The sequence below is a fragment of the Grus americana genome, chromosome 2, assembly GCF_028858705.1.
Source record: "Grus americana isolate bGruAme1 chromosome 2, bGruAme1.mat, whole genome shotgun sequence".
NCBI classification, from domain to species: domain Eukaryota; kingdom Metazoa; phylum Chordata; class Aves; order Gruiformes; family Gruidae; genus Grus; species Grus americana.
Genome location: NC_072853.1, coordinates 41,764,501 through 42,052,858, shown reverse-complemented (window position 1 = coordinate 42,052,858; position 288,358 = coordinate 41,764,501). Strand labels below are relative to the sequence as shown.

Sequence of the window (288,358 nt, the reverse complement as noted above, 5' to 3'; positions counted from 1 at the left end):
GGCAAAAGCAAGTGGCCACAGACAAGGGCAATAGCGAGAACTTGTAAGTTTAAGTTGTCTTTGTTACCACCACCCTCGTGCTGCTACACTCTGAGCTAGTTAGTGCGATGGAGGACACACTGTCAACACATTGAGTATTGACTTTCTCCTTCACGCTCCTACCGTGCTTGTACACAGGTCTCCGATCACCCTCCGTGATGACCCCAGGATGTTAAAAAAGATCAATTATTTCATATAAAGTCTATACAGTGAATCTTCTTGGTGTAGGCCCTTCATTTCTGAAGGCGTGAGGTCAGATAGCTGACACAAAGCAATGTCTTGAGATGGGTCAGCTATGGACAGGAATTCCTTAGGGTAATAAGGCACTTGGCATGAGAAATCAAAGGCTGCAAACACTAAAATCAAGTCCATAGGGAAACAAGGCAAGTGTTTTGATTACATTCACCCCTGCCACGTGCAGTAGGTTCCTCAGGGCCTTACTCCAGTGTTTAAACTATCCACCTAAACAGTATTTCTTCCCTAAACCTGGAACCACCAGGTCTGTTGACCAGTAAAGCTGGCCTCCTGCAGCACAGCAGCACGAGGGCAGGATGGGAGCAGGGCGCTCCGTCACCCTCCAAGGCAGCACGTTTTCCTCGGGTGGCTTCTGTCCAGGGATGGAAACATGCTGCACTGCGCTGTGACAAGTCTGGTCACCCTGCCAGTTCGAGGTTATTGAAGAAACCCTCATGAGGGCATGAACTACTTGCAGTGTTTTCCTCCCTTCCTTCCACAAAGTAATCATGCGGTGGTTTAGCTTGTTTCTTCTTTTTCTTTAATGTCACTTTTTTTTTTTTGATCTCACATGCTACTGCTTTACGTCGATAAACACAGAAAGCATCACTGAGTGTGTATTAAGTAGGATGGGCAAATGACATCCACAACTCCTGGATACCTTTTAGTGATGTGTTCAAAGTGTTTTTAACCTCCCAGACTCACTGAAGGGCTTATAAAATGAATATGGCTGGGCATGTATACATACAGGTATGCACACGTGCACCAGACACAAACCCATACAGACATATTGTTATGACACTGTCACTCTCCAACTAAAGTGTAACTTTTTTTTTTATTCTGGATCATTTTGTACATTCTCTACATCTAAATCCTATTTAACTCAGTTTAAAACTTCTATAAGCTGTTTATAGTCTCAGGGGAAAAAGATAAACTAAAGAAAATATACTGTGAACCTGAAAGACACTTAACAGTTGCCTAAATTCTGGCTTTAAAAAAGAGGAAATACAAGCATGTAAAGCACGTGTGCCATGTTCACCCCGCCCCATCCCACAAATATCCCCCAAACCAGCATCGTGCAGGAGTATTTCAGCAGCTGCTCCCTCGCCCGTCTTCCCACCCCACCAGCTACTTCCCCTCCTGAAAACCTTTTCCTCCCTTCTGTCCTCCAACTCTCAGACCCTCTTGATCTTTTCAGCTTCCTTAAGCGAAGTGCTGGCCATTAAAGCGCTACCCCTGTCAGGATGGTCACCGGGGGGGCCTTCAGGTGTTTGTCATAGGAAAGAGCGAACAGCAGCCCTGGGGCAGGTGGTGATCTGTGCCCTCTTTCTTTTGCTCAGCTCCTGCTGGGGAACGCAATGGGATGAAGTGGCTTTATAGAGAAAACTCTCAGGGCTCTACTTACAGCTCAGGCTTTGGTGAGTCACTCTCTATGGTGTGTAACCTTTGCCCGAAATCAGTATTAAAGGATATATTCAAGTGCAATTCTCAGACTCAAGTTTTATGATTCCAAGCGGAGCTCTAATTTTCTGTATATGTGAAGATGGGATAGTGATACAACCTGTACGCAGTCCCTTAGCCTGGGATGGGCTGTAGTCTGTCTGGAAATGAGTTTTCATGCCTCATGAGTTTGCATGACTTATCTTCACTGTTGATTTCTTCCAGTCTATGAGCTATTATTAATATCTTAAATGCAAATAATGCAAATCTGATTGAAATATTTTTGGGGAAAAAAAAAGGAATTAAATGGGAGCAAAAATAAAATAATTGTAGAACACCAGTTAGTTTACTTCAGTTAGCAAGGAACAAGAAAATGCTGTTAATGGTCTGCTATGCCTCTTGCAACAAAAGGTATGCTTTCTCTGATGATCTTGAGGGAAGTCTAGTTATTAAGCAAAGTAGTGCTACCCATTAATATCAAAGAAATACTTTTTGAAGGGACATATTGTGAAAAGTAACACTCCTAAATCATCTGGTCTGCTGCATAGAATTACATAGATGAAATGTATATAACTTAGCATTAGTGTTTAATTTTGAGAGGATTTCCATAGTTAACTGACAGATGCTTGAAACATCATTTTTGTTCCTGAAATAAAACTGTAAAGGCCACATATTAAGAGCTAACACTGTAATCATACAAATAGACCATATATATGAGCTAATGTATTTGCTTTTTCTTTTTTTCCTTTTTCCCCAGAATTAGTAACCTGAAGAGATAAGGTTCTACTTGTGCTTCTGAAACAACATAATGAAGGCCTTTGTTTTCCAGATTCATATAAGGGACTTAACATTCAAAATATGTTGATTTTTTTTTTTTTTGCTTTAAATGTCTGCACTGATGTATTCAGTGTTTTTTGTGACTCATTTATTTGGGTATTAATTTGGTGCTGAATTCATTGTTCATTCTGAACAGAGAACACAATGCAAAGTAAAATAGATTTTTGAAGGCACTTTGTGCACAGAATATGATTAAGAAGCAGTCAAGTACTGGAAACCCATTCACTCCCCCTATTCAGGCCCCTGTTACTAGGTAGTTGGGTCATGCTATAGGGGATGGATTTAAAGTAATTCATTAAAATACAGGAAGATAAGCTTGAAGCTGTGTGTGCATGTGGATATTTCCCCCTCCCCACCAGCTTCCTGGAGTTTATTAAAGCCCTACGGTACAGAAGGGAGGAAAGAACTGATACATTTTTCTTCATTAGGTGGAGGAGAGTTTCGTATTTTGGGACTTCTGCATGTAATAGATTTTCTTATATTTTCTCATGGCATCTTTTGGCAACTCACTGAATATTTTGAGATTTCATTTACTTTTCCAGCTGTGCAATTTATATTCTGGTAACACATGATGGACAGCAATTCTTGACTCCAGACAGTGACAGTAGAGGATTAAATAGCCCAGCCAGTTCCTCCTCAGTCTCTGGAATTTTTTCAATTAACTTTAAACAGGCTAGATCAGGACTTTCAAATTCTAGTGTTGAAACACTCTTTTAGTATCCTGCACTCTTCATTAAAAAACTAATAGGCCTGGAGGAGGTCTGAAGCCGGTGTATCACTGTTTCCATGGGTGTCAATAACTTACACTGTTAAGAAGAAATTGTGCTACAAAAGGGAAGCTCATGGTAGGCATCAAGGAAACGAGTTGCCTCGATGTTCTTGCTGGGGTAAATTTCTAGAGGAGAAACAGAAGCTGAAGAGTGCTTTCCCTTCCAGCAACGCCTCTTTATAAGGGCAAGTTGAAATAAGCTATTAACTTTCTAATAAAGTCCCTTCCCAGACTGGGAATTATTCCGCCATGTCACAAGGTGCCATGCATCAGAAATCAGAGGTTTGTTGCTTCCCTAGACTGCCAGTCTAGGCGGCTTTCATGCCCTCTCAGAGCCTGTGTTTCGTATAGGTTGATGCTAGGAACTGTTCTGGCTGGCTGATTTCAGTTAGGTGAAAAAGCACTAACTTGGCATTTACCTGGATAACTTGACCAACCGTAAGATTCCTTCCCCTTTGCAAAGCCTGAGGAACAGACAAGGGTAGCAGGTGCAAAACCCAGAAGAGCATAACGATACGACATGGACTAGAGCAGGCCACTGCTTTTATGGGAATGTCATGGTCAAACAATGGACCTAGATGAGGATGGGTGTTCTGGTTTATCCTTTGGCCAGTCTTCATCACTGGTGTCTGATTGATCAATGCTGTAGAAAAAGAAGGTGCTACAGAAAGATCCAGGGGGTCCTTTCCTCTGATGTCTAATAATGGAAATGGCAAAATCATGGTCCGACTAATTTTGACTTGCTAATAAGCACTGAATACTGTGCTGGTGAAAAGTAGAAGGAGGTTCCTGTCTGCTTTTTCTGAGTTTGGAGAGAAAATGACACTAACCTGAAATGGTCTTTCTTTGAAAAAAAAAAAAAAAAAAAAAAAAATTATTGCTGCAGGTTTCATTTCTCAAAATAGCTGCAACAGAGATGTTTTCATACAAAACAGAAATGTTATTTGGAGGTGTTTGTTTTCATTGCCTTTCAATGATTTGTTATGTGCAATGTGTGAAAAACAGGCTCCTGTGTTTACAGTCATACAAATCACATCAGCCTCTGTGTGCTGTCTGTTCTCACAGGCGTTGTTTTACTTTGTAGCCTCCTTTTCAGCGGGCCTGAGATGCAGACTCAAAGAGGTGCACAGAGGGGGGAGCGTTGCAGAGACGAGCAGCTCTCGCTGTACGGTCCCCGTGATGCTGCAGAGCACTGGCACTGCGGATCCTCGTTTTACGTAAAACAAAGGACGGCCGTGCTGGAGGAAAGGACACGATGTGCTGACCAGCGTGGCAAGAGGTCGGGCTCGCTGGGTAGGATAACAAGAGGCTTTTGGAGACTGAAGTGAGGTTTCTAAATATGAACTGAAGAGCTCGCATGTGTCCTCCCTTTCTCAAGTGCTGAGCACACATTGTTTTAATGGCTGTTGCTAGGGCTTTAGCTCTCTGAAAGGGAGTTAGAAGAAATAGCTCAGCCAAAACTTGGTTGGCAGCCAGAACTGGGGAAAGCAAAGTGTCCCCATGAAGGGGATATGGTCCAGCACTTTCCACTTGTGATAAATTCAGGAATCACTGGCAAAATTACCCTGCTGGCAAGTGAATTGGTAGAGGGTAAGCACCAGTAGGCTCTGCTGGCTTTTTTCCCCTTAGCCTTAACCCAACACTGAAAAGATCTGGATTGGTTTAGTTTGGGGTTATTTTGTTTGTCGTCATTCTTTTTTCAAGTCTTAGCAGAACAGACTGTCTTCAGATTCTTCTCTGCTTAGACTCCACTTTTTGTCCTGTCTGGGGGTAACTTTAGGCAATGGGTGCTCTGCCGCAGAGCTGCCCCGCTGCTGACACCCAGGCAGGTCCAGGGTGAGGGCAGAGCAGGGGTGCAGCTCAGATTCGTGCTGCTGATAGTTTTCTCCTCACTAACAGTAGTTTCCTTTAGGTAACTTGCTCTTTTCCAGACAGCACACCATTTTTTGATTGTGTAACTTGCTTTCCTAGCAGAAAACTTAAATGCATGAACTTTTGATTAAAGGGAAATCCTACTGGCCATTGCTTTGGAGAGGTTTATGGGAGCTGTGGCTCTCGCTGCATGTTAGGCGGGACTGGGAGCCGTCACGCTCAGATCACAGTGAAGCTTGCCTGAACACTCAGCATCCTCCTCCTTTTCCTCTGCTGTCATCAGAATAATTGTGATCAAAACTAACTCAGAAATCCATTCTGCTGTTGTTTGCCTCAATACGTTAAATGTTAATTACTTAAACATTGAAGAGACTCTTTTTGTTCTCTTCTGTAACATAGGGGTTTTTTTAGAAATCCAGGAATTAATTGTCCTAAGAACTGAATTTCTCCTCTGCAAGGGAAAACAGAAGATCAGTTTGTCTCCCTGACTGTAAGATTTCCTTGCTTTCTAGTGCTGCAGCTGTCACGATATGCATGTCTGTTTTCTCAGAATGACATGAACTTGGAACTCAGTACAATTAGGGTTGTCATTTTTCTACCCACCCAGAATCACCTGGGCTACAAGTTTCTCTTCAAGCATTCAATCCGCAGAATAACATACAAACACCATGCAAAATGCCTTGTTTTCTCTAGCTAACACTCCTTCCCCAGCTACATAAGAACTGGTTCACCCTTTCTCAGCATTATGGATGAGGCAGATAGGGAGAGGCAGTAGCTGGAAACATGAACGGAGGGTAAAATCCCATGCCGTTGTTGTTATCCTGACTTCACAGTGTAGCTGCAACAGCTTCCCAGCTGAAATAAATGCAAAGACAATTCCATGCTGTAAACAGTCCTTTTTAAATGCAGTGAATTCAGTTTTCATGATCTTTTCTGGTCCCCAGACAAAGAACACATTCTTGATTAATTCCTTTTATGTTGCAAGGCTGAGAGAGCTGTGTCTGTGTAGCCTGGAGAAGAAAAGACTGAGAGGGGATCTGATCCACGCTTATAAATATCTAAAGGGCACATATCGAGAGGAAGGGGCCAGATTCTTCTCAATGGTGCCCAGTGACAGAACAAGGGGCAATGGGCACAAAATGGAACACAGGAAGTTCCATCTGACCATGAGGAAAAACTTTATCATTTTTGAGGGTGACCGAGCACTGGCACAGGCTGCCCAGAGAGGTTGTGGAGTCTCCTTCTCTGGAGATATTCAAAACCCACCTGGACGCGATCCTGTGCAACCTGCTCTGGGTGATCCTGCTCTGGCAGGGGGGTTGGACTAGATGATCTCCAGAGGTCCCTTCCAACCCATACCAATCTGCGATTCTGTGATAAACTGGGGTGGCAGCTTTAAGAGACCAAATTGGATTTTCAGGTGGTTTGAACTGGCATAACTTTGACCTCAGTGGGGACTGCAGTTTTACACTTACTGAAGGTGAGCTCTGCCCCTACCAAGCAACAGCACACCAGCTGGGAAATACCTCCTGGATGATGCTAACAAAACTTTCTGTTCTGATTTCACCAGCGAGATTATGTTAGGTCTGTTCCTTGCACGGGTGGCTGGGATTGCCTCACCTGCAAGTTACCTTGGTTTAACACTTGAAATAACCCTTCAAGCATGTGTTTTGCATTATTCTCTTTTCCTTTTCCTGAGTAGTTTTGTCTGTAAAACATTGACTTAGCAAATCAGGAAGTTACATCTAGATTTCTTCATAAAAATAAAGCTTTCATTTTAAACTTGGGCTTGGGGACTCAAAACGTTAATGCTGCATTTTATTGTCTTTATTGATGATCAAAAGTTATCACAGATCATGCTTTTAAAGGAGAGTTTGTGGAGCTAGCTCCCTCTGGGATACCCATTTTAATTCACGATTATTTATTCTTTCCTTTCTTTCTATGCAGACTGCTTTTTTTTCCTAAAGCAATGCATATCATTACTCTGAGGCAGCCATACCTACCATACAGCTATTTGCTCATAAATCTACAATCCACTACTGACTTGTTATTTCAGAGACCGAGAAGAACAAAGTTGGTTCAATGAATTTTGTCAATACACGCTATTTCAGAGACTGACTAAAATCGGTTCCTAAAACAAGCTGAAAAGCAGCACAGCCTTGATCATTGATTTGCATTACAGAATTTCGGTCAAACTCTTGCAATGAGCCTGGAGTTCCCACTTGCACAGTTAGTTGAGACTCAAAAAATTTCATCCTAAACCTGCTGTAGTGGGGTAGGGAGATTGTGGTTACATCATGAGGTGGTTTCACTAGTGACTACTCTTTGGATTGCCCAAATCATTCTCAATGTATTAATGACTACTTGGCAATTTTTTAAAAAATGGTGATGTCTGCTGTGCAGGGCTTTTTTCTTTAGCTATGGAAGGATAAAAAGTGGAATTTCATATTTTAGTATACTTAAATACATAAAGGTGTTTCCCTGTATCAAGAAACTGCCCTTTCTCTTGCTCACAGTAACACCAAAATAGTATTTTGGGGAACAAAATCCATCAAGGCCTCACTTAAGTGCTAATGAGCATTTTATTTAATAACTGTTTATGACACATGGTACTAGGAGTTTGGCTTATCCAATCAAGCTACAGAAAGTTATTAAGGTACAGAAGCTCATATTTCCAATCAAAGCAACTGGGATTTTGATTTTGAAGTAACAAATACCTATAATGAAGTGTTGATGAATGATTTATGTGCCAAAATCATTCACTGAATTCTTAAAATCAATATTTTTGCAGAATTTGTTACTGAAAAAAAAAGACATGAAATATATCCAGTAATTAAATGAGTGATTAACAAATTCCAATTAGGAACAAAACTACTATCACTGAAGGGGAACTCTTATTAAACTAAAGGGGAACTCTCATTCAGTTGGACTTGATGATCTTAAGGGTCTTTTACAACCTAAATGATTCTATGATTCTATGCAAGTTCATCTTAGGAGTTTATTTTTTATAATGGAATTATGTCTTATATTAAGAGGACATTCAACCTCACAGAGAACAAAATTTTAAGTTGGCTTCTAAGAGATGAGCGATTCAGCTGAAGTTTCAATGCTGTATAAAACAGCGTATGCTATTAAAATAATGATATCCAATCTCACATACATGTACTGTGAAGACTTTTAGCACTGTGATATTAATTATGTATTTGCTGTTCATCACCAGTGAGTATACGATGGCCCATTTGTACCTGTTTATTAAAAAAAATCACATCTGACTAAACAATTTCTTCTGCAGCTGTAGAATTGTGAAGATGTAGAGCCAGTGTACGCTTTGAACAAGGAGAAATACAACTGAAGACAGCTCAGAAGAGTACAGTTGACTTACAACGAGTATACTAGCATTATCACAGATGTCATTCTCTATAATTTATAGAGCAGTTTGCATTTCTGTTAGGTTGAATCATACTTATAAATGGAGAACAGACTGTAAAGTTACATGAGTGTACAACTCTTAAGCTGTAGGATAGCAACAGAAAATGACTTATTTGTGTTAATAGGGCTAAATGGCCTTCAGATACTTATAGAAAGAGACGGAACGGATGATTTTGGGCTGTCAGGGTTGGCAGAATAAAAGTCAAGATTCATATTCAGGGTGATGGTTTTGCAATTCCTACTTTATTTAGCAAAGCAAGTAGGTTAGTTTTCAGTGGGAAGCAGTTATAGCCTTCTCCCAAGTATCGAAACGTTTGCTACTTGCATCGGTGTTATTATGGAAAGAACACAGAGAGTATTGCTGATGACTGAGACGCAGATAGCCTACAGCAGGAAAACCTGGCCACCCAGAAGAGTACTGATAAAGAGTTATGATGTCATTACCTGTCATGAACTCCATTCAGAGGGGCATCTACAATTTATGCAAAGCCAAAGTCAAGGGATAGGCCTGAAGGAGACCAAGAGACCTTGAAAACTACCGTGGAATAAAAACTTGTGGATTTTACACGGGAATTTTCTTTGTAATTTGAACCTTAATGCTATTGGTGAGCTGTCAGATGGACTCTGAGCAAAGACAGTTTTATTGCAAATATTCTTGCCAAGGGAAAAAAGAAACAATATCACCCCTGCATGTGTGATTTATAATTAACAGGAATAAAACTCTAATCACAACTGTAGCTGCCACATCTAGGCATGGTATAAATATTTTATGCAGTCCTTCACAGTTGCATATAATGTGCACTGTAAAATTTGAGTATTATAGTAAATGAAGTTATTAAACCTTTAAACAAGAAATTCTGGACTCTCACATTTATGGAAACACTGGCGTGTTTGAACAATGATCCCGTAAACTACAGCATGTAATAAAAAATACTTATCTCTCCGCAGAATGTGCAGGAATATAAATGTCTCATAAAATTAGTAAAAATGAAAAGCTGAAGGTTGAAAGGACTTTAGATAATTTTAGTCTTTTAATTCCATTCTCAAATATATTAATTTTTTTTTTTTTTTTTTTTTATGGTGTAAGCTATTCTTTAAGAGGGACATCATCCAGGTTATTCTTACATCAGATTGTAGGTTCAGGAGCTTCATCTGTATCCTTTGCAGGCGGCTCTTCTGTACCTTGCCTGTGGAAACAGAGAACTGTCACAGAAATGTCATTATACCTGTTTGTGTTTCTGTTGGTGGCTTATCTGAGCAGGACACAGATTTGAAGGACCAGATATTACAGGACACCTCAGCTGTAAATGCGTGGAAAGCTTCTGGGAAGCTGGGTCACTCCTTTGACGCTGGCAGGGAGCCTGAAACACCAGACGCTGGCTAGTGAGCGAATTCCCAAGCCGCAGGATCTCACTGTGCTCAGAGGAAGCTTTGGGTGTTGAGCAGCCTGATTTCCAGAGGCAGAGGTTCTATGTGCAACTTCAGCCAGCCCTGCTGAAAGTGCCGGTCCTGCTGTGTAATCTGTATGTCTGGCAGATGGCATATGTGATTAGTATTGATTAGTCAAGGGTCTGAAAGATATCTGCCTGGGAGCAGAGCAGAAGAGAGCAGTCAGACATCTGCGCAGCTGCCTGCAAATACTGCAGAGAGGATCTTCCCATGTCCTTACTGTGGCCATCTCAAAAGTTATGATGTCTTACATTATTGGTTATAAGAGGGTTTCCTTAAAAAGCCATAAAGTGCCCATTTCTTCTCCCTTCCTTCTTCCTTACTAGGACTGAATAGATGCTGCAAAACAGAGTGCAAAACATTTTATACAAAAATTCTGCAGCCAATAACAACGTGGTATTTTTAGAAACACTAGAGGCCACTTAATTATTATTGTATATAGTTTATATATAAAGTATAAGTGTGTATAGTGTATATATAATATGTTAATGTACATAGTATATCAAGTGGGGGTTCCTGATGAAGTTCTTGTTAATGACATTACAGGACAGGAAGAAAAAAACCATGAAACCTGACATCTAAACAGGCCTGCCAGAAAAGGTAGGTAAATGGGGGAAGAGGTAGCAGAGGAGACAGTAAAGTACAAGATTAGTAACTATTTTTCTTAGCTTGGAGATTAATAATAATTTCCGCTTGCTCCCCCTCTCCCACCCAGGGTTAAATAACAAATGATTTTATTTCACTGTGAGGACAGATGGTTTCTAATCTGAAAAAACTCCTCTTTCACAATAGAATTTCATGTAAATATAGATCAGCTCTTACAGGAGTCCCTTTGCCCTTCATAATAATTTCATGACTATTCTGGTGAAACTGGAAATGTCAGGATGGGAAAGGGGAACTGGAAGTCAGTGTCTACCTTGCAGGATTTCTCCCAGCCCCAGTAAAGGCACTGCAGGAGATTTGTGTTGCTGAGCTGCACAGCAGTTTGCATCTTCTCCCTCTTTTGTGCAACAGACTTAGAAGAATATGCAATATTGAGCAGTACCCTGTCCTGTCTACACAGAAATATTGTAATGTGATATGACCCTCCCAGCAGGAGATTTGGGGTAAATGCATGCCAAATCAGTGCAGGAGAGTGTGCAGTGCTCCTCCCCAAGAAGTGCCATGGTTAGGGGGTCACACCAGGGCCGGGGCGCCCAGCCCTGCTGAGCAGGGAGGCAGGCTGGAGGCAGCACCGCAGGCAGCTGCTCTGAAGGCCAGGAGAGTATTTTGAAACTTCTGGTTGTTATTGTCACTCCTTTTGGATCTGAACATTCCTACCCGACCCAGATTGACTGGGAAGTATCCACGGTAAAGCTGGTTCTGTGGCTCTGCGAGGGGACCCGGGTCCCTTCTCATCATCCTGGTGCTGGTGCCAGGAGCGCTGCAGGGCTGGCGCTAGCACAGAGGGTGCTCACCTCTGCGGGTCAGGGAACGACAGAAAGGGACAGTCAGCTACGCTGTTTTCAATGATTGCGCCCAGCACTTCTGAGATTAGTTCTGTGTATAACTAACTGTGAAAAAACTGTACGTCTAAGGGGAGTTTCTATCCTACCTCATCTGCCACCCTAACAGCAATTGTGCCCTTTAGCGATGATTTTGCTGCCTATCTCCTTTTCTTTATTTTCAGGCAGTTTGCTAAGCTTCAAAAGCAAACACTTCTAACATAAAAGTTGTACGTGAATTTCCCCTAGCCAGCAAAAACCACCACCAAAGTCCTCTTTTAGAAAATGGGCACATGGTGGATGGAGCTACTACTGTGCCACAAGGCTGGGCTTCTAATTCTATGTACAAGGATGAATAGTAGGAAGTGGGGAAGATTATGAAATGTAGAATTACACAAAGAAATTTGTGGGGCAAGAGAAAATGGTGTAATTCATCTAACAGAGAAACCAAGTCAAATTTGTAATGAATCATTTATCCAGATAAAGATCCTTTTCAGGATTTTAACTCGAGGGTTTGTATTCTTTCTGATGGGGATTTGAACACCAGAGTATTATCCCTAAACACCACAGCATTGTAAAGAGCTCAGTATTAATGAGGTTTAGCTGGTCATGCTTGGATCTACTAGTAGAGGTGGAGCAAAGAGGGAAAAAGTGATGCCTGGCCTCGTGTGCCGTATCTTTGCACCCAAAAATATGCATGTCATATTGGCTGACCACGCAATCAGACACAGAGCCATAGCTATTACTCTCCTGTGAACACTAAATTACATAGCTTTTAGCCTTACAGATGTAAAATCATCAAGCAATCACGATAATACAGCTTCTGCACTTGAGCAAGCTTGGAGTCCATTAGCCTGTGTGCATTCATGGAAAGCCTGTGATATTTTATGAGGAAAACATTTGCAGTAAAGAGCTAAGTACCAAAGTAATCCATATTTTCAAACATTTCCAAACGAAGTTGTTTCTGGTCTTTCAGCTGGAAATTGAGAAATTTCTAGGAACTTGGCTGTGACAACATGCAAGAAAGGTGCAACCTATCCTTTAAAAACTCTGTGAACTGTTCACATCCCACCCACTCTCACTCCCACAGAGTGTAATATGAGAAGCGTCATACAAAATATGATGTTGAAAACAGATGTCTGGATCTAGACTGACCTTGAACAAGTAAAGGAAAGGAAAAAGTGTGTTTAACACAGTAGATTGGAAAAGAAATGTGAAGGATCCTTCTGTTCCCTCAGGGGAATGCAGTCTGATAGAAGGTACCAACACAGAAAGAAACTCGTTTACAAGAAAACAAATGGCATTCTTATAAAAAAAAGGAATCAACAAAACCACACCCATTCTCAGTAGGAGAAGAAGGGGCTGGTGGAACAGTCTTGGTAGGGTCTTACTATGTTTCAGTAACAGAGATGACCAGCAAAAGACAGTCTACCTTCAATAAACTCAGTCCAGTCATTTCCATTTCATTGGAAGGTGAAAAGCCTGTGACCAAAAAGAAATACTTAAAACACACATCTCTACATCTAAGCTAATAATCTTGGCTCCTTTAGCAGTCATTGGAAAGAAATGGGCAATGAGTGATATAGGATGAAACTTCTACATTACAGATTTCTAGTTCTATTTGTAATTCAATTTACAATACAGTTCTAAAAATAAAATTTTTTAATAGAAATTTGTAATAGAAACAGAAGTTTTGTATTATTCCTAAACATATAGGAGATAACTCCTGCCTTTGCAATGTCCTTTCGGAAGGGAGGAAGAATAAACAGGATTGGTTTTTTCCCTCCCTCTACTTATGTTACTCCAATTTTTGTTTCTGAAATACATTACTGCAGAAGTGCTGGCAGATGATAGATACTAAATCATTACAGTTTTTCCTCATGTATGAAGGGTGTGTTTCATAACAGAGGCTGTGACAAAGTTAACAGGCAGCATATTCCACTAATTGCAGTTCATAATTGTCATCTCAGGCTTGAACAGTCCCACTAGGCACAGAGTGGAAAGAATGAGAAATGAAATAACCTGAAACAGGAAGCTTATGGGCTGTTGATTTGCCTTCTTGTTTCATTTAAATCTGTATGTAATCCCAGAATAACTTTGCACATTGTCTCTCAGACCTACACCCATTCCCAGGGCTCTGGTTCCTCCAAAATCAGGTGGTGAAACTCAGCAAATTGACCACGCACACAAAAAATGGTCCTGTAAAAGATAATTCTGTCCTCCGGTCTCTGGAGAATGCCGGGAAAACTGTCAGTGACTGCCTACAGACAAGCCCAGAGCTTCTTGTGCTGCATGATGCCATGAATGGGTGAATGTCTCTAAATAAAGAATCAAAGAACCAAGATGTCCTTAGACTATCAGAGGAGTTAGCAAGTGGCAAATACTGAGATATTAAGGAAGAGAACTTAAAAATACCAGTCTGGTTTTACCTAGGACAACATTAATGTAAACAGCTCCACTGAAAGAAATTTAGTGTAATGAGCATTTGTAAATTGGTAGATTTTTGAGCAATGTCAGCCAGTTCGTGGCTGCTTATAGAAAGCACACGGGCACTGCAGGAAGGCCAGAAGGAGACCACTGCGCATGTCCTGGTGTCTGCTCAGCGTCCCCCTGAGGTGACACATGTACACAACAGAGTGGATGAGGCTTCAGGTGGTCATCTCATAAGCAGAGTTTTTCTAAATGAAAGCACCAACCCCAATAACTAATGCCAGAAGTATGGAGAAACAGCTCGAGTTTTTATTACTGCAGTTTCCCAGTTTTGCTGAGTACTGAAAATACTAAAAGAATATAGGGGACAAGATAGCTGCTTGTGCCTGATTCATCATCTCAGCTTTGGTTAGGCCGTGGTACATCTTCTTCTGAGGAACATAGCAGTGCTGAAACAGGAAGCTATTGGCATGAATGAGTTAGTGTCAGATACCAGTAATGGAAAAACAAGAAGATAAAATATGGAAGGAACAATTGATCTAACCACGGCAACACAGGAACTGTCGAAAATGAAAGACCATTCAGGGAAATGAAGTATGGAAGGACTACAAGATGCAACCAGAGAAGTCAGGCTACAGCTAGAAAACACGTCAGGCAAAAGATGGAACCTTGCATGGCCTTGCACCATAAGCTGATGGACTTAGATTCCTATAGGATCACATCTATGACGGTGTCTTATCTTGTTCTTCCCCTTTGCAGGGTATTTTTTCATTCTTACTCATCCCTGCTCCTTCCTGTGTAAAGACATATCACCTTCTAATACTTTTGTGACAGCTCAAAGACTCCTCATACTGGAATTGCTTCTAAATATTGGATTCTGGACTAATGGCAGCCTGGAAAGAGGCTTCCCGACACTGTTGCTGTGTTGAGGGGGAATTCTTGCAGGAACTTGCAGTGACTTGAGTTCACTCCACACAGGCAAGTTTAATGGGAAAGCCAAGTCAAAGCTTATTAAGCACTGTTTACATGGAGTTCAGGACAAATAGCACAAGTACTGCATATCAGTACAAAAATATGTATCACTTACGTAGAGTCACCCCAGTTTGACTTTATAAATTGTTAATAAATAGTGCCAAGGCCTACCAAAATACTAAGTCAGCTTAATGATAAACTAAAAGCTTTCCATTTCCTTGCCTTGAAATAACAACTCCCATGTGTTTTATACAGTTATTACCTTCAGGGAATTTAGACTTTCATAAGTGCTTTGGCTATTTACTTTATTTGCTAATGGAGCTAGCTGGGCTGTAATGTGAGGAAAGTTGAAAAGGCAAAACCAGTTTGTGTTTAGAAATGCCTAGCAATTTGCAAAGGAAATAGTAAAAGTAAATTAAAAAAAGCGAGTCTGTTACTTCTAATAATGCAGGGAGATGCGTTCCCTCTAATTTAGCTGCCAGCCTAAGCATGCTCCCAGGGAATTTTTAGCTGAGCAGCCTAGTTTGTAATTGTTTAAATTCCCCCCAGGGGAAGGCAGGTAGCCTGCAAACCTGCAAAGAGTCACCTTGGACAGTTTGCCATTTCCATTGTTTATTCAGGCAATTTTCAGGCCTCGGGAAGACAACCCAGTGGAGCCCGGCTGGGTGGCTTGCAGAGCACGTGTCTGCCAGGTGACAGACCCCATCGCAGGCTCATCCCTGGCTGAGGGGGCCTGAACCTGCGCCCCAGGAGCTGCTGGGTCCCCCAGGCATGGGTGCTCTGCACTGCCGGGGTTCAGAGAGTGGGGAAGTTAAGACCCAGGAGTGACTGGGGAGAGGAAGACACTGGTTTTGGGTGCCTGGAACAAACAGACCACTCTTATGAAATCTTCCTGGGACAGAACCTACCAACAGCCCTGTGAGCAGGGAACGAACACCTACACAACTATGATCACGTGGAGTGTTTCTCACAGCTGGTCTGACACCCCAGGGAGATGCTTGCGTGGACTGGACTTTGATGCATCTATTAACATTTCCTTCCTTTCTTCTTGGCGAGATGACAGAAACTCTGTAGATTTTGGACAGAGGCAGGCTCACTCCATCTGTGCTCAAAGCAAACTCGAGGCCTCTCTCAGGCCTCTCCGTGAGCTGTCCCGCCACGCTGGGAGTTTGTAACGCAGTGCAGAGCCCCTGCTCATAAACCCTGTCCCCAGGATTTACAGCTCTGGCCCAGCGCTGTGCTGACATCTTCATGCAACTTCCTTTTCTCCTCCTCTGCTCCGTCTCAAACAAACGCCTGCCCTTGATATACAACCTAAGTGTACTCCTGCACACTGTACAGACAGTATTTTACTTGGGTGTGAGAAAAATGGCAATCATCTGCCTTATTTTTTTTTAGTGGCATTATGAGCACCCTTGATGCCGTCCAAGGGCAGAGGCTGAGTCTTAGTGCAGAATCACAGATATTCATTATTCTAAAAGCCCTGTTACAATCCCATCTGCTGTTTGATTGCTGCAGCATTGTCAGATTTCAAACTGTAGGAGAGGAAAATAGAAACTACTGCACCAAACGAGGCTCTTTCATGGGCCGAATTTCATTAACGTAGTCTTTTAAAATGGGCTTAACTAAGGCTTTTTAGATGTTTCTGTCAAATCAATTATTTAAACAGGCACAAGATGCTAGATACCAAATGAGGCAAGCATCTAAATCCTCAGAAAATTAACTGTTAAAACAGCTCCCTTCCTTTTGCTCTTTTGCTTCTGCTGCCTGTGCTTAAAGGGCTCTATGCAGCAAGTGGTGTAATTAAAATGACTTCATGAATTAGAAACTCATCTGAGAGAGCTCATAAAGTACGAACCCTGTTTCTGTCTTCTGATAGACCTGAGCTTGCAGAGCGGCTCTGGGGCATGTCCATCCCTGAAGTCATTCAAACATTGTCAGGAAGACGTTGGCAGCAGGAAACAATCCAGTCCAGCAAACATCACCGTTTTCCAGTGTCATTGAAATGCAAGAACTTGAATTAAGGGAAAGTGCTTTCTCTTTCCAGGAAAACAATGTACATCTTTAAACAAACTAAGTAAAAAATGCACTGTCATCCAATACCTTTATTTACTTTAAATCCTCCTGAGGCTAAGGCAGTGACCTGAGTGGACAGGAGTTTATTTAATATTGGAGTGAATCATTCTTTTCAATTGCCTTCAGTGTAAGGGAATGGGGCCGCAGGAAAAGCCGTTGGTCTGGCCAGCCTGTAAGATCCCAGAGCTGAATGGGAACACATACTGTAAACCAAAATGTGTTAATCTTGAGAATCTTTAAAAACCCCAAACAGAATAAACCGGAAGAGCTGGCTGAATGCGAGCCGGAGCCAGGCTGAGGTGTAGCTGAAAGAGCAAAGCTCTGCTCCCCGTCTCTCCCATCTGCAGCCGACCTTTCCAGTTTGGAGGACTGTGAACCCGCCTAATGAGGAGGTTCAGTGCATGCTGCGAGCTCTAAAAGAACATGATTGAATTTCCCTTTTACTGTTTCGCTGCTATTGCTGTGCAGTGACCTGTGGAGTTTGTTAATAAACTGCTATGCCCGTTATTGTTCCTCATTACAATAGATGTTACCAGCGTCCTCCCCCTCCTCTTCTCTTCAGCAGATTCAATCACTTTATCTTGGCAATATATTAGTAAATTAGTACTATAACTGAGATACTTTATATATTCAACTGTCTGAAAGACAGACTGCTTGCTTGCTTCTACAGGCTTGAATATAACACTGTTAAACACACTTGCTGTGCAGGACTCACAAGTTGTGTAATTATTTCCACAAGCTGTTTTCTCTATTAAGTAAAATTTTTAATTCTTTTTTTCCTCACCGCACTCCGCAGAGGGTAAGAATTCTCATAAATGCAACCTTCAAATAATCATGTTTTTACTACCAGTATATAATTTAATTTAAAAGGAAAGGAGGGGGAAGCTTACAGGGTTCTTATTATCCAACTGTTACATTTCATGATTAAATGCATTATAGTAATAATTCAGAGCAAAGGGGTAGTGCTGAGGGCAGGAAAGTTTACAGTGTAAACACTTAGTGAGCCATGCTGGATAGCCAGGCCTCTTATCTTGTGAAAATGATTTATAGAAAACAACTTGATTACATTTTCAGCCCTACTACCACTGGGTGATTAGATGAGAGCTCTTTGTTGTTACGACTGTCTACTTTAACTAAAGTTAACCCCATCTGCTTTTCATTTAGCAACCACCACCTCTCTCAGGCAGGCAGCTGCCAGGTAAAGAACAATTTGGGGGCTGATGCTGCCGGGCGTTTGCAGCCCTTGTTCGGCTCCCCGGCCTCCCACAGGCTTCCTGCCAGAAAGTCTGACATCACTTAATCCCTCAGCAAGGTCTCCTGAAACAGCTCCTCCATCTTTGCTTATTTAGACTACAAATTTCTCAGGCAGGGTCTCTTTTGCTAGACTGAAACTGCTGCGCGTTCAGGCATTAATGGAGTGCAAATACTATAGACAGGAACATTTGGTATCATTATGCTTATGTCATCTGATAACGCAATTGAAAATGGTATTAGCAGGTGTGCCTGCAGGACCCGAGCATCACTTAGGTCTTATCACTTTCATAGGTGGAGAAGAAAAAGAAATAATCTAACGTCTTCTGATTTACCCGACTTTAGCTTGTGGCAGGCTCTTTAGAGCAAGGACTTCAGTACTAGCAACTGTGTTTGGAAATGGCATGTGTGGAAAAAATAGCAGGAGAAAAATTAAAAAATAAGGACACCCTCTTTCGACCACTTTTGAATGCATGAACAATTGCTATCTCTGCTTTCTCATGTACACATATGTAGTTGCATTTCATTTTTATGCTTTCCCAGCTGTGAGCAAAATGATGTAAAGCCCTTTGGACCTAATTCTGCTGTTAGAAACACTGACGTAAATCCTGCGAGATATTGACAGTGTGCTTGCTGGTGTTTATGAGGACAGAATCTTTCATATGGGACCTGTAAATGAACGTATATGTTCAGTGTGGATGAGAGAGAGTTCTGGAAGGGGAGAGGAACACCTTAATTGGTCAGCTTGAGGGTTTGAATATTTGCATTTTACGTGAAGGAGATCCATGAGAGGGCCTTGGACACTGCAATGGGGCTCAAAGTCAAATGTGAAGGCTTCCTGTGAGGTACACGGCAAGCAACAGAGCGCCAGAAATAGGAACTGAAACTGCAGAAAACAAGAATTTTCTTCTATAAATCCATGCACTTTATTCTGTGATAGAGATGTACTTCCCCCTGCTCAGGGTTCACAGCTCAGACCTTTTACTTGAACTAAGGGCTTAGTTATCTTTCTTTTCAAAGAGAGAAAAGACATCCCATCCTCATCCACCCTTAGCATAGGGACCCCTCTTACACTGCACCCCAGCTGTCCAGGCTCAGACCCTCCATCCCTCGGCGAGGGTTTTAAGCCCCAGAACTCCCAGGACGGGTCCGCATCGTCAGGTGCACTCTCAGCACCCTGCCTCCCAAGGAACGAGAAAAAATATTCACCATAGAGGAAAGAATGATCGTTTAGCTTAGGAATTACAGCCACCACCTGAGGCTAAGGAAAACTGGATTCTAGTCCTTTCACTGAATGATTAATATAACATAATATAACCACGCAGTGGGGACTGGGTAGGACATAATTTATGCTTCAGAGCACTGTTTCTCAGCAGGCAGGTGGGTGGGGGGTTAATCTTTAGGCTTTATCCCAAGAGCCTGGCTCAGGAAACCTACTGTAACAGGGTTTTTATACTTTGCTCGTTTCCATCTCTTTCTTTCCCTGGAGGCACCATGTTGCTCATCCAATTCCTTCCTTCAGTTCCTGGAAACTCCTCCCTCCCCTGCCTAGGAAATGTTGTCCTATAGCTTGTCCTATAGCAAGCCACAGGGAGTGAAGACTAAAAATGTTGGTTAAACCAAATCAAACCAGGGGCTTGTACATCCAGCTGAAAGGTGGGGGGTGGGGAGTGGGGGGTGTACATGTGCATTCAGGGAAGCTGCTAAAAGTGAATATTTTTTAGCTAAAGAGCTACATAAAAGGAAATGTGTGCTGGGGAAACCCATTTCCCTGTTTAGTCTGTTTTCAGCTAGCTCCCTAAGGTTTCTGATTTCATCCAGGGCTACACCCTCAGGCCAGGATATTCAAGTTTCTGAAGACAGTGGAAAAGAAGGATTGAAATAGAGACAGACGGGAACTGCAAATGCCTTTAAAGTCAACTAAGAAATGGCATATAGTTCAGGACAGACAAGAAACCCTCTCTACCCAGAATGTTTCAAGCCTCAGTTACCTTCTTTGCCACCACCATGTACTGTCCTTTTTCTAAAGATTGTTACAGCTATTTAATTGAAAAACTTAATGTACTTGATTGCATCATGCACATTTGGGGGAGGGAGCTCAGACAATATATTGAATTTTACAGTAGCAGCGATGAAATATCACTACGCCCATTTTAAACAGAGGCAAAAAAAGCTGTGGTGACTTGTCAACTATAGTTCTGGGACAGGAGATATAAGGCCCATAAGTAGGTCTTAGATCCTGTTCTGTACCTGGATTATCCTTCTACTCATGAATGCAGAACTTGCAATGGGACCTAAGCAACTGTTCACATCTCGCAAAACATTGCCTCCATTTCTTGAAAGCCCGCTGGCAGGTGTGAGAGAATAAGGAAAGGAGGGTAACTGGCTGAGGTATATATGCTGAGATACATCACATTTACCTTGTTCCAGTTTTACACAAAAAGGAAGCCTTTCCTGAACAAGGAGAAGCTGTTTCACCATTTGGCTATTTAGCAGCTAATTGCATTTCTGTGCAGAACTGGCTGTAGAGGACACAGTTGCTGGTGTTTTGTTCTCCGGATCCTAAAGGTTCAGGCTTGAAGGAAGATCTCCAGAATGAAAAGGCTTTTGCTGGAAGAAGTTTCATTGCCTCACACACTGCTCCCTTCCCTACTTTAGCTGAAGTGACAATGTGGACTTCATTAAGCTGTGGCACATTGCAATGATGCTGAGAAGACCTCCTCAGCTGCCCATTGAAACAATTTTAGATGGCAGGGTAATGAGCGGGATGCTATGGGCTGGTTTGTCTTTGTGTGTTTGTTGTGGAAACTAAGGCTAAGGCTAGTCTCACCTTACCAGCAGTCATTCTGAAGGTGAGCTAACTTGATCACAGCTAGAAAGAACTTAAAGCTGATGCTCAAACCAAAATCAATGTGATTTATTTTATTGACACCATGTAATGATAAATAATCAAGATCACTCCATCACAGCCCATTTGTACCTGAACTCTAGTGCATGGATTTTCTGCATTACAAAATAACAAATTGTAATTCTGTCGTTATTTACTGCCCACTCACAGTTAGAAGAATCATTCATTTCTGATATTCACAGCAAGCTATGCAGCTAGGAAAAACGGGCAAAGAAAGGGAAGTCTGTTTTCCTATTCCTTAAGATGTGGTGCAGAACATGGAAGTTTGCTAAAAAAGAACCTCAAAATCTCCACATGATGCTAGTAAAATCAATGTATGATATGTAGAGAAAAGATACATCAATACAAGATCCCTAGTTTTCCAGCAGAAAATAAATGGGAAAACAAGGCACATCAGAAAGGTGGCAAAATCTTATTCTGCCCTAAAAAGCTTTTTTGCTGATATTTTTCTGAAAAAAAGTTAAAACATCTGAGCATTGGCAGTTTTCCAGGCACCAGTCCAGAAAGATCAATACAAAAAAGTGACTGGAGCAACTGACACTAGAGGAAAAAAGAGGTAAAGTCTCTGACTGGAATAAGAAACAAACACATTGATTCTTTTCAAAGTGCTCTATCTCATCCATCAAATACATCTGCCAAACTTTATCCTTGGGCAGCTAAAAAATCAGGTAAGGAATTCTAGAACTGCTAACAGGTTTGGGGGTTTTTTTTTAAGGAGGAATAGTGAGGTATAGGAAGGATGGGAAAGGGTGAACATAATGCATCTAAAAAGAGAGGGGAGACAAAGAAAGAGGAAAGAGAAGGAAAGGGATCAGGGAATTACAGAGCAGGCAGACAACTTCAATTTCCAGAAAACTTCTGTAACAAATACTTAGACAATTTAGATTTATTTGGAAGCCATCAAAGTAAGCACCAGCAGATACAAATTTCTTTAGAGAAAATACACTGTGTTTCATTCTGTGACAGGATGTCAGGCATTAGGACTAAGGTGCAAGTGCTATAGATATGTTATAATTTTAATTTCATAAGACATTAGTGCTGCTTAATGCAACATTTTCAAAAGCAAGGAAATACGATCCAGAAGCAACTTCTACAGAGTAGTGCAAAACTGAATTAATAACCATTTTTATCATTGCCTAATTGCTAAAAGGGCTACTCTGTCAAGAGGTTTCCACAGATTTCATATGGTGTCTCACTCTAGTCAATATGATCATTATTGACTTGTATATAAATTAAGCATAAAGTAAGGTAGAGAAAAAAAATTGAGCTGTTGTGAGAAAAGATAATCATACTCAAGAAAGATCTTCATGATGTGTAGCAGTCCTATTCTACTCAGCATCGGTAATGACTCAGCTGGAGTGATGTGTTCATTTAGCACTTTGCTTTTCAAAAAAAGATCTGGAATAAATGGAGAACTGGAAGGAGAATAACTGCAAGAATATTCAGAGAAAAGTAGAAAAGTCTTGTTTAACACTTTTTTAAAAAGTGTGGAATGAGAACAAAGGAACATATGTCTTCCGGGATGGTAGTGTGGAGAAACAGCTCTGCTTCGGACTCTGATGCTCACTATTTTATATCCCTAGCAAGAAAAAGGGGCCTTCTAGTGAGAGCAGGTTAATGATTTTACCCACTTTTAGACCACTCCAGTAGGTTGACTCGAGCGCAAATGAGACTCAGCCTTTGATATAACTTAGCCTGTTTTTCAGCCATCACATTGGAGCTTTCACTGTTTCAGGCTTTCAAATAAGTTGTTTTGCAATTTGTTGTCATAGAATTTATCATCCAGCATCACACACACCATTAAAAATATTTTCATGTCTATGGTTTTAGTCTAGTGAAAATATCATAAATCATAGAATGGTTTGGGTTGTAAGGGACCTTAAAGATCATCTAGTTCCAACCCCCTTGCCATGGATAGGGACACCTTCCACTAGATCAGGTTGCTCAAAGCCTCATCCAACCTGGCCTTGAACAAGGTTGGATGGTTCCAGGGAGGAGACATCCACAACTTCTCTGGACAACATGTTCCAGTGTCTCACCACCTTCACAGCAAAGAATTTCTTCCTGATATCTAACCTAAATCTACCTTTTTCCAGTTTAAAACTGTTACCCCTTGTTCTGTCACTAGGATCCTTGATAAAGAGTCATTCCCCATCTTTCCTGTAGGCTCCCCTTAAGCACTGGAAGGCTGCTATAAGGTCTGCCTGGAGCCTTCTCTTCTCCAACCTAAACAACCCCAACACTTTCTTCATCTTTGTTGTCCATGTACCTGAGGAAGCCCTTCCTGTTTTGGTTTTTTTTTTTTTTAATATCCCTAGCTAAGTTCAGCTCCAGCTGCACCTTGGCTTTCCTGATCCCCTCTCTGCACTCTTGGGCCACATCCCTATAATCTCCTCAGAACATGTATCCCTGCCTCCACTGCCTATGCATTTTGGGTTTGTGTTTTAGTTTGGCTAAGAGGTCTTGACTTAGCCAAGCTAGCCTCCTGCCTCCCCTGCCCGACTTCTTGCACATTGGGATTGAGACTTCTTGCGCCCTAAGAAAAAAGTCTTTATATATCTCCCAGCTCTCATTCACTCCTTTATCTCTGAGAGCAGTTTCCCAAGGGAAACCACTCACTAGGGCCATAAACAGCCAAAAGTTTGCCTTTGTGAGGTTTAGGGTCCTGACTCTACTTTTTACCCATCCTGTACCCCTCAAGATTGAGAATTCCACCAGGGCATGATCACTGCAGCCCAGGCTACATCCAGTCTTGACCACTCTGATAGGTTCTTCTGCATTGATGAGCAACAGGTCCAGCAGTGCCTCTCCTCTTGTCGTGTTGTCCATCACCTGTACTAAGAAGTTGTCCTCAACACACTCCATTGGTTTCCTGGACTGCTTGCAGTTCATTGTGCTGCTTTTCCAGCAGATGTCCAGGTGGTTGGCATCCCCTATTAGGATCAGGGCCTGCAAGCACGATGCTTTCTGCAGTTGAAGAAAGAACTCATCATCAATCTCCTCTGCTTGATTGGGTGGCCTGTAGTAGGCACCAACCTCAAAGTTTCCTTTGTTGGCTTGGGGTCAATTTTTACACATAAGCTCTTGACCTGCACATTGCCATTCTTCAAAGACAGCTCTGTGCAACCAATAACATTTTTGGAATAGAGGACAACTCCTCCACCTCTCCTTCCTTGCCTGTCCCTTCTGAATAGTTTGTAGCCATCAATCACAGCACTCTGATCGTGTGATTCATCCCACCAAGTTTCTGTGATAGCAATCAGGTCATAGTTTTCCATCTGGGCACCAGCTGCCAGCTCCTCCTGTTTGTTTCCCATGCTGTGTGTGTCAGTATAGAGGCACTTCAGCTGGGCTGTTGGCCACATCACCTTTTTAGAGGAGTTCTCCCTAATTCATTGAGGCAATTCATGGATGTTTCCCTTTTGCTTCCTAATGCCTCAGCAGCCCCTGGCTCTTCTGGAGTGCTTAGAACTCCATTCCCTTCCTCCGCTAAATCTAGTTTAAAAATCCATTTATAAGTCCAGCCAGCTTGTTGCCCAGGGCACTCACAGGAAAATATGCTGGATCCAGATCTCACAATTACCAGGAATCCTTGGCTTTGCTCGAGCCTCCTAACCCAGCACCACTTGTGGATCAGATAAGGGGCTGTTATTGGATGCTGGAGAAAACATGCATAGAAAAAAACCTCATGGTGAATGATTATGAAACAGTTTGCCTAAAAGGAAACTTTCTTCCCTGCTCCTCACTTTCAAGTTGTGTTTGGCAGGAGTTAGTGCAGGCTGCATGACCCAACCTTTTCCACAGTGACTCAGCGTTACATTGCCTACAGTTCTTTGTAAAACAGCCATAAGGTGAAGTCTGTTTTCTTTTCTGTAGAAACAGGGACAGCAGATGGCTTGTGGAAGAAACTAAACTACATTTCAGGTCCTCCTGGGGCTTGTTTAACTCAACCTTCCACATAAATAGTCAGATTGTGTTTACTTGCCAATGAAGAAAAGTCTGTTTTCAAGTTCTTTTATTTTCAGAAGACATAAATGTCAGCAAAGGTTGAGATAATGTTCAAGCAGTTTTAGTAAATGAGTAAAAATAAAATCTAAATTGCAGAGGGAAGATAATAATATCAGCATTTTTATTGTGAAAGCCTAAAATAAGGTCAGAGGATCCATTTTGTAAACTTTCTGAGATTTTACAATAACAAATCTTAGTTTGCCATATGCAGATCTGAGCTGGTAATGAGCAATCAGACCTTTAGTTTCAGGCTCTCTGATCAATTTAGTCTTTATGTGACTGGCACATTTTTAAATTAATTTGCTTTGGCATTTATAACAGTCATTGCCAAAAAATCATCTTTACAGGCTTAGCATATCTTCCTAATGGTAAACTGAGCTTGCTAAAAGTGTCTGAAATTTGTCACTTCAGTGTCTACTTATAGTCTACAATTAGGGCACAGGAAATAGCCTGTGATTTGCAATGCAGGCTGATACAAATTATGTATTTTCTCAAACAATAAACTAGGTTTATACATATTTTTGTCTAATGCTCATGTTACAAATTTATCTGACACAGGACTGTCAGGTTAAATTATCTTCCAAAGGGTCATTCAAAGGGATGTATAAACAAACATCCCAAAGGAGATGGGGATCTTTCAAAAAGTTTTATATCCTATTATTTAAGGATTGTGTACATCTTGTCATTGAAAGGTTCAGATTTAACTCAAAGATCTCCTTGGGATTAAAGAGGGTGTTATTGTTTCCTATTTCTACTATATCTTTTCATTTTTTTAATGAACTTTGAAAAAAGTTTCCTAATAAATATAAAGTCCATAACATGGAATGAGAACCTAATCAAATGTCATGTAATGACATTATTGAGCTCCATGGGCCAAAACCAAACAAAAAACCCAACCCCCCCAAAAAACCCCCCAAAAGAACCAAAAAAACCCCGACAACAGGGAATTACGTGAATGATGGACCCTGCTGCTCTGCTGCAAAAAAACCATCACTGTGATATATTACCTGAGTTAAATGTCTATCCATTCTATCCTAAGGCAGTAGAGAAGTGTCCTGAGAGTGTGCTCCAGAGCTGCTCTCCTCCCTGCTGGTATGGTACGGTGTGTGGGGGGGTTTATGGCCATGTGTCAGGGAGCACTTGCTGACTGACTCAACAGGAATCTGAAGAACACTTGTGTAACATCTATCTTTACTGGAATAGCTGCAGAGTGCCAAGTAATTCTCATCCTTGCTAGGAAAAATGTCCACTGACACCATCTCTCTGCCCTGGCTTCCTGGGTCTTGAGTGACAAACTAACAAAACGTAAGTAGGTGCCAGATTTTAGTTCATAATACAACCCTGGTATGGTGGTATCATTAGTCAGGACACAAGCTTTAAGAAATGCTTTAACTAGTTCTATTAGGTTATTAGCCCACTGTTAATGCTATTTACATAGTGCTTCTTTCTATTGCTAAATTAAATATACCCATAGTGGATGGGATGACATCCCAGAAAGAAAATGTTTCTTATAGTTGTTGAGAGAGACTTCACACCTCAGTTTATTTCTGGGGAAAAAATACTAGATAAATAGGTGGTACTTTATTTGGCCTCTGGGGATATAACGTCCTCCAAGAAGTAATATGGGACCTAGATAACAGCAAACACCTTTTCTGAAGAGAAAATACAGAAATATTATGTTATAAATCAAAGACAAGAGTGTAAAAGAGAAAGGTGCTTTCAGTTTGAGAAGACTGAAAGGAGGGCAAGATACCAATGAAAACACTATCTAGGAATAGATGGCAAAGCTTAATGAAAAAAATACTGTGTTCAAACAATCCTGTCTGGGAATCTAAGAAAAGTGTAAATATGAAGAAGCAGAGGAAACCTTTAGAGTGATCATTGGAGATTTTATCAGAGAAAAGCTTTAGAAGCTGAAAAAGAAATATTTTAGAAAGTGAATATATCAAAGTACATGGTAACCTATAAAACTCCGTTAGAGATGTTTTTATCTTGAGATTTCTGCTTGAATTCTTTCCCAGATAAATCTCACCTTTCAGAAGAGGTGACAGCAAGAAAATACTTCTGCAGAGGAAGAGAGAGGAGCACAGCACGGTGGCACTGGGGCATGAGCCATCCTCCATGCCAGGGAGACCGCCCGGGGCTGGGAAAGATGAGATTTTCAAAGCATCTAAATCCCTGTTACCACCTCCAGTGGTTATGTCTAGGTTGAACCACCGACATATTTCAACCCTCATCAGAGTTCCCGTGCTAGAGCTCTTGGATGTGTTTTCAAATGTGCCTTTTTTTTTTTGCCCTCTCCTCTTTTACAGGGAGTTTCAGTATAACTTTCGAAAATTGTTGGTGCAGCAGTGTGGTGGGTTGACCCTGGCTGGAGGCCAGGTGCCCACCAGAGCCATTCTCTCACTCCCCTCACTCACTAAACAGGGGAGAAAAGGCATAACAAAACACTTGTGGGTCTAGATAAGGACAGGGAGAGATCACTCACTAATTGTTGTCACGAGCAAAACAGACTGAACTTAGAGAGGGAATTAATCTGATTTATTACTAGGCAAAACAGAGTAGAGGAATGAGAAATAAAATCAACTCTTAAAACACCTCCCCCCACACCTCCCATCTTCCCAGGTTCAACTTCACTCCCGGCTTCAACCTCCCCCCCCTCAGCGGCACAGGGGGACGGGGAATGGGGGTTACGGTCAGTTCATCTCACGGTGTTTCTGCCACTTCTTCATCCTCAGGGGGAGGACTCCTCTCATCGTTCCCCTGCTCCAGCATGGAGTCCCTCTCACGGGGTGCAGACCTTCAGGAGCAAACTGCTCCAGCGTGGGGTCCCCCACAGGGTCACAAGTCCTGCCAGCAAACCTGCTCTGGCGTGGGCTCCCCCCTCCACGGGTCCACCAGTCCGGCCAGGAACTTGCTCCAGCGTGGGCTTCCCATGGGCCACAGCCTCCTTCAGGTGCCTCCACCTGCTCCGGCGTGGGGTCCTCCACGGGCTGCAGGTGGAATCTCTACACCCCCTCATCCTTCCTCCATGGGCTGCAGGGGGACAGCCTGCTTCACCATGGCCTTCACCACGGGCTGCAGGGGGATCTCTGCTCCGGCACCTGGAGCTCCTCCTCCCCCTCCATCTGCACTGACCTTGGTGTCTGCAGAGTTTCTTACATCTTCTCACTCCTCTCTCCGGCTGCAAAAGCTCGCTCTCTCTAAGTGTTTTTTTTCCCCTTCTTAAATATGTTATCACAGAGGCGCTGATTGGCTTGGCCTTGGCCAGCGGCGGGCCCATCTTAGAGCCGGCTGGCATTGGCTCTATCAGACACAGGGGCAGCTTCTGGCAGCTTCTCACAGAAGCCACCCCTGTAGCTGCCCCACTACCAAAACCCTGCCACGCAAACCCAACAGAAGCAGTAAGCTCTTTGACTGCTGGGAGCGGGTGGTTTCTTCAGAGCTATCAACAAGCTTTTAGGAGATTTTGCACACCTGTTATTTATCATTTCTGAAGCCACATGCTTATCATCCCCTGAGGTGAGGCGGTATACACATATGTTTTAAGTTATGTTTAAAAATTAATATACAACTTGATACGTACAGGAATCTTAACCTTGGAACTTTTCTTGCTTCTGTGTAACTTTTCCTTTCATAGATATGATCACCTTTCCTCAGGAAAAATCATCCCAGTTACCTGAGGGATAATTCCCATATGCCAGATTCATAAAGGAAGGAAAGTTAGCGAAATCCTATTTCAAGTGGGAAACAGTGAGTCACGGTGATGACAAAGAGAAATATGATTCATGTTGTCACATTTTCAGGTATTTCAGTTCCTCAAATATCATAGGCAATGATTCATCGATTCTTTACAGATTTCCAAATGCCTGTAATGTTTTGTTCTAACAGCTGCTTTGTGATGGCTGTCAGCTGTAGGAGTCTTAGTCTAAAAACTGGTGAAGCCTTAAAAGCATGACCTGAAGGGCTTTACAGAAAGTACAGGCCCCTTGCCTTTGCAAACACCCCCAAAACTCCTCAGACAAAATTACTGGGATTTTGGCCTAGACGTTTGGTGTTCATTGCAGTTTGGATCAGAAAGTAAAGTGATCTGAGGAAATGAGGAGGAAAGACGGAGCGAGAGGTAGAAATTGAACACAGAGCCTGTGTGTGAGTTAGGATGGGCAGTCATCCTACCTTTTACAAGCAGGGCAAAATTTTGGTGGATGTGGGTACTATTTACTTTTATACTGTCCCCTGAGAATTATTTCAAATTGCTCATTGATCTTTTAGGAGGCAGGAGGGGTCTACACAACACCTGGCTTTCTGTTCTCATTTCCTCTTTGCTTCAGGCTTTTTATAGAACGATCCTTTTGCCCTATAAACTTCCAGTGAATCTAAATGTAAAAAGAACCAGGCAGAATACAACATTCAGCTCCCCTCGACACCCCACTGCCAGGAATTTCCCTCTGTGCGCAGAGATTTAATAGCAGAGCTATTGCTCATGTAGCAACTACAGTAATAGCAGTCATGGCAATAGCAATCTCATTGCTAACTTCATTTTTGTGACTGTATGCATAAGACCCTATCTTGCATCATTCACTATTTCAGTAGTAATCACGCTGTTCCTGCTGAATGTACAGAATATATTTTATGAAGCCTTTGCCTTTCTTTTTTATCCTCGTGTGGAATTGCTCTCTCATTCACAGTATTTAGCAATTTACAATTCTAGTATTTCTATGCAAAATGATAATGTTTTCATGTATTTAAATCACAATTTTTTAGTTCACTGAGGTTGTCTTTTAATGTCTGTTCCTGTGGACTCTTTTAGTACAGATCATCAATTTTTCTGCCACCTTCACAGTCCTGAATTTTAGTAGGCATTGTGGTTTGCATTAGGATGCTCAACTTGGAATTGGCCCCTTTTCCATAGGCAGCATTCCTACCTCCTGACCTTTCCAGCCACGTATCTTCTGATTATCTTCTCTCCTTTCACATAGTGCATTTGTTCCTGTTCACTTTAGTGGGTTTTTTTCAGTCTTTATTCCTCTGACATTTTCAGCCCCTTTTCCCATGTTTGCCTGTCCACCCACCCTGCTCTCTCACCACACACGTGTAAGACCCTACAATCCGGAGGGGCTGATTCCTCCCGTTCTTCCCTGCACAAACATTTGCATGGCAAATCATTGCAATGGAGGAAAGTGTATAATCACATTGTTTTACACCGTGGCACCCCATCTTATTTTCCTCCAAGGAAAGGAAGGACTTTGAAGAATTGTCCAAGGACTGCACTTCTGCAGTCCTGAGGAAAGGATGACTCAGGTGCTGGGTGAGGGCTGCCACCAAAGGGTTGTGTGTGGATGGAGCATACTCACTATCAGAGGGGTGCTCCTGCCAGTTAATTGTTAAAGTTCTTTCAATACCTAATGAGCTGATATAAACTCAGAGTTTTACAAAGTGACGATTTGCTGAATTAAAAAGATTTCCAACAAGCAATAGCATAAGCTCTAGTTGCTCCTCAGTCAGCTAGTCTGATCACCTGTATTACATGCCCTTGATGTTTACCACATACTATTCTACTGTGTCCAATGACCTTTGTGTTTTGAATAGCACATCTTCAAAGCAAATTGTACTGCTCTGATTCAAGGATGATGAGAGTTTAGGAGATGGTGGATTTTCTAAGTAGTTTACTGTAGGAAATAATCTGTCGGAGTGTTACTGGGTTTTGTATCTTATTTCTGGTTAGAATTTATCTGATTAATTTTCTTGGATTTTCTTATGCCTTTCTCACTAAATAAAATGTACTCCCCTCTGTTTTCTCCTTCTGAAGGCATTATACTCTGTAATCAAATCACTCCTCAATCTTCTCTTTTAATAAGCTAAGCAGATCTGAGTATTAAGCTTTTAAAAGCAAGATGTTTTCTCCAGAAAACTAATAACTATTGTGGTTATCTTTGGAGCTCTCTCGAGGCTTCTGACCCCCACTATAAATGCAGCCACCAAAACTGTGTGCTGTATTTAAGTACTAACCTCACCTATGTTTCACACAGGGATAAAATTACTTCTACTTTGTGGATTACAGAGTTCAAACAGTCCTTTTTCACTAAAGCATGTCACTCAGAGGTATTAATGAGGTTTTCTCCCCCACTGTGAATTTTAATTCTTTTCAGAATCTCTGCTTTCCAGGGTACAGTCCTGTGTTCTGTTGGTATATCCCATCTGTTAAGAGACATTTTGTTGTGTGTCTTCATTATTATTTACCTGTTTCTCAAAGCCCCTAAATTTTAGCAGAAGCACTTTTTCTCCTTACCTTGTAACTTCCGTTGTTAAACAGTCACAGGAGAGTAGTGGGGCCCCACTTAAATCCCTCGTGAAAGGTTTCCTGGACTGATGACATTCATAACATGATTTTTTTTCACATACTACCGAGAAGTGCTTATCGAGTAACTTGATCTGGTTTGTAATTTACAAAATGTTACACTGGCTTTGTTAGTGTACCATAAGTGATCCACGAATGCTCAAAGTCCTATATTCCCTTTATTACTAATAGCTCCAAGGCAACCGAGGGTGTGTTGAGGGCTCCACGTAGCATTGTTCTGCCTTTTTACCCTCTCTGTCTTTCCTAAACAAGTTACATCTGACTTTTATTTCGAGCATACAGAGTATTCCACAAGCTTTTAGTACTGTGGCTTAATAGTGGGGTGTTTCTTCCTGAGAAGTTAAATTTTCTGTTAATCTTACACATTTTATCTCTTCATATCCCTGCAAGTCATTGTATACCTGATTAGATGGGTGATTTTTTTCTGTTTATTGTTAGCAGTCCCTTCCTTCAATCTCTTACCTAAGAGGCTTCTCTCCTGAGTAAAATGGCCCCTTGTTCCAACAAGCCAAGTCACATCTGTGCTAGTAAGAACTTGTCATTTGTCTTCTTCCCTTGACCATGAGCTGAGCATGAGCAGAGGGGCAGCCCCCTGGCCTTTCTTCCAAAGCTCACACCCAAAGCCTGTTATACCCCACAGAGTCCCTCATGACACCCTGTCTTTGGTTCAGACAACGACATGTGGAGGTTCATTATCTGCCTTTATTTTCCCACCCAGTCCTGCAGTCACATTTCATATTTTTGTGCCAGAGAGTCAACCTCACCACCATGCTGGGATTATGTCCCTTGTCTGCATGGTATTCACAAGTTGATGATGATGATTTTTTATTATCTCACAATGTCTGGAAGGATAATTAGTAGTGGCTTGTTGTAAACTAAAAGGATCCCTATAATTCTATTTTGTTTCAATTTAAAAAAAAAAAAAGAACACAAAGCATAGCACAAACTGTGACATAGAGAGACTTGTGTATAATTGAAACTGGTCTTAGAAGGAAAGTGCCAGACAGCTGTGTCTAGTTTGGTACTGTCAACCTCACATAAAATATATACTCTATAAACTGTGACTTAGTATGATGATATTAAACCTACATTTATTTATCATGCACAGCCTTCTTCCAAACAATTCATTTCCTCTTGTTAATACGGAGTTTTGAAGAATCTTGAAATAATTGGCATCTAAAATGAGATGGAAAAACCTGGGTGCTAACTGGTGTTGTGTTTCCAAAGCAGGAATGTATCCCAAATCATTTTTGCTTAATATTTGGGATAGATTACATTTAAGGAAAAGGAGTACAAAAGCATTATGAATTGTTCTATCTTTAAGGGCTAGGTGTTTGCATTTTAGTCTTGTAACCAAGAGGAAGATTTTTTAAAAGGAACACAGCTTCTGCTTCCATTTTTCTGCAGGAGAGTAATTTCTGAAATGTTAATATAATTTTATTATTTTCTTGGTTTTCAGTGTTTCTAGAATACACAAGAACATATGTTCTCACTTAGGTACTTCTTGGATTTAAGAAGTTTTCATGGAAATTAATGTATCATGCCTTGCTGAGACATGATATGCAAATTCCACCTTTTTGTTAATTGTCTAAATCATTTCAGCCAGCTTAAATCGCCAGAAGGCCTTGAAATAAGTTCTTTCTTACTGAAATCAGAAGAAATTTTGCTATTCATTTCAACTGGGCTACAACATTTGCTGGTCTTCTACCAAGTGGTTGCACTTTTAAAGACACACAAGGAATATCTAGGAAAACAAAATGTCTAATGGATAGGCCACTCTTTACATTTTAAAAGATTTTCTTATCTCTTCAGTCAAAGACAGGCTGATACTTTCTTCAGTTCATTGTAGGTGGATTTGTTTGGGCATCTCTTCATTATAAGCTACTTTCTTGAGATGTCAGAATAAATATTATGCATGAAATTATTTAAGCTCTAGGGACCTCATTATGTTTGGAAAAAATGTGATGTAAATCGACCTTTTTTAAAAACACTTGCTGTCTCAGAAGAACTCCTTGTATAAATATTTAAACTGAGAACATCCTTTATTTCTGCCTTTTGACATGACCTGCCAGGTGGTGGATCTATTTATATTTTAGTTTGCTTTAATTTATTTTATTTATTGGTTTGGTGATTAAATTTCATATGAAAAATTCAAGAAAGTGCAGACAATAATAGTAAATATCAATTATGTAACTTCTCAGATCAGCCAATTCAACAGAATTGCTAAGAACCCATGCGTTTTCTCCATGCCAAGCAAAAATTTCTTTTAATATTATGCTACACATGAATAAATTACATTATTTTTCTCTAAAAAGATCTGTATCTTCAAAGACTAAAAAAAGGAGAAGATTAGGGGAGAAAAAGGACTGGCAGTTCTAGATCAATTGTGAAAGGCATAAATGGAAATATAGTTTAACTTTACATCACAAATGCATCTGCTACTAAAGCTCAGCAACAAAATAGCTAACTCATGTAAATTGGATCTCTGAATTTTAATTCAGTTCTGACCCTGAGATACTTTCCTGTCAACGGTGTTAATTTCCAAGGGACGTTTTTTCCTGGATAATTTCAGAACAAAGCTTTAAAAAACTACCCAGACCATCAGACACTAAAACAAGAAAACCTAAAATGAACTTGTCAAAGTCTTTCCTTGAGGGTTGAATGTGCAGAGATTCAGGACTAACATACAATCTTTTAAATAAAATAAATAAAATAATCTCTGAAAATAGTGTAAACAATGAAAAATATGATATCATACAAGGAAGATAATCATGCAACCCAGCCATCCTGGTTTCCATACATTTTTCTCATTGTCAATCTTTTGGTAAGTCTGCAGCAGTATGGTATTAGTGAGAAGCAACTTTAATAAAATTATTTCACTTTCCAAACATGGTAGAGGGTTTTCAAAGACACTACATGTAGAATCCAGAACATACGTGTGAACTAATACATATAGGAGGTAAAAGGATGCTTAAGCTCTTGATAAACGTGTTCCAGGGAAAATAAGCAGAAAAGGCTGTGCATGCAGGTGCAACCATTTGGACCTGAAGTGACCTTGTGTCCAGAGCCTGCCCCATTGCTCTGTCTCGAAAGGAGTCTCAGAACTTCTCTAAGGTTTGAAGCAAGAGCTAGTTTACGCTGTCATCAGCACTTGGCCATCTGTGGCCTTGCGCCCCATCCTAAAGGTACAGTAGCCAAAGGTACAAAACCAAGCTCAATATGTTAGGTAGATTTTTTTCCCCCTTAACTTTCATTAAAGTGTCAAACAGCTAAGAATCTTTTAATATGGAAGAAGTGCCCTCACAGGTTGTTGTGCGCATCTCAGAGGGTAGGAGATTTGAAAGGTGCTGGCAATTGCCTGTCTTAGTCTTAACGTTATGATAAAAAGCAGTGTCCAACAAGACCAGTAGGTTGAAATTATCCCTAATTTTATTGTAGGTCTAGATGAAAAAAAAAAAAAAGTAGTTGTCTTCTATTTTTTGTTTTATCTTGTTTTCTTTTTAAAAAGCTAATTGATGGTCTTGCAAGCCTTAATCCAATGTTCACAGAGTCAAAAGTGGATTAATTTGAGATCACCACCTAAGTTACTATCTTGGAGGCAAATTCATCCTTATTATACATGTCACCATTAGTTTAAGTAGTATTATTCTTAAGAGTAAAACAAGGAAGAGTTTCATACCCTTTCAGTGCCTGGAGAAAATAAAATGGACCTTACTGTATGACAGTCATAACTTAGTTATGAAATTAGTTCCTTTATAAACAGTGTCTTCTTAAGACTACCATGTTCATTAACTACTTTATATATATTTAATATATATAAATGGCATTGGTTTTATATGGTTTGTCAACAGTAATAAAAATCTGCAGCTTTCACAATTGGTTGTAGTACCTCGTTTTTCTCATATTAATGTGTAAAATATGTGCAATCTCTGGACTGAATTACATTATTAGAACTACTGGGTCATGAAACACAATTATTTTTCATAGAATACATATTATGTGAGTAATACAAAATCATTCTCCTGACCAGTCTTTTTCTTTAAAGGTCTTGAACTGTTCTTTAAAATTGAGTTTTTTGCTGAAAAAGAATTTTAGTCATGTGAGCTTGAGATATTTCTGTCTTTTCTTCTTTGGTGTTTTGTATTACTAAATACAATGGGTTTTAGCTTTTAAAAGCAATGTTTTTCTTTTCATTGCCTTTGTGTGAAGGGCAGCATGACGAGGAGCTTCCTGTATTATAAGAAAAAAGCCTATGTCCAAGACTGAAATATGGTTACATTCAGCCAAGGCTTTTTGTATGCTTTTGTAGAAGTTTTTTCTCAGTCATTACTCTACTATCTTGTCATTGACTATTTGCACTTGAACTTTTTTAAGCTGGATGGGGAATTTTATCTCATCCTGTTCTCTCTACATTTATCTTCTAAATATTTATAGTAAAAATGAGCTAAATAAACAGAATTGCTCCTGATCTCCAGGATATTTAAACCCTTTTAGTGATTTTTCATGTCTCCTTTCTTCCTGCTGGACTGAAACGCAGAAAGATGATGGTGGGATTTTCAGGCTGCACTGAAGTGGTTGCAGCAGTTGTGTAGGCTTTTGAGATTGTCCTCTAAAAAAAAGAAAAAAAGAGCCATTGATAAATTGTGCTCATCTCATTTAACTAGCCATTATCATTATGCATATAGTCCTCCTTTGAAAAAATAATTTGATAATCCATCAAAGAACTGGATGTGAAAATTGCTCTTCAGCAAGATGACAGATAGGTTGAAGCTGCTAATTGACCTATGTTCTAGGTAGTCCTGTATTTTCTTAATGAAGCTTCTAGTTGTCCATAAGATATTTGGGTTTAAAAGCCAGACAGTATTTTAGAAAACATTTTTTGGTTTAAAGCTTTTTCTTTGCATTCTTGCCTACTTGAAAAAGGATTTATTCTATTTTCCTTTCCCTGGACACTTCAAACACTGAAAATATGAAAAGCAAAGCACAGACAAGATGTCGGACGTCTAAATTCTAGAAAAAGTTGCAATTCTGCGTTGTGCACAAGTGGAGTCTGTGCCTCCAGCTTGCACTGTATAGAAATTATGAGCAGCTGTTAGGAGATCCTGTGAGATGATGTGGATTCAGCTCTTAACCAAAATTAGTCAGTAGGCAGACAGTGGTTTGCCATCTATATCACATATGGGCTACCACTACTGCCAGTGTGACCCATCGCTTGGATAAGTTCAGTCTGTGGATGAACAGAAACCAAGTATTTAAAACGAAGCTGAAGCGTATGAGGGAAGTAAAGGAGAGCGTTCTGAGGAGGATGTGGCCACAACACCATCCCTCTGCGTGCAGATGTAAATCCCTACATCAGTCAAGTCAGCATATAGTTTCAGGAGTTTTCACAGCCTCTAGTTTGTCACACTGAAGAGGCACCTGTGAATAAGTGTCTTGCCAGTTTTGGTTGTCCAAAACGCTGTCTATCAGGAATGTCATAGATACTTCCCATTCAGACTCCAATGTCGCAACATAACTCTGCTGGACGTCCCCAGAAGTCCCCAGCCCACATGGATTGCTGCAGAACATCCCACATCCCTCTTATCATATGAGAGGAAATATTCCTTAAAAAAACATGTTTATATCTAACAGGAAACTAATTTGTGTGTTGCACACATAATTTATTCTGAAGAGGAGATGAGAAAATGATTCACACATGTCAGAGATTAGTTAAAACGCCCTAGAAAGTATTTGAACACAGGGTAAAGAAGGCAGTAAAACAACTTTTATAGAATAAAGGACAACTTGTATTGCAGATAATGTAACCCAAAATGCTTTTTTGTCCTCAGGATGTAAGTCATGGACTGTAGCAATGATGCTGACACACAAATTTTGAGCACCTCCCACAGCAGCTTGACAGTCCCAGAGCACGAGTCCTCATATGAAATACTGTTGCTCCATCTGCTACTCCCCTGGCATAGGACACTCTCCTTGCTTTCACATCAGTGTGGTGGGAGAAACACTCCTACTTACACTGGCTATAAAATACACATACCAGAATTGTTTTCCTGTCACTGCTGCTCCTGTTCTTTGTTGCTTTACTCAGTGTAATTGTAATTCCCCCTCCATTTCCTTTTATCTCATCTATCTGCTACTACCATCGCTCTGGAAGAAGTCTGAATAGAAGCACTCTTTGCTGAAGTCCACCTGTGCTTTTCTTGCCTCTGTCAGTCCTTGCTCTCAGTATGGAATAGGTCATTCCTGCAACTTTGTGTGCTGATGGGCAGCTATATATCACAAACTGTCTAGAGCCTATAGACTCCTACAGTTGCACTTGTCCCAAATACTGCCGTTCTAATAATCATGCGGTGGGAGTTGTGATACTTACCAAAGCTGTCTCACCCTCATGAAACACGATATTCAGGCTTGCCTTTTCTGTAAATTGCACAATCCGATTGATGTATTCAGAGTCTGTGGAAATTCAAGCCTTTCAAATATAGCTCTGCCCATAATTGTAGCAGAACTCTTCCTGTTGAGAAGGATCAAGTATTACAAGTTGATGCACATTTTAGTTGCATAGCCATCTTTGCTGAGTCCTCATCCTGTTATTCAACCAAAGCCATTCTGATTTCACTGGCTCATTTTTTGCTATTCAGTTATGAATCTGTCTCAGATTAGACCTCTGTGAATCAAGCAATTCAGAACATCATACAATGCTTATTTTTTCTCTTCTTAACAAATAAAGCCTCTGAAATGTGATGTGTTTGACTGATAGGCAGGCTGGTTGGTAAGTAGGTAGGTAGGTAAATACACAGATAGGCAGATAGATAGATTGATTGATAGATGGATTTTAAAAAATTAAAATTAAAAAGCATCTTATTTTAATGGCAAAAGATATCTCTAAGAGCAAGCCCCATGTTCTAATTGTAAGCAACCTCTGAATTACCTGCAGCCTGCCATATCCCAAGTCTGTTGAGATGTTTATCTTGTAACTTTTTCATATGTGCTTCTTCAAAGAACTGCAGTTATCTTCTTGCCTCTTGATAGAATTAGAGTTGTTAAAGAAAACTGGATTTTGGTTGCAAGGACTTTTATGACCAAGCTCTTGAGATATTCAGGAAACATGGCCCTAAGTATATATAACAAAGCCATTAGCCTACACCTGACCTGTCTCTGCAACTGGAAGTAGATTTACACTGCACCCAAGCCAATAAGTGATGATGATGTGGTTTTACAATGCATAGTACCTATTTAGAGCTAGGCCAAAGCATGTAGCTTCATCTTCTGCTGCATGTGTGGGAATGCAATGCTCCACTGAGAACAAGGACTGTCATGTTCAGATGACAGATGTAAGTCTGGATACAAAAACCTGCCTTCCTCTCATCTCTAAGTGATAAATATGCTGATGACTGGTCAGATCTTCCCTGGGGAAATGAAGAAGGCTGTGTTCTCCATCTCTGTCATTTTCTGGTGATACAGATTTAGACAGAAACCATAACTAGGCTATGACTTTGTTCTCTTCTCCCTAAAGCAAAGGTAGTCGGCACTTTATAATGAAAGGAAGAGAACAGTCTCCTTATCCTTACATGTACCTCCTTGACCAGCTTCACTCTTGCCCTGATTAGCTCAAGACAATTTTTCACTTGATTCCAGATTGCCTATTTTTCACATCTTTTTCATTTCCTGTGGAAGCAAGGGTGTCCAGTGTAGACTCTATACCTGCACAGTGTCTCTGTGCACCACCTTCTCCTTTGCCACTCCACTGCTAACATTTGTGCCCAGATTTCAAAGCATGCATTTGAAGTCCCTACTCAGAAGCGAGCACATCGTATTCTTCTGCAGCCCAGTATCCTGTGGAAGGAAAACCGGGGCAGAAGGCAGCCATAGGGAATCGTGACCACATCCCAGTTTTCATGACTGGGGACTAGGACCAACGAGCTATCTGCTTAACATAAATACCTTCATCTACACTTTGTGAAAAAAGGCAGCACAAAGGGAAAACCAGAACCCTTCAATTTCTATCTGTAATTCCTAAAGTGAGAACCCTCCCAAGAGTTACCCTATAAAGAAAGGCTGTAAAATGAGCTTTCTTAGACACCTGAGAATCCAACTAAGATGAAGCTTTAATCAGTATTCAAGTATGGAGAAACTTCAATTGGACTCTCACAACTTTTTAGACACTGAGAGCAATCAATGAAGTTGCACAAATATGTAATATACTGGAATGAATCTGTTCCTGTGCACATAGATCATCCTACCATTATTTATGAATTTATTTATTTTTGCAGAGGTAGCTCATTTATGAGTTTCTCCATGCAAAAAGATCCATTATTTTCAAGGAGTGTTCCCCCGTTACACATATTTCACTTAACTACAGAGGTGACAAGGCTAGCAGTTAAATGGGAGTGTGATTATCAAGAAGAAGTGTTGATGCAGGTGAAAGGTGGGAGACAACAGAAATGGGGAAAGCAGACGGACAAACAAAGCAAAACAAAACAAAACAAAAGCTTCTACAAAATCTAAGATAATTTCCACGTCCTACAACTGGCTTTAAAAAGCCTAAGATAAAACGTACCTCCACTCAAGGGGAGCTGAAGAATTTTGAAAGGTTTTTCCATTTCTCCTTCCCAAAGGAAAAATATTAAATAATGATATTTAGATCTAAAGCTTGTCCACAAAGTAGTATTTCAGCTCCATGATCAGCCAGACAGATCAGTCATCAAAATGTAACATGTTTCAAATAAGGAGTTTGTGTCTCTGAGGATGTTCTTTCATGAATGGAAGAATATTTGTTTTAAGACACACATTGCATAGTATTTAGGAAGAAAACAAAAAGCAAAACCTAAATCAACAAACTAAAACTGATAACACCAACTCAATATAGCTTATTGATTAAGAATCACTCCAGTCAAGACAGTAAAATATAAAAAAAAAAAGAAAAAGAAAAAGAAGAAAGAAAGAAAGAAAGAAAGAAAGAAAGAAAGAAAGAAAGAAAGAATCGAATCACATAATATGTATTTACCCTGGAGCAGAAAGATGCTTCCTTTATGCTGTTTCTCATCCTGCTTGGATTTAGATTATTCTTAAGCCTGCTTTGATAATTGTTTTTATGTATGGGGGAAATGCATTTGCAGGAAATAAATGGGTGATATGAAATTGCTACTACTACACTTCAGGATAATTCTCTCGAGTTCTTAGTGTTCACAGGATGTAAGGCCAGAATTTACTAATATGGCTTTATGACCTGGTGTCTTCTTTCTGAAGGGAAGTGTAACTATAGAATGAAATCTGCTGTGGTACCCATTAGTTTTCCAGATGGTAATTTGGACATGCTTTGATAGCTGATGTGGACAAACAAGCACTGGTAGGGCAAAATCTCTCTCTTCTGAAAGCATATACTTCAAATGGATCAGATACATCACACTTTTAAAGTGCCTAGTTCTGTCATTGAATCTGTCCTAGCTCTGTCCTAACTCTTAGTGACTGGTCCACTGATTAACCCCATTCCCACCTTTTTAAATAAAATAAAATTGTGTCTTGTTTTCTCTCTTTTTCTGAGACACCTCTTTACTGGAAAATTTCTGTCCCATGTGAGCATGGCAGTGTGACTAATCACAGCTTTTCATCCTCTCTTTGCTAAGCTTTGTACCCCTCAAAACTTTCGCTGTTGGTTATCCTATCCAATCCTTTAGTCATTCTTTCAGGGAGTCTTCTTCAAACAGTCTCCATTTTTTCAGTACTTATCTCTCATGTGAGTACATGTCCCCAGCCAGGTTGCCTTAGTTTCTCCATCTTACTAAATGTAGAGGTAATATTTTTTTTTTATGCTACATGAGCACTCTTGGCCCAGCACACCATGCAGATGCTAGTGTTGAGCTGACTGGTTAAACTTCTTGGTATCAGTGATTAGTGTTTCAGCTAAGTCTTTTACAATAAATGCGCTCAATTATGAGTTCTTCTGGATAGAGTGAACAGTATAGTGAACAGTATGTGGCACGCTCTTCATTCTTTTGTTTCTGCTTAATATAATATATTCCTACTATGGACCGCTGTTTCTCTTGTACAGCATGGCTATTATGGTGCAGAATTAACATATTTGAGTGAGTGAGAACAGTGGCAGGGTCTAATTCTTCATTCAAGGCCCCTTTTTTAAGGTAGCTTAAGCGTTGTATCTGCCCAGTCTACAGAAATACTTTTTTGGGCGCCAGATGTCCATATGTTTCACTACCTGCATTGCATTGTCCTGCACAGCTGCTTTCTGATAGAAATATCTTCCAGCTTTTCAAGTGTTTACAGCTTAGGTTGTGATTTTATGATGGCCCTAAGTCAACTGAAGTGGAGCCTGTCTCACCTAACCTTGGCCATGCATTCCCAGTTCTCCTTTTTTGCCATCTCTACTATGCATCCTGATGCTCAATGAACCGGTTCACTGAAAACCAGCCCAAAAATAAGAAAAAGCGATGTGTTTCTGACTGGACTAGTGTCATTATTCATTCGTATCATACAGGCATTGGCACAGGACTGGTGATGGGAACGTGTAGCTGGAGATAATCAGGAGAAGAGAGACATGAATCTCTCTGACAGTGCCAGCTTGCCTTTTGGGTGACTTCAGTAGGAGCTGGGACCTAGTATTTGCCTCATCACTATTTGGTGCACTGCTCTTATCTTGCTTGCACTCTCTGGCCATCTTTCTTAAATAAATATATTTGCCATTTCCCTGGATTTCCGCTACTTCAGCTCTTATTGTTTTATTGTCCTTCATGAAGAGGCCAAGGAGGCAGATCTGAGTTGTGGGTCTGGCCTGAGCATTGCAGCTTTTTACTGACCTTTTCGTAAGGGATTACAAGCAAGCCGGTAAAAACTCTAGTCCAAAGAAAAGTCTGCCACCTTTATTGGTACCTAGCATAAATCCCTCTTGACGGCTGCAGTTTAGGAATTAGAGTTCTCTTGAATCATTTTGCTGTTTCACTAGGGAAGAAAGCCAGAGGCTGAGGAGCAGTTTCAGCAAAGGCTAAGGGCAAACCCAGCATTGCAAGGAGCCCCTTTGTTGCTGGCTTCTTATACAGACAAAATGTACTTGCTCGTGGTCTGTGTGTATGTGCTTGGCCTTCCAGGGACTTGATGACATTTGAATCCATTGTCCAACATCAGCAAAGTTCAGAAAGGTCTGAAGTTCTCAAAGAGAGCATCAAAATCCCCGTGTTGCTCATAGAAGGAAAAGAATGACTCTGTAATGAAGAAAAGTCAGTGCTGGTTAGGGAAAGGTTTTCTCCCATGGAGCACACATGCCACGAAATACCGGAGGAACTTTAGAGGACAAAACCGTAGTAAACAGCACAAAACCCCAAGAATCTTTAATAAGAATCCATACTCTTTTAGAAATCAACATCAGTTGGTTAACAAAGATATACTGAAAATCAGAAGCCATTGCCTCTCATCTTATGTATCAAGATAGCTTAAACTGCACTTTTTATTTCTTGTCTTTTCTTTAGGTAAGTAGATTATCCACATGTTCTTCTTCCTTTCAAAAAGTTCTCAGTGACAGTGTAGACCTAATGTTATCACAGAAGTTTATTCATTCCTTTTGCATCAGTATTCATCAACGATATATAGTCAGTTTGAGGCTGGCAGTGACTCAAGGGCAAGCAGTCATTTTTCTAATCAATGCACCTTCAAAAAAGTCATTTACTATCCAAGTCTAGACATATAGCAGAAACCTACTTTGCTTTGCTCTACTTAACATCCAATCTATTCTCTAGAAAGCTGAGAGCAACTTGAATTTCCGTTGCCTCACGCAGATTTGGCAGGGTGCCATATGGATTGTTAAGCTTATCAAATGCTGTCTCTGGAGCTCTATATAAATAGACTCCAAAGCCTTTGAATGGCACAATAGATTGGCTTGCACCCGACCAAATCATGTCATTCCTCTTTAGGCTTCATTCTGAGTACTGAGAATGCTTTCTTTTAACTTCCATAAGCACCTTTCACCTATTGTTCTAAGTATTATCCACCATTCATTTGAGTCAGGTTGTTCTTTTATCACAACACTCTCTGAACATGTCTCAGGTCTTGTATCAGCCTCTGTTTATACGATCAGACTATTGTCAGTGAGCTCTGTGAAGACTGACATGAACTTGTTTTGTAAGGATGACATCTCAGTTCAAAAATCACTTCAATAATGCTTGCAAAGCTCTACACAATTTAATGGTCAAACTCACAACACAAATGAGGTTTTTCCGCGGATATCAGAAGTACTGGTTGCTATGCGTAAAGACTTCTTTTTTCTTCTTCTTGCCGCTAACACTCCTTCACCTCTTCCTGGCAATGGGGTCACTTATCAACCTGAAAACATGCTTTCACTGTATAGGATATTGCCACTTTGAGAGCACTAGCTGGGTGAGTCATCACTTCCTATTGATAGCACTACAGACTCGTGTAATTCTGCTGTGTCTCCTACTCCTGATAAAATTGCTCTGTGATGCAGCCATAACGCATGCTACAGCACAGTACATTTTGGACCTCAGGGACTTAAATCTTATCAGTCAGGGAGTGCAAGAGCTCTAAAGGGCCACTGGGCCACTGTATAATTTAAACCCTAAAAGATTTATATGGCAAAAAAGGCCTATCCTTAAAACCATTACTGCATCATTATTTCAGATTAGTTCTAAGGACAGATATGCAAACTGACACACTCAGTCTAAATAAACTGAGCCAGTATAAAAAAAGTATATGATGGTAAAAGGGTCTCAAAACCCTCAGGTGTTCCAGAGGACCCTATTGATTCAAGTTGCCCAACAGATTTATGGAAAATAGACTAAGAGACTGCTCTTGGGAGGGGCTGTTGCTCCTTTCTCCATCAGCACTGAGTGCAAGATGCACTCAGAGAGCATGTTTTACTTTTTCCTTGCCACTTTTTTTCTTTCCTCCAGTAGAAATATTGATCTGCAATATTTTCAATAAGCATTCTTTTAATCCTAGATCCAAGGGATTTTCTTAACAGCTGTGGCCTGCTTCAGTTTTCTGATACTTGTTTATGCATCTGTAAATGTGGGACAACACAGAAACCGCCCATGGTCAGCGTGCAGAGATCACCTCAGACTATGCATTTTAAGGCACAACGGTGAAATTGTTCTCTACCTCTCCTTTGGGTCATCACTTCTGCAGCTGCAAAAAAAGCATGGCCTGCCTTGCTACCTTGCGCAGGACAGCCATCCAGTAGTAAAATGACCTGCAGCTCCCTGTGAGGCTTTCTCCAGCTAGCTATATAAAGTATTTGCGTTAGTTGGAGGCAGCAGTTTCATGCTGTAGCCATCTAACCAGCTGACTTGCTTGTGTCCAAGCACTTTGTGAAATGAAATGCTATTTTTGAAAACAGAGCTCTTTAAGATTGAAATTGAAGCCTGGACTGAAGATATGCTTGTCACAAAGCATTCTAGTCATGTCTCAGAAGTAGAAATTATCTGCTGTGACAGAAAGTGGTTGGTAATGATCAAAACTACATGGTGGCTCATTCTAAGAGACCACATAATCAGACTTTTTATCTGACCATTTGAACTGTTCTGTAATAGCATATCTGATTTCTTTCATTGTTAATAGTACCTATTCCTCATTTTCCTCTTTTCCTGAGACCCTGTGGCTGCCACACCACTCTTCAAATGATTTTTTCTATATTTACATTCTTCCTTCAGGCTGAAGTTCCTAAAATAGTCACATCAATGCATTCATCAGACTTCCAGGCAGGTGATCCAATTAGTGACTTGTTGCTTGCCTTTGTGGGAAGACATGGCACCAAGGGTGCTCTTCAGAGGGTTTGGGCTATTTTCTTGCTGAAAAGCAATAAAGGGTGTGTGCTGGATGTTACCACTTCTTGATTGCTGGCCCTTAGGTAATTCTGAGCAGATGTTAGGCAGTCTGATCCTGCATTTTCTTGGTCAGGGCTGCCAAGTTTCCTGCTTGAATTAGGCATATTCCATGGTAAGGAACACTTTTCCCTGGTTCTCCCTTTCCACATCATTCTTCTCCTTGACTTAGTCTGGTCTTTCCTAGTGTTGAACAGTTCAGAGACGTCCATGTTTTTCTTGGCAGGAGAGCTCCACAGTGAAAATGTGTGCAGAGCTCAGCTATAAAGCAGAGCTGCAGGAGAGAAAACCCACCACAACTAGACAATCAAAATAAGACTTGGCACAGGGGAGTCTCTGTCAGGAAAGCCAAAAAATGGAAAAAAGTGGTGAGGGAATAGAGAAAAGGGAATGGGAAACGGAGATGGAGAGGAATAAGATAAAGGAGGTAGACATGTGAATTAGGAAAAATACGACATGAAGGGGAAAGACTAAAGGATGGAGATTCTGTGGCCTGAGAAAGAGGCAAACAAATCACGTGTATCACTGATGACTGCCTTGCCACCAAACTGCAGTCTCTTCTTCTCCCTCTCCCTCAGTCAATCCAAAAGCTCAGGAATGCAGACATGCTGCAGCCTCCTCCTCCCCCTCTGCACCCTAACCCGACTGAAACATGGGCTGAGCGGATGCACAAATATTTGGGGCCCTTCAGTCAACGTCATATGTTGGCATTGATCTGAGCCACAGCAAGGGCTTACAGAGGTGGGAGAAGGAAGCTGATTAACAAGGGGAAGGCCCTCTGCATCGTTTGGTCTCCAGCTAGCTGTCGTGAGATGCTGCCCTACTGCTTTGCTGACCTTACTTTAATATCGTCTTCAGTCACCTTTGCTGCAAAATTAAGTCCTTTCCTTTACTGCCTACCTCCAGAAGATACAACTGATCTCCATTGTCTTTTTTAAAGCATTTTACACGTTGAAATAAAATGCCGTAACTGCCTTTCCAAACACCTCTATCCTATGCTCCCTTTTCCTCAATATGTCATCCCTCCAATATTCTTTTCATTCTTGTTCATCTCCTTTTTATTCTCTGACTTCCAGAGTGGTGGTGCCTAAATCTGCAGAGGACCCTACAGATCATCTCAGATTTCCAAGGCAGAGAGCAGAGCGGAGCAGATACTCCTGGGGTCCTGCAAATGACACTGCTGCTAATACCTCACACCAAGGTTTCTAGGTTTTTCTTTTCCTGCACGTGCCCTTATATTGAATCTCAGGGAATGTGTACTCAGGTAACTGAGCTCTTCATCCTAAGGTAAGCCTCAGCTTGGGGACTAACACAACACGTTTCCAGCATCTCCTGTTCAGACCTCTTATTGCACACTAAGTCTTTCTATATGGATTCAGTCATATCACTCCAGGCTGTGAGACAGTACCCAGGCTGCACGATCTAACCTAATTCTGACCTGAAACCAATGGTTTATGTTTTTTAGCAGTTTCAGAAAATGTTTCCAATGCAGAAAATGTTTCCAGTGCAGTGCCTTAAATTCATCTTGTTGACCTGTCATGGAAGAGACTACCTGCACTTACTGAGTTGATTGAATAGTGGCTGAAGAAACTGCTACACTCAGCTGAGATGTGCTTCTAGAGACCCTTGAGAGATCTCTTCAGTAAAGCTCTGCACCATTTCTCCATGTCCATGTGGCATGCGGACTTCTATTTCTTCACAGTACTACTGTCTTGGCCCACACTTTCAATCTCCTTCTTACATATATGCTAGATGATTAAAATATTAGCAAGGTGTTAGCAAGATCTTGGATTGGTACAAATTCCTCTCCATTCTGGGATATAGTCTGAGATCCCGTAGGACCCACAGATATTTTTTTTTTCCTGCTAGGTTGTTCCCAGCCTGTTATTCCTCATTTTGTATTTGTGCATTTGATTTCTCCTCAAGAAGCATAGCATGTTGCATCTTCATCCAATTTCATCTGAAAGATTTCAGACCACTCCTCCTGGATTCATCAAGAATGAGCTGCATTTGGATCCTGGCAATGCTCCTGTGCTTGCTTTTGCTCAGGAAGTTCAGACGCATATTCTCTGTCAGAGCAGCAAGTTCTTAAAAAGAAAATGGAAAGTAACTGTTACCAACAGAGACCCCCTGCAGCTCTCAGTGTGAGATGCCCTTCAGCTTGAAGTGAACTGTTGATAACTTCATCTTGAGGTTTGTGCCTTATATATAAGTCATTGGCTGTTAGTAAAATTTCTCGTGGGTATCAAAATTAGGCTGTCCAGCCTGTAGTTCCTGTCCTCTTTCTCTCCTTTTTTTGAAGACTAAATCCTCCCGTACCTCCCTTGCTCTGCCTGGTCCGTGTGAGATCTCAGATCATTGCCAGCTGCTTTGTTCCTTAAGTACCCTGGCATGGATTTTGTCAGGCACTGCTGACTCGAATACATCTGTACGGTCTAAATAGTCTTTAATTTACTCTTTATCCTGTCCTGGTCTGTGTTGCCCCGTTTCCCTATTTACTTTGTTTCAGTGTCTGGTGAAGACTAATCTGCTTTCTGCAGCCTGAAAGAAAGCAGGCACCCAATACTTCAGCTTTCACTGTATCACCTGACTTCTGTGCTTTTTCGTTAAGTAATAGATTTTCTTTGAGGCCTCTCCTTGTCTCCCTTTTCTACTTGCTGCAGTTCCCAAACCCTTTCTTACTGCCTTGTTCCTTCTATTGGATTTCATTAAAAAAAAAAGAAAAAAAAAGAAAAAAAAGCAGCTTGAGCTTTTCTGTTTGGGGTTTCTTTTTCTATTTATTGCTATTTTCTTTAGTCATCCTTTATTGTACACCTTTCTTTTCACCCTGCTTTTGGCATTTACCATGCCGCTTTTTTTTTTCCTCAGGGGAAGAATTATCCTCATAATTTAGTGTAGCAGTTTATCCTCATTGCTTTTTATTTATTATTTGATTGTTTTGCTCCTTTTTATCACATAGAACAAGGATGGCCAAACAGTGGTATTTCAGAAGCTGTGACTACTTTGTTGGATTCCCAGCTCCTTATTCTGCAGTTGTGTTCATGCCTTTCTTTCTCACACTAATTAACTCCTGTTGTGGCCACTTCTACCTACATTTTGCCATCAGGTTTCCAGCCAGCTCCTCTTCACTAGTCAGAACCAAATTTAAAAGTTGCCTGAGCTGCTAGCAACTTCCAAACCCTCTCTAAAAGCAACTGGGGCAACTACATTGCCAGGTGGGTCAGTGTTGCTTTTTGGGCAGATGGATGACTGGGTAATGAAGTCTCCCATTGCCCAGTTCTGCAGCGCTGCCTCTCCCAGCCGCTACAGTTGCCTGGTGTTCCCACCTGCATCCTCTGATATCAGCCTACGCGGTGGGAATTATCCTCTTCTTCTTCTCTTTATTTCATTCAACAAATCTACCTCTTACTTTTATCTGACTGCCAGAAGTAGCATATACATTCTTGGCAAGCTGTCGAAGATGTCCTGTGCCTGCCTTGAAAAAGAACCTGGAGCCTCTTTTGCTGTCACTTGTCCCTTCAAATTTCAGGTGCCAGTTACTGCTTCCGTTTAACTCCAGTTTGTGTCCCGTGCCCCTGTGTATATACGCCTCAGATGCTCAGCGGATTGCTGCATTATCTTCTCTTTTGCAATTTACCATCCAATACCTTTCATTTGATTCCCCACATTGTTTACCATCACCTGTAAGCTTCTGTCACTAGCTCCTTTTAATCTGGCATTAAATTATTTAACCACTAGAGGATAATGTGCACAAGCACGCTTGCAATCATACCCATTAAATTAAAATGTCAGTATTGTTTCTGGTTAGTGGTATGTAGCCACATCTAAATGAGATAATTCATCTGTGAGCACATCACAGCTGTATGCTGTAGTACAAGCTCTGCAGATGTGAGATGTTGTCCTCCAAAATATTTCAGAAGCAGGGATCCATTGTGATAGGTTTCAATTATATTCAGGTGGGAAACATGGAATGTGTTGATTTAAAAGCAGTTACCCTACTACAAAATATCACCTTTAAATTGTAGAGTCTGGTGATCTCCATCATAGATAAAAAGATCATAAGCATATTATTGTTTATTACCTAAAAATGTTTTTTTTTACTGAGTCCTAGCACAGGCCATAGGGTATTTCAGCCAAAAAAATCCCCCTCAGTACCTCATAAAAAAAATCTGTTAATTTTTTCCTTTTTTTTCATATAAAGCAACATTGGCAGAAGCCTTGTTTTTGTAACTCATGAGATTTTTACCAGCGGATATACCCAATTTTTGATTATAATGTGGTGTAACAAACATTCTGCAAATCAAAGCAAACAACCGCTGGGAGTTCTCAGGCCTGTTATTATCTTAGCTCTAGCAAATACAAACTCCAGGCTGCACATTTGGTCAGCTATAAAATGACTACAGATGTGGACCATATTTCATCAGAGCTCTGTTTATTAGGTTGTCATATTTCTACGGGGAAACCCCCAGAGAGGGGGTTTCAGAGTTTTTCTCTTTTGAAATGGAAGTTTGTGGATTCCTTCACTGTGGGAAGTGAAGTTTCTTGCAGCAGTAACGCAGCACCCAGCATCTACAGCACGGACTCCACTCAGGTCGGGGCCAGCTACCCGGTGTTTGCACTTCCCAGTTTCATCTCCGCTGGCTTGTGAGCCCATCCTCTGCTCAGGGGACCCCACCTGGGGCTACACGCACTTCAGAGTAGACAACCCCAGCGTATTCGAAGCCCTTCAACGCTGGTTGCAGTCAGCATAAGTCAATTTGGCCCCGAGGCCACCACTCTGTGTTCTCTTGCCACCACTGCTGGTGAATCTGTGTCAGGAACTTGAAGCAATTTTAAACAGGCTTACTTAAATTTTTTTTGTTTTTTTTAATTCCCATTTATTTTTACTTTAAAACTAGGACATGCATGCTTCCTTTAAAGAGCTCAAATTCATTTTGTTTCTTGCATCATGCTATCCATGATAACTAATGATATCAATCCATTTCAATTCTCACTCCTTTGCTTCAATTACTTTGTATCTCTGGTAATATGAATACTCATCTGCTAATCAATACACTGGAGATATTCATATTGATTTTTTTTCTGTCTTTTTCAAAGAATCTGTTCTAGTAAATTATCAATTGCTGCTATCTAAATAGTTTCACTGGATGCATTTATCTGCAGTAAAACAATTTCTTACTGGTGAGCAAAGAGGAAAAAAAAAAGCCAAGTTATATTTTATCGAATCTGAAAGGTACACAGGCTTGCAACCTGTTCCTGGGGAGAATTGCCCCCGTCCCACTGGAACTAGTGTGACATGGCATACACGATCACTGGAGGCTTCCTTGCAATGCCCTACTGCTCTGCTTCCACTGCCGTGTGGATAATGACTTTGCTAGTTTTGCCATCGTACTGAACAGGCCATAATGGACCACGTGTGATAGTCTAAAATAGTTATAGTAGAGGGGAAATTAGCTCTTAATTGGACAAATTACTTTTGGACTATGAAAGCAATTTGTCCAGAAGGATTAGCACCTTGCAAGGAGGGGAGATTAGACTTAAACGACTTACTCTTGGGTCACCCCCCGACTTGGGCACTAATTCCAAAGCCTTCCTGCACTACGGTGCTGCGCAGCGTGTCTGACTGCAGAGCAAAGCTGGAGTGTCAGTGACAGCCTGGTATTGGGGGAACAGATCAGGAAAACTCAGAAGAGGAAGAGAAGCTATTTAGGAACAACTAAACTGTTCTTGTGTCTCCCTTGTGTCTCCTCCTGTCTATTTATAAGGTAAAAACACTTAATAGGAAATCTTACATAAAAAGTGAAAGCTTTGCACTGACAGAACTAGTCTGAGAGTAGATTTCCTCTATTTTTTCATAGTGGATCTGTTTCAAGGGGACTTTGGTTTGCCATGCCAGCTTCCTGTTTCAGTCAAAGTGAGAGATGGAAGAAATGTTAGCTCGCCTGCTCACCTGCTTACCTTACGCAGATACAATGGCAGAGAGGTATTTCCTAGGACCACATTGTATTGCTGCCATCCAGAATTCCATCCAGAAAAGCCTAACTAAACTACTACTATTTGAGGTGGGAGGGAAGTAAATTTGTTCTTATTTCCCCTCCTGTTGCTGAAATCTTTTCATTCAGCTGTTTGATCTATTCAAGCTCTCCTTGGCAGCTGTGAGGTTTTGGAATTTTCCAGGTTTGGAGATTCCTGCATCCAGTTCATGAGACTGTAAGAAAAACTTTTAATAATTCAAGTGCTCATAGAAGTTAGAGTGCATTCAGGTGCTTCATCCTGTTGAAAAAAGCAAACAGCTGATGTTACATATAACCCACTAAACAAAGCCATAATGTACATCTGAGCTTGGGGAATTCTGTTTCACTGATATCTTTTTGTATTATTAATCAGATTAAGCTCATAAACTGTGTAGATGCATCACACAGCATTAGCAAGAGGATTGCAATAATCCTTTTCCTACTTTTTAAATTCATCTGTTTGTTTCCCTAGACACACCTATTCCACTTCTTACTGCAGTATTTTCTGTTGGTCAGCAGTTTTATTTCCATACAGAAACCAGATGATATGCAAAAGACGATAATTAAGGAATGCAATGTAGCACCATTGTTAAACTTTTTCTTCACCACTGAAAATACTCTCAGATCTGGTGAAACATTAGGCTTGCTTAATGCCACCTTCGCGGGGGGAAGCCAGTCTTCCCTGAGAAACACAGGCAGGTAAGTCTGTGGTGGGTCCATCTCTGATGAAGCACATGGGAGCTTGGCCACTTGTACGTGGGAGGATGGCAAAGCTGAGGTGGGTACAGCAAAGGTTTTTACCTGGCCCAGGAAGGGTACCTGGAAAGATTTCTGTGCAACTCTTCTTTCCTCAGTAGGAAATTTCTCTCTCTCCAAGTTATCCCAATGCTCCATAAAGCCTGCAGGTCCCTTTAAACTTTTCAAAACTGCCTTTTTTCTTGAAAAATGAGAAGTCTGGGAAGTTTCATAAGCCTTCAAAGACTTGCCAGCCAGAAAACTCTTGGCAGCTTTCCTACTTTGTCACTGATCCTAAAGCAAATACTTATAGAGTGTGTGAGGATCCCTACTGAATAATGATCATGCTACTTTTGTTCACTGCCAGTGAAGTTCAGTAGTAAAATTATTTGGATTGCAGAGGAATAAGACCGTATTGATTGCAATGTGCTGATGCTGGCTAAAATAAAAGCTTCACTAGGCATATATCGCCATCATCCTCATAAATAAAGGAATGCTAATGCTGGATGTAACGCCAATAGCAAGGCATTCGAGCAGATCGGTGGAGCTGAAAATATCATGATTTGCGTAATAATTGCAGAAAAGATGGCAATTGCTCTTTATATTTCTATTAAAATGCCATAGATACCATGATAGCATTTTAGTGGCTATTTTGCCCTTTAATGTACCCACGATGAAAGTCAGATTTATCCTAAATGAAAGCAAAAAAGGGAAGCTTAAGATGAACATTCATAGTGGTTTGTGCAACATATATGAAGATCATATCAGAAGGAGGGGAAATTGAAATCTTCTGGAACATAAACATTTACATAATGGTCATCTTGCCTGCAAATCATAGGGATCTATTTTTTAGACTTAAATAATAGTCAAATGTCATGTCATCTTTTTTTCCCTGGTTATTGTTGTACAGATACTATACAGTGTGAGAGAACTATACAGAGAAGACCGACGCTCTTACACATTCAAATACACATGCATATTTCACTTGTAAAATCCACCGCTCGGTCAACTTTTCTGGATTGAAGACATGTTAGCTAACTTTTTAAAATCCTCATTCAAGAAACGCAGGATAACAACCTCATGAAAGCCTTCCTGATCCACAAAAGACTTCTAGTTCTGGTGAAGCAGTAAGATCAGCTGATGTTTCCCTTAGTAATGATAATTTTATGTTTTACATGAAATACATTAAGAACTATGGTACATGCTTTGTGACAGATACACTTTTGAGAGGTTACCATAATACTAAAAATTGAAGCACTCATCATATATAAGTGCTGATTAAAATAAGTTTACTTAATCTGGAACATTTCTAGTGAAAAAATGTAGATTGGATAATGCAAAAAAGGGACATGAATTTCACTGAACTTCATTCTGGGGGTGATTTTTTCAGATGCACACATTTTGCAAAAGTTGAAAGTTGCTGAAAGTTGTTTCAGATTGAAGCAACAAAACTGAACAGCAAAGTGTTCCCATTTAAGCTGAAACAACCGTTTTTCCTGAAAAAAAAAAAAAATCCAAAAAAACAATGCAAATACAGTCTAGTTGGATTCCAGACAAAACTCCTTCTCTGATTTCCTTCTCCTGCCTTTATTCAGAACTACCAATGAACCAAAACCACACGGTATTCAGATGGTTCAGGATTCTTGGATTGTAAAGAAATAACAGTTATTAAAGGGCTTTTTAAGGGATCAGAGAAAGACACAATGGGATCCTAAGCATGGAAATCAAAGCCAAAGAAAATCAAATAGAAGCACAACACAAATGTTTAATAGTGAGGTTGATTTCTGTCGGAACCAGCTACAGAGAAAAGCAGTAGATTCATGACTGTAAACAGTCCAGGCACACACTTCAGCCAAATGTCAGCCATTGGGCTCCATACAGAAGTAGCTGAAAGAAATTTTATGGCCAATGATATACAAGAGATCTGACTGTGTGACCTAGTGTTCCTCTTCTGTCCTTAAGATCTATTCAAAAGAAGCCATAGTGCCCCCCATCAGAGAAAATTAACCTGAAACATTAGGAAAAATCCCCATATTTTTGGCATAATTTTTGAGAGATGGTTTTTGTGAAGTTATAGAGAAGGTCTAGAGAAAGCAGTGCTCATTCAGAGTGTATAAATAACTCCCTTGCTGAGACTGAAACAATGACTCTGTGTATACTATTGGCAGTGCAAACCCAATGCAATCTTTTTGAAAGAATGAACTATTCCTACGATGTTTGCCAGCTGGAGAAGATTTATTCTCGTATGTTAAGTGTTTGCCTTGTGCTTAATTCAAAATATATCTTTGGTTCATCTTCTTTACTAAGAGCCCTTTTGTTTACAGTAACTGTTAACTTACTATAATAGCAGGGACTGTAGACAATACTACATTGTTTTACATAACTTGATGTTATCAGGCAGAACCAGACATTACTGGCAAAACAACAACCACTAGCACGGCAGTTCACTTATTAAAAAAAAAAAAAAAAAAGAGGGAGATAAATGTGTGGTTAAGAAACACAAAAAATAATTGGTATTTTTCACTGAAACAAAAGCATCTGCTTTGTCCTTTGTTCATTTGGCAGATTTTATACCCAGGATATTATTGTTCCTGTTACAGTAAGGACTGAGTGCCTCATATGACCTGGGGGGTCTTGTTTTGCTTAACACTAGACAAACAGAAGAGCTGTGTCGTAGAAAAGATAGGAGAGGGAAAGAGAAGTGCAAATTTTTTGCCAGTTGTGGTGGGATCAGCTGCTTGACTTGACACACAGTAAAGGCTAGGTCCCATGTTTCATGGTCCTACACCATATCCCATAAGCCGCGTCTTCTTCACAAAGCAGTCTACAGTGCATGCTATTTTGATTTTTTGCCATTTTTGTGAGCCCCCAGGGGGCAGGGCTGGCAGTTTGGCAAGATGTTGCTTCTGTGAGAGCACCGAGCAGCTTTAGCCAGGGATGCAGCATGTTTACTCCTTCTGTGGATCAAGTATAATGGAGGCATGTAGTGTATGCAGTTAGCATCATCCTAGCTCACAAAAATTGCCGACCTGGGATGCAGCAGGTTTTTGTGTATTTCCTTTCTGCTTTCCCCTTTATACAAATTAAAACTGTATTCCACCAGATTTGCTCAGATCTGCAGTTTTGAATCAGCCAGTCCCCACTCAAAAATTGCTTTCTGACCAGGGAGGTCTCTTTTTATTACCATGAAATGTTCTTTCCCATGCATGGTCTGGCTTTCTCATGAGCTCAGTTATGCCAAAACGGACAATTTTATGTCAATTGTAAAATGGAGCCAAGCAAGTGCTTTCACATAGTTCTGCTTCCCATGGAATCTCTTACAGAATCTGGCCCCATCCTTTCATTAGGATTTTTGCTTGTGTGGCAATTAATTTTCAAGGTGTGCCAGTGCTGGAAGACAGTGAGAAAACATCTCACTTTATGTGGGGATGTGATTTTCTTCTGGGAGGATAAGAAGATCAAGAGGCAAATGCAATGAGGGAAATTTTGCAAGTTATTTCAGTAAGCTCCAGAGCAAGACGTGCTTTTAAACCATACCCAGAATAATTTCTGAAGGAGTGCAAATGTCTCCTATGTAATGGTAAGAAACTGGTAAACAGCAAAAGGCAGTGCCTTTATATTGGACAATTCTTCTGCCGGTATCCTTCAGACCTACGTTCTTCTCAATTTCCTCCCAGTCAAATGGATTTGAAACCAGCCTCAATGGAGTGCCTTTTATGCTGGTTGCTGGCACTTCACAGAGAAGGAGGTCAGACACTGGAAGAGGTACCCATAGAGGCTGTGGGATCTCAGTCCATGGAAATATTCAAAACTTGACTGGACACAACCCTAAGGAACCTTTTCTACCATCAAAGTTGGCCCTGCTTTAATGAGGGGTGGGATGACCCCTGCAGCCTCAGTTCAGCATCTACATCCAAGAGAGTTAATTCTTCTGCGCCTTGGCTTGATCTTGAGTGATATGTTGCATTGCCTGTTAGGCATTTTTTGTTAAGGCAGCTGGTCATGTTTTTCTGAAATGGATGTCCTTCTTGAGGCCATCTCAAATATTGCTTACCAATATTAGGTATTCTGTATAACATCTAAAGATATACATTCTTTATTGCTATTTACCACAGTGACCTGGGCTCACAGTCCAGTGGTTATTTGCTGGAACCCACAGCAACATGAACTGTTTGTCCTCTAACACCGCTATCTTTGTCCTTACTGAATATCAAAAAGATTTGCCAAAAACTTGCTATTAGTTTCACTGCCTCCTCTTGAACTACAGGATATAAATCATCTTGTCCTTTTGCTAGCTTTAACTGTTTCTGCTCAATCTACTGTGTGATGCAATTGTAAAAGTTCTTTTAAACATTTCATTTCCTATTCCTATGGGTCCTGATCCAGGTCTCAGAGATGTTATTGTTCTAATACCTTCTTCACCTCAGCATTCATAAATGAAAAAAAATGTTATGTTCCAGAGGTTTGGATCCATTTCCTTCTGAGATAAGGAAATTAAATTCTTCACAAGGTGGTATGATTGTACAGTGCTGACTGGCTGTGCAAGAATGGCCTCAGTTGTTAGCAGCTACTTACCACTCCTGTCCCTATGCAGCACCAGCACTTTGGTGTTTATTTTTCCCCATTTGTTCAGATTTTTTCTAACAGCAGATCAAAAAATTCCTTCCTTATTTTCCCCTCCCCCCCCTCCCTCCCATCATGACATGCATGCAACTCATCTGTTCTCCAGCATGTCTTTAATTTTTCTCCCCCCCCTCCCCCCGCCCTGCCCCAATATTTACCCATTTAATCATGGCCTTATACCTTGGCATTTTAAGTTCTTGATGCACATCAGGAATTGCCTACCTATAATAAATAAGCACTGCCATTCCAACTCGATTTACCAATACATATGCAGTTTTGATTCCCTCCTGTGAACTCCTAGGTGTTGGGATTGCCGTCCTGGGAAGAGGGTGTCCATTTTACTTACTAAATGGGGAGAACATGAGCGACAGAAGAGGCTGAAATGTCAGTAGCACTGTGTCCCCTCCCCATGAGAGCATGCATCAAGCCAAGCTGGTGGTTTATACGGCTGGTAATGGACTAACAGACCGTAAACTTCCTTTTGTGTAGAGTGAGGAGCTGATGGCTATCTGTCTCTGTGTCTTCCCACTGCTGTTCAGTTTAGACCAAAAAAAAAAAAGTCCTTCCACACATTGGTATGAATGATCTTATGTTTTTTTCATAAGCATAAAAGTTGCTTGCTGAATTCCACTGAATGGCCTTTTGCACAGGGTCTGCAAAATGCCTGCAACTAAAAGATCTTTAGCAAGATACTCATCCTTATTTTTCAGCCCTAAGATGAGAGAATAAACGATAATTTGTGATAGTTAACCAAGGTTATTTGGCTGAACTATTCAATCCTTTATAGATCGCTTAATGGCGATGAGGGTGCAATATTTTAGATACAGTATCAAATTAATGTCTCTGAGTTCTCACCTTGAACACCATTCATTTCTCAGTGCACACTGCAAGATGATTTACAATGAGTTCTGGACAGTAAAAAATGCATATACCAGTATCAAATTATTCTATATCTTAGGCAGTCTTTCAGTTTGGGGGTTTATGAGGCGAGATTATTTCTCTAGATGTATGCATAACCATATATTAAAGCCACCTGGAACACATGTGTTTGTGATGAATGGCAGATGCACAGGTTTTCACTTGGCCCCTTTCTCTGTTCTCTATAATCTGTCTGCGACCTTTTTCATATAAAGATCAGAGGATCTCTCAGGTGTTCCTTCTGCTTTTTAGATGGTGGGAAAGTGAAAAAGAAAGTTTTGGACAGAAATGATCATGGCTCTCACTTGACAGTTTTGTTGGTTGCTATATTCAGATTGGTTCATATTTTAATTCAGCGAAGCAAACACAATACACACACACACACAAAGAGAGAGAGAAAGTGAGGAGAACTAGAACAGTCTAGTTTTTGCTGACTGTCCTTGAGTTTATTTTTAAAGGTGTGTTTTGAAATATCCTTACAATAATGAGATTTTGTTCAACTTCTGTTAACAACTAAATATACCGTATTGCTTTCTTTTATTTGGCCATTCACTGGTGTATTTTGTGCTTTGGTGGACAAGATTCATTTTATCTAGTCTTCCAGTCCTGCAATCACAGAATACCACTCCTGATAAAAGCATATCTGAATTAATTTTTGCAGCTCGAATCATTTAATTCTAGGTGGCACAGGTAGTGTGAGAGTGTAATGGCTCAGTACAAAAATTAGAGGGCACTCCATGACACAATCAACTTTGGGTTGAAACAAAGAAGTGCACTATGTCATAAAATGCATAATTTAAATCATGGGAAACTTTGCTACAATATAAGATAGCAAAACATTGGAAGATAAGTCTGTCAATTACTATAAAAAATACGGATGCATCTAAATAGCCGAAAGTCATCTGAATGCCTCTTCCATTTGTACCTCTTTTTAACAGAGTGGCTGTTGCCCTGATTTAGGGTTTCTTGCACAGTTAGGATTTCCTGTGCTGAACTGCGGATAACGTTCTTGGCCATAAGAGGAACTTCTGAGAGATTTCTAACGGTATCTTAAGAAACTCTTGTCTTATATTTACATTAACTTTAGTGAACAGAATACCATCTCACCTTATTCTGTCCTATTTTGTATTGTGGGATAGCTATAGGCAATGACCTTTTAGGGGCTGGATGGAAGGCATCCGTTGGCTGGGGCTACACTTTTATAGGTGTTACGTATCAGAATTTGATCTTGAAGGCTTATTTTTCTAAAGAGGCACAAAAAGAAGTAAGTGCAGTGCTAAATGCTCCCCTTTGCATTCGTTTACACAGGACTGAGTGTGCTGCTTTTTACTCCAGATAATTTCCTTTGTAAAAACTTGCCTAAAAAAGAAATTACTAGCTCATCTGAGAAATGGAGGCCTGTCCTGTCTGAATAAACAAACATTTAAGTGGTACACACAGGGAAGGAAGAATCCCAGCAATAAGCTCTGACTTGGCTGTTTTCCTGCATAAACAAGATTTTGTGTTACAAATAGATAATTCTGTTAAAAACACCAGCAACTGAAAGCAATCCAAACCAAAGAGAATGGTGGGAGTAGGAGGAATAGGGTGCAATGAGAAAGCATCAGCCTGTTACTGTATAACTCCATAGCACACTCATGCTTTGGACATTGTGTGGTCCCCTCCGCTCACCGCTTCTTTCAGGAAAGAAAATAACAGGATTAGAGAAGAAGCATAGAGGTGGTAACGCATGTCCAGAAGTTTCTGGATGTGGTGTGATTCCTTTCTTCAGCCTGGGGAAACGGTGACCAAAACCTATGAAAACTGAAAAAGTTGAAACGAAAAATGCTGAAAAAGCCAAGGATAATGGCTCACAGTCTCTGTGTTAGTACTGATGGTCATCTTACAAAGCTGCTGGGAGTCAAGCTCAAAACAGTTAAGATGAATATTTTTCACACAATGAGGGGTTAAACTATGAAATTCCTTAGTGTGATGTGGTCTCTAAAAGTTTGCATGAGTTCAAAAGGAGATTAGGCAAATTCATGTAAGAAAGAGAAGTCCTCTGAGGATTATTAAACACAGAGACCTCCATCTCCAGAAGTGCCTGAGCTATAGATCACCAAATGCTGAGGTAGTTTTCTGGGCATATACACTACATGAGCTCTGTGCACTCACACAGCTCCCTGTGTGCCTAGTTTGGTCTCACTCAGAACAACCATTTTTATATGCGGAAAATTCCCCTGAAAAGCATATCAGATCTGTTACAGAAGGCCAAATGGCCCAAACACTAACAATTGTGTTGCAACAGCAGCTCAAACACAAAGCTTTAGCAGAAGATACACAGTGCTATGATGGACTTCATCTGGCTATGGATGAGAAAAACTCTCCTCCTTCACAGAAGAGTTTTTATGATGTTTGATAAACCCACAGAAAACCAACATTTGATCACTGTTATCCTTGCACACATAAGGGCTATTTGCAGACTGAGGTTCAGCTGTGTCCTGCGGCTTGGATGTCTCTGAAGCAGAGCATTACAGCAGATGTGAGAGGATCCTGGGACTGCTACTCTTTCGACCCGCTTTCTCTCACAGTCTGCTCCCAGCTGCTGCTGAGCCCCATCAGCTAGCTCTGGCAGACTTTTGCTTTGTCCCAGCAGTGCTTGGGTAGGGGAAATTACTTCCAAAAGCATGGCTATTTTAATGAAAGGATGAGTATTATACCTGATGTCATAGATGTGTGAAACAGCAGCCGGACTTCAACCCAAAGTGCCTGCCTTCTGCAGGGCATGAAGCATCTCAGAGCTTACGCCAATCCTCCTTGCTTCCTCCTTTGTCAGCTGCAAAGGGGCACAAGCCATCAGGGGCCCCAGTACAGGAGAGACATGGAGCTGTTGGAGCGAGTCCAGAGGAGGCCATAAAGCTGATCAGAGGGCTGGAGCACCTCTCCTATGAGGACAGGCTGAGAGAGTTGGGGTTGTTCAGCCTGGAGAAGAGAAGGCTCCAGGGAGATCTAATTGCGGCTTACCAGCACCTGAAGGGGGCCTACAATAAAGATGGTGAGGGACTGTTTATCAGGGAGTGTAGTGACAGGACAAGGGGTAATGGGTTTACGCTGAAGGAGGGTCGATTTAGATTAGATGTTAGAAAGAAATTCTTTACTGTGAGGGTGGTGAGGCACTGGAACAGGTTGCCCAGAGAGGTTGTGGAGGCCCCATCCCTGGAAGTGTTCAAGGCCAGGTTGGATGAGGCTTTGGGCAACCTGGTCTAGTGGAGGGTGTCCCTGCCCATGGCAGGGGGGTTGGAACTAGATGATCTTTGAGGTCGCTTCCAACCCAAACCATTCTATGATTCTATGATTCTGTGATCATGGCAGGAGACTCTCAGCTGCAGGGTATTGATCATCCTCTTCCCTTCCACTCTGCAAGCTTTTGAGGATCATTGCATTCAATCAGGGTTGCTATTATGATAAAATAAGACATCTCATTCATTTATCAAATGAAACATAAATTGCTCATAATAGAACATATGAAAAATCTCCCACCAAAACTGTTTATAGCCCCCCATTCATGCTGCAGCCACAGAGCAATTCCTATCTTCTTTAAATTTAAGTCTCATCTGAGCAGTTTTAAAAGTATTTCTGTTTAAGGATTTTCAATTTTTTGGCTGTATTTGTTCCTTAAAGATTTGTTCTTCTTTGTTGTACCATCGTCTTGGTTGATAATTACCTTCTAAGCATATTTCAAGCCAGTTGTTTCCTGACTGGTAAAACAAACCCCTTGGGGGAGCCCAAAATGTATCCTCAGCTGAGAGACAAGATAAGAAAAGTCCATCCATGTTTTATCTTTCGCCTCCCTTGATTCTGTCTGCTCACCTTTTCTCCTCTCCTCCCATGCAGTAGTTCCCTCCTATCTGGGAGCTTTATAGGGGGCATGATATTTATTCTAGCAAGCATGATGGTGGTAAGAATTTAGGAGGATTGAGGCTGTGCCTTGGGCTGGACCATGCTGGGTGTGCAAGACAGTGGCTGGCTGCCTGCAAGCTCAAACCTTTTTCACTCCCAGTAAAATGTTAAGCTGCATCGAGCTTGGGCAGGAGGAAAATGTTACTGCATTTTTGTTCTAGAGGCAGCCAAAGCAAGCCAGGAACCAAGGTATGAGAAGCTGGAGTAGGGTGAAGGAGGAAGAGACTTTTCTCCTGAATATTTTGAGGAAGGCTGACAGTGGCTGCAGAAGGAGTTCAGGGCTGGTGTAACAGCCAGCAAGAGGCTAAGCTGGGATGTAGGGATTGGCAGAGTCAGGCTGGATGGGCTCAAGGTTGGCTTTGTTGGAGATGGAGTTGCAAAAGATTTCTGTAAGGGGGCTGGAACAGGCATGGTAAGCAGGGTCTGGAGCTGAGCAGAGTGTATATGATGAGAGGGGAGCACTCAAGCAGATCAAACTCTCCAGAAAGAAGGGGGCTCAGAGGACAAAGTTTTGAGAACTGCTGCATTAAGTGTGTTTTGTCTGCTTATGCTCTCCCGAAAGGGAGTAGGGTGTGCTGTGAATTCCTACATTTTATTGTACCTTTTGGATTAATGTGCAAATATGAATGATACATTACTGCTGTATGTATGTTAAAAGGCAAAATGAAGAAAAAACAGATGGAGAGGCAAGATGGTTTTTGTTGGTCCTTCAGTCCTCAGAGGAATTTATTTGACAAGCTTGAGATATGGGCCCAGAAAACTGCCTTGGTGTTTATATTGGAGGGAGAAAAGACTGAGATTTGTGGGGCCAAGCATTATGTTGAGCAGTACACAAATGCATTAAAAAGGACTGACCCCAACCATGGGACCCTTTATTTCCAGTGCATAATTCACTCTCTTTCTTTCACTGTTAAGTGACTAGAAACAACTCAGGGCCATTTATTTTTGGATGCCTACTTGACAGTTTTTAGGTGGGTCTTACGTTTGTTTTTCTCAGAAGAGAGGCAAGTCACTCTGAAACAAAACCTAATTTTTTCATTCCTGTGAGAGAGTAAGACAGACGCCCAGTCTTCAGCAGGTTCAGCAAAGGACAGGGTAACAAACAAATAGTGAGTGACTAGACAAGGGTACATTATCTGACATCCGTACTACTATGACTGTGGGTGCTGGGTGAGTACCAGGGCAACGAGCCATGGAAAGCAGCCAGGCTTGGTGCCCTCCATGAATTTCCTTTCCACTGCAGTTGGCAGGGACCGGCTACAGACAAGACTGGACTGGCCCTGTAAGGATTTCTTATGATTTTAGAGTGTTACGCTGTACCAAGTCAGAGACTTAAAAACTGAAGAGCACGGATTACCCCTGAAAACCTTGGTTAATGCAAAGCTGAGGTTGAAGGCTGGGGGTGCACAAGTGAGTTGTCCATCTACCTCTGTGAGTTAACTAGGACAAAACTACCATGTGTCCCCTTTTGCCCCCTTGCGTCCCCTCATCCCGGTTTAGGAAGAGGAGAGTGCAGACTCTGGAATCAGAGGCTGGAGTTGTGGGTGGTCAATATGCATTTGATTTTTGTTTCTCTCTGATAAGGCTCCGTGAGAGTAGACCACCATCTGAATCCAACTCATCTTTTTTATGTCTTGTAAATTTTATTAGGTAGTCTTATGGAATATTTTTAAATTCAGGCAAGCCTGTTTCTCTAGTGAAAATAGAGAGTACAGAAGCAGCAACATTTTCATTCCTTTTTTTGTTGTTGTTGTTGTTGTTGTTTACAAAACTCTTCATCAAAGCTGTTACACATGAGAAAAGTGACAAGGTTAAGATCTATATGTGTGATGGGTTGACCTTGGTGGGATGCCAGGTGCCCACCAATCTGCTCTATCACTCCCCTCCTCAGCAGGACAGGGAGAAGAGAAAAAAAACGATGGAAAAAAACCACTTGTGGGTCAAGATAAATGCAATTTAATAAAGCAAAAGCATGAGGCCACACATGGAAGCAAAGGAAAACCAAAAGATTTATACTCTACTTCCCATCAGCAGGTGATGTCCCACCATGTAGTGGTTGCTCTGGAAGACAAACATCATAAATAACGAATGCCTCCCCTCCCCTTCCTCTTCCTTTCTCTTAGTTTTTATTGCTGAGCAGACATCATATGGTATGGAACATCCCTTTGCTCAGTCGGGGTCAGCTGTCCTGGCTGTGTCCCCTCCCAAGATCTCACCCACCCCCAGCTTACTGGTATGTGTGGGGAAATGTTGGAGAGAGACAGCCTAGGTGCTGTGCCAGGACTATACGGTAGCAACCTGTCCTGTTTTGGGCAGGGATAGTTAATTTTCTTCCCAGGAGCAGGTACAGTGCTGTGTTTTGGATTTAGAATGAGAATAATACTGATGGTTTTAGTTGTTGCCAAGCAGTCAAGGACTTTTCAGCTTCTCATACTGCCCTGCTAACGAGAAGGTGGGGGCACCCAAGCAGGTGGGAGGGGACACAGCCAGGACATCTGACCCAAACTGGCCAAAGGGATGTTCCTTATCATATGATGTCATGCCCTGTATATTAGTGGAAGAGGGCTGGGAGGTGGGGCAGCCCTGGAACTAGCTGATCAGCTTTGGATGGTGAGAAATTGTCCTGTTCATCACTTGTTTTTTATATTTTGTTGTTGTTGTTGTTGTTATCATTATTATTACCATCATCATCATCATCATCATCATCAATCATCATCATCAATCATCATCATCATCATCATCTTCCTTTTCTTACCTATTAAACTGTCTTTATCTCAACCTATGAGTTTTACTAGGTTTTTTCCTTGTCGATTCTTTCCCCCATCCCACTGGGAGGAGGTGGGGGAGTAAGCAACTGTGTAGTTGTTTTAGTTGCTGACTGGGTTAAACCAGAACACAGCCAAAATACTGCTGTGTTATCAACACTTTTCTAGCTACCAATACAAAGCACAGCACTGTGAGGGCTGCTATGGGGAAAATTAACTCCATCCCAGCCAGACCCAGTACAATGTCCAAACAAAAGAATCATAGAATCTTTTAGGTTGGAAAAGACCTTTAAGATCATCAAGTTCAACTGTTAACCTAGCACTGCCAAGCCCACCACTAAACCATGTCCCTAAGCACCACATCTACATGTCTTTTCAATACCTCCAGGGATGGTGACTCAGCCTTCCCTGGGCAGCCTGTTCCAATGCTTGACAGCCCTTTCAGTGAAGAAATTTTTCCTAATATCCAATCTCAACCTCCCCTGGCACAACTTCGGGCCATTTCCTTTTGTCCTATCACTTGTTACTTGGGAGAAGAGACCAACACCCACCTGGCCACAACCTCCTTTCAGGGAGTTGCAGAGAGCAATCAGGTCTCCCCTCAGCCTCCTTTTCTAAACCACCCCAGTTCCCTCAGCTGCTCCTCATAACACTTGTGCTCTGGACCCTTCCCCAGCTTCGTTGCCCTTCTCTGGACACGCTCCAGCCCCTCAATGTCTTTCTTGTAGTGAGGGGCCCAAAACTGAACACAGCACTTAAGGTGCAGCCTCACCAGAGCCGAGTCCAGGGGGACGATCGCTTCCCTGGTCCTGCTGGCCATACTATTCCTGATACAGAGTTGGCGAATAACATGTTAGTATGCTTTGCAATGGGGGAAAAAAATCAGCTGATGATTCTAGTTCCTTACATTTTGCACATCCTTTTATAAATAAATTAGTTGACCTCTCCTACAGACACAAGGCCTCCTCCACTCAGATATCTACACCCTTTGCCTCTTATTCATCTGGATGAAGTTTTGGCTAAAGCTTTTCCCATTTTGTCTGTTTTCTTGCCCCTTTGTTTATCTTCTCTTCTTCTTGGCCACCTTTCATAAACACCCACCCAGCAATGTGCAATCACAGCCAAACTACCGATGCCAGTCAGTGTTCAAACATGTGAGTGTGAAGGAGGAGAAATGGTCCTAATCCAGGTCCTAATCCTGGCAGCCAGAAGCACATTTCTGATGATGTTGTGTTGTGATGCATAATTGTGCATGAAGTTGTAAGTGGAAAAGAAAGAGGCTTTGCAGTAAGATCAAATGGTGGAAGATGATTATGCCAGCACTTCCTGGAACAGTCATCCTTGGAAACCTTTTTAAATACATCTCCTTCTTTTGGTCCATTAGATCACATTTTGCCAATATTACATATTTATTTTTCTAATTCAAGATTCAGACACCACAGCATAGGTAAAAGTCATCCACTAATGACTTTTGTCAGGCCTATATCAATACTTAAGATATTCCTACAATTACTAGTCCCTCAGGGGTTCATTTTGTTACTCGCCAAAGTCAGTATTGACAAATGCACTTCCTAAATTGACAAAAATACTGATCCAATCAACAGATCTACAATCTTTAGACTATACTGAGTTATAATAATGACAATGATGTGAAATGAGTTATGACAAGAGGTAATTAATGTTTGTAACCCTGCTGGAAAGAGATTGCATTGCAATGTAAATGGATACCCCCTTGAACTGGGGACAGACTGGGAGCATGAGTTGCCCCTGAAGAATAATTTCTGTAGAAAATCCAAGGTGTGCTAACCCTGTCAGTGCACCACACTAATGTAAATGCAAGTATTTTAGGATCTACTCTGGCATTATATTGAGTCATTTGAACATAGCAAGATGCCTCATAGCTGTTCCAGGTGAGAATATGCTATGAAGCCATAGCCACGGACATGAGAACAATACCTCCCAAAAGTCTGTCAGCTGTGTTTTGCTGCTAGAAAACTTTACTGTTACTTTTTAAATATATGAAAAGAGAAGAGCAAAGCAGAGCCATTTGACTCTTAAGATTATACAAGAACAATGTGAGAATATATCCGCAATAACATTGCATATTAAAAACAAATCAGCATTTTAAGCAGATGTTGCTACTGTAAATATGAAGCCACTAAGTAAAATTTCAATGAATTCTAACATAATAAAGGCTCTTAAGCAAGACAAGCATGACACAGCCTTTTCACAGGAATGAGAATGCCTATCAAATGAGCCTTGAGGTACTAAATAGATATAGAGATACAGACTTACTTTACGTAACTCAGGCATATTATCCCAAATGGAATTTTTTTCCTAGTTGAATCTATGCTCATGGGACAGTTTCTCTGTGACTGCTGTATTTCTAAATTCCCTTAGACAATCACTATACACAACTAATGTCTCGGTTTTCCATTTGCACAGGATAATTCCTTTGGCTATCACCAGTCTCACTGACACCAACATTTGCTATTTGTTAGTTTGTCAGTCAGTTTCTAAAGGATGGACTTGATTACAGCTCCAGCTGGGAGCTTTATTGAAGCAAATTCTTCCAGAAACAGTTGTGGTGAAACAAGATATTAGGAACTGCTCTGTGAATGCTGAGATATTTTTCTTTTCTTTATTTTTACAGAGTTTGGGCACAGTATTAATAGTTGTCATAGAGGAAGAGAAGAAGTTTTGTCTCTGAAACTTGAGGGACCTAATAGTCTTTTCAAAAGGTATTTACGTCAAGCACAAAGAGAGTGACACGTGTGTCATGTTGGTGTGTCACAGGTCCAGAGATTAACAAGACAATCCTAAAATGTGATGTGATTCAAGACACAAGGGGAAAAAAAAAACAAACCCAAAAAAAACCCAACCAACCAAAACCCTAAACCTGTAATATGGTGGCAGTTGATGTTGTTGGCATGAAGTGTTGTCACCAGGTGTTCACAGAAAGCCAAACTGCAAATAGAAGTGTATTAAACTCAGTTGTATGGAGTTTCAATGCCCTATGTTTTTTAAAATATCACTGGGGGCAATTTTTGTTTTCAGTTTTGGGTTAACACACAACTGAAACTCAGTGATGCTCAGCCAAAAGCCACAAGTCTTGCCTAGTTTTGAATCAAAATTTTACAAAACCACAGTGTTTATCATGGTTTCTACATGAAGTCATAATTAACCCCAGGTTTGCTCAAAACTTCGTCCAAGTTAACTAAAAATTCTCTAAACTATGGGGAACCTGACTGAAGTATCGGGTAAGTATGAAAACATGAGATGATATTTGAGTTTGGTCTGATTCTAGGTTTTGCTAAAAGAGTTTGAAATTACTGTAGCTGCAATCTGATTACTTTGTCCCAGAGACTAGATATTAATAGAGATGAATTTAACTTCTGAACTACAGAAATCCTTTAAAAGTTCAGTGTTATACAGGATTCCACTTTTACAGCAAATATACTAAAACTTCTCTCTCAAAAGAATTTCTTTTTAGAAAATACTCTTTTTACTCTACTTACTGACTTCACTAATTAGAAAATCAAAAGTTTGGGGGCATGTGGTGGGGTGTTGGTTTTTTTGGGAGGTGGGGTGGTATTGCAAGTAATGCATGTTTTTAAGTAATTTCAAGTAGATACAGTTATTTCTGTTCTCTGATTTGTTATGCAAAGCATTCTTCCAGGGTATTAATAGGAAATGTTCACTCATGTATATTTGGAACCATTCAAAAGGAAAGAGAGAGAGAGCGAGAATGAGGCAGAAAGACAGAGAGATGGAGCGACAGAGAGAAAGAAAAAGTCTGTTAGGCCTCAGGAGGGCTCTTTGTTTGAAAATCACGAATAAATTTCTGTGGCTGAAAATGCTGTTGGAAAATGTGTCGCTTTGACAAAGGATCATTCTAGAGTGAAATCCTGATGTCACTAGGATCTCTGGAAGTTTAATTTATCTATACTGTACATAAGTTCCATTGGAAGCAGGGTTTAGTCATGGATCTCAATATGGAGGATGTTTATTATCAGATGATTTTTATTTTCTACAACAGATTTGATCTAACTACAGTTCCTGGACTTTGCTGGGAAGTCCCATGTTGGTAAATGCTCGGCACTGAAGAAGACCACATGAAAGGTCAGGACATTTCAAACGTATTATCACATCCTGAACTCCCACATATGATTGTGTAGCTTAATAAATGTAGAGACAAGAGTTAAAACTAGATAGTAATTTTGAGTAATTAAATTCTATTTTTACAGAAAATTCTGTTTGGGTGGACCCCCACCCCCCCCAAAAAAAACCAACCCAAAAAACCCCCAACATTTTTCCAGTTGTAATGGATTATTCCTGGTACAAAAAACTATTAAACTGATGCAAGGGCTAAGAACAGCATCAAGTCTAAACCAACAGTATTGTTTAGCATTACATTTTTCTAGATATTTATTTTATTCTAGGTATTTATTGTCACTTAAGTACTGCAAATACTAGAGATAAAGCACTTGATTTCAGTTTGAATTTGAAACTGATAATTTTAGCACCAAGTGTACTATATAGTCACAACCCTATCACTTTAAAACAATTTTAGTGTTAGTACAGATGGAGCATATATATACACATGGCTTTATTAATAATCACATAAATCTATGCCTTAATTAATTAAAAGTCAACTGGTATGTAAAGATTTAGCACTAGCTTAACCCTGGTTTTGTAAAACAGATTCTCTGAATAGGAACTAAGCAACTGCCAGGAGTTTTGCTATTTGCATCATTAATTCTGACCCTTTATTTGCAAGACTCTCTCTCCCAAAAGTAATTCATCTCAGTTATCATCACACCAGAACTTCACACCCAATGCCACATTTCCAATGATTTCTCCCCATATGGCAACTTTCTCAGCCACATTATGTACAGTTACTGTGCAACAGTCTCAGGGAAGTGCATCTTTTGCATAACCAGCTTCACTAATAAGCTGATCACCAATATACTTCTGGAAGCAGAGCAACGATTCTTTGTTAGTGATGTGAATATGTTTAAGCTTAAAATAGAAAAATTGCTTTGCAATTAGGAGTTCCTGGATTCTCAGGATTTGATTCTAACAGCCAGCACTTTTCAGGTTTCCATTTCAATTAGTGGAGAAAAAGGCACTGCATGTATAAATTCAGAGACTTCAAACAATTTGTACATTCACAGATTTCTTTCTGTAGATACTCATTTCTTGAAATGTGCCCATTCTTTCTAATGTGCCTTAGATATTGAACTCTAGATCCATAAGCAGTCCTGCTATCTGCAACTCCCATCTTTATTTGTTTGCAGAATTAGGTGTGGTAGCTTGAAACCAGGAGGAACACTTGAGAAAGCCTTCCTTTTTTTTTTTTTTTTCTACTGACAGTCTCTCTGTGCTCACAGCCGATGGACTGGAAATCTCCACTTTAGGTATTAGACACAGAACACATTTGGCACCACTCAGCAGCGCTGTCCCTGAGGGACTATCTAAAAAACTGGTCTAGGGAAATTAAATTCCTCTTTTCTCTGTGAATACAGAGAAATATATAACTTACACTTCAGATGATGATGGATTTACACTAGAGGAGCAGAAAAGCAATAATCTTCAGCATTGAGACATGTGCAAAATCCTCCACAAGAAGTAACCTAAAGCACTCATGCAAAATATGTTTGCAGTTCACAGGCTCAGAGGGAAGAAGATGATCAGATTGCACAAGAGGTAGTACCAACTGCACCCCAACATGGCTTAGCCTGTAGGGTTATCACACTGAGGAAGCCAACTCTTAATCATTTGTGTTACTGGATATTCAAACTGTGTTGATGGGTGCATTATAGAAGCTTTTTAAACTAGACTCTATCGCACATCTCCACATTTTCATAAAGAATACAAATGTCCCTTTCTTCATGGTGCATGCACTTTCATAGGATCAGACTTACAGAATCATAGAATGATTTGGGTTGGAAGGGGCTTTAAAGATCATCTAGTTCCAACCCCCCTGCCATGGGCAGGGACACCCTCCACTAGACCAGGTTGCCCAAAGCCCCATCCAACCTGGCCTTGAACACTTCCAGGGAGGGGGCATCCACAACATCTCTGGGCAACCTGTTCCAGTGCCTCACCACCCTCACAGTGAAGAATTTCTTTCTAACATCTGATCTAAATCGACCCTCCTTCAGCTTAAACCCATTACCCCTTGTCCTGTCACTACACTCCCTGATAAACAGTCCCTCTCCGTCTTTCCTGTAGGCCCCCTTTAGGTACTGGAAGGCTGCTACAAGGTCTCCCTGGAGCCTTCTGTTCTCCAGGCTGAGCAATCCCAGCTCTCTCAGCTTGTCCTCATAGGCAAGGTGCTCCAGCAGGTCCATGTTTGTCTTATGCTGAGGACCCCGGAGCTGGACACATTTCTGCAGGTGGGGTTTTACAAGAGCAGAGCAGAGGGGGAGAATCACCTCCCTTGACCTGCTGGTCACTCTTCTTTTGAAGCAGCCCAGGATGTGGTTGGTTTCTGGGGCTGCAAGTGTGCATTGCTGGCTCATGTTGAGCTGTTGACCAGAACTCTTTGAGTGTGACCATCCAGCCAATTCCTTATCCACCAAGTGGTCCAAAATGGAGGATGCAGGCATCAATTCCAGTATCCCTCACATGCTAAGCGAGCACTCTACCATTTGAGCTAATTCCCCCTACTTTCAGTGAACACCAGTTATATAGGCTGTAGTGCAGTGTTTTTTCAAATCAAATAAGTCAAGCATGATGGTGAAACAAGTAATAATAAAAATATTAATAAAAATTCAAATAGAGGGAAGGAAAGAATGATTATAAACCAAGCAGGTAAAATAACGGCAGTTCCTTGGATCAGTGTCCTGGCTGGGGATGGGTCTTAGCTTTGGACATCTTGCAGAACAGATCTGGGCCCTGGACAAACTGATTGAAAAGCCAAATAAGAATTTCTAGTTCATCAGATGACAGAAGGTGAAGCTAAGTAAAATTCATGGACATCCTTTTGCATGTATGAATAGAATTTGGCACCATACTTTCAATTGTGTTCACTCTCCTCACATGGATCATAGCTGTTCTAAATGATTAATACAACACGCTTTAAAAATGCCAATAAAGGAAAGATGTTGTATTCACAGTTTTCTTCCTTGCTCAAATGTTTTTGCTGTGTTTGAATGCTTATATGAAGAGAAAGTACCTTTTACTTGAGCAGCATCTTTAAATTACTGGTTATGGACCTTCTCTATGTTGTCTACAGGGAAATGCCCTTTGTAATTTGAATGGTGAACAACAGTAACCATGAAAAGGGGAAAAAAGGTGCCTGCCTCACACAAACAGAGGGTTTTTTTAACTGTAACTGCTCCTTGGTTCCAGATAAATGCTTTTTGTCTGTGCTTTTCCTCCAAGTCCTTACAGGTGCCTTATGTAAAACCTTCTGAAAGACTTGCTTCTAAAGCTTTACCTCAAAGGAAAAATTAATAAACTCAAAGAATCACATGATAATTCAGGTTGGGAGAGACTCAGAGAGTCTCTAGTCTATCCTGCTGTTCCATGCAGGTTCAACTGTAAGGGCAGGCCAGGTCTCTCAGTGCTTTGTTCTGCTGGGTCTCCAACCATGGGGATTGCACAACCTTGTGGGGAGCCTGTCCCAGTGAAGGTTTCTCCTTGTAGGGAAACAGATTTTCTCTACATCCATTGTAAACTGCTCTTGTTTCCATTCACGTCCACCAAACTCAGCAAAAGCACCTAGCAACACAAAACTGAAAAGAACTGAGATCTTCAACCTTGGCAACCTTGTAATACCCATCTATCCCACAAGGATCCTTGTCCACACGTAACACGTCTCCTCTCCCATGTTCCCCGAAATATCTCCCAAGATTGTCCATCAAACTGGAGTGAAAGATGAAAAGTCATGGAAGTACCCTATATCACATAAACAAGAGATATCAGTTATATTAGCATCTTAGTTTCATGATCATGCAAGGGTTTAAAATGTATTCTGCAGCTCGTATTTTTTCTGTGTAGCAGTGTCATATTCATCATGTAAATCATATACTTCTTCAATATATTGTTATCTTAAATCTCTCATTAGTCTACACATTTATGTGGTTGGATTTTCCTTTTGATGTGCCTATTAACTAGATACAAACTAACAAGTAAATTTACCAAGTAGCCAATACTAGGGAAATTTTGCTACAGGGTGACCTGACCATCTAAAATCGATTCCCTGTAAACAGCTTAAAACAATATTGCAGGTTAGACATGCTCTAATGTATTCCCTTGGTTCAAAACATAACAGCACAAATAAGTGTGAGCAGCCACATGCAACTATATGGTCACATATATGAGTAACAAAACCTGAAGTGACAGGAAGAGAGGTCTGACATTCACTGAAGACAGATCATCTGGCACTTGGAAGCAGTAAACAAGATTCCTTAACAAACCCACCAAAGTAGTAGCAACCAAACTGAGGAATGAGGGAGGCAGGCTGCTAAAGCTGTACTGCCAAAGCCATACAAATAAAAGCAGTCATGTGCAGCTGGAGCGCTCCCCGAGTATCCCATCCCGGCTCTCGAATGGAAATGGCTGCCAAGTGTTTGCTGAATGATGCTGTAGACTTGCTTACAGCCTCCATTTATTTTGTGCTGTTAAGGCTGCAAGCTTATAGACCCCCAGATGTACAATTTAATGCTTTGTGCCCATGCACTTTATTTTATGTTAAGGTGCTCCCAAGTACCTAGTTTCCAGGTTTTCGGCTGCTTTAGACTAATATTCTCCCTCCCTATTCCAGTCACTAGGCAGTCTTAAAGTTGCTGTGCCTGGCCTCAGGGAGATCCCGAGGGTAATTCATGGAAAAAGAGAGCTGGAGTAATAACACCTGTACCACTTCCCTCCCTATCTATGTTTGGTTCCCCCCATCGTCATAAGTACAGTCTGAGAGAAATTAGAATATTCCCCTCCATACAGAAATGTAACAGTATCCCCTCATTACAGATAGAGATGATTTAAAGCCAGTACAAAGTTCAGTTAACCCTTCAGAAGGAAATGTATAACTCAGCAGGGAGCGGTAAGAGAAGTAATGATGTACAGTGAAGGGAAAGAGAACTCTTTTCCTGACCTGCAAGATTCATTTCATAGCAGGAATTACTGAAATTCTGCAGAACATTTCACACGTAGCTCAGTTTTTCAGAGTTTCAACTCTGTTTCCAGGCTGAAGTTGGAATGAGTTTTGGGTGAACTTGTGCAAGACTGCACAAAACAGACAGCTGAGCATGTGAAGTTGTGCAGAACAATTTCTCTAGTTTTCAAGCTGCAGCTTCCAGGAGGATGGCTAAGGTCTACCTATTTTATATATTTTTACACATTCAAAATGCATGTTTGAATACACGGTGGAAAATGTGGCTGGGATTCATGTATCTGAAGTGACGTTTACTGCCAGCTGATATACTCCAAGGTGTGCACTCTCCTCTCTGACTGCCATGCCAGAAAGACACAGGTGTCCCACAGGTGATATCTGCCACTCCCACATAGATATCTTTATCTCCAGTGAGCTAAACCCCCATACTTTCCACAAAAAATGCCCCACAGCCAATGGAGGTTCATGTGGGTATATGCATGCAGGGGGATGATCTAGGCCTTGGGGAAAATTCCAGTTAAATGAATGAGAATTTTGTTTGATGTCAGGGTCAGACCATCAGTACATGAGAACATGCACCCACCTCTGCCACTTCAACCTTCAGCATTTGGTTGTTGTTTAGAAATGGCTTCCGTGAACTGCTGCACATTTGCAAATCCCAGGCTTCTAATGGAAGATGTGAGTCCTCAGCACCTTTCCATGTCAGGAACTAACTCCATTCATTCTTCACTCTACCAAGAAAATATTTTTTTCCATCATTAATCACTAAGTGATGACTAAATTACACACACAAGTGAAGGGGACCCCTGGTTAGCCCTTAATAGTGGATAAGTGCCAACTGTCAGAGGTGTTTTAATATCCATAGGTGATTACTACTTTTAAAATTTAAATATTTTAAAAATACCCAGTAGGACATACAAAGCCTGGTCTGCAGATGGTGAAACTCAGACTAGTTTCATTGTTGACTCAAACCCCTAATTCTAATTTAATAGGGCAGCCACATAATTAAATTGTGATTAATATAATTTATTTGGGATTAAGAGGCACGTGTGTACTGAATATGAAATATATAAGCTTCTAATGACCAGCTGCTGCTTAACTTTATTGTCTTTCTTAGCATGAACTCAAATGAATGATATCCCAAGCTGAAAGTATTTCATATTGACATTGTCACAGAGAAACACCAAAATGCGCACTAGTTCTTTAACTCAATTAAAAAGCATCCTAGTTGCTATCAATCAAATGCATTCTACAAACTAGAATTATTTATAAATATGTTATGATGGAAGGTAATGTAAAAGATGGACTGAGAAGCATGATTTGAATAACTAATATGATGAAATATCGAATTATCATTGTAGTCCTTCTCTCTGTAGACCAATTATCTGAGTGTTGTGTGTGTGTGCACTGAGCTGGAACTCCACTCTGCTAGAGCTGCCAATAACGGCCTGAATGCGAAATGACTTACCCTATAGAACTAACGTCATAAACGGGTACACATACAGCCTTTCTCTCACACTTTGTTTTGTTTTTTAAATTTGAGAATTACAAACACTGCTTACCAGTAAAGGAGGTGCTCAGAAGTGTGTGTCAGAGGTGGCATCACAGCTCTGCCCTCTTCTTGACCAGTGTTGAATCATCACCAGTTCAGAGAAGTACATGCTGTGGCTCTTTGCTTGAAGTAGTACATTTTTGGTACTAGTACTTCTTTGGTACTCGTTTGGGGGTTTATACAGGAGAGGGAGGAAGTGTGTATCCCCTAAACTTCTACCCCATGGGAAGAAAAGGGTTTGGAACCCAAGTTAATAGTCTATTTTCTTTTCAATGAGTTTAAATGGAAAAAAGTTATTTTATATGCTTTGAAATGAATCACAGGAATCATGGCTCTTGTTACCTGAAAATGTAATACAGATCCAGGTCCGTCTTTCCTGTTCTGCAGCTTATATTTGGTGGAATCTGCTGTGCATACTGCCAGATAGTAGTGGTGCACACACTTGAAAAAATGCCATTTGTCCTCCAAGTTATTCGAACAGAGCCCAATAAATGAATGTCAGGAGACCACCAACTGAGTGTGACGAAAAGCAGTGAGGCTCAAGATTTCTGGGTGACTCTATTACACTCGGCTGCCCTTGTGGAAAAACACCCACATTGCTGCTAATATCCACCTATTAATTTCTACAAACAGCATTTCTCTCTCTAAATATCTATTTGTTATTTTACAAGTGAAAGTCGCTGGATTTGGGGATTAAATTATCACCTCTGCTTGCACAGTAAATAAGCAGAGACCTGCCTTCCTCACCCCTGAGCACGTCATGAGGCAGAGGCTGGAATGCACCCCCAGCCTCTAATCAACAGTGTTTGCACATCAAGGATTGCTGTCTTGGGGAACCTGCTGAGACCAAGAGGAAAATCGCTTACACATTTTTTCCTTTACCAAAGACTGCAAATAAACTTGCTATAAAACCTGCTCTTCTCTTTCCCTACATAAGAATAATAATATTAGCAGAAGCTGACAGTTTATTTCAGGAAAGCATGCTAAAATTACTGTTCCTGCACATGATAAGTGGTAGCTGTCTATGCTGTTTTGTAACACCTAGTAGTCACCATATGTGCTAGTTTTGCCAGGGATAGAGTTAATTTTCTTCCTAGCAGCAGATATAGTGTTGTGTTTTGGATTCAGGATGAGAATAATGTTGATAACACACTGATGTTTTTAGTTGTTGCCAAGCAGTCAAGGACTTTTCAGCTTCTCATACTGCCCTGCTAATGAGAAGGCAGGGGGGGCCCAAGAAGCTGGGGGAGGACACAGGCAGGGCGGCTGATCCAAACTGCCCAAAGGGATATTCCATACCATATGATTTTATGCTCTGTATATAACTGGGAGGTGGGCCAGGAGGCGGGGCAGCCCTGGAACTAGCTGAGCATCAGCTTCGGGTGGTGAGAAATTGTCCTGTTCATCACTTGTTTTGTATATTCTTTTATCATCTTCATCATCATCATCTTCTTCCTTTTCTGTCCTATTAAACTGTCTTTATCTCAACCCACAAGTTTGGGTTTTTGTTTCCATTTTCAATTCTCTCCCCCATCCCGCTGGGAGGAGTGGGTGAGCGAGCAAATGGCTGTTTAATGGTTGTTTTAGCTGCCTGCCAGCACACCACCATATGAGGACAGAACAGATGATCCCTGACCCAAAAACCTTTCAATCAAATATAGGTCATGACACAATAAATAGATTGGAAACAATGAAGCAATATAGGTCCATGCCAGTAGCCCTACCACACCAGAAGCACTGTTTTACCTTTTTTTTTTTTTTCCGAGACTACCTGGCAAAGGAATGTTTTAAGGTGGCTTTTAGAGGAAAATGAATTTCCTTTGCAACATACTTATAGATTGCCTCTGTTGAGTGTAAGGGGCTGCCTAGTAAACAGAGTAGAAATGTTGTTTCAAAATTGAACAAGCAGATGATGAAAGGACCAATGCTCAGGGCTGATCAGAAGCAAAACAAAACAGGATGACAGTAGGCTGGAAGAATACTTAAGACATCTGCAGAAGAGGGAGACAGAGATGGCAGCAAGGTAAGAGTTGGCACAGGAAGAGCTCTGCACCAGGAAAATGCTCCAGCTGGATGATGATAGACATTTGCTTAAGAAAGTGTCATTGAACTGACTGAGATATGATGATAAGTATTTGTATTTGATAGTTAGATAAGAGATAATATCTCAAATGATAGAGCATGTACATTTTTAATATATATCTTATAATAAATAGATCATATTTATTCTGAAATGCCATAGAGCTTGCAGCTTAGCTGGGAAGTAAACATATAAGTATGTACAAGTTTAAATAGGGTTCTAAAAATACTTAGATTTTTAACTCCCAGCAAAATTAAATTGCAATATGTGTAACCAATAATAAATGCTGCAAAGTGATACCAGGAACCAGCTGGAAGTGGGAACAGACATTGCACTGACTGAGAGAAAAATGGGGAAGATATACCCCATGATGAGCCTCCAGGGAACAGACAGAGTTAATGCTTGATGCAGAGCAGAACTCACAAACAAGGTTAGCAGAATTGCAGCTGATGAGAATTTTGCAATATGATGATATTCAGCTAAGATTTTAAAGGAAAGGTCTTGGGCAGGGAAAGAGATTTGTAGGTCATCTGTATTGAAAGAATAATTGGATTTGTGCTCTGTTGATGAGATTAACCATAGGTAAGACATAAAGATGAGTGAGAATGGAATCAAGGACAGACACACTTGGGACCTCCACTGAGAGCTAAGGGAAGACAAGGACGTGCTTCTGATGGATATGCTGAAGAGAGCAAGAAGACCAGGGACAACAGAGTCACAGGTGGTGAGAGGAAGTGCAATTTCAAGAATAAGACTGGGGTTGCCTCTGACAAAAATGACTGGCATATCTAAGGATGGAATATTTTTCTCCAAAATTTTGATTAGAAGACATCGGTAAAGACCTCATTAAGTGTGGCTGCAGATGAATGCAAGAGAAAGAAGCCAGCTTGGAGAGTCAAGGATGGAACTGAAATGTGTGACCTGAGATTATTCAGTGAGCTTAGAGATGAAAGGAAGAAAGAAGATACAACAGTAGCTGGAGGAACAAGGAGAAGTCAAAAGTGCTTTTAATACAGGAAAGACAATAAACCTTGCAGTAGAAGGAGAAAAAGCAATAGGAAAGTAAAAACACCATGATAAAAAAGAAAAAAACAGTAGGAAAACTGGGACATGGCATGGAATAGACTTCCTATGGCAGTGCAGGTATGAGGAGAAAAGAGCAGGAGAGTAAACTTGGGATCGGAGGTAGGAAAGAGTTGTGAGAGGGAATGGAAGTAAGATGAAGATCATGTTGTTATTTCTTTTTCTCTTGAAGGTGTTGGGATTCTTCATGAAAAAAGAACAGTAGTTTTGAGAAACAAATCAAAGATGGCAAAAAAGGAAGTGGACTAAGGTAAGTGCCACACTAAATATGAAAGGAAGCAGGAAGATGGTGTTGATCTTGAAAATAGATTTATCCAAATGAAAGGAAAGGAAGATGAGCATGGAAAGAACTGAAGAGCTAGTGAAGCTGGAGGTGACTGCACAGGAGGAGAAGAGCTCAGAGGGGAAAGAATAAAAAAGGGGGAAGTCAAATACTTAAGTCAAAGGGAATGAAAGCCATTGGCTGTGGACAAGAAGGGGAAAAAAACACAGTCTGTGCTATGAACATATTGTATTGTGCCCATCATGACCCAGAAAACAAATCCACCTCTGTTTTCTGTCAGACAATTATAATGAAATTTTCGTGTTTCCATATTAAGGTTAATGTGGTGCTGTGATGTTGTCATCCGGATTCTTAAGAAATGTGCTGACAGCTTTTGTTCTTTTGTTACAGGCTCAACTGAGCCCTTCTGGTACCACTGGCTAGGACCACTTTCCATCAATGGGAATGAGGTATCAGTTTGTTTATATAGGATGGTTGTCCAGGTGATAAAGCAAAAAGGCAGGATCTTTTCTCCTGTGCTAGGATTAGCTCCACAGCAACAGAGTGGCAGAGACTGCAGCTAGAACTGCTTAATTCCTACCACATAAGGGTCTTTGTTATTGCTACACTAGGTGTTTATGTGGATGAAAAAATACTCTGTTAAATGTAATGCTTCCCATAGAGGGAGAAGTCATGGCCCCAAATTTTGCCAGTTACATTTATTTCCCACAGTTTGAATTGACAATGTGATTTGGAGAATAAACCTGCCGTAGGTTGCAGAAAGTAGACTTTGGTGTTTATCTAGAGATCCCTGTTTCAGCAGGGCTTCCATCTACCAGAGATGCACTGCTGTGCCTGGTCATGTGGCCCTTCTACTCTTTTGTGTACTTTCAGTCACCTTTATTGCATGTCCCTTTATTGCTGATGTTCCTCAACTGGGACACCAATGACTGAAAAGCATGAAGGGATTGTTCAGGCAGTCCTGAGGTGAACTGAGTACCGCAAACATTCAACACTTTCCTAAAGCAGGTCATTTACGTAGATATTTTTATTCAAGGGAGTTAACTGTAGGGACCCCCCAAAAAATCTGGGTTAAGGCAGTCATGGAAGATCATTTAGATGAGTGATACAGACAAGAGAGCAAATCAGACCCTCCTCTTTATAGCAGCATATTGACAGGGTGATTTGGGTAACAGCAGAGATCTTCCATACTTAATGATCAACAGCCAAGGTGTTCTGAGTAGCAAGAAGTTCTCAGGAACATGTTTCTGGAAAAGTATTGTAGGATTTGTAGTGAAGCTCTGGAGAATATAACAGTTTAATCCTTTCTAATGCAAGTTCTTGAGCTGAGTTAACATAGATTGAGAACATAGGTCTTGCTCTCTTTGCTTGTCCTCACTTGGAAAAGAGCATAACAATGCCCAATTCCTTTGTACAGGTGAGCCAAGTGCTAATTCACTCTCAGGTCTGTACATCTTTCTGACACTGCTGTAGACTGCTGTTAAGAGGAAGAATTAGTCTAGACAATTATTTATTTTGAAATTTATGCCTTTGTCTCTGTGTCAATGTATAATGCAGTGTCACCACTAATGTTTGCTCCAGGCAAATTCAGTAAAGTAATAGTGGTTGCTTAACAGCATCTACAGCTCTGGAATTTTTCTCAGAAATGACATAATGCAAGTAGTTTTTTGTGTCAGGCTACTTTCACTGGTGGTCTGAACAGTGGTATAACCTGCATGCTATGTACTGCTAGGTGCAGTGTGAGCTCTATCACGTTCATCTAACCCCTCAGATTTTGCTGTCATTGCTTCAGAAAACACAAAGCCCATCCAGGCCAGTACGTCCACACAGAGCAGCACAGTGTAATGTGGAAATACCATTTAATGCGAAACTTCAAGCCTGCTTGAAGTGTGAGAAACTTTTGGAGCAGAGCCATTCTGTGGTATACTGAAGTACATTCTGGCTGAGTCCTGAGTCAGCCTAAAGTAGGGCTTGCCACTCAAACTGTTGTCCCAAAACTGGGGGTTTGTTCACCTGGTGTGCAATACGCCAATATACACACAGAGCAGAGGTATTTTATTGCATATTTGCGCAGATATTGGTGTCTGCCGCAAGACAGCACACCAAAGCTCCAAATCAGTGGTTATGTATACATAAAACATTAACATATTCATCTTTCTAATACATATGCATTGTTATTCTATTAAATGATTGGGTTAGATTTCTTCATCTAGCATGCAAAATAGAACGCATGCTCAGTTCTTTTCTCTGCCTTTATTTTTTGAGTAGGTGGTATAATTGGGGTAGGTGGCCCATGTGTTGGTGGTCACAGCTCCCCTTGCCAGAATTACCTTTCCCATAGTTTCATGGTACTTTTGGCAAGTCCAAGTGGTTCTTCAAGGCTTGTTGGTCAACTAACAATTTATCAGTTGCACTTCTATTTCTTGACAATCATATCTTAATTAGTACATTGTTTGGATAAACATTAACACGGGTAGGACTATACAATGGTCGTCCTTAGCAGCAATAGTCTCGGTTACATTTGATTTTGCTCTCAGGAAAATGGTTCTCTGCGGGTGAAGAGGAGCCATCCTGCATGCCACCACATTGCCAGATGGGTAGCAGGATTCAGGAAGGGAAACCATGGCTATTTAAGACATGGCATGGACATGCAGCCTCACACCAAGGCTGTATGATGAACCGAAACCAGACATACTATTTAAGCCATTTGTGAAACCAGCAGATGGAAACTTTTAACAAAAGCACGTAAGGTAAAAAGGTGTCACGAGAACTTTCCAAAACATCCAGCAAAATGAAAGTGAGCCTTTCATGTTACATCCATGAATTACTGAGTTGATCAAACAAGTGTTTCCAATAGTCAGCCACAGAAGTACAGCACAAACCTGCAGTCCTTACATAGACAAGTAGTCCTACTACCTTCTCTGGGTCCAATTTATATGACCAGAGGCCACTCTTATACACAGAAGAAAACTCAACAGTGTACTGGTAGACCACTATACCATCAGAATGATCCCTTCATCTATTTTGACTTTTGTATTTTCTGTGCATGTATTGATTACTTTTTGTATAAATTTCATCTTCTGTTTAAGGTTATTTTCCAAAAATTATGGATGGTAATATTTTAATGTGTTCTGCCTTCCTGCAGATCTTCATCTCTTTAGTACTGAATGCATTAAAATACACACTCCCAGGAGAAAAAAAAAAACCAAAACAGAAGTGGTGTGGATCATTCACAACTTGTGACTTTCTTTGCTCTTCCACCTTTTCTGCTCTTACCTCTGTCCCCGGAGTCTATCATCTACGGTGTCAATGAGCTATTTTCAGGTTGCTATCTGGAAGGCAGGTAGCACAACAGCCAGGCCTCAGTCTTGCCTTGAACTTAGTATCACAGAATATCACCCCATCTTTACATCCTGGTGAATGAATGACTCAGGGACAGGTGTGTTTGCCTTCAGGACACAGTGAGTGCCATGCAGCTGCTCAGGGTTGATAAACATCCCCTTTTCCTTGCCTTTGACTGGAGCACAGACACTTGTTTGATTCTGTGTTGTCCCACACCATCTCCCCACTGGGCAGCTTTCCTCGGATCAAAGCCTCATTAATGCTTTCTTGTCCATTGCTTCTACACACTGTCAGATCTCAAAGTGCTGGACCTGTCTGCAGTCCATGGGTGAGGGTGGGTCACTTAAAGCCTCATTTTAAATAATAGCAGGTCCTGCCTTGCTGAACTCCTCTTCTCATCAGCAGCATGAACAGCTGTGGCAAGGAAATTGGAAGGACTTCTCATAGCCAAGGAGCACACAGGGACAGGGCGTGCGTAGCTCACACCAGGCCATTTGTTCATAGTCACTTGGGAAGAGGGGATATTTTTGAGACATTTGCACAGAATCACCAAGGTGATAGGTTGCCTGTAAGCAAATATGAGGACAAATGACCTCATGTTTGTACCACGTTCAGTGTCCTGTGGCTGCTAGATGAAAAGTTGTGGATGAACATTTGGCGTGAGCCTGTACTGTAGCCACCTTCAGCATTTCCAAATAGCTCCATGGGCTAGTGGCAGCTTGAGTGTAAATCAGAACAGCCTGAAGGCAGCTCTCATTTACAGTGATCCAGTCAAGCGATGGAAGGATGGAAAGAGAAATCCAAGGAAAATGCTGGTGATAATCCCTGAGACTGAAAGATTTGGGTCAAACTCCAAACTGCCAAACTGGGCAGAATGAAGTTAATTTTCATTGGTATGACAGGCTTCTACCTCCTTCTGGGTATCTTAGTGCTTTTTGGTAAACTAGGATAAAAGAGATAAGACGCAAGATTAAAACAGACACCTGTAAAGGGTCCTTGAAAGAGACAAGGGATGAATAATGCTGGAGAGGATTCTGAGAGCTAAGATGGATAAGATAAATTAAGATGGAAGAGATAAATTAAGATGGAAGGTGGAGAAGGATGCTTGCTTTGTGACTTGAATCCCTTGTGAATGTCAAAAGCAAAAAATAAAAATGGAGAAGAGGAAGCAAGGTAGAATGGAGCCTTGAAATAACATCTTTCAGAGTGTGTGGATCACTATGAATAATGCATCACTAATTACAAAGACGTAAGTTCAGCCATGCATCTCATCTTAGGCATGTCAATCAGAATTTAAAAGGAAATTATCATACTGTGAGAAATGTGATAATATGTTTATTTCTATCAGAAACCATGTGTATTTCTGCTGTTTCCAGTAAGAGTTTCTTCCCCAGAGATCAGTTCCTTCTCTTTATGTAGCAGTGAAGCCATAAGCCCATGCCTGTGAACTGGCAATCTGTTTCCATGGAAATGAATGGGATGTCACAAATGTAGCACTATGACTTCATTTCAGAATTGAGTACAAGGAGAAGATGGGCAGCAAAAGAGGGATCTCGGGTCATTTCAGGGTCTTACGATTGCCCACTGTAGATCTCATCTATTTGGGCAGATAACGGGGAGGAGGGAGAGGGTTGAACTGGACTGAGTCATCCTTGGGGTTGCTGGAGTGGGAGATTAAGGTTGTGATGATGATTGTTGTTTCTGGGATGGCTCCTCTTGTGAAAAAAAGGCAATTGGCTTGTTATTATTTGTGTCTTAATTGGGCAGTGTTTTCAATCTATTGCAAGAGCTATGTATCTTTATATTACAGTGTACTGGAACCAAAACATGAATAAATTAATTGTGGCATGAGAATGAAGAAGTGAAGTGGAAAAAATATATCTTTTTATGACACTAGAATATTTTTATTACTTTATCTCTATATATATTGGTCTTTCCGACTGTAAATTATGAAGTAAAAGATCATCTTATTTCACATTATCAACTAGTGCAGAGGGATGAGCCTTCGTTTGAAAAGCAGTGAGTAACTGGTTTATCAACAAATCCAGGTTTTTTACAAGGCATTTTTGTTCAGTTGTACCTTCTCTGGTTTCTTATTTGACTCTGTCTCTAACCTAGTGCTTACATTTGAAGCCAAAATGAAATTCCACAGTTCCTCTACTACTCCTGCTTCAGTGTCCTGTTTATCAGTTGTGTTTACGCAGCACATTGGACCATGTTTGCCCTGGCAGTTCTTCTTTTAGAAGTCAGAGGTAAGGGGTATTCACTAACTAAAAAGCTTTCTCAAAACCAAAGAATATTTATTTTGAGAAAGTCTCCCTTTTGAAGTCTGCCAGATTTGCACTTTTTTTTTTTTTTTTTTTTTTTAAATCTTTGAATCCCTAGGCATTTTCCTGTCCTGGCATTGTCTTTTAACAACTGTTAAGTGTTTGCTGAGAGGTGGCTTATCTCAGCCCATTCTTCCCTTTCTGCTTGGGTTTTTTTTTCCTCTCTTCACATTTCCAGGTAAACTAAGCCAATGCAGTCATACAGTGAGCATGGCGAGAACTAGGTCAACACAGGGTATTTGTAAACCATTGCAGAGCACTTCTAATTTTGTCTCAGATGTGAGAAAGGTTTGGTGTTCACTTTTTTCTCTGTAACTTGTTAAAAAGCCAGTTGGAATATTAGACTGTGAGACTATAAAATAAGTCTTTAGAATGTTGTCCTGTACTAGGTAGGCAAGGCAACAGAGCAAGGCAGAGTGCATAATTACCCACCCACGCCCCAGCCTCAACAGATAAAGAGAAAACTGTGACCTCTTTCTTGATGACTTTTTCCTCAAGCCCTGGAGCACTCGCTAAAAGCCAAACATTTAAAAACTTATTAACCATTTTTTCCCTTGCTGCTGATTGAAAACTGTCACAAACATTTCAGTTACAGCCTGTATTCTCCCATTGGGAAACAAGCATCTTTTTGAATGATACAATACACTTTGCTGTTGACTGATGAGGCCCCACAGCTAATGCCAATGAGCAAAAAATGAGGAAGGAATGGAGAGGAAGTGATATTTTCTCTCTGAATGGAGACTGAATGGCCGAATGGCTGCAGTGACCATGAAATGGTGGAGTTCAAGACCCTTAGGGCAGCAAGGAGGGCGCACAGCAAGCTCATTACCCTGGACTTCAGGAGAGCAGACTTTGGCCTCTTCAGGGATCTTCTTGGGAGAGTACCATGGGACAAAGCCCTGGAGGGAAGAAGGGCCCAAGAAAGCTGGTTAGTATTCAAGGATCACCTCCTCCAAGCTGAGGAGCGGTGCATCCCAACAGAGGAAGTTAGGCCAAAACGTCAGGAGGCCCGCAGGGATGAACAAGGAGCTCCTGGAGAAATTCAAGCGCAAAAAAGAAGCCTAAAGAGGGTGGAAACAAGGCCAGGTAGTCTGTGAGGAATCCACAGAAATTATCCGAGCAGCTAGGGATTAGGTTAGGAAAGCTAAAGCCCTGATAGAATTAAATCTGGCAAGAGACATCAAGAGCAACAAGAAAAGCTTCTGTAGGTACATCAATGATAAAAGGAAGACTAGGGAAAATGTGGGCCCTCTCTGGAAGGAAGTGGGATACCTGGTTACCTGGGATATGGGGAAGACTGAGGTACTCAACGACTTTCTGTTTCAGTCTTCACTGGCAGGTACTCTAGCCAGTACTCTGGATTGGACAGATGGACCACTCGGTGGATAAGGAACTGGCTGGATAGTAGCACTCAAAGAGTTGCAGTCAATGGCTCGATGTCCAAGTGAAGACCAGTGATAAGTGGCTTTCCTCAGGGGTCAGTATTGGGACTGGAGCTGTTTAATATCTTTGTCAGTCACATGGACAGTAGGATCGAGTGCACCCTCAGCAAGTTTGCCGACAACACCAACCTGTGTGGTGTGGTTGACACACTGGAGGGAAGGGATGTCATCCAGAGGAACCTTGACAGGCTTGGGAGGTGGGCCCATGTGAAAATCATGAAGTTCAACAAGGCCAAGTGCAAGGTCCTGCACGTGGGTCAGAGCAATCCCAAACATGGATATAGGCAGAGTTGATGAATGGATTGAGAGCAGCCCAGCAGAGAAGAACTTGGGGATATTGGTTGATGAAAAGCTCAACATGAGCCAGCAATGTGCACCTGCAGCCCCAAAACCCAACTGTATCCTGGGCTGCTTCAAAAGAAGCATGGCCAGCAGGTCAAGGGAGGTGATTCTCCCCCTCTACTCTACTCTTGTAAGACCCCACCTGCAGTACTGCGTCCAGCTCTGGGGTCCCCAGCATAAGAAAGACATGGTCCTCTCCTGTGAAGACAGGGTGAGAGAGTTGGGGTTGTTCAGCCTGGAGAAGATAAGGCTCCAGGGAGACCTTATAGCAGCCTTCCAGTACCTAAAGGGGGCCTACAGGAAAACTGGAGAGGGACTGTTTATCAGGGAGTGTAGTGACAGGACAAGGCGTAATGGGTTTACGCTGAAGGAGGGTCGATTTAGATTAGATATTAGGAAGAAATTCTTCACTGTGAGGGTGGTGAGGCACTGGAACAGGTTGCCCAGAGAGGTTGTGGATGCCCCCTCCCTGGAAGTGTTCAAGGCCAGGTTGGATGGGGCTTTGGGCAACGTGGTCTAGTGGAGGGTGTCCCTGCCCATGGCAGGGGGGTTGGAACTAGATGATCTTTAAGGTCCCTTTCAACCCAAACCATGCTATGATTCTATGAAAAGCAAAAAAGTAATCTCTGCTTTGCACTAGAGCATGAGTAGCCAATGAGGCTACACTATTGTGTCCAGGAGGGAGCAGGTGCTTTCTTTACCCTCAGATCTTTGAGAATAAGCAGATCTTTCAAAATATTTGGTAAATGAGTATTTTGTCAACTGGCAAGGAGAAGCCGCTCTTTGATACACCTTTCTTATTTCTGTGAATAAAAGAAACTATGAAGCTGATCAGATGCTTGGCTTTGCCAGTGTGGTTCTGCACTGTGCAAATGCTTTGAAGTACAAATCAATCAGGCAGCAGGTATCAAATTCTAGAATCACCAGTGTTTACCTGGACAGAAATCTAGTTACTCTCTGATGAAGATTCATCCAACCTTTCTGACCTTCTTGATGAGAATTATATTTCAGTGGGGGCATTTTGGTTGTACATTGTAGGAGGAGATCTTAGAACATTAAATATCTACAGTGAAGAGGTATTATGCTATCACTTGCTAAAAAATAACTAATAATAGGGAAGAGATTTCCTTTTTTCTGTGGCTATCTGGAAGATGAGTTTGCTTGACACAGTGACAATTAATTGCATCCTAATTGACTCAAGAGTTGGGTTTTTCTGCCTGTGTATAACCATTTCAGATATGTACAGGATGTTAACAAAAAGAAACAGTGGAACTAACAGGTCTTCTGAATAGAAATAGATATTTCAGAGTCCCAGGTAATTACTTATACCCATGGTGAGCCATGTATTATTCACAAATAGGAAAGTAACTTGAAGAGATCAGAAACATTACTGAGGACATACCAGAACTTCATGAGAACATTTGAAGAAGCCCTTGAGGAGTAGTTTGAGACAGATTGAATTCCAGAGTATTATTCCCAGACAGTCCTCCTGCCAGGCAAGCGCTATACACTTAATCCCAACATGTCAGTATAGATCAAAAGGTGCCTTTTCCTGCTGACACCCTGACAGTTTGGAGCTCTTGTGTCTCTAAAACCCTATATCACCTTTAACAGCAATTAGAGCTGGCACTGCCAAGTATGCAGGCACATCTATACCCTAGCCCTTTAAAAGGAACAGGAACTGAATGGATACAGACCATTAGAGAGGAGTGCAGCTGCACTCCCTGAACATCCATCTGGCCAAGAAATTAAAACCAAAAACATGGCAGTGACCAAGCACTCCTGTTTGGATGAGTGCATCACACACAGCAATGTCTCAGGCTTCCCAATCACTTTGACTCCTACTTCTGTCTTTTTTTTCCTGAATCGCCAATTTGCTTGCAGGCCCCATTTTCTTTCCTTTAAGTTAGTTTGTTACTTTTTGACAGAGGAAAATGTCTGCTGTCACACTGCATTTGTGATTGAAAACCCTGGCTTGAAAACTGATGAGCTGCTTTCCTTGCATAATTTCCCTCCTATGGTCTGCGCTGTGAATAGAAAGAAAAAATAGCAATCTATGTCCCATGGTCAGGGGAGCCATTATTTTTCTTTATTTTTGCAGAATATCTGCAGATAAACAGCAGGAAATCTTTTACCATGTAATCATTTAAAATGACATCAATTTAAATATGACAGCATTGCAATGTTTTGTTTAACTGCCAGCTGCAATTAAACATTGTGCATCTTTTATTGCTCGGATTTCTGAGGTTGCAACAATGTATGGAATCTGTCCAAATTTAGAGTGCACTCCATCTTACAAGACAGTTACGAAGCATCTTATCCTGCCTGGGATCAATTTTAAATTTGAGTCCACCCCATAGTGAATTTTAATGCTGACATAAGTCTTAGAACATTCTGACTGCAATTTGCTTTCTAACTACTTCTTTCTCTTTGGTTTTTAATTCTCTTCAATCTATGGAAGCATCTATCATTCCTTAATTTAGTGCTTAACTTCCAGGTTGATGTAATGCTTTTTGTAGCCTAAGAGTATCCTACCAAATTCTCCAGCCTTCATTTCCATAAACCTAACCTCTGATATGTGATAGGTGGCAATTGAAGCTTGCTTTGCATGTAAAAAAGGGCTTAATCCCTCGCTAAAGAACAACCAAAACAGATTAAGATGTGAAAGAATACACTAATAAGATCATTGCTGTGTAAATACACCAAAACAACTACCTCTTAAGAGCTAAGTTAAGATTAAAAAAAAAGCTTCTAGATCAGTTTTTGCTCTTTTACATTACTTAGAAGAAAGACAATATCCTTAGCAATAACCTATTAGGTAGATTATTCTACAGCCTTCCACAGATGTGTCTACTTGATGCAGTGACGGCCCAGATCCTCCAATGTGCAAACTGTCATTTTTCCTCTGAAACTAAAGGTAGATCTCTGGGCAACAGAATGAGTTTCAATAGGCCACCCATCACCTGATTGAAAAGTTACTGTAAGATTCCCCAGCCATTACACAAGATTAAAAAAAGAATTAATGGAAACTGATTAAGAGAAGAAGAAGGACATCACCAGACTGCCATCAGGTTGGGCACATGACTTCAACACAAAAGCTAGGAGGCTACTCCTTATTGATGACCTTCCAATGTCATGGAAAGAGAGGGGTTAGAGTGAGTCAGAGTAGCCTCATGACTTTGCAGCTCTGCATGCCCTTTAGGAGGAACCGGAAATAGATGTTCTGACCAAATTAGGTGCCAAATATTCATACTCCCCAGAGACATTTAAATTCTGCTCGTGGAGCCTAGGCTATTCATTTGGCATCAAGCAACTTCACCAGTGAAAGATATAAATCTCTTCACAATCTTAAAAAGAAAATTCTCAGCTTCTTTATTTAAATAATCCTACAGAACTGTCAGACTAACTCTCCTGGAAGTTTTGAATTAATAAGAGTTGAGATACTGTTGTGGTTTAGCCCCAGCCATAAACTATGCACCACGCAGCTGCTCGCTCACTCCTACACCTCTGTCCTCCCTCCCCGCCTACCCCCGGTGGAACAAGAATAAGGATGGGAAGAAAAGTGTAAAAGTTGTGGGTTGGCATAAGGATGGTTTAATAGGACAGCAAAAGAAGAAGAAAAAAACAATAAAAATAGTAATAAAAGAATATACAAAGCAGGTGATACACAATGCAATTTGCTCACGGCTGGCAACTCGATGCCCAGCCTATCCCCAATGATGTCATATGGTGTTGAATATCCTTTTAGCTAGTTTGGGTCAGCTATCCCAGCTGTGTCCCCTCCCAGCTTCTTGTGAAAATTAACTCTATCTCGGCTGCAAACCAGGGCAGATACCAAAGAAAATTTCTCTGAGTTATTTATTCAAACCTTAAACAAAGAAAATTCAACAGCCAAGAGATTCCCAAACTATTGTTATTGTCACATGTGCAACCACAGCAAATCCTGACTGCCTGCAGATTCAAATGATTAAATGTTTGTTTCCTTTCTCTCTCTCTCTCTCTTTTTTCTTTCTTTCATTTTTTTCCCGGAGTTTTGCTGCACAGGAAATTCTTGGAGGCAGGAAGCAAGCAGCGTCGATGGGAATCACCAGCTGTGTGAACAGTTTTAGGCTGAAACTCAGGACACCAAGGGTTTCTTTTAATTTCATATTTTACAGCATTTAACTCTGTGCTCAGGGCATTGTACAATAGCCTTTCCCTACCTTGGACAATGGAGAACAGCCTGCAAAGCAGAAATCTTCTACATTACAAAGGAAAAATTTCAAATAACTCTTTGTTTTTCTAGATCCAACTCCATGTTGATAAATTACTTTACATTTGTATTCTGGGTGAAGAACTCAGCAGCTCTATCTGCTCTGTGATTTAGAAATCTGATCCAAAACTAGCCAGGATGACTCTGTTGTTGTTCCCATGATTAAATGTCTGCTGTTAGAAAGTAATCTCACCGTGGCTTGAATGTGTTAAGGTCAGCCTGCAATGACAGCAGAATACCTTCCAGGGAAACTGCAGAGCCTTTACTTATTGATCTAGAAGCAGAAACAATCTAGCAGGTCGTTTTCTGCTAGCTCTGCTTTCTTCCTCACAGCTAGTGGTAACAGACAGGAGAGAATCTCTTTGTAAGATCATTTCCCCTGATTACTGCTGGCTCCTCTGCTGGCATTACTTGCATTCCCCTCCTCATCCTTCTGGTTCCTTTTAAGAAGGATGCCACTGGGTGCCCCTTTAAAAAACAAAAGTGTGAAAAAGAAAGGCAAGAATCACTTCAAGCCTTCTGGGGTTAGTAGACTATATAGGAGGAATAGGCTAGAAAGCAGATTTTATGATCCAATAGCCACACAAGTAAAACTCTTCAGTCTATGCTCAGCCAATAATTTCTAGATACTGATAGGAAAGCAAAAGAACGCTACGGATTTTGTGGAGCAGTTCCTGTTTCTATACCCCCTCTCCTGTACCCCCAGTAGTGTGATGTTACTGGCATTTCTATGAGGTCTCATGACTGCGTTAGAGACTGGTAGGGCTGAGGGGAACCATGGCAGGAGACCCAGGGGCAATTAGAAAGGTAAATGAAGCTCCAGCTTGAAGCTGAAGGCATTGAAATCCACACAACCCAGGGGACTGAGGGAGGCCTAACCGCCATACACAGTCTTCAGAATCTTTCTGGTTTCAGATCTTCATGTGTTCAATTATTTCTTTAAACCTCGTTATTCTCAAAAGAGGAGTAAAGTGCTGCAAATACTGCCAGTTCCAAACATGTATAACCGTGAGGCAAACACTTTACTTGTCTTTTTTACTTGCTTTCCAGTTTAGTTTTATAACTTTAATAATTCAAGCAGTGTTGAACTTTGAATTTCTCTTTAGAAGGGAGGACTAGAAGCACTTGGTTTTAAAATAAAGTCGAGGGCCTCTTGATTATATGACTGAGTAAGCTGGGATTTGATTGACAGGACTTACTATGGAAAGCCTTGCTGTGAATCCATGGTGGCTGGTCACCAGAGGGCACAGGAAGAGGCCAGCTCAGCTGTGCAAGTCATGTTCCCCTTTTCCTTCTGCAAAAGGGAACATCATTAACAAGGGCTAAAATTTAAAACGGCAATGTACCGTTTTTCCCAAAAAGAAATTTCTGAGGACCGAGTTTGCATTGCAACAGGAGGTGTAAAGCCTGCTCTGAACAGCTCCAGTCATCATTCCAGCAGTCGACCTGAACAGCAAGAATTTGCTACAATGGCAGCAAATGAAAGGCAGCCGGGGATGGCCTGCTTGCCTTGCTGAGAGACGCTCAGGGAGCGAGTGTCTGCGGAGAGGCGTAATTCTGAACTTCCCAAATCCACTCCATGAACACGTCATCTGCTCTGCCTCTGCCTGTGGCTCCCGGGGGGGCTTCTCGCAGTGCGTGCTGGCTCTGCGACCTGCTCAAAACGGGTTAGGTCATGGCCATCTAAACTTCAGGGGGCCGATGCGCTAAAAAAAAAGCAGTTGGTCTTATTGGCAGTCTCAGCAGAGGTCCTGAAGATGACCAGGGACAAAAAATGATTATTGTAGGATGCCACTCGTCGCGTGCCAGAGCAGCCTCAGTGGTGCCGAACGTTTCCTGCAGCACTGTTCAGGGGAGGAGGTTTGCAAAACAATCTGCAGAGCTGCTGAATCCCCCCGAGTTCCCAAGGACCAGGAGGGCTGCAGGTCCCATCCAGCTTCAGAGAGGGCTTGAACCTCTGTTCTGTATTTGCTCTTACTTCTCATGGATGTCAACGATGAATTCACAGGAGTCCTTTGTGGGGAGGGAAACAAGAAACTAGTCTTCATGGGAAAACAGATGTCTTTATAGAAATGAAAGAGTTCTCTCAAATCTGCAAAAACATCGTGGAGAAAGAACATTAGCATCACAAATACTGAAGAATCCAGACACTGATTTTATCTGTGATACCTATGAAATCTTACTGCTTTTAATACAATCATTCAACTACAATTTATTGGGAATATCCATCCTGTTGACAGGGAACAGAAGGACAAAATTTGCGTTACTCAAATCTACTCTGCCAGAGCTGTTGGAAGTTAAAGAAAGCGACACCTTTCTTTTCATCAATACTATGTACAAATGTTGCAGGAGTACTTAAGGACGACAATAAAACAACTCTCACTGTGCTTGCTCGCACCCAGACAACTCTGAAGTTGCACCCCCTGCTGTAACAGCATATATGGTAAATGCTCACATATAAGGTTTATGTAAAGTTTCTTGCTTTTCACGGTGGTTGCATTTTGTGCTGTTTCTTGTGATATAGAAATAGTACTTATCCTGGATGCACACACCTTGAAAGTAACTGCTAAATTTGGAGAATAAATTCTTAATAACTCTTTCCAAGCTTATTTGCCAAGTACATTTGTGTATATTTTTAAGCAGGGATTTGCAAAGGTGAAGCCAAAAGCAGATATATTGTTTGTTGCTTTCTGCGACAAGACTAATCCAAACAAATGTTCATCCAAAATGTGTTTTCATCAAAGTATTAATAAATAGAAAGACCTTTTAATCTGTATCATTATTGGAAAGCCTATAGAATCATGGACATTCAATGTACAGTGGAAAAGAAAATGTTCTTTAATGGACTTAGCATGGTGTAAACCATTGGAGCTAAACAGGAATGGACAACAGAAGTTTTGATCACCTTTGCTGACCAAGCACATTCTAGTTTAGTGTGTCTGTATCTCCTCTGGTGTGCTAGAGTAAAATAAAAATGACACATTCTGCGGCACAAATAACTTCTTGTTTGTAATATGTCTTCTTTATGTTCTCAGTATTTGCTTTGCATAAACATCTGCCACAGCTCAGCAACCATGAAACACAGAAGATCTGGATTTGCTGAAGACATTTATTGCTGTGTACTGAAGAGCTTTTAAATAACATAACAAGTGTTATAAAACAAGCAAGAAATTGGTACAAAAAAGAAAACCCTCAAACAAAGATTAATTTTAATTTCACCAGATTTTTAATTTCACCATATCTGTTAAATAATTTAAATCTACCAGGTCAAAACTTTCAGGAAATAGAGGTGCCCAGAGCTAACGTACAAGCCGCAGTGACTACAAACAAGCAACGAGCCTGTCTCACTGGAGCTATATTTTGTGAGTTGATGTCAACTTAGCAAATAGTGATATCTAAACCATTTTAAAACTCAAAACATTAAGGTTCTTATTTCTGAAGGGTTTGCTTGGAATATTGCTCAAATGTAATTTTTAAACCCAAAGTGAAACAAAATGCTTCAATTCCAAACATTTCAGTACATGAGTTATCAAAAAAGATACTCAGGATTTATACAGCTCTATAAGTGAGATTAATGATTGAAACATATATATGAGATTTTGAATTGCCTTTGAAAAAAAGCAAAATGCATAGTCTCCAGATCCTGTAGTGCAGCTTGGCCACGATGAGGGATGTGACATGAACATCTAGACCCGGATTTGATAGGAAAGAAGGAAATTGCTCTCATCATTCTGTACCTAATAGCTGTGACTTCATTGCCAAACTCACTCCTTTTACCCTCGGTTCCCTCCTGAGGACAGGGAAAAAACTAGCTAGATGGAGCAAAGAGGCAAGTAGCAGTGATTATGAGGCACTTGGGCTGTAAGAACAATTTAGTGCACTGCTCCAGGAGTTAAAGCTATTTGTTAGGCATCTCATTGACCAGCCTTGCAGTTCTGTCCATAACAACTGCCTTGGGCTTGGAGAGGACTCCTTAGCGCATCCCTGAATGTCTAGGGGTATCCCGGGGCTAGAGAAATCCCATCAGACTGTGCTAAAATTTGGTAGGAAAAATTTGATCAAACAAGGTTATTATAGGCCTGCCTCTGCTGTCTATGAAGTTAAAGCCCTATTGACATCAATGGAAAGAGGATCAAATATTCTGTATTCTCTACAGAGTGAAGAGCTCCCAACAAAGAGTTTCATGGTGCTGTAGCTAAGCAGCGGGAAATTTGCATTTTGTCATTGATGCCTGAGGGTTCAAGATTCTGCCTTTATCATGTTTAATTTAGCACTTGCAACAGAAAAACAGATAAAGCTACACACTGTCTCTGCAAAAATAAATAACTTCTTCAGTGCCAAGCCTTGAGTTCATTTTACAGTATTTCCTCAGAAACTGAGATGGTTATCAACAGCAGCAGTGATTATCAACTCAAGGAATTATAACAATCATGTGGTGGTGTGAACTCTATTGCGCTGTGCAGTTTCCCTTAGGCCTGTAGGACTAACTTTTTCTCAGCTTTGGACCCTGGAGTGAGGAAAATTACTGTCTGATGGATAGCCTATTATTCTCACAAATGCCATTACAGGGCCTGCGCTGTCTCTGATGCCCATAGTCTATGCCTGCAGGGCAAATGTCACGCTGAGGGTTTAGAGGATTTGCAGCAAATGCTCCTTCCAGACTGAATGGACTCTATATTGTGATCCACTGAAAGATAGCTTTGGTGAATCAAAGATGCAATTTGGGGGTGGGTGGGGTGGGTGCCCTGCTTTTTTATAATGATCATAATTTATCTTCAGTTACAATGGCACCTTAAAAATTTTCCTCATTAACTATAGGGGCATGATAAAATTGTTGGCTGTTACTTATATTAGCAAGACTGGAGCATGTGAGACACTGCACAGTGAAAAATACTGTGCTGTAAAGACAGGTACTATCACTTCTATGTATCTGTTGGAAAACTCAAGCATGTGCTGATTATGGAAATCCAGGACAGAGCCAGGAAATGATTCGAAGTCTCCCATATTCCAAGTCAATACGTCAGACAAGACCAACTTCTGCTATCAATGCTTCTGTGACAAATGTGGTGGTAGTTCAGGTGGAAACCAGACAGAGAAAATGCAGGCAAGCAACATTTTATTTAATCAAATTGACAATACAATCTGTTATCTGTCCATTATTAAATTAGGGCTTTTTTAGGGTTTTTAGCATCTGTTTTGGATTATTTATGTCATTTTAATTCATGCATTTCAAAAGAGCTTCTGTTCAAAACATAAGGGGCTAAATTGAACCTTTAGGCTGTAGACCACCAGGAAGGTATTATATGTCCCCCTCAATTTTCTTGTGTATGTACTCTCCCTCGCCTACGTTCAGTTTCCAGGTGCTGATCAAAAGATGTCATTTTCTCTTGTGTGGCATTATGCTTCTTAAACCTCCCTTTGTGATCAAGTGGAAAAGATGCTTATGTGAAATGAAAATCCATAATGTGCACTTTCTAATGTGCCAGTTGGTGCTCTTGGAGATACAGGAGGAATATGCTGGGACAGTAACTTAAGGGCAAAACATTGCCCAAAATGTCAAGAGTTCCCTTCGCCATTTATCTTAGTACAAGACTAATGATTTGGTTTTCACCATATAAATCTTCAGTTCACTCCAGCTGAAAGCCTGTAGGTTTCTGTTCAAAGCATATTTTGAAAATGCTACCCAAGCCATGCACCACCTGACTGGAACTCAATCACAATTTTTTCATTTGTGAGAACCGCTAACGTCCTCAGTCCTTCACACAGCACAGTCTGTTCTTGGCCATAGGGTTTCATTCCACAGCATCCTGCAATTGCAGCCCCACAGTGTAGGGAATCACACTTCTGCTGCTTCCAATTCAAATAAAGACAAAATACAGCAGACAGCTGGATGAAAAGAAAAATCTGACTTTTAAAGAATGTGGAAATCTCCTGTTTAAAATCTTAACTCACTCTTCCTTCTTGCTGTGATTATACAGTACTCAACAAATGTAATTTTCCTGAATATTCTTGCATGCCTTGATGCAGTACCAACGATGCAGGTACTGGCAGACACAGAGACCCTGGCACCCACATAGTGGGGTTAGCGGATCAGAGTGAGCAAAATTTTGACTCTTTCCTTTTCCTATAGAGAGTGCATCTCCAACCTTTATCGAGACCACTTTACCCAGGCCCCTGCCCCATCCTGGGTTTGGAATAATTGTCTTCTTACTGCTGCAGGAATACAGCACGTGGAGACTGAATAGACCTTTGAAGTGCTTTTCTGCCCAATAAAACAAGTCTCCAAAAACAAGAGGAGGAAAATTCAGGACTATTTATGGATTGTTTGGATGGTGCTTTCCCAGGGAGGTGCAGAAAAGGCTGGACTATGACTTCCCTCAAGCAGCTCACAGAGTGTGTGTATGGCCTCTGTGTCTCTTTTACAGCCTGCCTCTTGTAAAGGAATCAATTCTTGTAAAGGAAATCCCACCGTTTTCCCTTATCTCTGGGGTTTCCATCTGCCCTTACAGACTTTTATCATCTGCAGATTGCAATACTAAGTAAATGCAGTGAAACCAATGCCTGTACAAATGATACCTTTGAGAGCAGGAAGAGTGGTGGAAGAGCTGTGCGTGTGGTGTAATGTGTGTGAGGCAGAGCTGGGAACCATTGCCTAACAGCTGGGACTCTATTTTCAGGATATATTGCAAAATGTTAAGTGTCCAGCTTCAGCATTTCCATTCTAAATCTTTCACTATGAAAGCAACAATAATAGCAATTACTAACAAGATAAAATCTGATGTTCCAGGGTGGAAAATTGGCCATCTGTATGAAATACTATCTTCTTTCTACAAGTAATGTCATCCTCACCTGCCACATTATTCTCCAGCTTTTGGGAAAAAAATGCTCTACAGTTCAGTCTTCTTTACTAAACAATCCTGGTTCCACTGAAGAAGAGGGTGGGAAAGATGTGGTTGACTTCACTGGAAAATGAGCCTTATATTTTTCATAGCATTCCACTCATTCACTGAACCACCACTTTGTTCACAGTTCAGCTCCAATGAGCTGTAGGGTTATAATTCACTTCACAGAATCACAGCATGGTTGAGGTTGGATGGGAACTCTAGAGGGCATCTGGTCCAATCCCTCTGATCAGGGCCACCTAGAGATGGTTGGCCAGGACCATGTCCAGATGACTTTTGAATATCTCCATGACGGAGACTCCACCACCTCTCTGGGCAACCTGTGCCAGTGCTCAGTCACCTTCACAGTGAAAAAGTGTTTCCTGATGTTCAGAAGGAACCTCTTGTGTTTCAGCTTGGGCCCATTGCCTCTGGTCCTGGCACTAAGCACCACAGAAAAGAGCCTGTCTCTGTCCTCTTTGTATCCTCCCTTCAGGTATTTATATACATTGATAAGATCCCTCTTGAGCTGTCTCTTCTCCAGGCTGAACAGTCCCAGCTCTCTCAGCCTTTCCTCACAGGAGAGATGCTCCAGTCCTTTAGTCATCCTTGTTGTCCTTTGTTGGACTCTCTCCATTAGCCCTGTATCTCTCTTGTACTGGGGTGCCCAGAACTGGATATGCTTCTATCTGTACATCTAATAAAACATTAATATCAAATAATTAGAAATTTGAATTTGTCTTGTTTTCCTTGCTGTTTTGTCACAATTTCTGTACATACTTCATGTTTTATAATCTCTGATCTATTATCATATTTCATGACATTTTTTCAAGGAAGAGTTAGGAGTATAGCCATTAATTTTTTTTTTAGTTATTAGTATCTGAACAAATGTAGATATCTTCACTTCTGAGAGGCCGAATTTGTATGCAGGCCAGATTGAATCTGGGTTACTTGTATCCCTGTCAACTTATATGAATCTCAACTTCTATTAAAACCTACAGCCTCTTTCATTGCCACAGTTCTTCGTTGCGTTTGCATCTAGAACACCACAGGGAACACCCACTGAATTATGTATCTCTTAGGCTTTCTGGGTCAAATAGGAGCAAAGAAGTTGCAAAAGAACAGCATGCACTGAAGGAATATTGTAATTGCATAAAGGTTCCTTAATTTTTAGAGTTCATTCTATCTTTGAAAGTGCTTTCTTTTCTAGTAATTTTAAAAAGAAGAAATATTTCATCTCATTTTCCCTGCAGAAGCAATCATTATCAATGCTGTTTATTCCACACATGGTATAATCCACTCCAGGTTATAGCCAAGCTTCATGCTGGAAGATGGTCAGATAAGGAGTATTTTAAAACACAGCTCTCCTTTATTTTTGCTGACTGTGATCCCACCTTCCATTCCCTCTCCTGGAGTGACCTTCTGTGCACAAATCCTTCCCACAGCCCCTAATAAGGAGAGGCTGGGACATGGCACTTTATTTCCTTCTGCTCCTGCTGAGGTCTTGGCACACACAGAGAGATATATCTAGGAGAACTGGAACGCGGTGAGCCAACTAGAGGGGTTGAGGAGAAAGCAGGAACTCCCTCTGGCTCTTGTGGGCCTTTTGACATTATGCACATGCAAGACGTGATGCAGTTCCAGCTTTTTTTCCCCCCGCAGACCACCCACAACTACTGTAACATCAGAAGAGCGAAAGACAGGGAGTTGTAGAGTCCCTGTTATCTGTCTCATTTTGAAGCTTTTCATATGGATGGGCCTATATTTCTGCAGATCTTCCATAATCTTCATGGCAAAACTTAAAGACCCACCCAGAAAAGGGTCTCATTATGCCTGGTGCAGAGTCCTCAAGACATTCTTCTGTTACACAACATATTCTTCTCTCTGAGGGTGGTGAGGCACTGGAACAGGTTGCCCAGAGAAGCTGTGGACGCCCCATTCCTGGCAGTGTTCAAGGCCAGGTTGGATGGGGCTTTGGGCAACCTGGTCTAGTGGAGGCAGGGCGGTTGGAACTAGATGATCTTTACGGTCCCTTCTAACCCAGGCGATTCTATGATTCTATGAAAGTAGTCCCCGCTTTTCCACAGGAAGGACAGAAAATTAAATCAGTAACTTTTCTGCAGAGACATGCACCCATTAAAGCCTACCCCATAGGACTGGATCATTTGGAGTTATATCATTTAACTAAACACAATGAAGTAAAACCAACAGATGTGTTTATTATCATATTTTCCACTGACTGTAGAACATGAGAAAAGCTTCTAAAGCAGCAATTGGAAAAGAATCTATAAGGGGATGAACCAGAAAGAAAACAAAATGATGGAAATTGTGTAAATCCAAAACTTTTTATCATTAGAATGATTGCGTACTTACTCAGGTGCAAGCTCAGCCCTGGGTGGTCCCTGGGAAAAAACTGGCCCTCTTTTCATTTCTGCTCCCATGCTGCACACAGTGAAGCTGGCCAAAGATTGTTGCAGGCAGCATCCTTGCAGTCCTAATGTCTTTGTTCTGCTCTCCTGAGGCTCTGCTGAGCTGCTACGACCTCTTTGCTGTTGGCAGCCCAAGAAGCACGAAGACTCTTACTGAGCAGCGAAAATAAGGGGTAAATAATCCTCAAATAACAGAGCTGAAGTGAGGAACCAGAACTAAATGTCAGAGGAAAAAAGGGCAAGTAAGGACAAGATTGAAAGAAAAAAGGAAAAATAGGTTGGTCTCCACTGCCAGCAGAAGGGACATAAAGAGTTACTAGAGAGGAGATTTTGGCTATGTATCCTGCTGATTTTAGAACCTTTTGTTCAGTTAATTGGCAAAGTAAATCCAGGCATAACGGGATTGAAAGTCTTTTTCTTAGAAGGGACATTTCTTATAGTGAAAAAAATAAATTGTGGAGCCAAAAGTTGTGAAACCACCAGCATTTCTTCAGGTTAAAACAGCCAGCCTTTAACTCTTACTGAAGCTTGACGATATAAACAGGGAACGTTACAACATCCATCTTGATTGCTTAGAGTATGAAATTAAAGGCTGGCTTTTTTTTAATCTGAAAAAATTTTCTAGTTTACTGAAGACTGCTACTTCCTTTTGGAAAAGATTTGTTAAAAAAAAAACAAAAAAACCAAAAAAAACCCCACCCATCAAAACAAACCCAACACTGCTCCAGTAATGAGCCATCATCTAATTCTATACTGCAACCTTACCTCTTGTTCTGCTTTTGGTTTTGCAGGGACAATTCTCAGGTTTGCTGAGCAGCCTCGGGAACAGAATGGGTGACAGTCCAAGAACTGGTCAGCAAAGCACCAATAATGCCAAGATTAGGTCACTTTTATAAGAGATGTGAGCTCACTTCCCTTAAAGCTGAGAAAGGATTTGAATTGGATCTTGCACACCGTGGGTCAACAGACAGTAAAATCAACACAGTCTTAGTAACTATAAAGCTAGTTTCTCCCTCACACAGTCTTTTCCTAGCTAAAACTACATGGGGAAACAGAGGGTGAATTCACAAATACTGAAGTTTTCACTGGGGAAACTTCATCTGGTATTAATTACATCATTTACCCACACACCCACAACCCTCTTCCTAATCACCATTTTGTAAACATCATCTTTTAGTTCATGTTCATGAGATTAATTAAATAAGCACATCCAGAGTTCATTTAGTAATCTCACGTCCTTTGCAAATTCTAGTAAACTTTGCATTTTCTGGCATAAACCGTGCACGCTTTCCCCTAGTGATCAAGTAGTGCAGACATACCGATAGATAATGTTTGACTTTAGATTGCAATTCATCAACATCAAGATCAGAGCAGAGAGGTTGGTTTGAGCTTCCCCCGCCACCTCATCTGCTTTCTTCGTACCTCACTTTCCTCATCCTGGATCTGCACAGCAGCTGTTGAGGCTGTTATCTGCTATCCCTACTCCAGGCAGCTGCTCCCCCAGCAACAGCTATCAGCCGGTACCAGGCGAGAGCTGCCCGCAGGTTCCTCTGGACCTGCTAACATCTGGAGAGCTCAAATTATTGCCATATGATGGAGGAGCCCTCCTTGGAAGGCCAGAGAGAGGCCTGAGCTGTGTTTGCAGCACTTGAAGCATCTCAAATGGTATCTGAGACCAGTTCCATGGGGAGGGATAGCATAAAAATACCTTAGATATGGAGGAAGAACGTGTTCTTCCAAGTGCTGTGCTATACCCAGGTCTAGAGCAGCTGCCCCTGAGGGCTATGGCAGTACATCAGTAAGATATATTGCCCAAAGCCATTCATTAGCTCTGTAAAACTTTTTTTTTTTTTCCTCCTGCAGTAGGTTTTCTCATTGTCTGCCGGTTTCCTGCTGAATTATTGGATTACAAGCAAATAAGCAACATGTCTTTTAAAGGCTTTTTGTAGAAATGGCTTGCAATTTATACATTCACATTGATTAAACATCACAAACTTAGAGGCAATTTTCATAAGAAGCTGTTTCATAGAAAAATTCTCCCAACCCCCATTCATTATGGTGAATCCAGATTAATTCTGTCAAAGCCAATAACATTGATCTGGATTTGTACCACTGTATCTGAGAGGAGAATTTAGCTCATAGTATATATTAAATGATGATGAGTATACTATATATGCTTTGTATGCAAATGTATTTGCTCTCTTCCACATTCTCCCTCTCATATTATGTTTATTTGCATATTATTTTTTAAACCAAATAGACTGTTAGCATCAAAGTTACAAAGCTGAGGTCCCCTAAAACAGAAAATGCCAGAAATAAGCTACCACTTTAATTTGCTTCTTTTTACTTTTCATGATGACGCAGTTGGTGCAGGAACCCTATCCATCCAGTTATCTGCTGGATACTTTAACAGATTCAGTATTTGGCCTTTATGTGCTGTTTATTTTGTTGTCACTAGTTCACTTAGTGGCTGAGGGGGGAGTAGAGCAAAAAAAATAGAAAAACAATCCTTGAGAGGAAAACATCTTTGAAAAATACAAAGTCCTGGGGGAATTACTGGATCAGATATGGTATTTCTTTCTCTCTTTTCTTTACTGATAGGCAGATGTACAGTCAGCTACTTAATCCTTGTAAGTGCAGCATCTCATGACAAAGCTCTACCTCTTTTTTCTCTTTCTAATTCCTAATTATTTTAACAAGTTCAGAATCTGTCCACAAATGCCTTTTACTCTCTGGGCTTTCTCAGTTTTCTCTGTGCTTGTTTGTCATTGTGTTTTTTTTAAGGAGCAAAGTTTCCTTAAAAGTTAGCCAAATAGAGACAATCATAAGATATGCACACAAAAAGCACCATAGGAGGCTGTTAGGATGGGGGTGGGGGTGGGATGGGGGCGTGTTTCAAGGGCTTTTGGTATATGCCCAAGAGGCTTTAAACAGAGCCTTGCAGAATCCTTGCTAAACTGCACATGACTGTCATTTGACTATACTTTTTTTTTTTCCCCCCGAAATGCATTGGTCACCATCATAAGGAACAGAAACTTTTAAAAATACCTTCTTATGATCCAAAAGGTCATTCAGACATATCAGGCCACATTCTTGTATACGAAGGTGTGCTTTAGATTTCAGTGTCTTTTCAAGAGTAAGAACTACTAAATGGGACTAAAAGTCTTTATGCATTTCTATTGAAAGATCAATTCAGCCAGGGAAATCTGGTACGAAAGTGGAAGTCAAGTTGATGCAGCCCTTTGCAGCACAATGCATGCAAGCTCTTTGGTTGTTCTGATTATTTTTCCTTTTGGGAAGTACCACATGATATCAAAAAAGCTCCAGCTAGCATTTTGCCCTCCAGCACATTGGCTGAATGCTGACATACTTACTGGCAGGAATATATAAAAAATAGGACAAATATTTCAAGGAAGGAATGCAGCATGAGGTCTTGTTACCCAGCAACCATGTGTTTAAAAGGACATCTAACAGTTGTTGCCACTGAGAACTTGATGGCCTTCTAATTATCCATTGATGGAGAGGTCAGCAAGGTATCATAAGACCTATAAAGGACTGTGAAAACAGCAATAAAAACATGGTAAAAAAGAATACTTAAAAGGATTTTTCTAAACTGTCAAAGTCATTTTGATTTCTGTCCTGTTCCATTTAAGACCTTCATGGAAATGACCAGCCTTTTTAATGGACATTGCTAAAATTAAATTGAAAGGAAAAATATCAACATATGTTCTTATTTAAGCTTATGTTCAGCCATAGGAGAGAGGGATCCACAGTAAGCAGGCACATTAATATTTTCAAATGTTTTTATTCGTTCAACTTCCTGATGTTAAGGAATAACTTTATGACAGCTATGCTGTGAAATATTCCAGCTGTAACTACTAGTGGCTGCCCAGGGTCAAATTCTGAGGTGAAGTTAGAAGTGTGGTACCAGTAAGTCAGCTTTTTGCATTCAAGCTCCCTAAAATATTCTACTGCTGAATATGAGGAACAAGACTGTCATGTCACACAGTTCGAAAGGAAAAGTACAAGTAGGGGCCAATTAAACTTAACTTTTTTCACCTTCTTCAAATATTTATTGTTTTATTTACGTATATAGCAAGATCCCAAAACTGTTGATTTTTGTGGTCTCTTCTGAGACTTAGTTTTGCATTACAGTGACACTTAGATGTCTTCCCAAAGAGAAAAAAAGATCCGGTGGTAGAGTCCATCTGAGCAAGCACACTGTAAGAGACTATTAAGTTTACAGTGTCATCACAAGAGGTGAAAAAATGAGGCCAGAGAGTAGCTCCAGGTCATCGAAGTGAGCTTCAAATTTAAACCTTGAGTTGCAGTCACTGTCAATACTTCTGTTCTCTGGGCTGCACCACTTACTCTCTTATTATAAAATAACCATGCTTGCCCCAGGACTTTTAGGACTTGAAAGTCTTCTCCAGGATAGCTGACAGTGCTAACAGCAATAGGTGCCGTAATTAGCACCATTGCAGAAAGGCAGGAGTGGGAAATGGCTGGGGAGAAGGTCACCTCAGCCCCAGCACAACCTGAAATAATAAAAAAAAAAGGATAATATGAAACTGCCACCCTTGGTCACAAGATGTATGAGGTTACAGAAGACAGAAGAGAATGGCCTGGGACACTGGAAATCACCATCGTTCTCCCTGTCCCTTCTGTTGGCCCAGACTGGTGGCTTCTTGGTGTCAGTAGGTTCCTCAGCTGCTATGAGAAGAGCTAGAGACGCATCCCACAGAGAGCAGTACACGATATATTGTGAATGCTGTGCATAATCCTATCTAGGCGAGGAAGATCAAGGGGCTAGGAAGCCTGGAGCCCAACGTAGGTGGCTACAGAGTCCAGGAGTCAGCCTGCAGCCACCCAGCTTCACTGTAAATCAGCACCCTGTTAGCACACGCTGTTGGTGAGCACCAGGCAAGCACATGCTCCGATACCCACAGAGCCTGCTGAAAAGTCAAGGAGTAAGCAGTGTGAAAAGAGACTGTGGGAGCAGCTGAATTTTCCAGTGAGTGCTCTGCCACCAACACAGAGCTCCAGCCCAAGAGGTGTGAACAGGCTGTTGTCCTGCAACATCTCTAGGTGCTCTCAGCTACTTGGGGAGGTGATAGCTTTTGCCACTGGTGTGAAACAGATTTCTTCCCTCCTTAGATAGAAGTGTTGCTTCCATCTCCTTCAGCATAAACAAACAAGAGCCCTGTGATCTCACGGGCACCTTTTTTTGTAAGGCATGCTTCTGAACCCACTCCAAATGCCTTCTCCTTATATATTCACAGACTACTATGGACAGGAAAGTGTGGGACACGTAGTAGTGTCTCACTGTCAGAGAAAATAGCTGCTGACAGTTTATGCTTGTTCTTCAGCAGGTTTTTTTCTGTGATTTATTTAAGACACAATTTCAATGAAATAGGTACCAGGCACTTTTAGCTGAATCAGAAATATGTCTCCATACGGAGAATGGCAGAAATGCAACATCTGTCCTGTGTGTGGAAAGAAACTTTCATCCCTACAGATCTTCCTTTTGAATAAAAAGGGGTCTGCTATTCCTGCAATATTGTTTCCATACTACAACTGGAGTCTGTCATTCCTGCTCCTGACTAGTGTAGAGGAAAGTGTGGACCCAGAGGGAGAGTGACTTGGTGAGATGCTGCTCCCATTTGGCCCGTTGGAGCATTCCAGGAGAAGGGAATCTCTGAGGGTGCTGGCTCCCGTACAACTCCCCCACACGTGTCTCTTCTCTGGTCCTCAAGGCTGTGACGACCACAGTTAGACTCTGTGATGGGGCAGGAGAAGGTTTCTGCTACAGTACCAGAGACCTGAGGAGATTGCAGAGCCAGGAACTACAGTACTGCTAAGCCTTTTCCATGGGATGCAAACAACATAAGGTTTCCCATTTAATTTTATACTCTTAGCCATAGTTCACATGAGATGGAAGATTTAAACCAGCCAGTGCTATAATATACAGAGGTCTTTAAAGTGTCCAAATTCTGAACCCAGCAGCACCCTCAGCACACTGCTGGGGTCTCGGCACTGGCCACAGTTGTGATTTAACCCACCCCGCTGGGTTTTTTCCAACTGTAAAAAATCCACAACTTGGGCCGCAGCATTCAACTTCCTGGCTGAAAAATTACTGAACTAGGTAAATATTTATTGCATAGGATTTGCCACAAATGTAGCTCAGTTTCTGTTTTCTCAGGTAACTGCTTTTCTACCAACTTATCCATTTTGGGGGGAACTTTTGTGATTCTTGTGACCACAGAAGGATAGTTCTTAAGCTGTCTTGTGGCTTTTCACTGATACCTGAATTTTGCAAGGGTAAAGGCTGGTGTTTGCATGCATCAGCTGGCACAATAAACCCAAAGACAGGGCTGGTGCATTGCCCTCTCAACTTTCTGTGCAAAAGCATGTTCCACCTTTTGACTTCTGCGATTAGGAAACAAAGCAATGCTTGTTTTAGCTTGATCCACAGTGTTAAGTAGCCAACCCAAAACTAATTTCGCTCTGTCGGGTTAGGTGATACTGCATATCAATTAGTAATCTTGGCTTTGGCCAAAAATATTCACAGGAGCACAGCTTGGTTCAAACAAATGGAAAGAGCTAAGAAAACAGTGTCTGAATATGCTTAGTCCAGCTGCAACTCAAAATTCACTACCTGTAGTTTTTTAATGATATTTTCCTTTCTCTGACATTCTCTCAGGTCAGAATTAGGGCATGCAATTAGAAGCAGCAGGGACTACTTCTTACTTACATATTAACCTTTCCAGCACCCCGTGCCTTCTCTTTTTACATTGCACAGTAACTGGTTTCTGCTGATACAAACTGTCTGTTTTGGTAACTGGGCAAGATTTGAGTTCTAGAAGGAAGGTGAGCATCTAATAAGTGACATCATCTGAAATGACTGTTGAAAGAGTCCTCCTCAGGAAAGGGAGAGATTTGAAAGGAGAGATAATCAAAGAACTAATAAAGTCCACCTGGAAATCGTATTATCCGCAACAGGCCAATTGTCGTTTTGTTAAGCCTCCGCAAGACTGGTCTGTAAATCCCCCTGGCTGTGCAGAACAGTGCTGTCTAAAACTCTCCAAATTTTGAGGACCATCTCGCAGTACCATGTGATGACGACAAGCCTATGTCCTCAATGGTACTTATGTGTCTGCCAGGACTGTGTGTGCACCAACAGGCCTCAACAGCCTCACCGGAGACCTACATCCCCACCCCTTTCTGTGGGTCCAGGAGCCCCATTTTGACTCAGGCTTGGTCTTGCCTCTGGCCCAGTCTCTCGATAGACCTTGGATCTGTGTTGTAGCCTTATTTCCAGTCCTGTCTTTGGTCTCTTCTACTGCTGCTCCCAACTGGCCTCCCTGGATGGATCATGGACGTGGTTTATCACTTGTTTTGCGGGGGAGCTGTTGATGGACCCCACTACCAGCACCCATCTCTGCCTGCTAGAGGACAGTGCCCTGGTCAGTGACGGCACTGGGCACACTGGGGTTGCCCTCAGCTCCTGGCTGATCCCCCTGATGATGTCTAACCATCCCCTGTAGGTGGCTGACAGCCGTAGCATCTAGGACCTGGGTCACACAATCAATGTAGCAGACAACCCATGTATACTGCTGTATGTGTGGAGAGCACATCTAATGTCCACTGGCTTCCACCTGTCAAGCTGCTAGCAGTCTTGCTCTTGAAAACTTGCTCTCTCCCTTCTTCTCTTTCTGTCTAAGATGGTCACATTCTTCGTTACTTGATTTTATTTCTAATGATTTTTTTTTTTCTGCAAAATCTCTGACTGGAAAGTTACCAGGATAGCAGCCCAACCTCGTGAGAAATCTGTGGGCATACTGGGGGAAAACAGTTGATAGGACTTGTCATTTGTGTGTATAAGCCGCCTCCCCAACTCTACATTATCTGAGTTGTTCAAAACATGACAGACAGTGATGTTGAAAGGGTAAAATGCTATGATAAAATAATGCACTGCTATTCAAAGAAGCATATTCTACCCTATGGTTCCTCCCCCTGCTCCAAAAGTATGAACATAAATCATGTTGCTGGTTACATTATCACCACGCACTGCAATCAGGCATTCATAAGATTCAAATCCACTGAAGTCATCAGCAGTCTTTGAGTTAACACATTCAAGAAGGTCCAAGAAGTATTTTGCAGTACTTGGTTTTCTGGTTTTGCAACATAGTTTGGTCATTTGGAAATGGGGGTCGGCAGAGAGCAAGCTGAGTTGACTATAAAAAATTAGCATATTTTAGTATGCTTGAAGCGATTCTACATCCATTTGAACATAATTTTCTACATGCCCCTTTGCCATGATTCAAACTTCACCTCCTGTCACTGATAAAGTCCCTAGTATTCATTCTTAATATGACAGAATGTTGCTGTTATGTAATATTTATAGCAAGCCTTCCTAAATCCTCTAAATTACCTAAAGTATGCAAAAATTCAAGCTATGCATCAAGGACCAAGCACAACAGCTTTCAGTTGTGGGAAAGAGTGAGAAGTTTAACTCTCAGTTTCCTGGATTTGACAAGCTTAATCCTAACCCTGAACATTTGTTTTAATGCATTTCTCTGTGTTTTGGGAAATAAAGGAGCATTTGTCTCCATTGCATGTGCACACAAAACCAACTTCAGTGACTAAAAAGATTTGCTCCTGAACTGTGTTCTTCTTGTCTGGACTCATCAGACTTGTGCAGCAGATGCATGAGCTTTAGATGTCTTAGTCTTTCCCTAGTGTATCCTAGGAGTCCCTGATATACACTGATTCAGTTTTCTAGTCAAGAAGCATTGGACCAGATAAAATAGCTTGAAAATTACCATAAAGTCAGAAAATAAGCCTGGCAGGAGCCTTAAGAGTTCCAGCCCTCTGCACAAAAGGAAAATCCAGGCCCCTCCTGATAGTTTGTCTTCTGCTTTATTCTTGAAGAGCTCAGTGCTGGCAATTGCATCTCCTCCCTGCCTATGTCAGAACATAGGTACTTGCTCCCAGCAGAAACTTCGTAGTCTCTGACCTAAATCTTCCTTGATACAATCTTGTTTTATTCCTTCTTGTCTGATTCACCATGGTTATAGTGACAATTTATTCCTTTTCTCTTTTCATCTTTACTTGAAGGCTATTATTTTGTCTTCTCCTTAATCTTCTCTTTTCTAGGACAAACAAGTCCAAGTTTTTTAATCTTTGCTCATAGGTCACGTTTTCTAGATCTCTCTCTGTTGGTCTTCTCTGCCCTATCTCCAGCTGTTCCACATATCAAATACTGAACATCTTTACTTGCCTTAGATACGACAGTCCTGCTAAAACATCCTTGTGTTACCCATCCTACGTGCATAAGTCACACTAACGGGGCAGGTAGCATTGAGCAGAATGTATTTGCTTTTTGCAGACAGAGGCTGACAAAGTGATGTTTTTCCTACCACCAGGATAGCTGACCTAAAAAGAACTTACAGTAGCAGAAATGTACACGCTTATTTACTGCCTTTCAGTTTTGATCAACTCTAAGCCATAGTTTTGTATGTCTAGCTTAACATTTATAGGCATTTTTATGCATATATATACTTATAAGCTTGTATATATACATTATATATATGATCACAGACATACACATATCCCAGTATATGTATGTGCATGTATACATAGTGTTGGATATAAGCACACGCAAATATATCTGGCAAGCAATTCTTCCTTCACTTCCCTTTGTTAAATGTGGAAGGAAGCACAGTCTCATTCATAGTAAAAGAGCCCGTGCAGCACAGGGCAAACGTCACTAGTCAGCAGATTGTTTTTGCCTGGAGGAAATTGGTGAAATTTTACACTAAAGGGCAGGGAACTTTACTGGACCTTTTGATGATCTCCTTCTGTAAAGTCACAGAATCTTGTTAGCACAAAGACAATAAAACAGGCTTGTTTAAATAACCCATTACTGTTCGTCTCTTATTCCAACCACATCACCAAATAAATGACTGCTGTGTCTGTTTTTTGATCAATCCTTCTTTGTTTCAGGCTGCCACAGAGGTTTTCCGGATTAACTCCCAAGTAAATTATCTAGTTCCTGCTGAAGGCACCACACTGAATAGGGCACCCACCCAGAAAAATTACATATCTGACAGGGACTGAGAATCTGTTTCTTGCTGAGCAGTACTAAACCCAAGATGCAGACATGTAAATATTAGCATTGAAAGACATATGAAGTGATTGGAAATTGTGCATGCATAAACTGTTCTTCACTGATATAGGAAGGTGGTGAATGAGTAGGTCTTGAGTGTCATACAGTGAGGGTTTGGGGTTTTTTTTTCAAATTTATCTCAATATTTCATGTGAATCAAGTGAAAAACGTGATTAGCTGAGCTGGGCTGAGCCCAGCTGGAGAGACTGGTGTTGCTGAAGGGGACAGCTCTGCTCCCTCTTCCTCCTCTTCCTTCTCCTCTCCAGTCTCACCTTGCTCTGACCTCCCAGAAAGCTGATTCAACTCACTAAATCAGCAGAAAACTAAGGGAAAAAGCAGAGTAGGGTTTTGCTGGTTTAGTGAGCTGCACTGGATCACCCTGGGGCCATCCAGCTAGACTTGCTCCTCTCAATCATGCGCTCCTGGGGCAGGGCCTTCTACAGCTTTTGTGCACCACCTTATTACATGCCAGAAGTTGACCAAGGCCTGTGGACACCACCATAAAATGTGTGAGGATTCATCAACTGCTCTCTTTGCTTATCCATTTGGTAATCTTCCCCTGGAAAGTGCAGCTGAACTTACCTTGGTATCAACAGAGGATGGGCTTTTGGAAGAGGGATTCAGAGCAGAAGTCCAACTTTGCCTTCCTCAATCAGCTTTTACAGAAACATGTCCCAGGGAGGCACAGGGAGTACTGGGCTAAAATACTCCCTCACAGCACTGGATGAAGTCTAGTTGTGACCACTCCTCCTGCCACCCCAGTGATATTATCAAAGACTGGGGGAAGATGATTGGACCCAAAATCCTGAAATATAGATATTTGATCTGAAATAGCTTGCCAAAAAAAAAAAAAAAAATTCCCCAAGAGAAGATCCATTTTTTAATTGAATTTACATTAGAAGTGCTTATTCATTGAAGTGATAATATGAAAGAGCATTTCTTCAATTGTGATAAATAAATAACAGCTCTAGAAATTATACTTTGTTATCAATTTTCAGGCCTACTTCACTAATGCGAAATGGAAAAATTGCCTTAAAACTATGATATGGATTAAACCCTTTTTTGTAAACTTTAATAAATAGTGTCAGTAATATTTATTGTATGTTGCTATTTATTGAAAAAATAGAAAAATAAAGATAAAAGAAAAATATCTATATTTGCAGAAAAAGCAATTGAAACCCACAGATAATAAACTGGAATATTATTCATTTGTGAAGGCAAGCAAATCTTTACTGCTGTGTTTAGACAGCCAAGACTAAACCCCTAATTTTTCACTGAAGACAGAAAAGCACCTGGAAATTAATTTGCCTGTTTAAGTTACGTGGACTTCTCAGGCCTAAATGTGGTATCCTCCTTGGATAAGTCAGGACCATATCTCTTGAAGTCAATGGAATTATTCTATTAAAAAAGAGATAAAAATTAGACCAAAAATTCTGAAAAACTGACCTAACTATCTCCTGCTACCGAGGTTTGGCACTGTAACAGAAAGCTTGGAAGTATTTTTGTGTGTGAGTGTGAGTGTGAGTGTGTGTGTGTGTTTGTTATCATTTTTGTGTTATTCTGGAGCTTCCATTTCTATCTTTGGTTGGAATATTTGTCTAAAAACAATTGAAACTCACATTTCAGAGCAGAAGAATCTGTTTATGTTCAATGCTTATGGAAGACTCCTCCAAAGGCCGAACCGTGGCATACCTGTATTCAGATCCAATCTGTGACCCCACCACGCCCAGTGGTAATGCTGCCACCGATTTTAATAGAGCCACATGTCACCTGAAAATTTGGGTGGAAGCCAAGGCCTACAAAAATCCACCTTTCTGGGCTTTCCTGTATGAATAAGTCTCACTCCAGTGTATGGGACTATACCTCTTCCAATCCATGGTTAAAATCATCACCGTTCCCTGTAATACGAACATTACATTAGCGTGTTACTTTACTGTGTTGTTTAGTGGATATTCAGTCCCTGGTACAAAAATGGGTAGTCCTTTAAAGTTCAGCTGTATTTTACTCCATCTTGATTTACTGTGGGTTGGTTTGATTGTTTTTTTCCTTTAAGAGGACCAAGGCAACAGCAAAAGAGAAAGATGATTCAGCAGGCTACTGCTGATATCAGCAGAATCGTGGTTCAAAAATGTGAGGCTGGGCAGCAAAACTATTCCTCTTCTTGCATTCCAGAGAGCAAGTTGATTTTCCTCTTCTCGTCAGTGTATAATCTGACAGCAATGAGCAGAACTGATATTCTGAACAGCCAGACCGGTACAGATGATACAGAGACATCCTGACCCTTCTCTCCCCTTGCTGAGCCACAGCTGCACTGAATCTTGGCTGAGGTTCTGGCACAGTCAGATCAGTTCTTTCATTGCACATTTCTTTTCCATGCTCCTTGAATTTCTGGATTCAAAAAACTATAATATCGAGTAAAAGACATCCTTTTTCCCCACTCTTTTGATTTTCCAGGACAGAAATAGAAGCAGGAAAGTTAAAAACTTTTCAGACTTGCAAAAAGTGTTTCAGGAGATGCCAGATTTCCTCCATTTCTAATGATGCAATTCGAAGAGGGCAGTTTTCAAGTCTTGAGTTTATATAGGAGGTGATATTGTCCTGTTAAGGTAACATCCTCTTCATGAGATGCCACCCTGGGCGAAGACAGACCCTCAAGCACTGGCATCACAGAACGGTTGTCGTTTCACCTGTGTGAAGCTCTGGGACCTCTGGTCAACCCAGAATGAGCAGAATGTACCCTTAGTACTTTCCATACTGTTAAAAACAAACTCTGGTTTATATGCCAATGAAGTTCATAATGTCAGTTTTGCCACTGGCAGAATATGTTCTGTGTCCACATAATCCCTCTTGCAGCCTTGCTTTCTGCAAAATAGCTCTGCACAACAAGTAAAAAGAGAATGCTTCCTACAGGTTTTAAACCAGAGGTATTGTGAAAAAGCATTTTATATTGTGTTGAGAGCTCAGGCCAGGAACAAGTAATGGCTTTTTTTAGTGGTGTGCCATGGGAACGCTCAGCTAGCAGGTGTCCTCGGGACCTGCTGACATGTCTGGAAAGAAGGGGCAGTGTGGGTCTTCTTCTACAGAGTCAGTGATATATCACAGCCCCACACAAAGTTAACATCACCATACCTGGTAGTCTCAATTTTTGTGCTGATGTGAAACTTCTTTTCTAGGGATTGGCACTTGGTGCCACTACATTCATGCATAAGGCAAATGCCAAAATCTTTTCTCCTACAGCAAGCAAGTGCTTACCTATGTTTTGGATTCTTCCTTTCTTTCATGTAAACCAGCCTGAAAATATCAAATTTAAAGAAGAAGAAGAAACAAAACACTTCTTGAAAACATATTTTCACAAATTGCACTGCAAAGCATAAAAATGCCTTTATAAAAATGTACACAAAGTTCATCACTCAGGAAAACTATTATTCCTAACTGTTACTGCTCACCCTGGGGCATCTGTCCTTTAGTTTATACCTGCATCTGTCTTAGAGATATGATCCTAACAAATGTTATTCACTCCTACATGCTCAGGATGAAATCCTATTCTCTCCGAAATCAATGGCAAAACATCCTTCAGTGCAGCCAAATTTTTTTTCCTGTAATTATAACTACAGTTTATTCTCTGTCTCTAGCGTAAGTTTCTCTCTGCATGACGCTGGCATACTCCTTCCATCTGGCTCCTAAAAGATTAAATTTCCTACTTGTTTTTACAAATGTATAGCCAATGGTTTCCAGAACTTCTTTCCTAGAACACTGACTTGCACACAATTTGTCAAAACTTAGTTAAAACATTCAATGTCCCCACTGGCCTAAGGATGATAAATGGGATGTCTGTTCCTCATATTTCTTTCCTTAGGAACCTCTAGAAAATCCATTTATGTGAACTGAAATCCACTATCAGAGACTAACCAAGAGAAACTTGTCTGGTAAGTGATACTTCTGTGCATTTGCTGATGTAGTCAATTAAAGTAATAACCTAATATCCGTGAGCTGGCACTGTTTCAAAATACTTCCCTAGTCTGTTCCCATGTATGACTGACTAAGGAATCTGGATGCAAGACTGACATGAACATTACAGATGTTTTTTCTACAGAACTGGCAGAGACACATTTAATCATTGCAGATTAAAACTATAAGCCAACTCTAACTGCGCCCCAAACATAACAGGATCTGGTTTTGACATATCCCTGCTACATGTCATGCAGGCACTGAGTGGCCTTAGGTTTTTGCTCAGAGGCAACAATTATAAATGCAGACAGCACAGAGATTCCTTCAGCCGCTGCCCTGTGCCCGCTTACGAACGGTATAGCGTGCTGCTGAAAGAATGACACTTGAATGATACTATAGCAGTGAATAACATTTGCTTTATCTCCATTACAGCCCTGCTGTAAGGATGTTTTAAAGGAAAAAAAAATCATTCTTACGATGTGATTTGTTGGATTCAGACTGGAATTTGTGCCACCAGCTCTCTAGCTTCATTCCTTCATGCTTCATCTGCCCAATTATCAAATCCCCTGTTGTACAAAGACACAATTCAGCTGTTCTGAGGGCTTAACTGTGCCCTCAGATACAGGGATGTGCAGTGCTCTGCATCTTGTAACATCAAAATGCACAGCATGCAGTTTTCACTGGGTATGCAGAGATGCATCCACATCTGAACACTGAAGTAAACAAGTAAACACGATCCTGAAAATCAGTTAAGGAGACAAACATGCATTCAGATGCAATGAACTGCTGACCTTGTCAAACCAGGACCATTCACCAAAACAATACTGAAACATGAACACTGGGAAAACAGATGCTCTGATTTACTTGCACTGTCCTCCAAGAGTAGATATTCTGGATGTGCAAGAGCACTGTAAACTAGACTTTTATCCAGCTTGCTGAATACCTGACATTCTCTTTCGTTTTGGGTAACCCTTTACTCTGAAAGATTTATGTCATGGTCTTACTTCCACATCGACTATCTCCCTGTCAGTTCATCTCCCTGATTATCAGTCACTTCTGAGAAAATCTCCATGATGTGAGATGTTTTATGTGTGCTTGCAGCTTTTATATCATATGTTACAAATGAGGACTTTTTTCTGTGCTGGAATGACCAACATGCTGACACCAAAGAAATGTTTAAAGAGAAATACTACACAAAAAGAGGATGCAGGCAGAACTTCATTTCAGAATGACACACCAAAACCTGCTTTTGACCACTACTGAGCCGTGGTTTTGTTCACTATTTCGAGAGGTTTATGGTGGATTGCACCTTTTTCTATGCAAAATAATAGAGGTATCATTATAATTCACATCACTCACAGAAATGCGATTGAGGCCAGTCAAAGGATATTTTCTGGTCTTCGGAAAGGAAAGAAGAGTATCAGTCCTACTTTCTGGCATAAGAGAGCCCCAAATAGCATAACCAGTGCTAGCTGGCACCCATGGCAGTGACATGGATCACTTGACAGTCAAGGGCTGAGTGACAGCTGAGAAAGAGTGGTCATCTGTCCCCATTGGTACCTTCTGCAAGAGATCCATGCTGATGAGGAAGGGAATACTTCACTGCCCTGGCGTAGCCTCTGTAGGCAGGCATGCGGTTTGCAAAGAACAGCCTGTTTCACGGTGCCGAGGATGGTTTCCACCCCGTCTCCTTTAGGCACCTGCAATTCCAAGAAAACGGAGACGTGTCCTCTCCCCCAGCTTGTCAGTGACAAGAGACAAGAGCCTCCAGGGAGCCGTTCAGAGCACTTACGTTACTATTCTGCAATAGCCTGTAATAGGCAATGTCTGTCCCTCCGCCACGTGTACATATTTCCCCTGAAGGAACTAACTGTGGAGAAAAAGCTCATGAATGTTAAAGATGGGAATATTTGGCTATCAACAAGTAAAGAGAGGACTTCATTCCTTGCAGCTTCTTCAGTGCTTTGAAGCACTTCACCCTACAAAATGTTATAATAAAGCAAAGTTAAGAAATGGGGACAAACAGATTCAAAGGCTTCCTCTCCCTGATGAAACTGTTCGCTCTTGTAGCATGTTTAGCTGGGGAGTACACAAGTGGACCAATTGTTTAAAAGCAACCTTCATTTTTACTGACAGCCTGAGCTATCAGAATTCATTGCGCGTACAGGTAAAATCAAAATGCAGATCTCTGCAGGAGTAAATACCTACGCAGCCAAGGTGCTGCTTTGCTATGATTACTACTCAAAAATATGCCAGATATGAGTTCATGGAAAAGCTTGCATTAAAACAATAAATGAAAAATAATGGGCATGTGGCACTGAAACCTTCTTAAAAGGTTGCATGAAAGACACTACAATTTCAGAAGCACTGAGTTTTCCCTTGGAGCATAGCAAGAGGTTGCTAGGCTCCTGAGAGAATAAATAAAATGGAGATGTTCATTCTTCATTCTCAGTAAAATATTGATGAAGAACCTTTGTCAAAATCTATTTGGCAAACTGCATGGTGTATCTTGAATTACTGCATTTTATGTTTCTGGACACGAAGAACATCATCTTTCAAGATGCTCCAAAATAATAGTTGTAGTGAAACAAGAATATTGAATTTTGGTTTATTACAATCCACTAGGTAATAAAACTGTCAGTGTTACGTTTTGACAATTTTACTGAGTGGAATAATACTCATAAAGGTCAGTGGTTTTCACACTGTTTTTTAGATGCTCACTGACCATTTTCTGTTTTTACCACAGTTTTTAGCTTCATTGCCATAAAAATCATTGCCTTGAGAGCTGCAGACTTATAAACATGTATCTTCTGTTTGGATTAATAGGACTGACAGGTGGGTGAATGTCCCAGACAAAGACTAATGAATCTTTCTTTTTTTAAAAAAAAAAAGACTTGCATCACTTCAGAGCGGTGCAAGTACACTAATGATTGAATTGTACCTGTATTTGATGAACACAAGTAGACCAGAAAGGCGATTCCCCTCTACAAAGGGAAGAAAGCAGAACCAGGGGAAAAAAAATCATTTAAGACTTGTAAGTTGCACAGATACAGAGGGATTCCATCCATATCCCCATGCAGCACTGCCACCACATATGTACATATAAGTACACATATATGTATACGTCCATTAGAAAAGATTGTTGCCCTCATTGCATTTCACTGGTAAAAAGAAGACAAAGAGCTTCCCACCTTCAGACCAGCCTTTACAAGCCCCCGGGCTGCAACCTGCCTTAGAGCTTGGGCAACTCTACAGCGGGCCGAAAGGTTTAGTGAGGTGCGTGCCTGCCGGTCCCAGTCACTTCTGCATTTGCTCTCCCTTTCCCTCAAGGCTCAGACACAGGGAGTCCCGGGGACTCGTGCACCAAAGCCCTTTGTGCAAGTCTCACCCCAGCACCGCTCACAGGTCGCTGTTAGCAGCAGGCTGCGGGTCGGTGGAGTCAGACGGTCTGATCTGGGGCCCTGGCTGGGAGGCAAAAGCACTGTGAATAGAAGAATAGGAACGTGCTCCTTCGCAATTAGGTGTTTGTATGAAGAATAACCTCGTTTGTGAGAATGATCATGAATAGTGAATAAAAGGAGGTATGAACACGATCACGCTGAACAGCTGCTCGGAACTGGAACAAATGTTGGCGAATACTCATTTGCAGTATTCTTCTAGCTCTGGATTTTCTTTTCTCCCCTCAAACATGGTCTCTACTTGAGTGGCTTAGCAAAATAAAGACAGATGGCAATGGATTATCTCTAACACTTCATTAATTGCAGTGCAGCCATTACAGCGTTTCTAAAGCACTCACTAGAGCTTTGCCTGATGATTTCCTTTTAACCAAGTCGCATGCCACTTACTGAGCAGGGACCTTATAAGAAATTGTGACTTATTAATTAAGTATGCCTATGTTAGTCATAACAGCATATAAATACATTAGTAAATTTCATGTCTGAATATATTGCGTATTGAAGAGAACTTTTTCAGTGTAAAATATGAAGCAACAAATTCTTGCAGAGGCACGGCTGCCTTATACTGCCTTGCAGTCATGGCATAGATAGTGAACAGAATTAAGCCAGATTTTAGAGCCTAATTCACTCTGATGTCATTCAGCTTTCAAAATTAGCAGCCTAATTTCCTTTTTCAAAATTGGCTTAGGCACATACAGCCAAACTGAGAGATGATTCAAAGCCTAAAGATGCAGATAACACAGAGTGAAATTACTAATGCTACCAGGTACTTAGTTCTAATGACCTCAGAGGCTATCTGGAAATCTCTTGGATATATTTCCTTCTGTTTTATAAAAATGTGATTCATCCAACCCTGGAACAGAAGTAATAACAGGTGACTTAAGTAACCCACTACCCTCACACATGAGGATAAGCAACAGCACATGGCTCATATGTCTTTAATTCTCTTTTAGATAAGCAGTAGGTTGAAATATGTGAAGAAAACATCTGTTGAACAATTTTGAATAATCTTGTTTAAAAAAACCAGAGATAATGTGCAGACAGGGAAAGGACTATGATCATAAAGGATCTCCCAATTCTGATAGAGAGCAGCTTTAGGTAGCAAATGATAGGCAGTTACTTAAAACATTGTCACATTTCCTTTTTTTTCTTAACAGTCATGAAGAGTTCATGTACCTTGTCACTACACATCAGACAGGAATTCTGCAACACCAACATTCACAATTCAATAGTGTTATCAAAGTTCACAGACATTCATCCAGTGAAAAGCTGGCTGTCTGCAGCAGCTGCACAGCCAGTACAGTTTGCATGGCCAAAGAGGGGATATTTGCAATGGTCAGAAGGATGAGAACTGTGTGTCGCATGGATGCATTTAGACAGGAAGGAACTAGGGAAATGAGAGATGGAGAAAGGGTTTAAGCAAGCGAGAGGTGAAATGGGATCACTAACATGAAGTGTTTCTGAGGAGGATGCTCCCTTTGCACTCCGGTTGCACCCTGATCCCTGAGGAGATGCTGGTGGACCAGCCCAGCTAGAGACACTCTGAAGGTCCAGCACCACATGCGACACATCCTCATGGTTCACTCAGCCAAAACCTGCCTTGCTGTCCTGGTCTCCTTCTCCAGGCTTTTGCAGGCAGCAGATCCCATGGCACAGTAATAGTCAGTGCCCAGACCCCACCGGCAATAAATCACCTTGCCCATACATATAGGACACTGTCCCCATCCCTCTTCCAGAGGGAACAGCAGCTCTTTTCCCTGTACTACCCTAAACAAATTTCTGTCCCTTCCCTCCCTTTCCAAGGTGGCACCACTCCACCAAACTCAACATAGGCTAAAGAGAAACTGTTCATCCTGCTGAGTGGGATCTTTGGGTCTATAAGCCGCCACAGCAGACAGAGGTATTACCTCTGCTTACGAGACAATAAAGTCCACCACTGGAACAGTTCGACCCTGGTGTCACAAAGAAAATGGCAAATAAAAGGGCGGGTAGAAAAAGCAACAAAAATAATTTGTGTTCTGGAAAGTCTGACTTAGATACTGAAATCTGAGGTGCTTAGCCTTAATTTGGCAAAGCACTGATAGCCTTAGTTTGGCTAAGCAATAATTCAGTCACAGTGCCAACATAAGGAAAAAGATTACTGACTGTGGCTGGCTTTATAATTTTGGAAAGAGAGAAGAAAACAGAAGAAAGGGGAAAATAAATACATTTTAAAAAAAGCAGATGACATAGAAGCAGAAGCTAAACAAAATCAAACCAGAAATAGCACATTGCCAGCAGCAAGGGTGGATAATTAGCCACTGGAACAGTTTGCCATTGTATGTGGTGAAGACATTAAGTCTTTACATCAAGGTTGGATCTGTTCTCCTCTATCCAAACAGAAGTTTTGGTCTTTATGCAGAAATCACTGAGGTATTTTCTGACATGCGTTTTCCTGAATGTTGGACCACATGATTTTTACATTTCTTTCTGGTCTATCAGACTATTTATGGACTACATGATCTTCATATACCACGTTGGTATTAAAATGCAAGCAATGCCATGTTGACTCATAGTTCTACTTTTGTTGTTATTTATTAAGAGGGTTCCCAAGAGCCCGAGTAAGTGCCAGTCTCCCCTCGGGTTCTCCCCAGCTGAGTTAGAGGATGAAATGCAGCTGTGCCTCCGACGGGGTGTTGCAATGCCCACCGTCCCCTGCCTGCCCAAGAGGAATCAGCTGCCCTGGGTTGGACATCGCAGCTCACCCTGCAGTGCGTGAGAAGTGCCGGCTGCCTCGGGTGGGATTCAGGACAGGCAGCACACTGAGTGGAGAGATGCCTAAACCAGCTCTCAGAAAATGCTGAGACACAGATGTTTATTCCTCCCTCTGTTTGGCCTAATTCTGAGTTGCAAGGGAGTAACCAAGGCTACCGCTGGACTCGCAGATCAAAACCTGCTCTTAAATTAGACAGCACAGTGTTGCTTTCAAAACTGAGCTAGGCTCACCCTTGCCTCTTAAAATGAAGGAGCTGACAGTTCTGCTCATCAGCAGCAATTACTCGTCAGAGAGCACTTGGCCAAACATCGGTCTTCTTCAGAACCTGGAACACGGGTTCAAACTCAGTCTGTTTTAGACAATAGGTAACACTGTGAATGTGAGCACTTTCCAAACCTTGCACTGAAAACATGGTGTCAAAAGTCTCACTGGACCATGAAAAGGAAAATTAGTTGGAAACAGATAAAGTTTGGCTTTTGATTCCAATGGGAGTATAGAATTAGATAGATAATTTAGCTTTTAAAGTACATGTGTAGAACAAATACATCAGCATTCCCTTCCTAATGGGCTATTATTATTTTTATCATGTTTTTTCTTTAATCTAGGACTTTTCACACATCAGGTACTCTCTATAATTTTGTTCAAATCTTAAAAGTCCTATTTCAAATGGATCTTTATGGCTTATTAACTACAATGTATTTGTACCTCTTTAGTTTTAACTGTGCATATGCAATTTTTGCAAAATGTTCTCAAGGTAGGACACCAACTAACCATGTGTTTTGAAAAGATTGAGTAACAATGGTAAATAGCCATAATTATTTCTGCCAGTGCTGGGAAAAGTGTGAGGGTTAACAACTTATTCAGAGCAGAGACACACAAGTGTCTAATTTTGTAGCAGCACAAGACTAGTTTTCTGAGGTTAGCGATCAGAGGATGGTCTCATGCTGATCTTTTGACGGAAAGATTCTTTTTGATTTATGGCTGAACAGGCACAAAGCAAGCATGTGCATAGTAACTTTCCACAGAAATTCAAGGGAGGTCTTAAAAATAATTTTTAGGAGTTTTAGGGGGTAAAGTTAGGACCAACTACATTAGCGACTCTGTCCCACTCTTTCCTCTTTAATTTTCAAGCAATATAGGAGTGTAGGAATTGTTATACCAGAAAAGAGGTCCAGTACTCTCAATGACTACCCAGCAGATGTTTCAATGTAAGCCGTAAGAAGTGCAGATGGGGTAGTTGTCCCTCATCATTACGTCTCCTCCTGATTCAATAAAGATTAGCCTATGCATGAGATTTTCTAGCTGTTTCACAAAACTGTTGTCATTCTTTATAATCACTTTAAAATCTTTTTTTCAAGTCCTGATTTCATTGTCTTTCTGCTGTAGTGAGTTCCACTTTGCAGGTCGGTTGTTCCACCACTCTTTTCTGAACTTGCTCTTTTCCTCTTCCCAGTAATGTTCATTGTATTTTAGATGGGGCTGCACACTTGGTTACAGCATTATAACTCCTGCAGGTTTTATCACCCCATTCTTATCTCTGCGGCATATCCTGTCTTTTATTGACTGCATTCAGCAGAGCCTTAATGGTGCTATGATGAGAACCTGGCCTCTTTGCTGAGCTGATAAGGTTAATTGAGAATTCTCTAATGTCTGGGTAGTTCATACTTTTCTCTTCAACAGGCATGACTTTACATTGCTTAACACTGAAATTCACCTGCCATCATTCATCTGGATAACTGAGGTCTGAAGTCCTCCTCAGCCCTCTGGTTCTTTGACTCATCTTTTCTCCAGTGATCACTCCTCCTTCAAAGTCATATATACGTATATATAATAAACACTACATACCTAAACAAGCTGAGGTATCATATCCTAATCTTAACCACTCTCTTTATCACTGCTTCTCCACCTGCTCTTCTTCTTGAAAACAGGTCACAGGAGGCAATAGAAGACTACAGTCAGCTTTGCTGGGGACCATGCTGAGACGCCAGCACTTCACAGCCACCTCAAAGCAAGGCACTCTGAAGGCAGCCAACGATGAGCAACACAGGCTGCAAGCGAGGTAAGGTGCTACCTATTATCACAATATGCTATTTGACAGCATCGTTGTGTCTCCAGTGTACACCATAAGTATTGACAAATTAGCAAAACAAATCCATGCACTCCTACAGATCCATTCAGATGCTTTGGAGGGTTTGAAGTGTGGGATTGAGGTTGACAATATTATATGGTGTCCACATCCATCTGATTTGATAAAATGCCAGGAAGCAGTGTAATAGAAACTTTATTTAAATCACTGCTATGGTGGTATTTCAGTCTTTATCAGGCATTTCATAACAATAAAAAATGCATCATCATATTTCTCACAGCACTGAAACTTTACCAGTATTTTGTAAGGCCTACAGTTTCTGTTAAAGTATAAACCAGCTCATACTTCCCTCTTACCTAATGCTGACCTTAAACTGTGTTTTCCACTATTGAACAGGAGTGTTTCCTGTAAGACTTGGGAAACCTACATGAACTTGGGAAATCTACCTTTAATCTTTCACATGGAATAAAGATCCTAGGAATCATAGCAGATAGTCTTACTTTGAAATTCAACTGCCTGAGGAACAGCCCTCATTTTCCAGAACAAATAGGCAGTCAGAAATATACAAGCTATGATTTTGATCAAGTTTGTTAAAGCTAAAAATATGTCTTTATAGAAAAGTCACTAATACAGCTATTGCTGTGCTACTGTTATAAAGGATGGGGGAAAACGTTTAACAAAAAATGCCCTGACAGATTTCATGCAACAGACAAACACTCATTAAACTTTTTTGGGGGTACATCAAAGTTGAGTTAACCCCCTGTTACTTTTAAGCTTTTTACATACAAGGACAGCTTCTGCTTTCATCCTACCCTTTTTCAAGGTGGAGGAGAGCAACACATAAGAGCTACAGATTCACTGGAGGAAGAGAAGCTGGTCCTCCCAGGAGTTTCAATCCAATTTTCCACATTACAGTTGTGATAAACTCCAGACGCATTTAAAAAATATTGGCACTGTGTTAATTCCAACGACTGGACTGTTTGGGTTTGTAATGGACCATCAGTGCTGGAGATGCAGAAGCTGTGGCTGGTCTGGGTAGTGTTTTGTACTGAGCTTTAGATCAGAGCGAGTGACTGACTCACACTGAGCTTACTCCTGCTTTCTTAGGCAGAGCAGCCTTAATTTTCATCTGAATAACCTTAAAACAGTGAGCTGAGGAGGCTGGCCTGGCCCTTGATGTAAGGAGTGAATTCGGGGCAGCCAACACTGATTCTCACTCCTGCCTTCTGCCTTTGCAGTCTGACACCTGGGTCCTTTCAGCACGCACGGACAGCCACGCAGTGACTGAGCTGTGAAGTACTTAATTGGTGTAATACTGTCTGGCAATGCTGGAAAAGGGTATGAATCTATCGGGGACATCTGAACACAGAATCTTTTCAAAATACCAAATGACCCATACTAACAGTATTGAGTTTATTACAATATTTTATTAAGACAAAAGAATGGAGAATGGTCTTCCTGTTCTGGGAAACTGCTGACCCAAACCAGGTCAAACAGTCAATACAGAAAATTTCCTCAACTTGGTGACCATTAATAATAAGAAAGAATAGAAATTATTGAAATGTTTCAGCACAAAAGTGTTTCATTTTTGTTTGAACATTGTATAATTCTGTTTTCTTTCCTACAAGTTAAATCAATTTGCTTAAATAACAGCCATTGCAACATGAACAGTTTTAATTTTTTTGGTTTGAAAATAGAATTCATCTTGATGAATTCTGAACATTTTTACAAAATCAAATCCCAAATAAGAAATTCATTAAAATCAGTCCTTTTTTACAAATACACTTGAGTCTTCAGAGTAAAAGCTTTTGATAAAAAATAAATCCAATTTCTCTTTGTTCTTTGAGTAAGAGTGAAACTCACTGTTTCTCACATCTTTCTTTTGCAAATATCAGAGAGCTCCAACTTTTATAACAGCATGATTAAGTCTGTTAGTGTTCATTTGCATAAATATTTTAGCAACTGCAGTAGACTTCAGCATCAATGTTTTCATCTCAGCATAGGAACAACTCGTCCTTGGGAATCTCTTTTCCTCATTTTTGTAAGCTTGTACAGATATGCTTAAACCAGAAACAGTAAGGAAACGTGCCGCCAGTGCGTTTCATGACCATAGCAGTTTTACTACTATTACATTTGATTAGGCTGCTTTATTCATTCCAGTTATCTTCTTCAAGGTCAAAACATCCGTCCTGCAACAGCTGTTTTCAGTGTACTTTTCCTGTATACTAACCCATACCCTCCCAATAACACCAGGTCAAATAAAGTGATTAACCGTTCATAAACAAAATGGTGATGTATTATAGCCACGGAAAGAAAAAGAAGTGGCTACTTCCTGTAAATGTAAAGAAATGTGAGTTTCAATAAAGTGAAGGGAAAAATGGCACTGTTCCCAGTTTTTCAAGGCTGTATGTATAAGGATCCATTTATCACCTCAGTGACAGAAGTTCTGGAACTCCTGTCATTAATGCTGAAGCAAAACACATTTGAATGTCATGTCAATAAATCATGTGCCAACTAGAGGGTTGAAGGATTTTACAGTTGTTAATCTGGCTGGTCTGGGAATAGAATCTACACACCATTTTCATTCATTAGTAGGAACAAAATAAATCCAGATTATTGTAATCATAGAATAAAAGAGGGAGCCTCAGTTTCAAAGATTATTAAAAATGCAGAATATGTACAAAATAACATTTTTTAATGAGAAACATAATATATTTTGTTAAGAAGTGATGTGCTTGCTTTTCTTATTCTGATACACTACACTAAAAAGTGTGAAAAACCCAATTGTTTGCCAATTACTTAACAGAAAACTGAATACTTCCCCCCCCCCCCCCGAAATTGATTGTACTGTGTTTTGTCACAAATCAGGCAAACAAATGGGCACTGAAGCACAATCTGAAAATGAGCTAATCAAAGCTATTCCGGGCAAAGGACAGGGAAGCATTGCAGACTTGCAAGCCTGTAAGGTCAACATCTGCCAGCAGTTCACCCTCTCCTATGAAATGGAGGTCAAACATCAGCATCTCTCCTGCCTGTAACTGTGTCAGTCAATCAGGAAGGGCATATGTGATGGGATCTCTCAGGCAACCACAACCTGGCTGTTTAGTCATTGCTATATTAGTTTATGCTCCATTTACGTCTTTCAGTGGATGTAATACAACTTTATACAGTGGAAGGCATCATCAGAGCAATAAGGTGGAAGCCAAAATAGCTTCTTCAACAAACATTTGTACAACACTTGCATTCTAATTAAAATAACAGTCATCCCAGTCTTCAAAATGGAGAGATGCAAAATCCTTCCCCACCACCTTAACCAAGTTCACCTCCCGTATTTTTGGAGTCAGGGAAAGTTTGAACAAAACAAGAGTTGTTCACACAGATGTTTTCAATTTTGAAATGCATCATGTTTTTCATGGATTAAATGAAACAGTAAACAAGTAACCACCAGAATGGAGGCACAGTGGACAGAGAAAAGGAGGAAAAATATATGAATACCTGTAAAGCAATGACGTGGCTGTACGGCAGTGGTGGTGAGCAGCGTGGCGTGCCATCTACAAAACTCTTGAACAATTCCACTTTTTCCCAACCTCACACCAAGGATTAGCACGTTAGTCAAAGCATAAATGTGCGTATACCTCCCAGTGGAGAAAGATAGAGGAGGCCACTATACCATAGGCGCCCCATGAATTGTGATATTTGCAATGTAGGTATTGGAGAGGCTCAGTGCTTGTATGTCAGCACTCTTCTAAGGAAAAACACCAAGACAGGATGTTGGTCTTGAATTAACATATGATACCGTAAATGTACAAAATACCATAGAGCTGTAGGGTAATATAGATGAGTGATATATGCCAGATTTATAAAGAAAATTTTGGGGAAAAAAGTGGGTTCCCCAAAGTTAGCATATTAAACTCAATGATATAGCTCAATTGATTTCAGAAGACTAAAACTTTGGACCAGATAAATAGTTTCTGAATATTTATGAGTAGTCTTAATGTACAGAGGAATAGATCAGGACTAGAAAAATATCAGAGTACGAACCAAGCCTTTATGAGCCATGCTACTTCCACGCAAGGCTTTCACAGAAGGAAAGTGTCCACCCTAGACAAAGCGACATGACTTTCAGCGGCTGAATAGGATTTCATGAATGTGCAAGGACTGCTGATCCCCAGGGCAGAGATGAGCTGCTGGAAGACATGCAATGCCTCCTAGAGCATCTGGAGCTACTGAAGAGTGTGCAGAGCTTCCACCTCTCTTGGATTGTGCTCTTTGCTCTTCATGCACACATGTAAAGCATGGTTAGCCATGGCAGGTAACAAACTTGACACCTCACTTGTCAGTGATGCCAGAAGTAGTGAAAGGAGAGATTTCTCCTCTTGGAGTTGACAGCTTCTTGGGCTTAGTTTCTCCTGCCTGTTAAGTACGGCAGAGTTTCATCACAGTTAAGTTCATGGGATGTGGGGAAATTATCAATACAGAAGGTATTTTAAAAATAAGGCCTCATTAATTACTAATTCATGAGATCTTCAGATAGGGGAGTATGTCAGAATGGCTTACTGAACAGAGAACATCTCATAAATAAACATTATCTTGTACATATTAATTACTTTATTGGTATATTATTTTTATTAAGAGACCATATGAGAGAACAATAATTCTTGAGGGGACAATTAAATGGGAGGTAAGTTGTTACCAGATTTAATAGACTACGTTTAACATACCTTTGATAGCAAAACATGCTTGAAAAATGTAGTGAGTAGTTCTTCTGTGGATTTCTTAGTACGTCTTCTGCCACGGAGATCATTGAAAATTTCCTGTTGTGTTGTGCAGAGATTAGACTGTACATAACAGTCCTAACTGAAACTTCAGTTACACACTCGCAACATGAAAGGCTATAGTAGAGTTTCACAAATATAGCAAAGAGCACATCTGTTCTTCAGCAGCAACAAGATTTAACTTGCAGTATCCAGAAGATTTGGAGATGCCTAATTCTGGACAATTAAAGATGTTTTTTGGGGGGCTGTACTCAATGAGGTTACCTTCTTGAATAGATTGGCATAAAGTGGAGTTCATTAATCTGCCTGAAATGATAGACAGTTTCCCTTTGAGTTACATGTTATAGTAAAGAAAATTCTGAGAAAAGCTGTCATATTTAAAATGTACATTTGCTCTCCTTTAGCTCTGCCCAGCAACACAAGTGCCCAGTCAGTCATTTCATGCTGCCGGTAGCAGGGGTTGGAAGGGAAATGTTAATTAAGCAATTAGGTCTGGGGAGTGAAGACTTGTTGAGGAGACCTTGAGGAGGTATACGAGGTCTGGGTGTATATCCACGGAAGTCCCAGAGACAGGTGCTCAATGTGTAGAAAAGCTATGGAAGTGGAGCTAGGTCCTGCTGTTGGCTCCTGGCTCGCCTGATGGCCCTCCTGCAAGCGGCAAGCAGATTGAAGGCATGACGGATGCAATAGCAGGCAGCCCTGGGAAGACACGAAGCATTTTAGAAGAACCTAAATTTAGCTAAAACCTTTTTTTAAAGATACTTAGTACGATGCTTCTCACCCAGCTATAATGGCCTTTATCAGGCAGGTGTTCACAGCTGAGGTTTTCATTTTAGGCTCTTTGTTAAAAAAGAGAGGGAAATAGGCAATCTTAGGCAGCAGTTCATCTGACCTGTTTTAATGTCTTGCTGAGGAGGGGGTGGATTGTCCAGAAGTGGATATTTCTGGTCAGATGAATTTGTCAAATGAAACCCACCTTTACCCTCAGCTTTGGGAAGAAGAGATTTCTGAAGAGGAGCCCAGCGTGGATGAGCGTGGATGGCTGTGGGTTGTGGTATTTGTTTTAGTTGCTCTGACCATTATTTAAGCCTGTGCAGAGTAGTGCACTAATATTATGTTTAACGATGACAGAGAGTGTCAGATTCCCCGTGTGTTCTGCGCAGATGGTCCACAGTAACCCCGATTGTATTTACCGTGCATGGAGAGACCACTTGTACCGCACATATGCAGGAGATTTGAAGCCTTCCAGAAACATCAGACTCATTGCACACATGGTGAAAAGTTGATCCTCACATAGCAGGAAACCTGTGATGAAGAAACTATTCCAGCTGGGTTCTTTGTTATCTGTAAATCCCAGGCAAATGTACACATTCCTCAAATGCCACCATACAGCTCTTCCAGAGGGCCAAGGGAAGGTATGTGGGGAAATCCAGACGCTAGATAGCACTACCATTACCGTCATTAGGAGAGCAATCCCTCAAAGGGATCAGTGAGCTAAACTACCATGACGGCAGACACTTGGTGTAGCAGAGCTGTGGACGGCTGTGTCGTTGCAGGAAAAATACTTGGAGGGTTGATTTAATCCAGGCTCCTAACAAAGAACAAGCTGGAAAGTCATACAGGAATCCTGTACAAGGCTGAAATTTCACCTCATGTTTGCCTCTAAAGAATCTTGTCTTTAGAAAGATCTGCCATTATCATTAAATTTAAATATCTTTTCTGTTCACTAATCAATTTTTAGTGCCTAAATCTGGCTGCTTTTCCTCAGTTCAGCTAATATTTTGCATCACTTCCGAGAAAAAAAAAGCCAGGCACTATATTTTATATACAGTGCTACTATTTTAACTTCATAGTTCAAAAGAAGAACTATTTTTTTGCAAAATGATAGTGTCTCCTCATCTTTTGACTGGCTACCACTGATATTACACGACCAGAAAATTTTCTGTTTTCTACAATTTTGTGCAGTTTGGGCAATGTATATAGTGGTTAAAGCAGCGCCGAGGCTCCCTGACACTATAGACTTATTCCTGTTTAAATTATATCCAAATCAGGTATTTTGGGCTATGAGGTGTGGTATGACATGCTAATGTATCACTGTAAGATATTAGTCAGATCTTCTCTGAAATTCTACATGCTGTTTTGGTGAACTACTAGAAGACTAGAGCTTTAAGACTAGTTTATTGAATTAAAGCAATGCAAGCTTGTTCATCCTAAAGCCAGTCATACACTTAAGTGAATTTTGCCCGTGTGTATGACTAGATTTAGAAATGAGAGGTAAAGGAATCCTCACTCACCAGCTAACGGGTTGGGACGCTCTTTCTGGACCTGAAAAGCCTGAGTTTGATGTTTTCTCCTAGTATAAGAGCACTTCAGGAGACTGCTTTAACTAACACACTAGAGAATACGATGTGGTGAGTGAAGAAAATTGTTAAGGCTAAGTTAGGTTTTGTGTGAAGTCCTTAAAGACTTACTGAAATCAGGCAAAACTCTTATTCAGTCAAGAAAGTGGGCTTTGGCTTGCCTGAAGAAGAGGGAACAGAAATTAAATTTCCCACTTTATTCTGTGAACGGTTCTCAGAGCTACCTCTGTATTTTCTATTACTTGCATTTGTTACAGTTGCCATGACTGAAAAGGAAATGTTATAATTTTGGGGTGTTTGTTCTTCATTGTTAAAATAAGGGAGAAAAAAAGTTCTCATTTTGGTTCAAAATGTTCTTTTTACTTATTTGATTTAAGAGTGCCAAAAATTTAGCCAAACTTAGTCAAGGAAACCAGAAAAATTAATTACCCATTCAATCCTCTAAATGGAAAAAATGAAAGAAAAAACCTTAAGAGTTATTTTATGATGGAGCTTGACAGATTTACGCATGAGACTGTATGATGTGCTTGCGACAGCAGTGGCCTTGCATGAAATGGTCAAAGTGGGTCTTCACACTCCCATGTTTCTTTAAGATTTCTCTTTAGGGTTTCTCACTACCAGTGTGAATAACAGAAGGAAGCTGAAATTCAACTTGCAGAGTCCAAAGATAAGGGAAAGAATTTTTTTTTTTTTTTTTTGAATGACAGCAGCTGAAAACTCTCTACTGAGGAGAGATTGAGGACTTGGTAGCCATGGGAACCAGGCTGATGCTTGTGTCTTTGCCTAAAGGAATCAAACCTCTCAAAAGTCCCAGGAACATCTTTATAAGAGAACAGACAACAGGGAGAACAGCTATTGATGCCCTACCAGTTGAAACTGGGAATTTTGGAGGACTGTGACCGCGATTTAACAAGAAACCCATAGTGTATGCAAAAAAATTCCAGAAAAAAACCAAAAAGCTACAGAAGACACTGTGTAGCAGCTGTTGGGAACATGGGTTTGAATGTAGGAGGGAATGACTCAGGCCTCAATTAAATGAGATGTGCGGGCACGAGTGTCACTTGCATGCATATACACTGGAACTGGGGCCTCAGCTCAGAAAATGGGGTTGGCAGATTTAACCCTTTCGCTGGAAAGCGAACCATCTGCCAGATTTTTCCCACTGTGGTAGGAACAAAGATCTTTGGAATCCTACATGGCTCCTCTTCAGAAGTGTCAGCCTGCCCAAAGCCTGAAAAAAGTGGCACCACAGAAATGGCCGCTCACAACTAAAATTGAGAAATTCCAGGCAGCACATTGTCCATCACCACGGCAAGATGGAAAATGGTTTTATAACTGATTTGGGAGAAGAGCATCTCTAGGCAGATGGGATTCAGCCAGGGAGCCCGCTCACAGGAGGCTGATCTCAGAGCACCGTTCTGCAACATCTCACCCTGCGCAGGGCAGAAGACACAAGCCAGCACCTCTCCCCACACATGCGAGAAGACACCTTTCCTTAACACTAGATCCCACCATTGCCCCAAGCTACTCCTGACCTGGCAGCAAGCATCGATCAGGATGTTTAAAATTGAGACCTGAAATCCAAATTTCCCTGCGAAAAGCCTAACAGCAGTCTGATCGGTGAAGAGGCTGAACGTCCGATCCTGCAGTCACAAGGACTATCTCGGCTGCGTAGAGCTGTGCTGACTCCCCGCCAGCACGCTCAGAGCGTTGCAGAGCTCAGCTTTTTGTGCTCCTATTTGACAGTGCACCGCGTGAGAAAATCCCCTGGTTTGCTCCCAGCCCGTACGTTATGTAATATTTAAATGCAGCAATGAGATACTTGGAGGAAAAAGATCTACATTTATACATATGCTGCTCCATAAAACAGATTAAACCCTCAGGAGCTGCTAGCAATAGTCTAAGAGATATTCACCCAGCCAGACATCTTCTGGGAACCTATTTTTAATGCTGATCAATAGAAAAGATTCTGGGAAGTGACCTTGAGAGCCATTGTCTGGGCGGCATATAAATTTTGAAACAGTTGGAGCTTCTGAGGTGTTAATACAGTAGTTTCTGGAAAAGGGTATCTGGGAGGAGTAGTGGAGATATGTGAAGGTGGCATTTGTTGTAAACAGATATCCAAAAAGGGGGAATTTCTGGGAGGCAAAAAATGGTTAAAATCCAAGAGTCTGAGCCAAGCTGTTTAAGCTGGATTCACGGCTCCTCTGTGAATTTGTTGAACAGTTACTGCAAGATCAAGTCATGAAACTTCCCTTCCCTGAGGAAGTGGTAAGTATTTCTCATCACAGCCAAACTGCAAAGCTTTATTCATTAATATTGGAAATCCTGACTTGTAAATGTTTAAAAGAGTGAAAAAGCTTTGCTTTTATCTATAAAGAAAAGTTTCTCTCCTTTGTAAGCTTAAATTTTATTATGTGTATATAAATTCTACTCGATATTCGAAGTATTCCGCCTATGCTGCCTGATATTTTAAGAATATATCCATTTTTTAGTACTAGGTATGTATTATGTCTTTTTACTCTCCTTTTCTGTATGCATTTGGCCCTCTTCATTTGGCTCCAGACACAAAGCAATTAGACTTTGCAGTATCATCTGCACCATTACTAATGCTGTAATAACTTGGAGTAGTACCTGGGAAAGAATACCAATACTTCTTCTTTTTTTTTTTTTTGAAATAAATACTTTATGGCATGTATTTTTACATTTCCATATTCATTTATCCATATTTTTATTCCTGAGGAAGTCAGTATTCATTAACAGGAATACATTTTAAAACATGTCATTTTGGTAAAGCATTCTTTATGTGAGGTAGAGAAGAAATTGCCATCATTTTCATCCTCAGGCGTTAGTGTAAGGAGATTTCACTTTTTTTTTAACATACAATGTATTTTACCTGAGAGCTCCCATAAAAGTCAGCAGACTAATGTCTCAGTCTGGAAAACAAAGCTAATATCTCAGCTAAAAATATTTTAAAACTAAAAAATCTGCTTAAATTCAGAATCTTGCAAAAGACATGTTTCTTTAAATGATTTCTTTTATGTCCTGAATGCAAAATGAATGTAATAAACCACTAAGCTAGCTTAAAGCACAAATTCAGTAGAATAATTATTCGTGTGCTTAATTGCAAGTACATGAGGTGAGCAATTCCAGTATCTACAGTGAGGTCACTCACAAGTCTGAGCAAAAGCGTGTGTTTAAGTACTTTGCTGGATCAAGACTTGAAGAAAATTATTGTTGCAACAGAGAAATTAAAGTCTCACTGATGGAGCTCGACTGGAGTGAATTTAGCATAGGTAACTCCACTTACAGAAATGCTTTGTGGTACCTCATACAACAACAGACAAACAGCAATGTATTTTCTTCTTGTTTTGAAAAGTAATGAGTAACTTTCATCCCCTCCTTTTGAGCTGTAAATATCAGACAGAAATCAAAGGCACACATCTGACTGGCTTTGTGTTTTGGTTTTGTTCTTAATAGTTGATTCCAATATAAAGTGATTTTTTATATTTTTAGAGATCAAGGTGAAAGAGAAAGCCGAGAAAAAAGGAAGGAAAAATAAACTTGCTTGGAGAGTGAAGAAGATTAAGGGGGGAAAGAGGGATGAAGGGAAATATTAGCAATATCTAGAGAGAAATGAGGAGAGTAGAGAGAAACTACAGATGAGATACTGTCAGATAAAAGCTGCAAAGGGTCTTAAAAATGAGGATAAGGAAGCCTGAATTTTATGAGGAAGATATATGGGGACTCTGGTGAGTGAACTTGAGTGTTGGGTAAAGTTTATTTGAAATGGTGTACACTGTACAGGTTAAAGAAAGGCCAGTTAAAGAGAGTAATAGGAAGTGGTTAATGCCAGTTATGAGATGATCGTTGTCGGATTTTTTTTTTATCACATACCTACCAACAAGGGTTGTTATTTTGAATGTTCCAAAATAAGCAAAAAGATTTAGCGAAAGTCTCAGTGTGAGGTGGAGAATAAAGTGGAAAAGATCAAAGCTAATACTGAGCTTCAACGCTGCGGAGAAAGCTGGTGACAGAGCAAGGCGGGAGGGAAGGCATGTCGGGAAGAAGTGGGAGAAGCTCCATTGTAGAGCTGCTGGATTTCGAGAAGCAACAGGAGATCCAAGAGACAGGAGTGGAGAAGCAGTTGTAGAGACAACATGCTCAGAGGGGAAAAAGAGGGTTTGGATGTGAGGGTCAGAAGCACCGAGGTGAGAATGGGAATGAGAATAAGTCAGGACACAGGCAAGGAGCAGTGAGCAATACAGGGTGAGAATCCGGAGATGCCCAGGGAGCCGCTGAAGCCCCCAGAGAGGCTGCTTCTAGGAAAATTTAGTTACTGAGTGATCACAACTGAAAGCAAAGGAAGCACATTTTTGATGGGGTGGGGAGCAGGATGCTGTAAAAGTTGCCGTTCTCCCTCTCCAGAATGAGGCCGGGAGTGCAGAAAAAGGAAGAGAAGAAGCAGGATTTGGGAAAAGGGGGAGCCGAGAGAAGTAAAGGCAGCAAATTACATCTGAATCAGATGTTACTCAGAATGAGTAACTCAGAAGAATGAGGAAGAAAATGAGAGAACTGAAATGTGAGGCCACTGCTATAAAATCTGAAATGACCAGAAACACTCTCCAGGATGGACTGTTTTAAACTTTCCTCCAAAGAATTATACCCTCTGCAGGATAAGGGTGTGTTCATCTAAAATGACAGCTTTTTGTTACACATCTCGAATGGTTTTCAGCGGGTATTTAATGGGATGCGTTGCAGTTCAGCCGCAGGTATAAAGCAAATGATGCATTTCTTTGCTTGAGGCCCTCATTATGCTCTGTAAACAATCAGAATGAGATTTATTCTCCACTCCCTGATTTCCTGCTCTCGGGGAAAAGCACGAGGGGCATGGTAGAAAGAAAGCACTAAGATACTGATTATCTGTTTCTCCAAGCCAAATTGGTTTAGGTTTCTCCAGGCCTCCTAGCAACAGCTTTATTATTAAGGAGTTATTTCCCCCCAAATACTTCTAAAACAAGTATCAGATTAATGTTACAGATAAGGAGAAAGCATATTCATTAACTCCCAGAGCTGGTCTATTGAAACAGGAGCTTCCAATGAAACACGCAAGTGTGGTTTCGTTTTGATATGCTGATTTATCTTGGGTTTTTTACATTATTTAAGAGTCAATGGTTAATGTTGATCAATATACGACACATTCACTCCATGAATAAGAAAAAATAATTCTGCATTGTTAGCATATTCCATTTATTATCTTTTAATCTAGCTGTAGATATGTCTCATCATATGTACATGCATCACTTTTGTTTACTTACAAACCAGATATACTGCATATTATGTTGGAAGTAAACATATATATGAAAAATTTATTTTGACTCTACAATAATTGCAGTTTCTGTTGTTTACAACATTAAGTAATTCAGATTTCCTAAAATTTCCCAGGAGAATTATGGTATGTTATGAGAAGTGAATTAATCTCATAAATATGTATTTTTTGTTTCATGGTAAAATTTTCAGAAGTTGTCATGTTACTGAGATGTGTACCTCCTAATAACCATTTTTTTAATCCACAAGTAGAAAATCTATTATGCAGTCTCATTGTCAAAAGTAGCTTAAGCACCTACAAGTCAGTGACACTCAGGTTCACATGGCAGTTCCTGAAAAAATATTTCTCCAAGCATTGAAAGACAATAAAAGATGAGTATATTTGCTGCTGCTATACAGATCATTACTTACAATTTCATGAAGAAAAGATACAGAAAGGAGTGCTTTCCTCATTCCCTGATTTTTCTGCCATGGTACCGCTGCAATTTTTCAGGTTGTTTTGGTGCTTTCTGGTGCCTTAACCATAGGTTAAGGAATGCCCAGAGGAATGGAGGCTGATTTTTTTTTTTTTTGGTGCCCTTTTATTATTTTGCTTCGTTGTGGGCTGCCATAATGATCAGGTGTCTGGTGGGCCAGCAGCAGCTCCGTAGCGTCACCTCGGGCACATCACAAATTGCAAGGGACTGGTGCAAGCTGGTGCTGGAGGACACAGGTTTGCCAGCGCAGACGTGCTCCGCTCCTGGGGGAACGTGGGAAGCCCCTTCCAGGTCATCTTAACAGGGGACCCTCTTAAGAGAGAGGAAATAAAGAAAAAGAAATCAAAGTATGTACAGTGTTTCCAGAGGACAGAACTAAAGAGTCAGTAACTGTTGTATCTGTATTGCAACACTCAGGTGCTACTTTGGGGAAAATGCAGAATGCCAATGGTTTGGCCTGCAAAGTCTTTTTAGCAGTAGAAATCTTGCTGGTAATTACAGAACATGAATCCCTTAAGGCAGACTTGGTTTATATCTGATCAACTGTGTTCCTAGAGATTGTTGTTCTATTCCTTCCTTCAATAAAAACTCAGGTGATACACCAAGGTAGCCCTGGATTCACCATGCAGGCAAACACACTCTGTAGCCCATTTTGGTCAAGCGAGACTGGGCTGGAAAAATAAACACAAAAATAGTACTAACCTGTGTAAAAATTAAATGGGGTTTCCTTTTTATTGAAAACATTGTGTTTCAAGCAGTTTCGCATTTAGCACTTTTTTATGATTGAACTTAATTCAGGTGGAGACTGTTTCCATCACTCTTCCTACTAGTGCTACACATAATAGTAAAGACTTAATATTAGACATATGGATTATTTAAAGTCAGCAAACCTTATACAGCCAATGGTGCAAAATGCTTTGAAATTTTTAAAAAGAAACCCTTCAAAATGTCAAGATTATCATCTGGCAAGAAGGTTGAGAGAATACACGGAGTTAATAGATGCTTTCATATAAAGTCACATGAGGCCTAGGAGGACAGTTGTTTATAATAAAAGATTTTTTATGAACAGTAGCAATTTGTAGCATAATGTGGGTCAGGGATTCAGAGACGAATGATTCTATCTCTGGACAAACTGCATTTTGGACTTTCAGTATCATTAGCAAAAGCATACTTCAAGTTTAATATGCTCCATATTTACAATACAATAACAAGAATAAGAAAGAATAAAATAAATTTTAAAAAGTCATAACTTTAAAAAAAATCTATATTAAGACTGCTTTCTTCCAGTGAAGGTACTCAAAAAAGGGGATAGCCTAAAAGGTGTCATGGAACAGAAGGAAAGGTGTTAGTTACAGCGCTGAAGTCAATGGCCAGTTTCAATATTTTGACTCTTATCACCCAGTGCCACAGCTACGGGACCAATTACACCCTGTCCCTGCCGAGCAGGCTCCCCCGCACAGCGCCCACGGCACAGTCATGGGGGGCAAGAAATCCCTCGGGGACCGGGCTCCCACATAGCACCGACACAGAAGTATGTTTGACGCTTGCAAATCCTTTCATTCTTGGGATGTCTGCCTCTGGTTTGACTAAAGCAACTAAAACCCAGTGTCTCCAGAGCGAAGGGTAAATACAGTACGAGCTCTCTGATTCTTCAACACTTGTATAAGTTGCCCTCTTGCCAGTTTGCTGGCTGGCGAGGAGACGCAATCCTGCATCCAGCACATTGCTCTGGGCTGCCCTTGGGTGAAACGCTGAAAATACATGGCTGACGTTACTTATCAGAGATAAATTCATGCAAAATAAAAAATATGTTAATAGTATAAAATATCAGAAAAGAGGATCTTTGGCCTTTCTTTAAAAGAAATCTGTTTAGCCTTATAGCAATCTCAGAGAATCAAAAAGGTTTTGGACAATAATCTTTTTTTCAAAAAATGTTATGACTTCTAGTTTCTTCTCTATTTTCTGACCGGCAAGAGACTGACTATTATAACCGAGAGCTGTATCTGGTTCACAATGAGGTCTGGACCTGCGCTTTGAAACTCAGACACATATCTCAACAGAAGAGTTTTGGTTTGTCTGTTTTGTTTTGTTTTGTTTTGTGTTGTGTTGTTTTGTTTAGTGTTGTTTTGTGGTTTGTTTTGTTCTGTTCTGTTTTGTTTTAATAGGGTGTCAAGGCAGCCACATGAAGGCACAAAACACTGTAATACAGGAACGTTCATTCCTTTTTGTTCAAGAAAGGGAATTATTAAAACACCAACAAATGTTTGGGACCTGCTTATTATCCAGTCTAATATTATATGCTCCATGCTTCTCAAAACTCCACCGGGGACTGCATGCAGTACACTTGACAGTTATACCAATGGTTCCTGTCTGGTATATTTCAATTCCTTTCAGCGAAAAAAGCAGCTGTTGCTACAAATCAACATCAAATTTAATGAAAAGGCAAAGGACAGAACAAGTTGTTCCCTGGATCCTTCATTTTGTGGGTACAAACCCAAGCCGTCCCTTGCTGGTGGGATGACCCTGCACAGCAATGCACACAGCACAAGTGGAAAAGCTTGGCACCTACAAAGCTCACGTGTGAATTCCCCAAAAGTTTTCAAAGTGCTAGGGATTTTAGAAAGATTTGAGATCCCTTTTTGCCAAAGAACAGTTGTTTAACATGGACACTTTTATTACCTAACGACCCAAGTTTGCTTCTGCATTATTGAAAATATGTATTACAGTACAGCAAACAAGTAATGATTTATTATAGTCAGGAGGATTAGCAAAATAGTTTTGTCACTTTCTTTTATGAATAAAACATATTAATAACAGCTTCGTAAACCCAAGTAAAGTAGAGCATAATATACTAAGGCATATAATAAATAAAAGTCAGAAACTTTAATAGGCAAGAATGTTTGTTTATCTCTCTCCTTGAAATCAGCTGTATGCAGCCCAACTATTTTACAGATCTCTGAAGAAGCTTTCCTTAGTGGGGCGCTGAACTTATTTAAAGTGGAATGTACCACTTGAATATATGCTTAAATTTAAATCTGCAGCATTAACAACAAACAAATAATGCCCAAAAGGCTAAGAGTGTTCTGTCCATATTTTGAATAGATTATGAATATTACGTATACCTGGTCAAAACTCAGGGAAATGCTTGGGCGGTAGTTGAATTCTATCACTGAAAGCACAAACTAAACATAAACTAAGTTTGAAGCATCCCTGAAACGGGATGCTGTTCTGCACTCAGGTTGTGCTTTGTATCTGTAATAAACACTACAAAATTGAGAATTATGATTGTAAGTAAAGTTCCATGTATAGTCTGTGACAATATGCCATTACGTATTGCACAGTGGTTTTGGTGCAGCTGTGAATTGTATTCAGGCTTCTGTAACGGTGTAAAATGCAAGAACCCAATCTTTCTTCACATGCACCAAGAGTTCTCATCACTTCATTCACATAAAATCTCCTTGTTGCTAGTGAAAAATGGTTTGAAAAGTAAGATATATCCCAGTATATGGTAACTGTAATAAAACATCTCCCACTTGAACAGCTGGGAATTGCTTTAGGAGTAATTCCTAGAATTCTGGAAAAGAAAGAATAAATAAAAATTAAAAATTTATTTAAATTTATTTGAAGAATAAATAAATTTTTATGGTCAAGTCTTTGTTGTTAGTTATACTTCCAGTGTCTGTGTTGTTATTATAATGCCGTATCATACCTTTGCAGAGCGTTCCTTTCCTCACAAAAAACTCTTTTATATTTATTTTGCGCATCCTTTTAAAGATAATTCTATAGGACATTGCCATTTCCACCAAACACCTACAACAAATCTGTTTGGTGTCAAATAAATACTTGCATTGCTTCACATAGCAATCAACTAAGCAATATATTTCTCCATTGTATAATAAAGGTACTACATGCCTAGCTGTGTGTAGTGCCTTCTAGCCAAGATCTCCCTGCTATTTGCACACTTTATCATAGCATTCTGCAGAGGCCCCGTGAAATGAAGAAATAACAAATGTTTATTCAGTTCCAGGACCAGAAGCACAGAGAGCACGTTTTCAAAGGTGGCGTCTCTGCTCACAGCTGTTTGGACGCTGTTTGGCACCTGCAGCTGCTCTGGAAGTGGAGCTGAGAGCAGTCCCTACCCCGCCGTACCCAGTCTTGGCTCCATCCCTTCCTAAAAACTTAATGTATGGCTTTTCTGCTGTAATTAAGGCCTATGAACAGCCAAGTACAGAAAGGAGGCAGTTGATGCTCCACTTCTGTAATACAATATTAAAATCCTGTGTTTCTTTTCTCGTGGATAGGCAATGTTTCTCTTGCATGATTTATGATATTTAAACATGCTGACTTGTACAATTTTCCTGTTATGTTCAGTATGTTGAAAAAGTCTGCTGACTGACGTGAAGTTTTATTTGAGAACTCTTCTATGGAAAAGTGCTGTTTGAGGATGATAATGAGATGACCATGTGGGAGCTGATACTCTGCGTCAGCCACTGATCTATTCTGGAAGCCCCTCATCTCTCTTCTGGTTTTCTGATGTAAAACATTTCCTTTTAGAAAATACTTCAACGACTTTAAAGATTCATTCCCTGCTAGATTATACCTACTCCTGCTTTCAAAAAAAAAAAAAAAAAAAAGGACAGTGTGTGAATAAAAAATACAGCAAAAGTACATACAACCTTACAGCTTCTTCATTGCCATTTCTAGTCTACAGATAATTAACAAAGAAAAGCAAAAAGTCTGAATGAAAATACAGTCATCAGCTTCACTGGAGTCACTGAAAGAGCCCCACAAGTTCATTCAAATGTCTTCCCTTGCATAACTCATCTCTTACTGAAATAACTGCATTGTTCCTATGGGGGTTAAACATAATATTTATCTTACAGCACGACTTCATCACCATCCAAATTGCTTCTACACTACACATACCCACCGCCCCACCCACTCCTCCTGTATGTTTTAAGCAACTTCACAGAATTGTTTTTAACTTGCAAACTAGAGTGTCTCACAATCAATGGGACTTCAACACATACTTGTTTTACAAAAGCACCCTTATTTCATAGGGAGTGCTGGAGTCATTATTGACTGTATATAGGAATTCAGACTAAGTTTATGAAGACTTTCTTCATTATTTTCCTGATCTGTTACACTGTGATTCCTTTCATGTTCATTTTTCTTCCTGTTTTTTTTTTTTCAATTTTATATCAGTTTTGATCCATTTGTATGTCTATATTCTTTCTTTCAATGCTCCAACTCCCTTTTCTCCTTATTAGCTTATTTCTGCTTACTTTCCCCCCTTTTTTTGTTTATTCATTTCTCTTTTCTGTATTTGCCCTCATCCCCTTTCCTCCCTTTCAAGCTAACAAATGTAGACTGTATTTACAGACTGGATTTTTTTTTAAGAATAACATACCAAAGTCAGACTACAAATATTACTTATGCCTGATGTCAGTTATTCACTGCTTGTCACTTCCAATGCACGTGTCCCCAAAGAGCCTCCACTGACACTCTGGCCCAAAGTATAAAACCTCTACCACTACATTTCAAAAAATAACAAATCTTTTCATGTATGAGCTGTCAAAAGAAGCTCTCGGATTAGCCAGCAGAGAAAGGGACACAGTCACTACCCACACGCACTATATAAGTATGAGCCACATTACTACCAGCAGCAAGAGCTGAAAATTCAGGGAGGTGGCGAGCCCCTTCTGAGCAGCTCCAATGCAGTAATATGGGTTGATATATATTTTTCTTTTTAATCTGCCCTTTCCAGGGTATTTGGTGTTGTCTTGAAAGCAGGGCTTGGGGGAAGCAGTGCTTGGAACGCAGCTGCAGCGCCGGTGGAGGAACGCCGTGGGTGAGTACCAGGGTGGCATTGCATATTTGGTGTTAGACAATGAATAAGGCCACGTTGTGCTGCCTGCTGAGCTGTTCCCGGCTGAGAAGCCAAGTGAGAAAGAAAAGAGCAAGCTACGGAAGGTGGGGTAGTTTCATATTCTGCATTACTGCTTTAAATAACCTCTCTCTGATAGCCTCACTGTAGAGGGACATTAATGCGACTCCCCCGGCACCCTGGTAGGATCCTGCACCCACTGGGTGCGCAGAGAGGGTTGCAGCCAGCTCTAAGCCAAAGGGGAAGCGAAACCTCTCATGCAACTTAAAACCATTGGCCTTCTGGCCCCCTCTTCTTGTAGACTGGAAGAAAAGTGGGAAAGAGTTGGCTCAGGGCAGCAATTCTCGCAGATGAAGTTCTTGAGAAAGTGGCACCTGTTCCTTCTAGCAGAGTGCTTTGGTGAAAAGGAGGAAAAAATGCACATAGCTCTGAAGACAATACAAGGTTTCATGTGTCTGATCTTATACCTCAGCCTTTGATTACGTTTTCACTTGTCACATTAGTGTGTTACTTTGATTGCAAGTGCTTCTGTATAACCGGCCTGTTCTCATACTCAGAAAATTGTACAAATACAATAGATACCATGAAATAAACATTATGATTAATTTATCTTTATTTTGATATATCATAGTTGTTTAAATAACAAATTATTCATTTCTACATATAACTCGCTTCACACTTATCTTTTAATATTCCTTCCTTTTCCTTAACCATTCCTGAGATCCTTGTAAAGCTGACTCTCTTTTCTGAGAAAAATTAAGTAAATACATTTTTAGAAAGGGCTATAGCAAGTTTTCTTTCAGACAAGCAAACGCTGCTGCCTGGATTAATGCTTTACCAATGCAAAACCTTTTTAGTTCTTGAGAACTAGGTGTGTTGTTCTGTCCTTTTCCCTGTGTGTTTCTGAGCTAATTCTGCACCTCACACACCACCTGAAATAAAAATAGATCCGATTTAATAACGGTAAGAGCCTGAAATCAGAACTCACAGCTTCTGGTTTTATTCACATTCTGACACCCATGCTGTAATGCAGCTGCCTTGAACGGTACTCAGTCACTCTTGGCGATATTGACCCATCTCTGTTGATCTTGAATTTTGTAGCTCCTGGTAATTAAAGGAGAAAGCTATGCAACAGGCAATAAATGATTCCCGTAGTGACTCTCCCCTAGCGATTACTGGCTGTTGTAGGAAATGCTAGATCTTTCTCATCTCCCCTTCTGATCCAGCCTTCCCCGAGAGCATCGCTCCCCACGCTGGCTTGATTAGCTGAAGAGAAGAAACGCCTGCCCTGGTGCTCCAGAGCTGTGTAACAGCCAGGGAGCTGCGGGGTGATGTGAACACATAAGTAGGGTGGGGGCTTTTTCCATGGATAAATTTTGCTTTGCAGTTTAGTGTCATCACGTTTTCTATCTGTTATTGATTCTCTTATTATGTGCCATTCCCTAACGCGGTCATGAGTGTGTTCCTACATTCCTCTGGTACAACAACGAGAAATGTGATGCTCTGTGGTTTCAGTCCCTGTAATGAGAACAAGGCAGTTCTCCTCACACACAAAATTTGTAATTATACAAGACTATATTGTGTTACTGGCAACTAATTAGAACCCTCTGTTGAAATGACATTACTTCATTACATATTATTAACATAACATGTCAAAATTAGCATGATAGATGTTTTTATATGAGAAATGGGACTACTTTTGTAAGTGAAATCAACAAAATTAGAGCACTTTAAATATCAGGATTTTAAAATATTTTTTATTATTGTTAAAGAGACAGAGACACTGGTTTTGCCATATAAAAATCATAAAAAGGGAATTCTTCCTTTTAAAAATGCCAGTGAGTACAGATTTTGTCCTTTGCATGTATTATGCAGATTAAATAAAATTAAAAAAACATGAAATGCCAAAGGGGGGGCCTGAAATTACAGTATTAAGCTCATATTTCAATCTATATTCTTAGAGTACAGGGCGCACATTAACTAATTTACCTTCCTCCTCTGTGAAGTAAGTAATATTATTATCATATTACATACAGTTAAACTGAACAAGGAACTGAAGTGAATTCCTTCTGGCTAGCCAGTAAGTAAAATGCTGGCACTGGGATGAGGACACAGAGCTCTCTACTTCAGAGCAGGCTGAGTATTACGATCACAGAATCACAGAATCACAGAATGGTTTGGGTTGGAAGGGACCTCAAAGATCATCTAGTTCCAACCCACGATATCACATACACTTCCCACTCATGGATTTAACTGAGGATAAGGACAGTAAACTACCTGTTGTTAGTGGAACAGTGTGTTGCAATGATAAGTACACACATAGAAAGTAAATAGGATGTTCAGAGATGTAACTAAAAGTTTCTTACTACCTGTAACAGGTTTAGGACTAAAATAAGTGTATAATCACTTACTATAACGTTGCGCGATTCTTGTTTACTGGAGTAATCAAGCAATCACTCTTGGAGTGCATTTACACGCTAGGTTCAACTGTTTGTAAACTGGATAATAAGCATGGTTTTCATCAGGGGGCTGTAGGAGACATTAGTGAATTCAAGCCATAGTTCTCCAGGTACCTGTTCCTTGGCAATATTATGATGTTGGTAACATATAAAAGTGATGTGAGGGAAACATTCCCCTGGCAGCATACTAAATATGCCACAAGACACATAACCAATGGAAATAATTTGCAAATATGTACGGAGAATCAGTCTTGACAGTTTTGTTTAGAAAGGCAGCCAGCTATTTGCTGAGAACAGATATGACATGCTATTCATCTTGCTGCTGCTAAGCCAAAGGGATTGCAACTACGATAACAAACTGTTAGATTTGATTGTTGGAATGCTTATGCAATGTTGGTAATAAAGGGTGTTTAAAAGCGTATCTCGTTTGTTCTTGGGCAATCGCATGGTATTTCTTATAATAATTTTCCTGGGGCACTTAAAAGGACAAGCCTAATTAAAGAACTGATATCTGTCTGGCTCAGCTTTAATGGGTGTATGTTCTCTAAGTGGGTGTATGTAGGGAAAAGGAGCAGACACATCTTTATTTCTCTGCTTGCATGGGTTGAGGCAGGATATCAAATGACGTAGTTGTGGCCTCACACCTTTCAGTTCCTCTGTTTCGGCTGGGGTTACCTCCCCACACCTTCTGAAACTGGAAAGTAAACACAACTGTAACAACCTTCTAAGTAAAGCCCAAGGTGACAGAGAAAAACAAGAACAAAACTAATGCCTTGGCTGGATCCTAAATATAGCCAAATTCAAGTTGACAGGGAGAATGCAGTGACTGAGGGAAGACAACAGCGAGTCCTCGTATGTACTGCTGAGACCTTCAGGGAGCTGAGAAAGGGGTTTCTGGCTTGTTTCTCACGGCGTTTGAGCACCAGAAGAACGTGTCAGCGTGACTCTCACACCTCTCCTTTGTCATCAGCCCTCTGCTTCAACCAATACTGAGAAAACACTTTTTCCAGTGCTCCTAAATACCTGCACTATTTACAGCCCCCACTAACATGGTGCTCACACATTTTCTACAAAGCTTATTATTAAAGTAAAAAAAAAGAATAATAATACTGCCCAGTGCACAAATACAGGACTAGAGTGTCCTGCACCACCTTGTTTGTGCAAGTAGCTGGATGTCCATGGGCGGTGGGAATGGAGAACTCAGCCTTTTTTTTGTGAAATACAAAACCAGTGAGCTTTGTTGAATATGCACACGCAGCTAAAGTGGTGGTTTTTTCTGTCCATCTCGCCCCCAACTCGGCAGGCAAGGTGATGGCCGGATGGGCTGAGCGGGCAGACCGGGCCGACCATCAGAAATCACGCATGTGCCTCACTCATGGATTTAACCAAGGATGAGTACACTAAAATACTTGGTGGTGGTGGTGGTGTAGGTTACAGCTTGGCCGGTTAACGCAGGCTGTTGCTGGCCTCAGTTCACACCTCCTGGTCAGCGGACTGGAGGGACTGGAGAGTAAATGCATCCTACAGATGCAGGAGCGGGGAGGGAAGCCACACCGTTCACTACTTGAGCTGCCGTGGCTAATTCAGCCTGAGTGCCGCAGTAATTCAGGCAGCAGCCTGCATTTTGAAATGTATTTTGATCATTACACATAAGTTTACACAAGCAGAACAGATCCAAAACCCAAACATCCCGCAGCCAGGCCTCTAGAGCTAAACAGAGGGAAAGGAGCTGCTTTGTTCTCAGTTGTTCTTACGTGCAGTTACAGGTGACTTTGTGAATAGCATATGCATGCCAAAATAGAACCGAAATTCTCTTTGAATGCAAGGAGGCCTTAGGTTTAGGAGCAGCTGTGAGATGGAGACTTACTGCTAATGGCAGATTCAAGTAGCGTGAACAATAACAACACATTGTTTAAGGTGGACAGAGCTTGTCTTCACCCATGTGTTGTGCTGCATTAGAACAGGACCTTGAGAACCTGTGTTAATTAACACAATTTTAAGTAGTGTCAGCTGTTTCTGAGTAAACGTACTGATTAGAGCAACAAATACTTTCTTCTCGGTCTTGTAAAAATATGGATTTAGGAAGACAGTTATGATCAATAGCTGGGTTTTTAAATTTTTGTATCTCAAAACCTTTTGAAAGTTGTGAAATATTTTAATGGAATGACAAGATTAATGCATTTTATAATGCATTTATGGGACAGTGTAGAGAAGAAGTAAGTCTGAAACTGGGTAATTTTATGTTTATCTCCAGAGGTTCTTAGCTTAGTTCCAGACAACACATTTTCTTAAGCACATGTTTTATTTTACTCCTATTGAATAGTCTTGTTGAATTAGATGAGCTTAATCAGGTATATGCATGTTTATAGAATTATTTTCTTGCCTCAGATATTATTTATAAATCAGGGGTTACAGCATCTCAAAATGTAAAGATTTGTGTACAAGGATAATAACTTAAAGTGCCCTTAAACATCGTCCTGGGCCCAGGGTGCTGGTTTCATGAAAGAGATTTGGAACATGATGTCCATGGACGTTCAGGATCCGCTCAGGTCTGCAGCTTGCCTTGCAGCTGGGGGATCTCTAGCCACTGCTTCAATGGGTTGGTCAACTGTCTGAGGCAGAGGCTAGGCTGTCACTGGTCTTGATTGTGAGAATGAAGATCATATTTCAGTAGCTATATTGAAATTAAAAGGCGAGACATTAATTGCATTATTCCATACTTCTTCCCAGAGGCAGCAGCTGCACAGTGTGGCATAATTTAATAAAGCTATCCATCATGTGACACCTGGGTATGAAAAACTTACCAGTTAGCAGTGAAAGAAACAACTCCATAGCTCTTGTTTCATCAGTAAGAGCACAACAGAAGTGCTATACACATGCCTAAGCTTTAACAAATGTTTGTATATTGACCTGGAATTAAAATATTGGCAAGCCTCTGTTTTGACCAGGAATGGAGAAATCTTCTGGCCAGAACAGGTCATTTAAAAGGAGATGAGCTGCATTTGCCTATTGCTCCCCCTATTACAGACAGATCCAGCCTAAAGAACGTAGAGCAAAATGCACCTCCTGTGAAAGGTGGTCACACGAGGTGGGGTGCCTGTACTGAACATGTGACAAGCGAGCACCCCGTTGTGTGGCAGGGGCTCTCTTCAGCACAGGCTACGGGGTTGATGTTTGGCTTTGGTCCCCGGTGAATAATGCAGTGAGCAGGTCTTGGCAGTACTTAGAATATATGATGTAGCTTATGCCTCTAGCACATTGGCTTTACTTAAGGCTGCCTGATGACTTGGGTAGGCTTCTCCACATTTATTACATTGTTTTATATTTTCAGACTTTTTTCCCCAAGACTCAGGAAGACATCAATTCCACTTTCTTTTTTAAATTTTAAAATAAAACCAAAAATTTATTCCCCCCCCCTCGACAAAGAGCTACAGGAGTGGAGGTTAAAGTCACATACTTTTATTTCCCATTTTCTAATGCAGCCATGCCAACATGAGCAGGAAGCAGAAGGTCCTTGTTAGTTATGTGGAAGAGCCCAAGCACTGCAGCTTCCCCTCCTTCCTCACACACCTCTGCCTTGCAAGAGGCACCTCCTGGGCCTCACAGATAATTTCTACGCAATAGCTAGAGGAACTGATAAAACACCTGTTTCTTAAGAACCTGTGGCATGCCAAAGCGACTCGATCTAGTACTAAACTCAAGGAGCTGGCTTAGCACCGAAAGCCTTGTGCTAGCCTGCCCCTTGCAGCCTAGGAAGCAGAGCTCTGAGTAAACAGTGAGGAGTCCCAGGTGGGATCTTTTAACTGCTGGGGGGGGGGCATTTGCTTAATGAACACGAGGGGAAAGAGCTTTAAGGGAGGCTGCTTGGCTAAGGAGCTTCTCTATGGTTGGTCTTAATCCTAGGGTGGTATAGTTTTGTTACTGCCTTCTTAAAAGGTCACTTGTAGATAGATGGTCCTGTAGGTTATGTTGCTGACTGCACCTCTATACAGATGACTGAAGTCTAACTGACCTTCTGAGAAGGCCTTGTACAAGAGCACTTGTATGTCTGTCAGTCTCTTCTAAGTGAGAAGTGAATGAGGGGAAATTCTCCCCTTTCTACTATTTTAACCGATGTGACAAGACTGCATGTGTTGACTTAAGTACCTCAACTGCAAGAGTGAAATCACGAACGCTGGAGGAGGTTTATAGGATGAGCAATGGAGTACTGTGGTAAAAAATGTGTCTTCAAAAGGTACCTCAATGATCAGTGAGCAACTGGATGCGTACATCAATAGGCAAATGAGTGGTAACCTTTGAAAGAAAAATCTGTGAACTACCACAGACAATGGGATAAAGGTGTATCTGAAATTCTTTTTTTACTACTTCTTGGTGACTGCCAAGTGCAGAATGCTAAGAAACCAGTCTTTGCGATTTCATCTATCCTCTGCAATTAAAAACCCCAACTTAATTTAACAGGAGTCACCAGTCAGCTCCTGAGGCATAAACAGGCAGCTGAAGCACTGCGTGTAGGCTGACTTCAATGCTGGATGCCGAGCAGCATTTGGCACAGGTGGAGGGGGTTTTCATCACAGACCCAAATTAACTTCAGTGAAGTTACCCCGCGTCTGCCAGGGCCGGAGGAATAATCTCCGGCTGGGAGAAGCGCCTAACTCGTCACCCCGCCGGTCTCCCCTCCCGGGCGCCGCTCGGCCGAACAAAGGCGGCAGCGGCGGGTCCCCTTTGTGCAGCGCGGGTAGGGGAAGGGGCGATCCCGCCCCGCCAGCCGGGCCCGGCGGCGCTGGGCGGGCCCCACGCTCCGGCCCCCGCGCCCGGCCCGGCTCGGCGGCGTGTCGGGAGGAAGCGTCGGCTGTGCGGCGGGCGGGCGGCTGCCAGCCGCTCGGCTCCCCCGCCCCCCGTCTCCTCCCCTCCGCCGCCGATCCTCCGCCCCCTCCTCCTCCTCCTCCTCGCGGCGGCGGCTTTCTCGGCCCCGGCTCGCTGCTCTTCCCCGCGGCTTCGCCTCGCTCCTCTCTGGGAGGCTCCCGCGCCGCGCTGGCGAGGACGGTAAGGGCGGCAGCGAGGCGCGGCGCCGGGTCGGGCCGCTGCTCCGTGCGCGGTGGGGCCCGGGGCTGAGCGCGGCGCCGTCCCGCAGCGGTTCCCCCGCTTGCTGGGGGTGGCCCCGGGGAGCGGCGGCGGGCGGGACCCCCCACCACCGGCCCTGGCAGGCGTCTGGCGAGGGGGCCGGCAGCGCGGGTGGGGTGCGGGGCTGGCGGTGCCGCGCTGCCCCGGGGACGGGCGGGGGGCTCGGCCCCGCCGGGCGCTGCGGCAGGAGCCGCCCTGCCCTGCCCTACCGCCGGGGGTCGGTGGGGCGGACGGCTCCATCTGTTGACAGAGAGCAGCCCCCGAGGGGTAGGTGCCCCCCGTAGAAATGGGGCCGAGCCGGCTTCGTCCCCTGCCTGTGGGGGCAGCCGTTCCGGCCCCCAGCCCGCGAGCGGGTCCGCGGCGGGGCGGGCGAAGCGGTTTGGCTCCTCTGAAATTCCTCGATAATGTCAGGGGAAAACATATGGCCCAGGAGAAAGCCGCTGGAAGTAATAGCTGTTCAACTCCTCCGAGTTATTTCCCCGAGTCGGTGCGAAGTGTGAACTTCCTCCCCGGGATGCCCTTTCGGGGGGATGTGGGGCTGAGCACATGGCCGCCTCCCCCGGGTCGGCGCTCGCCCTGCTCGGGGTCTGCTCCGCATCTGTCACAACACCGCCTGAAACCGGGCCTGCCGGCGCCTGGTTTCATTTCAAAGTGCTAACCTGACCTAAAGAAAACTTTAGCTGGTGAGGGAGGAGGTTTATCCAAAAGGTAGTTTACTTAAATGTCTATTTTTTTCCCTTCTACCCTTACTCAGAGAAGGCATATGTGAAAAGAAGGGAAAGCAATGGAATTATATGTGTCCTAGGATTCAATATGTATGGCAGAGAAGAAGGTTGCAACTTTCAAAGACCTGGCACTGGCAAATTACCATCTACAGTGAATCACAGTATTCACTTTTTTAAACTTGAATTTTACGGTCATTTGCGTGTTGATCCTTGCTTGTATTTAAAGTCTGCAGTTACTGTGTTCAGATATTTAAGGATGAAACATCTCCTTTGTGCTTAAAATGACAATGCTGTTGTGTTTTGTAAGCAGCAAGACAACTTTTATCTTTAATGTAGGCCTTTTTATCACTTACCTGTAAATACTTGCTCTGTTTGTAAATCTGCCACTGATTTGTTGGGTGGCTTTGCAAACATCGCTTCAGTTCAACTTCTTTTTTTGTAAAATGCTGATATTGATTTAATATGATACTGGGTCAGATTTGGCATTTATAATTCATTTCACATTTGTTCTTATGTGCCATAAGGGCCGTGCTTCATGAAGCAACTTGTCCTTGGTTTTGCTCGTAAAGCCTCCCGGTAATCTTGGTGCGTGGTGTACAGGGGGTGCGCAGCTTGGCTTGTGTCTAACGTTAAGTGTCCTACTTACTTAAAAATGTTGAGAGCTCTAAAAGGGTCAGTGTAATCCATACCATACATGCGCTCAACTGACCTAGAATTAACAAGATAAAACACTATTAAGCACTTCTGGAGTAAAAGGTAGCGCGTTATTTCCTCCTGTGCGACTAACAATGAATTGCTTTATCAAAGTGTCCAGTGCCGTGCTCCTTGGTTCAGAGGGTGGCTGAACACCCCACTTCTGCAGGGGCTGGGCTCAAGCTAGTCAGACGGTCTAGAGCTAGTCAGGAGAGCAGGAGGTACCAGCAGTGGGAATGTCCTCGCTGGGAGATGTACCTGCTGGTGATGGTGGCCAAGGGAGGTGGGCGCAGAGACCACTGTTAGTCCTTCAGAGATGGCAGGCAGCCCTTGCTGTGGTGTGGGGCTGTTGGAGTTGACAGAGCTGTGTGCCCTGCCAGGACCCATGTTTTATGTGGGTTAGTAACTTACCATGTCAGTTGATATTTCGTGCTGCGGTACTGAGTTTCCCCTCTGTGGGCAGGAGGTAGCAGGCAGGTGCCTGTGTGCCACAGTGTAGATGCAGGTATACCAGGAATGTGGTGGTTAGTGTGATTTACTGCCTCGATGGAACTCACAGCTTATGTCAGCAAGTTCACTCTGTTGCACAGAAGGCCTAGACTGCCCTGATGCTGGTGCACCCATGTTAAGAAAATTGTAGCACAAGCTAAAGTTAAGAGGGAAATGGTGTTTTCCAGATTCATGTGGAGATCATTTGCTGTCACTTTGCCAGAGCGGTTCTTTCCGTGTCCTGCTGTAGCACTTGGCCATCAGCACCCTCCTTCCATGCTCTCTGTAGGCTTGTGCACGCAGCAGGCATCAGATCTCAAATTGTTGCTGGAGGCACTTCATATGGGCACAGTCTTCCAGTGACTGGGAGATGGTTTTCTCTTAAAGGTTCATGTTATGCTCCAAAATCTGGAGGGCTAACGTTGATGTAGCGAGGCAAAACTGAGTCAAATTATAGAACACAGCCTTGCAAATGCGTTCTGGTTGCTCAGTGCCACAGAGTACATTTGCGATACCATGCTAGTGTATAAAAGATGTTTCTCAAATGTGCTTTTGTAAGTATGTTTCCCAGTGGTGACATAGTTAGATTGGAAATCAGTACACTGAAATATCATAGGGTAGATTTTGGCCATTAATTGTAGTGGAATGCAAGTAAATGAAGGCTCATGTTTACAGCCTGCCCAGAACTAGAGGGTGTATCTTTGAACTCTGGGTAAGGAAAGTCTCTGGTCTCTCCGTGGCTGACACTGGGTCTTGCTTTCCACTGCTAGATTACGGCTCCATTCCGCAAGGCCTTAAGCATGTGTCTTGATTAGCCACAAGTTAATCATTTTAAATTAAACTGAAGGGTAAGTATACATCAGTTACAAAGTGCTTTTATTTCAAGGAAGTTTTATTTTAGCAGGGCAAGTTCTGAGAAGTTAGAGGAACTAGTTTTTGAAGTCCACACGGCTGAGGGCTTGTAGGAGAGGTTAAAAAAAGGTTTCGACTGTCTTAAGTGGAAGGTACAACAGCTGCTTGGAAACTGCATTTTAAGGAGGAGGAAAAGCTTGCCAAGTGGGGCTGCGGACCTTGCTGTGAGAATAAGATACTGCAAGTTACTGGAAAACCTGTAAGGAATGAAGCAAAGGAGGGGATTGATCATTGGAGAGCAGAAACTGCAGGGATAGCATGTGAATTGCCAAAAGCTAGAGCATGAAGAAATTTAAAATGAAGAGGGAAAAAAAATAAAAAGAAGAGAACTTGGCTATGATGTTGTGAGGACCAGACTATAGTTCAAAAATATGTCTAATGCCTCCAAAATCAGCAGTTATAAGCAGTTTTAGATAGGGATGAGGATTTGAACATGGGAGAAAGAGTGCCAAACAGAAATTAACAGACTAAATGTCTTATGCCTGCTTCCGGATTTAACACAGTCAAGCTAGGGAAGAAAAAGGTCTTTGCTTTAGGGGTCTGAAAGACTTGGTGCAGGACACTGGTGCCAGGTTAAAAAGGACCGATTGTTACCTGTGAAGTTGCATGTAGCAATATAGCAAAAGTAGTGTACTTGTATTTATTTTAAAAGGAGAATGAAATCTTCACGCGTTTTACTTGGGTCTTAATAGTATTCAAGGATTTATAACAAATTTGGAATGGAAAAAGTAATTAAGTGTACAAAGATAAGTGGAAAACAGGATAAAATGCATAATGGATTTGCCACAATTGGGTCATGGAAGACTAAAGTCACATTATTACTGGTCAAATACTGAGCGTCCTAGACAAAAGGAGCAGAGGGCTTCAGTTTGGTGCATGTACACCATGGCGCAGCACCGAAAATGACTAAATTGGAAGTATGGGGCTTGGCTAAAGAATAGTGAGGTGGCTTGGAAGACCAACCTGAAGGAGACATTGTGACTCTGTCTGCGTGAATAAAGGAATTATTGCTCTGGATCGGGGCTGGTCTTTTACTCTACCGCACTGGCTGAGATAACTATATGCAAAGGACGTTTGCTGATGAGGCAAAGTTAGGAAACGTAGTCAGTGCTGAGCGGGGTTGGATTATTGCACAGAAGAACTGAATGTCTGTGATGACTGAAGCAATAGGAGTGAGAGGAAGTTAAATAGCTCTAAAAGCAAAGTTATCTACTGTGTGATTATTAACCACACATCTGCTATCAGTTGGCAGGTCATCCCTTAAAACAGGCCTGGAGGAAAAGACCTGAATGCCATAGTCAAACAGGGATGACTCTGATAGTGAGCATGAAATGAAAGCAAATGTGATCCTCTGTGATAGACAGAGGCAAGTTATGCAAGGCATTAGGGAGACTTCATGTCAAATACTGTACATAGTTCTGGTCACTTGTATACAGAAAATATTAAATTCTAGTGGAAGATATACAGGAACATCCAGGCTACAAGGATGATGGGGTGTAAGCAGTTGAGTTAGACGAGAGACCAAAACTTAAGCTGCAGTGGCTTTTGTAGCAGAGAGGAAGATAGCAGCTGCTTGTAAATTCCCTCGGGCAAATTCTTGGAGAAGAGAAAGGGTTGTAAACTGAAGGCTCATCTGTAATTTTGGATTCAAAACTTGACATGCAGGAGAATGATTTTATGACTTGTTGAATGAATGTTAGTATATTGTACATAGGAAATCAAAATGAGTTTCGTAACTGTCAGATTTTAGATGCCCTCCCAGCCTCTCTTGTCCTGGTCTGTGTATAAGTTTGCATGTGACTGTTAAGGAAATCGGCTGTTTGGGTAACTCAAGCTACCATAACTCTTATGCTTTGATCTTCACTGCTAATCAACAGAAATAGAAAATGCTTCTGTGAAGGAGATGTGATGAGCAGAAATATTTATTTTTGGGGAGTACATGTTGTCCAGTCACTTGATGGTGAATGGAATTTATAAGAAGTAAAACCCCCATCTATGGCATTAGTAGTTGCTGCTTTTTCTTCTATTTTAGTGTATAATGGAGTGGAATCAAGTATAACTCATAAAATATTAAAGATAACCACAAATTAATCTGTGTGGCACAGAAAATGCATAAATGGACGTGCAGGCTGGAGGTCAGGATGGCTGACTTGAACCTATAAATAAATAAAAGGATTATACTTTCCTGATGAGTGTGTGTCCATATCCATCCTCTGCCTGATTTCGTGCTCTGTGGTCTTAGGAGTGCTCTGTGGCAGTGGCTGCATCTCCTTGTTTCAGAACCGTGCTCCTGGGAACAGGAATAGGGAGGCTTCACCTGGGAAGGGACTCAGGCAGAGCCTTGCACAGTAGGTGAAGTGCAGGACTGCTGAAGGCCCAGAGTGGAGGCTCCCAACCAGGAGGACGTGCACTTGTCTATAGCTTTGTGTTTTGCTGATGTAGTACCCGACCCTATAGGTGTTGGTGCTGAGCTATACAAAGGCCAACACAACCTAACTGCTGGGAGCAGTTTGAGGTATGAGATAGGCCAGTTCAGACACTTTCTGTAGTAACTCTGAAGACTTCTCTGGTACACGCTGAAGAGGCATGTGCCTCATAGAAAATATAATGGTGGTGTATGTGGTTTGAAGGCTCCACAGTGTTGACTTAATTTGATCTTTGCTGTAGCATCGGGGTCTGTCCATTTATGAGCTGGGCTTTGTATGTGCAGTAAAACTTCTGGAAGTTTCAAGTTGACTCTTCAAAAAAGGAGGAGAAGAATGTATGTCATCTGTGTGGACATATCTTAAGAAGAATCATTAAAAAAGTAAGATGCTTTGAGGGTGTGTATACATCAAAGCAAGATCAGTGTCTTGGTATTGCTTTATGTCTGTTTGTTTTGAATTTATAAGGCAGGTGTCTAATTCCCTTAGAAATAATGCAGTTGCAAACTCCTTTCCAGTATAGTTTATTAAAAATCTAAACTATTAAATTTTAGGTGTTTGCTTTCAATGCATGTGTGTTTTTTCTTTAACGAGGAGCTGTGTAATGAGCTCAATGTGTCAGCATCCCCCATAGGAAATAAATGTGAAGAGATTGTGTTGAGCTATCAAAAGAATAATTTAACAATCCCAGGGAAAATTGAATTTATTGCCTTGGTAGCTTTTAGCATGTATTATTAGGCTATTCACTTATTGTGATTTTTTTTCATTTGCTCCTATTGCTCTTTTATATGAGTGTTGGGTGTATCATTAAAAAAGATGAGATTAGGGCTGTGCTTTGCATTTGTATAGTGTCTTGCACTTGACAGCCTTCAAGTTCCAAATATTAATGTATGACATGGAAAAGTTTTATTTCGGATTTACAAAGGAGAGATTCAACCTAAATTCAAACAGTCTTTAGCAAATCAGAGAGCAGAGCACTTGTCTCCTGATGCTTTACTATGTTCTTTAAAAACAAAATCACTCACATAATTTTCTGTTACAATTTGAGGTCTTAAAAATCTGCTTTAAGAAATAGGAGGAAATGTTTTAAGACTTTATTGGACAGGGAAGATAGCAGCATCCAGTATTGTCTGCAGCTCAAGCAAGTGGAAAGGAATATCCTTCTTGTTAATAGGTCAAGGAACTGTATGTTTGTGGTGAGCATGGTCAGACTGGGAAGCAGAGAAATGGAGCAAGTGGTGTAAGAGACAGAGGTGGAACCTGGAACATGCACATGTGAAAGAATACAAGAGAGAAAATGTGATTGACAAAATGATAATTATGGAAAGACTGTGAATGAACAAACTGGTGAACAGGGAAATGAAGGAGAAATGCTTATATATTACACATTAACTCAGTATGCACATTAACTCGTGTCCAAATTCAGTTGAAAAGCTCATGTTTTATTCATTGCTGTGATGTAACTGTGGGATATCTATTAGCTGGTTTGGGTCGCACTGTTTGGAAAAGCACATTTTGAATGAAGAGAGGTTACCGTGAGGAAGGAACAAAGCAGAACCTTAGAGCAGACTGCAGGAGAACCGTTCAGGTGTGAGTGTGCTTCTCTTGTGAAAGAACCATTGGTAGCAGTGTCCTCCTCTTTGTCCAGTACCTTTATGCAGTATTAGACAAGTCTATTTTAAATAACTACTCAAATTCATGAGTGTACCCAGACCTTTGGATTTGTAATGACCTTTGTATGTTGTCTTTCTCTGTTTGACAAGTTAATCTGTGCCTGTTACCATTTGGGAGGTCAGGGGGCCACTAGAAATGAAACTTCATTGTGTGTGTATGTGCATATATATATATATATATGCAGCTTAAACTAGGATGGAGGAGACTCATTTAAGTAATGGTTGGGTAGAGCACTTTGGAGATGATGATAATATATGTTTTATTTGTACTTTATATATATGAAAGGAATGTTGCTGTGATCTATTTGACAGAGTGTTATTTCTCATCCTGTCCACCCCCAATGGTTTTAGACTTGTTTTTAATCTCTTAGTTAAAAGAACATCTTGTCATTTCCCATGCATGCACATACTGCAAGACTACATTTAGAAAAAAAAATCAAATTTAATACTAATGTTTGTAAATTAGTCATGTTAAGTACAAGTAGTTAAAATGTGATAGACTTCACTTGCATGTTGTATTTAATTGCAAAATTCTGATCAATGTTGTTTTGCCTTTCTGAGCTGTGGTATTGCTGAAGTATATTGCTGTTGTGTTCTCCCAGTGTGTTAGTTTTGGATGTTGAATGATAATTGCAGTGAGTGAATGAATTTAAATGCTAGGCAGTGCGAACAGGACTTCATGGATTGCTTTTGCTCCATTTGGATAGATGTTATTTTCTCACTGAAGATCACTTGTGGCTGTTGGACTTCTCTCTGCATAATAAAACTTGATACAACATGTAGGGACTTAGTGATAAATCAGTTAATTCCATTAATTAATATCTGCTAATCAGAAACTAGAATCCACATTCTGCGACGTGATGTTTCTGCAATGTGTTTGTATAAATGCTTGGGGAATATTTTGCAGATGTGAAGCTCTGCTCGCTCAGATTCCTGCAAGACCTCTGTAAATGCTTTGCTGAAAGATTTCAGATGTTTTAATTAGTTTTTCCTTTTTTTCTTGTTGTTGTGTTGTCCCCATCTTGCAATGTTTGCTGTGCATGTTCAGGGGGTTACTCACGTTGTAGTATTGGGTCCTATTTCAGTAAATGAAATGTTGCATATTAAGTTACACTTCAGCTAGAACTTCTGAAGCTTATCTCCCAAATCTTTCTGTATTTAAAGACAGGCATTTCAGGTCTCTCTTTCTCTCTTTTTCCTGTTTGATAGACTGTCAGGCAAAAGAGAAACTGACTTTAATGAAGCAGAGCATATAGGAATGCACAGTGTAACCACCTGAATTTGGAAAGAAAACATTGTTCTCCTCTGATCTTTGCTATAATGGTTTGAGGTGTTCACTTGTGACTATAATAAGCAAGATTGTGTATTTAGAAAAAAATCATAACTTGATTTTTTTCTGATTACCATTTTATTATAGCAAATTTGTGCTATCACAAAGTTTCTATTTTAGGAATGAGATATCAGCTTTTTTCCCTGTTTATTGAAAGATGATCAGTGTCATTTCTTTCTTCCTTCCCTCTCCATCCCCCTTAAAACAAAACAAAACCTTCAGTCCTTAAACAAAAGTGTCTTTGTTTTTACATTTGTTTTATGAAATCGCTTAAATCCTTTGGGAAAAGCTTTCCTCTCACAGGAAGAGGGGAAAAAAAAAAACACCCCTCCTAAAGCCAAAAACAGCAAGCCTGCTACCAGACATCACAGTGTTTTGCTATCTGAATAGTAGCAGATTGCATAAAAGAAGCAATTTCTCATCTTTATGAATGAAAAAGTGCAATTGCAGAAATGCACAGAAACAGACATATGTTTTTCACTCTGCAAATGTAAAATTAGTAGCATTCAGGACAAGAATTTGCTGCGTACCTTTCTTGGAGCTTCTTTGGACTGTCACTGTTAGGAGTGAAACTTTAAATGGGATATTTCAAAGCTCTGAGATGGGAAAATCAGCTGCTCCCTTCTGGCCTTTCTGTTTTTTGTTACAGTAGGCAGATGCGTGAATTACCCTTTCCTGATCTAGGAACCTGGCAGCAAACATGAGCTAAGTGAGAGAATGAACCATAAAGACCAAGAACAACGTGAAATATCGCCTTGCTAATTTGTCTGCATGGACTTTATCCAGAAAATATACTAAAGAACAGGAGTGCTGATGAGATAGAACAAAATTATTGCAGCATACTTTCTCCCGAATGTAATAAAAATGCAAAATCGAGTCAGTGGCCTACTATTGGCAATTACTTGTATTATTATGTGGGCTGGAGGGATCAAGGATGAAGGAAAATTGTCCAAGTAAATGCTGAATGTGAATGAAAAAGTAAGGCGGCCTCCCTTAACACTAGGATGTAAGGGCTTATTTTCTGTAGAGTAGGAAATCAGACACTGGACTAAAACAGTTGTAGAGGACTATCCCAGAGGACACCTTTGTAAGCATTACATGGAGAACTTGGAGTATGGTGGCTTCCCTGGGATCCAGTAGCACCTCACGTAGCATCTCCACATGTCTTGGAGCAGCTCTTGGACTTTGGTTGACATTCCCTCTGTTCGTGCCCTGTGTTGCCACTGTCCCCCTTCAGTCTCTGAAGCCTGGGCCATGTGAACATTTACAGCACATGCTGGGCTTTGGTGTGTTTGTAACCTGTGCAATCGCTGTAACTTTAATACTGTGTGCTCGTGACTTACGAGGAGCAGCTGAGTTAACTTGGTTTGTTCACCGTGGATAAGAGAAGGCTGAGGGGTGACCTCATCGCAGCCTACAACTTCCTCAAGGAGGGCAGCAGAGGGGAGGTGCTGATCTCTCTCTGGAGACCAGCCATAGGACTCAAGGAAATGGGATGTAGCTGTGTCAGGGGAAGTTCAGGTTGGATATTAGGAAAAGGCTCTTCCCTGAGTGGGTGATTGGTCACTGGAACAGGCTCCCAAGGGAAGTGGTCATGGCACCAGGCCTGTAAGAGTTCAAGGAGTGTCTGGATGACACTCTCAGTCATGGTTTAGTTTTGGGTAGTCCTGCAAGGAGGAGGGAGTTGGACTGGGTGATCCTTATGGGTCCCAATCATATTCTATGATTTTATGAAATGGCTGTGTCCTCACGACTGGCTTGTCTGTTGCGTGATGGTGAACCCACATGTTGCTTCCCACGCTTATTTTTATACCCTAACCTCATAGGTACACCTGCTTGTCCTTCCAGTGCCTGGGAGGGGAACTGTGCTCTCTGCAGTGCCTTCTGGAGCAGCGTCCTTACCACTCAGAGGCACATGCAGAGATGATTATATGGATGTTCATCTTATATTTGAAACATTTTTAAGTGCTCTTCATGGAGACTAGACCAGAGAATTATAGTCTTTGGGGAGATAGAAGCTGAATTAACTTGTACTTTGCTGGCTAAGCAGCATTAGTATTTTCATTACTTGGCCTAAAATGGAATAGGCAAAAGCTGTAGGGAGAGGGCCTGTCCCACAGCTATGTTGGGTTTAATAAAAGATAGGATTTCTCCTTCTAAACTCTCATTATCCAAGAACTGCCGTGAAGGTATCAAATGATGCTGTTTAGATTGTTGCAATCAACTAATTTGATTTCCATATTACTTCTGGATGACTGTTGCTGAAAAGACTTTTTATAAGCTGCCCTGCCCCAATATGAAATCAGATCCTCGCAGTCCTCCTCCTACGTACATTTTACTGCATTGTGTGGGCTGCACTGCTCAGCCAGAGAGTAGAGGGGCATATTTGCCTCCTGTGTTATCATTATGTTCGATACTAATCAAATGCTACTAATGACAGTAGGCTTGCTGTACTGCTGAATAGCAGGATATTATTATATATTTTGGTCAGAGGGGATCAGTGGAGCTTGGGAGTGGAAGAGCTGCCCACCCTATAGACCCATGCTCACTCTCCCAGTACCCTTTGTTCCCATTTTGCTGCGAGGCCAAAAAATTTTCTCCAAAACCTGTTTCCTGTAGGTGTTGCAGTTGAGGTGGGACAAGGTGGAGGCTGGAGGGACAAAGCCTGGTATCAGAAAAGCCGTGGTAGTATTTGCACCTAATAGTTGTGCTGTTGCTCAGGAATGGACATAGTTAGTATTGTAGTGCTGCAGGCGGGTGGCGTGTCACCCATTGCTGTGGTTTAAGCCTGAAGGAATTGTGGTGTGAGTTGGACTGGAAGGCAAGGAGGCAGTTTGTATTATGGCAGTTGTGATACAGCTACTGTCTAATGCAAAGTCGGCTGCTGTGAGGTTCCAGTCTTTCTGCTACGTCTTTCCCATGCTTAGAACTTCCACTAATTTAAAGTTGAATTTCTAATGAGAAACAAAACCTGTTCCTTAATCAGTGTGACTTGCTTTCATGGAATACTTCATTCCACTTTGTGCAAATTGTGAAAGCCATCTAACATTTGAAAATAGTCAGCTGTTTTTGACATTGAACCAGACTGAAGAGTGCTAGCAATCCCCATGAAGTCTTCCTTGAACGAAGTGTAATTTGGTACCATAATATACTGAACAGAAAGCAGCAATAAAATAGTTCTACACTTGGTCCTTTTTATGTTAAAATTCTGGAGTTGCAACAATGGTTTTACCACTGTTTCCTTAATACCTTTCTCCTCTTAGACAATATATTGAATGCTGAACCTTTAAAATTCTCTTGAAGTGTTATTCTAATAACAGTTATGTTGGAGTGGAGAAAATATCCTCTTGCTCTTCAGTAGAGCAGTCACATGGATACAACTTCTTTTTCTTTATTTGAAGATGTTTTGCAGAGTTGCAAAGATCTTTATAGGCTGGGATTTTTCTAAAGTCAATGTCAGAACTTACTTTTTCATACTTGTAAAAGTTGCGGTCTCTGATGATGAGATCTACCTCGCTTTAGTTCTGTTTATCTTGTTCATCAAGTCAAACAGCTCTTACAGTTATTATCCATGATCAGCTAGCTCATTGGCATGACAATTAATCAAAGTATAAGTGAGAATGTACAAAACTCTGTGGTCGCCACCCTACAAACTTCATTGGCACCTCTAGTGAGTGTCCTCCAAGGAGAAGGAAGAGGCATGGGTTGGTAAGGATGTGGAGGAGGCAATTACAGTGCTGCAGTATGGCTGGGTTAGTTCTGGCTGCTGGGCTTTGTACCTCTGAAGGCTCCTGAGAGAGAAGGGAGTGTGCCATTGGGTTGCTGTCCAGCGTCTCTTTCTTTTTTTAATATCATCTCTTTGATCACAGCTTCACAGCCTTTGGCAGCTTGAAGTGTAGGAGAACTTCTTTCCCCTGCTGAGAAATTACAGAACAGTCTCTGCTTAATTGTTCTCTATTACACAATGGGTTTTGTTTTAACCAATTCTTTTCTGTCTTGGGAAGAAGAGAGATGTGTTCTACATGGAAACCTGTGTACAGCTTTTTCAAATAATTTAAAAGCATGTTTCAAAGCTGATATGTATTATCTTGAATTATATAATTGGTCTTCAGCCTGATTATGTATTAAATATACAGTGATGTAAAATGAAGATGCCTGGTTTATTACATTGTCTGCTCATAAAATACAATTAACTAGTCATAAGGGAAAATCCTCTTGGGGAAAAGATTCAAATTAAGTAGTGCCTCACTTTGTCAGTTACTACATTTCTGTTGTCTTAAAGTTTTTTTTCATTTAGAATTTTTTTTTTCTTCTAACAGTTTCCAGGACGTGTATTTAAACTAACCATTAATGCTTCATTTTTGATGTCTGTAGTACTTTTACCTTTATGCTAATGTATGTAGATGAACAGGTCAGGACTTGACCTATATAATAAAAGTGCTTTAATTTACTCCTATGTACATTCCAGGGTGTGGGTATTTAAACAAAAAGGGGGGGCGGGGGGGGGGAAGGATGAGCTGGTGCGTGGTGCAGTAATTGTAGTTGGAGACTGACACTTGCGAAGGGAGTGCAGTTGTCAAACTAGCTGCCATCTGATGCCAGTTTTTTCTGACCCTGCTGTAAAGGCAGCTTGTAGAGACACATCTGCAGTGAGGCAGAGGGCAGAGTCTTTCTGCAGTCTTGATGGCAAGACGTGAGCGTTGGACGTGTCCTTGTGGCAGGGTAAGCCACGTGGCCATGCTTCCTGATGCTCTTGAGAAGAAGCAGCCCCTGGAAAGCACTGCAGCTCCCCGCTGTGCTGCAGGTCTGGGTTTCCCACAGAACTCAGTGGTATGTGGTGTGGTCTGACATTGCTGTGGGATTGGGGCATGGCTGGCCTCTGGGTTGGATCACAGGGTCTATCTAACCATCCCTCCTGGATCCTTTGGTGTCCCCTACCTCTGGTTTTGAGAGATGCTCAACAGCAGAGCCACAGCTGACTTCAAGGGCTGATGTGCCAAGAGCCTGACTCACAGGTTGCAGTCAAGGTTTTGCATCATAGGTAGAAAGAAAGTAGCAATCCCTTCACATAAAACGGCAGGAAAATACACAAAACAACGTTCCCAAGAAAGCATGTGTGCACAAGGCAGGGAAAATGAGTTGTCAGGGGACCTCTAGTTTATGACTTGTACCACTGACCATGTGACCTGCAGCATTCCTCAACATCCAAGAAACATTATGTGGATGTCTGCAGGTAATCTTGAGTTATCTTGGAGACAAAAGACTGAATCCTCTTCCCCATCCCTTGGTGTTTTTGCCATAACACAATGGTGTCCACATGTTTAGATGCACAAATAATATTCTTTGTTTAAAAGTCCTAAATGTTTCTTTAGACACGTGATAAAATTTTCTAGATGAGCTTTCCCTTTTTGCAGCTGGTTTGGATGAAATTCAGGGAAACAGTTACAGTACATGCTCCGCATCCAAAGGAGAAGTGTTGCTCCTCTGAGGACTGTTAGCTATGGTAGGAACGTAGTCCTTAGTGGTGGGACTGGGCTCAAACTCACCTCTTGCCCTGGGTCTTGAAGAGGTGGCCCATGACCCCTGAGCTAGTGTTGCTCCCTGATGGCATCTGAAGGGTGCTGAACAGACCCCTGGCAAGGCAGACTGTGGTGGGCATCTGGTGAAATGTATTTTGCCAGGCTCCACTCTCAGGTATCTCTTCTGAAATACTTCAAATGCTTTCAGTTTTCACTTAATGACTGTACTCTGAGTTGCTTTGTCTGGAAGTAGTTACTTCTTGTAGAAGTTCTTGCTGGTGATATAAGATAACTTGGCAACATCTATGAGAAAATGGTTATATGGGGAAGAGGTTATTTTGAGATTTTTGTCTTATCTGGAGAGCTACCAAAAGCTGGGAAGTGCAAAATACTTGCGGGGTTTTTTCCCCCCCTGAAATTTCACACTGCTTTTCAAAATAAATTCTTCTGCCTTTAAGTGGGTGCGTCCTTGCTCAAAAGTAGTGATTCCCAAATGTTCGTATTTGAGCCAAGAATAAAATCTTTTTTTTATGCAATCTCTTCAGAGCCTGCCTGTGAGAAAGAAAGAATCTTTTAGAGACTTTATTCTCTTTACAGAACATAATGAGTTTGCTTTTCAAAGGAGAAACTGAGAATTGCAGTGAAGATGCTCTGTTGCATTTTTGGCTTGGTTTTATGAAGGATAAAGCTGTTTAGTATTTAATACAGTAAACTGTTTAAAAAGCCTAAGTTATATAATTACCATCAACTTTTATATAACCATCAGTATTAGTACTTGTCAGTAACAGTATGCTGTAGAAATATTCAGAAATTACCAGATACAAAATAACTATCTGATCCTTTCCTCTTACTAAGCTGAAAGTCAAGGATATGGCTTTATCAGTAGGAAAATGGTTACAGATATAGTCAGATTTAAAGACTTTTTTTGCTTTTCTTTTTGTTTATCCCTCTTTGCATATCTTAATTATGTAAAAGTCTTCAGTTTGGAAGCTGAAGTGTTATTTTATTTCTCCAAGTACCTTTTAGTATCAGCTCAATGAGCACCAGTTTTTAGGAGCTTGTTAACTTGCCCGTGACAGTTTTTTCATAGCTCAAATATGACAGCTGATGCCTGACTGCTTTAAAATAATAATGAACACCATAAAATTCTTTATATACTTAGTAACATGATCCAGTAGCCTCATTTCAAACAAATGAGCATGTGCACGGTGTATGGAAACAGCAAAGTAAGTTCTCCCTTGCTCTGTGATATGTGCTGGTGGACCATAGTTGACTCTTCAAGCGAGGAAGGTACCTACTGGGAGAATACAAAGTGACATTAAACCAGTCCTGATGGCAGTCGGCTTGTCATGTATGCAAGGGAGAACTTATTTGTAAGGGTCAGAAAATAGCCTGCAAATGTTTCCACTTCCCGGTGTTAAATCATGGTTTTATTGTCAGCATTGGCTACAAATAGGGTAGGAGTGGAACCCAGTTTATGGATAAGTCTCACCAAATTAAATTCTACTCCACTGTAAGAGAAGCAGCACCAAATGTAAACAAAATGTCTCTTGCTGCTTTGGTATTTAAACTTTTATGACAAAACAGCTTAGGATTGAATGCAGTACTTTCGATCTCAGTGGAAAATGGAGACCTCTCAAAGCTGCTGCACGGGAAAGTATAACGTTCTCTGTGGTTCTCCTTTTTTTGTTGCACACTCTAAATCCTGTGATTACAGGTTTGGTGTAAACCCTCCCCATGCACTTTTTTAATAGTGGACCAATCTTTCCATGAAACAAAATGGATCCATAGACTTCTGAATGGCTGACGTTCATTTAGCTCCCAGGTGCACCAGAAGAGCTCCTGGTTAGTGACGGTAGGAATTCCTGATGTCCTGAGCCCAGCTGGAAGTTTCCTGTTGTAGCACCTAATGCGACTTTGCTTCACATCATAGTATAAAAATATCAGAAAAGATTGTGTGAGGCAAAAAGATGAGCCTTGCTCCTTTACTAGTCACTTTCCAGCACACCAGATAAATGCTAATATCTTTTAAGATTATTTCATTGTTAGGGGAATGCCATTGTGTTCGAAGGACTGCTCCTCCCCTCCTCAGTTTGTGAAGACCTTTACCAAGTGCTTAGACTTCACCAGTTAATCCAGGAATTTACAGAAAGGCAAGGCAAAGTTCACAGAGCAGTGGTGTGGTATGACTGTGTCAACTTGAATTGTTTAGTATGTTTGCAACAAGGGGTTTTTTCTGTTTTCTTGAACTTTTTTTTTCTCTCTGTCAAGTCCATTCCCAGGAATGATGGGTTGAGTGTACATGTGTCGCATCCAGGTATCATTCTGGCAAAATCACTGACAAGCTGATGCGTGGTTATTGTTTGGTTTTGAGGAAGGCAGATACTCTGCTTCCTAAGCCAAAAAGAAACTTTTCTCAGACAAAGCTTGATCTTTCTGTAAGTGTTTTAAATCCTGCCTGTGTATCGCAGGTGCGTGCCCAGACCACATGCTGCCTGGTGACTGCTCCCTCTGTGGACAGAAGGATTAGAATGGAGTTTCAGCCCTAATCCTGGGTTTCCTGTGCAGATTCACTTTACAGTCTTATTCCTGTTTAGTTGCCTGTGTGTTAAAGAGCATATTTTTATTTGTACTTGCTCTCAAAAAAGTAAAAAGGCACTAACAATGGTATTTTGATTTTTATCGTATTGATGAACTATGTTAAGATTTATGCCTTTTTTTTTTCCCCCCAGACTCTTCACAGGGTAGTAATTAGCCATGTGCTATGCAAATTCTTGCAGTAAAAGGAATTGGTTATCTGTTAATTAAAATGAAATGATAACGATTTTAGATTTAGGTTATTTCAAAGTATCTAAATTATTTAGGATCTGAAGTCTTAATTTTTTTTCAATGAATGCCTTAGTCTACTTTTTGTTAATTTTTAACTCTATAGTAAATACATATGGTTTCTTATGTACAGAATGATATCCTGTAATAAAACTCTCACAGTTTCTGTCTTCCTCAGGGCTTGAACTGACCTTCAGAATTTCATGAAATGTGAAAAATCATTTGATCGCTTTTTTAATGATCTTGGGTTTTGTACTTTTTATGATCCCTGCAGTTTTAAATGTTGTTGTGCACAAATTGAACTGCATCTAAAGTTAATATTGGCCAGGATGAAAACATGCAAATAACTTATTCACCAGTATGTTTAATTGATCAAGAAGTTGGTAAAAGACTGTTGTCCTGGTGCAGTTCCTTTTGTCCTCAAAATTTTTGTATTTAGGGAGCTATTTAAATCATCCATCACAATTAATTAAAATAGTATCTAGCATACAAGCTGGTTTAAGCAATTGGAGAATTAGTTTCTTGATTCTTAGAAATTTAAAGGAAATACTTTTGAATTGTGTAGTAATGGCAAATGATGGCTTTTTGCATAAAGAAAAAAATACTAGAAGCATATGTTTGTGGTGTGTTAACTTTTTGCCAGGTTTTCATGTCTAATTTCAGTTTCTCTACCAGTCTAATGAAAGACTGGGCTTGGTGCCCTGGTGAGACCTCTGAGGGTTGGTGTGAAAATCTAGAAAATCTAAAGTCAAAACTTCAGAAGTTTCAAAAGCTCTAAGTCAATAAGATTTTTGACATGGAGATACAGTTAATGTAGATTTTTAATAGCAGCCACTGTAGTGGATTCTACAAAAATATAAATCTGTGGTAAGACATACTACACTTGCCTCCATGCATTTTCATGTTACAGGGCTGCCTGGAAAATTTCAGATGTTGGCAATTTCACTGATGTGTTTCTGCAAAATGATTGCCAGCATTCTCTCATTCTCACTAATCAAAGATGCTTAAATGAAAATTAAGCCAGTTTGGAGGTACTGCTAATTAGCTCTTGTGTCCCACATTGAGGGAGCTGTGAGCTGCCCCCCAGGTTGGGGGGAGAGAGGGGGAAGGGAGTTTTTCCATCTCTGAGACATATATTTGTAATCTCCTACTGTTATTATTCAGAGGCCTAAAAATATACTGGATTCTGTTTCAAAAACAAGATTGAATATATGTTACTGTAGGAACAGTGTTTTAGGTAGTTTCTGCAGGAAAGTAGCTGTTGTATAAAAATACCTACATAAGTATAGAGTCTTTCGCTGGCATGCCTTTGAGACAAATTAATTTGTTTTCTATACAATTGAATACTGTTTCTTTCGATCCTCGTAGAAGCTCAGCAATAAGCCTTGAGCACAGAATAAATTCTTTATCCTGTGTGATTTGTGTGTATTTGTCTTTTAAATCTGTTTAACAAAGTAGTGCAACAAATTTGGGATTAGTGACATGCTAGTTAGCTTTGCTGGAGGAGGCTGGGACAGAAAAATGGGGAAATTCACGTTTTTTGCATTAGGTATGATTAGCTGGCACAAAGATTAGCTGTATCATGCCTTTCTTTTCAAATGGTTCCTGACCTCATGGGTGCAAGGAAGTTTTGATCCAGCTGTAGCAGTATAAATTTGGCAAAGAAAATAAGCACGGGTTTTGTGCAGATTTGTATATTGGCAGTAAAATATTCTCAGCTCATGGGCTTTCCTTTTACCTTCACAAATTTAAAAATAATGTTGGTTGAGTGCCAAGTGTCTGTTGTTGTACATGCCTCTCTGTATTTTAGTGCTCTTTACTGCTTTCAGTGCCTTTATTTTTCCTCTGGATCCATTCTGACACTTATGATATGGAAGGCTGTTAATACCGGCTTAAATCGGGTATTGCTCACAAAAGTTTCTGATACATTATGAAATAAGAGTTTTACATTTCAGTAACATGAAGTCTGCATTGTAAAATCCTGCTTTTAATCTAGGCTTATTTGGTTAAGCTATGTTGAATCCATTCCTAAAAATACTGAAGCTTTTTTGTTTTGTTATTATTTTCATTTGGGATCAAATCTCTCTGAACTGTGTAGACACGCACCTGTGCTCATTTTAATCCCTGTGTAGTTTTCATCAATTATCACAGCAGGCAAGACAAAAATCAAATTGTAAAATGCTTTTGAAAAGTAAATACATTCAACCTGGGGTTCAGGTTTCTGTTTTAATCAAACATCATCTGTATTTATATTCTTACACAAAGCTGGGTAAGGGAGGGGCACAAAAAGCCTTTTTTTGTTTTCATTGTGAAATATCTGTTTTGAAGTGTTCTGGTGTACGATGAGTATAGTATGTTAGTGTTTGTAGAGGAAGGCTGTGTGTATGTGTATATGGATTTTTTTTTTTAAGCTACGAGAAAATCTAGGTCAAGAGATTTCATTCTTATTAATAACTTAAGGCTTTATTCAACAAAAATTATCCTCCATGGCTAGAAAGCTTGCTGGTGGGGGAGGAACCCGCTGCCCTCAAACATGGATGGGAGCATTTCCCTTTCCATCAGGGTGTTAAAATGGTCACCTTCCCCCATGTGTTTTTGATCACCACTGTAAAAGCTCCCAGGTGCAGGCTCTCCTGGTCTGCTTCAGAGCTGATGTGGGAATGGTTTTGTGTGGTTTTATTGGTGCGGGGCTGTGCTTGGGGCCAGGGACCCTTGACAGTTCCCCCCGCTATGCTCTCGATGTTCGGCATAGGCCCTGTGCCATGACCCCGGCCTTCCAGCGCTGCCTTGGCCCAAAACTGGTCTCCTGATTTTGCTAAAAAAAAGCTCTGGCCACAGGACCAAATTATGTTTTTCTTTTGTGAAAACATTCATGTCAGCAAAATAAATGAATTTGAAAGCTTGCGAATTCTGGTTGTAATTCGTTGGGAGATACTAAACCATGAAATCTCTCCCTTGGCCTTGTCTAGCTTTCCTGCTCCTCTTCCACTGCCCTGTGTAGTTAGCTCCACAGTGCCAGCGCCTTGGCCTGGCATTAAATATGTAAACTGGAAAAATTGGGGAAAGTGCTGTTATGTAAACAGGAAGAATAGGGAAATTCTTGGCTCTTTGAGCTGCAGTCATCTACTGTATTAGGGGTTTAAACACAGGGAAAACAGTTGTTGTGAAGCCTTTAATTTTCCCTTAAGCTTCTGTGTCACCCTAGAACCAAAAGCAAAGGTAGTTAAATTAGGATAATTAATCATGGAACAACTTACACAGGGCATGTAATGAATTTTCCATCAATTTGCAAGTTCCGTAAATCAAGATAAGAGGCATCTCTAAAATATGCTCTTTATAAGCTATGGCTGTTCTACTTGACAAAAAAATTAGGTTAAGTAAGTTAGATGCTGTCTGTGGTGACATCTTGAAGTTGTTCCTGGAGTAGTTCCTTCAAACGTGAAGGTTTAGAAAACTAGTCTGTATTTCCATGTCTAACACTGTATCAAGGAGTGCCAACTTGAGGGAGAAAAGGTCATTTTAAGTGAAATAGTTTGTGTTCAGAACTCCTGTATCGACACTTTCCTTTTCTCCTGTTCCTGCCCAAGATCTTGTGGATGTGGGAGGATGGCAGAAACCCTGCCCATCTGCTGCTGTAGAACCTGCCAATGATACCTATCTGCCCCACAAAACTTGGGTTTGTGCTGACAAAAGACAAGAAACATTATATTTATTGCTTTCAGGGGAAGTCTTCCAACGTGTGGAATTGCAGGTCTGAACTTCCCACAGTGAGATGTGCAGGAGCCTTAGACATTGTAGGCAGCCCGTGTGACTAACATAATTGCATCTTCTTCTTGAATAACTACTGTAGATGTGAAGCAGACTTTGAAGCAAGTCAGTTGACACCCACACAGGACTAAATTATAACATCCTGAATAAATTGCTATGCAGTGGAAGCGCTAAAGTAGTGTCAATACAAAGAAAGTTTGTTCCCAACAATTCTTTGTATGTTGAAAATCACTTGAAATTTGCTGGATTAAAGTTAACTTGCGTAGTTAGGTTATTTGCATGTAAAATGAGCAAAGATCATAAAGATCATTAAAAATAAAACACAGGAGAAAAATGTCAAATGTGTTTTAAGTATACCTATCAAATTCTGTTCACATCCCACATATTTTATTGTAACTTTTATGGTTTGTGACCAAATGGTAACTTTTGGTATACTACTTTTTCTTTAAAATGTAATAAAATAATCATTCCCTATTTTGTTGCAAGCAAATTGAAGCATATTCTGTCTTGAAGTGCATTATATGAAACCCTTCAGTAGGGTCTGAGGAGGCACGCCTCTGAAAATTTATCCCCTTTCTTTTTAGCACACAAACTTAATAACTGGAAACTTAAAGGCATTGTTTGTACAGTATGAAAAGGTAGCAGTAGAAATGATAGCACTACAATAAAGATCAAGGTAGAAATCTCTTTAGATGTTAGACTTCATTTTAAAGTTTGTTCCTTTTGTCTTTAGTGCTTTTGATACTTAATTTTGTATGTTACTCAAGCACCTTCTTAGATGCCTCATGTTTGAGCTTACAATTCAGAATGTTCAGATTCAGTGTTTGGGGTGCCTATCTTTGTAGATAACTTGCACAGAATTTTCTGCGGGAAAATCAGCATATCTGATAGAGCAAATGTTACCAACTTTTAACAAGGGAGAATGTCATATTGACATTTATTAGTCTGGCGGAATCATTGAAATATACATCATTAGGAACACGTGAATGCCTCCAGTGAAAAATAAATATTTTGATATACAAAGAAAATTGCATGTATTTTTGGAGATCTTTTTGTAACCCAAATGACCAGCATTATTTTCTTAGCTGTGGGATCATTTGAAACTGCAAAGATTAACCAGTGCAAGTGTTAGTGGTCCATCTCTGTTATTTAAAAAAGAATTGCTAGGTAGTTGCAGAATGAGCGACAGGGTAGGATGAGCACTCAATTGCCCTTTGGCTTCAGAGTAGAAAGGAGACCTTGGTTTATGGGCTGATGACGTGCAACTGGCAAGTTGCAACCTCCTGTGTGTCCTTTCTTTTCCTTTCTGACTCCTGATATGAAATAACTATCTACTTTATGAATTCTGTTCCTATTTTGAAAGCTTTTTTTTAAATATTTTATACTCTTTCCTTCTTCTCTGACCTCAGTGCTGTTAAATGAGGATAAGAGTTATAAAAGGAAATCTGTGCACATGGCAACTCATGGAAAAGCCCTGTCAGCTATCTGTGGCTTTTCATTCTGCATTTGGTGATAGGATGCGACTGCGGAGGAAAATCCTGATTGATATTTTTATTGTAAGGAATAAAGAAAAGTGTAAAAAAATTTAAATTTATGAGTTGTCGGAACAGTGCGAGAATATAGTCTCTTAAGCTTCGCTGCCGATATGATGTTAGACAAAAAAAGAGGCTCAAATCAAGGTCAAACTGATGGAGTGTATTCTGCAACTGTTGCCACTTTCATGCCTTGCCATAGCAACCTGATACAAGGTTGATAAATGTTTATAAAAGAAGCAATAAGTGGCTAGGTCCTCAGAAAGGAAGCATAAAACCTTCTGATTCAAACTGTTGATTTATACGGCTCTTAGCCTTAGTAGTTTGTTTGGCTGCTTGCCCCTTGCCTGTGTTTGCCAGCTTCGTGCTACTTGGAGTAGTTGCCTGTAGTTGCCTGGGTTCGCTTCCTCTGGGGTATGGAAGTGCTGTAGTACTGCACTGAAATGTTGGGTAGGACTAATTTGTATTTTCATTAAAATCTTTTAACCAATAACCGGATTTTGATAACTAGCTTTAAACAAAGAAAAGTAAGCAATTGTGGGATCTTATGTATTTTTTTAACTATTGTACCACAGTATCTTAAACGGCCTGTTTCTAAGCTGGAGTTGCATCAGTATATGAAGCTGTTGCCTTCTCTGCTTCTCAAAGTCGTGGTGCGCAGCACAAGAACGTTATTATTAAATGCCTCTGAAGGTAGACTTTGCGGAGCTGGCACATTGTGCTTAATCCCTGCTTTTGTAAACATCTACCAGGTTGTCCTAGGCACTGAGCCCATGGTGTAGGGTGGGCTCTACTTCTTGTGGTCTAGGGAGGAACGCTTTTGGTAAGACATCTTATGTCCGTGTGTCACTGGGTGCGAGAGAAGGACTCCTTCCACTGCCTCATTAAGGTTGGATCATTGATGTCCTATATCCCACACACTTTTTCCTGCTAGTTGTGTTACTGTTTTACTGTTCCTATCGATGATAGTGAAGTATTGAAACAGGTCACGAAGGGAGGTATTAAACTGCTTGTAGTCTCTTGTAGTCCAATATTAGGTAAATTTAATAAACAAGTCATGTTTTAATGTAGTTTCTAGGAAAAGTTTGTAGTGTGTGAACTCTGAGGTGTGTTGACCTGATCCTCCCTGAGTCCCCAGCTTGGTCACTAGTGCAGGGTCCTGGGGTATCCACCAGTTATGCACTGTCCCAGGGACTTCCCTTACTTTAGGGCTGATGCGGATGAAACCTGGGTCTGAGAGCCAAAAGAGTCGAGCCGCGTCCCCAAGCTTGGCTGGTGACAGGAAGCAGGACTGATGACTGCATCAAGCAGCACATCTGTGCCTGGCTGAGCTCTGTACGCTACTGTATATTGCCCTTGTACCTGGCTTTTTTCAGTGTTACACGTTTTATAAATACTTTGATATTCGCTCTCTTGTACTTTGGAAAGTAAGTTTTAGAATTCTCTTATTTATGTCCTTTTTGTGTGTTTGACCTTGTGACCTGACCTCAAGTCAAAGCTTTGCATATCTTCTTATTCCCAGCAAAGTGGACTGTGGGGTTTTTTGAAGCCCAGCTGTAGGATTAGTGTTTCCCATCATGGACAATGTATCTGTTTCATGTCTCTTATTACTAACATTTGTTTACTGATGTAAAGTCCAAAACTGAGTTCATCTGTCTGTATCCTTTCCTCCTCCAGCTGTAAAACATCTGAAGAGAAACAATTACAGTTGAATAACCAGGTTAGTTTTCCTGGTTTTACTGAGTTGTGAAGTACTGCAAGAGAATTGCATGATCTGGGTGTGACGCAGGGTAAGCAAGTGGCTGTCCTCAAGTCAATATAGATTAAACTAAATTCTTGCTACTTTAGGGTTTTAATAACTTGCTGATGAAAATTCTTTACCTGGAAACTTGCATGTAGAAGTGTGGGCTGGAGAGTTTTTCAGACCAGAGGAAAATTTGCCTTTACGGGCTGTCATACGTAACGAAATGATAAATCAGTGACCGTTTCCCTCAGCTGATTCCTCTTGCCAGTTGTTTCTTATTTCTTCTGAAGTGTGTAACTGTTTTTTTTTTTTTGTCCTCTGTGTTTGCAAATGCCTTATTAATTATTTGTACTTATTGTAGTTCTTAAACTTATATTGTAAATCTAGTTCTTCTGTTGGGCAGTGAGGAAGATCTGAAACTTCTCCAAAATGTATGCGTGGCTCGGCTTTCAGTCACCATCTGGCACTTTTGTACTTCCCGGACTTCCCGCAGTTCTGACAAAAGTGCTATAATGCCTCTAGTCTTCAGGTGCTTTGGAGAACCACTCTTGCAGTTTCCTGGCATTGTTCCCTGGCAAAATTGCTTGGGCGCGTTTTACCTCAGCGTCTAACTGTGTCCTGAAAACCCGAGAGCTGCCTTGATCTGATCATTTAATGGGATCGGGTGTCACTTTTTTTATTGTTTTGAAGGTAGGTCATTGTCTCTTGGTCACACCCAAGGGAGAACACCCACATCTCAGGTGGTGGTTCTGTACCAGGATAGAAGGCTTAGGACTCCCGCGTCTCTTGCACAGCTTGTCTTACGTGGATATGGCAAGATGAGGGGAAGATGAGAGGCTACAGCAAATTTGGTTTATAATTTGCTTAAAAATCCTACTTCTCCAACTGTGGCTGGATTTGCAACAAAAACAATCATGAGTCCAAATCTGTTGAAGGCATTAAGTAACATTTGTCTAGCTTTGATGTTGCAAAAACTTTTGAAAGTGTCTATGCATTTCAGAGTATCTTTTTTAAAATGGTAATGGCATCACTATTAAGACCAGAGAGGCGTGTCACCCTTATCAGATCTAAAAATCTGTCTCCTGCATGGTTATTGTTTTTCTTATGCTTAGTAGAGTTCAAGCTCTACCCATTAAGTGCTGCTAATTTTTGAAAGTTTATTGTGAGAATGCAGACAGGGTTGTGTAACGTATGTGATTCCCTCTTCAACTGCATAAAATTACTCTCATGTATATTTTCATGAATGTCTTAAGATTTCTCCCAAATAGCAGGAAAGGATGGTGATAGCATATGGTTGCTTCTAATGTCTGTCCTAAAGTCAAACCAATTACTTAGCTTGCATCTCATGAACTACAAAGTGATTATGCTTTCATGGCAACTCTGAAAAATGAATAAAGCTGAATTGCAAACTCAAAAAAAGGACACTTCAGAATTTGGTTTACCTGGAGTGTTACACCCAGGCTGTCACTTATATTTCGGACATAATTCTTTAAGATAGTGTATGCTGATATGTTCCCTGGATCATCAAATAAAGACTCAGAGTACACTGTTTTTTATAAATTAAAATCTCCAAGTCTTAAACCATTTTCAAGACCTCCAAGCCATGAATCTCATTGACATACTTATATTGGTGTCTCTGAATGAGTGATTCTCAATTACTTTAATGATGCTCTTTTTTGGAGCTTAATTGACTTTTTTAATTGCTGGAGAAGTCACCAGAAAACTCCTACAAGGGATCTCGTTTCTTGCCTTCATTTTGCTTGATTGTTCTGATTGAACTTCTAGTCATATTTACTTAAAATAAATAATGGTACCAGGCAGCTTCTTAAGCCTGTCTTCTCTTGTCACTTGAATCATTATACTTGGTTTTCGTCCTATACCTTGTTTTCCTCACCATTTCACAGCCTTTCTTTCAACTCTTAGCTTGGCTGTCGTCACCGAACCCAGGAGTGTTCACAAGTGTACAGGCTTTCTTCTTTCAAGTCCCTTTGCTAAGAGGTATATATTCACAGAGACTGAAGGTTGTAGGAGATTATACTTTAGCATATAAACTCAGTTCATAAATTCCCAGTTGCAGTTTTTAGTCAGTACCTCTTGAACCATGTTTGTGCTTTCAGCTGGGGAGTACTTTCAATCATCTGCTGCTTTTCAGTGGAGTTTCTTGAAGGAATGGTTCCCCATGACAGGTGTGTCTATCCTCTTTCGTTAACTACCTTATCTTGGCTGTTGGTCTTACCAGACCTAAATCTGACTTTTTTTTTTTCCCATTAATTTGTTTGGCATCTGACTGTTGTTCCTCACGTGCACAAAAAGAGTGGCAGGATGGAAACCCATCAGGTCCATCCATATGGTTGCTTTGTTCAAGTACTGTGATTTCCCTGCTTTCCATTGCCCTCCAAGACAACTTCTTTCTCAAGAGACATGCCATCTCTTTTTACTTGTCTTTGGAGTCCTGTCTTACTGGGCTGCCTGCTGATGCTTAAGAACTCTAATTATTTCCATCGTAGTGTCTATACTTATTTTCATTCATTTTTTTTAATTCTAGGAAAAAAACCCCACATCCTGCAGAACCTGGTATCACTTGGCCAAAAAACCTGTTTTTCTGTGTTCCTTTTTTTTTTTTTATTATACTTTCATGACTGTTTGTGATTCATTCCAGGAAAGTGTTAGAATTCTATTAAAAAGTTCCTAGAATAAATGCATATTTTATCATTTACCTTTATAAACTTATAAGAAGTCCAGTGAGGAGGGTTGGAAGGACAGAAGCTCTGATTTTGTAAGTAATCATATGATTGCATTAAGGACTTTTTTTTAAATTTTATTTTCTTGATAAGTGGTGCAACAGTGCATGTGGATCATAAAAATGACAGTTTATCCGTACCTGATGTATTTCCATGGACACAAAATGTTTAATCCATAACTGATATAAACCTTAAATGAAACACTCAGTCTTGGATAGTAGACAAGAGTATCTGAGAATGTGGGCAGAAAACTAATGAGGGTAAATCGAAACTCTGCTTTTTGTCTTTTCTTAGATATGTTTTTCAAACATGCATAGGTACAAACCAGCAAACAAAAAAAATTAGTGTGCTGGACTTGGTAATCTGCTTCTAATTGAAGCTTTCTGTCAGTATAATTAACACTTAGGAGATTAACGTACCTTCTGCTTCTGTAAATGTATTGTAACTTTTCCTGACAGCATATTGTGGCTGAATAGCTGTGCTGATCCAGAGTCTTCTAGTGAGATGCTGACAGCTGCAAGAATAGTGGTAGTGAAACTGTGAGACTTTTAAAGGCATTGCTGCCTTCGCGGTTGTCCAGTTGGTGTAACTCTTGCTTGGAAAAATTAGCAGTATTTTCATCAAACTTTGTGTTGAGTAAGGATCTTCTTAGTTTCTTATACATGTCTTACTTTGCAATGAAATTTATTATTCTTGGTCTACATTGGGGTGAATTTCTTTAACAGATGTGGATAAAGTCAGAAAATGTGAAAGTTAAGGTTTCCAGCTCAGAAGCAAAACCTACAATATTGAAGATACTTATGCATTTATTTGTCAGCAAAGGTAATCTAGAATAATGCTTACCATAACACTGTGTGAAGTATGAACATGTTAACATTATTTGTGGGAAGTCTGACTTCTGATTTTTCTGGATTTCTTTAATTTGATTCCTCCATATTTTCAGTGGTTTCATGCTGAATAAGTGAGCAGATTAGAGCTTAGTTGTATTGTTGTTTTTAATGAAAACATGCCTGTCTACAGGAGTAGAAACTGCCAGAATTAGTGGATAACAAAACTTCCTAACAAAACTCCACTAATTAATGTTTCTGAAAATAATGTTCTCTAAATTGACTACACCTTCCAATTTGTTTGATGTGAGCTTTTTACCTGAAAGCTGTAGAGATGTGAGAGCAGTGACTCAGCACCTCCTGCCTGTGAGAATTTAGGGTCTGCATTAAATAGATTGATATTTTTTTTTTTCTTGGCACAATATCCATTGGTAAATATTTCCTTGTTTCTAGTTATATGTACAGCTGAGATCTCCTATACCTCACCTGCTTTGTTAAATAACTTTATTCTCTCTCAGGGTCTGTGCTCTGTTTGGCTGCAGAAAGCATTCATCTCTCTTGGCACAGAAAGTATATCTTATCTATCTGAGGAGCCTAGATTCTTCCAGCTGCCTAGTTTCAGTTTCCTGACTTCAGTTTCTCCCCAGTGACAGCGATTAAGGTAACGCCTTATCAAAGCATCAAGTTATCAAATGCTTAATCATCTGCCGCTGAGTTTCCATATCAGCTTATTTCTTTGTCAAGAAAGCCTACATTTTTAAAGACTTTCGATTATGGAAACCTTAGGGTAGACTTGAGTGAGGTTTGAAGGTTTAAATCGGTGCCTTTGGTGGTATTAGAATAAGAAGCCCATTCATTCACTCACAGATCCTTCCGAGTTAGGTTTGGCTTCTCTTCCTTGAGATGTGTATTTTTGTAAGTACTAAACCTTTGATTTCATGCTTAGCAAGAGAATGAAAGAGAGGAAGAACACAGCAAGTGAGGATGAAAACTTTTCAGAAAGAAAGCCCCAAGATTTGTTGATACTGGACAGCGAAGCAGGAAAAGACATGAAAGGCTCCAGCCTCTTGGATAAAGACTGAAACTCAGGATGTAGTCTATAAATACAAAACAGATTCATAAAAATATTTTTAAAGTGCAGTTCTGAGTGCCTCAGAGAAGCCAACTGATAACTGTGCAGCTGCTTTTGTGCACAAATAAATGTATACACACACATATGCATACGCTCATACCATACTTTTTTTTTTAAACATGAATATATTCAACTCGGTGATATGTATTTCCCATAGGAGACTGGTAACATTACCAGCACCAGATGTAAATTCGGGAACTACAACTCGTATTCTTTGCAAAATCTAAACCAGCAGCTTAGTGGAGAAGCAGAAAGCAAGGGACTCCAATTTCAACAGGGCAGAAGGGGAGGAATTAGTGAAGCTGAATATTTTTCTGCATGAAAAGACACAAACTTTTTTTCCCCCTCTGCAGTATTTTGTTGCAAGGTTTTTCTTTTTAAGCAGTACATCTAGCAGCTTTCTAGGGATTTTGGGGGTGTCTTCTGTCCTGACCAGTTGATAGCTGTAAAAATTGTCACTCAACTTGGAGGCAAAAGTGCTTGTACTTGAACTTGCTCAAGCTGCTGGCCAAGAAACATGGCTGGAACAGATTTACTAGCTGCAATTAATGGCCATGTTCCCTTTTTTCCCTCTGACTTGTTGAATACGAACTTACAGGGACCTTGAACTATTGAGTCGCTGCCGTCCTTTTGCTTGCAAAGTTGCTTTAGTTTTGAGACTAGGATGACTGCCAGTTCAGAATTACTGCTTGAAATACAGTAATTTGGAATATCAGAAGAATTTTTAATAACACAAGAGCATATTTTTGGTTGGTGATCTGTTGCTGGGCTTTGTTGTACTAAACAAGGCAAGGTTGGAAAACCTATCTTTTTTTTTTTTCTTCCATGTTTTTAAAATGCTGGGTTTTTTTCTTCTTTGAACAAATACCTGAATAACAATACTGCAGCAGTCCCATAATAACTGAGGAGCCGTACTGCTAATCACTCTGAATATGGTTCTGGCCTCATCTTCCTCTTGTTATTTTTTTTCTAATTTATAAGCACTTACAGGAAGGTGCCCATCTGTCTCTGAAATCCCAACACAAAGAACCCTCATCTTAGGTGTACTAATGTCAAGGCCCAAATTCAGGTGGGTTCCCTGAAGATTAGGAGTGGGGAAATGAGAAGTAATTGATATCTGACAAATAGTGCTGCCCCTTTGGTGTATTAACTGTATGAGACAGCTGTTTTCTTCAATTTGTGCTTAAACAGTTTCTGCAAATGTTTTTGAGATTTTTGTTGAAGGAACCCTGTGTTTCATCACGTGGTCTGTAACCTAATTGCAGTCCTGTTTCTAGAGTGAATAACTGATTAGAAAATTAAAATCACTTGAAACTGCTCAGAAATGTTTGCTTAAAAGAAGCTGCTATGCCATCTGCTTGTGCCAGTAAGGGTGCTTGAGCGCATACTGTCAAATAAAACCAAACCCCAGAAATCTCAGGTATCCAAGTATTTTTCTTTTTAGAGTATTATGATTAGAGCTGATCTTAACTCAGGTGGCATGTTGAGAAAAAGAACATAAACCTAAACAGGGATTTAGGTCACATCTTGTAACCTACTAAATTCTGTATGGCTGGTTTGCATGTTAAGAAGCAGTGGTGAATCGCATTCATCTCAGGAAGGCAGTCTCGTTATTCTTCCTTTTTGATGGTGGAATTTTAAGGGGGTTTTGGGGTTTGTTTGGGTGTTTTTTATTATTTGAATTTTTCTGAGCAAAAGACAGTGTTCTGGAGTTCATACTTAACAAGGGCTGCTTTGTAGGCTGGGTGGAGGTCATACACAGGGAGGTAAGGTGGCTTGCAGGCTAGTTTTTGAGCCTGCAGTGGCACAGTACTGTGACTCTCCCAAGAAGATGATGTCTCACCACTTGTGCTCTTTGCTCTGAAGCATTCCTGAAGCATGCCTTCGAGCAGTTTCAGTATGGGGAAAATAGTGACAGGAGAGAAACTTGGAATTGATACCTGTAGGTCACCTGTTAAGTTTCAGAGCTTGGAGATTATGTTGTTAGGACTAACAATATAAATGCTAGAGAACATCTGCAGCTGACTGAGTGCTTATTTGGTATCACTCGCCACCTCTTTGCAGCCTTTCAGTCTCCAAAAGAAGACATACGTTTCTGATTTCTGAAACTTTGGTTGTTTAAGCCAAAAGAGTCAACCTAAAAGGAGGCTTGTTGCCCGTCCTAAAACTGTGGGTTTGACACACGATGATGAAGCTAAATGCCTTCCCTGTTGCTGTGTCTCCAGGCACTGCTGCAAGGAGCCTCTGGGGGTTCCATGGTGAAGAGACCTGCCTTCTGTCTGGAGACCTCTGCTAAAGGGGAAGACCTCCAAACAGGGCAGGCAGCCTTAGCAGGAGCTAAGAAATTTTACATCAAGGTAAGCAGATTAATTTTTCAAGAGAATTGAAGTTGCTGATATAATTTTCAAAATAAGGGTTTCATTTTTTACTAAATAAACACACAAATACATCTCTGAGCTTTCTCCTTTTCTTGCGTGTATTGCTGCTTGCTACCAGGTGTAAATGTTGTCATGGCAAATGCTGGAGGAGGCAGGGAAAAAACAACATAGTGTGTTGTAGGTTAAAGCCAGAAGTAATTCCTTATAATATTAGTAAAAGAAATATCCACAGTTCTTTGACAAGGGAACAGGCTGTTTCAGAGCTCTACAGCGTGCTCTGTTTTTAGAAACGTATCCCACTTTAATTGCTGCATTCAGTGCTCACTTCGAGTGGCCACAAAAAATATGGAAATGCTCTCGGATGTCTTCAGCAATGGGAGGAGAATGAGGTTTGCATATGATGAATTTCTGTTTACTAGGACTATAATTATTTCTTAGTGTGGTCATTGAGAGCTCATTCTTGCTTGTAAAGGACAAATGCTGATGGATGAAAAAGAAATGTGACCCCAAGAACTTTGTTGGAACCTATCAGTGCTACAGACCCAGGCGCTTTGGGAGATTTGACTATACTATGGTTTTGTTAGATAGCCAGGATTTCGAATGTAGTGATGATATATACAGAATCTTTCCTTCATACTGACAAGATTAATTGAACTTTGTGTAGAGAGTTGGCTGAAAAAGTGAGTAGTAGTGGAAACATTTTCCACAGATTTCTTCAAGATTAAATGTAGGTCTTTCTAAAGGTCTGCCAACTTCTGCATTTTTTAAAATAGCTGTTGCAAGGTGTTAACTTCATTGTTGGAAGGTTCCTTAGATAAATATTCCTTGATTTGTTAGAGAAGAATTGCAGATTTTTCTTGTTAATCCTTTATTGATTTTCCTAATTTAGACTGGAATTAGGGCTCTGAACTAGACCAAAGTTCATCGTCCAAACATCAGTAGAATAAAATCAAAATCAGCATGAGTTTTCCCATTAGCATAGTCAGCATTTCACACCATAAGCTTAACTTATGTTTTGTTATATGTGCCCGGGAGTAAGACCACCAAGCACGGTTATGCCCACTCATCCCTTTCTCTCTGCTTCTCACTTATTTGAATTCAGTTTCAACCGTGTTTCTCCAGTCCACTAGCAAGGTTGCCTTGAACAACTGAGGATACTGAATTGAAACCTTGGGAGAGCAGAAAACATGATGATGATGAAACAAAGATTTCAAACTGGAGGAAAAAAAAAGCAATCCAGAAATATTTTTCTCCTTACTGTTGCCCTTTGTTACATTTACCTTAGGAGTACGTGAAATGATAAAAGTTGAGATAACCATGCTCTAAAAAAAAAAAAATAGAGTATTTCTTCTGAATTATATTACAGTGCAATTTTACACACAGAGTAAAGATTTCATAGAAAGTATTTGCATAATCCTACAGGGTTCATGCATGTACCTGCGGGGTGGTGGTTAGGATTCATGTACCAAAGTGTAAGGTACTGTCAGCTTTTGGTGATGCACAGTGTCTGGGATTGAAATGCAGCCTTGAATGCTGTCACTACTTACAGCAAAGCAGTGTACTCTGTGTCTTTCTGTTTCTTTTTTCCCCTTGTTGGAGGGGTGTGTCACTAACCAGAAACACATGATGTCAGACAGCCAAATGTTCTGGTGAAAATCAAGGGCACTTCATAGCTGTGAAGATCTTATATTTGTCCTAGATTCTTTTTTTCATTGATGCAGCTGTAACTGTTGTTGTAAATTATATGAATAATTGATCAAGGAGTTCTTGTTACCTCAAGTAATGTTATGCTTATTGCTTCTCAGAACTGTGCTGCTCTTTGTTGTACTACAGCATTGCTCATATGCTGCTCTGTGTGGTTTTTATTCCCTTAAAGTTTTCTGCTCCCACCCGCTTCGATCTCCCCCTCTCTTCTCTTCCCTGCAAGAGCATGTTATTTTTGCTTCAGTGTATTCTATGATTTAACTGAAAAGTAGAGTCTTGTTTTTTAAACAACAGTAACACAATTTAAAAAAAAATAAAAAATTCCACAGCCCTGGGAACTGTGCAGCGTACACATCTGGTTTCACATAAGCTTGAATTGCTGGCTTTACAAATACGAAACATGTAGTCCTTGCCGCAGAGTTAGCTAAAGTGTTCCGTAACTTGAGACTGTATTCGAAATAAAAACAAAATTGTATAGCTGCTTTACCGTACTAATGGAAAACATTTAATTTACTTCTTCAAGCCAACCAAAAGAATGACGTGATGCTGCTCAAGCAGATTTATGGTGCCTTTCTTCCTTAGAAATCAATACGGCTTGAAGGTACTGCTATGGGAGCTGGCTAGTTGACTGTGATCCAGCTGCGTTCAAATGTAAACTTCTGTACAGCAAACCAAAACTGATGATTTTGATTTGTTCAGGTATCACTGTATCTCTGACATATTATGGTGTTGGATTTTATTCATGGCTTTTCTCTGCTTTATTGCCATTAATACTAGATTGGCATTTCAAAATAGCAAGTTCAGTCTGCTTATGATTTTTTTCCCTCAAATTGTTATTTTCTGTATTTTCTGAATTAAAGTACTTAGCTCTGTAGTAGTGATATCAGCAAAAGCTATATACATGCCATGTGTGCCTTTCAATGGAGTCTCTTTTTTTTTTTTCCCCCCTCAAAACCAAACAAACAAACAAAGACAAAAACAGGCATTCATTGAACAGGAGTGTTAAGGGCTGGCATAATAATTTTCCACTTTGTACAGAAGAAGCTCTTAACAATAAATCTTCTTCCATTTTCTCCTGCTAGAGGAGGTAAAATGCAACAGTGTTTTGGCTCAGTCAAAAAAAAAAGTTCTTAAAATGGAACTGTATTTTTTCTCAAAAACTGAAACCAACAGTGTAGACTTTCGTAGTATACCAACTTTTATGCCTTTGTTTCCTTTCCTATTTCCCTCTGCTCCCCCCCCTCCACTAATAGCTTTGACTTTATTTAAACTCTCTACTATAAGAGGCTGTTGGTGTTTCTCTCCTTATTTTCTTCCTTAGTGGGATTTCAGTCGTGCTTAAGCACTTTACTTCTTGCAGAAATTCTTTTCTAAAGCAGCCCTTAGGATGCGGTCCCTGATGCTGCTTTTCTCCTCAATTGCCGTATTTCCTTGGAAGGTCCCTCGCTGGTGGTCTGTGGGCTGGTCGTGCTAACTTCTACCAGAAGGAAAATTGTGACTTGATGCTTGCCCACTAGCTTGCCAGAAGTACATTTCATCTTCCCCCCCCAAAAAGAGAATTTCTACTTCCATTTCTCAAGTAACTTTGATCCAGGTTTCTTTATTCTGTAATCATTTTTCTTTCCCATATACTTAACAGTCTCATGGTGAATAAACAGCTTGACAAGACAGTGTAGAGGAACTGAGGTCTTTTTTTGCAAGGGTAGGTTGGGATGCGGTGGGTTAGCAAAGAGGAAGATGGGGTTTTGAGTTGTGCGAGAGTCTGGAGTTGGAGGTTTTTTGGACTTTTTTTCTTGAGAGGATAACGAATACAATTAAGATGCAGCTATCAGCAACAATGCACTCCATTATTTTCTTTGAAAAAGCTACCATGTGAGACTTGATAGAGAAGTATGAGAATGCAAATTACAATTATTAACGATTATGCTTATCTGGAGGAAAACAGTGAAAACATCAGATTTACAGGTCTTAATTTCAGTACAGTTTCAAACACTCTTGAAGATTTACAAAATTGTTTTAAAACTACTAAATAGTTTTATTTATAGTATAAATACTGAATTTTTAGGATGTATTGAATGCATATTCTGCTACAAAATCTTTTTTGATAGTAGTGTGGGAGAGCATACATTGACAGTGTGGTTATTGTTTCCTGTAAATATAAGGACAGCTTATATCCAGTAGCTGCTAAGTTAGACATAATAGAGACTTTGGATATTAGATATTGCCAAGAAATTTTGAACAGCTTAAATTCATTTTCTGAAATAATTCCTGAAGACGGACAAAATGGCTCAACATTAGCATCACATAGTCACAGTGACAAATCTGGATCTTTAGTGTTTATACACTGGCTGCTGTTTTGTAAATTTTGTCTTCTGTTGCAGAATATCGAATTACCGGAGGTACTCCCCCTAAATACTCCTTCAAGGAAGGGTGTTCTAAGGAACAACACACATATCTTTAGACGAGAGAAGCATATCCCCCCCCCCCTTTTTTTTTTTTTTTTTTTTGGTAAGAATTTTCCAATATTCAACCATTTCTACTCAGACTATCTGGAAGTAAAATGCAGCTGACTTCAACAAACAGGTTGGCTCATTTTGGCAATACATTTAGCCCGTTGGTTTTCAGTTTGACTGTTCCAAAATTCTTGTTAGCATGAAAGGTCTGTCATTTAGTTTTCCTTTTGCCTTTTTCCCTACACTAGCACTGGCAGTCCAGACTGGAGCATGCTATAAACACTTTTAAAGCTACACTTTGAATAAAGCTTGCATTTACTACAGCGTATTTGTTCTGCACGGTTACAGTACTAGCACTGTATTCCTGTATAAACACTGTAATGAAGCTGTTAAGAAAAGAAATGCTTATAGCATTTGCACTAAAGTTCATGAGGCATGAGATAGCTACGCTTAGGATGCTGGTACTTTGAAGGGATTAAAAAAATGTTTCTCAGAAATAAATAAATACAAATTACATTCTCAGATTAACGAAACAGTATGTAAGTGATGAGAAGAAAGGCACTAATTACTATGTAGACAATCTGAAGGGAAATGCCACAGTGGAAGCCACTTTATGGTCTGACCTTCCTACACATGAATTGAAAAGCAGGAAAAAGTACAGGGCATGACCTAAAAATGGTAGTCTTGAAGCTTGAGTATGTTGTGTCTTATTTTTATCTGGCCTGAAATTTAGTTGTTCCTCTCGAGTCAAATCTGAATAAACTGGTTTGGCTGTTTGTGTTGTCCTCATGGTTCCAGCTCTGCCAAACATAGCTATTGCTACTTTATTTTAAGAATGACTCTGACTTGGAGTTTGAGTCCTGCTGTAAACAGAATGCTGTCAGGAGGATGCGGTCTTGCTGTTAAGAAACTTACATAAGATAAGGCTAATCCTATTGTATGCTTCCACTTTAGGAGTTGGTATAGAAACTTCCCTTTCCTAGTTATGGTACCATACTATTGGCTACATGCCTTAGAGGATTTCTCCCCCAGTTTTTTGTGTTTGGTTTTTTCCCCTGAGTTTTTGGCCTGGTTGGACATTAATATTAACGATGTTTCACACAGTTATGGATCATGGCACTATACTGTGCCAATTTCCAGACTTCTGGGGAGTGACAGTGGCTGAAGCTCTTGTTTTCTATGGGTCAAAGAAGGTGAGCAAAAATAAGTGTACTTATAGTCTCTTTGGTTATTATAATTTTTTTATTTTTTTTGTGCAGGATGTTTAAACTATTTTTGGTATCAGTAGAGATACGGTGAGAATTAGGATGCTGAATACTTGTGAGCTTTTGCTCAGATTATTTACAGTTTCAGAAGCAGAAACTCTGCATGTGATCAGAATTTTCAAATTGTCATTTTGGATCGGTACTGAGCCCAAACTTCATTATCCTGCCTTAAGGAAGAGCTAGCATTGTCTTTTATTGGGTTTGCATGGCAAGGTTTTGGTAGCATGGTGGGGCTGCAGGGGTGGCTTCTGTGAGAAGCTGCCAGAAGCTTTCCCCATGTTCGACAGACCCAATGCCAGTCGGCTCCAAGATGGACCTGCCGCTGGTCAAGGCCGAGCCCATCAGCGATGGTGGTAGTGCCTCCGGGGTAACAGAGTTAAGGAGAGGAAAAAAAAAACCAACCCAGGAGCAATTTTGCAGCGAGAGAAAGGAGTGAGAAGAGAGGAACAACTCTGCAGACACCCAGGTCAGTGCAGAAGGAGGGGTAGGAGGGGCTCCAGGCAGCGGAGCAGAGATCCCCCTGCAGCCCCTGGAGGAAGACCATGGTGAGGCAGGCTGTCCCCCTGCAGCCCATGGAGGTTGATGGTGGAGCAGATATCCACCTGCAGCCTATGGAGGACCCCACACTGGAGCAGGTGGAGGCACCTGAAGGAGGCTGTGACCCCGTGGGAAGCCCATGCTGGAGCAAGCTCCTGGCAGGACCTGTGGACCCATGGAGAGAGGAGCCCACGCCAGAGCAGGTTTGCTGGCAGGACTTGTGACCCCGTGAGGGACCCACGCTGGAGCAGTCTGCTCCTGAAGGTCTGCACCCCATGGAAGGGACCCACACTGGAGCAGTTTGTGAAGAGCTGCAGCCTGTGGGAAGGACTCACATTGGAGAAGTTGGTGGAGGACTGTCTCCCGTGGGAGGGACCCCACGCTGGAGCAGGGGCAGGGCGTGAGGAGTCCTCCCCCTGAGGAGGAAGGAGCAGCAGAGACAATGTGTGATGAACTGACTACAACCCCCATTCCCTGTCCCTCTGTGCTGCTGAGGGGGAGGAGGGAGAGAAGAAAATCAGGAGTGAAGTTAAGCCTGTGAAGAAGGGAGGGGGTGGGGGGGGAAGGTGTTTTAAGATTTGGGTTTATTACCCTACTTTGATTTGATTGGTAACAAATTAAATTAATTTTCCCCAAGTTGAGTCTGTTTTGCCCATGACAGTAACTGTTGAGTGATCTCTCCCTGTCCTTATCTCGACCCACAAGCCTTTCGTTATATTTTCTCTCCCCTGCCCAGCTGATGAAGGGAGTGACAGAGCGGCTTTGGTGGGCACCTGACCTCCAGCTGGGGTCAACCCACCACATGGCTATTTAAAAAAAAAAAAAATTAAAATGTAAGAATTCTCCTACAGGTGTAGGATGATAATGTACTCCCAATATTTTTTTTTACCTTCATCTTTTCCATTTAGAGATTAAACTGCAAACTGACTTCAGAATGAGGTTACCTTTTGAGTCGTCTAAACCAGTCTTAGGTTTCTTAAAACTTGTAGTGTAATAGATTTGTAGGGAATTGGAGTATTGGAGCATATGTTCTTGAAATAAGTTTGTTTTGAAAAAGCATGCTTTTCAGTGTCTCTTGAAAATGAGTAACTTCTGTAAATAACTTAATGACTCCTAAGCAATGGTTGCATGCATGCAAGTAAATAATTAGCATTTGGTCTCTTTTTCTTTTTTCTAAAGAATCTGAAACTTCTATAAGACCAGATAGTTATCAGTAGGTTTTGACTCACTGGGAGGAAGGTCTAGATTAAGAGCAGAAACTTTTTGTTCTCAGATCAGCAGCTAATTTGCTGTGTGGCCTTGGGCATGTTCTCTTGACTCCTCACACCAGATTACCATTGTATCCACTGTTGTCGACATCACCATAAAGTTCTTTGTAAGCTTTAGAGTCAAAATACAATCGAAACTGTTTATCATTTTGAGTGGACTCAACTTAATTTGCTCTGCATTTTCTCATAGGGTAAAGTGCAGTGGGAATATGCAGTTTTGTCCATAAAGAACTTCAACAAAATAAAACCACCCTGTGCAACGTGTATTACAGTAAAGTGGGTTTGAAGAAAACACACAGTTTTATGTTAGGGGTACCAGTCTGTGTAAAGACTGTGACGGGGAATAAAGCTATTTGGTTAAAAGTAGGAATGCTATGACTGTAATAGTTAAAATAAAAGGGAAAGAAAAGATCTGTCCTAAAATGAATACGTGGCAGTCTTAGCTTGCCTGAGTCTTTAACGGAAGATTTCCACTTGTGTTTTCTGCCAAGTAAATTAAATTTATGAAGAAAAGCTAGACTCCAAGTGTTGGACTGTTAGTGTCTTTTAACAAGGTTAATGTGGTGAAGCAGAATATTGATAAAAGTGAGGTGACATTTAACAGTGGACCAGCTGAGAGATCTTTGTGTTCCTATGTAATGTGAAGATTGAGTATCCCGTAAGCTTATTGTTTTGCATTTTGTACTTAGTTTTGCATGCGTGCCAGGACATGCTCCGGGAAGAGGCATAAACTTTTTTCCTTTTTTCTTTCATGAGTGCATTTATTTCCTGTCTAGAGCTGGAAAAGAAGAGCAACAAGAGGGGTTTTGTTAAATACAGCAAAATCTAATTACAGCTTGATTTAAAGCCACGTTTACACAATGGCTGAGGGTTGAGTTCGCTTCCACAAAAACAAACTTGTTGGCTTCCTACTGTGCATCGGGGAAGGTGGAGATGCATGTCCTGGAGAGCAACTGCTTCCCTCTACTGGCACCAACTTTTCTTACACTGTGCTGCAGCTCTGCTACATGGTATAAAAATATGGCTGTACTCCTATGCAAAAGAAAACTGATGCATGAATTCATTGGTGTTTACTCATCTTACTGATTATGCCGCACGTAACACACACTATATTATAGGTTATTTGTGATAGACAAAAAGACATCAAGCTTATGAGCTGTAGAAATCTTATCCCTCTTTGGTTGTTCAAAGGAGAAATGTTGGTGATGTTCTTGACATGAATGTTTGGTGCATTTTCTTGACAATATGGTCTTCACTGAGTGTGCGCCTCTGAAAGGTGCAAGCTCACATCTTGATTGTCTGCTGAAGTATTATCTCTGCTGAGGTATTGGAGTAGTTGAAAATGTGGCTTAAATTTGTAGTGGTTTTCTTTCTTCAACTGGTTTAAATGTCCTGCTGTTCTTTTAATTCTGTTTCTCAGAGGAAAAGGTTGCGCAACTCCAGCTTCAAGTTCCTCATTCATAGTATGTTTTTTCTCTTCCTGGGATAGCCTTTGCCCAGGATCCTCATCACAGATGGCTTCATAACAACAGTTCATGTAGTCGAGACTGACGTGCACGTGGTCTTTATTATTAGCTTGTTTCCAGCTGCTGATTGCCATTTTTAGCAGTTTTTGTTTACTGAACTTGCACTTTATGCTGCTACTATTCCTTCTATTTCTGCTACTCTAATTAGTCTTAGCAGAGTCTGGAGATTAAATACAGGCACTACTATTATCTAGAAAGATCAGTGCTAAAAAAAGGTGCTAGACTAGTCTAGCCCAATATACTTGTGGCAAATGTATGTTGCAGTGCATCCTACTTTCCAGTTTTTGATGTGTCCTTTATTATTCTTATCTTCAAAATTGTTCTAAAGCCTTATGCCTGAGGTGAGAATAAGGGACTTACTGTTCCTTAGGCACGCATTAATATACCCAACACAAAATTATCCAACATCCTTATTCAGTGGCTCTGAAGCGGGAGCAAAGCAGTTGTGCATGGTGAGGAAGGAAGTGTTGACAGGAGGCCAGCAGAGGAAAGATGTTGCCCTAGAAGAGGGAAGATGGTGGTGGAAGTGACTGGTGGCGAGACTGAAGTTACTGTGCTGCTCAGCAGCTCTGCTGAGCCATGTTTGGAAGCTGCTTAGTGAAGAGTTGGTGAGAAGGCTGGAGGAAATGGGTCAGTTGGTGCCTCAGGACACAGGGAAGTCTTGGGGAAAGAGGAACAGGCATAGGGCAGGAGGGGAGGGAGCGGATCCTTGTAAAGGTGATTGGTGTCATGGGAAGGAAGGAGGGACAGCAAAGCTTGCTCAGAAGAGAGCATTGCAGGGGCACTGGTGGAGAGGCAACACTAGAGAGAGGGGGCCAGGCTTAGATGGTGTGTGGAAGTAAAATAGTTGAGGGTCTCTGAGCTGTGGCTCTGTAGTGTGGTTAGTGTTGCAGAGAGGCCAGAAAAGAAGAGGGATATAGGTCTGTGGAGGGCTTGTGAGAGAAGTGGTGAGATGAGAGAGTCTGGCAGGGCATTTCTGACAGGTAAAGGATGAGCCAAAATCAGTGCTCCTTCCTGACAATGGGTGGACCAGCGTGTGAAGAAATAGAAAGTCGCAAGAAGTAGAGAGAAGGGACAAGATCTTGTAAGATGAATCCTTCTTTAACTGCTGGAGCAATCTCCTGTTTTTTGTTTGATGTCTGCTCATTCTACACTTCTCAGAGGATTTCAGACCCAGCCATATTGTTATGATATTGGTCAACTAAGTCTGCAGTTGATGATGGGGGGAAAATAGGACTGCAAAGCTTGCTGTGATACTGAGAGGTCAGTGAATAGTATGAACACAATTGTATCTCTAGCTATATACAATTGCACTCCTAAAACTACAAGGAAGTCTTTTTGCCATGAAGTCACACTCTGGCAACTCTGCCCATCTTAAGTTTCAAACTTCTGTTCAATTTACACAAACTTTTGTAAACATTAATGCACCATTTCTTGATGCTTCTCTAGATATTTCTGGGCTTTAGTTAGGTCCTAGCTAGAGTTTCTGTATTCAGTGCTTTGTATTTTCTCAGAGAAGTAGTCATGTGAAGGTCATCAACGGCAGAAAGAAAAAGAAATTGTTTTTGTCAGCGCTGTTTTGCCTGCATTGTACGTGGCTTTCAAACTAGCACTAGGATGATCACCTTGCAGTCAGCCTTTTCCATCATGTCGTGTTGAAGTTCTGACCTAGTAAGAGGAAGGACATGAGCATTCATTGGATAAAAAAAGTAGTCAGATCCCACCCTTCACTAGTTCTCTTCAAACTGAGGTTGTGAAGAAAATGGCGATGGGAGGGAAAATCTTTGGGCACATATGTGGGTGTCCAGGGATCAAAGTCAATGTTTTGCATGGCTGCCAGCTGGAGAAGAGAGCTGCATTCATTCACACTGGAGTAGTGTCCAGTGAAGTACTCATTGTTGTGACCCTTGTGGTCCCTGTTCGGAGCTGCCCCTTGTCTCCCAAGCTGGCTGTGGGCACTCCACGCTGGAAGCTGTGAAGATACCTAAAGGAGTTTTGTGGCTTTTGCAGCATCTCATGTCAACCTGAATTTCTGCAGTCAGTTTCTCTAGAGAAGATCATAGAATTGTTTTGGTTGGAAAAGACCTTTAAGATCATCAAGTCCAACAACAGCCAACAGTTTGATAAGCTCCCACCTACTAGTCAATATTGATATACAGAAATGACTCGGGATGAGTTACAGGCTCTGTTCTTTTGGAAGCTTTTCTTTCAACTGTGACAACTGTAAAGTTTATTCTCCTAGGAGATGTACAGATCCACCCCCACCCCCTAATAATTAAACAAACTAGGTGTTCCTGCTGTTTCTTTAGTGGATACATTTTCAGAGATGATGAAATTTTCAGCTATGTTAATTACCAGAAGTACACTGTCAAAATCCTAAGTATGTGATTTCATCGCTTCCCTGAAAAAGCCATAAAACCCAACCACCACCACATTCTGGACTTTGTAAAATTTTTGAAAGGAAGACTAACTTAAATTTATGAAGAAGGATATTCCAAAAACATGTAATATAGGACAGAGATCATTTTCTCTGTTCAGATCACGTCAAATCTTCTCTCTGTTGTAAAGGAATTTAACTCCTGTGGTGAATCTAATTTTGGTTAACACAAAGGGTTTTTTTGAGGCCCTGTCCCAGTGGGAAAGTTTACAGAATGAAAGCATTAGGTGGCATAACCCTCCTCTTCATTCTACCAGATATGGTTGCATAAGGGCCTTGATGTACGAGATGGGGCCAGTGGGTCACGTTAATCAATTGACTGCTAATCTTGAGCATTAAATGCCTACTGTGGATTTTTCACTTAACCCTGGTTAGTGCTGACCAGTAGCCATACAGAACACTGAGCTGTTCAGAAGGCAGAGGCTGTGTGTTTTCTGCACTGCAAAGAGCCCTTTGTGGAGGGAAGCAGCTCTCTTTACGTGCAACATGGTGAGCCTTATGTGGGCTTCGACTGGAGGACTTCAGTTCTCCTCAAACTTTACCACTGTGGTTGCCAGTTCTGAGGCTGTCTCCCAGCTTAACAGAAGTTGCATCACTCCACCAAATGCAGCTTTTTCAAGATAGCCCTTAACCTTTCACAGGCGTACCTGACGTCATGGTGGTTGTCATGGTAGGTCATCCAAAAATACCTGCTATGTGATAAAATTAAATCCACTAGGCCTATTTCTTAGAGTGTGTGTTGAATGAGAAGAATCCCTATTAAATTTTTCCCAAGGAACTAGTGCTGGGCTCTGTGATTTATTGAAGTCTGAAGAGTACAAAGACTAGAATTTTTTTTCAGTGAACTTTTTCATAGCTGATTTTATTTTTTTCACCATTGTCCCTGAGTCATCCTACTGTGACATCATGGCACGGGAAGAGCTTGCTACCCCCAACTACGAACAAGCTTCTTAATAGAGTTCTTAATAGACTTAATAAGCATAAATAGTTGTGCTGGATAAATGCACAATCTGGAACCTAAATCGGCCTTCCCTGATTGGTGTGTGCCAACATCTTCAAATAATTTTCTGATGTATAAGGTGTTTTCCAGAAAGAGATACGTTTATGTATAGATCTGTTTAATATTGTTGGAGAGGAAAAAAAATTAAGGGATTCAAAGATTCACTTGTCTCTTTTATTGCTGCTGCCTGTTGCAGCCACAACTTGTAATTAATACTAGGTTAGGTGCTGTAAACTTTCAGAGGAGTGAAGTATTTTCTCATGTGTCATATAAACAGTATTTGATCAGAAGTGCTTTGTGGTGGAATTCTTGAGCAAAGCAAGGCTAAGATACATGACCTCAGCCAAAAATTAGTCAGTCATTTCAGTGTGATTTAAGTTATCTCTATCCAGAATTGCTTGGCATTAAAATGTAACCATTGATATATATGTAAGCTTGAAATATTTGTATCAATTCTAAATGAAATTTTCTGTTACCTGTGGATTATTCCAGTAGGGTTTTGTCATCTGTAGAACTTTCTACTTGTCATAGAATCATAGAATGATTTGGGTTGGAAGGGACCTCAAAGATCATCTAGTTCCAACCCCCCTGCTGCGGGCAGGGACACCCTCCACTAGACCACGTTGCCCAAAGCCCCATCCAACCTGGCCTTGAACACTTCCAGGGATGGGGCCTCCAGAACCTCTGTCATCTGTCTTCTCTTTCTGTGTTCTACTAATAAGAGCAGATAGGTTCGAAGAAATTAATAAACCTCTGTACACCATGCTTACTTTGTGACTGTTACATCTTTAACTTATTCCTACAAGAACATATTCTTTTGCAGTGCTCACTTGAGTTTTCACTGTGATAGGCAGCCTGTAATGAAAGCGTTGACTCACCTGAATGATATCTTTGTTTTCTTTATTTTGTAAGTCAGATTGTAAGATAATTTCAAATTACAAGTATTAGATCACATTTTCTTGAACAATTGCTTATGATTATGCTAAGTTACTGCACTCACCTATTTTAGTCCCAGTCAATGTTTTAAATTTCAGTGTTAGGGAAGCAGACGGTGTTTATATAGAGTCCTGAATTATGATAGCTTCGTATTTTGTTAGGTTAATATTTTGAGTCTCTTCCAATTAATGGCACTCATGTTAAAAAGCTTTATACAAAGAACAAAATGGATTCATTTTGTAACATAGAATACAGGTAATCTTGGGGAGGAGGGCTGAAAAAAAGATCTGTGAGATGTAGCCTCATTATGCGCGTAATGTAGTCTTCCATTCTTTTATAGATTGCGCACCAGAGCCTTTAATTTTCAAATGCTTTCATTCTAGTGCAAGTACTCAAATGACTCACTAGTTATCTAAAGCATCAGGTAACTATACTTATATTTAGCTTTGTTGTATCTTCTTATCCTTGTTTCTATCTTCATTTTCTCAGTTGTAAGCTACAGTGAGTTTCATTAATGTTTAGAAAGACATAACCCCCAAACAATGTGGGAAGCTTTCCCAAGTGTTCTCATGAGTACAGCCTCTGTGGAGTCTTCACAGGCTCTATCTTCTGATGGTCAGGGCATGTGGACGAGAAGTCCTCTGTCTTCTTTCACAGTACTTTTGAGCACAGAGTACTTAGCCAACAGGCTACACTTTTCAGTTGGAGGTGGTAACTTCTAAGAAGAGATGTCTTCTCTCTTCTACTACTGGGGTCTACCCTGGTGGGGGTGTCCCTGATAGTGACCGGCTCCAGCGGTGCCTTCATTTTGGTAGTTGGTCTTTGCCAAGGCATGACCCCAGCCTTAGCTACTTTCCTTCTCCATTGAGGAAATGCTGTGTGCTGCAGACCGTGGTATTTAACCACGGGTCGAGATGTCTCCCTTTTTAGCTCACTAGATTGAAGTCCTGAATTGCAGGGAGTCAGACAAGAAATCAATACTGTTTTTCCATCTGGCTACCTTGAAGACTATGTAAATTAAATCTATTTATGTTTAAAAAAAAAAAAAAGTTTTATGTCTGCACTGCAAGAACTACAGTTAGCAAGTATGAGCTGCTGCTTGTGTTGCTGCTGGGAAGGATCTTGCCTGGATAATTTTGGTTTTAAATAGTTATGAGTCAGTTCCCCTGAGACTTAGAGTAGATAAATGCAAATAATACATACAACAATGACAATTTTACTTTTTTCCTCACAAGTTTTGTAGATCTGCCTCTAGCAGATTTTGAAAGCTGATGAGGTGAGCGAAGGTGTACTGCCACCTGGAAGAAATCCTTTGCTTTCTTGGTGTTCTCTGCCTATTAATACCTGCTAGGTATAGATTTTGTTGTCCCTTTCTTTTGGGCACGTGCTTTTTTCATTTCCTTTTGGTTTTGTTCTTTTTGGGCTTTTTTGACTTAGTGAGCTTTTCAAGTGGAGGCATGCATCTCTTTCACTGCCAACAGCTTTTACAGATATTAGGCTTTATTTTTTTTAATCTCCAGACCATCTCATGTATCCTCAGTTAGTTTGGCTTGGTACTTTTTCCTCTTGTATTTTTATTTACTTGAGGAAGTTACCTGTAAGTTCTGCCAAATATTAATTCAGACTTCAGCTGCGGGAAGGCTGGAGGGATGTCATGGGCTGGGAGACGTGAGAGTTTCTAATATATGATATAATTGGGAAGACTTTAAGGAGTCTCTGGTTTTACTCCAAACCCTTTCTTTCACTAGTTTTGGGAGTTGGAAAAAATATGTGTAGAGACACCTAAAAAAAATTTTTGTGACTACTGCAAAATGTGAAAGATGATTTTCAGACTTTTCTGTTGTGCGCACTCAGATCTATAAAAGTCAATTTAAATCCCAAATTATGAATGAGTACAGACTTCTGAACATAGCTAATTCTTTGCCCTAACTTAGAAAGTAGAATTAAAAAAAAAAATAAATCATAGATCTAATTTGGTTGGGTTTTGGTCTCATTTTATGGATGAGATGCAAAACAATAGTAGAAGCTACTGTTTCCTGACGTAGCGTACTAATTTACCACAAGAGATGATTATATTCCAAGTACCCAAAGAGAAAATGAGCCTTCTAAATTCTTCTCAACATCAATATTTCACAGCTATTTCAATTTGTTTTTAATGAAACAGAGACAGAATTATATAAATGGGGCAGTTGTAAGTAACCAGAATAGCTTGAATACTTTAAGTGAGATAAATGGTTAGGTTTTGCAGGTTACGCGCGTGCACGCTGTAGCTTTATGTGCTGAACTGATCAGTTTGAAAACTCAGCGCTATGGACAGGGTTACTTACATTGCTTTCCCTTGCTCCTTCCAAATACGAATATTTATGCTAGTGGGTGGGATATGGTGGGATTGCATGCGGCCATCCAACTAAGTATAGAAATTATGATGATTTTTAAGTCATGTAGTGTTTTTCATAGTTATGCGGTTTCTGTTATAAAATATGAATAATGTGTACAGCGAAGTCAGTGTAAAACACTTAGGCAACTTTGAAACTTGCTCATGTTTCCCTTCTCTAGCAGCCCTTTTACTGTGGTTATGCAGCTTATGTTTTGACTATAGACTGCTGGAATTTGCTTTGAAAATATCAATGCCTCTTTTATTTGCCTGTTAGCTTTGGAGCAGCTTCTTCAGGCACTGATTAAGGCAGAAGTTTAGGGAGCAAGGAGAAACTTTCTTGTTAAGATCACTGAAGACTGCATTATGGTAGAGCATGCAGGAGGTACAGGTTTGAGACAGACTGAAAGCTTACAGTTCTGACTTCATTTAATTTTGACTGCTCACTTTTTGACCTTATTTTCCCATGTTTGTACCTAATTTCTGTAGGGACAAAAAAGGATTATTGTTATGCTGTTAAGATGTTGTTGTTATGGGATTACTGATTTTCCTTTCCACCTCTGACATGTTTGGGACTTTGACTCACCACTGAGACATCACTCGCTTAAGGTAGCGGGAAACCAGTGATCTCCAAAATGTGCTGTCCTTCATGGGGTACAGTATTAGAAAAGATGAGGCACGCTTGTTGCATATTTGAGCTCACAAAACGTATTTCAATTTGCAGTGAAGGCTAGGTTCAGACCTATAACCGTTAGCCTGCTTTATTCCTACACTTATGTTGGTATAAATTCTTGCCAAAATAACGCCTGCTAAAATGATGTGTGTGTCAGTAGTGTTAAATTACAGTGCTAGTGACACAAAGGTTGTTACGTACTTCCATTTTGTTTAATGTAAAACTGAAGATCCTGATGCCTGTGCTTTTAGAAACCTATTCTGGAAGTGCTGGGGATTTGCTGCTGGGACGAAGGGATAAAAAGCTCCATCTGATTTGGGACTGATCCTCTGAGCAGTCAGTACTTCATGAGGATGGTCACCTGAAGAAATTCTGGTTGACAGCAGTAGTATTACAAGCAGTGACTCGTGTGGGGCTTCCATGCCATGCAGACATGTGCTGCAGAGAAATGGGGCAACATTTTCTGCCCCCGAGCCTAGGAAGGGAAGGTGAAGAAAATGCCTGCTGTTTTGCCCAAGAAAGGTCTGAGAAGGCAGACCAGTAAATAATTTGTTCCCAGAATGTGACAGAGTTCCCCTGGTGCGTGTTTCCCATCTTCAGAGCACTCCCTAGCTCCCATGCTAGTTTTGGTGGGATCATCACTCTCCCCCCTCACCTAAGTAGGGGCACCATGCAGGGAGGGGAGTGTCTGCTCAAATCGTCAGAAAAGGGTGGAAAACAAGGAGTAGGAGTCTCTAGGCTTGAGGGGTGAGCACTCATCTGTCTCCATTTATACTAATTTTTCATAGCCTAGTTATGTGACTTGCGTGCTTATTTTGCATTAGAGGATGGGCTAAAAGGCCACAAGCAGTTCTGGAAGCAAGGGCTGGGATCTTAACAGCCACATGAACTTTAACTACTAGGTCTACAAGGTGCCTGAGATGCAGGTATGCTCTTCTTCAGGAACATTATATGGAATGAGAGTCCTGAAGACTCTTTTATGAAAGGACTTTTGACTTGCTCTATTAAATAATTAAGCCTGTCTTCCTGGAGAGGCTTTTCATCTGTGCCAGCAAAATGCTTCTGGTTTCTTGTAAGAAGGCCGTGAGACTGGGTTCTGGTATAGTGAGTCACAGTTGCTGGTTTTATATGGACACAATTTCTAGTCATTAAATTAACAATCTTTGTAAGATAAAAATCTAAATTTATTTTACATTTGGCTAAAAAGGCTTGAAGTTTAGTAGGCTGTCTTCAAATTTGTTAGCCTTGAAATGATAACCAAAGCCATTGCATTCAAAGCTGGTTTTCTTCTGGGATTCATTGTGCTGAATATCTTCAACTCTTGTGTAAACTAATAAGGTATGAGACTTGCTCTGAAACGCTGAATTATGAGTGTGGACTGCAGACTTGAAGTCTTGAAGTTTTACGGTCTCTGAGCTCCCAGTGAGCTGGCTGGCAGTGGGGTGATTTTTGAGCAAATGCCTGTACGTGTTAGCGTCTGCGAGGAACCACTTCATGCTCCAACAGTCATACCTTGACTTGCTTTCTAGTTCCATCTTGCAGCTCAACGTAAGCACCTTCTCCCATGGAGAGATGTAAGAGAGAAGAAAACAGTCTTTGAAGAATAAAAAAACCAACAGTGGGCTTTAGAGGGCTTGATGGATCTTCATTGTCATCCCACAAGATCAAAGAAAGCCTTGGAGCTGCACTTTCTACTCAGAATTGGAAATAACATTCTTAATTACAGAAGTGAGCAAGTCTGGCGGAGTTTCTTCTTCAAAGGCAGGAATGCTGCACTTCATCCTTCAGCTTTTGCGCTCTTTGCTGCATAGCATTTTTGAAAAATTACGCCTGTCCTCTAATGGATTTGCATTTAAAGTTTTCCCAGAGCAATCTGTAGATATTTCAGATATACTCAGCATCACATTGTATCACCCATTGCAGTAAGGTGGTCGTAGTGAAAATGATTCTAAATAGAGGAGAAAAAGTGCCAGCAGTGGTGATGAAGATTAATAATGTGGAGGTACTGGAAGTAGACTTATTATATTGCAAGCTCTTTGGTCTGCTCTTCTGCCGAGGAAAATCTGTACTTGTCTGTCGGCTTTCTTGCTTAAGTTGATACTCTTGGGATCCCTATTTTTCCACCACATCAAGTAAAAAAAAAAAAAAAAAAAAAAAAGTCCCCTTATGAAGCTTCTTGTGACTTCTTCCAGTGTAGATTTAACCTCCCATGTCCTTGTGAGCAGTTGACTTTTGTTAGCATTATACCTTGTGTTAGGAGTTCAGCATCTTACATCAATCATGTTTTGGTTTTTTGTATCGCTCTCTTCTTAAACCTGTTTGTTATGGGTCTGCTAATGTGTCTTTCTCACTTGGCTGTTTGGAAGCAGAGGTTGCTTTTTCTAGACTACATTTTACAATCTTTGGCTCACTAGGGTCATGATGATTGATTTTATGTGAGTCAGACATGAGCTATATGGGGTCCACGGGCTGGATGCACTATTTAAGGCTATTTCTTATGCTTACTGTGTTACTGAGAAGCAGTGTGGTCCCTTTCTGTGGTTCACCAACTTTGTGGCCATCTATGTGGTCAGCCAGAGGTCATGAAGTGGTGGCTAGGAGGCACGTGTATTTCAGTCTTGCTAAGGTCTTAGTAGTGCTGAAAGGTGTCTTGCCTTTCAAAATGGACAGTTTATACTGCATCTCTGATGCCAGCTGTGAGGAAAGGTGGTGGAGGGAAAAATAAGCAGAGTGGAAAAGCAAGAGGACACAAAGGATATTTGTATAGTTTGAGGTGGTTGCTGAAATACGGTGTAGAGGTGGAAGAAAACATTGCAGTGAAGGAAAAATGGAAGGAGCTTGAGGTGAAATGGAAGATCGATACTGGGATGGAGATGTGTTTGAGTGATAAGCGACAGGAAGCATGTTTCAGGAGAGGATGTGAATTCAGTCTTTAACATGATCTATCATTTGAATTTGGTATTTCTGTGTTCTTAAGGATGCAAAAAGAATAATCTGTTTTCTTCCACGTCTGGTTGTGTGGGCAAAGCACAAGTGCCCAGCATGGTAAACCTTCTGCAGGCTTCACTTCAGATCCTTCTTTGCTGCATCCATCAGTGGTAGGATGAAACACTCCTCCCCTGCTTCTCTGAGGGGGCAGTGATGGACTGGTGTCTTCATTTCAGTCAGTTGGATCTTCAGTGAAGATACTGCCAATGTGTAGGTCTGGAGGCGAGGGATGGTAATGTCCTTTGGAATGTGGGGGTGTGTGTTTTTTTGTCTTTATGATTCTGAGAAAAAAGTGAATATGAATGCTATTAAAAATATAGGAATTAATCTTAGTGCTGCCCTGCAGAGAATCTCTGGCTCTAATATTGAAACATCTCTGCCTGTTATTAAGTACCCAGAGGAAGTGCTGTCTGAGGCTTATAGAGATATAATTGGCATATTTGAAAAAAAAAGCCCTAAAGTTGCAGGTTAGCTGACCAACTTCAAAACATGATCAATAGCATTGACATGCACACACGTGTATATGCACGCATGTATGGGTAACTGCTGTCTTACCAGACTGAAATCGGGATCAATCCAAGAAATGTCCCTGTGCTCTGTAAAATGAACATAGGTTTTTCCATGCCAAGTGTCACCCTTGAAGACTGGCATTTGTGATTTCCTGAGAAAAGTTTATATGGCAAACAGTAGGCCCATGTTTTATTTTCCTCCACAAATGATGATGGATCTTCTGATGAGTTTGCCACCAATCTGCAGACATCCCAAACTCTACCAAGTACTTGCTAGGAAAGGAAAGAACCCAACAAATAAATATTGTGAAGTCAAAAGGTAGTTTTCACAAGAAAAAGAAAATTTCTTTGGGAAGGAAAATTGAAATGTAGGAAAACTGGTGGATGAGAAAATTGTCCCCTCATCTTTTATTCTGTGTAAACGTTAAAAGTTGTTGTTATGTATACATAACCATGGGATGGTTTAGCTCACTTCTAAAAGTCTAATGAATGCATCAAGCCAAGTAAAATATTCATTAGAGAAATTGGTTCAGTTCAACCTCTCAAGGCTACAGCTTGGAAATATACACACTATTGCCTTTAGAAATGCAGCATGTTGATTCACCAACCTGTTTGCTCAACTCATTTTCATTCCATATGTTTACTATACTTTGCAAAATCTAATTAACCAAGGTAGCAGTTTCCAAGCAATATTTGGTATATTTTTAAGTTAAAAGTTAAGTCTTATCCAGAGTGAAACCTGTTTGTTTGCAAAATACATCAGAAATTTTTTATTTTAAATATTTTTGTATTGAAATCATTGGAGATATAACTATTTATAAAAGCGATTGTAACATAGTAAAAGGTTATTTGTTGCCAAAATAGTAATCTGTCTGTTAATTCACTTAGATGTGCCTAAATGAAGTATAAAATTCATTAATGTGCTAGCTAGGCAATTTGCACTGTAAGATGCTGGTTTCTGTTTCTATGATGAATTCATAATACCCCTGTAGGTTTTCCTCTCTCCTCCCTCTGTGATGGGCATCTGCCTCAGACCATATGGTTTTGGAAAATTTTGATTGAAACTGTTCTGCCAAGGAACAGGGCTAAAGAAAACCTAACCTGGGCTAAAGAAAACCTAACTTGCTTTTAATTTCTAGAAACATTGTAGAGATCTTCTGTTGAATTTGGTATTTCTGTGTTCTTAAGGATGCAAAAATAATCTGTTTTCTTCCACATCTCAGTTCAGCAGGAACTTGAAACTTAGCACAGGTGGATAACTTGTGCCAAGGGACAGGCTTTTGCTTTCAATGAAAATCTGCTGAATATTGGCCAACTCACGTACCTTTTGGTAATTTCTTCACTTCCAAGAGAGACTTGCTGGGCCTGAGGAGCCTCTTGTGACTCTGTTCTCATGAAACCTCTGTTGCTGGCACACCTATACATGGCCGTATCCTGTCTGCGTGTGGTCCAGGCACTCGCGTGTGGTCACCACGGGCGGTGGGGGCAGGCTCTGCGTTGTTCTCAGTTGGAGATTTAGCCACCTGCCTCTGCTGAATGTGGACCCTCATGGACCACTGCTGGCTCCAGATGTCAGACCTGCAGTGCTGTTGCCCACACCTTCCTCGCCCAGCGTGTTCTTGCAATGGTTAGAAGTGACTGTTGAAATGGAGACAGGCATTGGGAATCCTCTCACTGGTCTGCTAAGCTAAGCACAGAGGTTTAGTGAACGTTGATTGTGTTGCAGAGACAAGTAGGTGTCTCTTGAAATTCTACTTTGCAGCTGTCAGTGGGGAAATGTCCTAATAATGGAGGACCTGAACCACCATGTGATCTTAGGTGTGATAGGGTGTTCCTCAACTACAGCTGCTACCACAACGTTTTAAAAAAGAAAGCAACTCCTAGAATAACCACCCTGCTGCAATGGCACGTTGAGAGCGCGCTGCCAGGGCCGTGGGTTGTGCTTGCCCTGGGAGGCAGCAGCTCTGTGAGGAGGAAGAGGAGGCAGGCTGGCTGCTGGGGGGCCGCGCCGGACCTGTGCAGGAGGGAGCAGCGAGGGTTTGGGGAGCTGCTGGGCAGAGATGGGGGACGCATAAGCTTAGCAGCTTGCATGGGAGAGCGCCAAAACTGAGAGTCTTGTGGCAGCTGAAGCCTGTTTAATTTCTTTTTAAGGATTCTTGGTCATTTTGTCACCTGTCATAGGTGGCTTGGTGGTCTGTGAGGGTGGATTAGATTAAAAGAATGACTTAAATCCCTTTGATTTTCTTTAGTGTGTGTGTGTGTGTGTGTCTTTTCCTTTGCTTAGCAAATGTAAGAATTTCAAATAACTGGATCAGAGGACACAGGTCAAGACTACTGGTCATGTTTCCCTGTTCCTACCTTTGGTGAAATGTTGTTAGAAAAATCATTGTGGATCTAATAATCAAATAATTGAGTATCTCTTCTTCCCGTGTCTCTTGAACTCCTTTTAAATTAAGTTTTTAACCTTTGTATAAAGGTCCCTCCTGCCTTTATTCATGAAATACATAGTTTTCTGTCTTCAAGCAGTACTGCTAAGAAATTTGGAATATTCTACAGGATTTTAAAGAAGCACAGTTTATAAAAAATGATGAGTTCCTTAGATGATGTAATCTGAAAAGGAAGACTTAATAAAATAACCTCCTTCGTTTATTGCAACACTTAATGTTGACTGCAAGTTGAATCAAGGGGTAAAATGTCACTCTTCCAGCATTTCCTTCTTATTTCTAGCCATACATAGCTTTGAGAATATTTTTTCTTACAGAGATGAAGTCTACTTGTAGCACAGAGCAACTCTTTATGAGCAATTTTCACTGGCAGATTAAGCAAGCTGTGACACAGCTATTTACATATTGTCAATAAATATGGTCTTGCACTGTGCTACCACATGAAAGTCTTGTTTCATTAGTAACATTTTATGTAGTAGCAAATACAATTTTTGTACCGAAGTAAATAAGACAAAAATGTTTATAAACAACCTTTAATATCATGCACTTGGGCTGTGCCTGATACTGTTTGGTGCTGGTGATAAGAGTAAAGAATTAGGAAAAATGCTGGTGTAGGCACATAGGAACTCATTACTGCAATGGGGTTTGGGGTCTTTTAAGTATCATGTTTATGGATGTGTTTATGTGTAACTTAGTGGAAGAATCTTAAAAATGTGTTGTAAAGTTTGCATATGCATAATGCTGTAGCATTATGATATTTTGGCAGTATCAATCATGAAGAACGTACTGTATCTCACAAGGGATGCTGGGACTGGCATTTCTGAGAAACAGGCTGTGTACTTTCACCTTGCCACTAACACTTGAAAAACTGGCCAGTTTAGAGCTTAGGTGATTCTATGAACCACATAAGAACAGGAAACTTCAGAAGATTGTTTTCCGATTTGTGCTAATCAGAGCGAAGATTGATTGAAACATGCTATCAAGGAAGACTAAACTATAGGTGCCTGTGTCTTTTTTTCATTATTATTTACCTAATATTGTAGAAGCTCTCAACATCTTTCAAATACACAGTGGTCTCTTAGGTCATAACATTCCTTAGTTTTGTGGATTAATATATTTACAGAATGTGTGTAAAGCTTACTTGAGTTAGTTCCCCATACTTCTAAGGAGTGTTTGCTCATGGTAAGTATTTTCCAAATGAATTCAATTGTTTTGCTTAATGGCAAAAATTTCCTTGGCATTTCCACCATAGCCTTGTGAAAGCTTAGTTAGGACTTTACGTGCCAATGCACACAGAAGCCCTCGGGTCATCTGAGTGTCTGCCCACGTGTAAATGTACAGGACAGAGGGGGTCCTGTTGACTTCTGTAGGGCTACTGTGCGCTGAAAGCACGTGTGTGGTGCCTCGCTGATCTGAGGTCTGCGTTGTGGATTGTGAAGTACCGTACATAAACAGATCTGAGATCTACTGTGTATATGATGCCAGTAATGTGTACCTAGAAATCAAGAATTTCTACTGGTGGAATAAACTGCTGCATTTTATTGTCTCCTTTCAATACACCTAGCAATCTACAAGTGGTCAGCTTCTGAAAGAGCACTCTTAAATATATCCTTTTTTTTTTTTCCTGGACTGAGACAAACCCCCTCGTAGGCGAATCATTCGGGGGAAAAGCAACAACAAAAACCCAAACGGGAATTTTATCCTTATGCGCCCAGACAAATAACAATCCCAAACGCTGATGCTTCCGACTAAAAGGTATAATAGGTTCAAGCTCTGGTTTCCTCGCGCGCGGTGCCTCAGCAGCCCTGCGCTACGGCAAACGGGCTATAATTAGATTAGCAGCCTGCTAAGCAGCGGTGACAGTCTGCGAGCCCCAGCGAGCATGTGCTGGATTCTGCATGTGCCTCGCGCTTATTGGCGGCCGAGGTTGCTGCCTGCCGGTTTGATAGGTTTCCCCAGTAATCTTTATGCTGCATTACAGACATAGATACAGAGGTACTGTGTGCATGCAAGGAGAGAGGTGCTCAGCTTGTAGCATAAGAGAGAGCCCACAGATGAAAGGCACTGGTCTTTGTTGCAAAACATCAGTACTTAAGGACTGCTAGCCGCAAGGGGAGAGGTCAGTGAAGGAGTCTTGCGTGGTGGTAATTACTTTCAGGTCTTTATCTCTCCGGTAAAACAGTCATGCATGAAATTAATACTGTTAATCATGTCATCTGTTTAATTTGATCTTGCTTTCATTAATATCATGTGTACTCCAGCGGGAGAGCCATCAGATTACAAAACATATCATTAGAGTGGATTTAGTACAAAAATAGAGTGTATTTGTACAGGAATATTGCTTTCATTTGAAATTTTGAGGCTGTGCATGTGAGTGATTTTACTGGTTGCCTTTTGTTATGCTAATGGAAATATTTCTTTTACTGGGATGTTTTCTGCACAGCAATTGAATTGGAGCATTTGTAACTATTGACATATGAAGATGAATCTCTGTAAATAGTGATTAGTTTAAAGAATAATTCTGTGAAGTGTTCTTTAATTTGATCACAGCAGTAACTATCTTGATGGTTCTCTTGCAACAAGATAGAGGGATGAGGAGTAATATGCTATTGTTCTTTCAACAAAGATGCTGGAGCCTTCATGTTTGGGTGGATTCTTTGTTTCATCCACTGGGTTTTATTTTAAGTGGCTTTCAAAATGAAACTAAAGCTTGGTAGATTGCAGTATATCCTTTGCTTGCATACACATGTATTTTAATATATATATCTCTATTGTTCTCAAAGGATGAATTTTGGCCCAAAGCCTTGCTTATTGTCAGAACTGCCTTCAGCAGTAGAATGAAACAAGATATATATGCCAATCTTTTAATCTGTGATTCTGAGGCTGTTGAAGTATGTATCATAGCGTCATACTCATTTCTTTTCATACTTGACCTATGCATCAATTGATCACAACTTTTCTTATAAAAAGCATGCATATTTAATGAGCACATTTTACAGTGAAAGCTGTTCCGAACAGAAGGAAGCAAGCATGAAGTATTAAAAAAAAAAAAAAAGGTCTCAATATAGTCCTGTCTCACTTAATGACTTGAATATTGAGGCTGACTGTTGAGACTTCAAAGTTAATGCCCTTGTCTGTGTCAGACTCCAGAGCCCACATGAACTTGTATATTAAGTCACCAGTCATCTGGCTGGCTGGCTGCCACCATGCGTCTGAGGTGTGAGTAGATTGTCTCAGCCAGGATCAGAAAGGTGTTAGGAACGGGAGCTATTTTGGTATTAGTCTTCACTCTTCCCTCCGCACCTATCCGTGAAGATGTTTTTCCTATTCTATAAACCAAAGCAAAATTTAAGTTGTTCGCTCTGAAACTATAGGGTATGAAACCGCGTTACCTCCTGAGTTAGATACCCTTAAAAGTGGGCATTTATTGACTTGCGAACTTTATATGGCTGTGGGTACAACAGATACGTGTGCTTTATTGTTTGCATGCATATTCAAAAGGAAAAGTATTTGGGAGGTTTAGTCACAGCTGGTACCAGCTGCTTTGAATTTTTTCACGTGAGTTTTATTTCCAAAGTTGTTTTCTTCGGTATAGACTTGGAAAACTGCATTTTTGCATGTTAACAGTTAACCCTGGGCAGGGAGGACTTGGGATGTGAAGGCGTGTTGTTCTCCGGCGGTTTCATATTCCCTTGTTGCTCCAAATTACCAACCAAAAGTGTCTTAAAGAGGTTGTAAGTTAAACTATGCCTTCTGTCTTTTTTTTATCAGAGGCTTACCTGAAGTAATTTATTACCTTTGCAACAGCATCCCTGGAAGGAGTAAATAACGACAATGTTAGTAATAAGGAAATGTAGAAAGTAATATCCCCAGCTGAATTATATGTTTACCGTATCCAGACAGTTTATATGCAAGAGAAGACAGGCTGATACTTTCTATTCCATGTATTGAACTATCGTTATTTGTAAGTAACATAAGGCACAGCTGGACAAATGCTGTAAAAGTGAGCATATTTTTGGTGAATACAGGTAATACCACCACCCACTGGCACTGAAATGCTGCACCGGCAGCTAGTTAGATGTGGACATCTCCGCCTCCAAAGAGAGCTGTGATGATCTATGCAAGCGTCACCAGAAAAAATGACAGTCGTGAAACTAGAGCTGGTGACAGTGTAATTTAAACTTGCAATGCCTTAACAGCAAAGAATAAGCTACTTTGTTATTGCTTCTCTTTTTGTTATCACCTCATTTTTTTTTCTGGGTAACTAAAGAAAACAAATTGAAGCAACAGTTTACATGTATTACTCTCTAAAAAAAGTTGTCATCTTTGTTGCTATAAACATATTTTAACTGTAATCAGTGTATTGCTACAGGAAATATAACACATTTCAGATTATTCTCAATGAGATTTTATGTTCAAGTTTTGGCAGTGAGTTTCTTGATGTAAAAGGTTTTATTTACTCTATGTTAGGAGATGCATGCATAGCATATTTGCTGTGCACCTCTGTGAACTGTTCTTATTTCTGACATGTTGCCCTATAGATAAATCTCCAAGTCCTTTGTTATATGAAAGGGAAAGTTTACTTTCCAACCAGGAATGTAGTGTATGCGTACGTATGGTAAGGGTACAAAAGTATGTTACAAAAATCAAAGTCTCAAGTGTTTCATATATATACATATATAGCTGGGGAAGAACCGCTTATACCGTCTAACACTAATATATGTTTGTGTAAAAATTAATATGTTGCTAACACTTTCAATGTCATACCAGTACTACCATCATAATCCAATAGAAATATAAATACTCTTTGAAGAGCAGTGTTTTCGGGAACACTAGCTTCAGCTGCTAGCTGGAGATAGGTATATGCAGTAAACTCCATGCCTGTAATAAACAGTGCTATGCTAGCTCTGTTTTTTTAAAGTATTATGTCTTTTTGCTGCTACATGCATAAGTGAATTTTGTGTTACTTAAAACCATACCAAGTCTAAAGCGGAAAGATGATGCTTAAGGTTAATGCTTTTTTTTTTTGTAGTCTGTTAGCTATGAAAGAGATACTCCTGAAAAACAGTCATAGGGATTTAAAGTATTCCACAGCGTTTATTTTGTAGGATTTGCACTTACATGCCTTACAGTTTTCAAGTCAAGTAGCAGCGATATGTGTGTAAAGGTTTAAATTAAAATGAGGAAAGTGACAGTGTGCCCTAAAGCTCCTTTTTCCTTTTCCTGTTTTTTTGGACCAACTCCAATTATTACTTTGCTGATGAAATGTCTGTTTAAATGGTTGAGGCATTCAATAGCCCATGTATAAATGCTTATTATAACACTTCGAGAGTTCACGGGAAATCAATAGCCTGTTTTGTTGGGTGAAGGTCTTCTTATTCTTTCAAACCTGAAAACTTTTTGGCTGAGTGGTGAGGGGGCACAGGATGAGCCCTCTTGGTGGAGATTCCCTCTGCAGGGTGTATGTTGATTTTGGGGAGGCGTTATTGTCATGACACTCTTCCCATGCTGATGCAGCAGCACTGAGTAACGTGACCGTGTTCTCCATATGCAGATGGCTGCTGCCCCATTTTGGGGGCACAGGTGCTCCCATCCTTCCCTGGGGAATGGGTGCAGGCAAGGGCTCGGGGTGGGGAAGGTCCGCCCTGCGCCTCCCCTCCCACAGGGCTCTCGCTCCCCCACCACATGTTATTCTGGGGACTAACTATGTGGAGTCAGGACCTTAAACAGGAGATTAAATATATGCCTCACTCTAGGCATCTGGGTGTCAAACATTGGCAATGTTTAGAGGAAGGTCATGGTTTATAGAGCAGGGAATGGAAGCAGCAATGGCTTTTTCTTGCAGTTCTCACAGCTGCAGTGGTATGGTGTATTGAAAACAAAATGGATATTATTAGTCTTTTTTATTTAATCTCCTGTTATGATTAATCTTAATTGTTCTTAAATGTATTACCTGCAGTATTAAGCATGGCTTGATAGACTCAATGTAGAATATGACCAGCAAATAGTAATCCTGGATGCTATTGTCTGCGTAATCCCGGTAATGAGATTCCTGTCTCAGTTTTGCGTTGTCTTTCATAGATGTGCTTCACCCACCTGTAGATGCAATTACTTGCTGCAGCCTTTCCATAAAGCACCTGAAGTTTCCAACCCACATCCTCATTTTGTAAATATGTCATTTTTAAACATGAATTGTCCATTCCATTCCATAACAGACATTTGGTTTTATGCCCTGTCATGCAGTTGTCTCTTACTCCTGTGGTATATTGGTTTATTAATTGAAACAGAATGTCATATATACTGCTAATGATTATATGGCCTTTTTTTTTTTTGGCTGCGTATCTATTGGGTCTTGGAGAATTATTTTACTGCATCCGTTCATACATTCCTAATATGAATGTTTGTTCTACAAAATCCCAGTGAATGGCAAAGAAAGATACTAAATTCTTGCCTCTCTAAGGGAACTTAGCATTTTGGGAGCTAGTAGATTAGCCCAAAGATTAGACTGTTCTGCTCCCAGATTAGGAAGTCTGTAGAAACACATTCTGTAGCAAAGTTATGCAATGTGTAATACAACTTGTATGGGTTATTAGTGCCATTTAACTGGAGAGAAACGTGCATATCCAGGTTTGCAGTGGTATGCATATTTTCACAAGTTTGGGAATATTTGGCTCTTGTATCTGTTTAGGGTCTGTGGTTATAACTGATTCTTGTAAGGTCTGCGTACTGCTTTTGTAGGTAATAATACTGGAGGAGACATATGTTGGGGCACGTTGACCTGTAGTGCAAATACAAAATATGATACAGCCCCTGTTCCAATGTGGTTCCTGCCTGTATAATCTAGCCAGAAAGAGGCTAGAGAAGAGGGGAGAAACAGAGACAATAAAGATGAAGTGTCTTTTATGTGACCACAGACTGTGGGCTTGCAAGGTAGCCTGAACAGTCTGTGCTTTAGGATCATAAACCATCACTGCAAATGTCTCTAAAAAGAGTGAAAAGTATTCTAAGATGGGTATAACTATTCCTGTCTGTTTAACAGGGCAAACTTCCCAGGGTAAGGATGATTTTCCTTCTGTCTCAGTGTCCTAATTGGCATGGGGTATTTTGGGCATTGCAGTCATCTGGAAATGAGTGTGCAGCTTTGTATTTCTACCGTGACATTACAACAGGAGCCTAGGCAGAAGACATATGAGGGACTCTATAAATTACATCCCTTCCTCTTCCATTACTGTTACATCAACCCTACTGCAGTTCACTGTCCTGTCCTGTCCCATCTGTGTCCCCCCCATTTTTCTTTAGCATATTACAGGGTGCGGAGGTTGTTGGTTTGGCCCCTACCTCCCCAGAGTCTGGGTGAAGCCCAGCAGAGGCAGTACAATTACTGTTAATTTTAGGTGAAAGGCAGGTACCATAGTGGGTGCAACAGAACAGGATCTCCAAATAGATGCTGTCATTGTCCTTCAGTGTTTTGGTGCCTCTTGTTTCTCTCTTCTCCACGTCTTGCTTTGCTGCCACCTCCTTTCTAAATTTGTGTGCCCCATTTTCATGTTCAAATCTATCTTCTCTTTTTTTTTCTTTTCCACTTTCCCCAATCTATCTCTCTGCCTTTCAGTTTCTATCTGCCATTCAACCATCTGCTCTTTGACATCTTTGCAGCCACTGCCCCCTTTTGTGGGAGTGGGTATCCAAAAATACCTTGTAGGCAGAGGTGCCCAAGGATTGCACGCAGGTAAAGAATTTCAGTTCTCTTATCAAAGATGTTTGATGATGATGATGATGTTATTTATTTATTTGTTGGAGCAAGATGTCATTGGCTCCTGCTTGGAAAGCTCATTCTGACAAATACCAATCTTACCCCTGACCTTTCCGAGTCTGATGCATCTGTTTTGTTTTGGTTTTTGTTTTTTTTTCCTCTCAGCCTGTTACCTCTTTATGAAAGCAAGCATCTCTGTTCATCTTCCTGTCATCTCTAGATCAGGCCTTTCCAAAGTGATTAATGAGCTTTGCTGACCACTGTCTGCAAACAGGGCTCCTTTCCGTCATGCTTTCATGCAGGTACCCCGCACCAGCCATGCTTCTGTAAGAGCTTGACCCAAGGAGCTATTCTGCCCCTCCTGCTCTTGGCAGGTGTCTCAGGCAGCGGTGGCACGTCACTGACCTGAATCTTGACAGCTTCACCGCTGCGTGAGTGCTTACTGCTATAAAGGCATGTTTATTTTGCTCTTCTTTTTGATGACTGCTCGGCACACTTGCAGCATTGGGTGCCTAAAGGATCCCACTAGAGGCTCTCCACTGGGAGAAGGTTTTGCAGAGTCCCCTCATTAAACCCTCACAGAACAACAGCCAAGCAGATCATGCTCCCATCCCATGCTAAAGTATACAGGATTCAAGTTCTTCATCTGTAGTGTGGCTTGATGAGGAGTCTTTCCTATGGTACGCGTAGAAAAACTGGGATGCTTCTTTACTATCGACTGTGGTTTTTAGCTCTCTAAAGAGCCAGAGTATTTGCAAGTATTTTTTCTTTCCTTATGCTACAAAGCAACTTATACTTTCTTATTTTACTTCAGATTGACTCTGAAGCCAAATTTGCATCAAAAGCATGTCTGCAACTAACTCTTAAAACACATACATTCTTAGAAGACAAATACTAAATCCATCTGGTCTTGAATTACCATTGATTTTTTTTTTCCCCCTGCAAGCTTGCTGAAACTAGATTGATGCTTCCCTCATCTCCAAGAAATACGTACATCTGCCATTTACATTGACTTCTGGCTTTTGCAGAACATAGTACTGGAAGCATTAGGATCTTACGTGGAGGTTTGCTTTTTTTCTGCTTCTCACTAAAATTAAGTATGGAATTATCAGTGTATATAAATACCTGATGGGGAGGAGTAAAGATGATGCAGCCAGGCCCTTCCCAGTGGTATGCCATGGCAGGACAAGAGGCAACGGGCACAAACTGAAATACAGGAAATGTCATTTAAGCATAAGAAAGCACTTCTTTACTCTGAGGATGGACAAACGCTGGCACAGGTTGCCCAGAGACCTTGTGGACTCTTTGTCCTTGGAGATATTCAAAACCCAACTGGAACATGGTCCCATGGGCAGCCTGCTCTAGGTGGCCCTGCTTTCAGCAACAGGTTGGACTGGACAATCTCCAGAGGTGCCTTCCAGCCTCAGCTGTCCTCTGATTCTGTAACTACAAGTCTCCAAACAGCAGACCCAAGCGCACCTTGCAGCTCTAGGCAAGTTACTTTTTCTGTATTAGTTCTGCTATCCAAAATTACTTCACGTTTTATACCTATCCTTAGGTATGAATGTGCACATATATAGGTACATATACACCTACCTATTTCTGGCTGCTGTGTAAACATACCTGGAGGCTAGGACAAACTGTAGAATATCAGAGATGGGAAAGGGAGGAGGAGAGTGTTTTTATATTTTTTTCTTAAATATACAAATGCCATTTCATACAGGCCACGCTGGTTTTCTATGCTGTATGCAGCAATTGAGATATTTTTCCCTTCCACAATAATATCCTATATCTATATAGTAAAAAAATGCAAGGTAAAATTGCTTTAAAGAAAGCTTTATTTTTCTTAGATGATTTCTTTTGGGCGCTACTTATACATAATTACATCTTTGTTGTGGTCCGTGTTACGTTTAAGCTGGCAAAAATCACTCAGAAGGAGATCCGCATGAGAGAAAGAGGAGACCAAAAGGCTTTGGATAAGAAGAGGGAGGTGCACCCTCAGCTAGACTCCCCTTTCTCAAAACCATAGCTCCAAATGAAGTAGTAAACATGGGAAAACTGGCTTGAGTTGAGAACTCTCTACAGGCACTTTGTATTTATGCAAATACTTTTGGAGTCCTACATACGCATAATTACTGCTCTGGTGGTATTCAGCCCTGTTTCTGCAGCCCACAGTAGCTGTATAGGTCTGACAGTGTTGCTGAAAACTAGGAAGCTAGACAAGGCCGACTACTAAAATTATGTGTAGTCACTTTGGAATATACAAATGAAGCACGAGGTGACCTTGGGGGCAGTGATGGAGGCAGCTGTCCATGAGCATCCTTTGTAGTGTGAATTGGATAACCTTGTGGAGAAAAAGGGATACTTGCAAAGCTCTTCCTCACGCCCCTTCAAAGCCATGAATCTTGCCTTACAGCATTAGCACAGTTTCTTTTTTCCTTTTCAGCTCCCATTAATGTCAATTTTCTCCTTATTTAAATGATCGCCATCATTAGTATTATATTATTTGAGGTTAGACATATTGTCTTTGTTTACATCTTGGCCAGGACAAGTGACAGGATATGCAGGCCTGAGGTTTTTTATTTGAAATTGGGAACAAAGATAATGGTTTCTGCATAAGCATTTTGATTTTTTACTGTTTAAATACATAGCAATGCCGTGTTTTCTCTTCTGATGCTCTGTGTTCAAGTACGGTGTATTTGGACTGGCGTGGGATTTACTTTTTCCTGCTTGTTCACAGGTCTTGACATAACATCTTAGAAATACTACTTAGACATTTCTAAGACAGTGAAGCACTTGCAAAAATAACAATAAAAAAATTTGTTTTGAAGATGAAAGCAAGCTCTCAGAGATTGGTTTCTTAGCTCCATGCTTAACACATCAGCTTCAATTACAGCCAGTTACAGGAAGTTTTGAACTTTTTTGGGTGTTGTTGAATTTTCAAAAATGAATCCGATAAATCCTTTAATCCTTAGGAACTGTACCATTTTTTTCCCCCCTGTTTGTTTCACTTCAGCAGTTTGGCCTTTTACACTTGAATGGATTACTTTTGTCCATGTGATTATCTTTCGACTTTAGAGGTAACCTGTAGTAGTGGAGAAGTTGTCGGATATCACAAACATGCATGAAGAAGGAATGGGTTCGTACTGACAGGTTGAGTCTCCCTTCCCTGCTCTTCTTTCCCTTCCTGCATGTGTGTTTTTAAACTGTCCCTTCCTCTGTCTGTCCTCCAACCCCTTCCCAAGTCTGTAATGTTCACGTGCTGTGAATTTCAATTTCAAGGACTGTTTAGCTACCTGAAGCAAGAAGAAAAAGTCCTGTTCCATATTTTAAAGTGTAAAACTTGGTTTTTATTTCCTTTTCATGATATATCTGGAAACATTGCAAATGTTTGATGCGAAATTGTTCAATGAAAGTGGGACGTGCCTGTAAATGAAGCTGCCCTGCAAGTCAGAGACAGGCTCGGCACTGCCAGCGGTGAGCGGTAGGTTGTCACTTTCTTGCATGGTCCTGCCCTTCCAAACTCCCCAGGGAAGAGGTGATGGCATTGGCAGAAGGAGTTCCTGTTTGGCTGCTTGGGGTATTTACGTGGCGTTCCTCAAGGAAGAGTTCAGTAGTTTTAGGGACTTGATGTCAGATCTTCAAAATGGTTTTAGCAATATGCTGCCTCTGGAAGCAACGTGTACCAGGGTGTGAGTTTCCTGCTTTTCCTCACAGCTGGAAAGGAGTTTTCACTAAGTGTGAAGTTACTGGATGAGCTCCTTCTGTAGGCTGGTTTCTTCCTGAAACCTGCCAGTTGGAGAATCCCATAACACCAAGTCCAGTGATGTTGGAACAACAACTGCAAGTTGCACAAAGGCAGATCTGCACCAGGCACTTCCGTGCAGGACACTGGGAGAGAGGTGTGACAACTTGAGATCGTTACAATAGCTCAAGATCATTACAGTGTTTGGTTTCTTTCAGCCAAAAGTACCAACCAAAGCATGACCCTGAACCTTGTGCCACTGCATCAGCGCTCTTGCTCTGCTACAGGAAAATTTTGGAAGCTCTGTGTGTTTTTATAGAGAGGACAGGAACCCAGCTACAGTGATGCTTATGGGGACCCTGTTTGCATTTCGTCTTCAAAATGGAGTTGTTTATTGTGTTAGAAAATAGGTTACTAATACTGAGAAAGAAGCCGATAAGGTTAATTTTTACTACTGGTTCAATTTTTTGCACTTGTGGGAGAAGTCAGATGGCCCAGTTACGAATGCAGAACTGATACAGCCTCAAAAAAATAATTGATTTTCCCTCTCAAAGAGTAAAACCATTCTAGGTGTAATTCTGTTTCAGGCTCTGTTGTATCTAGCATGATTTTAGCATAGTTTTGAAGTCCAGGGGGATTTGAGTTAGGACAAGAGGAAATGGCCTCAAGTTGCACCAAGGGAGGTCTAGACTGGATATTAGGAAAAATTTCTTCACCAGAAGGGTTGTCAAGCACTGGAACAGGCTGCCCAGGGAAGTGGTTGAGTCACCATCCCTGGAGGTATTGAAAAGACGTGTAGATGTGGTGCTTAGGGACATGGTTTAGTGGTGGTCTTGGCAATGCTAGGTTAACGGTTGGACTCGATCTTAAAGGTCTTTTCCAACCTAAACAATTCTGTGATTCCTTAACATCCCTATTTCACATGAGCTGTCACCTGAGGTGATTTGTACTACTTTAACCGTATTCTCACTTGAAAGTAAGTCCTTAAATAGTTTGCATAAGTTTTGAATGCTTGATTTGCCTCTGATATGGTTAGATTACAACTTTTCTTTATAGATGTGATTTTTGTCTGTATAATTAAGTACGTAAAACCAGGGTTAACATTAGTCTCAGTTCTAAATTGTCCTCCGCTCAGCTGGAATCTTGAATTTGCTTTCATGGTCTTTTAAACCCCTGAAGTGTCCCAATATTTCTTATCAATAAAGGTCACTTTCTTGTGCAGGTAGTGCAATTGCTATTAGGTTAGCCTCCTGAGAGCCTTATGTCTTAAGGAACCTTTATGATGATCTTTCTAGACAAAGTAGCACTTATACCAGTTTCATAATTTCTCCTTAAGGTAAAAACTCTGCAATCCACTTAAACCAGACAATCTCTTTCTCTTCCTGCCTTAAAGCTGTTAATCTTCTAAAACAATAATGAAAAATGGACGCATAAAAAAAAGCAGTCATCAAATACAATATCAGTGGAATAAAAGCTGACAGTCTTTCCTACCCCTGCTTTATTTCTCCCAAGGCCCTCACAAAAAGGGGAAGCCTGTATCTTGATTTTCCCAGTGTAGCATGTCTAAGATGCAGCCTTCCCTATCTGCCCGCGCTGTGAAATCGTCCATCCGTGTGTCTCATCTTACTACTGAAGTACTGCGCTGTCACTTTTCTAGCCTGGATGAAAGCAGCCTTGTCCCACTTATATCAATTCTGAGTCTTGCTTGAAAGAACATTTCCCAAGCCTGTGGCTTTGATCATATCATCTCTCTTTACATCTTTTTGTTGGTTCCTTCTCCGTTGTACCAGTACCGACACTCTTGGCAAGATATCCTAGCATTATTTATCATCTCATTTATTATCAAGATGTTGGTTTCCTGTCTCCATAATGCCATCCTAAGTCAACTTGTCATTATGCTTTCAAACAGTTATCTTTTTGCTTTGTTTTACATCCTTGCCACCTGGGAAGAACTAATACTGTTAAATCAATTCAGTGTGCTCCACTGTGTTATGGAAGTCTTTTAATTTACCTTGTATCACTAGGCAATCTTGCAAAATGAGTATCAGTAACTTTTCATTTCAGACCTAGAAAAAGGCCTTTTCAGAAGGACCTGCATTTGTACTTGTAACAGCGCATCTGGAGAATCGTATCTGCTGGGAAGACTTCACTGTGCAGATGGTGGGCAAAAGCTTGTAACGCAACAGAAACTTGCTGAGGTGTCTTTGCTGATTACAGAGAACAAGTCTAATCCAGTGGTATTTCTAGATGAGTGGATTTGCATGCGATGAGAATTATTATCAGTTAAAAAAGCAAGTTGTCCTGGGAAGGAAGATAAAGAATAACGTTAATGCAAGATAAAGGAAAGCTTAAAGAATAATGAAATGAAGGACAATTTGTTATGGTGCTATTTGGTATTGAAGATCCTAAACAAACTCGGTATGTATTTTCTGGAGCTGCACAAAGTAATTTGTGCAGGTGTGGTGGCTGTGGGAGCAAAGGTAGCTGTGTCGTTTTGGAAGACTTGAAGCATTGCGTTGTGCCCTCGCAGAGGGGAAGCAGCCTTCCTTCAGGAGCCAGGAATTGCAATCATTACTGCGCTTCTCTTCGCTGACCAAGTGTTTTTCTTCATGTACGAAGTAGGAGTGACATGGGTCCAACCCACACTGTGGTTCCAAGTATTAATTAAGTGACCCTGTTTAATGGCACTCTGGAAAGCCCAAGGGGGTTTCATTGTTGTCTTTTCAGGTTTGGTGGTGGGGTTTTTTGACAGATGCCTGAAAGTCTTAAGTCCACTTTTGTTTGCCAGCTTATTCAGAACTGTGCTACATTCACTAGCTCCCAGTGAAGGCAGCTGGCAATGCTACTGTGTGGTCACTTCATTAAAAAACAAGAAAATAACCAAAAAAACCGAACAACATGAAACTTATTTATTGAGGGCTTTATATTTCCAGTGCTCGCATAAAAACACTTGGGAGTGCATTGCTATTAAAATCATTGGGACAGTGATAACTCAGAAACTTCTGAACATTAACAGCTATTAGATATTTAGAAGACATCTGCAAACACTATCTTTCTTAAATAGCTTTCTTAAGAATTTGTATTACTGCTTTTCAGTATACTAAGAATTACGATAAAGAAGGTAGTGGGTCCCTTGGATGTGCCAAGTGAGATGTTTGTGAAACACCATCACAGAAGTCTACTTGGTACCACAGCACTGTCATAAATTAAACTCACTGGTGATAACATGGAACAGAAAACTTGTTTTGAAAAAAGTACTAATTTAAGGAAGGAGGGAGAAGACTAAAGTTAAGGTATTCTTCCTTTTAAGGGTTGAAGGAAGCGCAGGAAACAAGATGCACCTTGAAATTCAAATGCAACTCTGCTATGTTTCTGTTAGAAATATGGTGGATATATTTCTTCTGGGCTTACTGTGGGGGCAGCAGGTTTTTAAAATTTATTTTGTTGTAAAGGTAATGTGAGAGAAGCGTGCAATTACTGGAAGGGTCACACAAAACACACAAACCCACCAGTGCCGGGCAGGTTCCCAGCTCTGGCCATTTCCCTTCGCTGCGGTGTCGGTGCAAGCGGGAAGCTGGGGCAGGGAGCGGTCCCTTGGCTGCCCCTGCAGCCCCCGGGGGTGGCATCCCATGGCTGGGCTACACCGAGCCTGGTGCCCTGTACCACCGGTGGAGAGAAACGGGCAGGTGTGGGTATGGCTTCTCCGACCGGCTCGGATGGCGGAGGTGGTCCTTCTCCTCTGCTGGCTATGGAAGGGATGGGATAGATGGCTCAGATGTGGCTGCAGTTTCTTGGTCATGCCGCTGCTCTTGGAAAGCTGTTTCTGAACCTAACTACTGCAGTGGTTAGAAATGGTTTAATTTCCAGCATAGAGATGTTTACTTTTCCTTAGCATAATATTCTATACTGATAACTTAAAACTTGTTGCACTGTGGTATGGTGTGGGTTCCCCCCCCAATATGTACTCTTCTGTGGAGTGAAGCATCTGTAAAGCAGAAAGGATATTTTTCAAGCATAGCTTCCTTGTATCATCTCTTCAGGCTTATATAAATTACATGGTCCTAGTGGCAGTTTACAGGAGAATGGTGCAAGAATCTTTGTTCCCCATCAAAATGTGTGCATACGTGTGTATATATGTATCAGGTTTGAAAATCTGAAAACACTTGGTGTGACAATGGTGTGTGGTCACGGAGGCCAAAAGGTTTATGCAATTTGGTCATTGCTTCCTACTGAAACTGGTAACAGTCAGAGGAGTTGTGAGTGATGGTCACTGCCTATACATTGCATGGCTTGGGAAGAAACCTGGTCTTTCCCACCGGAGGGCTAGTTCAGGGGTAACTTTTCGATCTCAATTGCTTTTTAAAGCAGTCGTGGTTTGTAGGTGTGCACTAACCAAGGGAAGGGCGTAGCCGGCCTCTTCACAGTTAAAAATAATCTCGTTAGCAGCACACAGGCGCTTTGCTGTGCGTCTCTGTGGTTCTGGGAGTTTCGGGATGGATAAGCAGAGGCTGGAAGCAGGTTTGGAAAGCGAGGAGGCACAGGCTGGCGTTGAGGCAGGGGGCATCCCAGGACTGAGATGTCTAACAGTGCTGTGACGCTCCTCGTGCCACCATCGACATGTTTGGAGGTGTATGTGCCAGTTCATTGACTGAAATCTCTTGGGGTTTTGTAGCAGTTGCTAAGCAACTGCAAAACGCTTCAAAATGGTATTTTTATTCCTTACCCTGGGACTGTCCTTGCAGCAGGGAGGGGAGAGGGGGAGAGAGGAGCACGGTGGGGTGGCATGGTGCCTGCCCAGCAGCCGCTGTCCTTCCACGCGTCACTGCCAAGGTGATGGAGAAGCGCCCGGACTCGCGCTACGCTCCCCTCGCAAATTTGCAACTCTTTTACACTGTCACAGCAATTTTTTTTTTTCATGCGCATAAATATTACCCTTGACAAGAGAAGACACTGTATTTTAAAGATTCCTCTGACAAGGAATGAAATTCTCCAGCAAAACTCTAGTATTATAAGATGTGCAACAGAGAGACATAAAATAAGAGCAGTGCTGCTGCTGCCCCACCGGTGCCCTTCACCTCGGAGGACGAGTGCACTCTCGGCGTGGGCATCAATGGAAATAGCTTTAATTTTTGCACCAGCCCAGCGTTTCACATAGTATAAAAACAGCCAGGTGTGTGAACCATCTTAGCGGTCGGCATGCTAGCTATTAAGATATAAATTCTACTGTTGGTATTTCAAGTTTTTATTTCCCATAAATAATGACTTACATGTGAGGATTATGTTCAAATTAGTGCAGCTTGAAATTGCCTGGTGCTTTGTGTATTTTTATCATTAAAATACGATGTCCTCATTGGCAGTAGTTTAGTTTTGGTGTTTGATTTATTTTCAAGCGCCTTAGTTTTACAACTCCTGTATTGTTTGGCAGAAAGGCAGCTGTATGGGGTTTGATGATCCAGAGCCACTAGTTTGCAGGAACAATTGTTGATTCCTTGTCATTATCAGGTTTTTTTTCCAATTAAGATGCAGCTGTTGGGACTTTCGGAGTGTTGCAGGGATTATTTTACCTAATGATATAAATAGGATAATCCTAAAGGAAGGATCTGTCCTCAGAACAACCCGGAAAAGACCCAGTTGCGAGACCTCAAAATTTAGTGAGAAGTACCCCAGGCTGTGATTTTTGTCACAATCTACATAAAATGATCTGGTGTTTCTTTTCTCATGTAAATGGCAGAGAATTAATGATTCAGAGAAGATTATCCTAAAGGATTTTTCACACTGCATGTTTTGTAACATAATAGGGGAACGTGCATTTGCTAATGCCTTTGAACTTATGGTTTTCATGTGACATTTTCAGCACTTGCAGGTTGTCCTGGTTTCAGCTGAGAGGGTTCATTTTCTTCACAGTAGCTAGTATGGGGCTATGTTTTGGATTTGTGCTGGAAACAGCCTTGATAATATAGAGATGTTTTTGTTATGTGGACCTGTTGTTGAGCAGTGTTTACACAGAGCCAAGGCCTTTTCTGCTTCTTGCACTGCCCTGCCAGTGGCACGGCTGGGGGTGCACAAGGAGTTGGGAGGGGACATAGACAGGACAGGTGACCCAAACTAGCCAAAGAGGGTATTCCATACCATATGACATCATGCTCAGCATAAAAGGGGGGCTAGCCGGGGAGGGGAGTAGCAGCTCCAGGACGCGTGGCTTGGGGACAGTCCGGTTTCGGGACAGGTCTGAGCGTGCGGTCTGAGTTGTACGGTCCTTGGGTGAGAAACTGCATTGTGTATTACCAGTTTCGTTAAAGTACTCTGTTAAAGTACTGTTTTGTTTTGTTCTGTTTTGTCTTCCCTTCTCCCTTTGCTATCCCAGTAAACTGTCCTTATACCAACCCACCAGGTCTTGCCTTTTCCTTCCCATTCTCCTCCCCATCCCACTGCGGGGGGGGGGAGTGAGTGAGTGGCTGCGTGGTGCTCGGCTGCCGGCTGGGGCTAAACCACGACACAGGTACAGGGCTTTTTTATGTGTTCAATGCTTCAGTGCTGTATGTGAAAATCCCAGAGCCACTTTTTTTTTTTTAAGCAGGAGAGAAAGCCGCACACGCACACAAATCATTGCAGTGTATTGCAGACCATACAGCTATGCTAAACCAGACATTTAAAGTTAGGAAGTCAAGCACTCTGGTCAATGCTAGATTTGAGCTTTATGTGTAATTCTACTTTAGTGGCCCATTTACGCATAGGTCTTTTTTTGGAAAAGAATATCATGTACTCTTCTCTCGAACTCCCCCCATACAGCAGCAAGTCACTCATACCTAAATAAGTGCATCCACACTGGAAATCACGCGAGTTAAACTGTAGTGCCATATACACACACACATAGTGTATACACATATAGAGAGTATATTTTGACTGATGTATTTTCCCAGGTGGAAGATCCTTTGAACAGGAGAGCAGCTTCTCCTTTATATCTTCCGGATGTGATTTTTGGAAAGCCTGGGGTGGAGGGGAACAGGGATCCCAGGTTCCTGGCTCGCTCACTGCTGCTTCGTGTGGCAAAGGAAGGTGAAGAGCCATCTTGTGCTCTTGTAAGTCTTTTTGGAGGGATTTACATAGAGTCTTTGGATGCTATTTCCTCCTTTCCCTCCAGCTTTCTGAAAGGAATATTAATTATAGCCAGTTGTTTCATCAAATTAATTGAAAATGCTTTGACATTACCTCCCAACTATAAATGATAGCATCAACTAAAAGAATAAAAACTAACCAGCCAGGTCAAAAATAGAGTAGTTGAATATTTGACATATTCTCCCACTAATAAAAGCAAGTAAAAATTCCTATTAATTTTTATAATAAACCCCCCTTTAATTTCACAAATCATTGAACTCGGTGATAAACTTAGATAGTTACTGCTATTGGCAAGTGATATTATAAGCTGATACATCTAGCTTTTATTGACACAACCATAAACCAATGACTTTTTGTCTTTTATTTCAATACAGCAAGAATCAGAAAAAGTTCATATAATTTCAGTGGTTTTTTCCAAAGATTTTTATGAATGGTAAGACCACAGGAATACCCCAAGGAGGTTGTTACAGCAGGCTTATGACAAAAAAATAAATATATATATACACAATGAGGTGCTATCTTTTAATAGAAAATATCCAAATACAAGTCTTCAAGATTTTAATTCAAATACTTGATGCTGTTTGAGTAAAGACCATTGTGTGAAAACTTACTAGGATGGAGAGGGCTCCCTGTCCTCATGGGATCCTGTGGTAGCCCCGGTATGAAGGCGCTGCATGGTGTGGCTGGTTGGTGAGGGTTGGCTGTGCTGAGAACATTAATTCTTATGTTGATGATTTTTTTTTTTTTAGATCTAAAGAAGGTCATATTTTTATCAAATTTGTGTGAATGTAGGACAGATACTGTGTCTGTGTGGATGTGATGACCGTGAAGATGATGTCTTTTGAACATTGAACTTTATATGATAACATTTTTAACTTGAATATTCTCAGTTTGAAGATTGTCTGATCAAGGATGGCAGGTTGACTTTTAGGGCATCTAGTGCCATTTAACGGGCCCCGGGGTATCTGAGGCAGCATGGTGGGCAGTATCCTGGTGTGTAAGAAGCTCTAGGAATGAGGTGTCACTGTGTTTTAAATAGTATTGTGACAAGGAAAGAGTGTCTTCTGCTTGTGAGTAGTCTGCAAAAGTAAAACCAGAGATGGGGTGTTAAAACTTCCTATGTCTGGGAATGGGAACTACAGACACGCTTAGTGTCCTAACGGCAAGTCCTGAAACTGCTTTTTTTTTTTTTGTCTCTGGTGGTGGTGATTCTTTCTCTGTTTATACAGGATCTATTCCTGCATGAAATACAAAACAAATTCTATGTGTATCTTAATAATAATTTCTTAAAAAACCAACAAACTCCACACAAAAAAACCCAACAAAAACCCAAACCCCTAAAACGGAAAAAGCAAGAATTTTTATAACTTGTTTGGTCACTAACTTGATTATAGTGGATGTATAAAAAGTGGTCCATTTTGGTAGTACATTATGTTACCATGGTAACATTGACTTACTAATTTAGAAACCCTTCAGGCTAGTTTTGAGAACACTAACATTACACTAGTATACCAAAACATGAAAAGACTTATTGTCAAAGTAACTGTTAAATGGTTAGGATGAGCCCTGTAGATACATGTGGACTGCCCCCCCCCCCCCCCCAATTTCTATTAGGATTCACATTGTTTATAGTATAAGATTTATAGTATAATATTGTCCCTGCCCGCAGCAGGGGGGTTGGAACTAGATGATCTTTGAGGTCTCTTCCAACCCAAACCGTTCTATGGTTCTATAAAAAATGTGACCAGAAAAAAAAATCATTTATCCTAATGGTTACACTGTTTTTCTTATTAATTTGTTTTCTTGGACCTTTGGGATTCCATTGTGAAAGCCATGGTAGGTGCAACTGGTTAACCCCTTGGATACAGGGGGCTGTTATTAGGGATATGTGCTTCCTGCTCCAAATATATGGACTGTATATCACACTCCAAGTCCTGAATATTAACAGGTTCTGTATCACCTTATGTGCATGTAATGACAGGGGCTGGGTTTTTTCAACAGTATTGATTTATATCAGCTGCACTTATATTGGGGAGTTTTACTACCATTTTTTTCTGCATATTTGGAAAAAAAAAAAAAGCTAGTGATTCAAAAGTCCTATTGAAGTGCTACATAACTAGTATTATACTTACTCTTAAGTAATAAAGAAAAAAAGATTAAAAATGCCTGTGGTAGGAAAGATGACTTGCTAATATTCACTGGGAATGCAAATGCCTATTTCCAAGATGTATTTCTGTTTCTTATTACATCTGTCACTTCCATTATCTTACTGTAAAAAAAAACAAAACAAAACAAAAAACCAAACCCAAAAACACACAACAAAGTCACTCCCTGTCATGGGTAACTTCCTATACAGTGGAGTATTTTGTCAGCTCAACACCTTGAATCTGTTCTCATAACACCCTCTAAGGCTGCTGTGAGCCCTTGTTTCTTGCTGAGGTTGGTGAGAGCTGTGGTTGTGTGGGACTAGCAAGGCGTGTGGTAACTTATGACCTTTTTCAACCAGATCTCATCATGGGTGACTTTTGGCAACGTTTCATGCTTTTCTGTTGCATATCAATATATGTGCACGCAACTGGATTTGTCACTTCTTTACCTAATTCAGTTATGTTAAAGCCAATCTTAGCACGGGAAATAAGCAGTATTTATTAGATCTCAGTTGAATTGATTCTGCAGTCTTACTAAAGAAGATTTTTACCAGAAAAGAAGTGACAAGATGATTGGAATATCGAGAAATACAGTTAAAACAGAGTTGACTGAACAGTAACCTCCTTTGCAGAAGTATATTTAACCAAATCTGCTTTGTAGTGACTTGGTATGCTTCTTGTTTCATGATAATTTCCTAAATCTTTTTTTGGGGGCAGAGGTAGGTTTGAATCTTATTCTTTAAGTGGCACTCTATTGACAGATCTGGAAATAGATTGCAACACCAGCTTGGCCAAAATCTAGGCTCTTCTAGAGTCTGAGCTTTTATTAAAAAAAGAAAAAATGGCATTCCTAGGTTTTCTGGTCATGAGGATTACTCTTAAACCTGTGAGCAGAATGCAGCTGAAGCAGTCATGTCCTCACGTATCTGTGTACGGGTACGTTTCATCTACCCTACCAGCCTTAGTGAGCGTTCACTCTGAAGCAGAATAACTGCAGCCTGTGTCTGAAGGCTGCTCTGTCTTCTCATCTGAGCACGCAGCGAGTGTGCCTGTGTGTAGTGCTCCTCTGCAGGTCGAGGGGCGGGGGGAAATCCAAACCAAAACAACACGATGCTGTGTTTGTGCCAGGATTTCAAGCTCTCCCATAAGCATTAATGCTGTGCAGGTATGGATTTATAAGGAGCTGCCAGCATGGTGAGCAGGGTATGTCGGATGCAGATACTTATATTAAATAGAACAGTTAAATTTTTGTTTAAATATCTTAAAGTTAACGAACCTACAGGAGAGCATTCACGTTTCACATAATTAAATGCACCCAGAATTGAGCCAGGTTATAAATTATGCTTCTTTTTCTTGTCCTCCCCCTGCCTTTTGGTGGGAGGACATTATTTTTATCCTGGACCAGTTCTTTATCCTGATTTTGCTGCACCCCTGTAACCCAAGGGATGTTTTGGAGGAGAGAGAAAGGTCTCACTGCCATGCAGGGGGTGGGCAAGGCCACGTTCCCACTGGAATACGTCTCCCTGAAGCCTTATTCAAGTGCAGAGGGTGCCTGCAGCGACCCATCCTCCTCACCGTGCCTTGCCTCTTGGCAGCCTGACCCTGCCCAGCCACTTGATGTCCACTGCCATGGTGATGTGCTGGTGGGCCAAAATGGCCTATTTTTAGGTCAGAGAGGTACCAGTCAGTGCTAGGATGATACCTAAGGAAGCCAGTCTCAGGCCGGGATGGGGTCCAGACCAGATCTTGGAGGTTGGGATGCACACCCGTGGGGCACTTTGGTGCTGGAGGTGGTGCCGTGGTGGGGACGGAGCAGGTAGGAGCCCAGCCTCGTCTCCCCTTTACAGTGGCAAGGTGGGGTGAAGGAACAACCATGTCTGGCTGAGTTTCTGTGCTGGGTGGTGAGAGTGAGCCTCAGCTGCTGGGACCACAGCTGTGGTGTTTTCCAGCTTGGCTGTGCTCCCCCTTCCCTGCAGTGTGCCATCCCAGCTGTGTTTCCTTATTACTCAGCAACAGCAGCAATGGCATTTTGGCTTTATCTGCAGATAAAAAAAAAATAGTGATTACTGTCTATCTGGTTTTACCTATTTAAATCACTATTGTCAGAATAGATTTTAGTTGAAGAACTTGTGTCCTACCTGAGCACCTTGTTTAGTTTTCCCAGTTCCACCTCCCTTTGCTACTAATTGTATTTCTGGAGGTCTGAGAGGCTTTTCTCATCTGTGGTTGCTAGAAGACCAGTATCTCAAGGTTTTCTGAGCCTGAAATAGCATTAGAGTGATGGTGGGAGCAGGTACCCTAGTCTAATTGATTTCAGAGGGGGTTTGGGGATTTTTTTTCCTTTTTTCTTTTGTTTTTGTGGTGGTGTTTTTTTCTTTAAGTGCAGTATCTGCCTGCCTGCCAGCTGAGACAACTAATGCATAAAGAAAAAGCTGAGACCTGCCTCTGACAGAAGCAACCACCCGCTGCCATGCTGCAGTGCAGAATGTGACAGCAGGGGCTGGTTTCTTTCTTTCCACACCCCAAATCCAAATGCCCGCTCATAGCCCCTGCAGACCTCTCGCCGCAGGCTCTTTGGTGGGCCGGTTTGTGAACTGCTGGTACGGGCAGCTCGGTCCTGTCCTCTCCCCATCCCTTCACCTAGGTGTGTCACCAGTGGGGTGTTGGGGCTGTCCTTTCCCGCAAAGGTGGGGTGCTCTTACCCACGGCCCCTCTTGGGCGCTTAAGCTTTGGTTTTATGCGCTGGTGCAGTACAGATTGGTTGGATTTATAGAAGAGTGACCCAGGCTCCTTTTCCAAGAGTGTTATTTGGATAATTTTTTTGTTGTATGTTTTTCTGCAAAGGCAGCATGCATCCTCCTTACTCCAGGGTGTATTTATGTCTGCTTTATCCTAGCTTTCCTGAACACCTAAGAGGAAGTTACTGTGATACTTAATCTACCCAGTGATGCTCCTCATCAGGAGAGAGACGGCTTGCAGGGCTGCTCATTCACAATTTTTGTTCCCAGTGTCCCAGGCTCTTATTTACCTACACATTAATATTTGCCATGCCTGATGAGGCTGGGATTTGCTGTTGGTGTCGGTGACACGAGTTGCGTGTTTTCTCGCAGTCTAGCGAAGGAATAGGCAGAGAACAGAGCTGTTGTCAGGACTGGAGTTAACATACCATATGGTGTCTACATCACCTTTGTCTTGTATCATTATTTACTGTGGAAAAATTGTTGGAAAGTGTCTTTTATATCCAAACTCAAGTCTTCAGTGCAAATTGTTTCTTTCTTCCCCAGGTTCCTGCATATTGCGTGCAGAGGCCCTGTTGTTCTTACAAATAAAAAAATAACTCCTCAGGTGCTAAAGATAACCTAACTGTAACTCAATAAAGAATTATTTTCTACTACTTACTACGTTTTAAGCAGCCATGTTATTTAATATTCCCAGTAGGTTGACATCTCTTGAAGTATCTATTTTTCTCGAATATGGCAATATAATCTCTGATCCATGGGTCTCTTACTGATGTTTTCTCTTGTTGTTTCTCCTCAGACTGCTGCTTCACATTGCTTTATTAAAGTCAGTCTAAGCTTATATAACTTTAATTCTGGGTTGTTGGGGCTTTTTTCTTCAAAATAGGTTATATTTTATGCCAGTATTTTAGGACTTCACTTTTGCTGAAAAAATTTTGACTTAATCTAATGTGTGGTGTGATAAAACAGGATTTAACTGTTGCATCTTTCTTCAAAAGCTTTCTCCTGCCTTGCCTTTCCAAAATACTTTAGTTTTGTCCTTTCTAAACTGAAGTGATGACGTGGAGGGAATTCAGATGCTGTACGAACCACATTCAAATTAGGAAAGGGTGAAAATACAAGTCTGGACAAATATTTAAAGTTCAAAAGAATCTAAATAGGTCAGGAACATAAAACAAAATGCAAAACTGTAATTACCTTTACAAAAGATAATCCCAAATAAAACTATTGCAAGTAATGGAGAGCCTTCAGAAAGGGTAATGCTGGAAAAAAATTGGGAATAATACCAGCAAGGGTCTGAAATACAATGCGGGGGGGATATTACAGCTATTGGCTGTATAAAGATGCCCAACTGAGCATCTGGCAGGGGGGAGCAGTGGCTCTGAAGGCCTGATCCTGACCCCACGGACATTGGTGGAGGATCCCTGTTGGTGCTGGTTGGCATTGCAACAAGCTCTGCGTTTCTCTTGTGTGAACACCTTGAATGGGCAGTCAGCTGCAGATGCTTTATCCCTTGGAGGAAATCAATGATATTGGAAGGCTATCAGGAAAGAAAAGCAAAAATACAAGAAATAAAATTGAAGTACAAGAGAGATGTTCAACATAGGTGACTGTAACAAGAATCAGGGATTAACAGACAAAAATATAAACAAAATTTCTTTAATATTCATTTTGTAGGTGCATAAGTACGGAATGATCTACAGAAGTTAGGAAGAAGCTCTAGCACTGGTGGTCTCTAGTCCTAGATCTAGCAATTCATTAGCTAAGAGATGGTAGAGAATAATCTTCAATTGGCAGGGTAATGGACTGGAGAAGGGATCAGCTCTTTTTCCTAACAACTGTAATTCCTAATTGCTTATTAACCTTTTATATGTGTGAAAGTTATAATAAGACAGTGCCTGTCGCACTGATTCTCCTGCAAATCTCTCATCAGAGGAAAAAAAATTGTATCCCATGAATGAACATAGCTGTTTCTCTAAAACTCTATTAACTAGATTAGATGATATGAATTCTACTTATTATGACAGGTCTGGTTTCTGTTGTCATGATATGGAGATGGTACTGGGTTTTCTTCCATTTATAATTTCATTCTCAACTCTTTCATGTAACCTATCTCCATTTACATAAAGTGTTTTGGTTTTTTTTTCCCCCTGAAGTTGGTTCTTTTCTGGTACGTGTCCTTACTATTTTGTCTAAACTTGAAAGTCATCCTCTGGTTAAAACATCTATTAATCTGTGGATTTATCCAGAACTCCTTAAAATAAAGTTTCTTTTCATACTGTGACCCAACCAAATTTGTTTTTCTCTTGTGAATCATTTGCAATGCCTGATGACAAGCTTGGCTGCTTTAGTTGCTAGTGAATATTCAGTAGGTGTAGTTTCTCTAGTGATCTCTCTGTTAATCTTTGGCTAAGCCTACAGCCAGTGGGCAAAAATCCTTGCAAGTCATTTTCCCTTGGATTGCCCACACCGCCTGTGCTCAGGGGTGCCTGGGGGAAGCGACGCAGCTTTGAACCAGTAGGAGAAGAATTATGGGGCGAGCTAAATTACCTCGTATGGCTATCCATTAAGCTTTCCCCCTCTGGATTCATGTGTAGTTGAACACCGCAATCATGTAGGAACCGTTCTTCTGTAAAAACATGCTAGTTGCTGTGTTGTGCTGAGTATATAATTTTTTTTTTTGTATTTTAAAGAACTACAGGGGAAAAAGCACCAAACACTGAATCCAACGACTAGAAAGCTGTTTGAGTAGGTGTGGGTGCAGCGGAGCCGTCGGAGCTTGCCCTGCCACACCACTCTGGGACGGCTTCTTTGGCCGCAGCGGGAGGCTGGGTGCTGGGGATTGCTCCCCCTCCAGCCCTCTGGGGAATAGCAGAGCCCTCAGGGAAGAGGGTCAGGGTTTTCCCCCATGACACCTGACTACATTTCTCACCTTCCTGCAGCGAGCAGTTACTTCCTCAAGGAATTTTATTCTCTCGAATGTGGCTGGGTTGGCCCATTTGCCAAAATGGGGGTAGGCTGCTGGTTTGGCAGCCGAAGCGTCACGTTTATCATTAGCGAGGTCCGGCCTCTGCACCGGCTCTCCTGGCGTTTGTCAGCGCTGAGCCGAGGTGCCGGTGTGGCAGCGAGCAGCCTCCGGCGGAGATAACTCTTATCGTGTGTGCTGCTGGCTCAGCTCCGCTTTTCCTCACATGGGGACAATTTCTGCCTGCCGTCGGTGCCCGTGTTGTGTCCTGGTCGTGCAGGCAGTGGACCCGGCACTAGGATGCACACTCGTGCAGGGTTAGTGTTTGTGCCTTCAGCCTCCGGCAGCAAACTTTGGGAAAGTTAATTCTTCTTCCCCTTTCCTGACATCTTCAGCATTAAGTATCTTCTGCACTGACTATGTTCTTCAAATTGCATCGGGACTGTTGTCTCATTCGAGACGCGGATCAGCAGGAAAACAGCCAAGTGTGGAAAAGCATGCTGTCGCTGTTCCCTGGGATTGGGGTGGCACGGGTGACCTAAATTTGAAATGCTCCGTACTCCGTGGCTGATCCAGCATCCTCGGGCTGCAGCCTGTCTGTCTGCTGCAGCTGCAGGCTGAGAAGTGCTCTTATTGAGGGGCGAGATCTCTGTTTAATCTACTGGAATTTGGACGTCAGAAATCTGGAATAAAATGGAAGGAACTAGAGAAGGCAAAAGAAAAGAAGTCGTACTTGAGAAGCTTGACCGAAGCACAGGAACTTGCATCTTGGTCATACGCTGGGGTGTGTTTCGGCAGTTCAAGTTGTTCCCTTTCTAGAACAGGCATGAAATCCCTATTTTTGTGTACATGGATGATAATAATGGGTTACAAAAGCAACACATTAGCTTTTTTGGGTGGGAGGAGAAACCAAGAGCTGCCTGAAGGCAAAACATTTCCTTTTTTTTTTTTTTTTTTGAAAGAGCTTCTTTTTCATTGTGTGTTTTGCTGCTGCCCTCACCGATGATGGAGAGCATCTTTCCAGTCTGCATAAATTGATTCAGCGGGTGGCCGACTGTGCTCGGCGCTTCCTCCAGGTCACGGCTGCCGCTGTTTGTTGCGCGTGCGTGAGCATGGGCACGCACGCACGAGGTGTAGGAGTGCAAGTTTTAGGAGCACTTGGCAACAGCCCCCGCACATGCCGATCGTGATGCCTGCTCTCAGAAAAATACAGAATAGAAAAAGCCGGGGAGGTTTTCCTGAGGAATAGTAAGATGCAGCTTGTAGAAGCATGCCTTGTTTCGCTGTTAAAAGCAGATACGTTTCGGTTTACTTCCAGGCCACAAAATGCTCCTGAATTCTTCTTTCCTGACCCCCAGTGATGGATGGCACCAGTACCCCAGGGAAGGGATCCTGTCATTCCCTCTTGGACCAGGGACAAACCCTGGGTCAGCAGTGATGACCCGGGAATAGTTTTTGTGTAAGGTCTGTCTTAACCAATAAGAAAAATCGTTTTGGTTGTTTTGGTAGGGGTTCTGAACACAACAGAAGTGAGGGTTTGGGGTGGATTTTCCCCCTCACCCCTTTTTTCTATGATAATGAGAAGTTTTGGGGTGGTTGTGCTGGTTGAACAGTCCAGAGGAAAACAGTAGCATTCCTGCAGGGGCTTGCAAGAGTTTATACCGGGTTTTGCTCACGCCTATTTTGATATCAGAGATGGCAAAAACACGCTGACATATCCAGTCTATCTGCCTGGGAATAGGAGATGTCATTTCCATATGCATCTAGTCTTGCAGTGGATTTAATAAGTTGGGTTACTTGTTTTAGCTCATCTGCACTTCTCCCTTCCCCTGGAGCAGATCCAGAAAAGGCCTTGAAAGAGGTTTTTTGGGGGAAAGGAGGTTTGATTTGCCTCACAGAGGAAAAATTGAAAAGTGTCACAAAATTTCATGGCTATGTTGGATATCCTATAGTTTTAGTCAGCGTAGAAGTGTTTTGTTCTGCTCTCTCCAAATCCTAGTAATCTGTGGGAATGCTGATCCTTTCAATTTTATTCTTTGGTATCTTAATCTAGGAGCTAAACAGCTTCTTTAATAAATGGGTTTGCTCTCTATTGCTGTCTCTGACATTTCTCACCTATTCTTATCTTCCTCTGCCAAGAGGTAAACTCTACTCTTTATAAAATGTTTTACATCATAAACAATGACATTTTACTTAAGATCTTCATCCTCCTTTGCAGGAATTAGAAAGTAAGCTGGGGAGGAAAGCAGTGATTTTTCTGGAGTTCAGGGTAAAATATGTAAATAAATACTATGAACACATTAAAATGTATACACACACATGTAATGTAAAAAAAAATAATTGTATTTCCAATTACATATTTTCAAAGTTTAAGTTGTTTTTCTCATGCAATACTGAAATTAATGGTAAGATTTAGCATCTCAATTATTCATTTTCTACTATAGCTGCTGATGATGAATGAAAGAAAATAAATGAATCCAAGTACCAAAAAAAAAAAAACCCCAAAACAAAAAACCCAAACCCCACTATTTTATAAGACTTGTAAGATACTATAAAAAAAGACCACAAACAGAAATTTTCACTGTAACAGCCTGGTATATGTTTATCCTCCAGTGCATGCATGGTCACGTGATGTAATTTGGCCCTGCACTGTGAAAATGTAGCACATATAGATTTATTTAGCAGTTTGGTGGTTTTTTCCCCCAAATTTATTGTGCTTCTATATACTAAAAAGAGAAAAGCACATATATACTTTGGCGATGCACCTTTACGGACATGAATTTCTTCAGAAATACTAGTAATTGTGCACCTTTCTGCACTGTGGGAAATAGGTATAAATTCATACTTGTTCAATTTTATTTTGATCTACTGAGAAGGAAGTGAACAGACTTACCCGAGGGCCGTGCCCAAAACACAGAATACTATGTGGTTTTGCTAAAGTCCTCTAGTAAATACAGAAACATAAGAGAAACCAGAAAGAAAGAATAAAAAGCAATAAATAGTTAATCATTTTAAATTTCACGCTATTACTGCCTGAATTTGTGCTGATGTCAGATTTTTCTCATTGTCTTTTGCTTCCCATACATTCTAAAATATGGAACTTACAAACCTTTTTGGTCTACCTACTCATTGCTGGTTTCTGTTGTCCCTTTTGCTTTTATCTGCATATTTTAATCCAGAACTCATAACGATATTCAAGCTTTTTCAAAAGGTTCACAAAATCGGTGATTTAGTGCGTAGTTTGTCACTTTTAATTCCATAGTAACAGCTGTAAAATAAATAAATAAAATCTTTACAGCATAAGGGCAGGCAGTTTTTGTGATAACTGCTCTCCATATAAGATTACAGCTAAAAAAGAGGGGAAATGCTGAGTTTCATAATTCACTGAGGTTTGACACTTTTAAAGTTTGTATTATAACAGCACTTCATAGGCTATAGATAGGGCTGTTTCAAGTTCTGTTGTAAATTTGACTTTACAAGGCTTTAATGTTCTGCAGGTTACTAAAAATCACTCTAGGGTTGAATTTGTGAAATAAAAAAATTGTATTTTTAGTATGTTTTAATGCTGAAGGCATTTTGTAATCTTAGATTTTTTTTCATCAAAATTTCATTCTTCTTGGATTTTGGATTAAATCTTAAAACTTGCCTTTATGTCTGAAGGAAGAGCGGGTGAAAAAAAAGAGGAGAAAAAAAAAGAAAAGACAACTCAGAAATACAAGGGTCACCTCTGCACAGTAAAGTTTAAACTATCAACATGAGCTTTTGGCACAGGAGAAAAGGGCATAAATATTAAGCATGAAATGTACTGTAATAATATCTAATATTTTTTCACATGGTTACAGCAGAAGCCTCCCCATGAGCCTACAAAGGATAAGCTGTAGGTCCCTGAAAGTCAGCTTTTCTGGAAGACTGCCCCTCTGCACCGCCCATCTCTCCTGGTTTGGAAAGTCTGCGGTTAAGCAGGAGAAGTAGTGGTCTGACCTGAAACTTTGAGTTTTTACGTAGTTGTTGCATAGTATTGTTTGAAGGATTCACCTGCTTGGCAACATAAAACGAAAATGCAAACAGTTAGGAAACGTGATTAAAAACATACATCCTGATTACACGTAAGCAGGAGTGAGTAACACTACAAGTTGGCCATTAGTCAGCGTGCTGCGCTTGGCCGTTTAAGTGATTTTGATGGAAGGTTACGCAGGGCTGTTGTAACACCCTCCTCAGAAACCGTCTTCCCTTCACTTTGTAGTGGTGATACGAGACCAGCTAAAAATTCGGCTTGCTTGCACTAGTTTTGTTCACTGCTGGAGCGGTCGTTTCTGGCTCGGTTGTCTAATCTGAAAAGAGCGGGATGCCGTGTGCAAGGGTGCCAGGCAGCCCACCCGTGACCTGCCAGCGGGGCTTTCGATGGCATCCTCTGGAGGAAGGAAATAAGGTTAAGAACAGTAAATGTAAGGGCGGGAGGGACCCTGGAGCAAAGACTGACAAATTTTTCGCCGCCATACTCCTTCCCCTGGTTTTGAGGGCTTGAAGTCACATTAATTTCCTTAGTGAGGTATAACAAGCTTTCGGAGGGTTAGGGGTTAGTGACAGCAGCACGCTATCCTTCTTTACCGAGTTGAGGTTTCCTGAGCGTCTCTGACGTTGCTGTTCCTTGCCGTTGCCGTGCACGAGGTCCGTTGCCTGGCATTTGGTTGCTGTTGAGTGAAGGGGAGAGAATTGGGTAGGTCGTTGTTTCTGCCCACCGCATAAACCATGCCATGTGGACCCGAGGGAAACCCCAGCAGTCACAAAATCTGTGGCACACAAGGTACATTTGGGACAATGGCACGCCATTATTTTGAGTTTGTATGTAACCCAGCCCCTGGGAGGGACACTGTGCGCTCTGCTGTGCTTATTTGGGCCAGCAGAGATAACTGGGCTTGCGTTGCACAAGCACACGAGAGACTTGCCAGGAGAAGAAGGGAAAATTAGCGTAGGATAAAAGCAACTCTTAAGGATAGTGTGTCCTGTCACTTCGGTCCCTGGCGAGGTGGCCAACTGTGCCAGCTCCTCCTGTCCGGTTCCCACGCAGCCTTAAGTGTGGTTTGAGATGTGCTGGCTGTTTGTCTAACGTTGTTCTGTGTAGGTAACTGCAGAAACTTGTGTAAGGAGTCAAATAGGTGGAAAAAGTGTGTGTGGGGGGGGTGTTCAGATTTTTAGGTATTGCATACATTCTGGATATTTAAGAATCTATGGTCCTCAGCTTTCCTCATAGGCAAGAAAATCCCTTTTCTTTCCATCACACACTGTTGTTTCAAGGGAGGGAGGGATCTGCCTTTGAAATTTAGTCCCCTCCAGATATCCTTTGTGGAAAAAAACAAGGCTGTAATTAGTATTATTTTTGCTATAGCCAGATCTACACTTGACCCTTTTGCATGCTGTATTGTTTACTCCTGTTGTCTAACTTGAGCTTAAAACTGTCAGGCAGCGGAGGACTTGTTTCCCTAGCTCTTGTCCATGAGGAATTACTGGAGAGGAAGAGAAGTTTCCCCCAGGCAGCGAGGCAAGGACAGGAGCTCAAGGTAGGCACACCAGGGCTCCTTCTAGAGGAAGGGAATTAAGGTATCTTAAGTTCGGTGGTATTAATACTCTATTGGCCTCAATTTACGTGCTTTGAATTCCTGTTGTACTGAAGTCATGCTCTATCAGGCAGGACGGTTGTTCAAGTGCCCAATATGGGGAGCATGTATGATAGCAAAATCCTTTCATAGTGATGACACCTGGTTGGAGTGTATGTGGTTGCATGTTAGAAGCATTAGACGTAGGAGGCTTTGTTTTAGGAAGTGTAAAATAATGTGCCTTCAGGCAGCTGTGCAGTTTTGGTGTGAGGAAGGCTGTGGAAGATGGTTTCAGAGGTGTAATATGAAGAAATGCATGTTTGGTTTAACCTTCTGTGCCTTCTGCAGTTTCGTTTCAAAATACAGAAGCTGTACTTTATCCAGTTTCTGTTCCTGGTGACGGTTTAGTTAAGGGGCAGAAACATGGTCAAGTGTGAACACAGAGCAGTTGTTTGCTTTGCTTTTAACGTTCGTTGGTATCAGCAGTGCGTGGTGAATTGGCAGCACAGCAAGTCCTGTGATAAGGATGGATGTCTGGGCAGTAGACACTCCCCGTGCTCCAGCTTGAAATCTTCTGGATATCTCCTGCCCTGAATGGGATTGAACGTAACTGGGGGGGGGGGGGATGTTATTATGCATAGCGAGAAAACATCTGAGTGATTTTTCTTCTTGAGAGGTGTTTTCAGATTTGAAGGGAGAGGAGGGGAACCCGAAACTTCTCTGTGTTAACATTGTGATGCTGAGTGCCTGTGTGCGGGTACCGTCTCCGCTTGGGTTGTGGAGGTCACCAAATAAAGCCAGATTTAGGCACCTACATTTATAGTGGCATAATCCTTTGGGGGTGCCTTTGTGTACTTGTCTACTACCAGGTCAGAAAATAGGAGTAGTCTTACTGAGCCCTTTGGACCATGTTTGCTTAGGCTGTAGAAGCCCAGCAGCAAGGGTTGCTTTTGCTTTGTGTAGAAAGTGAGCTCTTCCTTAAAGCTCTACTTATTTTACTTTTGAGTATGTATGTGGATTTAACTAAAGAACATGTGTTCACACAGTTGTGCTATTTAAATTAATGTGGGGTGACTCAGTGTGTATTCACTGCTGTCATCCCACAGCGACTGCAACAGAACATTTTATTGTCTGAAGACAATGCTAATAATGGTAGCATTAAAACAGCATTGTAGTTTCACAAGATGATATTCTGTTCCCAGAACTGTGAAGTGACTAAGAGATTTGCCATTGTCAGACAGGGGAACAGGAGCTGACCTGCTGCATAAGCAGCACCCTCCGCTTCGGCTGGGCTGGGCTGTCCTGCCTCTCTCTGCTTTCCGGGAGCTGCACCAGGGCTCGTCCCAGCAGCAAGCGCTTTTCCAAAGCAAGAGCTCCGGCGCTCGGCTGCACCGAGAGCTGTCATAACACGGTCCCCTCCCAGAGCAATCCTGCCCTAAGCTACATTCATCTAACAGGTGAGCCATCCACCAGCATCGTGCACCTGCCTCCCCATCCCGGACAGCCGAAACGTCAGGGGGGCACATACCGCTTCTGGCTGCCTCGTATGTATTGCTGCTGTGGTGCTTGGCCCCACCAGGTATGCAGTTTGCTGAAGGAGAACTCAGTAGTTAGGTTCCATGCTTTCAATTAATACATTGTGGATGCTATAGCATTCCCGTAACTTATAAAACAGCGATTCAGAACTGAAGCATTTTACATTAGGCATGCTTTTCTTTACCGTGAGCTTTGGTGGAGGGATTGTAGGATGAAAGCAACGTGACTGTGATGACTAGTGGTGTGCAGCTGTGCTGTCCTTGTAACTGAGATGTAGCTTATAAATGCAAATAAGTTGTCAGTATGAAATTGATGCTAAGCATTAATAACATACATGTAATGTTTATTAATTTCATGTATGTTATTAATCCTTAGCATCACCTTTTATTGTGTAAACATAATAACTTCCTTATCAAAAGAATTGTAATAATGCTTGGAACCTGAAAACAAAGATGCAGCGGCAGGAGCCGTATATGTTTATTCCTTCATAGGAAATATTAAAAGTAAAACATTTCCACCCTCATAAGTACTCATTTTCAGTGAGTCTCTAGTATACTGTGGCAATAATCACATTGGATAATGACAGCATAGACAACATGATGAGAAAATGAACTGAAGAAGAGATTGTTGGCAGTGCAGAGACGCTGGTTGGAAACCTCACGAATTTTAAACCACATTTGTAGTACCATGGCTTACATACAGGGTGGACAACAGCTGCAGCATAAAGCCATTTGGAGGCTCATTGGTGAGCACATTGATATTACTGTGGCAAAATTTGTTTCATGTGCATTAGTAATTAGCAGATAAGATAGCTGTGAATCCCAGACCCTGAGATCTTGCGCCGAACATCTTTGAGATGTGCAGCCACTGAGCAGGACTTGCTTCTTTGATGACTCCCTCCTCCCAGCAGTGCTTCCCAGGAGCCATGTGACAACGTACCAGAGGGTTGAGCTTTGATTTCAGTAGCTTCGTTATTAAGTTGTGCTCATCGCTAAGATGGATGTTTTTAAAATGTAGTTTGTGTTTGATTGGGATACTGAAGAAAAAGTGCTGATGTAAGGAAAATTACATGGGGGAAGAGTTTTGCGTGTTTTACAGTCTTGAGATTCCAAGCATCCTTGCTGTGGAAAATGGGAGTTTGTTTAATTAGCCAGTTTCTGTGTGGGTTTGCTGAGTTGCTTTAGTTTGTTCTCTGACAGTTTCTAATAATGCTGTTATTTATTTCCACTAAACAGAAAAAAATAGTTTGGTGATCTCTGGTGCTCCATGTCTGCTAGGAATACTGCCTCAGAGTTGTATCACTACAAATATTTGTATGTTCTTGTCTGTACTGTGGGCAGAGACATTGGGGAGAGCCAAATGGTTAGCTTAAATCAAGATTGTTTGCATATCTTCTATTTTCTTTTGACAAAATCATTGCACGGTTCTGCCTAAACGTGATCTTTCATGAGCTGCAAGGAGCAGATCACATCGTTGTTACCACACCGGCTAGTTCAGTCGGTGCGATACATGCCACAGAGCTTTACATGGGACCCTTGGTGCTTTCCCTGCCTAGTACGTTTTGTGGCATCAGAAAATCTCCTGTGATTAGCCAGATTCTAAATAGCAGTATTTGTTTTATCCCCCACTTAGTTCTGTCCTAACATATCCTGTGTGTCGCTGCATGTCCCTGCACACCTGTATCACCAGTAGAGTGTATTTGCGGCTCCTGTGGCGTATTCAATATTAGAGCATGCCAGCCAGGCTTGCACAGGATGGCACAGCCCATCAGCCCCCTGTTTAGCCTCTACTGACAGTTAAACACCGGCATCAGCAGCCTCTCGTCCTTCTCAGCCCTTTCCTAAGTGCTGTACACAAAGAAGTCCTGCGCAGCGCTGCCTGTTAACTAACTGCCTTGTTGAATACGTTACGGATGCCCACTGCTAAAGGAGGAGAAATCATGCTTTTTTTTTTTCCCCCTAGGTAGTCCTTGTTCTGCCTTCTCAGTTTTTCTTGATTTCCTCAAGTCATCCTGTTTTGTGTGCTATTGACAACTAAATCACTGAGAGATGCAGAAGAGCAGAGGAAATGCCCGGTGCATACTGAGAAGGAAATATCTCAGCCTTTTCAGGAATGGAAAAAGGGAGCGATAGAAAGAAATGGAAGCATATGGTGATGAATTTTAACATGTACATTGTAATATTTATTACTCTGTCTCCCACGTTTGGATCACTTGCTGCTGAGGTTAGGGTGAGGCAAATAGACTCCGATTTTTGGTACCACTGAAACAGAGGTAGCAAGATGAGATCAAAGAATTGTGTAGATTGAAGGGGGCCTTCGGAGGTTACCTGGCCCATCCTGCTGCCCAAATCGGGTCCCATCGGATCATGTTGCTCAGAGCCATGTGCAGGACAGTTATGACTAGCTCCAAGGATGCAGGTCCAGCAGACCCTCTGGGCTCCTGTTCCAGTCTTTTACCTCCCTGACAGTAAAAAGACTTTTTTCCCTGTAGAGAGCCAGAATTTCCCATGTTGCAGCCCTGGCGGATGCCTCCCCTTGCTCCCCTCGCTCCCCTCCCTCTTTGAGGGACAGTCCATATCCCCTCCCATCGTGGGTAGGTCTCCCCGTAGCCTCCTCTTTTCAGGGCTGAGCAGCCATGATGCTCTCACCCTCTCCTCCTGTGCTCCAGCCCCGCACCTCGCTCTGGGTGGGTCGATGTGGGTCTGGCACTGGGCAGCCAGCGCCGCTCCAGGCAGCGTGTCTACAGGACGAACTCTCTTTTTCCTGTGCTGCATCCCAGATGTGCTCCAAAGACCGGTTCCTTTTTTCATATCGACCGGTCTTAAGCTCCCCTTTTTCTACCTTTTTTGTGCAATGTCTGCAAAAAAGTAAAATAGTTGCATATTGTATGGTGTCACACCAAGTTCTAGGTATAGTAAGAAAAAAGCAATTGTTATTTCTTAGCTCAGTTATTTTTATTTCTTGCAATGTCCATTCTTACAACTATCCCCATCCAGCAAGTCTTGATCCTGACTTTTTTTCTTGAAGAACTTAAAATGTGTTGTCTACTATAACATTAAATATTTTGCAGTCAAATGCAAACATCCAACCCAAAAAGATGGATGCTACTCCAGATCCAGGTTCTGCGTGTAAATCGTATTCTGTTAGTCACTGAAGTAGAAAAATGGCTCTTAAACAGTGTCTTCTGCTGCTTTCCTATTTTTTTTTTTTTTTTTTTTAGACTAGGTTGCCCCTGATATTTTAAGAGCCTTTATACAGATACTGTATACTTTTGCAGCAAATCCAAACACAGTTTAGCAGGGCAAAGTGCAGTTGGAGAATGGCTCAGTGCCCAGAGTCTGCTTTTAACCTCTGCAAAGGCCCTTCTCTTTCTCAGCAGTGCTGAACGTGGTGGAGATATCTAACATCTTCTAGCCAGGGGGGGGGAAGAAAATTTCAAGACAGAATTTCTGAATCTTAGTGAATCACGTCTTATGAGTGTTGGCCTGAAAGAAGGTATCAGTTTGTAAAGATCCTGAGAAACAGGATCAGGCATCTTGTAAACTTCCAGGTTAATGACCTGCGAGCGAAGGCACCTGATGAATTCTGATGATTTTTTTTGAAGATATCCATTATCATCCTGCTGAAAATTCACTCGCAGTTATTTTGTGTATATATTCTAAAAGCATTATGGTTTTCAGAATATGTAATATGAAGCAGTAGGTTTCAACTTTTTGATGTTCGTTAAATGTTGTCTAATATATGTATGAATTCTACACGGTGAATTTAGACTTTGGACAAAACATTTTAATCTTATAGATCTTTTTGAGAATTCCTCTGGAATAATCCATGGACTCATCAAGGAACTATTGACTACAGGTTAGAACAAATAGTATGTCAAGAGATTGACAACTTGATTTTATGTTGTTATTTCTCACTGACTGAAGAAATTGGATCTGTCTCTCCCTCCCCAAAGTAGAGTAATACCAACACAATATTGATCCATTCTTGAAGAGCTGTTGCTCATAGCATGATGCTCCTCTTGGAACTTGACATAATGTGCATCACTTTACAAGGTACATGAATAAAACATTAGAAAGGTAGAGTTTGTGACCTAGTTAGGAGTTATGCGCACAATCTCTTCTCCTTGGTTGAACTGAGGAAACAACTTAAGTAGAGTGGGGGATATCTTTACGTATGACAAACCTTGTCTTATTTTTTGGTTTAGTTTCTTTAAATGAAAGGGGCGTTTATGACTGTGTGTGCTCTTTTGAGTTTGGACTGAACATAAACCAGCTAGACATCAGAAAACTTAATATGCACAGTGAAATTTAATTAGGGAACTGCATAAAAATCAAAGGGATTTTTTGTAGAGTGGAAGCAAGAATCCCCTTTTGGTACTAGAGCACATATGTACTCCTATTTTCATCTCCACCTCTTCACCAAGAGGTGTTAGTAACAGATGTGTATGATCTGCTGCCAAGGGTGATGGACCAGGGATATTAGGAGGAATGGACTGTATTCCTTACATCTTGCATGGTGCCTTCTTCGTGCAGCAAAGGTGCCAGAGGTCCGATTTTTCAAAAGGTAGCCTTTGACTTTATGCGTTCCAGTTTGAATTGCTACATTTGGGTTTCAGAGATACCAAGCACCTCCTTCTTCATGATCACAGTTTGACTTGTAGATGCTAAGTATCTCTTGAAAGGATGCACAAAGTCTACAAATTTAGGCTTAATTAACCAGTTCCATTAAAAATACGGACCTAACCTTTTTAGTACCTGAATTCACCTTTTTGTAAAAATTATACAAACAAGTATCTGTTTATAAAAATGTTTTTATATCTATATTATATCTATATTATATATGGTAACTGTTGGGAAAGGTAATGTGCTTCAGATGTGCTGCAATTACACTGCTCCAACTACAGTTACTCATTTCAAAAATTGGTTTTCTTTTGTGGTAGATTAGGCAAAACTGAGTACAATTAGATGTGCTGAAACATCTGTTCAATGTTAACTCTCAGAATAGGAGGCTACGTGCAATCTTTTGTTAATGATAATTATTGAGACACTTTTTAAAAAAACCAAACAAACAACACTTTTTTAAAAAAAAAAACCAAACCCAAAACAAAAAACCAACCAACCAAACCAACACAATGCAGCTATGCAAGTTGAGAAATGGAGGATTCCATCGTGGAAAACAGCAGGTACACTTTTTGAGTGAGATAAGAAGGTGACACATCCAGATGTGAGCATTTCACATAAATCATCAACCCTTTTAAGTCACCTTTTGCTGGCAATACCAAAGCCAGCAAAATTTCCCCATGATTCATGGAGGCAGAGGTCAGTGATGACTTGAATTTCATTCTCTTAAAAATTTCCATGTAGCTTTTGTGGCTCTGGAACGCTCTTGTGGTTTGCTTTTTTGTCTTGTTGTTTGTTTGGGTTTTTTTGTTTCCTCCTATTATGGTAATTTTTTTTCAAAAAAGCAGTGAGATGAATATTTTACCAAGAAAGATGATTGGGGAGGTGTTTAACACAATTTCCATCTTTTGTTTTCAATCACGGGAAACATGTTGAAAGTAAGCTGTTGCACCACGCAACTCATGCAAGCGCTTTCCAACCACTTGCTATATTACGTGCACTGTGTGCTCCTCGGCGAAGCACCGGCTGCGGCTTTGGGCTCCCTCTCCGTCATTTACAAGTTGGCCAGCCTGCGGCTTGGGCACGCAGCGGTTCCTGTCTGTGTGTCTGCACGTGTCAGCGTGTGGTATCCTGATTAAGATTTGTTGTCATCCAGATAGTTCAAATAAAGTTGCATGTGTGGTTTTCACTTTTCCTTTTGTGGTGTTTTTATGGTTTTAATGTTCGGGGTCAAGCCTTCACTGAGCCTGGATGAAGGCAAAAAGCAGAACAGCTGTGGAAAGTATATCTAGGTATAAATATTTTAGCTTTTCATAAGGGGGGCAGAGTGCAAGATGCTTTTAGTAGGCAAGATGCTGCCTACTTGAAACTTGTTTTATAACAATTTGGTTCCATTTTTCTTTCATTTCAGTTTCAGAGATAAGGCTGAGCCACAGAAAGAAGTAGGGATACTAACTAGAAAGAGAAGAAAATCTTTATTTTCATATGTTACTCTTGCATTTCAGTGTCTTGGTCCTAAAGTTATCAACCCCATTATGAAGAGACATGTTATTTAATGTTTCCTAAGCATGGCTTGTTACTAGTTTGTCCTGGTACAGTGGAAGGAGAGCTTTGGTCCTGCCAGCACCCAGCCTGGCTGTGGATTTCCTCAAGTCACTCTTGAAAAGGAGCATCGCTCCTCCTGAACAGTTTGCATATCCTTTTGCTTGCCAAATAATTAAAATTTAAAAAAAAAAAAAATCTGAAAATGGTATAAATGTTTAGAATTTATTTACCTACAAAATTAATTTTGAGATCCCCAGGTCTCCTTATAGTGGTTGTTAGTGTTTTTTGCTTGACCTTGATTTTACCAGCAGATGAGAGAGGCTGTTGAAACTAGGATAACAAGCAATTGTGGTATGCCAGCTGCCGGGCCATTGTGGAGTGGTTTATTCTAGGCATTTCAGAAGGATTTTTTGGAGAGAAATTTGAATGAGGCTGTGGGATTTTATAGAGAAAAAAAAAGCTACAGAGAGATGTCTGTTCAGAGGACAATGTGATAGTTCACACCCATATAATTGGTTGATTTGAAAACTGTTGAAGAAATAAATACTTTTTACTGTCTGACTCTGTACTAGAGTTTCTTATCTTGGTTTGGGTGCTTCCTGTCTAGGTGTTAGGCATTTTCTGCCCTTACAAAAGAGGTTAAATCTTCCAACTGAAGCTCAGGAGGTGAACTGCCTTGTGTATGTGGCTCTGTTTCATGGATTTTTGTGATTTTGAGAAGTCTGGCATCAGCTTTCCTGGTACTGTTTTAGATCTGAAATGTCTTAAAGTCTTTTTTATTTCTCTTTCTTTTTTTTCTCTCTCTTTTTTTTTTTTTTTTTTGAAAGAAAATTGGAAAGATAAGGATAGTTGCTTTAAGGATTCATGTTGAGGCCAGAGTTCAACTACATCCCACACACCTGGCTAGTAAGAGCCAGTGACCGATCAGTTCTTTGCACAGATCTCGGCTACCATGTCTTTGGCACTGTATCAGCGTATCTATTACTGGTTTTTCAGAGAAGTACTGTGGGACTGCTTATTGTTCCTAAATCAAAGTATTGTGGAGACCAGTCTTTTCTGTTGAGGTGATACGAATCTGCTAACACTGCCCTTGTTAAGTTACTTAAAGGGGGGTGGGAAATAATCTAAGAGTGGCAATGAGCCCTGAATGGCTCGGTAACTGTGCACAGCGGACAGTGCAGGCTGTGGCAGCCGTGCTGGTGGGGGTGCCCCGCCGTACCCTGCCTGCAGGGAGCAGCTCTGCGCATCACCAGGGTGAAACACCAAGCTCTGGGGGGTCGCACACGCTAGCAAACGTTTTCAAACTCTACTAGCATCCACTGTAAAACTGTATGGCAACATGCCTAGCTGTATTTTCATCTCAATCATACATCTGCAAGAGAAATTAAATCCTCGACCTCCAGGTCCAGGAAGAAATCCAAGAAAGAATTAAAAAGCACCAAAGAATCAACTATATTAGTTGCCAGCCATACGTTCTGTTGCCTCCTGGAGGCCAGGCATTTGGTAGTAGTTTAGTCACAAGTATGTGGGCTCTTTCAAGCAAAAAATTTGCTTTGTACTACAAATTCCCCAGAGGGTGTGGCTCAAGTGCAGCTGTTTCCTTATCACCTTCCTTCTGCCTCATGGAGAAGACAAGCACATGTTATTTCGTGGTGGCCTTTCTGGGTTGCTCTGCGTGGGGGCTGGGCTGGCCAGGTGGACAGGTGGGTGAACCAAAAGTTTTGTGACAGAGAGCTGGCATAGTGCATGTAGGAGGGGTGAGGTTTTCTACAGACATTAGAATTATACCTGTGTGAACAATTAGAACTTGAGAAATATTCACATGACACCTCTTATACTTGTGGTGGGTTGACCCTGGCTGGAGGCCAGGTGCCCACCAGAGCCGCTCTATCACTCCCCTCATTCACTAGACAGGGGAGAAAAAGTGTAACAAAATGCTTGTGGGTCGAGATAAGGACAGGGAGAGATCACTCACTAATTGTCACGGGCAAAACAGACTGAACTTAGAGAAAAATTCATCTAATTTATTACCAAGCAAAAGACAGTAAAGAGAAATAAAATCAAATCCTAAAATACCTCCCCCACACCCCTCCCTTCTTCCCGGGCTCAACTTCACTCCCGGTTTCTACCTCCTCCCCCTCAGCGGCACAGGGGGACGGGGAATGGGGGTTACGGTCAGTTCATCACACGGTGTTTCTGCCGCTTCTTCATCCTCAGGGGGAGGACTCCTTTCATCGTTCCCCTGCTCCAGCATGGAGTCCCTCTCACAGGAGACAGTCCTTCACGAACTTCTCCAATGTGAGTCCTTCCCACAGGCTACAGTCCTTCACGAACCGCTCCAGCGTGGGTCCCTTCCATGGGGTGCAGACCTTCAGGAGCAAACTGCTCCGGCGTGGGTCCCTCACGGGGTCACAAGTCCTGCCAGCAAACCTGCTCTGGTGTGGGCTCCTCTCTCCATGGGGCCACAGGTCCTGCCAGGAGCTTGCTCCAGCATGGGCTTCCCATGGGCCACAGCCTCCTTCAGGTGCCTCCACCTGCTCCGGCGTGGGGTCCTCCACGGGCTGCAGGTGGAATCTCTACACCCCCTCATCCTTCCTCCATGGGCTGCAGGGGGACAGCCTGCTTCACCATGGTCTTCCTCCAGGGGCTGCAGGGGGATCTCTGCTCCGCTGCCTGGAGCCCCTCCTGCCCCTCCTTCTGCACTGACCTTGGTGTCTGCAGAGTTTCTTACATCTTCTCACTCCTCTCTCCGGCTGCAAAAGCTTCCTAGGTTGTTATTTTCTTTCTTAACTATGTTATCACAGAGGCACTACCACCATCGCTGATGGACTTAGCCTTGGCCAGCAGCAGGTCTGTCTTGGGGCCGGCTGGCATTGGTTCTGTCAGACACAGGGAGAGGTTCTGGCAGCTTCTCGCAGAAGCCACCCCGTAGACCCCCGCTACCAAAACCTTGCCACGGAAACCCAATACAATACTAAAACAGTATAATTAATTGGAAAAGGAAGATTTGGTGCCTTTAGCTCTCCCAACAGGTCCTCACTTGTGTTTTCTACTGAGATTTACACTATATTCTACATTTTTTTCTCCTTTTTCTTGCCGTTGCATGTTTATGTTTAAAAATATTCACTGTGGTGTACCTGGTCACTCTCAACTGTGTTAAGGGTGTTGTGTCGATTAAGAAGTTTATCCAAAATGTGTCACTGAAGGGCACTATGTTGGACGGATAAAGAGCTAGTGGAGATTATTACCAGAACAGTTCATTTACTTAAACCGGTGCAATTAATGTATGATTCTGCCTCGAGCTGTTTGTCCTGCACCTACAAAATCCAGTGCTGCCTGCCTGAGTATTGGCTTTCCTTCTAATGGAGGCACCCGAGCCCTCACAGATGGTTGTCCGCAGTGGTGCTTCATGATCAGTCCCATCTATGGGTGAGATGCGTAGACCAGAGAATATTGTGCTGTCATGTTGAAGAACTTACATAGTACTTGGTCTGACCCTATATTACTCTATTTGCCTTATCCATTAACAGTTTTGGCACTGCATACTTCTTTTGCGGATGCTAAATGGAATTCTTGGTGTTCTGTTCCATAGCATGAACGTTGATACCAGTCGTGCCCAAAAGCTCTGCGGAACATTAATCTGCTTGGGTTTGTACATCTTCCTTGGTCATTGCTCTCCTGAGTCCACATCCAGGTTCAGTGAAGCCCATGTGGTGTGTCCTTTCCTAGTGATTTCACAGTTTAATGCATACCCTCTGGAGAAATCCTGGAGACCTGGAGCAGTATATTTATTGTGGAACCAGAGGATTATGGCAACCCACTGTACGAGAGCTACTCCAGTATTAATACTTGCATTTTTTATTACCATGACCTCTTTTTAGCACTTAAGAGATGCAACAGGCTACACGTTTTTTTTAAATAGTATACAATGCTGTTGACTGAACAAGAACATATTCCACTATATAGTTCACACTGACAGTCACATCATAAACGTGTTGATCCCTGTTGCTGTTTGAAATAACGATCTAAAATAAGCATTGTGTATTTTGAGGAAATGATAGAAACTTTTCTAGTCTTGCCAAATTTTTGAAGGTATTTTTGTGTATAGCTACTACCTCATGAATAGTTTTCGAGTCCACTTGAATTAATAGTATTGGAGTAAATCATACATATGTGAGTGTTTATGTCTATATGCTTGTATCAATTACAGAAAAAGTGTATACATATTGGTATGAGAAGGAGGAAACTTTTTGGTGCGTGCCTTTTCATGGTATCTATATTTTGGAGCTCTCTTAAAAAGTTGTGCTGGAGACTATTCCTCAGCTTAGCATTTCTGCCCTTCATCTGGGTGTCACCAGCCTCACGTCTGGGTTAGGAAAACTGCTTCTTCTCTTACTGCATCAGTGCCCTCCTGCACATAAAAATGCGCAGAGGAAGGCTGCGTCCTGCTGCAGAGCCGTTTTCCTCCCAAATGAATACACTGATTTCTTTTTCCCTTAACTATTGTGTATACGAATATTTAATTACAGGAATATAATCTCAAATTTATTAAATTCTGTGCTTTTCCGTCAGTTTATTCTATTGTGAAGATATTTACAAATATTTTTAGCAGTTGACACAAAATACAAGGTTTGGGATTTTTTTCTGCATGGATTTTAGTAAGTGATTTAAATCCCAGAAAAGTACCTAGTAATTTTGGAGAGGAGAAAGGAGAAGATATTGCATCTGAAATGAAACACATCGATTGGCTGGACAGGAGTAGTATTTTGTAAATATACTACTGCCATAGTTTAAAAAAGCAATGTCTAAAATAAGTGCTTTAGAAAAGGGGAAGAGGCTAATTAAAAACCAAATAGCAAAATTCATACTTTAGTTATTTAGTGCCACCACTTGAACATTATACTTCTTCTAGGAATAATCACTTCAGATAGATGTTGAAAAGTAAATAACTAATTCCTAACAGACATATAAAAATGTAGAAGTAGTTTTTTGTCACGGTTATTGTTAGTTTGGAAAATATCCTGTCAGCTCTCTCTTGTTCCCAGCAGGGAGGTGTGTGTAGAGGGGTTTTAAGAACACACATTTTTTGCTCTCTGACTTTAATTCTGAATACAGGAGGTCACTTAAAAACAGATCATCACTGTAGATTCCGTATTTTCATGTCAAAATCAGCTAGCAACTGCCCTGAAGTAACACTAACATTTACGTGTTGAAGTTTTTCTTCAGTTTAGTGGACACTGATTCCGCACCTTGCTAAAGCTGTATCATGGAAATAGTGGTTTGTTGGGGGGGGGGGGTTCCGTATTTTTCTCTCTTCTTCATCCGGAAATAGCCAAAACCAAAACAAAAGGATTGTTTGTCTGTAACAAGAACTTAAAATGCACAATTTTGTGTTGTCCTTCATCAGTGAATAAAAAAATTTAATTTTGAAGTTTGGCCCTGTTTGCATTTATACATTGATCCATGGCGTGGCTGCATCTGTCTCACACCTCGGACACTGCGGCATATGTGAGCTTGTGTTCTGAGGCTTCCCAAATGACTATTTAATTAGTTGTTGTTATTACGCAGCTCGTAGCTTTTCCAGCGCGCAGCCACATTGATTTCATCACTTACCTCGTCTTTCATGTGAAGCAGGTTGCTCTTGTGGCTGCCTTGCGTTCTTGCCTCCCTTCTCGTGGCATGGACCAGCCTTGGCGTCTGGTTTCCACGATCCGCGACATCACAGCAGCGTTGACGTGTACGAACCTGCTGTGTTACTGCTCTGTTGGGGTTTTTTAAATGTCTTTTGTCATATTTCATTTTCTTCTTTTTTTCAGAATCCCCTGGAGCATTACATTCCCCCATTCAGAGTGTGGACAGGAGTTTGGCATTGCAGTTTTACAGGTACCTTTTTGAATTAAAATACACATTTTTTTCCTGGGATTTGATAAAAGGAGGGCCATTCCAGGGACTTTACCATGTCCTCTTCTGCTGTCCTGGGAGGTATGTTCTGGTAGTGAATTTCTCTTCCTTGACCTTTACTAAGGTTGGGTCGGCACATTCATTAGTTGCAAATATATACTTCAGTGCTGTTTAAGAAAAACTGGGGCTTGCTTTTGCTGGCCTCAGTCATGTGGCGATGTACGTGTCAAGGTGGCAAAATCCTTTTTGGAAATAGTCCAGTAGTTCCAGGCTTTTTCCCATCTTTTATTCCCAACCTGTACTTTGGTTACAGTCTTTCCATTCAATAGGCTGCATTAACTTTTTGTAACGGAGACCTTCAGAGCAAGTAAGTGCTTCTAGTCTTAGTCCTTTCTGTTACCCTTAGAGCTTTCTGTTATTTATCTGGTTATTACTAATGTGCTCAAGAACAGAAGAAAGCTTAAACATCTCTGAGTCCATCCACAACACTCTGAGCCTGATTTCAAGGTCTGAGCAGGAGATAAGCATTAAAGTTTAAAATCTTTTATTCGTCCTTAAAGCTCCTAAGCGAAAGGGGGAAATCCAGTGTCAGGAATAATGGAAGGAATGTCACGTATCGAGTAGCTTCATCCAAGGAAACCAGCTGAAACCCAAGAGGGCAGGAGGGGACAGACAGGAGCTGTACGTGTGGCACTTTGTACCAATGGTTCTACAATTCTGGAAGGACTAGTAGGGCACTTCTGGTATTTCACTGTAGCAAAGAAAAAATCAGTAATCAATGTCCGATGTATCAAATCAGCAACATGCTTCACTAATACTTGGTTTTAATTCCTCTCAGTAGAAGGTGTTTCATATTCGTCTCTTTCCATTGGCTCCAGAATGTAAATTTGCATGTGTGTGGTCTTAAATTAACAATGATTGCTGCTGTTTTATTTGAAGACAAAAATGTTAAGTCTGAGAGTATGCATGGCTAATATGAGAGTAAAAATCTGTTCCCAGAATGTAGAAATCGTCTTGGAAGCCATTTCTGTCAGCTGAGGAAATAGGGAGCTTGCAATTCTAGATACATTGTAGTATGAAATTAAAGGGAGCAAAACTGTCTTGGCTGTGCCAAGGACGGACACCAGGAACATTCAAAGCCTTGTAAGTGATCTGTGTTAGTTTTTCTGGTCGCAAGTTAACCTACACTAATTTCACAGTCACATTTCAGATTTTTATCTTCTTGATGTCATGCTGTATGGCATTTATTTCTGCCTTCTTAAAAAGGGAATTTAGTGTTTGGTGTTCGTACAGATGCTCCAGGAGGTCTGTAGTTTTGCTGGAGATATATTGCTTGTTTTACAAACAGAAAAGATTGGATCCGTGACTTATGATGAAAGCAGCGTTTGGTCCTGGCTGCAGTGACAGAGCCAGCCTTCCCTCATTATTAGCTTTAAGAGAATGTGTTGAAACCAGTCCAGATCAGTGATGAACTGGTGCTAGCGAGTGAGGGACACCTCCTTCGCTGAGGCACTCGGTTCCCCAGCGGTGACGGGGATGGTGTGCTGGCACAGCAGCTGGCCGAGGGAGGCCACCTTTACACAGCAGGCACGGGCGGATGAAAAAACAGACACCACGTGTCCTCACTTGAGGCTCGGCACCTTGTTTGCTGCATCTCATGGTTTGTCTAGCTTAGGCGGCTTGGCCCTGTGATGTCCAAGTTCAGTTTCTCTACATCCACCAAGTAGGTCAGGTCAAACTTCTTAAATAAAAAAAAGTTTGCTGGTAATCATCTCTAAAGAAGTAACAATTTCTCGGGTAAAGCAGCAGCTACAAGGTTGGGATACTTGTATCCAGTTTCTGAGTTTGGAAGAAATTTCCTTTGTTCCTTTGGGCAATCATACCCAATCCTATATTTAATTTCCTGCTTGGAGATTTTGCTTTGTTTACAGGAGAGGGAGGACCTGTTAGTATGGCTGTGTATCACAGGTCTGAGAGGAGAATAGGTATGTAGCAACGGTGAGGTAGTCTGATACTATAATGGGGGATAGGAATAGAGAAATAATTTAAGCAATCTTTCTAAGCAACAGTCTACAGCACTTGTGAGGGTCAAGAGCATCCCTAGTTCAGGACTCCCCGAGGGCAAGCCTGTTGCATGTCTCCGCATGCAAACAGCACGTGAAAGTGAGCTGAAGCGATGCCAAAAGGAAGGACTGGATTCACTGAGGAGTCTACAGCAAACCTCGGCACCCGTTCAATTGACTGGCCGATGTTTCTGGTTGACCGGATTTCCCCCACTGTTCTTTTTCCTCTTGAGAACGTGTGGGGCTCCAAGGCTGGTATCCTTCTGTGTTCTCCTGTCAGCTACCCTGGTGCCAGCTCCTCTGCCACAAGCCTGCTGGGCTTGGTGGACGGTCTGCTCCGGACATGGAGGCTGCAGGAGAGAGGAGAGGATGTATCTCTCAACTGCAACCCAAAAGTGGCCTGGGTTGGAGGGAGCTTTGCTCCAGGAGGAGCTTCACTGGGTGATACCTTTCTCCACTGCACCCTTACGCTGGCTCTGTTCTCTCTGCAGGACATAGGGCCTGTGAGGGAGGTGATGAGGAAGAGCACTTGAAGTGTCCTTCCCTTTTCCTCTAAGCCCTCTCTGTCGTTGTAATCTATTTCTGCTTCCCAGCCCACTGTTTGGTGCCCCCTTCTCTGTTCCCAACATCTTTTCCTCTCTGCTCTTTTCCTGGTAATTGCATTTTTCCTCTACCTCTCTGTGTCTTGCCATTTCTTGCTGTTCTTGTGTCTGTCTCCACACTCCCAATTCCAGGTTTGGAGTTTTTTGGATTTTTTTTCTTTCCTTGGAGCTGGGATACCTCAACCTCCCGGCAGTGCCTCCTTCTCCACTTGATTAAATGCACTGGTACCGGCTCAATACAGCTTTTGTTTTCTTTAAGATGGTGAGGTTTTTATGGTTTCTTAAAAGTTGTGGCCAGGAAGAGTTTCCATCATCATCATCGTAACTTCATCAGGGCCCTCAGATATGCGAAAACCATTCAGTGTGCAGTCTGGACAGTCTGACTTCTTAAAAGCGTCTTTCTAAGAACATAGTTTTAGTGAAGAGTCATTACATTAAATGTCAGTAATACAAAAACACACTTTGAGCATCAAACTTGGATATTAAACAAGAGTTTGGATGCTCATTAACAAGTAGCTAACTGGATATTCATCTTCAGTTAAATAGGTTGTGAACAGTTTATGAAGATCTGTAGTTTTAACATGTGGGCTCTGTGGGCACATATTTCCAATACAGCAATTAAGAAGAAAATACACTCAGTGTATTCTAACAGCTAACACCTCAACATCTTTAGTAAATACATCGGGTATAGTCTTAAGGCATTACACACGCAAATGTGTAATCAGGCCATGTGCATACAGTGTAGTACTTGTGTTATACAGCTATGTCATTGATTGCAACATCGTAATAACACCAAAGACCTAAATTGCATTGTGTTCCAGTGCCAAAATCGGGATTTTTAACCATCTGCTTGAAGAAGTCTTAAATATAGAGACATGCATAGCATTATGCGCTCCTTGCATTTTTTTCTTGACTTCTAAGACAATCTATCTTTAGGCTTGAGGCTAGAGAACAGGGGAATGAACTGTCCTGTGGTATGGGAAAACGTCCTCTTATCTAGAGAAAAACATAGCTGTACCAGACAAAAATAAAAGATACCATTCATGGAGTTGCTCTGAAGGTTGCAGTGCCCTGGAACACTGCTGTAAATCATGTGTATTTGGTTTTGTTGGTTGTTTGGGGGTTTTTATATATATTATTATTTTAAAAAGACGGGGGGGGGGGTTACATAGTCAAAACTTCTGTAGTGCATTTATTTAAGAAAAAAGAAATGGGCAATATTTCACGTATGTAAAGTTTCGATGCTTAGAAATGGTGAACTCAGGGCCATTATGATGTAGAAATTATTTTTAAATAGCCGTGCTGACCTTACTGCAGTAGTATCTTGTGTTACAGAAAAGGCTGTTTAATACAAAGAGTTTTGACAAACAAGACCCCAGAGCTAATCAGCAGAGTGGCTCAAAGTCCTCAGTTGTCAAAATTAGGCCACTCTATTGTACTCCACCGGCTGAACATGATCACTTTTCTAATGGTACTAGTTTTAGCATACTCAGATTTTAATTGTGCCTGCTGTACTGCCTATTAAAGGTGGTCTTGTAGGTTCTTAATATCAGTAAAGGACGTTCATTTGCTATATTTTAATATTTATTTCTAATAAATATTCATGTATAGAATGTATTAAAAAGAATTTTCCATATAACAAGATAAGAGTAAGCTGTTAAAATAAGAGAGAAAAAAATTAAATATATATAATCTCTGTGACTTTCTGGTTTCTTGCTTGTAAAAATTTGGTAAGTATTATAAGAAATATTCTGTACAATTGTGCACTATTTCTTTCAAATATATTTTCACAACAGGTAAGAAACTTCAGAAAGATTCTATTAAGCTTTGCTTTGAAACTTTAAAAATAAGTATTTTAAAGAGTTTCTCTTACTAATTAAATCCCTGAATAAAGGAAAGGAAATTTTAAGTATGATATATTTTTTCCATTTATAATAGCTCTTTTTGGATTCTGTTTTTTCACAGCATAAATTGTTGGGATTGTTTCTCTTTTCTGGGCTATATTTGTTTACTTTGGTTCTTTGTCTATTTGAACATTTCTGGAGTTTTGCAAGGTTAGTAACTGCAAAGAAATGTCTAACGACAGCTATTTCCATCGTGGGTTCATTGTTATTTCTTACGTATAATGTTTATAGCTGTTCCTTTAATATATTTCTCATTGTAAACAGTTTTTTAAAAGCTTTTCTCAATAAATAAGAGTCTAAACATGGCAACTTGAAATTTCAGGGCTTTTGGCCTCTTATGACAGAATCTGCAAAATTTTTTCCTTTCCCGCAGAATCGAGCTGGCAGCGGCAGCAAGTAGCATTTGTGTCTGTAATATCAGAGATCGCTGCACTCTTCTGAGAAATGGGAGACTGGATCAAATCCCCAGTCCCTGAATTGGGGCAGGTTTCCCACCTCCTGAGGAAGAACCCAGTGGGCAGAAGATTGAGTGGGTTTTCCTTTTTCAGCTAAAATGCCCTACTTGCTAGAAATTACTTAGTTGCACCAGAGCAGGGTCAGTAACCTGATTTCCACACCAAGTACCCTATGTGAGCTTTTTTATTCTTTCCTTAATTTAAAGAAAGCTTGCAAATACTTACTTTTTAAGAGAGGAAACTTTTGAAAAGAAGTGCTGAAGAGGGATCTGTCTCCACATATGGTATAGTCTGTACTTTGAGCATCTGCCCTGGAGGGCTGCTTCCAGTTTCCATTTCAAGTCAAAGAGGGGGAAAGGTGTTTTCTTGGTCATCTTAATCATCATTTTTAGGGCCGGCAGGTAGCTGCTGGATAAGGTGGTGTTGAATGAGCAAGATGGGCAAGGAAATCCCTGGTTTCCTCTACATCTTGGGAACTAGGCATCAGGCTTAGTTGTGTGCGTGCCTTTTAGTAGAAACAACAGGACTGCACCTATGCTAGGTGGCATGGGTGCGCAGGGCATCCCAATGGGCCTTTTCCCCTGAACATCCCTCCTGTTCTACACGCTTGCGTTCCTTCCAGATTTCTCACAGTTCCTTTCCATGGAAGTGAAATATGGGAGATGGGGAAGGTGTCCGGGTTTTGACCTGGTTTGGTGTTCAGGACGTGGCTGGGGTGTTGTACCCAGACAGAAGAGTTCAGAAGTGATTCTCAACTTATTAGTTTAAGCAAAAACAGTACCGGCAGAAGAACACGTGCTTCAAGGCGAGATGTAAACCTAAACATCAGCTACCCAAGATTTTATGAACACTGCTGTCACTTAGATGGTGAACATAGAGACTTCGTTTCCCTACTGAATCTGCCGGTTTGGGGGTGTGTGTGTTCATTAGTTTTGACTGCTCAGCTTGAGGTTGCTTTTATAGGTCTGCATGAAGTGAGGTGCCAGATCTCAGAGGGAAGCCACGCTGCCTTGCTGCAGGAGCTGTGAAGGAGGTGAACTTACTGAAGTCATCCAGTCTGACTACAAGGGCTGCGTTGGTAGACACACTGCCCGTGTAATATAATCGTTTATTGTGAAAATCTTTACTTTTCACTTTATCAATTTAAATCTGTCTTTGATTTCTTAGTATTTGCAAGTTTACGTGCAGAAGCAGCTCCTCTAAGCCAAGGTGATTTATGTTTTAGGGCTCACTCCATAGCGTAAGTTAAATACAGGTCTGATCCCGTAGTTGCACTGGTGATGACAAGTACGCTGCAGTAGACAGCTTTAGCATTCATACAAGTTTTCAAACACTTAAAGGATTTAGGACTGCATTAAATTTACCTCAGTGTGTTAAATAGTCCAGAACTGGCATTTTGAAAATACCACTATGCAAATGTATGTTCCATAGCTGATTTAATGATAATCAGTTTTTTGGTGAGGGATGCTGCAAAATTTACTGAGCTGTTGCCCAGCTGCCTAATTACTGATTAGGCTTGTGCTTCTGTTGTCTTGAGGATCATGCTTTGCTGTGGCCAGGGACCACGCGGGTGGCTGATGTATGGAGTCTGCAAATCCCGCTACTGAGGCGGCGTATCCGTGTGGTAGTACTGGAAGGAGGGTGCTTTGCAGGTGTGTCTCTGCATTTTTGCAGATAGAAGATTTTGATTTCCTTCTTCACTAATGCATATGATTTCTACCGCATGCGTGTGATTTCTGTTCCTGCAAAGATTTGGGTAGCTTAAAATATGGCTCAGTCTTTCAGTGGACTTCTTAAGAATTACCACAGATTTGAGATGTGAACTACAATAAATAGTGTTCCATTTAAAACATTTTTGCTGAGCTTCATAATTAAAACCGTTTTCTTGTTCTGCCTCCCTCTGTTTCTCCCAGTGCGCAGCGATGACACATAAAGCTGCCCAATTAATTACATTTTTTTTTCTACACATTGAAAATGTTACCGCTAGGAAAAAAAGTGTTTTCCCAGGATGCTGAATCCAAGCGTGGCTGTGAAGGACAGCTGCCAGGAGCAAGGAGATGAGGTGCCAGTTTTTCCTGTCAGTAGAGGAGAAGAAAGGAAAAGCGTAGTCCAGATAGCACTGCTGCTTCAACCATAGTTACTGCGTCTTGCAAAACCGGGATGGTGCAGTGGGGAAACGGTTTGAAAAGGGGGTGATGAAGGGGCAGAGAAATAAGAATTCCCCTTTTCCCAGAGAACGGGGACCAAACAAGTGGGACCCGGTGCAGCAAGGACCTTTCTCGGGGTCTGATGAACCTCTGGAATGTGGCGGAGCACCAGGACCAAGTATTGAAGAAGGGGGCCGTGTTGATTTCTAAAAGTGCAGGGGGCATCCTGGGGAAATTGTGCAGGCCCAGGAGAGACCACAGGATAAATGGGGACTTGTGATCTTGTTGCAGGGAGGAGGCTGCAAATTTAAATGCCATGGTTATGGAGAGATACAGAATTAAAAGGATAAAAATGGTTTGGACTTGAGACCATTGACACTGGCTGATGAATGAGAAGTAAAGGTGTTTCCTAAAGCTTTGCAAAGTGTTTAGAGAATCATTCTTATAGAATGCACACTGAAATAGCAGTATTCACATAAAGCTAGAGCTACAAATATAATAAAAAATTACGTTCCTTGCTATACTTTTTAGGCCCTTTCCTGATTTTTTTTCTTTAAATGAGAGACTGAAATTATTCCAAAGAGTGCGATACAGTATAATCAACAGAGGGGTCCAAAGAAAACAGAATTGATTTCCATTACAGTTTTTATAAACATAGCATGTAATATCACTCTGAATAATAAGACAACGTATATTTTTTTTGTACTATGTAGTAGGAAGAAAGGGAAGTTTCATTTCTGAGCTTTTGTATTTGTGTAGCGCTCTGCACCTTTTGAAAGAAATCATAGTTTTCATGTTTGGGAGGCATCTATAGGGCAGTATTTACCCAGAAGCAAGTATTGCTGAGAGTGGATTATTGCCACTGGGTAGGAAATGTAACAGTGCTGGATTTCAGAACTGAAAAGAAGCAAAATACTTTGTGAAGATTTTTTCTTTCGAAAAGGCATCTCTATCCAGCTCCTGGTGAGCGCTAAGCATACATTACAGGCGCAGTATGTCGGTACAGCTGCTAAGTTGCTTTCCTGCTTTCCAGGCATTTGTACCTCCATGGATTTTCCAGAAGCTGTCTCCCCTAACAGCGTTAGCATTTCTGGTTATGGCAGCATCCCGCTTTAAACTTCATCGTTTCAACTGCACAGAGAAATAGAAAGAGTGCGGAGTGGTGGCAGTGTTTTGTTTATGGAGAGTTTTGTCTTAAAAGTGTTTGAGTGTGATGTAAGAGCAAAGCAGACTTAGCGTAAAACTATCAGCCTATTGTACGTTCATCTATGCGAGTTATTACTAAGTTAATGCTTGTTGTAGTTTGGGGTTTTTTGGTTGGAAATAATACATCAGCAGTGAAAACGTGCTTTTCAAAGCCTTTGCCAAAGTTGTTACCTTCCCACTTGGTGGAAGTTTCCCACATCTACATAATTGTGCCACTCTTGGTTTTAGGTCACTGCAGTTCACATTTTTTATGACCTTTTGAAGCCTTAGACGTCTACTTGAACAGATACTGCTCTTCACTTACTGTTCACTGTTTCACAGTTGAGGAGGGAGCAGAGTTGAAAATCAGCACTTTCATTAGCATTTTGAGTCATGGTAGATCTGACAGATTATTCCATCTCCTCATGCTTTATCTTGACAGTTAATATTACGCGAGACCACGTCTACACCCGTACACATGTTTATCTAAAATTGGTTTCAAAAATGAAATACTGCTGCTATTCTGGATGTGGATTATCTTATGTCAATTTAAGCCTAGTTTATTTAGTCTTAGCTTGCTTTGCAGGGACTGTTAACAAAGCAGCACCTTCCTAATGGGACCTGCAGCTCTAAAGTGCACCTAGTCGTTAGCAGAGCCTGACATTTTCCATCTGTGTCCAGTGCTCCTATGCAGGCTTTGTTTTGTGATCTCTTTGAGTCCTATTGAGAGCACTTGTTGATTACTTATGCTGGAATTTATGTGATGTTTATGGTGCATCTTGAGATTGCAGTAGTTATACTTTATCATCTGGAAAATAAAATTGACACAGGCTTTTAAATATCAAGGAAAGCAGAGTAAAGGCTGTCAGCCTTTGTTATATTTATCCACTGTGCTTCATCCTACCTCCTGTACAATCCCTTCATCCGCCCTCCCAGAGGGATGAATTAAGAGCATGAGCTTCATTGTAGCTTTGCTGTGTGAAGCTGTGTCCTTGCTGAAGTCATGAGCAGAAATTCCCCTAATTTCCTTTGGGCTGCATTTTCACTGTTGTTTTTTCACTGCTTTGTTGCAGCTTGAGTATTGTTAAAATCTGTGGTGCTCTTCTGTGGATGCTTTTAGGCAAAGGCTGGCTGAAACTTGGCCAAGGTGTGGGAGCTACAGGGCAACGCAGAACCGGGGAGGGAAGCGCATTGATTGCTGTCAGTTAGCATCGTTCAGTCAGTGGTTAGCATCCAGCTTTAGTTATGAGAGCAAAAGTAAACTTGCGTATTGTACAATAACATTGTATTAATAATAGCGCTAGAAATAAATACTTGCCAGTGGGGCCAGTTCATAAATTTCTTTTAAATTTCAAAAAACTGCATATTTGGAATATATGGAGCTGTAATTCCAAAGTTTCTGCATAGTTTATCTCCTCCTACTGTCTTGGCTTTAAATCAAGGAAAGGATATTTTCTAGAGGATTTATTTGTAGTTAATGTTAGTTGTATAGCTATTGCTGCTCTAGGCTGTATTGTGTTCCCCTAAATCATGCAGATAGTACGTCTGTTATTTAAATGTGAATATCTGACAAACATATTACAGACCTAAGAGTGATTAGAGCACAATGCCTTGAATGAATAAGTGCTTTGGATCTCTGCCTCTCTCTCAGAGGAATCCTGAATCGAAGTGTCTGGCTGAAAACACAGCTTTAAAAAACCAAAACCCCTCTACTCCTTTGCACACTTTGTATTCTACTCAGCAGGTCCTCAACAGTCGCTGGATGTTAGAGGAGCTCAGTTAGTACAAATTTTAAGAAAAGGATTTATTAACTTATGCATAGTATTAAAATGAACTATGTTTGAATGTGTGCATAAGTTTTTAGCTTTGTCTTTCTTTAAATAATCTGTGAAGTCTAGCAGTTGTTATAAGGAAGAGCAATAATGGAAATCCAGAGTGGATCCTGAAAAACACAGTTCTGTCCATGGAAGAATTACAGCTACAGAGTAGACATTTAGATGTAAACAGAGTAAAAGGAACATTTCTTAGGTCCCTAAGTATATTTCACACATTTGCTGGGAGCCGGTGAAGAGAACCTATTTCCCTTTGAATTTCTGCAGTGCAAAACTGGTACCAGAGCTGTGCACAACAGGAAATTCAGATGCCTAAGCAGTGAGTTTCTTTGGAGTTTAAGCCAGAAGAAAGCCATTTCTATACCCCCGTTGCTCCAATGATGATTTTCCCAACTGGAAACCAAGTGGCACAATTTTTGTCTTCCTGAGACTACGCTGTACCGCTGCTGCTCAGCCTTTGTCATTACTGCTGAAATTAATAAGTAGCAAGGCTCTCTAGTGTCGCTGCTGTGTTTCAGGTGCCCGTGGACTGCAGAGGGGCTGGTAGGAGCTGCTCTCGCTTTCCATGCTAGCAGCAGAATTAGGCTGCAGCCATCACCAGCACAGGCAGGAGAAGTTGTTTCATTAGCACTTTATATTCATCCACCTCTCTTTCATCCCACTTTCTTTTCTAACAGTGGCTGGTTAATAATTTTTAGCTGAGATAAGGGTACTGAATATACTTTCCTGTGATATTTAAATGCAGCACCTCGGTGAAATTGAGGTAATTTAAACAACACGCAAAGCCTTCGTTGATCCTTTTCTGTAGCTGTGTGTACCATAATTTATACCAGCAGCCCCACAGGTACAAAACCTCCATGTCTGGCCACGTAACCACCTGGCCATTACTGCCCCGGCTCCCTGTGCTGACCTGGGTGGACGTTTCTGCCCTGGCTCTTCACCAGGTCTTTGCTTTTCTCTCTAGGCATGCCTGAAGCTCATTGCCAGTCACAGCGTAGTTCCATTGACTTCGGGGCACTTGGCCCCGCATGTGCTTGCAAACAAGCACCCTTGTTCTCTCAGATGAACATGCGAGCACACTGGGATTTTTCCTTTCCCCCCCCCCGCTCCTCCTTCTTTTTGCCTTTTAAATGTGGTGTTGAAGCCAACGTGGACGCTTAGCCTCCTAAGCGATGCTTGCTGGCATTAATCAGGGCTGTCCCGAGTGAGGAAGTTGTTAAGTGCTGGGGAAAGACTTCCCAAAGCAGCCTTGAGTCCGATGCCTCGGTTCCCACAGCTCCGATCCGTAGTGCCACGCGGAGCTGCTGGCCAGGAGGAGAATGGAGCTGGCAGCTGTCCTCTGGGGCAGGACCCTGATGGCCTTTAGCGACAATGGCCGAGGAGGAAATGGAGACTTGTGGTCTCGCTTATTCCAGTGGTATTAACTCAGTTGGGTGACAGTGTTTAGTACAAAGAATTGGGAGTTTGGCTGGTTGGGGGTTTTTTCTTCCTCCTGACAAGACCCCTGCTCTCGCATAGATTTGATTTCTGCACACAAGCATCAAATCTACACACCGACGGGGTATTTTTACAAGCACTTAGCCATCAAGCTCTGAGCTAGTGACGTGGAAAGATTTGATTTGTGTGTACGGAAGAGAAATGTGTGTGTGCAGATGCGTGTTGGAATTGCCTTCAGCACATTTGGAAATTTGATGCTTAATTTCAAAATAGTACCAATAAATATGTTGATTCAAATGCGGAAAGCAAGCTTTTTCTCTTTCAGAAAGACTTAGTTAAAATTCAGGAAGTCAAACTGCTGAAGAGTTAGCACTAGGATTTATAAAACAACATTGAAAGGGAAGCTTAATTAACATTTCACTACCCTTTCAATTGCACTGAATGCGTGTCTGGTTTATCACCCACCTAAATATGTTAGTTTGTATTTGAAGAATGCTTGTGACAGTGAGCCTCCAGGAGAAAGCTCAGCTTTTTCCTATAATCTCATTATAGCATTTATATATTTTATTTGCTTGCTTTGACCTTGGATGATTTAGAGAGAATATTCAGTGTATATATCATGTACTTCTGGGAATCAGTACTCGAGATTGTTTTCTTTTTACTGTTAATGTATCTTTAGCTGGAATTTAAGGTTTTTTGGTGGGGTTTTTTGGTCCAAACAATATGCTGATGGCATGCCTGTGTTAGTAACTTGGGTATTGATGGATGAGCACACGCAGCCAATAGACACGAAAGCAGGTCATCCCTGGGAAGGATGCTGCTCTGCATTCCTTAGGATGAGTGAAGAAGTAGCAGCTGCTTTTCTTTCTCTCCCTGAAGAACACAGCGATAACAGAAATGGGATATTAAAACAGGCAGCATAGATTAATGGGGCAGTAATAAAACAAATGAGACCCATTAGCTAAATCACTGCTTGAAAAGAAGATTCTGCGATAAGTGTCCTTCAGTGCCTCATGTGGGAAAAATTGTTACAGCACTTGTAACATCATCTGTGGTGTTGGATTTTAGACTGTTGTGACAATCCTAAGTGATAGGATCTTAAAATAATTTAGATGAAGGTAAACTTCATTTGCACTTAGTGCTTGGTAGAAAATTTGAATGATTGTACCCAAACATGAAGACAGCTTCTTTTCTTCCAAACCCAGTCAGAATATTTTGCATGCTCACAAAATCTTTCATCGAAAAGCAAAGCCTTTTTTTGTTGGTTTTATGTTAAGCCTGGAAGTTGATCACAAGAACTTGGAAATCTTTATTTTACTGCTGGAGCACCAGTGCTTTGGGGACTAATGTTCAAACAGACTTTGAACTGGAATCGGTGGCTTTAGCAAGATCTCCTACTTTTTAATTGTTGATTTTATATTAGATTAATGAGGAAAGGTGTGCATTGCACTTAAAACGCTACATGTCTCCATTTGCTCTCTGGTTTTTAGACCAGCCAGTTTTCTGGAGCATTTAATAAAAAAGGAAAATATACTTAATTTCTTAGATTTACAGAGTATGTTGCCTATAAGGAGAAAAATGTTTGGGCTTTAGAGATGAAATATGTACACAAATCAATAATCAACACCAAAGATATTAGTTTGAAAGTGCTCTTTCATTGATCTTCAGGAGATAGATAGGTCTAATCCTATGAATCGACACATTTTGCTTCCCTTTCTCCCTCCAGAAATGCACGGTTGTATCGCAGTGGGGTTTCACTTATTTTTTATTTTTTTTTCATTTTTTTCTTTTCCAGTGTAATTTTGTTAAATCCAAACTTAGACTGTCAGCAACATGCAGCACATGTCTTGTAAGATGCGCAGGAGTGCAGGGCGAGAGGGGGGCACGGGCGCCCCGAGCGCCGCCTCCCCTGCGTCGGCGCCGGCGGCTGCATCCCGTCCGGCGGTGGGAGAGGAGGGCCGGGAGGCGGCTGTTGCTATCGCTCTGATGTCAGGCGCTCTCGCTAACGTGTGGTTGGTTATTCTGCGTTTCAGATCGCCGCTGGTAGCGGAGCACAAAGGGAACAGCGAGACTCCCGCATCTTTCAGCGAGAAGAAAGGAGTCGTCGGAGCAGACTAACACAGACTTGTGTCGGGTGGCCTTGCCCTACAAAGGCTGCCTTTAAAAGAGAAACGCAGTGTTATTTAATGAGCTGTGAGATGAGGCGCTGCTGCTAACCCTCAGATCCCAGGATTCATCGGCTATTCATTGTGCTTAATGTACATGTTTCTGCACCGTGCATTTAGGAGATCGCAGAGAAGAATCCAAAACGGCTGCGGGGGAAAGACCACCAAACATGCCTACAGAAACACTACCGACAGGTAGCATGGTGAAGCCAGTCAGCCCTGCTGTGACTTTCACGTCCGCCGTTCCTCTCCGCATCCTGAACAAAGGACCCGACTATTTTCGCAGGCAGGCGGAGCCTAATCCAAAAAGACTGAGCGCGGTGGAGAGGCTAGAAGCCGACAAGGCGAAATATGTCAAGAGCCAGGAGGTCATCAATGCCAAGCAGGAGCCTGTGAAGCCGGCGGTGCTGGCAAAGCCACCGGTCTGTCCTGCGGCCAAGCGAGCGCTGGGGAGCCCCACCTTGAAAGTCTTCAGCAACAACGCAAAGACCGAGAGCGGCGTCCAGAGAGAAAATCTGAAACTCGAGATTTTGAAGAACATCATCAACAGCTCTGAAGGCTCCAGCTCGGGTTCAGGCTATAAGCACGGTCCCCGAAACTGGCCGCCCCACAGAGCCGATTCAACGGAGCTGAACCGACACTCGTTCGCTGAATCTTTGAAGGTTTACCCCACGCAGGGCCGTAGCAGCCCGCAGGAGAGCAGCTCCAATGTCAGCAGAAGGCTCCTAGACCAGTCGGCAGAGACTTTCTTGCATGTTTCTCACAGCTCCTCAGACATTAGGAAAGTAACTAGTGCAAAGCCCTTAAAAGCAATACCCTCCAGTAGTTCAGCCCCACCTCTGCCTCCAAAGCCCAAAATCGCTGCCATCGCCACCCTGAAATCCCCAGAGATCGAGGCAGTCGAGTCTGGATGCGGAGTTAGTAGAAGACCCTCCCTACAGCGATCAAAATCAGACTTAAGCGACAGATACTTTCGTGTCGATGCAGATGTTGAGCGATTCTTTAACTACTGCGGACTGGATCCTGAAGAGCTTGAAAACCTCGGGATGGAAAACTTTGCAAGGGCTAACTCTGATATTATATCCCTCAACTTTCGCAGTGCAAGCATGATTAGCTCAGACTGTGAACAGTCTCAGGACAGCAACAGTGACCTTAGAAACGATGACAGTGCCAATGACCGTGTGCCATACGGCATTTCTGCCATTGAAAGGAATGCCAGAATCATCAAGTGGTTATATAGCATCAAGCAAGCTAGAGAGTCACAGAAAGTGTCCCATGTGTGAGAGAAAATCCACCGCAGAAAAAGCAAGGACTGTATCTTTGTCTGTGAATATTCAGTTGTGAAGGGTTGTGAAGTCTACTTGAAGTCTTGTACACTTCTCAGATCTCTTTGTGTTGCTTGTTGTGCAATGTTTCCAAGTTGCATGCCTGTCAACATGTGAGCTGACCTGGCTTCCACTTGAACAATAACTAACTACAAAGCCTGGCTGAGCGTACACATTATCTGCCAAAAGTTTAAGACGAGAATCTAATTAGGGCTTCAGTATAATCAAAGTGTTTACATGGAAAGGTTATATGACTTCTTTGGTATTTATGTGGTTCCTTGTGGATTTTATATGTCACTTTTTGTCATGATACAGGTATTGTCAACTAACGTTGCTGGCTTCTAAGTTGAAACAGAATCCCTTTGGGGGGAAGAAAAGCAAAATTGGCCAAAATAAGAGGTTTAGGCATACAACGATAGGCAAAGCAGCCTTATCTCTTCTAGAAAGTGCATTACTGGCACATGTAAAACTGTTTCTAAAAGGCAAAGAATGTTATGTTCTTAAATTATGTATCGTTGTTAAACTGTATATCCCTACTTGTAGTAAGGGACTGTTCAGTAAGGGTTTCTTTCTTCTAGGTAAGCTCCCTCAATTTTACAGCAGAAGTAGTCTAGTGAATCTGCTTGACCTCTCATAAACTGAGTCATGCATTTGGGTTGATATAAGCATTTTAATGATTTCATGTTACCCTGTTGGAAAAGTTTAAAGAAGTTTGGAGTCAACAGATGGAAATGTCCTAGGTGCGGGATTTTGCGAGTTTGGTTTTTACTCAAAGATTCCTGGTCTTAAACTTTTGACAGGAATGATTAGATCCTATAGCTGATATTGAATGCCTTTATTAGTCAAACGCATCATGACTACAAACTCCATGCTGTCTTTTAATTATTTTTTTTTTGTTAGACCTATTTGAACAGTTAATGAACAAAAATGGAAACACACAGCCATATCAATATAACGCCTCCTATTCAGAAGTAAATACACTCAGTAGCTGAACTATATCTGAAAAATTGTGATTATGTTGTCTTGCATATGTTATATCTAAGGCTGTGAAAGTTTGTTACAGCTCTAGGAAAGCGTAGAAACATGACAGTATGTAGCTTTTCTTTCTTTTTTTTTCTTTTTTTTTCTTTTTTTTTACCTCCTTACAATGGTTAGTGCTGCAGGTCAACCTGTTACAAATCTTTTGACAATCTGTGTCTTCCTAGTGGTTTTATTAACTGTCATTTCAACTGACAGTGGTGGTGTGGTAGCAGAGAAGTTGAAAGTACAGTGGTCTGCTTCATTATTATTGTATACATGCTTTGAAGTAAATTGCAGCACTACCTTATACTTCATCAGCTAATAGGAAACTTTTTTATTGTGTAAATGCTGTAAGACTTTGTATATACTTCAGTTGTTACGAAATCTTTAAAAGGAAGAGTGTTATGCTAATAAATAGCTCCTGGTGCAGGTATGGTAGGTTTTTTGTTCTTTTTTTTTTACCCCTCCCATTCTTAAAACTATATCGGGAACTCAATTGCAGTGTGTTTTTAGTGCTGTAGGCGGCCTTGGTTAAATAATAGTTCCAGTAAAAGGTTTCTTTTACTAAAGTGCTTTTCAGAATATAATTTTTTATAAAGTAACTATAGCAGCATGATCTGTCTGAAGAACTAGAAGAGATTTTCAAGACTCCTAAAATAGCTTGCTTCTTCCTTACCTAGCAATGTTACTGTTCCCGTTTATAGCATCTGTTCATGATGAATCACCACAGTCTTCTGAATTATTCTTCAGTAGTTCTTATTTATATATTTGAATATTAAAGATGTTTTACAAAGTTGGGTTCTATCTTTTCTCTAAGAAGCCTGTAGCCCAACTTCTTACTGTTAGCCACAGTTAATGCAGGCGAGCCTAGAATTGGAGCCACGCAGTCATTTGTTGCCTATAGAATTATCCTACATCGAGTTTTATGTAATTGTTTTTCAAATGATTGTTCAAGGGGGTGGGGGTAAGCACACATTCAGTTTCAGGAGGCTACTCTATGGATTTTACAGTTGGCTTCACAACCTAAGACTTACAACATTCCTAGTTCAGTCAAAAAAATGAGGAGCTATGTATTTCAGCTACAGGCACATTTGTGACGTTTTAAGCTCCGTGGGTTTCAGTTGGCATTGACATCACACTGGTTTTTCAAGCATATTTTTCCAATAGTAAGTTCTGCTCAGTTCAGTGACTATTTTGCCAAGGAAAATAATGCTTAAGGGATTAAAGCCAAGTGTAATGCAGCTGTACAGCAATGAAATAAAGAAGTTAAAACCGAAATAAAAATGCCCTCACATTGTTCTCTCTCAAGTGTGTTAAGAATGATGATAAACATGCTATCTCAACTGTTGTCGGCCAAAAACAGTAATAAAGAAGCCTTTATAACTAGAAAATGGGTTCGAGCATATGCTGGTATTCTGAACTTGTTTCCCAGGGTTTGTTAGGAAACCGTAGGCTCTTGAGAAATCAAATTCATTTCCTTTTAATGCCACAAGGGGTTTAGGCTTGTGAGCTATCTGTAAGAGAGCATTTCCTCACCCGAGATCATAAGCAGCACCTTTGACACAGCACAGGCTCTGACCGCACTATCCCTGCTTCTTACAATACGCACGTGGATAAGATTGTACTGGAGCCAGACCTTCACAGTCAACTGAACTTGCAGCTCTGGTGAGGTTGCAGTAATAGAAATCGCAAGATTGCAGAACGTCCACGAGGCTTTGAACGAGCAGATAACAATTGCCTTCATTTGTCACTTTATTACAGTTTATGCAGATACAATTTATTTATTTATAGTCCTGCTATTACCTGTATGTTTGCATAAAGGCCACATCGTTGGTGTCGGATCAGTGTTTTGTTTTCAAATGGGAATAACTGTTTTGCCTTTGCAGATGTGTTGAGAGGGTCCGTTGTTTGTCTCTCTCTGCCTTAGGAGATTCGTGAGTGCCGACCGCTGAATTTGCCCAGAGTTGTAACCAACGCAGACGCCTCATCAGGGACCCGTTCTTATCTTGTTCCTGCAGCCTCCAGCAGGGACTTACTCAGGTGCAAGGCACACAGCAAGTGTCCGTGCTTAAACAACAGCTCTCGTTGCAGCAGCAGCTCTTGAAGGAGATGCAAGTCTGTGGCATTCCGCGGAATCCAGTGCTGAGCCCCAGCGCTGACAGTCCTGGCCCCAGAAGCGAAGAAAAACATAGCATGTTTTCAGTAGTTACCGCAAATTCATGCTCACACACACACACAAAAGAAATCACCGCAGTTTATGGTGGTTCTGTTATTTGGACTTGCCGGGGAGGGAAAGGAAAAGGAAAATGATGTGACAAAGTACGCTTTGAAATCTGTGTACAGCTTTGCGCAGAGATAAACCATTTCTCTGAGTGAAAGAGATGGGCAGCAAAGTAAAGCTTCTTTTAATCACTTCATATTATATAGTAACAATGTTGTGAAAGATGAGAGATATAGGATCTGTGCCGCAAATTTACATTCAACAAATACAAGTACTGAAATTTTCTTTTTCATGAATTCTGTTTCTGCAAGGGAGAGCGCTGTGCTGCGAGCATAGGCACCATCTGAGCGACCGAGGGCTTTTGAAGGGTAAACACAGAATGATGATGCTTTTGGCAGAAATTCAAAAATCAAAAGACACGCTCGGACAACAGAGCCAATCAGTATTGCTGACTTCTCTCTTTTTACAGCAGTTTATCCATCCATGGAGGCCATACGCGTTTGATTCCAGTCATTCAATGAAAAACAAAGTGCTTAATGGAGCTCTGCAGTACAGAGCTGAATCATTCTAGTCTGTGGGAGAACAGGAAAGGAGCTAACCCTTAAAAAAAGTCTTCCCAATACCTATTGATTATGGGGTGATAATGTTTAGTACGTTATATTCGGAGCTCGCTTGTTCATAAGAAACTTTTTATTAAGCAGAGTAGTCAAACCCATAAATCTGGGAGTTGCCAGTTTTCCAAGGCTATAAAACTCATGTTTTATGTGATTAATGGTACCACACCAGTAGCTGAGCACGTTAGGCTTAGAATATAAGAGCATCTGGAGCTTTGTTCCCATGAACAGTAAGGGTCCCTTGCCTGTTTTGGCAATGAATATAAATGCAGATATAGTGTAAGGTCCCTTTGTGCTGTACAAGAGAATAAATTGGTCAAGGTGTTTTGTTCTGAATTGTAATATAACTTCATATTAAAATCCTTGTTACCAAGGCTTAGATGTTCACTGATACTCTGAATTCATCGGACATTCCTTGCTGTCAGCAGAAAGACTCCGATATTCTGCCCTTTGAAATATATTACCCATAGCTTAATGGGAAAGACCATTAAAATTGTCTGTTCGGTGTAAGGACTTTCATCTCCTGACGATGGCATCTGTTAAGTGAGGTTCTAAATAAGAAAATTTCAGTCAGAAATATTAGCCCATGAACACCTTTTATTTTTTTCCCTGGAAGCCTAAGTGGTGATCAGTCAGTACATTGTTGCTAAAATACTCAGATGTTGTCCGTTTGGGGCGCAGTGCAGTCTAAAGTGGAGACACCTACACCACACCATCTGTCTTGCCCTGGTAGGTATGAACAGCCTTCAAGCATATTTTATATTTGATCACTTAAGAATTTGGTTGTGGCTGCCCATTGAAACTCAGTGATAAGAAGTGTGTTTTGGGGTTTGGGGTTTTTTTTTAGTTTTTAGTTTTCATGAAAAACAATCGATTATATAACAAAAACTGTAGTATCTTAAATGTTATTCTTCTAAATTTAAAGTAATTTTCATGATGATCTTATGACAAGAGTAAGAGAGTGCTAGTATCTGTGCTATTATTGTTTCCTGCTTTTGGTACTGCAAGTCTTCTCCACCTTCTTGGTATCTTGCCTTTTCTGAGTCTTCCCAGCTTCCATTCTTCCTTTCTGCGTGTTCCTTCCTTGTCTTGCTTGGCATTTTCATCTTCTCTTCTCTGAAATGTATGACCAAAGTCATCACCTTCTCCTTGCTTAGCCTCTTCTTAAGCACCCTCCTCCTTCAGTTATGTTAATTCCCCTGAATCCCCAACCAACTTTCCCACAACTTGTCCTGTCCTCTACAACACCCGTATTCATGGCAGCCTGTTTCCAAGAGAATCTCTGTGGCTGCAGTTGAGCTGCCGTGTCCTGAACAGAGAGTGGTCTGTTTAATGGATTGTTTTTTTAATTTTCTGGTGTGCTATGTTATTTGCAAAAATGAAACAGCAAGAGGTGGTTCTTTAGGAAGAAGTAGTGACTGAAAACACTCATGAAGAAAAGGATGTCAAACAGCTCGAAATGTCCACCTCGTGGTCCAAAATTGCCTGTATTTACCTCGCTCAATGCACACCCTTGCTATTTCTTTAGCGCTATACAAAATGCTGGCTTGAGAACCACGGTGTGCAAAGGTGGCACAATTTCCAGTGGAAAGAGTAATTCAGGCCCGCTATCCAAGCAGCAGTGACCATTTTGCCTTCTGCCATTTGGATGGTACCTGTGTGTCTAACACCTCTGGCATCCAGACCACTTGCACTGCCTGCTCAGTGCCCAGGCAGTCGGCCAAGGAGCGCTGCCTAAAAAGACTGCCGTAAAACAAGAAGATCCAGCACTGGAAGATCCAGGAGAGACAAGGTCTGTCCTCACCTGGCTGTTGCGGCAGACCTCCTGCTGTGGTAAGAGCAGAGCAGGTTTGCAAGGTAAAACCCCCCAGGCTGCCATCTCGTGCAGCCCTGGGGCTGAGGGTCTGACACCTCGACCCTGCGTACGGGAAAAGGGTATCTGTGTGTTCGTATGGGAGATGGGATAAATCAGTGTATGGAAGGAGAAGGCTCATGGTGAAGTTTGCCACTGCTTGAATAAATACCTGCTATTCATATCTTGCAAAATTAAGAAGGGGAAAAAAAAAAAACCCCACAAACCACCAAACCAAAAAACAGGGTTGAAATTTGGAGAACAGCTGTGTATGCAAATGTTTTCAGATGAGATGCGGAGGTGGGTAGATTTGCTTTTTAAGAAATGAAGCTTTTAAAAGATCTTTTAATAAATGACCTGCTTTTCAAGTATATTAATCTTTTATGAAGTTAGTCTTGCTATTCTGAACTGTAAAAGCTTTGCTACCCTCAGCAGAGTGTTTAGAAATGTACTGACAGTGACTTGGAGTGGCTTAAGTAGTAGGATAAAAGGGTGCTTCGCTGAACATGAACTTTATTTTACTAAAGTTTTGGAGGATGGTGGTTTTGTTCTTTATTTTAAATAGATTGTGGGGGGCAACAGAAAATTAACGTAGTCTTATTTATTAATGTTAGCCTGCAAAGAAGACTGGGAAGCACAGGTTCAGTTAATGTGACTGCATGAAAATTATAGTATTAGGTTTTGGCAAAGGCTTTGTTTTCTTTATCCATGTTTTGCATATCTTGGAGCATATCAGCTTACACATATCTGGCACAAACCTAACTCATCCCATCTGAAAACGCTTTCTGCGAGCTTATGGGTTTGAGTCCATCTGCTGAATTTTCTTTTGTGTTGAAGGACTCTGAACAAAGAGCTGTCATAAAGCTTTCGGTTTCCCATGGTTTTGTTTCTAGCATGTTCGGCCAGTGAGGCCTTTCAAACCTTCTACAGACTGAGTGAAAATACGACCTTTGTATCAGTATACGCTTCGGTATTGAATTCAGGGGGTAGAGAGCAGGCAAGAAGTCATATTATAAAATGATTTGTTTTTACTGTTGTTTCCTAATGAAATTGCAGGGTTGAGTTTTTCCCCCGAAATGCCATACAGTGAAACAGAGCCAAAGCAGCTAATAAAACCTTACAGGGTTTCCCCACAGTGGCATGACTGGGAGAAGACCATGAAAAAACCGAGATACCCAAATTCTAGCCCCATTGAAGTCAATGGGAATTTTACCACTGGTTTTAACCGGGGTGGGCAGGATTTCACCCACCGTCACAGCTTAATATTTTGCCTTATTTGGAGGTGGGGTTTTTATCCTATTGTAAATCTTGTGCATTAGTTTTCTACCACTTTCTTACCTATTCTTCTGTCTCCCCAAGCAGCAGAAGGGCGAAACCCATCCAGGCACTGCAGGTAGGAGCTCTGGGAGCCGTGAAACCTCGCGCAGGCATTCAGAGATCCCTCCTGGCTTTCAGACAGACCCACAGCAGCACGGCTGGAGCACCCACTGTTTGCAACAGGATTTGCCTGGGCCATCAGCCTGGCTTGGTTCAGAGGGTAAAAAGCCAGCATTTTCTCTGACCTTATTTACCTTCCTGGCTTGCAGGTGTGTCCCGTGGTAGCCTGGCATTTTTAGAAGTGTATGGATCTTAATAAAATGGTGTCTAGTAAAATTAGTCACCCAAAGAGGCTGTTTCAGACCCTCGATACCTAGCTGATGTGGGTGCCAGAGGACACAGCCCTGATCTAAACAGAAGGAAGCAGCTGCAAGGTCACAGTCTCGTCCTGTGGCATGAAGGAGAAACCACCCTGAGCCTAGCTAGTGTGTTGAAATTTCCCATCTACAGCTCCTCCTACTCACTGGGCCAAGAAATTTGTCCCCGTACTGCATTCCTCTGCAGTGGCACCGTTCAGGCCACTGATGAGGACCATCCAGGCCACCAGACAGTCTCCTAGAAAATGCTACCCGTACATGCAGCTGCATGTGTTGCGCCTAGGCTATCATTAATTTTTCAATTACTTTTGCTGTGTTTACCCCCAGAAGATTTGTATAATGCTCTGAACTGAAATATTTTAATGAAAAATAATTTTTCTACAGGATGTAGATCTGTGAGATGAGGCAGAGAAGAGGTTTGGTGAAACACAACTTATCAAGGTACTAGTACTAGTATGAGGAGAACGTCAGGACCTACCTGCCCAGCACAGGGTGTCTCTCCTTACACATAGACAGCACACAGAATCACAGAACGGTAGAGGGTGAGAAGGACCTCTAGAGATCATCTAGTCCAACCCTCCTGCTAGAGCAGGATCACCTAGAGCAGGTTGCACAGGGTCATGTTCAGGTGGGTTTTGAATATCTCCAGAGCGGGAGACTCCACAACCTCTCTGGGCAGCCTGTGCCAGTGCTCTGGCACCCTCAAAGTGAAGTAGTTTTTCCTCATGGTCAGATGGAACTTCCTGTGTTCCAGTTTGTGCCCATTGCCCCTTGTCCTGTGACTGGGCACCACTGAAAAGAGTCTGGCCCCTTCCTCTAGACATCTGCCCTTTAGATATTTAAGTATTGATGAGATCCCCTCTCAGTCTTTTCTTCTCCAGGCTAAACAGCCCCAGCTCTCTCAGCCTTTCCTCATACAAGAGATGCTCCAGTCCCGGCATCACCCTCATAGCCCTCCGCTGGACTCTCTCCAGTAGTTCCCTGTCCGTCTTGAACTGGGGAGCCCAGAACTGGACACAGAACTCCAGATGTGGTCTCACCAGGGCAGAGCAGAGGGGGGAGGACAACCTCCCTCGACCTGCTGGCCATGCTCTTCTGAATGCACCCCAGGATACCATTGGCCTTCTGGGCCACGAGGGCATGTTGCTGGCTTATGGATAGCTTGTTGTCCACATGTTATAATTTGTTCTCTGAATTTTTTACTGACTAGCTTATGGAAAAACTGGGAACTAATGATCCATCATGAATATTCATATCAAGCCTCAGGGGTGCCCCTTTCGCTCATCTCTGAACACCAATGAGGTGTTTCAGGAGCAATGTACAACTGATGCTATTTTAAAACAAACTCGCCCTACCACAAACCGCGTTTAAGTAATAAACTGTGAAGTAGTCAGCTGTGATATCAAAGATATTTATGGGACATTATTTATTCAAGGGATCATTTCTGAAATGTTCAGGGCAGACCCTGCTCCTTGGACATCACCGTTGAATGGCGTACGCTTCTCCTGTGGTTGTCCTCATCCAGCTCTGCTAAGGAAGAGGGAGCAAGGGGAGCACTTCGGGGCTCTGTCCTGGCAAACCCCGCACCACGGGCAGGACAGTCCCGCACTGTCGGGGCTCGGGGACACACATGGTTTAAATCCCAAAGGCAGCTGTAGTGTGGAATTAGAGATTTTTCTAATGGTCTTATTCCCATGCAACTACCACACAGAGCTGATGCTCAGGGACACGTCAGATTTTCAGGGGGCTGCTGAGCGAGCAATGTGTAATGCCGTGAAATTGTGGAATGTGTTGAAAGCATATGGCAAGGGGTTTCCTGACCATTGTTTCACTGAATAAAGTGGCATTTCACATGGCTGAAATCATGGCAGAGCACTTGGATTCAGTGGATATTGGGCAAAAGTCAGCGGTCTGGCTGGCTGACTGAAGGAGAGAGCCTCTGTGACTTAAGGAGCAGCAAAGTCCTGCAGCTGCATCAGCCCAATTTGGGATACAGCCCGACATGCCAGCTGTGAGGAAGGCTGGCTGTGCTGGAAGGAGGGACTAACTCTATAAAGCCATGCCACCAGCCAGGCCTGGGCAATTAATTATATTTTTATTTCAGCATTTTTTAGTTCAGCATTTTTAAGAATCATTAATTGATCATATTAATACACAGGAAATCTAATCCATTGGCTCAATGTGTCTGTGAGTGGTGGTGGTGGTTTGTTTTAATTTTTTAATATTATTTTAAGTTAGAGAAATAGTTCAGTGTGAACACCTGGCAGCTATTGACACCCTGCACTTTTTTCACTGTGCCAGATGAAAGCAGGTTATGTAGATAACAATACAGGGTTGTTAGCTGGCTTATGAAGAGGTTGAACCTCTTAAGAAAAAAAACCTGATTAAAAACAAAGCATACAGAAGCTTTTCCTGACTGATGCTGACAATTGCACGTGTGTCTTTCCCAATAGCTACGAGCAAGTTGTTAGTGTCCAAAAATAAATTATAGACTTGCTGTCTATAAAACTGTTAAACAAGGAAGCAGAAGAGAGAACATGAATTTTTAGAGCGACCTTGATGTTAGCGTATCCTGCTCATGTCCTGTCTGGTGCGGAGGGACAGCGAGGGGAGAGACTGCTGCTTTAGCACATGGTCTGCAGGAGAACAGAAGGGGAAGCAGAAATGTGATCTGAAAATAACATTAGCCATGACGGTCCGAGCGTGAGGTCTTCCTCAAGAACAGTCTGCAGGAGCAGAGCTAGTCGCCGTGTTTCAGTGAACAAGCTTTTCAGAGCAGGAACGTGGAACAGTTTCACTGCTCGGTGCTCCCAACAGATCTGAGTGGCTGCGGCCCCCAGTGCCGGCTTTTTAGTTTTTATTGCCACTCTCACAATACATCCCTACAGACTCATTTGTAACGCTTCTCTCATTCCCCTAAGCGGGGATACCAAGATAAGAATACTGGAGGTCTTTGTACTCTCAGCAGCGAAACACAGCAGAGATGAGAACGATACGAAAGGTCCAGGAGTGCAGGAAGTTATCTGCAGTAGGTTCCCTTCAGAAACCACCCCCTTTGGGGGGGGCACTGATGTGCCATAGCAGAGGTGGGAGCTGCCTCCTTTAAACGTTTTGGAACAGAATTACCAGCCTCTTCAAACGAGATGCTAATCCCAGGCTCCCTCAGAGCTTCTGATGAAAACAAATTGCCATTTTTTTTTCAGTCCTGTCCTGCATGGCACCTCAAACATTTTTGCTGCTGCAAATAAGCAGCATTTCTACAGCGATTTAGTAGTTAGGGGGTGGGGGAAATGGCTCATTCAGGAGCTCCTTGGCCGAGCCGTGTCCTCATGTGTCCCTTCCCACCGTGCTGCAGGAAGGTACACTTCTGCAGAGCAATGCTCCCTGCCTCCGTGTTTCCTCTCTGCCTCGCCACTGCTATTCCTTTCCCAGACCCATGTTTTCATGTCAGCTACTCAGGAGCTGAAGATGATTTCTCCTGGACCTCAGCATGCTGATGTTGAGTGGTGAAACCAGAAATCAGAGCTGCAGCTGTTTGCCAGTTTGGCTCATCCGGGAAATATTTCTGACAACATCCTGGGTCTCCACTTTATTTATAACCAGCCATATGAAACTCTCTCATGAAGTATATAACTGAAATTTGAGTTTTCTTGTTGCTTTTTTTACTGTAAGCTGAGCCCATTTATCTTTCTTCCTTGATATTTTTAGTCTCAGGTTGAAGCATTTATTTCTTTAGGCAACACTTTCTACGTACTTTGAAAGACAGTCTATTATTTCTTAATACTATGGTCCATGTAACACTACTACACTATTGATATGCATGTAGTTAGTCCACTGAAAAAAAATGCATCATTGACTGGGATGAAGGAACAGTAAATGTATGGGAAATTTTAGAAATACATTTTTAAGAAGCAGTTTGGAGCAGTTCCATCCAGTCTATCTGAGCACTGCAGATGTAACGCGGGCTGCCTGCATTTGCAATGCACAGTAAAAATTATCAGACGATTCTGATTAGTAAATGGAATGTGTAATGTGTTCCCAACAGAATAGTTTCCCATAAGAAATAACTCATTTTGAGCCCTGTTTGTTTTTCAGAAGTGTATAATACAACTGAGGTTGAGATTTTTTTCTGTGGAACAGGGGAAATAAAAAAATAGGCACCTTCAAGTTAAAGGAACCCCAAATCAAATAATTCAGTTGAAACTCTTTTGCTTTATTTCTAGCAAAGCATTTGATTGACAAGTGAGTCATGAAAGAGCAGTAAATCTCTGCTTCCATCTTTAAAATAAGTAGGGTTTTTGTCCAAGTTGCTGCTTTAAGATGGCTGCTGCTTTACCAGGTTCTCTTTGCCCTGCTTCCCAAAGACGATTCTCCTTCAGAAAACACAAGCAACGGCATCCGTTGGATGGTTGTCTTTCCTGGCACCACAGTGTGTGGTTATGTCCTGTCATCTTTAGGAATACCCGTTTCACTCTGTCCTGGCAACCCCTGCACCGCAATGCATTGCTTACGTGGCCTGTAAGAGCATGCTCTTTGCTAAGTGTGAAGGTGGTGTATCGCAGTATATCACATCACAGTTGGTGATGGACAGTGAAGCAGCTGGTAGCCTCTGATGTATCAGTTCACATCTGCCATGAAGGAAGTGGCTTGTGCCTAAACTGGGCGGATCTTTGGAACCTGGAGAATTCATGGTCATCAAAATCCAATGTGTCCTATGGTTAGGTTGCCTTGGTGGAAAATGCTGTGCTTGGAGTCCCTGCTCTTCAGCACCACAAATGCTGGTGTTTTCTACTCTGTGGGAGCTTTCAGAATTCTTTGGAAACTGAATTTTGAGATCTCAGTCTTTTCTGGAGAGGACCCTTTCCTGAGACAGAGTTGCTTTTCTCAGCACAGCTGCCAGCTGTTGTTTCAGACCAATCTGTAAGTTCAGGCAGGCATTTACAGCAGTTACAACCCCTCCTTTTTTCAGTTCTTTCCAAGAAAAATCTGCCAAACCTAGAGATGTGTTCTCTGTAGTAAGATGTAGGAATAGAGACTCTGGAAAGTAATTAGGAGAGGTAACTATTTGCCCTCTTCTTTTCTTTGGCTCTCCAGGAGTGCTCACACTACAAAAAATGGGTCCATGCTCATATCAAATATTGTAAAGTATGTACATGATTGTCACATGTAAACCATTGAAAACTCTAAATAAAGGGAGGCTACTGATTTTTTCTTTTTACGGATTACGTTTTGCATTGCAGAACAGCTCACTGCATGTTGGCAACTGCTGAGAGGTGTGATTGGATTTACTGCCTTCTCAAACCTTGAAACATGAACGTGAGCATCGAAATGCTACATTTCGGCTTGGCAGTCAGCCCTGGTCAGGATTGGAACAGGAAACTTCTCTGGGATACTTGGATACTGAGCAAAATGTCTTTGACAATTCAGTGTGTGCACTGAGATAACGTATCAGTGTACCAAAATGCAGCCGGCTTTGTGTTGCTGAGGTCCCAATGTTTTTTTGACCATTTCTGCAAATAAGCGTAGTGTAACTTTGCTATAAAGAGGATTGTCATCTTGTCTTTGCTTTGGAAACTTTATCCATTGTCTCTTTCACTTAATCTATTTTCTTTCATTGTATTAAAAACTCATCATATTCCTTTCCATCAGTAGTTAAATTTCTGGGTTGGTAGCTGGTACTTTGCAGGTACTCTGCATTTTCACTTTGATTTTGATCCTTCTTAGTGATAGACTATAAAAAACCCACCATATCATTATTGCTGAGGATGCCACACTGATGTAACTGCAAGTCTCTGTAGTTGAAATTGTAGCTGACAATTCTTTGCTCATCTAATCCCTGACTTCGAGAAATCATCAGATCAAAGCCAACCACTCAGCCAGTGTATGCTGGGGTTTTTTCATTTCCAGAAGAAATACCACGACTTGCAGAGCAGAAAGTCCCCTGTATCCTTCTGTAAAATCCTGCAGAATGAGGCGTGCTTATGGCTGTGAAAGGAGGGAAAAGCAGATGAACTTCTAACCCCCTGTAGAAGTGAAACTCCTGTCATTTCTGCCACCAAGAATTTCACCCAAGAATTACAAGAACTACTTCATTTAAAGAATAGTTTGCCTCCTTAAACAGTATTTTTAAGAAATGCAGCACCATCACCCCAGGTACAAATTTGCATTAGTGGAAAGTGATATGCCATTGTGAAATGCAATCTCCAGAAATTAATTCCTCCTGAGTGAGTTTTGTTATGTTGGGCTTTTTTTTTTTTCCTTTTAAATAGACTCATCGATTTTTAGGCCAGATGAGATCACTGTAATTGTTTTGTCTGACTTTCTCCATAACATCAATTATAACCAGGCATGAATTAATTCCCCTTTGAATTACAAACTGTATTTCAGTTGAGAAATCCCATTTTGATTTGAACAAAGGCAGTGATGGAGAACCCACAACATCATTTACTAAATCATTTCAGTGGTTGATAACCCCCTGCTTAGATAAATTGTAATCTCCTTTCCAGTCTGAATTTGTCCAGCTTCAAACAGCAGCCCCGAAGTACTGCTGTACATTGGCTTTTCAGGCTGAAGAGCCCACTACTACAGTTTTTCTCACTGTGTAGGTGCAAAGACTGTGATCGTGTCTGCCCTTAACTCTTTCTTGGGCAAGCTAAACAGCCAACAGAGTTTTTCATCCTCCCTGCTCCAGGGAGTCCTAGCAGAACTGACTAGCATAGTCAAAATGAGAAGGTCTGTTATCCATGCATATGCCATTGATGTAGTGCTAATGGTATTTTCTTGTCTTTGGAGCAATGGCCGATCTTTACAGGACATGTCTGAAGTGAGTCACCCCTGGCAGCCTTACCACAGCTTCTTGCCCCGTCCTGCCCTTCGTGGGGCAGAGTGTCACCAGGTCTGTCAGCACACCACCACATGCCATCTCTCCCTAACCCACTTCAGTCACAGTCACCCTCGTTATAAAACCAGCAACCCACAAAACAATAGAAAACAGCAACACATTGTTCGGAGTGTTAAGGCTAACCTAGATCATGGTGACAGAATGGGGTTGGAGAGCAGTGATGTGAGCAGCTACGATGGGTCACCGATAGTCAAGACATGGTGTTCAAGCTCAGGCAAAATTCTCTTTGCTTTGTCCAAGGCTATGTGTTGAGCACATGTTTCCATTGAACAGTCCTTAGTAGGAACCACTTTTTCCTGAATATTTACACCCGACTTAGTACCCAACTGCGTGTTACTCAAGGCATCCCTCAAATATGTATGGCCTTGGATTAGTTGACAGTTAATCTCATGACATCATTCTGCCCACACAGCTTGCTGTGTTACAGTCTGGGGCATTCGTCAGGATTTTTGTTTGCTCTGCAGGAACCAAAATAATTTTGCTCCATCTTCAGATTTTATTAATTCTTTTATCTGTTAAAAACCCTATAATTGGTTCTTTGAAGTTCTTGAGCAATTGCCATTCTTGAGATTCATGATCTATTACTAATAACCTTTTACAAGTTTCTCTTTCAGTGAGTTATTTTATAAATCCTTTTCAAATCTTTGTGGGGAACCCTAGTGGGAACTGCCACATCTGTAACCCTCAATCTTGGAACTGTCACATCTGTAACCCCCAATGTTGTCTTCAAAGATCACTTAAAGAGAGCTAGGGTGTTCAACAGTCTGCAGTCATCAAGTGGAATAGTTACTTTTGCCTTATAGCTCCCTTTCCTCCTCACTTCCCTCAGAAATAGAGCCCTAATGTCATGGCACCTGGAGCACAAGCTTTTAGGAGAGGTTAGGTCCTCTCTAGTACACCACAAAGTGTTCTCGTAACGGAAATGTTAACACAGTTGTGTATCTTCACTATGTTTTTGCCATCCCATGTTTAACTTCCTCCAAGATTCCCTAGGAATCTGTTAAGAAAAAATAGTTATTTTTCAGCATAAGGGAGTCACAACCTAGTGTTATATGTGTACAAGTGTCCAGTTACTGTGGATCCCATCATCTCTCAGCCAGCCTGACCTCTGCATGTCAGCTTTCTCCTGGTGAACTTTATTTGACTTGAAAGAGTGAAATTAATTTTTTTTGCCTCTTACCTGTCTAGCTCATATATCAGTCAACAACCGTCGACTTTGCCAAGAGCAGCTCTTGCTCTGTTAACCCATAAAGTTGCTCTCCAGAGTTCTTCAGCTGTGGACTCACCACAATCGACCAACTTCTGGATCTGCTCAGGATTTCTCACCCCCACGCAGCACAGAAATCATATTAACACTGTCCACTTAAATCAACAAGACAGCTTTGAGACCGTGCTTAGAACTGTTAAGCCAAAACATAAATGTTTCTGGAAACCTCAAGAATGTGAGTTTAGAGTGGGAAAAGACTTGAAGATTCACCTGTCACAGGTGCTACTGCAGTTTCAGTGTTGTATAAACATAAACTAACTTTTGTTCTGACTTAGTGGGCTTCCTAATGAAATACCCTGTGACTGCTTTTGTTTTTAAATTTACTACACTTTAATTCAGCAATTGGTTTACGACTGTAATTACTAGTCTTTTAAGCAACACTTATTAAAAACAAATTAAGTTGTTCCAAACTCTGGTGATTTTATGATCATATAGATCGATATAAATCACAGTTAATTAAGCTCTTTATCACTTAGGTTTTCCATATGCAATGTATTACAGCATTGCAATAACAGGCAACAGTCCTACCTTTCCATACCAATTTAGTTATATTAAAACAGAATTTGGTTTATAATAACAGAGGCTGAAAACCAAACTTTACTTAAGTGGCCTCTGCACAGTAACAGTGATATGATGGTGTAAGTTGATAGTGTTTATCTGTATAGGAAAAAAAAACCAAACCAAAACAGAAACATAAGCAGAATCTGAAAAATAGTTTTTTAAAAAAAGAAAAAAAAAAAAAGGCAAGCCAAGTTAAAACCGCATTTGAATCTTTGTTTCCTTTCCAAATCTTATCAGAATTGTTACAGGGTATAATTCTGGCTGCACTATAATGAACACACACACAAAAACCTTAGCTAGTTAAGATTGCAAGTATTCCTTAAGATGTCCAAGCCAAAATGTGGAAAAAAAAATATAGTCTTGACTTGTTTTCTTTCCTACAAGAAACACTTTGTAATAAATTTCTCTTTAATGCCACTAACACTCTGATTAAAGATTTCAGTATTAAAACAAGATAGAATTTACCAGCATGCAATACCTTGAAATTTACCTCAGTGCTGCTCGAAGTCACACTCTGTTGCACTCGCGATGGGGAGTTTGCACTGCAGAGCAATATGGTGCCTGTTTCGGAGTGGCAATACATAAAACATAATGCAGGGTCTTTCAAATACAGTTTGACCTGCCTGAGTTCAGTCAGGTGCCTTCTACTCATCCCAAGGAATATATTGGTTCTTCTGAAGTCAGTGAAGTTCTGCTGCTGATTTCAGTGGAGCTGGGATTTCTCTGTCAATATTAAATTTTCAGTGATCAATGCCAGTGCATTGCTTTTTGTTGATATTCTTAATGATTTTTATACCAGGCTATGTAATTTATGTCCCTGCCCAAGGTTCTCCCTCTCAAACGTCCTTTGACTCTGCCCTTTGTGAACCACACTCACATCTTCATCCAAGTCTCAGACGTGTCTGTTGGGAGTAATACAGTCAACAGAGGTGCAGGGAGAAGTCTTCTTTCATTATTTTATAATGTTATAACACTTATTACTTAATTTTTGCATTATTTACCTTCTCCTTAGCATGCAGGTGTTAGATCAGGTGGCACGACTGAAAAAAAAAAGAAAACTTTAAGAAATGCTGTCTCCTTATAATGGCTGACAAGATGCTGCAAAGTCGTTGTTGATCTAAGAAAAGTTACTTCCAATCTCTACAAACCTGGTCTCTTCTCTACGCCCAGACTAACATGGCTATAGCAGTACTCTGATTACTATGCACGCAATCCCAGACACTGTGCATGAAGCATCTCATCCTCTGCTAATTTTTATCAGCTTCCGGATGCTTTGTTTTCACAGCTACAGAATATTGCAGGAGTCTCTAAGCAGTTACGCAAAAAAAACCCCAGCCAACCCCTGTTGGTCTTCAGGAGTTTTGTCCTGAATCAGGACCCTGCAGGGATATTCCCACCAAAAGCCCCATGCCAAGATTCAGCAGTCTTGCAAATTTTGTACCTGAAAAGGTAAAATTTAAAATACAGGGGTTTTTTAATGCTTATAGAAAAAGACCATGAGCCAGAAATTTCTGACACCTAAGGTTATTTCCTGCACTGACCTTTTCTATCTTGCCTTCATATTTATTACAGCTGGAGAAGTGCAGTAGCTTAAAATGATCAACATGAATTTTATGAATTTCAAAGGTGTTTGGAATAGTCTTCAATCCCAAGCACGGTTCTGCTTTCTTGGAAGAGAGATATTTGTGAGCATAGAATTATTTAGTGGATCTTACTGATGTGGGGAATTTTTGCTTGGGTTTTTACCTTTTTATTTCCAGTTGTCCCAAGATACATACTTAAATACATAAAGTATTTAGCCTTTTTACTGGCTGATAACAAAGACCATCACTTGATGTTTTAAAATACTTAATTTCAAAGTTATTAATGTGTTCCTGTACAGCCCTTTTGGGCTGAGGTGCTCCAGTTAAGCGTAATTGCCAGTACTACGCACACACACTTAAACATATACCTATAAGTTTTAAAAGATCACATGGGCATGCCTGTCTGGGGGTGCTAGGAAGCAGTAGGAGCTGCTCCTGCCTCTCCCCGGACCCACGAAGGCCATACGAAATGAGGCGAGGTGTGCTTTGGAGGCTCACCCCTGACACCACGCAAGAGCTGGCGGGTGGGATGCCAGTCTGCAGGCCAGCCTCTGCCCGGCACCGGCTGCCCAACCTCTCCGGGACCCCGAATAAATGCTTAACTCAGGCCGAAGTGACTAGCTCCATTAATCATTTATTAAACTGGGCTGGTGTGGGGATGAATGTTTCGAGGCTGCTGGGTTTAAGTAATAGTCCAATGTACCAGAGTTACCTGATATAATCACTACATGGTTCCTGCAGTCAGCGCTTTACGTAATACGTCTTTGGAAACCTCGGTCCTGTTGGTTTAATTGACTGATTGGAGAAGAAACAGACAAACATGAGCTGATAACATGTGCTACATCTCACTCTGGAGATGGTGCATGCGGGTCAGGATTCAAGCATCTCACAAAAGCAATATTCTTTCTTTCCTTTCAAATGGAGAGAGAATATACCTAAAGAGTGGCTTTCTTTCATCTCTTTGTTGTCTGTAACATTTTTCAGAAAATCCTCCTTTGGTTTTTCTTTTCTTTTGGGTTTTGAGGGTATTTTTGTGGGGTTTTGGGGTTGTTGGGTTTTTCGGGGTTTGGTTGGGTTTGGGGTTTGTTTTTTTTTTGGGGGGGGGAAGGGGTTGGCTGTTTACATTTGTTACATTTCCTTGGGCTTTTTCTTCCATGTGGGACTTTAAAGACAACCAACATTTGCACACATGCATCAGAAAGGATTTTGGTTAGTAGAGAGTTTGAAAAAGTCAGTGAATTATACCAACATGAGGGAAACAGACTAGCGAAGACCACTTCAAAACATTTCCATTTCTGCTCTGGCCATTTCTGGAAAAGAATTCCCGCTAAACCACCCTGGTACTTAAATTAGTGAAAGCTGCCTTCTGTGGTCTCCTGAAACATCTCAGCTGAACCACATTGCCCTGACGGGCTTGAAAAAAATGAGAAAAATCCTGACATTGAGAATGCTTGCTGGGGATTGTAGCTTCGGTAAAATTTCCTTGATGATAGTTCAGATTGCTAGCTGCTGTTCTCTGACATTACGTTTTGTAGCAATATATGGTATACAGCATGCAATTCGCCTATAGAGGAGCTTTAGAAAACAGTAACTTCTGATGCAATTTAGGGCTGAATTCAGAAGAAAAGCCCAAGAAATTGTACTGTTTCAGGATCACCAGCTGTTTGTGTCCTTGGACGAGCTGAGATGATACTTTATGGACTGTCATTTCTGTAGTTCACAGGGACAAGTTTAAGACAAATCATTTTATTGCTCAAAGGAGTAACTATTTTGTTGGATTTTATCTTCTTGTTTTTCTCAAGTGGCTCCCCTGTTCCCATACACTCCAGCAACCCAACTCTTGCTGTGGTATACTGATCATTTGGGAACATTTATAAACAGATTGGGAGCGATGCTTTCTTAATATTCATGAACTCTACCCCTCTTTTCTTGCCTTGAGAAACAGATTAAATAAAATAACAAGGTGGATGTTGGACCCAATTTGAAAAAAGAAAAAGACTTTGTGAAATACTTTATTTTAAATGTTATTTTAGCAGGTGGGAGTAGCATACTTATGCTGGCCAAAAAAAAAAAAAAAAAAAAAAGCTGAGAAAGATCATTAAAGAGAGAGAAAAAAAAGTCCTCCCTCAAATGTTACCAAAATGTCACATCACATAGAAACACTTTCAAAGAGGAAGATACGTTCTATCCTGATGCACCAGTTTCATAATATTGTGACATTTACATTCTAATGATAACTAAACTTTGATCTTTGGGAAATTATAGAGGAAAGAGCCTGATTTGCTGTGATTTTGCCACCTCCCTGAGGGAACTAGATGCAGCCTGCAAACCTCACCGGGGTTATGCAAACCGAAAAGACGACACTAAAATATTAGGAAAGATGGCTGTTCGAATTATGCGTTTGGATTATTATTACACAAAACCCATGCAAACACTCTCCTCCACTTAGGAGGTGAGGGAGCTAAAGACATAAACCTGAACCTATCTATTTTTTACTGACAGTGGGTCTTGAAAAGTTGGGAGGCAAAGGGCTAAAGGGATTGCTGAGCTGCAGCTTTATTCCTGATCCATGTCACAGAATTAGCACTAACATAGAGAGGAGAGTCTGTAAGAACCCTCCTTAGGAGGGAGCAAATGACATATTCTGCATACAGCTTAGCAGAGTACGCTGGTGATGCTCTCTGAGCAGGGTGAAGGCTACGGTGTCTACATACTTTTTCAGGGTGTGCTCTCATGTGTCCTAATACAAATATCTACTTTAACAATTAATCTCTGGCTTGACACAAGGTACAGAAAAATATTTGCGTTGCTGGTGAAATACTGGTGTTTGGATGCTGTTGCAAGGCAAATCCTCGTTGAACAGCAGAGCCATTGTTCATTCTCTCTCCCCTCAGAGCCTAGAAGCACTTTTCCTTCAGAGATTTGTCCTTTCAAAAGCCCAGCAGTTACTGAGTTTTAAGGGATTACTGTGTTTGCTCTTGGGGCACTGGGAAACTGGCTGCCCTCAGTGTGAGTGTAAGAGGAAAGAGCAATTGTACCCGAGTTTGTACCCTCGGGTGCTGGATCCTGGCAGGCACATCCTGGAGCTCAGTGATATGTTATAGTAAGCAGGTTCCATGCAACTGGGGCATAGTAAAAAAGGGAATAGGTGGTACACAGTGGCATGCAGCCAAAGATGTTGTTTCGCCTCGGTAATCATAACCATTCTGGGCAATGCTGTGCTTCTCCAAACTGAAGAAGCCTTTATGTGCATGAAGATGTCCCAGAGACAAGTACCTTCAGCCTCAAAGTAAATTTCATCAGCTGCCCTTCAAAGTGCTATGATGTGGGGCAGAATCAATTAACTCTTAAGAAGCAAAAACTGAGAAACATTTAATAAATAATTCATCTACTCCCTCCTGGCTCAAACTTTTGCTCTAAGAAAGAATCCTCTTGGTGCCAGAGTGCTTGAAATGATAGTGGCTTTTCAGACCCTGATTATCAAGTGATGTATTTTCTGTGTATTCCAGTAATTCAATGATACTTCTCATATGCATCTTTCTGCTGGAACTGATGTGTAGAAAAATATAAGTAATTAGAGAAATATTGGGTTTGCTGGTAGAATTCTTGCATAAACTCTTCATACAATAATTCTACACTTCGAATAATATAATATTACATTGCATAAAAGAATGCATTTCTCACATCTGAAATTGAAAAAAGCCTTTTGTGATTGGCTTAGAGTCTTTAAGTAAGGGTTAGAAGAGAGTGTTCTCATATGTAGAGAAATTTCTGTAAAAGGAAGTATAAACTTTGCAAACTGTTCTTGGTTTACTTTGTTAATAATACTCAATTAATTAATGTTTTGTATTTAATTACAATAGATTACAATTCATTATTTGAAACAGGTTTAAAACCTAATAGGCATCAGACTGCAGAACAAATACCCTTCCTTTGCACACAAAACTGCTTCCAGCTTCTCAATCTTTTGTAATACAAGTGCAGGAAAAAGAATTAAAAATATGTACACAAAGGGAGATACAGTAGAACATTTTGTCTATTCATTGGAGCTGGATAGTCAACATGACAAGAAAAATTAAACTGGGATTTAGAGACACTTTTTTTACCTTGTAGAATGAAGAGCTTTCAGGATTTTACTTTAATTACCTTCTTGTTCAGTTTTTCCTTTGTTGTCTGAAATCATCAATGAGACTTTTGTCTTCTATTTTCTATTGCTATAAATCTCTTGAGCAAAATTGCTGCCTTCAAGTAAGAGCGGAATAGAACTGGAGACAAAAGCAGGGAAATGTTTAGGCAACAGATTCCATTAAGAAAAGAGAGGGAGAGAAAGAGAAAGAAAGTACATCTGACTGAAGCAAAATTTCTAAATATTTTCATTTCTGTCTCCTGCAGAAACTTTCTGGCTTCCTCCAGGAAAGTTTACCAAATCTGCTGTGAAGACAGTAGGGTAGAAGATGTACTGAGAGACTGTAGTGCTCTGCCCTGCTGCTGCTGCTGAGCTCTGCCGGACACGGCTCTGTCCTCTTCCAATTCCCTTACCTGCTTCTCACTCCCAACTGGCCCTAAGAAAACTCCTCAGCTGGCTTGGGAAGGAAACGAGCTAGCAGAAAAACAAACACACTGAGAAGACCTGCTGGCTAACCCCAGGAATGGGGTACATTCTGGTCACTGCAGCTCACACAACGCAGCAGCACTTTGGCTCCTTTAGTATTTCCAAAGAAGCTCAGGGTAGATGGGTCCTTCTTTCCCAAAAGGTTGTTTGAGAGAGGCAGACACAAAAGATAGATAGCGCCTTATTCCCAGACAAACAACATAAAAGTGGCTATGGACCCCCACCAGAGCCAGCTGAAACAGTCATGGGTCGCAGCTTAATCCCGGAGAGGTCAGCCTTTGGCATGGGTACCAAACCTACTGGCTTGCTGTAAAACGAGGACGGGCTATCTAGCATAAACGTCTCAAAGAAGAAGTGCCACGGCAGGGTTGTGAACCTGCTTGAAAGGCTTCACACAGAACCCAGCACCCTGCTATGGAAAGTTTCAGTTCTTAAGAAATAGCATTACTCTCTCAGTCAAACGTGCCCACAGAAAGCCTCTGATCGGCTGGAGGAAACAGGATGCTTGTCAAGAGAGTTAAGTTACTCAGCACCTAACACGGATATATGAAAAAATGCAAGGTGAGGTCTTTTTAATCTCTCAATTATATTTTTAAATTGTGGGAAAAGGGGTGCAAGATCTGCAAAGTTTCTTCAGTTAAGAAGAAACCCCAAGAATTTAAGACTCCTTGATGATGTTTAGTATGAATGCAAATGGCACTTCCTTGGTCTTTGTTGTCCTTTTTCCAAGTTTTTAATGAGTTTGGCCTCTGAGTCTTTTACTCTTGAACAACTCTAGTGTAGGGAATAATACGTATCACTCGAGTTGTTCTGAGCTCCAGGAGAGGATTATTTTCACCTGCTGCAGCAATCCTTGCCATCCCTGTGAGGAGCCCTAGCTGATGTGCACGGTGCTCAGCAGCAGGTGCAGGATGCGGCTCTTGGGCGCTCTTTCACTTAGCCTGTGTGTTGGCCTGGGGAGGCACTTCCATCTGGGACGCCGTCAGTTTGGGTTCAATGTCTACATGTGTGACAGACATTTTATGCGTGTAAAGCCATTTATTGTCTCTGTGCTTCACATCTTAAAAGGGGAGAACCATGTTTCACTCGTCAGAGGCCAAAGTAGTACTAATTTGCTGAGGTGTTCAGAGGATGACAGGACTGGATCAGCGCTTAGAAGATTTAGCAGAGTCCCATCTGTATCTATACAATGTCTAAGAGAATTTCTTTGGGTAGATGTTGCATTGGGGTTTTAAATGGAGGTGGACCATGGTGTGTCTCTCTGCAAGCTCAGAAGAACAGGTGTCACACTCCAAGGTTTAAGTAGGTCTTTCAGTCAGCTCAGGAGGAAAGCCTTCCCCTTGCTTTCTTGTAGTCTGCCTCTGGATGGCTTAAAGGCATTACAGAATACTTTTCCTCAGAAAAAAATACCTCTGCAGAAGACAAGATTTAAAAAGGTCGATTCTTATCATAGGGCTACAATTGAATTTCGAATTGAAATTTAATAGCGGCTGCCTTAGCCCAATATATGGCTTGTAAAATCTACCTGTTTTCCTATCTGTCTATCTGATATTTATTCTATTTTATGGCCCAATCAAGAGAGGAAACAATAAATACACAAGTGTCTGTGAGCTACTTTCCCAGGGAAAGTCAGTGGAAGCCGAGAGTCCCGCTCCTCTCATTAAGACTAGCAATCTTTATAATTGACAGTCTTCTCTCTTTCTATACACGGCTCCAAGACCCATTGCCCAGAGCTCTCTGCTCTGCTGACAGCCTCAGGGAGCGGCATGTCCAGATCAGCAGGGACCTCTCTCCCCAGCTGCGCCGCCTCTGCCCGCATCCTTGCATGGCACTGACCGCTACAGCTCTCTCCCGCACCACGTGAGAGGGGGGACACAGCATTTTAGGAGAGAAAATGCAATACCAGATGTGAAAGAGGGAGAATGGCTGAAGCTAGGTCTGCTTCAAATGCTCGCATTTCCTGTCAGCAGCTGGGTTGCATGAGAACACACAGATCACCAGGCTGCGCTCTGCAAGCCATCTCTGTGATGAATTTTGACCCTTGGTGCTCATTGCCTGACAGAAACTCTTGCGAGAAGACGCCAGACATCAAGAAGGGGAGACCAGCCATGAGTGGACCCTGGCCAGCCTAGCTGGCGTGGTGGTGTGTGTGTGTGAAGCCTCAGGAGCCGTGCAGGGACAGTCTGGCGGGGGAAGCCACTGGCACCATGACCTGCTTTCCTTCTCCCACGCGTGGCAATAGCCAGGGCATGGTGAAAGGGGGAGCCAGACCTGGAACAGATACAGTGGGACACACTCACGTGAACTGCTGCACCACTGAACGGTTGGAGATCATCGATGTTTATCTGTACGGGAAATATGGCTGTTTTCGCTCTGCCTTCATGTTGCTATGCCACTTGCAGGGAAGAGCAACCCCTACTAAAGCAAAACCAGGGAGCAAGTGAGCCTGAAGAGCTATCCAATAATGTGAAAGGCTTTGACTTGCTTGTGTATTATTCCACATCTTCCCTGTAAATATGTGTTGTTGTAATGGTAGCTCTGGTACCTCTTTTATGTCACTAATCTACTGATAAGTCCCTCAGTGTGATGTGTGCACAGGTAAATTGTGCTGATTAGCCCTTAAAGAGGGGCTAATGAAAATCACAATAACACTGTTTAAAAAAAAAAAAAAGTTAAATAAGGAAATCTTTTGGAAGTGGGCAAATATTTGGCATCAGTCATGTATTTCTGTGAACAAACCTTCTTAGAGTGGCTGCTGATGCCACTGTTTATAAAGAGCCATGCGTGCAGATGAGGAGTAGAAACTAATGTTGATAAAATGGATAATGTCAATATTTTGCTTTACCACTGATTAATTTGCCTACACAATACAGTGCAGTACTTATACTTCCAGGATTATTTAAAAGGAATGAAGTTGTTTTCAGAGCAATGACAGACCAGACAACTAACATTGTAACTGTAATGCTTAACTAAAAAGAAAAGTGGTGGGGCTAAGGGATCGAATGAACACAGTTACATAGAATACATTTATATGGCCATTCACCCTAATAGCCTGTGTAAGATTAAGAGAGTTTTTGTAATCTGCTTGCTTTCACTAATATTGTGATAAGAGCAAGTTACATGACTGTTCCTTTGAAAACGTGTGCAGTTCTTTCTTTCTGGGTAACTGCAGGCTAATCCTGCAAGGATTTTTTTTCCAGGGTGGAAATTACTAGGAAAAGGACCCATTGGACTCGTTGTTATGCTCACAAGGGTACGTCCCACAGGCAGCTTTCCAGCAAGAAGGAAGAATTCTGGTCAGAAACGAGTAGAAGCATTGGGCTAGAATGATTGTCAGGCAACTTTGAAAAAGATCTGCATTTGATAACACACGCTTCTACAAGATGTAAATGTCCAGAGATTTAATTAAACAAAATCTGGTTGATTATCAATAATACTACTGTCTGATGTTTCTTGACAGTACTACAGCCTTTTTTTTTCCATAAGAAGGGATGGATTTTTAAAATTGACTACAGCACTTGTTGGCCTGCATAATGGCAGCTTCATTGCTTAAGCTGTTCTTTCCCAAGATCAGAAGGAAATCACCTTCTCTCCACCTACAGTATTGCACTGTTGGCATGGAGCACTACGTATGGGTAGGTTTTGTCATTTCCCTCAGACATATGAATCACAGTCATTACCAAAGTCAACAGTCCTGATTGGAGGGCAGAGGGGTGGGATAGGAAACCTGTTCGATCCAGCATAACCAATCCTCCGTTTAAGTTGGGAATCCTCCAAATTCCCATCATCTGTGTCTCAATACCATTCCTGCATATTCTCAGATGAAGGAAAACATACCGCATCTTTACATGTCTAGCTAGGAAGAATTGGTTTCAATCACCAGAGAGCTAAAATTGCCAATACAGATAGTAACTTCAATTGCAATTTGAATACTGGACTCAGAAAAGAGGATTCAAAACAGCAGCTTTTTATCTACTATCTTGGGATGCTGTAGGAGGGCAGCAGAAGCCAAACAGCTGGAGTATGTGGTTTTTCTCAGCACTTGAAAATCCTTTTATTGAAGAGGGAGGAAAAAAGTGGAATTTCA

The 288,358-nt window shown here is 41.2% G+C and overlaps 1 protein-coding gene across 9 annotated transcripts; it reads left to right on the top strand.

Moving 5' to 3' along the window:
- Positions 1–148,056: 148,056 nt before the first annotated feature.
- FAM110B (family with sequence similarity 110 member B) lies at positions 148,057–264,250 on the top strand. 9 transcript variants are annotated; one of them, XM_054817772.1, is made up of 4 exons: positions 148,057–148,265; positions 178,903–179,034; positions 246,747–246,813; positions 260,490–264,250. In XM_054817772.1, exon 4 carries the CDS (start codon positions 260,792–260,794, stop codon positions 261,902–261,904), a length of 1,113 nt encoding a protein of 370 aa, XP_054673747.1. In that variant the 5' UTR covers positions 148,057–148,265; positions 178,903–179,034; positions 246,747–246,813; positions 260,490–260,791; the 3' UTR covers positions 261,905–264,250. The 9 variants fall into 9 exon arrangements, with proteins under 9 accessions (XP_054673747.1, XP_054673752.1, XP_054673751.1 ...); XM_054817777.1 differs by lacking the exon at positions 246,747–246,813; XM_054817776.1 differs by lacking the exon at positions 178,903–179,034 and having other exon boundaries at positions 148,167–148,265.
- Positions 264,251–288,358: the final 24,108 nt, after the last annotated feature.

Excerpts from the sequence above, each read along its gene's own strand:
- FAM110B (XM_054817777.1), top strand. The coding sequence starts at position 260,792 with ATGCCTACAGAAACACTACCGACAGGTAGCATGGTGAAGCCAGTCAGC.